The sequence below is a fragment of the Mirounga angustirostris genome, unplaced genomic scaffold (genome assembly GCF_029215605.1).
Source record: "Mirounga angustirostris isolate CCGP_5_RB_7025 unplaced genomic scaffold, mMirAng1.0.hap1 SCAF_15, whole genome shotgun sequence".
Lineage (NCBI taxonomy): Eukaryota > Metazoa > Chordata > Mammalia > Carnivora > Phocidae > Mirounga > Mirounga angustirostris.
Window position 1 is genome coordinate 57568010 of NW_026991723.1, and position 216187 is coordinate 57784196.

General features: G+C 42.2%; 5 protein-coding genes, 1 long non-coding RNA gene and 1 other non-coding gene across 13 annotated transcripts; 4 read left to right on the forward strand and 3 right to left on the reverse strand.

The window, feature by feature from the left end:
• The first annotated feature begins 13947 nt into the window (after positions 1–13947).
• LOC135362641 (uncharacterized) lies at positions 13948–122490 on the forward strand. The gene is made up of 7 exons (XR_010407567.1): positions 13948–14167; positions 68280–68383; positions 75060–75430; positions 76563–76742; positions 78093–78206; positions 80315–80394; positions 118965–122490. It is a non-coding gene; the product is annotated as an uncharacterized LOC135362641 (long non-coding RNA).
• SPATA31F1 (SPATA31 subfamily F member 1) lies at positions 30769–37809 on the reverse strand. Its single transcript, XM_045883686.2, has 4 exons — positions 37666–37809; positions 36986–37025; positions 36402–36462; positions 30769–34743 (listed from the first exon to the last, which is right to left on the reverse strand). Exons 1-4 carry the CDS (start codon positions 37807–37809, stop codon positions 30900–30902), a joined length of 4089 nt encoding a protein of 1362 aa, XP_045739642.2. The 3' UTR covers positions 30769–30899.
• SPATA31F3 (SPATA31 subfamily F member 3) lies at positions 71353–188530 on the reverse strand. 4 transcript variants are annotated; one of them, XR_010407566.1, is made up of 6 exons: positions 188453–188530; positions 178867–178962; positions 177027–177112; positions 129831–130030; positions 80979–81115; positions 75355–75487 (listed from the first exon to the last, which is right to left on the reverse strand). XR_010407566.1 is itself a non-coding variant. In XM_064579007.1 (5 exons), exons 3-5 carry the CDS (start codon positions 76760–76762, stop codon positions 71629–71631), a joined length of 930 nt encoding a protein of 309 aa, XP_064435077.1. In that variant the 5' UTR covers positions 76763–76815; positions 77376–77421; positions 80979–81114; the 3' UTR covers positions 71353–71628. The 4 variants fall into 4 exon arrangements, 2 of the variants coding, with proteins under 2 accessions (XP_064435077.1, XP_045726699.1); XM_064579007.1 differs by lacking the exons at positions 129831–130030; positions 177027–177112; positions 178867–178962; positions 188453–188530 and adding exons at positions 71353–72068; positions 76755–76815; positions 77376–77421 and having other exon boundaries at positions 75006–75487; positions 80979–81114; XM_045870743.3 differs by lacking the exons at positions 80979–81115; positions 129831–130030; positions 177027–177112; positions 178867–178962; positions 188453–188530 and adding exons at positions 71353–72068; positions 76755–76815; positions 77376–77421; positions 77916–78059 and having other exon boundaries at positions 75381–75487.
• Positions 114100–116557, forward strand: LOC123849743 (cell division cycle-associated protein 3-like). Its single transcript, XM_045882596.3, has one exon. The coding sequence runs from the start codon at positions 115139–115141 to the stop codon at positions 115859–115861; it is 723 nt and encodes a 240-aa protein (XP_045738552.1). The 5' UTR covers positions 114100–115138; the 3' UTR covers positions 115862–116557.
• Positions 166247–173969, forward strand: PHF24 (PHD finger protein 24). Of its 2 annotated transcripts, none has more exons than XM_045882601.2 (7): positions 166247–166624; positions 167276–167461; positions 171340–171418; positions 171744–171949; positions 172296–172456; positions 172758–172856; positions 173178–173969. In XM_045882601.2, exons 1-7 carry the CDS (start codon positions 166247–166249, stop codon positions 173272–173274), a joined length of 1206 nt encoding a protein of 401 aa, XP_045738557.1. In that variant the 3' UTR covers positions 173275–173969. The 2 variants fall into 2 exon arrangements, with proteins under 2 accessions (XP_045738557.1, XP_045738558.1); XM_045882602.3 differs by having other exon boundaries at positions 166462–166624; positions 167341–167461.
• Positions 179687–179789, reverse strand: LOC123850291 (U6 spliceosomal RNA). Its single transcript, XR_006792258.1, has one exon. It is a non-coding gene; the product is annotated as a U6 spliceosomal RNA (small nuclear RNA).
• DNAJB5 (DnaJ heat shock protein family (Hsp40) member B5) lies at positions 184558–193774 on the forward strand. 3 transcript variants are annotated; one of them, XM_064579004.1, is made up of 5 exons: positions 184558–184689; positions 185547–185691; positions 188033–188277; positions 191424–192025; positions 192157–193772. In XM_064579004.1, the coding sequence occupies exons 2-5, from the start codon at positions 185624–185626 to the stop codon at positions 192388–192390; spliced, it is 1149 nt and encodes a 382-aa protein (XP_064435074.1). In that variant the 5' UTR covers positions 184558–184689; positions 185547–185623; the 3' UTR covers positions 192391–193772. The 3 variants fall into 3 exon arrangements, with proteins under 3 accessions (XP_064435074.1, XP_064435076.1, XP_045738556.1); XM_064579006.1 differs by lacking the exons at positions 184558–184689; positions 185547–185691 and adding an exon at positions 185044–185489 and having other exon boundaries at positions 192157–193770; XM_045882600.3 differs by lacking the exon at positions 184558–184689 and having other exon boundaries at positions 185497–185691; positions 192157–193774.
• Positions 193775–216187: the final 22413 nt, after the last annotated feature.

Sequence of the window (216187 nt, forward strand, 5' to 3'; positions counted from 1 at the left end):
TTCTCCCTCTGACCCTCCCCCCTCTCATGTGCTCTCTCTCTCTCATTCTCTCTGTCTCAAATAAATAAATAAAATCTTTAAAAAAAAATAAAAAATAAAATAAAATAAAAAATTGAGGTATAATTGACATATAACATTATATTAGTTTCAAGTATACAACATGATTCAGTATTTGTATATATTGCAAAAATATCACCACAATTCTAGTTACTATCCATCACCTGAGAGGTTGCAAAAAATTTTTTTCTTGTGATGAGGATTTTTAAGATCTAATCTGAGCAACTTTCAAATATGCAACACAGTACTGTTAACTATAGTCACCATGCTGTACATTATATCACCATGACATATTATTTTGTAACTGGAAGTTTGTACCTTTTGACCCCTTCACCCATTTCACTCACCCCCTACCTCCTACCTGTGGTAACCACCAATCTGTTCTCTATGAACTTTGTTTTTGTTGTTGTTTTAAATTTCACATGTGAGTGAGATCATGCGGTATTTGTCTTTCTCTGAGTTATTTTACTTAGCATAATGCCCTTGAGGTCCATCCACGTTGTCACAAATGGCAAGATTTTATTCTTTTTAATGGCTGAATAGTATTCCATTGTGTATGTATATCACATTTTCTTTACATACTCATCTATCAATGGACATTTAGGTTGTTTCCATATCTTGGTTATTGTAAATAATGCTGCAACATGGGAATGCATGTATCTTTTCAAGTTAGTGTTTTCATTTTCTTCAGATAAATACCTAGAAGTAGAACTGCTAGATCATATGGTAGTTCTATTTTTAATTTTAAGATTTTATTTATTTATTTGACAGAGAGAAAGAGGGAGAGCACAAGCAGGGGGAGTGGCAGGCAGAGGGAGAAGCTTAACGACTGAGCCACCCAGGCGCCCCGGTTTTCTTAATTTTCTATTCAGTTAGTTTTCTTTTCAGATTTTTGTGTGTTGACACAGCATTTTTATACATGAGCATTTTTATTAATGCCCAAGAGCTAAGATTTCCCTGGATATCTTTGCAGAGTAGTATCAGGCAGCAAGACCGCAAGCCCTCACATAGCAGCGTGCAATATGATGCAGAAATGTAGTATTACTAGATGGCAGCCAGAGACACTAGAGGGCAGCACCGGCCCACCCAGGGCTCCTGGTTCTGAGGACTCAGTGACCAGAACTTTTAAAAAAGATCATTTGCTCGTGTCTCTCAATCCTGCCCTTATTTCAGAATCACTGGCAGGCTTGTTAAAAATGGCCGGTTACAGGGGAGCCTGGGTGGCTCAGTTGGTTGGGCGTCTGACTCTTGATTTTGGCTCAGGTCAGGGTCTCGGGGTCATGGGATTGAGCTCCATGTGTGAGGAGGCTCCATTTCCTTCTTCCTATGCTGCCCCCTACCCAATAAATAAATAAATAAGTAAAATCTTTTTAAAAAGTGGCTGGTTAGATAATTTTGGGGTCGAGTAAAATGAAAATGCTGGCCCTGTATTCAAAAAGTAGGAAAAAATGCCTTTAAAGGTACTAAAATATAGAACTTTTTCCTTTTTACTACAGTCCCCCTCCCCCACTCTCCTGACTTGTCCTGTTTTTTTTTTACTTGTCTAACGTTATTCTAAATAAACATTTAAAACTTTAAATAATAACCCTGAATTTTTACTGTTAATCGTTGTACAATGCCAGTTTTAAATGCAAATATCAGATCATTTAACCTTTATGTAGGATCACCAACATTACCCAATTCATATTTTGTAGCTAACTCATGCATATGTACTTCATTCTTACCAAAACATGGAAACACTGCACAAAATTAACTCTATTTTTTATTTTACTTCTTGATATGTGTACATCTAGCAACACTTTATGGAAATCAGTGGCTTTCATAACATGCTTACCTTGTACTCACTTTGGGTCTTGAACAATTTCCAACATCATGGGTCCACCAGAATTCTATGTTTACGGGGACACTGCAAATGCTCCATGTGAATGGGGCAGCAAGGAATGGCAGACATACATGAGCCTGTTTTTACTCATGAATACTGCATTATCTCATCAGACACCACTTATGAAATACAAAATAAAATTACACTCCACACAAAAGTTTATTCCATTTCAGAGGCTATGGGTAATTAGTAATCCTTTCAAGGACACCCTAGGGAGCCTATACAACCTCATCAAGAAATGAGTATGGATTCTGCCAAAACCACAGACCACAGCTCAGAGGTAAGGGTCTTCAGACTTCTTATAGTCTGAAAAGTTACAGCAAAGACCGCCTTATGCTATTCTCAGATGTACCCAGTTAGCCTGGCAATTAAGAGTAGTTTCTTTGGAATTACACACACCTGGATTTGAATCTCAGTTTTACCTGGGTGTTTTTTTCTTCTCCATTTTTAGATCTCTTATCTGTAAAATGGAGATGGTAATAATATAAACATCATCGAGTGCTTGTAGGATTATAGGGGATTTTGTAAAACAAGAGTTTAGCACAGTGCCTGGCACAATGATAACTACAATGGAAGAAAAAACCTGACAAACACCAATCTAAGATGCATCCTCACTGAAGGCCTCTTTAGCATCTCTGAATACCTGCTTACCTGGCTTCTCGTTATCTTCACTTGGTAGAGGATAGAGTGGCGAACATAATTAGAAAATAGAAATAAATTGAAAGCATAAAAAATTAGTAAGATGAAAATAAACTGTCATTATTGGAAGGTGATGTGATTGTGCCTGAAAAACAGAAGATAATCAACTCAAAAATTACTACTAGTACTACTACCACTAGTATTATTACTACTACAGAGAGAGAGAAATGGAAAGAAAGAGAATTCAGTAAGGTAGCTGAACACAAAAATTAATATGCTGAAATCAAAAGCCTTTGTATATACAAATATACAATCAGGAGATATATTGGAGAAGAAAATCTCCTTTCCAATAGCAACACAAAATAATAAATACCTAGGAATAAAACATGCAAAACTTTTTTGAGAAAAACATTAAAACATTTTCAAATGTATAAATGCAGTCTTGAACAAATAGAAAGACGTACCATATTCTTAGGGATAGGAACACTAAAAAAATCTTACTAAGTTAATTTATAAATTAATGTAATTTTTTAAAAAGATTTATTTATTGGGGCGCCTGGGTGTCTCAGTCGGTTAATTGTGGGATTCGTGATTTCAGCTCAGGTCATGATCTCATGGGTCCTGGAAGGAGCCCCCAGTGGGTTCCTGGCTCAGCCGAAAGTCTGCTTGAGATTGTCTCCCTCTGCCTCTCCCTGCCTGCTCTCTCTTTCTTTCTCTCTCTCTCAAATAAATAATTTGAGAGAGAGAGTGCACGTGTGAGTGGGGGGAGGGGCAGAGGGAGAGAAAATCCCAAGCAGACTCCCTCTGAACCCTACAAGGGGCTTGATCTCACCACGAGGAAATCATGATCTGAGCCAAAACCAAGAGTCCCATGCTTAACCAACTGAGCCACCCAGGCGCTCCTATAATTAATGTGAGCTCAATAAAAATACCAATAGGTTTAACTGAGGGCAATTAGGCTGATTTCTAAATTTATGGTGGGAAGTAAGCAAAAATAATAGAACTCTCAAAAGGAAGAACTATGATAGCACTGAGATTAGTGATATCAAATAATAAAAACTATATAGCCTTAATTATTAAAACACTATGGTACTTGTGCATGAATAAACTGACAGATAAATGGAACTAATGAAAATGTTCAGAAATAGAACAAATACATAGTAGTATATGATAGAGGTGTCATTTCAAATCAGTACAATAAACATGTATCTTTTATTTTTTAATTTTTTAAAGTTTGTTTGTTTGTTTAAGCAATCTCTACTCCCAATGTGGAGCTCAAATTCACGAACCTGAGACCAAGAGTTGCCTGCTTTTTCAATTGAGCCAGCCAGGCACACCCAAACATTTATCTTTTAAATAAATGGTTTTAGGACAATTGGATAGCTTTTTCAAGAAAGATAGGTGAATTCATATTTTGTAGTATACACTTAGATAAACTTCCAATCAACAGATTTAATTTAAAAAATCATACAAAAAGTTTATACATTAAAGTACTAGAAGAATATATGGAATAATTCTTTTAGAACCTTGGAGAGAGGAAAGCCTTCCTAGTTAACTATGAAACCGTAAAATAAATGATTAATTTATTCTGCATAGAATATCTTCTGCTGTATCTGCATATGGTAGAACGCACCATAAAAGAGCCAAAAGATAAATTACAACCTGAAATATATTGCAAATCTTTTTACAGACAAAGGCTAATCACCTTTTATATATAAAAAGTACCTAATAAGCCAGTAGAAGTATTTATAGAAGGACAGAAACAGTCCATAGAAAAAGAAATACTAATGACTCTTAAAAACATGAAAAGATAGGGTGCCTGGGTGGCTCGGTCAGTTGAGCGTCTGCCTTCGGCTCAGATATGATCCCAGGATCCTGGGATGGAGCCCTGCATCAGGCTGCCCGCTCAGCAGGGAGTCCGCTTCTCCCTCTCCATCGGCCTGTCTCCTATGCTTGTGCTCTCTCTCTGAAAAAATAAAAATCTTTAAAAAAAACATGAAAAGAAATTCAAACTTAATAAGATAAATGCAAGTTAAAATCACAATAGCAGATTGTGAAAATTCAAAAGTTCAACAGTACATTCTTTTGGCAAAGTAAAGAGAAATTGTCAATCTCATATTTTGCTGATGGGAGTGCAAAATGGTGCAATCCCTAAGAACAATTTCAGAAATATTTGTTATAAATTGCAAATACATTTTCCCTTGACCCAACAATTACAACTCTAGGAATTATGCTTATATTTAATTCTGTCTTGGCAACAGCTTTTCTGAGGACTCAGACTAACACATACCCTTTTTGTGGGAAAGGTGGAAAAATAAGAATATATATCCATATTTGCATGTATTTATATAAAATGCATTAGAAGGCTATAGAAGAAAAGAAGTTAAGGGAAGCAATAGAAATGGGGTGGTGGTAATGGGTTGGGTGGAGAAAAAGGAGAGAGCAAGAGTTTTGAATCCATGTGAATTCATCTATGCAAAAAATAAATTTAAAAGGCTCTTGGAGAATTTTTGTAAATTTTCTATTGTGAAATACAGACTCATGGGTAATTGCAGAGATAGTATAGAGGTCCTGTGTACTCTTACCCAATTTCTCCCAATGGCTACATTTTACATAATTATAGTAAAATATCAAAACTGGAATTTAACATTGACACAATATGTATATGATTCTAAGCCGCTCTATCACATGTATAGATTTGTGTAATCACCACTACTATCAGGTACAGAATTATCCCATCATGACAAGAAGAAGAAAGAATTTGATAGTACATACTAGAGGGAAAGCAGTCAGCTTGGCGTGTTAAGAACTTAGGCCTGAACCTGGGGCTCAGACTCAGAATGACTTGCTTTAAAGAAAGCATTTGTGTTACATCTCTCCAATGTTAAGTTTGGTGAGGCTGTAGTCAAACAGATCAATATGGCCTTGTTCTCATTCTCATTCTGAGATTGGCCGAGACATGCTAGGATTTGAAATGAAAATCTTTATTTCAACTTTATTGTGGATACTTTAATACTTCTTCCAGTATCAAGATGTTATTATGGAAATTAATCACCATTAAATAACCCCAGGTATTAAATACAAGAAAGCTAACTTCTTAGCTGATCCCCAGTTCTGAGCATTAAATTAGCCTTAATTTACTAGATTTCAGCTCAGATTTCAATACCTATATATTATAAGAGCCAGTTACAATGAATTAAGTTAAAACTCTCCAAGAAACTGACTGATATCTAGGATCAATCAACAATACATAAAGGCCTTGCTGATGGGAATGTAAACTGCAGCAACTGTCCTGGAGAGAAATTTGGCTATAGATATCAAAGGCTTAAAAATGTGCCATTTTTTTTGACTCAATAATTCCACTTCTAGAAATTTGTCTTGAGGAAACAATTAAGCATATGTAAAAAACTTTATTACCTAGTATGGTCATCAAAAGAAATCATTAAAGAATACACTATAATATATTCACTTAATGTGAAAGAAGGCAGCAAGGAGGAAAAGAACAAAAAGGTCATAAGATGTATAGAAAACAAAAACCAAAATGGCAGACATAAATCTGACCATATCAATAACATTAAATGCTAAGGAGGCTGATTCTGTGGCCTGTTTGATTTGGTTGCCACTAAAAAACCTCAAACCTTGCCTCAAAATAAACTTACTGTCTTGAGAATGAGTTAGCTTTTCTGTTTTATTTTGACCTTTATTAACTTCATCCAAAAACCCTTCTTCACAAATGGACTTCTTAAAAGGTCTTCAGACTTCCTGCCATCAGAATTCTAATAGGTCCCTGATTCAACATGAATAAATCTTGTCCTCTCACTGACTTGTCTCACTCTCAGACCTCTCACACTGTATCTCAAGGGGTATGCATATCCCATGCCCAAGCAGGGAGCCATCTAAAAATATGATCTATTTTCCAAGTATAAACTGGGTTACAAAGAGGACCCTGGGGAATTTGGAGTCTTTTAAAGACTCCCTGCCAAAAATACCCTAAGGAAAACTGGAGTAAAGAACAAATCCTTTAGAACATATCCCAGATGAATACCTTTCTGTTAAACCAAGAGGTATTGAGTCAAACTGTAACTTTTTAGTGGGGAAGCCATAATTTACTAAATTCCAAAAGAAAAAGATATGGAAGAAACACAAATGCATATCACTAAGTGAAAGAAACCAATTTGAAAATGCTACATACTATATGATTCTAACTATATGACATTCCAGAAAAGGTTAAAACTATGGAGACAGTAGAATGATCAGTGGTTGTCATGGGTTGGGGGGAGGGAGGAATCGATAGGCAGAGCACAGAGGATTTTTAGGGCAGTAAAAATATTCTGTGTGACACTATAATGGTATATACACATCATTATACATTTGCCCAAACCCATATAATGCACAACACCAAGACCCTTATGTAGACTATGGACTCTGACTGATGACGAACTGATGTAGGCTCATCAGTTGTAACACATGTACCACTATGATGGGGGATATTGATAATGGAGGAGGCTGTGTGTTTTGGGGGGACCAGAGGTATATGGGAAATCTCTGTACCTTCCACTCATTTTCTGTGAACGAAAATGGCTCTAAAAAATAAAGTCTATTAAAATTAAAAATTTTATTTTATTTTTTTAAAGATTTTATTTATTTAATTGACAGAGAGAGACAGCGAGAGAGGGAACACAAGCAGGGGGAGTGGGAGAGGGAGAAGCAGGCTTCCCACCAAGCAGGGAGCCCGATGCGGGGCTCGATCCTAGGACCCTGGAACCATGACCCAAGCCGAAGGCAGTCACTTAACCAACTGAGCCACCCAGGTGCCCCTAAAATTAAAAATTTTAAAAGCAGCAGGCCACCAGAATCCTGGACTCAGCATATTCTAAATCTGTTAAGAGGCCAGAGTTAGGTCAGAAAAAGACAATAGGAGATGAAGGGAAGTAGGTGGGTGATGGGTATTAAAGGCAGCACTTGTGATGAGCACTGGGTGTGGTATGTAAGTTATGAATCACTGGATTCTACTCCAGAAACCAATATTGCCCTGTATGTTAACTAACAAAATTTAAATTAAAAAAAAGAAAAGAAAAAAGAAAAAGGGTAAGGTATGGAGTATAAGGACAGAGGCTGAAAAGGACAGGAACTATTTCCTTTGAAATTCAGCAGCTTGGTAGCACGCAGCCTGAATAGTTCCATTATTCTACTGGGTGTATCAAGTCTAGTCAACAGTCTCATCAGACTAATCTTCTAAGAGCCTTCCTCACGAAAATGCTTTAGGATGGAAAAGATGACCAGAATGCCATTTTCAGTTGAAATAGGCATCGTTTACACTCTTCTTTGGTCAGTTAGGATTGGCTCCTTGTAGACCCTTTTAAGTACTAAAATAAAATATACATTTTAGTCCTGGAGAAGGACATCATACATAGTGCAAAGCAATAATATATGGCATTAGTATGCATTCTCTTGATAAAATTCTCCAATGCTTAAAAAATCCATCCTTCACATAGCTGCTGTGAGAAATCGCTTAGATTTTTTGAAAGATTTATTTATGTATTTATTTGAGAGACAGAGAAAGAGAGAGAGAGAACACAAGTAGGGGCAGAGGGAGAGAATCTTCAAGTAGACTCTCCGCTGATCACAGACCCATGAGATCATGACCTGAGCCTAAATCAAGAGTCCGATGCGTAACCAACTGAGCCACCCAGGTGTCCCTTAGATTTTTTAAAATACAGATGCTAAGATGTTTTCTCTTTCCTCTGAGGCTGCTAAACTGGAATGACATAATCCTGAAACTGCCTGCAGCTATGTTCCTACTGTCCCAGTTTGGCTCAGGAGGTGTGATGTTAAAGAGAAAAATTATTTGTGATACTTGTTAAAGAATAAGGCAGACTTTACTCAGGGTGACTATCGCAATAGATATAGGGACCACTACAATGGGTTTTGCAGTAGAGGAGAGATATTGGGCCCAACCCCAAATATAACAAGGAAAAGTGGAAATTTATAGCCAAGGAGTGGGGGGGTGGTTAGTGAATGGAAAATTGAAAGGAAACATCAAGGCTAAGGGAGGATTCTAGAAAAACAACCTAACAGATTCTTGCTGAAGGCAGGCCAGGGAGATCAGACCTCACCTGGGGGATGGTGGAAGATGAGGAACCCTATCAGATATTGAGGGTGATCAGATATCAAGGATGGGGGATTCTGGTTGAATTGACTCACTAGGATTCTTGCAAACTGGACCATGCAGGGATAACAAAGAAGCTCAAAAGTCAGGGCTTGGTTGAGAAAAGAGTTCAGAGGAACCTGACTAAACTTTGGTTAAAGAGAGACTCTGCCAGTGAAAGGGTCACAGAGAGGAAATCAGATCCAAGATTGGAAAGAAATGATAATTTTTGAGTATGTGAACTCAGCTCCACCCCTGGATTTCCCAATTTCCTGTTATATGAACCAATAAATTTATTTTGTCCTTCAAATTTATTTGAATTAGGTGTCTGTCATTTGCAAACGGAAGAGAGCTCATTAATTTGAAGAGAATTTATTTGATGAATAAGGTTGAGGTGATGGGTAGAAGATTAAAAGCAGTGAGTCAATGGCAAAATAAGAGAGTATACATTTCTAAGCTAACACATCATCATACACAATATACAAACTTCCTATATACCATTCTTACTGTGTGCTCAGGGCTGTAGGCTTAAAGGGAGTATTATATAAATAGCATAGCAATATTTGTGAAATTGGGATTCCAGAACTAAACAGTTTTGCAAGATTGGGCAATATAATAGCTGACACTTATTAGATATGTACTTTATTCTAGGCATGCTAAGTGTTTTATATGCATTATTTTAATTAATCCCCATTTCATGGACTCAGAGACATCAAGATATTAAGACCTATTCCAAGGACAAATAGCTACTAATTACAGTTTTAGGATCTGAACATAGATCTATTCCTGAATGCATGCACTTTTAAAAAAAGTTTTATTGAGATATAATTCACATATCATACCATACATACCAGATTCAACCACTTAAAGTATGCAATTCAATGCTTTTGGTATATTCACCATTACTATAGTTTTTGAACATTTTAATCACCTAAAAAAGAAACACCATACCTTTTAGCTATCACCCCCATGTCCTCCCCAACCCCCAACCCTAAGCAACCACTAATCTACTTTCTGTCTTTATAGATTTCCCTGTTCTGGACTTCCATATAAATAGAACCATAGAGTATGTTATCTTTTGTGATTGGCTTCTTTCACCTACTATTATGTTTTTGAAGTTCATCATAGCATGTATCAGTACTTAATTTTTTTTAAAGATTTTATTTATTTATTTGACAGAGAAAGACACAGTGAGAGAGGGAACACAAGCAGGGGGAGTGGAAGAGGAAGAAGCAGGCTTCCTGCTTGATCCCAGGACCCTGGGATCATGACCTGAGCCGAAGGCAGACGCTTAACAACTGAGCCACCCAGATGCCCCTCAGTACTTAATTTTTTAAAGATTTTATTTATTTATTTGAGAGAGAGAGCACAAGAAGGAAGGGGCAGAGGGACAAGCAGACTCCCTGCTGAGCGCAAAGCCTGTCTCAGGGCTCGATCTCATGATCCTGAAATCATGACCTGAGCCAAAGTCAGACGCTTAACCTACTGAGCCACCCAGGTGCCCCTCAGTACTTCATTTTTTATGGCTGAATACTATTCCTTTGGAGATATCACATTTTACTTATCCACTCATCCATTGATGAATATTTGTGTTGTTTCCCCCTTTTGGCTATTATAAATAATGCTGCTATAAATATTCATGTACAAGTTTCTGTGTGGACATGTTTCATTTCTCTTGAAAATATACCTAAGAGTGGAATTACTGGGTCATGTGGTAACTCTGTGTTTAATAATTTGAGGAACTGCCAGAGTGTATTCCAAAGTGGCTGCACCATTTTACATTATCATCATCAGTGTAAAAGGGTTTCATTTCTCCAATCCTTGCTAACATTTGTTATCTGACTTTTTGATTTGAGCCATTCTAGTGGGTATGTAGTGTTATCTCATGGTGGTTTTGATTTGCATTTCTTTGATGACTAATGATATTGAATGTCATTTCATGTACTTTCTGGCTATATGTATATCTTTGAAGAAATGTCTTTCAGATCCATTGCCCATTTAGAATATGACTGTCTTTTTGTTATTAAGTTGTAAGAGTTCTTTATATATTCTAGATGCAAATTCCTTATTAAATATATGATTTGTAAATATTTTTATCCCATTCCATGGGCTGTATTTTCACAATCTCGATAGTGTCCCTTGATGCACAAAAGTTTTTAATTTTGGTGAAATCCAGTTATCTGTTTTTTCTTTTGTTGCCTGTGCTTTTGGTGTCATATCCAAGAAATCATTGCTAAGCCTAATGTCATGAAGATTTTCCCCTTGTTTTCTTCTAAGAGTTTCATAGTTTTAGCTCTTATGTTTAGGTCTTTGATCCATTTTGAGTTAATTTTTTTATATGGTGTAAGATAACTTCATTGTTTTGCATGTGGATATCCAGTTGTCCCAGCACCATCTGTTGAAGAGACTATCCTTATCCCATTGAATAGTTTTGGCACTCTTGTTGGAAATCAGTTGGCCATAAATGTATGGGTTTATTTCTGGACTCCCAATTTTGTTTCATTGATACATACATCTATCCTTGTTGACAAAGTAACACACTGTTGCTTTATAGTACATTTTGAAATTAGGAAGTGTGAGTCCTACTTTATTCTTTTTCAGGATTATTTTAGCTATTCAAGATCCCTTGTAATTCCATATGAATTTTATTTTTATTTATTTATTTTTTAAAGATTTTATTTATTTATTTGACAGAGAGAGACACAGCGAGAGAGGGAACACAAGCAGAGGGAGTGGGAGAGGGAGAAGCAGGCTTCCCGCTGAGCACAGAGCCCGACGTGGGGCTCGATCCCAGTACCCTGGGATCATAACCTGAGCCAAAGGCAGATGCTTAACAACTGAGCCACCCAGGCGCCCCTCTATATGAATTTTAGAATCAGCTTATCAATTTCTAAGAAAAAAGTTGGCTGGGATTCTGGTAGATATTGTGTTGAATCTATAGATCAATCTAGAGAATACTGCCATCTTAATAATGTTGTCTTCTGATTCATGAACATGGGATTTAAAAAATCTTTACTTAGATCTTTAGTTTCTTTTCAATATTTTTTCATAGTTTCCAGAGTATAAGTTTTATACTTTTGTTAAATTTGTTCCTATTTTTTTTTAAGATTTTATTTATTTATTTGAGACAGAATGAGAGAGAGAGAGAGCACATGAGAGGGGAGAGGGTCAGAGGGAGAAGCAGACTCCCCGCCGAGCAGGGAGCCCGATGCGGGACTTGATCCAGGGACTCCAGGATCATGACCTGAGCCGAAGGCAGTCGCTTAACCGACTGAGCCACCCAGGCGCCCCTGTTCCTAAATATTTTATTCTTTTTGATACTATTAAGTTTTGAGAGAGCTTTAGAAGCCAGTATTCACTGGTGACAAGATGGATGATGTGGTGTCATAAGTAATAATATAACTAGCATTTAAAAAATAGTATTAGGAAATTAGAGAGGCAAGAAGACCTATATTATTTCAAGACACACAGGTTCTGAGAAGTTATGGCCTTGTGAGTACTAATACTATTATTACATTCTTCTCATGTGTGAGATGTAAAATTAGCCAGCATTAGTGCATATGAAATAAAGACAGAAAGAGATGGTACGTAGACAGTACCAAGAATCTTTATGTGCACTGATATGACAGCAACAAATATGTAAGTACCACTTTTATACCCATTATCCCAAACTTCATTAATAAAACATTATACCTCACATGGCATCATGAATTTTATAACACATCTATTAATAATATTATTTACATAATCAATGTCTTTGAAAAAAATATTTCTGTGGGATGATGCATATCCTCAAGGTGGTTCTGGAGGTGGTGCAGTAAGACAAATGATTAGAAGAATGGGCTCTGTAGTCAGAATACCTAGATTCCATGGATTATCTATGTGATCTTAGGCAGGTGGTTTAACCTCTCTGTGCCTCTCTGCATCTGTATAATCTAAGCAATGAAACACAATACTTTATGGTGATGTTGTGAAATTTAAATTACTTTATATACAGTGTTTATTATCTGGCATTTTGTTTAAAGGTGGATAGCTGTATATAGTACTGTACTTACTTTATATTCCCTATTTTTTTTTAAAGATTTTATTTATTTATTTGAGAGAGAGAATGACAGAGAGAGAGAGAGCACATGAGATGGGGGAGGGTCAGAGGGAGAAGCAGACTCCCTGCCGAGCAGGGAGCCCGATGCGGGACTCCAGGATCATGACCTGAGCTGAAGGCAGTCGCTTAACCAACTGAGCCACCCAGGTGCCCCTTATATTCCCTATTTTTAAGTTTCATGATGGTAAGGACAAAATAAGTTTGTCTTTGTATCCCCCACAGGATGAAGTGAATTTTATTTTTGAATTTATCTGTAAACATGAAGTATATTAAAAATGTAAATATTAAACATTTAAAAATAATTTGAATAAAAATCTTCAGCATATCATTTGTATTTCTTCAGTTACTGCTTTATAATTAGCTGTTAGGGACTTCACGACTTCTGACATTCTTTTTGTTACCCTCACTTTCTTCAATGCACCTAGTTATGGTGTAATGCACGTTAGAGCCCTCAGGGCTGCTGGCCCGCTTACATGCTGGCTATTCAGATAGTCTGAGGGATGAGGCTGCAGCAGCAAAGAGTGGGTCATATCAAGGTACAGCTTTGCTGCTGGAGATGGAGGGCCAATAACCGCAGAAAACAGCGCACAGGAACAGTTGGGCCAGCAGAGCACTTTGCGACGGCTCATTTGGACACTCCGCAGCGGGGTACTGCGAAGGTGAGGGCCCTAACGCGCGGGTCGTCCGCCCGGAGGCCTTGACGGGGCACCTGGGTTTGGCGAGAGAGGGAAGGGCTCGGGCCGAGGCCGCTTGGATGAGTCATTCTCACCTCCTCAGGCAGGTGCGGGTGGCAGGACGCTTCGCCTCGGCGGGCGGGAGCCGAGAGCCGCCGCGGAGCCCCCTCTCGGGACGCCTCCTCCGGGCGGGCACTGACCTTGTCGCTGGCGGCCCGACCGCCGAGAAGACCCGGCAGACCCCGCAGAGCCGGGCGCTGGTCCGGGGCGCCCACTGCCTCCCGGACCCACACGTCGTCGGAGCCGGCCGCCGCCCTCCTGCGGTCCCCCAGCGCCTCAGGGCCACGCGAGGTCGCCAGCCGAGCCCAGAGGGCCGCGCCGCGAGGCGCAGGAGGGCGGGGCGGGGCGCGCGCCCACCGGCCCGCGGAGGTCGCCTCGCGCGGGCGCACGCGCCGCAGCCGCGCGGGGCGGGGGGTGCGGAGGGTGGGTGTGCTTGGGGCGCGCGCGCCGCCGCCGCTGCCGCCTCAGCCTGCTGCACCGCCCGCGCCGCCTGCTCCCGGCGCTCGGCCCCAGCACGCCGGCTACCGAGCGGCCATGGGCGGCGCGGGGTTCGCGGTGTAGAGTCCGCCAGTCCCGGACCCGCGTCCCGCACCCTGACGGTCCCGGTAAGCGGGGGCGGGGGCGGCGGGGACCCGGCAGGCACCCTAAGGGACGGGTCTGCGGGCCTCGGACAACCCTTTGGGGACTCTGAGGTGTTGTGTGGGAGCCGCCCCTAAGGGAGTCCTTGAGTACGGGGATAAACCCCCAAGTGTCCCTGCCTCTGCCCCTTGGGAGAGTCCCGGAGGCGGTGCGGGGAGCCGCCCCCAAGGAGGACCCCTGTGTGAATGGAGACTCCCAGGGCTCTCTCTGCATTTGCTGCCATGGGGAGGCGCAGTGTGGAGGCACTGTCCCCGCAGAGAGACCGTCTGTATAAGTACCGGAGGGCAAGGGTGGTCTCTGGTGTTGTCTCAATGGAAGGCCGTTTGAGAACATAGCGGAGCCTCGGGAGCCTGCGCGGTGGAGATGGACCCCACAGAGGACCCCTGTATAAAGGAATACTTTAGACTGTGCCCTAGAACTGACTGGAAGGAACCTCTGACAGGAAGGAGAGGAGCCTGCCACGGGATCTAGGCCAGGAGTAACTCCCCATATGCCCACAGGACTTTGGCCTTGACCTTTCTAGGGCTCAGTGTGCCCTAAATTGCGTCCCTCCAAGGTGGTCGAGAGGCTGGGGCCCTGCGGGACTGCTGCCTTTGTCCATTCCAACCCCCACCCCATTAGAAATTTTATTCTCCGTGGTAGCCCAGGTTGTCTCCAAGCTGGATTTTTGTGGAGGCAGGAACTTCTATTAGAGCAAAGGGCGTTAAGGGAAGGGAGGACCAGTGAGGCCTCTGAAGCAAAGATAGGAGACTTGGGGCCCTGGGCTTGACTATCCACAAGCAAGCCGTTAAGATCAGGTGGAATAATTGATGCTGGCAGGTCCTGGAAGAGAAAGTCCTTTGAAGGAAGAAGAATGCATGGGATTATTGAGCTCCAGTGTGCTAGGCACTATACTATGTTTAAACATACAACTCTTAAAACAATCTTGTGAAATTATCCCTTCAGTGATAATTAAACTGAGACTCAGAGATTTTAAGCAATTTGAAAAAGGTCACAAAGCTTGGAATCATGAAATCTGTTTTTCGGGATTTTTTTGGGAAGAGATATCAAAGAGAGGCAGAAGAAAGAATGTATGTTTGCTTAAGTTTAAGAGGTAAAATTATATAAAACTCTTAGAAAAAAACCAGGGAAATATCTTTACAACCTTGGATTTGGCAATGGTTTCTTAAGTATAACATCAAAAGCACAGACAACAAGAGAAAAAATAGAAAAATTTGACCTCCTCAAAATTTAAACTTGTGCATCAAAAGATTCACTGAAGAGAGTGAAAGGACACCCATGGAATAGGAGAAAATATTTGCAAATCATATCTCTAGTAAGCAATTAATATCTACTATGTATAAAGAACTTCTACAAGTCAACGACAACAACAACTACACTCAGTTCAAAAATGGAAAGGATGTGAATAGATGTTTCTTCAAAGAAGGTACATAAATGGCTAACCAGCACTATTCTCAAAAAATAGAAAATAATGGGAGGATATGGAGAAATTGGAATGCTGGTACATTGCTGGTAGAAATGTAAAGTGATGCAGCTGCTGTGGAAATGTTTCATGGTTCCTCAAAAATCTAAAAAGAATTTACATATGACCCAGCATTTCTACTCTTCAGTATATATCCAAAAGAAATGTCATATGATACGGAAACTGGCCAAATTACAAATTTGGTAGCTCTCTCCTGTGATCAAAAAAATGACCCCTTTCTGTAGTATTGGTTACCTATCATCATCCCTGCTAACTGCAACTCACCAATCAGGTTCCATCTCTCAGGAAGCACAGTGGATATGATAAGTTCATGATTACACTGTTTCTAGAAACAAGTTCTGAAGAATTGGTCTTCTCAGACCCTTCTGGCCCACTTTGAACTATAGAGAGGATACTGACACTGTGATCTCAAACTCTTTGCTTCCTCCAACCATCTTTGCAGCATTTCTGTAAGAAAGATTTATTCAACACTTGTTCTGTATAAAGCAATGAGAACTATTCTGATTGTTCCTCCTTCCTGAACTCAAAGAAAATCTGGAGCTCCTATTTCTACCTGTGAAACTTACTGATTTGGGTTGTTTTCTCCACTTCCCTTTTCAGAGATTTCTTTTACTTTATTATTTCCTGGGGGACATCCCTCCCCATTGTCTACAAGATCACTGTTAGTTATGTCTTTGAGCCTTTCACAGATATCTGCTATTCCCATATCAAAAATCAAATGAAGGCACAAAAGGGTAATTTACATTTAATATGTAGGATGAGATGGTTCCAGCCTATTAGGAAGGCTGCAGACTCTCCACAGCTATGTGTCTTTATAGAATGAGCTGAGGGAGAGGAGTTACCTAGATGTCTTATCCTTCCCTGTTTCTTTCCAAGCTCATACTGTGGAACAGCCCCCTCTTCATCCTAACTCCACTTGCCCTTGTAAATAATCTCACTGAACTTTAAGCAGGTGCTCTGCAGAGAATGGGTGTGCCTTGTACCCACACAAACTGCATGCTGCCCACATATACCTTACTGTCAGACACTTTTACTTTCATGGCTACAGCAGTGTATTCGTTTTTGGTTTTTTTTTTAAGATTTTATTTATTTATTTGAGAGAAAGACACAACAAGAGAGGGAACACAAGCAGAGGGAGTGGGAGAGGGAGAAGCAGACTTCCTGCCGAGCAGGGAGCCCCATGTGGGGCTCGATCCCAGGACCCTGGGATCATGACCTGAGCTGAAGGCAGACACTTAACACCTGAGCCAACCAGGCGCCCCGTGTATTAGTTTTCTATTACTCTGCAACAAGTTACCACAAATGTAGTGGCTTAAAATAATACACAATTTATGATCTCACAGTCTCTGTGAGTCAGAATTCCAGCTTAGTCTTCTGTTTATGGTCTGACAAGACTATAAAGTATTGGCTGGGCTGTGTTCTCATCTGGAGGCTTGAATGGGGAAGAATCTTCCAAGCTCACTCAGGTTGTTGGCAGGATTCATTTCTTTGCAGTCATATGACCAACGACACTGGATTCTTGTTGACTCTTAGCTGGAGGCCATACTCAGCATCTAAAGGCCATTTACAGTTCCTAGAGGGTACATGGACTTTCCCAATGAGGCCACTTTATCAAACCAGAAAGGAGGGTCTTAGAATAAGTATGCTAGAAGACAGTTTTATATAATGTAATATAAGTACAAGAGTAACATCCTATTACTTTTTCCATCATTCTGTTAATTACAATTAAATCACAGGTCTGTCCACACTCAAGAGGATGGGATGACACAAAGCATGAACACCAGGGGTTGGGAAGATGGGAGAAGCCACCTTAGAGACTTTCTCCACAAAGAGTGCCAAGGAAAGGTTTAGGTTGTCATCTGCTCTCATTTCTTCCATTTTGTTTGACAAAATGGGCCTATTCTACTTTCTTGTCCCATTGGGATTTACCACTACTTGCCCCTGACCCCTGAAGGTTTTTTTTCAGGCCCTTCTCAAGTTACCACAGATTCTTCAATATTCATGTTGTCTCTATGATAATATCTTCTATCTCTCTTTTCTTCTTTGATAAGGACACAGAAAACCCCAATTCTACTTATCAGCTAAAAAGGTAATCATTAAGCATAATTTGTGGGGTATTTCTGAATTGATTTTCTTTCTTTTTTTTTTTTTTAAAGATTTTATTTATTTATTTGAGAGAGAGAGAATGAGAGACAGAGAGCATGAGAGGGAGGAGGGTCAGAGGGAGAAGCAGACTCCCTGCCGAACAGGGAGCCCGATGTGGGACTCCATGCCGGGACTCCAGGATCATGACCTGAGCCGAAGGCAGTCGCTTAACCGACTGAGCCACCCAGGTGCCCCTGAATTGATTTTCTTTTTAACCTGGGTATCTCTCCTAGGACTTCTTCCAGGACATAGAAAGCACTTTTTTTCTTTCCTCACCATTCATTTATTTTTAACCATTGCTAGTTATGGTTGAGAGAGACAACCTACTATGGGCTCTTCGCATCCCTGAATGTTTTTACTGGGTTTGCCAAGAATGTAGGACACTGACTGTTTTCCAGGCCGTTTCTCAGAATTGTATTTACAACAAGCAACCTTGAAAGATAAGGCAACATTTCTCCCTGGACAAAGATCAGGCTTGCTTTTTCTTCCTATAAAAGGAGTGAAACCCCAAACCTTAACATTCTTCTCCTGTAACACAGCCCACTGTATGAGTAGGCACCTGTCATACATCCTGTGCTACACACAAGGCATTTGATAGACATGGGGAACTGATACAAAAAAACAAAACAAAACAAAAGAAAACAAAAACATGCTAAAGCTCTTGCTGTGGCTGTTCTGTGAGTAATAAAATCCTTGATATCTCACCCAGGAGTCTTGTGTCTTCTGCCAGCATTCACGAAGCAGTAATAGGATATCTTGTTAACTTTAAAACAGAGTAGAATCTAGGGATGTCTGGGTGGCTCAGTTGGTTGGGTGTCTGGTTCTTGATTTTGGCTGGGGTCATGATCTCAGAGTCATGGGATCGAGCCCTGCATCAGGGTCCATGCCCAGCACAGAGTCTATTTGAGATTCTCTCCCTCTGGCCCTCCCCCAACTTGTGCTCTCTCCCCCACCTAAAATAGATAAATAAATCCTTTTAAAAAATAAAGTAAAATCCCAGCCCCTGCACAGTTCTTGACAATCACTACCACTTGTTTTTCTAGAGGTTAAAACTGATTTTGTTAATTTCTCAAGCACCTTGTGCATATTTTGGAGCTTGTAGCCCTGAACCAAGCCCATCTCTTGGTCCCCAGGCCAGGCTGGATGTAGACATTGGGGAAGGGGTCACAAGCTTGGATAGCTAACCTCTGAGTTGTGAGTGTCCACCCAAGAGTTGTAACTGTTGGGTGAAGATTTTGGCTTGGTGAACTCCTGACAGAGCCTAAGTAGTGTTTGACAATCTCTAGGATGTCTGGGGTGCAGAGGAGTCCTATACTAGAGGTTCTGGTGCCTGGTGTTGAGAAGAGAGGGGTAAGTGGATTAGGGAGGTACAATGGCTGACTTCAGCTTTATCTCTGCTGATGAGTTCATTGTGAATATATCCTTTCACTAGATTGAGATCCTGGAGTAGGGGGAGAGAGGTGTGCTAATTCACCCTTATTCTCCTCCAATGTCAGTAGGTCCACTATCTATTTAGGAGAGACACCTAGGCCAGGCTCTGAGGTAGAACTCCTAGGTATTATTGTTGCAAGAGTTTGGAAATCCCCACATCCCTTCAGCCCCCAGTCCGAGGCACATTTGCTCCTACCTGGTTGGGAGTTCCAGGGCAACAGATGCTCCCAGCTTGACATTAAGGAGCCAGGAAGGGGTATAGTGGGAATTTGAGCTCAGAGGCTGGGCTAGTTCCAGAACAGGGCTTGGAGTGGGCTGGGCCCCTGTAGGCTTTTCTGTCTAAAAAGGTCAAACGGCCTGGGCACCTTGGTGCTCCTGGGTTCCCAGCTGAACACTGAGCCCTCCAGGGACATCCTGCTCTGATGACTATGCAGGTGTTACTGAAGGAGCTACTGAGTTCCTGGAGTGCAGATGACCCATACTGTCATAAGTGTGTGATATTTGTGGGACTAGTGGAGGTGCAGACATTACTCAGTGTGTAGCTATCTAGGGTTAGGTAACTGCTTAGAATAGCATTGATGTAGTTGGTTACAGATTGGAGGTAGACAGTGGTAAGCATAAGGCAAGGTAAAGATTTTGGGAGGTAATACCCACCAGCATTATTTTGAAAGGTCTGCTTTATTCTTCCCTTAGGGTCTGTGTCCGCTGAGAGGCTGGGGGTCGGAACCTTGCAGTAAACTGGGGGACACTCCTGGGGATGGGGATGGGTGTATAGGTGAGGGATGGGGCTGCCGAAGAGGGCCGTGGACTCACTTGCTGATCTTGTCATTTCTTTGAAAGCCCACAACCAAGTTGTTGAGACCAGAGGTATGCATGTGAATCCAAGACTGTCCTTATTAAAGGACAAGCAATGGGACAGAAATTAGAAAGCAGAGTTTAGAGGAGGGAAAGACAGGCCTGGTTTAAGGTGGCCTAGGAGCTTTATGGAGGAGAGCAACTTTGAGGGATGAATTTGGACTGCATTTGTGTTTGTAGGTCTGCAAGATGGTCTGTATGTGTTTGCAAATGTGGAGACTGTCTTTGTGCCTGCAGGGTGTTCTTGAGTCTACGTAGGTGTGTTTCCTGGACATGTCTCTGGGTACTCTGAATTAGTTTTGGAGTGGCAACATTGAATTTGTGTCTTGGTGTTTATGCATCTGTGTGGCTGATGTCTGTGTCCATGTGCCTTTGACTATGTGTGGGATTCTGCTCTGGCCTCTCACCTTACCCTGCCCCTCTCCCCTGACGCTCCCCAGCTGCCAGCATCATTTACCGCAAGGAATGGCTTCCGTTCCCTTCCCACTGTCTGGATTCCCACGGGTCCAGCTGCCTGCATAGGGTCCTGCCCCTGTGGCCTCTGTAGCAGGCTCGACCTTGGGAGCGATACACTCTGGAAAGCCCCCAGTATGCTCCTTGCCTGGCCACGGACCCAGAGAAGTTACAGTGGAGAAGAGGGGCAAGGCGGGAAAGGGGGGGGCAGTTGGCAGAGCCCACCCCTCCTTCTGGAAACAGAGATCTCCCTCTGGCCCCTTCCCAGGCCTCCTTTCCCTCCTCATGCTCTCATCCAGACCAAGTATTCAGGGTCCTGGCCTCACTGTCTCTGGGGATAGGAATGAACAGTCCTCTGCAGGCCCAGCCAGAGCCATAGAGATCTGGTCCTCTGTGTCCCCCAGTACCTTACCTTCCTGCATTGTGTTCATTCCTCATCTCCCCACCTGAAGTCCAGGCGGTCTTCCCTTCTTTCCTCTTCCTGCATTGGACGCAGCAACTATTCTTGTTCTTCATTCTATGACAGCCCTGGCCTCTGCCATGGGCCCCTGACCCAGGTGGAAAATTAGGCTTTGGATGGCTGGGAAAGAGCAGAAGCCCAGCCCCCTCTCACGTGGTGCAGAATTCCTGTTCTCAATCTGTGTTCACTGCTCTCCCTGGCTGGGCTGTGGTAAGCAGGTACAAAAATGAAGCAGTCATGGTCTCTCTCCTCTAGCACTCAATGTTTGACAGAAGTGATTTTGTGGAGAAGACACTTTCCTCCACCACAGGTAGTCAGTTGCCTGAAATTCTCTCCATAGAATTCTTAGGTGTCCTCGGCAGAGATCAAGGGAAGGGCTCCAGAAGGTCAGAACCTTTTACCATGACATGTTATTTCAGAGGGCCAGAGGTGAACTCCAGAGTTCCCGAGCAAGCACTGATATATTCCTAGCATCTACCACCAATTCTGGAGTTGTAAATGCTTGAGTTTCTGTCCTCCATGAGGCCATTTATTCTGATTTTACCTCTCTTGAGCCTAGGGAAAGCTAGAAGGTGGGGGTTGTGCTAGGGTTATGGGATGGGATGAACAAGGCTTCATCCCTCAACAACATCCTATGTGAGTCACAGGCTCTGACCCTGTCTTCTCTCAGCTCCTGACTTTGCTGAAAACTGAGAATCCTGAAGGTGTTTGTTCCAGCTCATCTTTATGCCCTCAACCCTTTGTTGTAGGACTTTGGTCAGCACTATGAACTCACACTGCTCTGGGACAGGTAGGAACCTTAGGGGACCATGGAAAGGACCTGTTCCACCTAAGTCAGGATGTGTGCACATTAACCTTGGCTTCCCACATGATGCTGCTGTGACCTTTCTGGGTCATTCCCTTCATGCTGCCCCCCTTTCCCCCTTATCTCCTTGCTCTGTGGCTGTCTGCCCAACTCCCACCAGGCAGGGAGGATGTGCCTGTCGCAAGACCTCCTATGATCTCTGGGGATGCTTTAGGAAAACACCTGGAGGGTGTTGGCTCAACAGGCCTGGGCCTAGTATCTTCTCACCTTGGGGGCCACAACAGGGGCTGGGCCCTCATCTAATAGGCACGGAGTCACCATTCAGAGGAGGAACACATTCATGCTCCTTCCCATCCTGGCTTTTCTGCATCCTGCTAGCAGTGGACAAATTGTAGTAAGTGCTAGGGTCCTATCATGGAGGAGACTCCTGCCACCACCTCTTGATTTGATGGGATGTTGGGTTTCATAGGGAGACTACACCACTTCGTGCACTTCCTCTAGCTCTTGGCTCCTATGTGGTAGGTCAGAAGGTGGGAATGCAGATGTTTCACCTTCTGAGAAATGTGAGGTATCCAAAACAGAGGTCCATCCCATCCACTCAGGGCAACCTTTTTTTTCGCCTTCCAGTTCTCTCCTCCCACCCCTAAACATCCCTAATCTCTGAACACTAGGATGCTATATCTGCCCTCTTTGTCTCTAGCTTCATGCACTAGGCCCCACACATCTAGAACTTTTCTGAAATCTCTCCCACTGCTCCAATCATCTGATAGCATCTTTATACACATGATCAGCAATGGAAATACCTTTTTATGCTCACCTGGCCTCTCTGTTGGGACACCTACTCCATAGGCTCTAATAGTAATTTGCCATGGTAACTTCCAGAATCCATCTCTACCTCCAGCTTTTGGTTTTGGTTCTCCATACCCCTCTCTCCATCCCTGGCCATGGTCTATTTCTTGTTCGTCCCTTATCCTTTTGGGCCTTTGCCCACACTCTGTTACATGTGAGGGAACCTTTCTTTCTTTCTTTTTTTTTTTTCTTTTCTGTTTTCTTTTCTTTCTTTCTTTCTTTCTTTCTTTCTTTCTTTCTTTCTTTCTTTCTTTCTTTCTTTCTTTCTTTCTTTCTTTCTCTTTTCCTTCCTTCCTTCCTTCCTTCCTTCCTTCCTTCCTTCCTTCCTTCCTTTCTAGATTTTATTTGAGAGAGAAACCATGAGAGAGAGAGCACACAAGCAGAGGGGAGGGGCAGAGGGAGAGGGAGAAACAGGCTCCCTGCTGAGCAGGGAGGCTGAAGCTGGGCTTGATCTCAGGACCCTGGGATCATGACCTGAACTGAAGGCAGCCGCTTAATGGACTGAGCCACCAGGCACCCGCACGTGTGAGGGAACCTTTCTTGTAAGCTATGCTGTCTTTCCTCAATGCTACTTTCTACTTACTACCAGTGAAGTGGTGCTTTTAGCCAAGGCCATCTTTTCGACATGGGCATTTGGTCCTATCCCCTACTTCTACATCACCTCATTACTCCAGCAGTTCTTTCCTTGCTCTCCCTTATCATCAATTTATCCCTCCTGACTGTATCATTTCAGTCAACATCCAACATGTTATGTCTCTCACTTTTTTTCCCTTACTGTTTTCCATAATGGCTGCACCAATTTAAATTCCCACCAATATTACACAAATGTTTACTTTCTCTACATCCTCACCAACATTCATCTCTTGTCTTCTTGAGTATAGCCATTGTAACAGGTGTGAGATGGTATCTCATTGTGGTTTTGATTTGCATTTCCCTGATGATTAATGTTGAACATCTCATCATGTACCTGTTTGATATTCAAATGTCTTGTTTGAAAAAATAGTCTAATTAGTTCCTCTGCCCGTTTTTATTTTATTTTATTCTATTTAAGTTTTTATTTAAATTTCAGTTAACATACAGTGTAATATTAGTTTCAGGTATACACTACAGTGATTCAACACTTCCATACAACACCCAGTGCTCATCACAAGTGTACTCCTTAATCCCCATCACCTATTTAATCCATCACCTCCCACCTCCCCTCTGGTAACCATCAGTTTATTCTTTATAGTTAAGAGTCTGTTTCTTAGGGGAACCCTCCTACACTGTTGATGGGAATGCAAACTGGTGCAGCCACTCTGGAAAACAGTATGGAGGTTCCTCAAAAAGTTGAAAATAGAGCTACCCTACGACCCAGCAATTGCACTACTGGGTATTTACCCCAAAGATACAAATGTAGTGATCCGAAGGGGCATGTGCACCCCAATGTTTATAGCAGCAATGTCTACAATAGCCAAACTATGGAACGAACCTAGATGTCCATCGACAGATGAATGGATAAAGATGATGTGGTGTATATACACAATGGAATATTATGCAGCCATTAAAAAATGAAATCTTGCCATTTGCAACAACCTGGATGGAACTAGAGGGTATTATGCTAAGAGAAATAAGTCAATCAGAGAAAGACAATTATCATATGATCTCACTGATATGTGGAATTTGAGAAATAAGGCAGAGGATCATAGGGGGAGAGAGGAAAAAATAAAACAAGACAAAACCAGAGAGGGAGACAAACCATAAGAGATTCTTAATCTCAGGAAACAAACTGAGGGCTGCTGGAGTGGAGGGGGTGGGAGGGAGGGGGTGGCTGGGGGGATGGACATTGGGGAGGGTATGTGCTATGGGGAACACTGTGAATTGTGTAAGACTGTTGAATCATAGACCTGTACCCTTGAAACAAATAATACATTATATGTTAATAAAAAAAGTAAGGGGGCACCTGGGTGGCTCAGTCATTAAGCATCTGCCTTCGGCTCAGGTCATGATCCCAGGGTCCTGGGATAGAGCCCCGCATCAGGCTCCCTGCTCTGCAGGAAACCTGCTTCTCCCTCTCCCACTCCCCCTGCTTGTGTTCCCTCTCTCACTGTGTCTCTCTCTGTCAAATAAATAAAATCTTTTAAAAAAATTAAAAAAAATAAGAGTCTGTTTCTTGGTTTGCCTCTCTTTTTTTCCTTTTGCTTATTTGTTTTGTTTCTTAAATTCCACAAATGAGTGAAATCATATGGTATTTTGCTATTAAATCAGACTTTGTTGTTGTCATTGATGTCACGCACCCCCCCTTTTAAAAAGATTTATTTGAGAGAGAGAGAACACAAGTGGGGAAAGGAGCAGAGGGAGAGGAAGCAGACTCCCCACTGAGTGTGGAGCCCCACGCGGGGACTCACTCCCAAGACCCCGAAATCATGACCTGAGCCAAAGTCAGACGCTTAACCAACTGAGCCACCCAGGCACCCCTGATGTCACTCACCTTTTAAAAAAGTCTTCTCTGGGTCCGTTTTCCTCCTACTGCTATTTCCTCAGTTTTCTGCACTTCTATGAAACAAACTTCCTTGAAATAATTGACTACACTTGCTATCACCAGTTATTCTTCTTCCATTCTTTTTTTAAAGATTTTATTTATTTATTTGAGAGAGAGAGAATGAGAGAAAGAGAGCACATGGGGGAGAGGGTCAGAGGGAGAAGCAGACTCCCTGCTGAGCAGTGAGCCCAATACGGGACTACATCCTGGGACTCCAGGATCATGACCTGAGCCAAAGGAAGTCGCTTAACCAACTGAGCCACCCAGATGCCCCACCTTCCATTCTTTCTTGAATCCATTCCAGTCGTGCCTTCATGTCCATCATTCATCAGACTATTCTTAAGGCCATGAGTGATTTCTGTGTTGCTGAATCTAATGGTCAATTCTAAGTCCTCATTTTCTTTGGCCCAATCACAACTTTTGACACAGTTGCTCACTATCTCCTTGCAATATTTTTCTCCTCTTGGCTTATGGTATACCACATTCTTCTGCTTTTCCTTCCTCCCTGGGTACTGCTTCTTAGTTTCCTCTCTTACTGGATTCCCTTTTCCCTCCAATTTCCTACTGTTAGAATATCCCAGAGCCCAGTCCTTTGGGTTTTTCCTTCATTTCACTCATTCCCTTGGTGATCTTATCTAGTCTCATGGTTTTACATACATCAGTCAGTCAGTCAATCAATCAATCAATCAATCAATCAATCATCTCTCTCTGAGGACCACCAGGTTTCTGTGTTTATTTTTTTAATTTTTTAATTTTTATTAATATTTATTTTAGAGAGAGAGAGAGCACAAGCAGGGGGAACTGCAGAGGGTGAAGGAGAAGCAGGCTTCCCACTGAGCAGGGAGCCCGATGCAGGGCTTGATCCCTGGACCCTAGGATCATGACCTGAGCCAAAGGCAGCCGCTTAACCGACTAAGCCACCCAGGCGCCCCAGGTTTCTGTGTTTAGAATAGATTTTGGAGGTATGGTTTCAGGAGGAATCAGAGAGGTTAGTTATGATACTATTCCAACAACTGTAGAAGCAAAGGGAGTGCAAAGTGGTTATGTTCTGGATTCTTTTTTTTAATTTAAGATTTTATTTTTAAAAATATTTTATTTATTTGACACAGAGAGAGAGAGAGCGCGCGAGTGAGCAAGAGCTCAGCAGGCAGAGGGAGAGGGAGAAGCAGGCTTCCCGCCGAGCAGGGAGCCCGATGCAGGGCTCAATCCCAGGACCCTGGGATCATGACCTGAGCCGAAGGCAGACGCTTAACTGACTGAGCCACCCCGGCGCCCAAAGATTTTATTTATTTTAGAGAGTGTGTGTGAGAGTGGGGGTGGTAGTGGGGGCAGAGAGGGAGGGAGAGGGACAAGTAGATAAGCAGACTCTGTGCTGAGCACAGAGCCCATGTGGGGCTCCATTGCATGACCCTGAGATCATGACCTGAGCTGAAATTAAGAGTTGGACGCTCAAATGACTGAGCCACCCAGGGGCCCCATGCATTCATTTTGAAGGCAGAGATTTTCTCATGGATTGGATATGGACTGTTAGAGATAAAACATCAAAATTACACCAGTGGTTTCGGCCTGAACAATGGACAAGAGAAGGTGCCATTAACTGATGTGGGAAATACTGCAATTAGAATAGGTCTGGTATGTGTGACTGGGTGGTGGTAAGGGAGCAGGGAATCAGGATTTCACTTTTGAGATGAATATTGGACATCCATGTGTATATGTTTTTTTTTTTAAAGATTTATTTGAGAGAGTGAGAGAGCATGAGTGGGGGGTGGGAGAGGCAGAGGGAGAGGGAGAAGCAGACTCCCCACTGAGCAGGGAGCCCAACTCCAGGCTCCATCCCAGGATCCTGGGATCATGACCTGAGCTGAAGGCAGACACTTAACCAACTGAGCCACCCAGGTGCCCCTGTATGTGTTGATTAGACAATTTGGAGGCATGAGACTACCCCATAGAGTAATGATCTCCATGGAGGCAAGGCCTGTGTCTTGGTGATTGTTTTGTCTGGCATAGTTCCTGGCACATATTAAGTACACAAATATTTTTATTTTATTTTTTAAGATTTTATTTATTTATTTGACAGAGAGAGACACAGCGAGAGAGGGAACACAAGCAGGGGGAGTGGGAGGGGGAGAAGCAGGCTTCCCGCCGAGCAGGGAGCCCGATGTGGGGCTCGATCCCAGGACTCCGGGATCATGACCTGAGCCGAAGGCAGATGCTTAACCATCTGAGCCACCCAGGTGCCCCTAAGTACACAAATATTTTAATTGTCAAAATGCAAGATGCCTGTCAAGGTCATTTTTATTGTGACCCTTTTATGTGACCCTAGGGTCCTCCTCATCAGCTGAGTATTTCCTCCTGTGGCAGGATCCCATAGACCATAGCACTCATCACATTGATGTAATAATTTATCTGCTTCCTCAGGCCAGACTTTGGATTCAAGTCTATTAAGGTATTACCATGCACAGCCCCTATCCTAAGCCCTGGGGATATGAGATACTATTGTAATTTTTTAGGAAAGAAAGGACGTGAAACTGAACTATAAGCAGAGGCATTAAAAAGAGAGGGAAGAGGAAACCTGAGAGATATCAAAATTAGAACCCAGAGAGGGACACCTGGGTGGCTCAGCCAGTTAAGCGTCTGCCTTCGGCTTGGGTCATGATCCCAGGATTCTGGGATGAGTCCCGAGTTGGGCTCCTTGCTCGGTGGGGAGCCTGCTTCTCCCTCTGCCTGCTCTGCCTGCTGCTCCCCCTGCTTATACTCTCTCTCTGAAAAATAAATAAAATCTTTTTTTTTCTAATAAATTCTTACTTAGACTTGTGGTTTATTTCAGATCGAAATTGTATCATCTTCCTGTGAAATATGGAAATGTATGGCCAAAACAACCAGCTTTGCCTTTAGCAAATTCTGTGGCCTCATGAAAACATGAACAATACTGTTTAGACTGTTTTGTCTATAAATACTGACTATAAATAAAGTCTTAAAAAAATTAGAACCCAGTGACTGACTTGATGTATGGTCTAAAAAAAAAGTGGATGTATAGTGATACCATTCCGTGACATTAGAAAGCAGTTTGGTGGGATAGAGGATATTTGGAAACTTTGAGTTGATGTGCATTGTCTTTGGAGCAAGATGGAGCTTCTTCCTGTCTGTTGGCTATACAGTTGGAGCTCAGAGGAAAGACTAGAGCAACAAAGCGACTTTGGGAATCACCAGTATATTAACAGTAATTGAGGTTTGGGGTATGGATGTACAGTTGTCCCCCTTTCCAGATAAAGAAATTGGGGCTCAGAAATGTTAAGTAACTTGCCAAATGTTAGAGTTGGGATTTTAACTCTGATTTTTTTCACATTCCATTCTTGTGACTTTGGCCTTAAAATCTGCATCCTCTCCAAGGGTCACACATTTGGCTTGAAAATTGTAAAAACACATGCTCAAGGATTTTGTAATGTTTTCCTTGTGTTGTAGTTTTGTTGCCCTTTATTCATGCTTATCATCTTTCTCTGAAATCATTCTCTGGTCATTTCAGTCAGAAGTTTCCTTCTGAAGGTGATCCAAATCTTTTATTCATACTTAACCTTATATCGAGGGGAATAAGCACAACCTTCAGCTATGTTGTGCAGCTGTAGCCTCCTTAAGGGCCAGGATTTCAGTCTTCCTTCCAAGGACACCGTTCCTGCCCCAACCCAGTTAATGGGAGAAGGTAGGACAGGTCCAATCACACCTCCTTGGGAGGTCAAGGAATATGAGTCTGATGGCCACCGTTAAGAGATTCACTTTGTGGCCAGGGTTACATAGGCTGGTGGTGGTGCTGGGGGTGGGAGTGAGGTTGACTGAACAGGAAGTGGGAAAGAGCTCTAATACTGCCTTAGTATGGCAAGTTATTGGAGAGGCCTCATAAAATAAGTCTGTAGAAGGAACTTCATTTAGTCTATGTGTGAGGGAGTATGTAGACAAGATACGGTCAGATCTCAGCTTGCCTCTCAGTCTTCCTCTTGGGTTTCTCCATTACATTCCAGGGGTTTCAGAGAATTTCACATCATCTTTCCATTAATGATAAACAGATATTACTATGAAATAGCCAATTATTGGACATTCCAGAAAGATCAAAGGGGCCACAGTCCCTGTTCAGTGCTGAGCAGTTTATCTGCTTTAGAGCCTCATGGGTGGCATTAAATTCTGGATCCCTGTCCATTTTCCATGACTGTTTAGTGGAACAGAACACTATAAAAGGCTAAAAGTTTTTGGTTTTGTTTTATTTGTTTGTTTTGACAGTCAAAATGAGTGGTTCTGGTGCTTTCTGAAATGTAGGGGGACATAAGAAATGGGGAATGATGACAGGCACCGAGGGCTGGAGTAGGCAGACTAATTGGTGCTATCTTTGGCTGGGGAGAGGACAAGAGTCATCCTCTGAGGGGAAGATACCAGGCAGATCCTGGGAGAGGATACAGGTGAGTTCAATACCATATAATATGCATGAACATATAAAAATGAACATATATACACTTATATATGTGTATGTATATTCAGGAAGGCAAGACTGGTGGAAAGGAGGAAAGTAGAGAAGGATCGCAGTTTTAGGTGGTATAGTAATAAGACATAGCAGTGGGGCTGGGTAAAGCTGCTGGCAGTACTTGACAAGACTGGATGTGTTTAGAAAACCACTTGTGTTTGTGGGTTCTTTCCCAGCAGATTCAACACTTAGCCAACACTCTTAATAACACTAAGGGCAAATAGATTGAAACTCAGATTTACTCACCTATTTCCCCCAAAAGCACTTGAACCTTGGGTTGGCTTCCTGGCTCTAGGAGTCTTTTGACTCCTAGGCTCTTTTGAGTGCAAAGTAAATTGGCTTTGCTCCCTTATCATACCCTGGTCAGGAACAGTCGGCCTCTGTCCCAGGTACTCAGGCCTCCATCTACATGCTCCCCTTCCCTGATTCTCTCCCCGCCTGCCCTTGGGAGGGGAGGACAAGCCCCTCTTCACGGCCTACTGTGATCTTCATTCCAAGAGTCGCTCATTCCATGCAGCTGGCCGGCAGTGGAGGCAGGATATAGGCAAGAGAGTTACAGCAGCTTCCCAGATGAGTTCTCCAGAAAGATCTTGCCAATAACCAACAGGGAGCAGAGCAGGGGAGATTCTATCATTTGCTTTTGACATCCTGTCATATTAGCTACATGCTTTTGAATAAACACAAAGTACCTCCTCAAGGTGGGAGTGCTGTGGCACTCCTCTGAAAACCTCCCCTGCAGACTATGGGCCTTTACGGAAGTCATCAGTGAATTCTGTCTGTGGGATTCCTGGCCACTCCTTCTCGTCGCTACTATCCTCATGTCCACATTGCTCCTCTGGGCCTAAGGACACCAATGGGAAGCCATGATAGAATTCAAGCCTGACCCTTATTTACCTTACCTTCCTTCTCTGCTCAAGCCCCTTTATCCACAGCCCAGGGTGGGGTGGGAGGAGTTGTGTGGAATGCTGACCCAGCTTAAGTGTGGGTTAAAGCTCCTTCTCTAGATGGGAAGGACATTTTAGCCTCCCCTCATACCTTCCCTTAACACACCACAGTGGAGAGAAGGAGGAGACAGACAGTGCTTTGCTTAGAGACATAGAGTGTATTTTGGGTGGCACTCTGCCCCACCTGCACATTAATGAAAATGACAGCAGCAGTCCTCTTCAAGGGACACAGATGTTGGGGGAGCCTACCAAGTCTTTTGATTGTGTTGGGTCTTCTTGAGCAGACCAACGTTTCCCTCTGAGGTGAGAGGTGAGATCCAGGGTACGTTCCCTGGTTGGGTGGCACAAGCCACTCCAGGACAGTGCCGAGGGCAGTGGCGGGGGTGGCCCAGGACTGAGGCAGAATGGAGTTGGTGAGAGCGGGAGCGGTGCCGGAGCTTACTGTCTGGGGAATGGGGACCATCCAAGAAGGCCAGGCCCACCTGCTTCTCAGTGGGGGAAGATGGAGCCTTGGAGTCCCCTCTTATCCGCTCTGTCTTGGTTCGCCCCATGGGACTTTTAGCTGGAGCCAGGCCCTTTTCTACATTTTCTTTTCTGGTGTTGGCCACTTTCCCAGCTGTAGAGAACATGGATTCCTCGTGCACTTTGCCTTTTGCCTTGGAGTTAAAACAGTGCAGAAAGGATTTCATCTTACTTCTCAAGCCCGATTCAGGAAGGCTGGGCCTCTTGTGGGTATGGACTGGCATCACCTGGCCCTGCAAAACCTGACCTTTCAAAGTTTGGCCCTGCAAAGGCTTACTGTGAATGAGTTGGCCCAGGAAAAGCTGGCCCTGTGATGCCTGGGGCACCACAGGTTGGGCATTCTTAGGAATCCTTGCTGGTTTGAGGATGACATTAAGCTTGGTTTGACTGCTGTGCAGGTCATTCTTCTCAGATACCTTCGCCCCAGGGATTCCCGGAGGTGGCTCTGGAAGCTTAATCTGAGGGTGATGCCGGGTACTGTGTTCACAGGGAGCATCAAGATGAAAGCTACGGCTCCGTCGCCAGGGGCTATGAGGAGTCCTGTTCAGAAGCATCCCTTTTGGCCTCTGGGCTTCATCAGGGAGGCTTACGTCTCTTGTAGAGGAGTGTGCAAACCCTGCATCCCCTTCTCCGTGGTCCCCTGCCAATTTGGGTTTCCCTGGGTCCTCTCTCTTTTCTGCCAGCATGGGGACTTGGGCTGAGTCCTTGCTGTGGCCAGGGCTTTGGGGCTCAGGGCTCCAGGGCTCCTCCAGGCTGGGGCTGTTCACATTGGCCTCCAACTGAACACAAAGCACCTGGGCCTCTGTCATGTCCCCACTGGGTTGTGAGATCTTAGAGGCCCAGTGGGCAGAACCATGAGGTATTGCTCTTGAACTAGGTTGCTTCTGGTTCTGCTGCACTGCCTTTAACTCAAGGACCAGCTGTTCTTTAAGGTGGAGCCATTCTGGATCTGGGACACGAGGAGTGTCTGGTGGGATGGGGAGATCCTGGAGCAATGTTTTTCCTTGGTTGTTTAGACTCCCTAGAGACTCCTCTGTGGGTGTGTTGTCTGGGGCTGCTACAGTTTGTTCTCTGGACAACCTTGCCTTTATGGGAATTCCCAGTTGTATCTCTAGGATCTTCTTTCTTAGATGGAAATTTAGTTGGGCTAAAATGGGTTTCTTGAGTGTGTAGGGCCCAGAGGCCTCTGCCTGGCTTTCTAGAGGCACCGCCTTGATCATTTCTTCCACCTGCTCTTCCACCTGGAGCTCATCTTCAATGTCTGCACAAGTCTCGTTGGCATCTTGAAAGCATGGCCCAGGACTCAGACACCGCTCTTCCGATGAGATCATCTGAGTCAGAGGTTCACTTGGGAACTCACCAGGTCCAGGCACCATTCCTGCGATTACAGCTTCGGTAGAGATTGCCGGTGCCATGGCCCTAGAGAGAGCCACATAATAAAGAGCAGGCAGCCCTGACAAGAAGGCCAGGTACTTGTGCCGCAAAGTTGTCTCCAGTTTCTCAATGGCTCCCTCGGACAGGGCTTGGGACAGCTTAGGGTGTTCAGTGATAGCATCTGGTGAGGCTTGTTGCTGTTGATCAAGGGCCATTGGTATCCAGGGCACAGCTTTTTGTTTTAGGGCAGGGTCAGTTGCTACCTGTAGCTCCAAGGGCTTGCTTTCTGGGATGCAGGTGAAGGGAGCCACTTGCAGGCCCCCAGGAATTATGCACTGCCAAGAGCTATATACACGAGCAGGGACCTCGCCCTGGTGAATCTGCCCACATTTGGAGTTGATGTGGCCCTGCAATACTGCCTTGGCCTGGTCAAACAAGTGTGGCATGGGGACTGACACTGGGCCTGTGATGGGTGAGAATGGGTCACCGGCCCCAGTGGCCTCTAGGGCTGTAGGTTGGGGAGCATGGACGTTGGCTAGGGCTGTGCTGCTCCAGGACCGAGTTGACTGATCAGTGGGGGACAAGAGCAATTGGATGGACTCCTGGATCTTTGGGGGCAGGCCCCAGCGATGGTGAATCAACTGCCGCTGGAGGTGGAATTCTAGCAGCCTCCGGGCATGCTCCGGGAAGAAAACCAGTTCCCTAGTGAGGACTGTGATGGGTTTCACTGGCCAGGAAGTTTTCACTGTCTCAGGAGACTGGGCTTTGCCACAGGGTCTATACTGCATGGGGTTCTGGGTGTGCTGAGGTCTCTGGAAAACAGCTGACAAGCCCCACTGAAGCTGGAGCTGCCTCTGCAGCAGGTGCCACTCCAGGGCATCACACTCGGCCAGAGTCAGAAATGGGACACTGATTTGAGGTTGTTGGTAGTCAGATGGAATGACCCAGTTTGGGGAAGATGGGGAAGAGGGTGTGGCAGACTGGGATGGAGTTTTAGGTAGCAGAGGGAGAATGGAGAGTTCCTTGAAGAGAAAAGAATCCTTCAAGGGATGCTTGGACATGCTCCCATTCGTGCAGAAACTTTGAGAGCCCAGGAAGGTGTTAACCAGGGACTCACTGTGCAGAGAAGGGAGTCCACAGAATAGCTGGCTGTATTTCTGCTGCAGATGGCCCACTGAGTCATGATCCTGGTACCCAGGAAGTGCACAGAGGCCACTTGAGTCTTTAAGGGCTGGAGAGGTCAAGGCCAGAGCCATATCATTTGGGATTTGCTGGTGGTGGTGTCTTTGTTCTGGATCCATAATGGACCATTCAGAAACCCAGAAGGCCTGGGTAGGCTGGCTGGCCATACATGAACCCCAGGTCTGGTAGGAATAGGTCCCAGATTTTTCAATAGAGAACTGAGAAGTATTCTTCTGGATGAAAGAAACTGGTTGGTTATTTACAGGTTGGTAAAACAACGGCGGATTTGGCATAAGCTGCCTCAGGGACTCCTCCACACGTCTGGGTAGCCCCCACCTTTGGAAATGCATCCATTTTTTCACATGTACCTCAAGAAGCCTTAGGACTTCAGGACTGAGGAATGGCAGGTGGGCAGGGAGGACAGTAACCATATGCAAGGCCATAGGGTGTGTCAGGGTAGTGATTTCTCTGTTCGGGGTCTGCACAGAGACCTGGGAATTCAAGGACTGTTGTCCTTGGTTTCCACAGACAAGGGTTGGGCTGCTCTGCATCATCTCCTGCTGGTTCACTGGAACCCTAGGCTCCTCAAGTCTTGAATAACACAAAGTCTCTGGGCCCCTGGGCACCTCTGGCATTTGAAATCCCTGCCCCAGCTGGAGGTGTTCAGCCCAGCAATCATGGATCCTGACTGTACCAGCTGACTGGACAGCTGACTGTGTTAAGGATTTCTGACCCACTAATTGCAACACTGGGGGGGTTGCAGATCCAAGTGCAAGTGATTTGGAGTGTAGGGAATGTTGCTGCAGACTCTGGTTGAAAGACACAGTAGACATGGACAAAATCTCTAGGCAAGAGGAGTCCTGCAATGGCCCTGATGAAGGGGGAGAGATCAGGGTGTTCTCACCCACCAGCCACTGCTGAATCTCCAGAGCCACAGCATTGCAGATTTCGCAGCAGGTATCCGCACACAGGAGCCGCCTCACACTTCCCTCCTGAGGAAGCCAGTTCTGGCTGGGAAGGGAGGATGGCAACAGTTACTGATGGAATGACATCTGCTTCTTTCTTTTGTTTTGCTTTTTTTTTTTTTTTTAAAGATTTTATTTATTTATTTGAGAGAGAGAATGAGAGAGAGAGAGAGCACAAGAAGGGGGAGGGTCAGAGAGAGAAGCAGACTCTCTGCTAAGCAGGGAGCCCGATGTGGGACTCGATCCCGGGACTCCAGGATCATGACCTGAGCCGAAGGCAGTCGTTTAACCAACTGAGCCACCCAGGCGCCCTTGTTTTGCTTTTTTAAGTAGGCTCCACACCTAGCATGGAGCCCGGTGCGGGGCTTGAACTCACAACCCTGAGATCAAGACCTGAGCTGAGATAAAGAGTGGGATGCTTAACCAACTGAGCCACCCAGGCACCCCAACACCTGCCTCTTTGAATATGTGTGGCCTGGAGATTTCGTTCACCCTCCTCTAGTCCTGGAAGCCTTGGGGCCTGTACCCTCATGGTGTTTACCCATCTCCTTTGCCTCCTAGGAAAAGGCCATTGGCAAATTATGTTGGGCTGGGCTGGGCTGAGGGTCTGGAGCTTGTTGGGCAAGGTCTCAGACAACCCGTGGGAATGCAGGGCCATGAGAGACTAAGAGGTGGGGTGTACTGTCTGTTGATCTATGTTGAGAAGCTGAACCAGGAGAAGGAAACCAGGCAGAGGCAGGGAGCCAATGGTTAGCTGAATGGGCATCACCAGGAACATTCCCAGAAGAACCTGGAGTCAGTCTCATCTGGGATTAAGAAGGCCACAACCCAGGGGTGCCTGGGTGACTCAGTTGGTTGGGCGACTGCCTTCGGCTGGGGTCATGGTCCCAGGGTCCTGGGATCAAGCCCCACATTGGGCTCCCTGCTCGGCGGGAAGCCTGCTTCTCCCTCTCCCACTCCCTCTGCTTGTGTTCCCTCTCGATGTCTCTCTCTCTCTGTCAATTAAATAAATAAATAAAATCTTTATAACGAACTAACTAACTAACTAACTAACTAACTAACTAACTAACTAACTAACTAACTAAAGAAGGCCACAGCCTGGCATTCAGTATTCCTAAGCTGTGGAAAATGAGGTCTTTGTGGGAACTCTGCATTCTGGGGACTATGGAGTGTCCTAGCTCCTGTACATAGCATCTCTTAAAGGCCAATCCCATTCTTTAGAGATTTTAAGAAGAGGATAAGATGACACGATCCTTTCTGAGGGCTGTCCCAGGAATTGGCCTCTCTGAAGATAAAACCATGGAGGTAATATTAGCAGGTTCCATGGGTCTGCCCTTGAATAGTTGTAACTATAAAGGGAATATGACATGGTGATTTATTTATGCATGCATTTCTCTATTCTCTTGACTGGATAATTTGTCTGTGGCTGAGTACAAACTCATGTAGCATCGTCAATGAATTACATAGTAGCAAAATCCTGAATTTCAGGACCACTGTGAACCTAGCCCAGAGCAGAACTGGAAGACTCCTCCTTCCTGAGACACCTGATCCCCCTCTGCCCTGGCAGTCTCAATCAGTCTTCAGCATCCAGTGTCTGACTCCCTCCCAGACATTATCCCTCTTCTCCTCCCTGCCCCAGGCCAAGCAGAGAAATCATCACAGGCCAGGCTGGGGGTTTGGAGACTGCAAAGAGCAAGTGATCACCTTTTCATAACAGAGAGCAGCTCCCATGGCTTCTCAGCTTCTTCCTGGCAAAATCTCCTAGCTGAAAAACCAGGACAGTGTTACAAGGAATGAGAGGATGCAGGGACATCCTATAGCAAGCTGAAGGCCTTTGAGTAAGAAGAGGCTGAAAACCCCAACAGTCAATGCTCTAAGGCATGTCTGTGTACAACTTAACCCCTTGCAACATGCTGTCCCGGACCTAATTTCATTTGATCATCACAACCACACGCTGAGTGAGGCAGGATCATGAGATGCCCATTTCAGGGATCACAGACTGAGAGATGAAGCGACTTCCACAGGGTCGTAAAGCTAGTAAATGACACAGCTAAAGGCTTCTGTCCTGCTTCTTCATTCTTCATTCCCAGGGGCAGGGGTAAGGTAGAGAATTCTGGAACATTCCTAGGCCCTGATTTCCCACCCAAGAAAGTCTTCTGGGAGAATCTGTCAACTGGGGTAATTGGAGCTTTCAGTGGTTAGAGCACCAGGCTACTTGTTGGAGTAGGAGTAGGAGTCAGGGGAATCTTGTCCATAGTGAGGGGAGTCAGAACAGAGACAGACCTTACCTCCTGTTGCTGCATCTCTTATCCTGACTTTTCTGTGACGCTTAAAGACAAAATGTTAGAGTATGAAGCTGGGACACCATTTCTATTCATGTTTAAAACATGACAAAGCTAATACACATTTCCCAATCCCTTTCTATGTGTCTGTCTATATTTGATTTACTTTCCTAACTTTCCTTTCCATACCCATTTCTTTTCACCTCAACATTTCCCTTCTCTGCTTGTTTTTTATTTATTTCAAGGCTCTTCCATACTCGATACCTCTCATTTCTTTCCCAGGAGAAGTTATGCATGAGGTTTATGATGAAGCAAGAGAAAGAGTGGAACAGATTAAAGGGTGTGTAGGTGTAATAGCCAAAGGATTTCTGTTAACAAATGCCTATAGAAACCACCAACCAGAAAAATCCCGCTTACTGGGAGGTATTCTGAGATCCAGGATGTAGATTCCATTTCATCTAGGTCCCAACCCAAACCAGATTGAGAGGTTCTTTATTTTTCAACTAGAATACACTGTAGGGTGGCCTGGAAAGGAATTATTACTAGTCTTTGAGAAGTACCATATAAAAGTTACTGAATGCATGGTATAAAAATTGGGGAGTGGTGGTAAAAGAAGAGACTCTGAGATCTTAAAAGCTTCTTATCTGAGGCTTAATTAGTTCAATCATGGTCTCATGTTTCCCTACCTGGCAGCAGATCCTTTTGGGTTCCAACCTTAATCCACAGTAACTCCTTGTTACTTGCCAGATAATTAGAAGAATAATGAAGATGAAGCCATAGGTATATAAGGGATACTTGAAATCCCACAGAACAACAGTATGGCTCAACATGGTCTAAACCACATTAGCACGAGGAGAGCAACCATTCCTATATCTAGGCATTCAGGGTCCTGGTGCCTAATGACTCCCAATGCTATGCCTTGTCATCTCCACCTCATAGATGATGGAACCAGGCCACCAGACTGCATCACAAAGCCCTTCTGTTTCACAAGGCAGGCGTAGTGTCAAAGACTTTTATCTGTCTTAGGGAAGCTTATATGGTGATTTAGTCTGTAGAAGAAGGTGTCCAATTGTCTCTAAGGGTTACAGAGCCTGGGACTAAAGGTGTCTATTCATAGGCAGTGTCTATGCCTCCACTTTGTCTGTACTCTGCACACTTCACACCAGCCTAATGTCTTGGCTCTCTCCTTTACATCTGGTCACCCGTCCCCAGAAAACTGAATGTTTAGGGACATAGGGCGCCTTTTGAAGAAGAGTGGCTGGGACAGAGGAATCCCCATTAACTCCCTCACCTGTACTAGAAATATATCTGTGAAGCACACATGAGGTTAGGGAGAGCAGAGTCTGGTTATGGCTTGAGAATGGAGAGCTTTGATATTACAGGCATTGGGTGACGGGGAATCAAAAGTATATAAAGGGGACAATGGTTTATATAGGAGGAAAAGGGCAAGGTGACACCTTTAAATGACATTGTGGGAACCAGGAAGGAATGCCTCCTGGTGTGTGTGGTCTCAGGCTTACAGATAAGTGGGAAGAGATATAAACACTGCCTTCCATGGAGATAGAGTAAGGAGATTCATTTATTGACCTCTTTAAAAGTTGGTTTTCTAGAGCTGTTTTTACCATGTTATAGAATTCTGTCTGCTCATGGATATGACTACCTCCAGAGAGGGGTTAGTGGCCACTTCTGACTTAAGGTCATAAACTAGTTGGTGATCATGGTTAGATCTACTCAGCTACTCTGGATATAAGCTGTTTGCCTGAAGGAGGGTTTTTTGTTTTTTGTTTTTTTTTTTTTAACTTGGATTTTTGAAACCTTTAAGCAAGCCATTTGTTTTCTAATTTATTTCTGGGGCCCATCATTTCTATTCTCTGCCCATTTATTTATACATTTATGTTACCTGATTGACCTCTGTGGTTACTGTCATATTTCTCCAACACTGAACTTCTGAATTTCCCTGAGAGTCTTACCCTGGTGACAGCAGTCTCATAGCCAAAAAAATCCCTGTGCTCAAAATCTCTGAAGAGGCTATTTTGGTCACTTCTCCAGCATCCAGTCCTCCACCCAGCTGGCATGGTGAGCCCTCAGTCTGTGCTCATCCCTAAACTGGGCAGTGTCATGGGTACTAAGACGTTTGAGTTGTGTTGCCTTCCTGCTCCCAAGACACTTAACTATCTGGTTACCAAGATAAGACTAATTCACACAAAGCAGGAGCTAGTAATCTAGAACAAATAAAATTACATACTCATTTGCAAAGTCTAGGTTATAAATATCCCATTTCAGAGGAGAGAAACCATAGTGAGGGATCAGGGTGGTCAGAGAGGACTCCTGGGTAGAGTGACATAAGAGTTGGGTCTTAAAGTGCAGGCTGTGGGGAAGGAGCATATTCCAGGTGGGAGAGAAACTTACGAACAAATGCAGAACACAGAGCAATGGGCCATGGAGTGCATTTGGCAGTAAGAAATGCAGTCTATCTAGCAGAGGTGGAGATGGGTGGATTGGAGAGGACTTGTGACAGAAGATTGGAGTAGCAGGGATGAGGTCTCTCGAATTGATTTTAATTACTGAAACTGTGTTTTAAAAAGTAGGCATACATATACATAGTACAACATTCAATGGGCAGAATAAGGTATGTAGTAAGTATCTCTGCTCACCCTTGTCTCTCATTTCCCATTTTTCCTCTCTTGAGCCAGTTATTCCTATCAGATTTCTGTGTATCTTCCCAAACTAGTCCAGCATAGCCAAAAACAAATGAATTATGTTTTTCTTCACAAATGGAAGTATAGTATGACAGTTTTTCCTTTTATTTCATTTAATAATACACATATATCTTGTATATATCATTAAAGGCTGTAATGTCTTCCTTGATATGGCTATAACACAACTCATCTTTAAATCTTTATTAATGGATATTTAGTTATTTACAGTCTTTTGTTCTGAATAATAATGCTGACACAAACCTCATATATTTATAAATCTATGTACACATATGTGAGTATATCTGTAGGAAAAATTCCTGTGAGTGAATTGACACTTGAACAATATTAAGTTTTTTTGATCCATGGATATGGTGTATCTCTCCATTTATTTAATTTAATTTCTCTCAGAAATATTTTTTGTACAAGTCTTGTACATATTTTGTGAATTTACCCCTATTTCACATTTTATGATACTGCTTTTTAATTTTATTTTCTAATTTTTATTGTTAGTATGAAGAAATAGAATTTGTTTGAATATCTATCTTATATCCTGCAATCTTGTTAAATTCACATTTTAGTTGTAATAGCTTTTTTTAGTAAATTCTTTAGTATTTTCCAAAATGATGATAACATCTGATAATTTTCATCTTCTTTTCCAATTTGAATGCATTTTATTTTTCTTTTTTACCTTATTGCACTGATTAGAACATTCAGTATAATGTTGAATAGAAGTGGTGAGAGCAGACATCTTTGCTTTGTTACTGATCTTAGGGGGAAAGCATTCTTTTTTTCTTTCTGCTCCTCAGACTTGTTAATTTCTTTTTTTTCCCCCTTTTTATTTTTTATTACTTTATTTTTTTTATTATGTTATGTTAATCACCATACCTTACATCATTAGTTTTTGACGTAGTGTTCCATGATTCATTGTTTGCATATAACACCCAGTGCTCCATGCAGTACGTGCCCTCTTTAATACCCATTGCCAGGCTAACCCATTCCCCTATGCCCCTCCCCTCTAGAACCCTCAGTTTGTTTCTCAGAGTCCATAGTCTCTCATGGGTTCGTCTCCCTCTCTGATTTCCCCCCCTTAATTCTTCCCTTCCTGCTATCTTCTTCTTCTTTTTTTTTTTTTTTTAAATATAATGTATTATTTGTTTCAGAGGTACAGGTCTGTGATTCAACAGTCTTACACAATTCACAGTGCTCACCATAGTACATACCCTCCCCAGACTTGTTAATTTCAAGTGTCCTGTCTATACATCTGCTGATTCTTTCTTCTGCCTGCACAGATCTGCCATCGAATTCCTCTAGTGAACATTTCCATTTACTTATTGTATTTTGTCTGGTTCAGAATTGTCAGTTGTTTTTTGTTTTTGTTTTTGTTTTTAATAATTTCTATCCCTTGGGGCACCTAGGTGGCTCCGTCAGTTAAGTGTCCAACTCTTGATCTTAGCTCAGATCTCTATCTCATGGTTGTGAGTTCAAGCCTCGCATAGGGCTCCACAATGGGTGTGGAGCCGACTTAAAAAAAAAATTGTATCTCTGTTGATATTCTCATTTTGTTCATGTCTTTTTTTTTTTTTAAGTTTTATTTATTTAAGTAATCTCTACACCTCTGCACCCAAGATGGGGCTTGACTCACAATCCTGAGACCAAGAGTTGCACGATATTCTGACTGAGCCAGCCAGGTGTCCCTCATTTTGTTCATTTCTGATTCCCTTTAGTTCTTCATCTGTGTTTTCCTTTAGCATATATAAGATAGTTGTTTTAAAATCTTTGTTTAGGTGCTCATTCGGTTAAGCGTCTGCCTTCGGCTCAGGTCGTGATCCCAGGGTCCTGGGATTGAGCCTTTCATTGGGCTCCCTGCTCCGTGGGGAGCCCGCTTCTCCCTCTCCCTATGCCTGCCACTCCCCTGCTTGTGTGTGTGCGCGCTCTCTCTCTGTCAAATAAATAAATAAAATCTTTTAAAAATATATTTATCTAGTAAGTCTAATGCCTGTGCTCATTTAGGGACAGTTTCTGCCAGTTTATTTTCCTCCCTTACATGGGCCATACTCTCCTGTTTCTTTATATTCCTTGTAATTTTTTTTTTTTTTAAAGATTGGTCATTTGTGAAAACAGCCACCTCTCAGTCTTTACAGACTGACTCAATTTCTAATTAGCTGGATAGTCTCTGAGCCTAGGGATAAGCTAAATGTAAAAATTTAAGGTCTTCTCAGGTCTTTTCTGAAGTCTATCTTGGCTGGGCCTAATCATGGCCTTTTCAGTTCCCTTATATGCATAGCCACTTCTGAATGTCTGAGTCACCCCACCTTCTCATTTGGGCCTTTTATAGTCTATTTTATGTCTCCACTCATAATCTCTTGCCAAATGGGTTTGTAGTCCCCTTGCAGATTTCATGAGTAGCATCTACCTCTTCTCTGCATGAACTCCAAATTAGGGGAGATAGATCAGTCCTTTAGGCAGCCCCCAGATAGGTTCGAATGTTCAAATAAGGTCTGTTCTGCTCCCTTTGGTTTGAGGAAGGGAATTGGGAATTGGGCTGCCACTCCCTCTAGACAAAAACCTCACCACACTGGGGAAGGGGTGGAGCAAAGGCAAGTAAACACATAATAAAATTTCCTACTGTTTTGAATATGATTTTTTTATTGTACATTTGCTTGGTTGCTATAGACCTTTGACTACTTTCCAGAGTTCCTATAAGGTTATTATAGTTGTCAGTTTCTGGTTGTTTTTTAATGTTTCCATGGGAGAGCAAAGACTTGGAGCTTCCTAGTCCACCACTTTTTTCTACAAATATTGTTGAGCTTTGTTTTGTAATTCAGTTAAATTACTTGGAACAGTTTGAGCCTTCAGGTATTCCTTATAAACTTTATTAGGCAGATCCTACCAACGTTTAGTCCAGGATTAATTTTTACTTACTACTGAGGCAAGGCCTTATTTTATACTCTACCCAATGTCTCATTTATTTTGATGTTTGTTGGAATACTCTAACTACCTCTGTGTGATCTCTGGGTATTATGCCTTTATATCTTTTGTTTTTAAAAAATCCTATCTCAGGTACTTTTCCTACCTGCATGTACTGATTAGTCCCCTGCTGAACACTTGAGGGAGACCCTCTTCAGATCTCAAGAATTCTTTCTCTGTCCAGCCCCTTCTTTTCAGATACTATGCCTTGGCCATCTCTAACTCCTAGCTCCATCTTCTCAACTCATAGACTGTCAAGTTCTACCTGGGTTCCTCCTCACTACACCACAACCTGGGAACTTTGTCCAGGCCATAAGCTGACACCATTGTAGGGCTCACCTCATTGTTTTCCCATCTCTCAGTGATCTCTATCGTTTGTTGCTTAGTGTCTAATGTCTTAAGAGTTATTGTATATATATATTTTTTAAGATTTTATTTATTTATTTGAGAGAGAGAGAGAAAGAGCATGAGAGGGTAGAGGTCAGAGGGAGAAGCAGGCTCCCCGCTGAGCCAGGAGCCTGATGCGGGACTCGATCCCAGGACTCCGGGATCATGACCTGAGCCGAAGGCAGTCACTCAACCAACTGAGCCACCCAGGTGTCCCAGAGTTATTGTATATTTTGTCTAGTTCTGTAGTTGCTATAGATAGTAGGGTAAATGTGGGCCCTGTTACTCCATCTTGACTAAAAGTGAGTCTCAGCAGAGTTGTAAAGTTTTCTTTCTACAGTTCCTGCTTTATTTTAATTAGGGTTTATTCCTATGATTTTATTTTATTTTATTTTTGCTATTAGAAATAAATGCTGTTCAGTTCTATTTCCTAACTTCATAAACAGAATTTCAGTTTATTTCCTTTGACTTACATCATCTGAACACAATAATTTTCATATCTTCCATTCTAATTTTTGTCCTCTTTTTTCCTTGTCTAATTTTATTGGCTGGCATAGAGTTGACATGCTCCTACTTTAATGAGAATGTACATATTGATGATTTTTGCAATGAGACTTTTAAAAATTGTTAGAGATTTTTATATATATATATATATCCTTTCTTTTCAGATATTATGCATATATATATATCCATTATATATGTGTGTGTGTATATACATATATAAAATGGAATATTACTCAGCCATAAAAAAGAATGAAATCTCACCATTTGCAACAACATGGGTGGAGCTAGAGAGTACCCTAAGCAAAATAATTCAGTCAAAGAAAGGCAAATAGCATATGATTACACTCATATGTGGAATTTAAGAAACAAAACAAGCAAGCATAGAGAAACAGGCAAACCAAGAAAGAGACTCTTAAATATAGACATCAAACTGATGGTTACCAGAGGGGAGGTGGGTGGGGAAATGAGTTAAAAAGATGATGGGGATTAAGGAGTGCACTTGTGGGTGCCTGCGTGGCTCAGATGGTTGGGCATCTGCCTTCGGCTCAGGTCATGATCTCAGGGTCCTGGGATCGAGTCCCGCATCGGGCTCCCTGCTCCTTGGGAGCCTGCTTCTCCCTCTGCCTCTCTCTCTCTCTCTCTCTGTCTCTCATGAATAAATAAATAAAATCTTAAAAAAAAAAAAAGGAGTGCACTTGTGATGAGCACTGGGTGTTGTATCTAAGTGTTGAATCACTAAATTGTACACCTGAAACTAATATTACACTGTATATTAACTAAGTGGAATTTAAATAAAAACTTAAAAAAATAAAATTGTGTGTGTGTATATGTGTGTGTTGGGTGTGTGAGTGTATAATCATGTTAAGGATTCTATTTTATATACAATTTTTAAAGGTATTTATTCATTTATTTATTTGAGAAAGAGAGAGAGAAAGCACGAGTAGGGAGAGGGTCAGAGGGAGAGGGAGAAGCAGACTCCCCACTGAGCAGGGAGCCCCACATGGGGCTCGATCCCAGGACCCTGAGATCATGACCTGAGCCAAAGGCAGATGCTTAACCGACTGAGCCACCCAGGTGCCCCTCCATTTTATATACAGTTTTTATAAAGAATAGTTGTTGAATCCACTTCCGATAATGATGGAGTAACTGAACTGCAGTATGCCTCCAGTTGTAAAGAAGTACAAAATTAGACAAAATACACAAGTTTTTTGGACAGTAGGCACAGTGCACTTCGATCTTTTAGACGGAGAAATGCATGAGGAAAGCTGCATAATTGCCTGAGCTTTCTGCCTGGGGGTACCCTGTGGACTATAGTGCAGGAAGGTGAGACCCAAACAGAGCACAGTGGTATTGCTGTGCTCTGGAAATAGAGATAAGCATTTCTGGCTTTTGAACTTTTTGTAGCTGTGCAGAAAAGGATCACTGGAAATATGTACAGTGTGTCTTTTAAGTCTCTGGCTGAATGATAACACAGCATATGTATAGAACGAGATTCCGTAAGGACAGCTGCTAGAGAGCTGTGAGCTGAATTTAATTTCTAGAGGTTTTACAGTTCTGTTAGACATAGGAGTCCAGTGGACCAATATGGCGAGAACTCACTGAACATCACTGACACTCAACTGGCTCTCCAGAAAGGCCACACTGTAGAAATAGGACTACTCTAGACCTAGATAAGGGCCACTCTAGTCCCACCCTAACAAAGGTTAGAAAAACCCTTGAAAAAAGAGTTATTGATCTGCTTGTAAATTAACTGTGTGCCAGAACAAACCTCAGTATTCTCTAAATGTGAGGCTGAGCTACATAAGTTATAAGATTAGCTTTGACCATCTTCTTGTGGATAAAGTATAGAAGTGCTCAAAGAATCATGAAGACATCAAGAGGGCACAGTAACCAATTTAAAGGTGCTGCCACTGGCCAAGTGTTAGACAATTTGAGCATCAAAACAGTGATAATGGGGCACCTGGGTGGCTCAGTTGTTAAGCATCTGCCTTCAGCTCGGGTCATGATCCCAGGGTCCTGGGATCAAGACCCGCATCGGGCTCCCTGCTCCGCGGGAAGCCTGCTTCTCCCACTCCCACTCCCCCTGCTTGTGTTCCCTCCTTGCTGTCTCTCTCTGTCAAATAAATAAATAAAATCTTAAAAAAATAATGATAATAATGAATTATATTGAATGAATAAGAATCAATTAGTTCATACTGATATAAATAAATATGAGAGGAAGGAAAGTTCCTTACAGAAGAATGCCAACTTATAAATATAGAAGGAATGATAATGTTAAAAAGTCTATAATGATTGCTACAACTAGTGTGTGGAAGTTTGAGGAAGAACAGAATATTTTCATAGATTCAGAGTATCTTCCCACAAGTTAAGGCACCACCTTAACCAAATCAAACATCATCAGTATTGGGACAAATAAAATCATATGCCCCCTGATATAATGCACTGAGAAGAACACCGTATCACTTCTGCTGTAGAATGATCAAAAATACAAAACTTGAATCTAATCATGAAGAAACACTGGACAAATGGGGGGATAGTCTTTGAAATAACTGGCCTATACTCTTCTAACAATAAGAGACAAGACAACTAAATGTAATGCATGAGGAAAAAATTAGCTCTAAAGGACATTAGGGGAATAATGCCATCAGTTTTACTCTTTGGAAATTAATTGCTTTTTGGGGGAAAGACTTTAGGGGAGCAAGAATAGAACAGAGACCATTAAGGTATCATTGTCTAGCTCAAGACTCTTAGGATGCTACACCTAGTTCAAGCTAGACATGGTTGGAGTTTAGATGGGGTTTTTAGCAGTAGATTTGGTAAGAAGTTGTGAAATTTAGGATGTATTTTGGAAACATCTGGTGGATTGAATGTTGGGTGTGAGGGTAAAATAAGGAATTAAAGGGGCGTGTGGGTGACTCAGTTGGTTAAGTGTCTGATTCTTGGTATTGGCTCAGGTCATGATCTCATGGGTTGTAAGATTGAGGCCTGCATCCTTCAGGATCCTTGCTCAGTGGGGAGTCTTCTTGGGGATTCTCTCCCTCTGCCCCTTCCCCCACTTGCACACACTTGCTCTGTGTCTCTCCCTCAAATAAATAAATCTTTAAAAAAATAATTAAGGAAAATCCCTAGGTTATTATTGGCTTGAGGAATTGGATGGGTGGTGCTATTTAATAAGGTAAAGGCTTGGAGAATATGGATTTTGGGGGGGTAGGAGATGAATACTCATATCTGGCTCTGTTTGAGGTGCCTATTACACATTCAAGCAGAAATGTCATGTGAGGAGTTGGATTTACAGGTCTAGAAGTCAGGGTATAGGTCTCACCTAGAAATATAAACTTAAAAGTCAATAGCTAGACATAATTGAAGTTATGTTGTGTGGCCAGATAAAATCTTGGAGAGAGTATAACTAGAGAAGAAAAGAAAATTAAGCAGGCTAAACAGTTAGAGGTCTGGTAGAGGAGGAAGAGCCAGCAAAGGAAATCAGAAGGAATGGATAGTGGGTTGGAAGAAAAAAGAGAGTATGGTGTTCCAGGAGCTTCCAGAAGAAAGAATTTCAAGATAAGGGGTACAGTCAACTGTGTCAAGTGCTAATGAAAGGTCTAGTAAGAATAAAATAGAAAATGATCACTCAAAAGATATGAGTCATTTGTGACCTTGACAAGGTCCATTTCAGTAGAGCCATGGGAAAAAAGCCTGGTTAAAGGAGGTTCAGCAAACAATGGGAACTGAAAAAGTAGGGCAAATGAATACAGATAGACATTAAAAAAATTTTGCTGTGGGGCACCTGGGGGCTCAGTCGTTAAGCATCTGCCTTCGGCTCAGGTCATGATCCCAGGGTCCTGGGATCGAGGCCTGCATTGGGTTCCCTGCTCCACGGGGAAGCCTGCTTCTCCCTCTCCCACTCCCCCTGCTTGTGTTCCCTCTCTCCCTGTGTCTTTCTGTGTCAAATAAATAAATAAAATCTTAAAAAAAAATTTGCTGTGAAGGAAAGGCAAAAGAATTGTTTGATAACTAGAAAGAGTATAGGATCAAAGGGTGTGCGTGAGAGAGAGAAAGGAGGGGGGGGAAGGGAGGGAAGGAGGAAGAAAGTGGGAGAGAGGAGGGGGGAAGGGAGAAATTTGATAGTACTACCACATGTTAGTGTGTTGATGAGAATGATCTAGATAGGAAGAAATTGATGGAAAGTTGGCGGACTACTTGGTGCAGTTTAGCTTAGAGAAAAGGCGTATTATGTGAATACAGAAGGAGGAATATTGGTAGAATTTGTACTGAGAAAATGAGAACATTTCTTTCCCAATTATACTTATTTTCTATATGAAATTATAATTGTTCCTCACCTCAGTGTTAGGGGGAGAGGATAATATAAAGAAAGTGAGGGTGGGAAATGGTTGGCTTGGGAAGATTTGAGAATTATGGTAATAAATGTAGTAAGAATCCAGTCAGCATTGATTTTCTCCTGCAAGGCTCAATAGCTGTGTGAACTAAACAGATTATTTAGTTTGGCCAGAGTGTGACTTTTACCAGGCAAGAATTATGGGCAGAAAAGAGAAGCAAGGGGCTTTAGGTGTTTAAAAAAGACCATTTTTAGAGCTAGGCCATGGACTCTAGGCTGGCTAAGAAAAGCGATAAGGGTGTATGATAGTGAGAAAGTTTAGTCATTGAACTGGAATTCATAATAGCCAAAGGAAAGGAAACAATCAATTGAATGGACAATTAAGTATGCCATATCCATAAGATGAAATATTATTTAGCAAATAAAGTATTGATATATCCTACAACATGGGTTAACTGTGAAAACATTATGTTAAGTGAAGAAGCCAGTCACAAAAGACCACATATTGTATTATTACAATACATTTCGGGGTGCCTGGGTGGTTCAGTTGGTTAAGCATCTGCCTTCAGCTCAGATCATGATCCTGGGGTCCTGGGATTGAGCCGGGCTCCCTGCTCAGCAGGGAGTCTGCTTCTCCCTCTCCCTCTGCTCCTCCCTTGCTCGTGTTTGCTCTCTCTCGTTCACTCTCTCAAATAAATAATCTTTAAAAATAAAAAGGAATCAAGAAAACTACAAATGGTAATACATGTAAACATATATTTTCCTATTATTTATATCTCTTTAAAGATAAGTGACTGAACAGAAATAACAATAATATATTGTGCATTTAAAAATATATGTATAAGTAAAATATATGACAACAATACCATAAAGGCATAGAATGGAAAAATAGAAATATACTATTATAAAGTTCTCATACATGAAGTGGTATAGTATCACTTGAAGATAGCTGGTAATAAGTTTTGTTTTTTTTTTTTTAAAGATTTTATTTATTTATTTGACAGAGAGACAGAGAGAGAGGGAACACAAGCAGGGGGAGTGGCAGGCAGAGGGAGTGTGAGAGGGAGAGGCAGGCTCCCCGCTGAGCAGGGAGCCTGATGTGGGGCTCGATCTCAGGACCCTAGGATCATGACCCGAGCCAAAGGCAGCTGCTTAACCAACTGAGCCACCCAGGCGCCCCAATAAGTTTAATAGTTAAACTGTAAGCCCTAACATAACCACCAAAATAACAAAAATATTTATAGAAAATCAAATGAGATCAAATGGAATCACAGAAAACACTAAAATTCAAAAGAAGGCAGAAGAAAAGAGGAAAAATGGAACAAAGAACACAGAAAGTGAATAGTAGGATGATAAACTTAAAACCAACCATATCAATAATAACAATTACAACAAAAAAGCAGAGGTTGTGTGATTACAAAAGCAAAACTCAATTGTTGCTGTCTATAAGAAGCAAATTTCAAATATAAAGACAAATCTGCTAAAAAGATAGAAAAAGATAAACCATGCTAACTCTAATAAAAAGAAAGCTGCAGGGGCGCCTGGGTGGCTCAGTCATTAGGCGTCTGCCTTCGGCTCAGGTCATGATCCCAGGGTCCTGGAATCGAGCCCCACATCGGGCTCCCTGCTCTGCAGGAAGCCTGCTTCTCCCTCTCCCACTCCCCCTGCTTGTGTTCCCTCTCTCGCTGTGTCTCTCCCTGTCAAATAAATAAATAAGATCTTAAAAAAAAAGAAAGCTGCAGTGGCCATTTTAATATTAGACAAAGATTTTACAACAAAGAGTACACAGATAAAAGTCATTTCATAGTGCTAAATGGGTTAATCAAGAGAACATAACAATCCTAAACATTTATGCTCCTAATAACATAGCTTCAAAATAAGTAAAGTAAAAAAAGACTGAAGGAGAAATAAATCTATTATATTCAGAGATTTTAATAAATGACAGAATAAGTAAAAAAAGTCAGTAAAATATAAAAGGCTTGAAAACTGCTACCAATTAATATAAATGTCAGTTATAGGAACATTTCACCCAATAACAGCAGAATATAAATTTTCTTTAAGTGCACATGAAACATTTACCAAGATAGAAAATACTGTGTCATAATGCAAATCTCAATAAATTTAAAAGAATTCAAGTCATACACAGTATGTCCTCTGATCACAATGGAATTAAATTAGAAATTAAATTACAGAAATACATCTGGAAAAGCACCAAATATTTGAAAAAACAACACATTTCTATATAACTCATCAGTAAAAGGAAAAATCAAAAGGAAAAAGAAAAAGTATTTTGAACTGCATTTAAAAATATTTCTGAATGAAAATTAGAATAAAATTTGTGGGGTGCAGGGAGAAAGAAATATACAGTACTAACCAGTTATATGCATAAAGACTCAAATCAACAATTTCAGGTTCCGGGGTGCCTGAGTGGCTCAGTCGGTTAAGCATCTGCTTTCGGCTCAGGTCATGATCCCCAGGTCCTGGAATGAAGCCCCACATCGGGCTCCCTGCTCAGCAGGGATCCTGCTTCTCCCTCTCCCTCTGCCTGCCACTCTGCCTACTTGTGCTCTCTATCTCTCTGTCAAATAAATAAATAAAATCTAAAAAAAACAAAAAACAAAAAACAATTTCAGGTTCCACCTTAGAAACAAGAAAAAAAGAGCAAATAAAATTCAAAGTAAGCAAAAAGAAGGAAATAATAAATATGAGAAATCTATAAAATAGAAAATAGAAATACAATAGAGAAAATTGGTAATTCCAAAAGCTGCTGCTTTGAGACAATTAATAAAATTGATAAACTCTAGCCAGACTGATCAGGAAAAATAGAGGATTGAAATTACCAATATAAGGAATGAGGGAGGTGACAGTACCACCAATCTTACAGATAACAAAAGAAATAAGAGCCTATTATGAACAACTTTATGCCAATAAACTCAACAACTTATATGAAAATGACAAATTTCTGGAAAAATGCAAACTACCAAGGCTCACTTGAGAAGAAGTAAACAACCTAGTAGCCCTGTATCTATAAAGGAAATTGAATTTTTAGTCAAAGACCTTCCCACAAAGAAATCTCCGGCCCAGGTGCCTTCATTGGTTAATTCTACTAAACATTTATGAAAGAAATGATACCAATTCTCCACAAACTCTTTTAGAGTAAAATTGAAGAGGAGAGAATATTTACCAACTTGTTCCATGAGACCAGCACTACCTGGATGCCAAAACCAGACAAAGACATTACAAGAAATAAAAGTACAGACAAATATCCCTCGCAAGCATAGATAGAAAACTTTAAAACAAAATTTTAGCAAATTGAAACCAAAAATATATAAAAAGGATAATACATCATGACCAAGTGGGGTTATCCCAGGAATGCAGAGTTGGCTTAACATTTGAAAAATCAATTGGTGTAATTCATCATATTAACAAACTAAAAAATAAAAACAATATGATCATGTCAATAGATGTAGAAAAGACATATGACAAAATACAAGACACATTCCTGATTTTTAAAATTAACAAACTAAGAATTCTGCCAGCTGATAAAGGGCATCTATGAAAACCCCACAGCTAAGATCATAGTTAATGATGAAAGACTAGATGCCTATTTGCATATAATACAAGGATATCTATTCTTAGAACTTCTATTCAGCATTATTTTTTTAAAAAGATTTTATTTATCTGAGATAGAGCAAGAGCACGAGCAGGTGGAAGGATAGAGGGAGAGGGAGAAGCAGGATCTCCACTGAGTAGGGAGCCCAGCGTGGGGCTCAATCCCAGGACCCTGGGATCATGACCTGAGCTGAAGGCAGATGCTTAACGACTGAGCCACCCAGGTGCCCCTTCTACTCAGCATTGTACTAGAGGTTCTAGCCAGTGCTATGAGGCAAGGAAAAGAAATGAAAGGCATCCAGTTGGAAATAAAGAAGGAAAATTGCCTTTATTCACAGATCATGATCATTTATGTAGAAATCCTGTGGAATGTGCAAAAAAATAAATGCTAGTAGAACTGTATCAATGGGACGCTTGGGTGGCTCATTTTGTTAGGCGTCGGCCTTCGGCTCAGGTCATGATCCCAGGGTCCTGAGATCAAGTCCTGCATCAGGCTCCTTGCTCAGCACAGAGCCTACTTCTCCCTCTGCCTGCTACTCCCCCTGCTTGTGCTCTCTGTCTCTCTCTGACAAATAAATAAATAAAATCTTTAAAAAAAAAAAAAAAGAACTGTATCAAAATCCTAGAGGAGAACATAGGCAGTAACCTCTTTGACATCACCCACAGCAACTTCTTTCAAGACACGTCTCCAAAGGCAAAGGAAACAAATGCGAAAATGAACTTTTGGGACTTCATCAAAAAGCTTCTGCATAGCAAAGGAAACAGTCAACAAAACAAAGAGGCAACCCACAGAATGGGAGAAGATATTTGCAAATGACACTATAGATAAAGGGCTGGTATCCAAGATCTATAAAGAACTCAAACTCAACACGCAAAAAACAAATAATCAAGTCAAAAAATGGGCAGAAGACATGAACAGACACTTCTCCAAAGAAGACATATGAATGGCTAACAAACACATGAAAAAATGTTCAGCATCATTAGCCATCAGGGAAATTCAAATCAAAACCACATTGAGATACCACCTTACACCAGTTAGAATGGCAAAAATGAACAAGGCAGGAAACAACAAATGTTGGAGAGGATGTGGAGAAAGGGAAACCCTCTTACACTGTTGGTGGGAATCCAAGTTGGTACAGCCACTCTGGAAAACAGTATGGAGGTTCCTCAAAATGTTAAAAATAGAGCTACCCTATGATCCAGCAATGCACTACTGGATATTTACCCCAAAGACACAGATGTAGTGAAAAGAAGGGGCATATGCACCCCAATGTTCATAGCAGCAATGTCCACAATAGCCAAACTGTGGAAGGAGCCGAGATGCCCTTCAACAGACAAATGGATAAAGAAGATGTGGTCCATATACACAATGGAATATTACTCAGTCATCAGAAAGGATGAATACCCATCATTTGCATGGACATGGATGGAACTGGAGGGGATTATGCTAAGTGAAATAAGTCAAGCAGAGAAAGACAATTATATGGCTTCACTTATATGTGGAACATAAGGAATAGCATGGAAGACATTAGGAGAAGGAAGGGAAAAGTGAAGGAGGGGAAATCAGAGAGGAAGATGGAGAGACTATGGACTTCAGGAAACAAACTGAAAGTTTCAGAGGAGAGAGGGTGGGGGGTTAGGTTAGCCCAGTGATGGGTATTAAGGAGGGCATGTATTACAATGAGCACTGGGTATTATATGCAAACAATGAATCATGGAACACTACATCAAAAACTAATGAAGTACTGTATGGTGACTAATATAACATAATAATAAAAGAACTGTAAGTTAATTTAGCAAAGTTAGATATAAATAAAGCTGGTATATAAATTCAATTGTACTTCTGTATATTAGTGATGAACAACTGGACATTGAAATAAAAAAAAATACCATTGAAAACAGCATAAAAACATGAAATACGGATAAAATTCTAGCAAAAATGTGCAAGATGAATGCACTGCGTCTGCAATACACTGCTGAGAGAAATTAAAGGATACCTTAAAAAATGGAGAGCTATACCTACCTGTCCATCAATCAGAAGACTCAATATTATTATGAGGTCACCTCTCCACGCTTGAGAAATTGACATGCTCATTTAAAAATTCTTCTGGAAATACATAGGACCCACAATAGCCAAGACAATTTTGCAAAAGAGTAAAGTTTGAGGATTAATACTAAATTACTTCAAGACTTATTATAAAGCAACAGAAATTAGGATAATGTGGTATTAGTATAAATATAGACAAATAGATCAATGGAACAGAATAGAGAGTTTAGACATAGACCCACTCATGTATGGACAGCCAATTTTCAACAAAGGAGAAAGTCTTTTCAACAAATGGTGTTGGAATAATTGGTTATCAATATCCAAGAAAATGAATTTCAATTCCTACTTCATGCCATATACAAAAGCTTATTCAAAATGGATTGCAGATCAAATGTAAAGCTTAAAACTATAAAATTTATAGAAAACATAGAATAAAACCCATGAACATGAGTTAGGCAAAAATTTCTCAGATATAGTAATTCCAAAAGTATGATCCATACAAGGGGATAAATTGTATTTCATCAAAATTTTAAAACTTCTGCCTCTGAAAGACAATGTTAAGAGAATACAAGTCATATAGTGGGAGAAAATGTTTGCATGTCATCTATCTGGAAAAGGACTCATACCCAGAATATATAAAGAACTCTCAAGACTCAACAATAAGAAAGCAAGCAACCCATTTTTTTCCCCAAACAACACAATTTTAAAAAGAGGAAAGGATTCAAACACACACTTCACCAGAAAATTTGTGAGGCACAGGAATGTTGTATCCCAAGGCCTTTGCCGTACTGTAGTACATACATTGAAAGCCCTGGAACTTATCAGTTTCCCCACTTCCTGTCTGTACTACTATTGTTGCATAACAAATTACCATAAAACTTAGTCAGTTACACCAACATATATTTATTATCTCATGCTGTCTGTCTATGCGTCAGGAATCCAAACATAGCTTAGTTGTATCCTCTGCCTCATGGTCTCTCATAAGGTCAAAATCAAGGTGTCAGCCACGAGTCTGCAGTCTCATCCAAAGTTCCAACTGGGGATCTGCTTCTAAGCTCACTCAGTGGTTGTTGGCAGAATTCAGTTCATTAGGCTCTTTTGGACTTTAGTTCCTCACTAGTTGTTTGCCACAGGCCAACCTCAGTGGGGTGGGCCTCTCCAATATGACAGCTTCATAAAAGTGTGCACATTAAGAAGGCAATAAAGAGAGCTGCCTAGCAAGATGGAAGTAATAATCTTTTGTCACCTAATCATGGAAAGTGATACCCCTCAATGTTGCCATAATCTGTTGGCCAGAAGCCTGGTACTCAGGAGGGGATTATACAGTGCCATGAATATCAGGAGACAGGGCTCAACAGGAGCCATCTGAGAGACTGCCTACCACACTAGTCACAGGAAATCCAGTTCTCTAGGTCAGTTTATTTTTAATTTCTGAGATCCAAGGACATATTTCCTTATTACTTTAACCATACAATTTCCAATCAATTCTTTGAGCTAATGATAATTCTATGTGAAAGTAGGTTTCCTTGCCTATTTCTACCCAGCACCCAGTCTGGTTTCATACTACCTGAGCCACAATGCGGGAGAGTGGAGGGGTCTCTGTAGATCTATGTGCCTGCCTTTCTGTGTACTTTACTTCCTTCTGGAATGACTGTTCTTTATCCATCGCAGAAACTCTTACTTATCTTTCAAGATTTAGCTTATGCAACATCTCAAAAAGCCTTCCACTTATGCACCCTACACACATATACTGCATTCTACAGGCTGAGTGAGGTTCCATTTGTTCATTTTGCCAACATTTATTATGAGGCTGATGTGTGCTTGATACATACTAGGTTGCACTCTGCAAATGTTTGTAGTATCAAAAAATAAGTTAATGGTGATAAACAGGATGTAATGAGTACATGAAATAGGACAAAATCTGTGTTTCCTGGGTCCAGAGCAGAGAATAGGGAGTGCCTCTCCATCTTGCTAGAAAGTTCTTCCTGCTAAGTGCAGTCATACCAGCCAGTCACTGATATGGGATATTCCTTAACTATTGCTCTGCTTCTGTGGGAAGCCAGCACTGTAGCCTTTCATGAAGACCCCCAGAGGCTAAAGATCATGCCATAATTTTGTCCCCATGTATGTTAGAGCTTTATGGGCTTTCAGTAAATATTAAGCAACAGCAGGATCTCACAGATGCCTCATTCTCTTGAGCTGAGTCCAGGAAGACTCAGTTTCAGTCCTTGGAAACCCCAAAATAACTCAGTTAATTTAGGGTGGCCATATTTTCTGGGCTGACTGAAGCTAGTGCTGCTGTACTGGATAAACAAGGGTAAGTGGATGGGGTGCCTGGGTGGCTCAGTTGTTAAGCATCTGCCTTTGGCTCAGGTCATGATCCCAGGGTCCTGGGATTGAGGCCCGCATCGGGCTCCCTGCTCCGCGGGAAGCCTGCTTCTCCCTCTCCCACTCCCACTGCTTGTGTTCCCTCTCTCGCTGTGTCTCTCTCTGTCAAATAAACAAATAAAATCTTAAAAAAACAAAACAAAACAAAACAAGGGTAAGTGGAGGGACACTGAATCTACAGAGATGGAAACTAAAAAGAGCACGCCAAATCACTCTGGCTAAGAATAGGCTCCCAAAGCACTGTGGTGAGGTGCTCCATTCCTAAAGCAACAGCCAGTGACTGGAGAACAGGCAAATCACTTAAGACTTGGATTTCCTCAAAGAGCAGGAGTCTCATGGAGGGGTAAAGAGACTTTTTTTCATATAAATTCACAATTTCTTTCTTTCTTTATTTTTATTATATTCAGTTAGCCAGCACATAGCACATCATAAGTTTTTGCTGTGGTGTTCAACGATTCATTAGTTGCGTAGAGACTTGTTGTTGTTGTTGTTTTGGTTATGTTTAGAGTCTCATCAGTGTTAATAACAGCCAGATGTGCAGTGAGTTCAGGGTGTTGTTATGTGCATTCTACATTTTTTAACAGACCCTAGTTCTGTTGGTTTTCCACTTTCTATGTTAGGTATATGGCTTTCCCTGAGGCTCTCACACAGTCATTCAGGCACATGCTTCCAGAAGCCAATTATCAACCACTCTGAAAATTTTCACTGTTATGTGCAGATGCTGCTTGTGCTAAATTTCTCCAGCTCAAACCCAGGACAGAAGAGATGCATTTTGAAGCTTCCTATACATACCTTTGGGGCAGCTGCCCTCCTGTGGGCCAGGTCACAATGCCCTAGGACACAGCATATATGCAGCAAACTTTTGACTTTGGTGTTTTGATCTCTCTTTTATCATTGTGGTTATGGAAACTGGCTAAATTCCACAATTTTGTAGCTCTGCCCTGTGGTCAGAGAAATCACTTGTAGCTACTATGTAATTGCCTATTTTCACCCCTGCTAGCCCTGAATCATCGTTCAGGCTCTACCTCTGGAGAAGCAAAGTAGATGTGATGAGCTGGTACCTGTGTATTTTCTAGAATTGAATTTTTAAATTTTGTCTGATCAGTCTCTCCGGTCCATTTTGAGGAAAAGAAAAGGTACTGATACCATGATCTCAAACATGTTGCCCAGTCATTGGTGCAACATTCATTCAACAAAGATATATAAAACACATGCTTTCTGGAAGGTAGCAAGAATCATCTCGATCTGTTTACCTCTCTTCTGATCTCAATGAAAAGTTGGGGCTTTCTTTTCCACCTTTTGAGCCCTCTTTGGTTGCTTCCACCTGTCCTCCCTTTCAGAGGTTTCTTTTGCTTTGTTTTTGCCTAATGAAGCCTTCTCACTTTTCAGGAGATCATTGTTATTTACTTTCTCAGTTATTTAGCTTTATGGAGAGAGGTTCCTAAACTGCCTTCCAATTCCCTCTCTCCCTTCTCCTGATGCAGAGCAGCACCCCTCCTCCCACTTTGCCCTTATAAATGAGCAAATTCTCTGCAGAGAATATACATATTTTATACACATATAAACACACAACCCAGTTGCCATTTATATCTTAGTACCTTAGAAAAACATCTAGACAGACTTTTTGGCTGCAGCAGTACCAAGGAAAGATTCAGGTTGTCATCTGCTTTCATTTCCTCTAGTTCAAACAACCAGATGGTCCTATATCTTTATACCTTTTTGTCTCTCTGATTTTGCTCTTCTCCTTCAAAATTGAATTCACTATATAAACTTTAGAATCATATTTTTTTGGAGTATTTTTTAAAATTCAAACTCAATTTAATTAACATATAGTATATTACTAGTTTCAGAGGTAGAATTTAGTAATTCATCAGTTACATATAACACCTAGGGCTCATTCCCTCAAGTGCCCTCCTTAATGCTAGAATCAGTTTATTGATATCTATAAAATAACTTGCTGGAATTTTGATTGGAATTGCATTGAATCTATAGATCAACTGGGAAGAACTGATGTCTTGATAATGTTGAGTCTTCCTTTTCTTTAAAAATGGAATATCTATTTAGTTTTTAAAAATATTGTTCATTAGAATTTTGTAGTTTTCCTTATATACCTAGGAAAGCAATGGACTTTTGTATATTAACCTTAAATCCTATAACCTTGCTATAATTGTTTATTACAGTTTTGTCAATTTTTTGGATTTTCTACATACACATTCATGTTATCTGTAAACAAAGATAGTTTGATTTCTTCCTTCCCAGTCTGTATACTTTTCATTTCCTTTTTGTGTCTTATTACATTAGCTAGGCCTCTCCAGACATTTGTTTTTAACTGTCACTAACCACTACCACTTGTTTCTCTGGAAATTCAAGCTGATTTTTTAAATTTCTCAAGTATTCCATGTGCACGTTTTGGATATTTGGGAACACTCACTTTTAATCAAGGTGTCTTTTTTATCCATTTAAATTTTTTTTCAAATTTTACTTTTTAAATTTTAATTCCAGTGTAGTTAACACACAGTGTTATATTCATTTCAGGTGTACAGTATAGTGATTCAACAATTCCATATATTACTCAGTGCTTATCAAGATAAGTGTACTCTTACGAACCATGAGAGACTATGGACTCTGAGAAACAAACTGAGGGTGTTAGAGGGGCGGGGGTGGGGGAATGGGTTAACCTGGTGATGGGTATTAAGGACGGCATGTACTGCATGGAGCACTGGGTGTTATATGAAAACAATGAAGCGTGGATCACTACATCAAAAACTAATGATGTATTGTATGGAGACTAACATAACATAGTAAAATCAAATTTAAAAAAAGGTAAGTGTACTATTAATCCCCTCCACCTATTTCACCCATGCCCCCACCCACCTCCCCTCTGGTAACTGTTTGTTCTATATACTTAAGAGTCTGTTTTTTGGTTTGTCTCTTTTGCTTTTCCTTTGTTCATTTGTTTTGTTTCTTAAATTCCACATATGAGTAAAACCATGTAGTATTTGTCTATCTCTGACTACCAATATATATACCACATCTTTTTTATCCATTCATCAGTTGATGGACAGTTAGGTCCTTCCATAATTTGGCTCTTACAAATAATGCAGCTGTAAACATAGCAGTGCATGTATCCCTTTGAATTAGTGTTTTTGTATTCTTTTTTTTTTTTTAAGATTATTTATTTATTTGACAGAGTGAGAGAGCACAAACAGGGGGAACAGTAGAGGGAGAGGGAGAAGCAGGCTCCCCGCCAAGCAGGGAGCCCGATGCGGGGCTCGATCCCAGGACCCTGAGATCATGACCTGAGCCGAAGGCAGACGCTTAACCATCTGAGCCACCCAGGCGCCCCATGTTTTTGTATTCTTTGGGTAAATATCCAATAGTGTGATTTCATAAGGGTAGATCTATTTTTAATCTTTTTGAGGAATCTCCCTACTGTTTTCTGTAGTGACTGTACCGGTTTGCATTCCCACCAACAGTGCAAGAGGGTTGCCTTTTAAAACTCTCATTCCTTGCCAACACTTGTTTCTTGTGTTTTTTATTTTAGCCATTCTGACAGGTGTGAGGTAATATCTTATTGTGTTTTTGATTTGCCTTTCCTTGATGATGAATGATGTTGAGCATCTTTTCATGTGTCTGTTGGCCATCTGTGTGTTTTCTTTGGAGAAATGTGTGTTCATGTCTCCTGCCTGTTTTTAAATTGGATTATTATTTTTTTGGGGGGGGTGTTAAGTTGTATAAGCTCTTTATATATTTTGGATACTAGCCCTTTATTGAATATGTTATTTGCAAATATCTTCTCCTATTTGGTAGGGTATCTTTTAGTTTTGATTGTTTCCTTTGCTGTGAAGAAACTTTTTATTTTGATGTAGAACCAATAGTTTATTTTTGCTTTTGTTTTCCTTGCTTCAGGAGGCATATCTAGAAAAATGTTGTTATGGCAGATACCAAAGAAATTACTGCCTGTGCTCTCTTATAGGATTTTTATGGTTTCAGTTCTCACATTCAGGTCTTTAATCTATTTTGAATTTATTTTTGTGTATGATGTAAACAAGTGGTCCAGTTTCATTCTTTTGCATGTAGCTGTTCAATCTTCCCAACACCATCTGTAGAAGAGACCAAGGTGTCTTTTGTATATAAGTTTGATCCTCTCCTCCATTAACCATTAAAAATTTTGGCCTCATTCATTAAGCCTAGTTCTCTTGTGTCCTCACAGTTTACTCTCAAAATCGAAGCCATATCAATTCAAAATGATGAGATCTTGTTTGGATTTTGCTGTTTTCTTTTATTTTACATTTTCTGCCTTTAGAGAGGGGGAAATGTGGCTAGGAAAGGAGCCATCTCAGGTAAAAGGAATAGAAGTGCTCTTAGAGTCTGGTCAGGGTTGGAAAGCGTTGGGGTATTTGGGTGTTTTTCTGGGAGAAAGATGTGGAGGGGTGTTGTGTAGGGTTTTTTTTTTTTTTTTTCTTTTACTGGTAGATGTCCACTTTAGTTCATTGAAATTCCTTTAAAGACAGTCTCCCAAAGCCACTGTAATGACATGATTAACAACTGAGATAGCTTAGTAGTGATTCTTGTTATCCTTATAGAGAATAATGGTTGTAGCAGGACTACAGTGTATTAGGAGGTGCCTGTAGTTAGTTTGCTGACACAATATTAATGAGTCATTTCACTTAAAGTGTAACTCCCCTAATTGGCTGGCCTTTGTTCAATAACTCTTATTATGTTTGTCTGAAAAAGCCTGTAAGAACTAAATGATTACCACTGATTTTCCTCCAAGGAATAATTCTTGAAAAGTTAAAATTTCAAGTATGTTTATTCTAGGTCTTTGAACAAGTGTTTCTCAGTTTTTAAAATGTAAACATTTTATGACTGCTCCCTAAAACTTCTAATACAACTTCTGGGAGGGGTCTTCCCCAAACTATTTAGAGAGCTGGTACCTTCTGTGTCTTCCCAAGAAGAAAGAAGATACTGTAAACCTCCACTGTTTTGTAGTCTATGTTACAAAAAAAAGGGGGGGTAATGTGTTTTAATATTTGTCTTCCAAATATAAATATGTATATTCTAATTAATATGCTTTTTCAATCCACTCATTTCTCTCCCTCTTCTTGGAGTTTCTTATAGACACCTTCCACCTGCCCAGGATCCATCCAGTTCACCATTTAAGAATCATTGCTCTAGACTTTGTATTCCTGTTGAGATTGTTTCCACATTTTAAAAAATATTTCATTTATTAGAGAGACAGAGATAGTGAGAGAGAGCAGGAGCAGGGAGAAGAGGAGAAGCAGGCTCCCCGCTAAGCAGGGAGCCCGATGTGTGGTTCGATCCCAGGACCCTAGGATCACAACCTGAGCCGAAGGGAGATGCTTAACCGACTGAGCCACCCAGGCACCCCTATTTCCACATTTAATTAAAAACATGCCTATACAAAAAAACAATGGTCCAATAAATATTCTTTTGTATATATTCACAGGTCAAAAAGGATCAGCCTCTCATATAGAGTACGTTTTTTTTCCCCAAAGGTATATTAGTAGCTGTCCATCTGTTAGACCTTCCAACCACACAGACTCTTAAGACAAGCTTGAGAATTCTGTTCTTGCACCACAGAAGTCAAGGGGAAGGCTTACCTTATACTCCACAATGTTGTCCTTGTCTTTTAGAGGTAACCATCTTTAAATCAAGACAAAAAGGTAGTTCTGTAATCAAAAATGTAAAATTATCCTAAGGCTGTGTTTCTCAAATTGTAGGTCCAGACTCATTGGGAAGTCATGAAATCATCTGAGAGAGTCACTATCAGGACTGTTTTAATGAAATGGGATAAAAAGTATAGAAAATATCAGGGAACATCACGTGTAGTAAAAGTAGGACTGTATCGGGGCGCCTGGGTGGCTCAGTTGGTTGCGCGACTGCCTTCGGCTCAGGTCATGATCCTGGAGTCCCGGGATCGAGTCCCGCATCGGGCTCCCTGCTCAGTGGAGAGCCTGCTTCTGCCTCTCTCTCTGCCTGCCTCTCTGCCTACTTGTGCTTTCTCTCTGTGTGTCAAATAAATAAATAAAAATAAATAAATAAATAAATAAATAAATAAATAAATAAATAAAAAGTAGGACTGTTTCACAAAACTTTGGGTTCAGGTCTAGATCTACGAATACATGTTTATAACTTTGTATATACAGCTATATTTCTTGCTATGGATCACAGTAAAAAAAAATTTGATGGGGCACCTGGGTAGCTCACTTGATTTCAGCTCAGGTCATGATCTCAAGGTTGTGAGATTGAGCCCCATATTGGGCTCTGTGCTGGGTGTAGAGCCTGCTTAAGATTCTTGAGAGAGAGAGTGGGAGGGGCAGAGGGAGAGGGAGAGAGAATCCTAAGCAGACCCCATGCTGAGCACACGATGGGGGGGTTCTCAATCCCAGGACCCCGAGATCATGACCTGAGATGAAACCAGGAGTCAGACGCTTAACCAACTGCACCACCCAGGTACCCCAATATTCTGCCATTTTTATATCATTTATACTTTCACCTATTCCCTACCACCTCATTCTATCATCATCATCATCATCATTAATATATGGTTATTTTTGGTAATATTTACATACATTGAAGTGTACAATTTTTAACTGTATACTTTTGACAAAAGGATATTACAGTATAGAACATTTCCAACACCCCAGAAAGTTCCCTCGTATCCTTTTTCAGTCAATGCCTAACCTATAAGAAATAATAACTGTTTTGATTTTTTTCACCTTAGTTTTTCCTTCTCTAGTTAGTGTGTTCTTTTTTGTTATTGCTGAATAGTAATCCATTGTGTGAATGTAACACTAGGTTTTCATTTTTTACTATTGTAAATAAAGCTGCTATGAACATGCCTATACCAAAAAAAACAACATTCTCTCTCTCCCCCTCCTTCTGCCCCCTCCCCCACTTGTGCAGGCTCTCTCTCCAAAAAAAAAAAAAGTAAAAAAAAAATCTGAAAGACTTACCACGAAAGTTTTCTGAGAAAAAATGTGGCCTTGGAAATAATTGACCACGAGGAAGGTCCACAGTGAAGGATTGTGTGTCAGGTTTTTTAAAAAAAGATTTTATTTATTTATTTGAGAGAGAGAGCAAGTGGGGGGAGGGGCAGAGGGAGAGGGACAGAGAATCCCAAGCAGACGCCACGATGAGCAAGGAGCCCATCATGGGGCTCAATCCTAGGACCCTGTGATCGTGACCTGAGCCAAAACCAAGAGTTAGCGGCTCAACAGACTGAGCCACCCAGGCTCCCCTCAGTTGTGTGTTTTTTTTTTTTAAGATTAATTTGTTTTAGAGAAAGACAGAGAGAACACACATGAGAGAGCACAGGGGGGAGGGGCAGAGGGAGAGAGTCTCAAGCAGACTGCACACTGAGCAGGAGCCTGACTGGGAATTTGATCTCACGACCCTGAGATCATGACCTGAGCTGAAACCAATTACATGCTTAACGACTGCACCATCCAGGTACCCCACCCTTGCTTTTTTTTTCTTTTAAGATTTATTTATTTGAGAAAGAGTATGCGTGATAGCACAGGGGGGAGGGGCAGAGCAGATTTTTAAATTTTTTGTGTATCGTTGACACACAATGTTATGTTTCCAGTGTACAACACAGTGATTCAACAAGTTTATGCCATGTTCACCACAAGTGTAGCTACCATCTGTCCACATACATCACTATTACAGTATCATTGACTATATTCTTTATGCTGTATCTCCCACTCCCTTCACCCATTTTGCCCAACAACCCCACCTCCTCCCCTTGGGAAACCAACAATTTGTTCTCTGTATTTATAGGTCTGATTCTGCTTTTTTGTTTATTCATTTTTTTATTCCACATATTAGTGAAATCATATGGCATTTGTCTTAGTCTGCATTATTTCACTTAGCATATACCCTCTAGGTCCATTCATTATCTCAAATGGCATGATCTAATCCTTTTTATGGCTGCATAATATTCCGTTATATATATAAGGGATGTGTGTGTGTGTCTTCTGCACCTTCCTTGTTCATTCATCTATTGATAGACATTTAGGTTGCTTCCATATCTTGGCTATTGGAAATAGGCTGCAGTAAACAAAGGGGTACATATATCTTTTTGAATTAATGTTTTCATTTTCTTTGGGTAAATACACAATAATGAAATTATTGGATGTTATGGTATCTCTATTTTTAATTTTTGAGGAACTTCCTCATGGGGACCTGCTTTCCCACCTAACCATAGAGCACAGCTGGTGCTCGTGAGGCATGTGGACAGTGTCTGGAAAGTATAGACCCAGCTTCTTACTTCCATAAACTCCTAGGTGAATAGTCTTAAAAATGTTTACACATATACACACAGTCCTCCCCTGCCCCATAGCTGGATACACCCTGGCTGGATGCTCCAATTAAGTCCATGGACTTTTTAAAGAACTTGGAAAAAAAGGTATGAGTATGCTAGATGTTATGACAGAAAGGGAACTCTGTGATTTCTCTGTTCTAGTACTCACTGATAGATAGGGAAACTGAAACCTGAAGTGGTAAAACTTTGTCTTCTGGTTCACAGAGTGCTATATGTAAAACTAAAAGAAGCCACCTTGTTGCCAACTCTGGTATTTTTAAATTATATAAAAAAGTATGTAATTAATTTGCAATGTAAAAAAATTAGAAAATACAGATTAACAAAAGATGAAAAATAGAAACATACATATATTTTTTCTTTCAAGGATGTGATTATGAGAAAATCTATATGATCTTGGGTTTGATGATGACTTCTTAGATGCATCACCAAAAGCACAACCTATGAAAAAAAATTAAGTTGGACTTCATTAAAACTAAAAACTTCTTTCCAAAAGACACTACTAAGAGAATGAAAAAACAAGCCACACTTGGAGAAAATCTGTGCAAAACACATACCTGATAAAGGACTGGTATCCAAAATATACAAAAAATTATTAAAACTCAACAATAAGAAAATAACCCAATTTACAAATGGACAAAAGACCTGAACCCTTCATCAAAAAAGATACAGAAAGATATTCAACATGTCATTAGAGAATTAAAAATTAAAATCACTATGAGATACCACTACACACCTATTAGAATGGCCAAAATCCAGAACACTGACAATAGTGAATGCGGTAAGGATGTGGAGCAGTAAGAACTCTTATTCATTGCTGGTGAAAAGGCAAAATGCTGCTGTGGAAAACAATTTGGTGGCAGTTTCTCTAAAAGTTAAACACAGAATTACCATGTGATTTGACAATTCCACTTCTAGGTACATATCCAAAGAAATAGAAAGCAGGGACTCAAGCAGATACTCGCACACCAATGCTCCTAGCAGCATTTCTCACAGTAGCTAAAAGTGGAAACAATCCAAGTGTCCATCAATGGATAAATGGATAAAAAAAAATGTAATATATACATAAAGTGGAATATTTAGCAATAAAAATAAATTAAATACTGATACATCTACAATATAGATGAATGAACACATTATGTTATGTCAGATGCAAATAAGCCAGACACAAAAGGAGAGGTATTGGGGCGCCTGGGTGGCTCAGATGGTTGAGCGTCTGCCTTCGGCTCAGGTCATGATCCCAGGGTCCTGGGATCGAGTCCCGCATCGGGCTCTCTGCTCCTTGGGAGCCTGCTTCTCCCTCTGCCTCTCTCTCTCTGTCTCTCATGAATAAATAAATAAAATCTTTAAAAAAAAAAAAAAGGAGAGGTATTACATGATTCCTCTTATATGAAGTACCTAAAATAAGGAAATTTATAGAGACAGAAAATAGAAGTTACCAGGCGCTGGGGTAGAGTGGGGTTTGGGGGTTATTGTTTAGTGAGTATAGAATTTCTGTTTGGGTTGATGAAAAAGTTTTAGAAATAGTGATGATGGTTATACAACACTGTGAATGTACTTAATGCTACTGAATTATACACTTAAAAATGGTTAAAAGAGTAAATTTCATGTTATGTATATTTTATCACAATTTAAAAAAAAGGATGAGTGGCTGCCAAGGATTTGGGGGAAGGGAAAAAGGAATGATTAGGTGGAACACAGGGAATTCTTAGGGTACAGAAACTATTCTGTATGGTACCCTAATGGTGGATATATATCATTATACATTGGTCAAAACCCATAGCATGTATAACACAAAGAATGAATCCTAATGTAAACAATGAACCTTGGTTAATAATAATGAATCAATACTGGCTCATCTATTTTTTTTTTAAAGATTTTATTTATTTATTTGAGAGAGAGAGAATGAGAGACAGAGAGCATGAGAGGGAGGAAGGTCAGAGGGAGAAGCAGACTCCCTGCCGAGCAGGGAGCCCGATGCGGGACTCGATCCCGGGACTCCAGGATCATGACCTGAGCCAAAGGCAGTCGCTTAACCAACTGAGCCACCCAGGCGCCCCCTGGCTCATCTATTTTAATAAATATACCACACTAAATGCAAAATGTTAAAAGAGGGGAAACTGTATGTGGCCAAGGGTGGGAAGAGGTGTATGGGAATTCCCTGTACTTGCTGCTCAATATTTCTGCAAACCTAAAACTGCTCTAAAAAGAAAATCTATTAATATTTTTAAAATGAGACTGTGGGCGCCTGGGTGGCTCAGTCGGTTAAGCGACTGCCTTCGGCTCAGGTCATGATCCTGGAGTCCCGGGATCGAGTCCTGCATCGGGCTCCCTGCTCGGCGGGGAGTCTGCTTCTCCCTCTGACCCTCCTCCCTCTCATGTGCTCTCTCTCTCTCATTCTCTCTGTCTCAAATAAATAAATAAAATCTTTAAAAAAAAAATAAAAATAAAATGAGACTGTAATATGATTATTTTTGTAACTTGCTTTTTTCACTACTATGTTCATATTTTTTTTAATGTTTTTTTTTTAAAGATTTTATTTATTTATTTGAGAGAGAGAATGAGATAGAGCGAGAGCATGAGAGGGGGGAGGGTCAGAGGGAGAAGCAGACTCCCTGCTGAGCAGGGAGCCCGATGCGGGACTCGATCCCAGGACTCCAGGATCATGACCTGAGCCGAAGGCAGTCGCTTAACCAACTGAGCCACCCAGGCGCCCTACTATGTTCATATTTACTATCATCCTTCCAGGGATTCAGCCTGGACAGTGAAGGGCAAGTATAGGGTGGTGATGGGACATTAGGCCAAAACAGAGATAAGGCTGTGGAAAGGAGGATGAGATTCAGAGGATGTGGGAATTTAGGAGCAGGGGATATTTTACCCAAAGGACTACAGAGTAGAGAACTAGAATTTTGAGCAGATGAGCAAAGATAACTGAGCCCTTGAATCTAAGGATCTCCAACAGGTTAGGAATTTGAGTAGGGCAGGGAGTTTCAACTCATGTTCATGGAATCCTGGTCCCCTGCTGGCAAGAGGTTGGCATGACAGAATTGAGCAAGAGCAAGGAAATAAAAGTCTCACACACTTAACTCCTGTGCTCAGAATATTCTATGACCTCGCTGCCATAGCGGAATGAGCAGGAAAAAAGTCTAGCAGTTATGGTCAGCTGTTTGAAATTTCCGTGATAGAAATCTACTGGGGGCAGGTAGGAGCCTGTGGGGGACCATGGGAAGGGCCTGTTCCACCTAAGCCAGGATGTGTGTACATTAACCTTGGCTTTTCACCTGATGATGCTGTGACCCTTCTGAGTCACATTCCTTCTCTTGGGCATCCTCCTACATGGCTGTCTGCCCAACTCCCACCAGGCAGGGAGGATGTGCCTGTCACAAGACCTCCTATGATCTCGGGGATGCTTTAGGAAAACACGTGGAGGGTGTTGGCTCAGCAAGCTTGGGCCTTGGGCCTCCTCACCCTGAGGGTCACAACAGGGGCTGGGCCCCCATCCGTTAGGCAGAGAATCATCATTCAGAGGAGGGACACATTGATGCTTCTTCCCATCCTGCGTTTTTCTGCATCTTGCTAGCAGTGGACACACTGGGTCCTATCAGTGGAAGAGAGTCCTGCCACCACCTCTTGGTTTACTGGGATACTGAGTCATCCAGGATTTCCTTACCAATCAGTGGAGCAGGAGTGTCCCATAGTCCCCCATACCACATCATAGGGAGATTACAGCACTTCCTGCATTTCCTTTAGCTCTTGGCTCCTGTGTGGTAGGTCAGAAGGTGGGAATGCAGAGGTGGGGAATGCAGAGGTGGGGAATGCAGAGGTGGGGAATGCAGAGGTGCCACCTTCTGAGAGATACAAGGTGTCCAAAACAGAGATCCATACCTTCCAGGCAGGGCAGCCTGTCTTTCTGCCAGGTCTGGCATGTGTGATTCTGTGGTAGATCTAAGGGGACAGGGAATCAGGAGTTCACTTTTAAGATGAATATTGGACATCCATGTGTTTATTTTGATTAGGCAATTTGGGCATGTGAGACTGTCTACCCAGGAGATCATGATCTGCATAGAGGCAAGGCCTGTGTCTTGGTGACTGTTATGTCTGCCATAGTTCCTGGAAGACAGTAAGTACTCAAATATTTTAATTGTTGAATGTAAGATGCCTTTCAAGGTCATTTTTATTGTGACACCTTTATGTGACCCCAGGGTTCTCCTTATCAGCTGAGTACCTCCTCCTGGGACAGGATCCCATATACCATAGCACTCATCACACCGATTTAATAATTTTTCTGTCTCCCTAGCCTAGTCTCATGGTTCGTGGTTTTAAATACATCTATTTATCTATCTAGCTATCATCTATCTTCTTCTTCTTCATCATCATCATCACCTATGTATATCTATTTATCTAGTTGTCTATCTGTCTGCCTAAAGCCTAGGCCCTTCCATGAACTCCAGGGTCATATGCTCAAATTGTCTAATCAATATATACACTTGAATGTCCAGTATCTATCTCTGTGTGAAAGTGAACTCCTAATTGGATATAATTTTTAAAAATAAATTAAAAAAAAAAAGTGGACTCCTGATTACCACTCCCCCTTTCCAATCACACATATCATTCTACTCCAGTCCTAGCATTTCTCACATCAGTTAATGGTAACTCCCTATTGCCAGAACTTTGGGCCAAAAACATTGGTGTTATCCTTGATTTTTTATTTTTTCTAACTGTCCACATCCAATCTATCAGTAAATGGATATCAGTATCCTATTGTCTCTACTTCAAAATGATTCCAGCATCTAAACACTTCTGGTCTCCTCTGCTGCTAAGATTACTGGAATAATCTCATGACTAATCAATCTCCTTGCTTCTATCCAAGTCTATACCCTCAACACTGCTGTTAGCAACTCAGCCTAGGTGATCATTTTAAAACATAAGGCAGATTTAAGCAGATCCTCTAACAGCAACTTCCATTTACTCAAAAAGTCAAAGTCTTTGCAATGACCTTCCAGGCCTTACCCCATTTGGCCCCTTTACAGCTCTGATTTGTCCTCCATTACTTTCCCCCTTAATGATTACTCTGCTTTGGGCTCACTGTCCTTCTTCCTTGGAATAGCTCAGGCATGCTCCAGCCTCCAGACCATGTTTCTGACATGAAAGTTGCTCAGTTATCCATGTCTGACATGAAATTTCCTCAGTTACCTATGTGATTTACTCTCTAATCTCTCTCTAGTCCATGCTCACATTTTTTAAAATTTTATTTATTTGACACAGAGAGAGAGCACAAGCACGGGGAGCAGCAGGCAGAGGGAGAAGCAGGCTCCCCGCCAAGCAAGGAGCCTGATGAGGGACTCGATCCCAGGACCCTGGATCATAACCGGAGCTGAAGGCAGATGCTTAACTGACTGAGCCACCCAGGCATCCCACATGCCCACATTTTGGGGGAAAAAAAAAAAAGATTTTATGTATTTATTTGTCAGAGAGAGAGAGCACAAGCAGGGGGAGCTGCAGGCAAAGAGGGAAGCAAACTCCCCACCAAGCAAGGAGCCCGACACGGGGCTCAATCCCAGGACCCCAAGATCATGACCTGAGCCAAAGGCAGATGCTTAACTGACTGAGCCACCCAGGCACCCTCATGCCCACATTTTTAGTGAGACCTGCCCTGAACTCCCTATTTAAAACTGCACCCCACCTAAGTCTTCCCCAAACTTCTTACCTTTTATATATTTGGTCTTCTTCTACATACTGTATTTTTTACTTATGCTTTTTTTTTTTAAGATTTTATTTGTTTATTTGACAGAGACACAGCGAGAGAGGGAACACAAGCAGGGGGAGTGGGAGAGGGAGAAGCAGGCTTCCCGCGGAGCAGGGAGCCCGATGGCGGGCTTGATCCCAGGACCCTGGGATTGTGACCTGAGCCAAAGTCAGATGCTTAACGACTAAGCCACCCAGGCACCCCTACTTATGCTGCTTTTATCTCCCTCCCTAGTGTACCATCAACGTAAGCTCATTAAAGACAGATTGTTTTTTCCTCTTTTGTTCATTGCTGTATACTCAGTGCTTATACAAGTGTGTGGCATATAGTAGACGCTCAGTATTAGTTGAAGGAATGAAAAAAATGCATGAGTGAATGCCATCCATTCTCTAGTTTGGCAATCTCATTCTGATCCCTCAAACATTTTAATATGCTTTTGATTATCATAGGTACTTCTCCAGCAAGTTACTGTTCTCTTACATGGCATACCCATTTGCTTGACACCATACATTTGCTCAGTTTGTACTTTCAGCCTGGGGAAACCCAGAGATTCCCCACTTCCTTCCTGGACAACTTCTTATCCTTTGAAATTCAGTCTACATATCACCTCTTCTAGGAAAATTTCCATGAACCCCCTCCCCCTACCAAATTAGGTTAAGTGCCCTGTGTGTATTTCCCCTACATCCTCTAATTAGTCCTTATCACAGTGCTTTTAGTAACTTTCTATTTGACAGTCTACTCCATGCTTCCATAAGCTCAATGGAGGAAGGCCTGGTGTTGTTCACCATTGTGTTCCTAGTGTCTGGCATAGTACCTGGCACATAGTAGTTGAATATTTGAACTGTTGAATATAAGACTCAGGTCAAAGTCATTTTTATTGTGATCTTTTTGGGAACCTTCTCTTTAACTGATCTTTGTTCTAGGAGGCATTTATCCCATGCAACTGAAAGGCAATGGGGGTCAAACTGGCAACAGGCTACAGCAGACTCCCAGATGGGTTAGCCCTTCTAAAGATCTAATCAATAACAACAGGGTGCAGAGAGGGGAGATTCTATCATTTGCTTCTGACACATGTCACATTATCTGTGTTCTTTTGTGTTTATCAAGGATGAGCATTGTGACACTCCTGTAAAAAACTTCCCTTCAGACTGTGGGCATATATAGAAGTTATTGGTGAATTGTGCCTATGGACCCAAAATGCACTAGATTCCTGGCTGCGACTTCTTATACTATCATCATGCCCACATTGTTCCTCTAGGGCCCATAGATGCCACGGGAAGACATGATAGAATTCAAGCCTGGTGCACCCTCAGTGCACCTTGGACAAGGGTCTTCCTTCTTTGCTCAAGTCCCCCTATCCACAATTCAGGGTGGGACTGAAAGAATTGTGTGGAAAATGCTGATCTATTTGAAATATGAGTTTAAGCTCCTATATTACATGGGAAGTATTATCTACCTTCTCTACTCTCTACATCACATACAACCTTGAAAATAAGGAGGCACAAACAGGTGGTTCTTTGCTTAGAGGTATAGAGTATATTTGGAGAGGGTCCTGCCTCACCTGCACATTAACGGAAAGGATGACTTCCTTTTTCATGGGCATGCAGAGGATTGGGAACCTACGAACTCCTTTTTCCTGGACTGGGTATTCTTTTGTGTAGACCAGTGCCTTCTGCTGAGGTGAGAGCTGAGACATGGGATGGATTTTCTGGCTGAGTGGCACAAGTCAGCTGAGGACAGTGCTTGGAGCTGTCATGGGAAAGGCACAGGAACCAGGAGCGTCTGGGCAGAAGGGATTGTTGCTTGAGTTCACTGTCCAGAGACTGGGGGGCATCAAAGAAGGTCATGCCCTCCTCCTCCGTTTTCTTCTCCAACTTGGCTCCTGTCACAGGGTGTTTGGTGGGGGGTGGAGTCTTCTCAACCTTTTTTGTCATGGTTTTGGGCACTGTCTCATCCTTAGAGAGGAGAATGGATTCTTTATGCCCTTGACCTTTCATCTCGGGGTTAATCCAGTGTGGAAAGTGCTTCACCTTATTTCCTAAGCCAGCTTCTGCAGCTTCTGGAAGAATGGGATCTTGTTAATTTGGGCTGCTTTTAATAGACCCTGCAGCTCTTGACCCTAGAAAGTGTGGCCCTATAAATTTTGGCCCTGCAAAGTTGGGATCTCAAAAAATGTGGTCAGTTTCAATGCTGGACTTACAATTTGGCCCAGCAAATAATGGCCCAGTCAGTTGGTCATGTAAGGTCTGGCCCATTAAGCTCTGGCAACTCCAGTTTTGGCATTCTGAGGAATCCTTGTTTGGGTGAGATCATTCAGCTTGCTTTAACAACCTTACAGACCATTCTCATCTGGCCTTTTGACTCAAGGAGTCCCTAGGGGAAACTCTAGGAACTCAAAGTGAAGGAGAAACTGGTGAAGGTGATGATAGGGATCAGTCAGCTGAGGGGATGGAAATGGTGGCTCTGCAGATCCAGATAGATCCTTGCTAGTTCCAACTCACTCAAGGCAACCATCTTGACCTAACAAATTATACTTGAGAAAGATCCTGGAGATACATTTGGGAAGTCAGGGGTGCTAAGGGTTCTATTTATAAGAGTCCCCCCTGGCCTCTGAACCTCAACAGAGTAGATGTTCTCTCTGGCTAGGGAGAGCTTCAAAGCAGCACCCCCTTGTCTGTGATTCTCTGTTGCTTTAAGTCTTCCTGGGTCCTCTGTTTTCTCTGCTGGGGTAGGGAGTTGTCCTCACCTTTGCAGGGGATAAGGGTTCCAGGGCTCCTCCAGGTTGAGCTTGTTCACACTGGTTTCCAGATGAATACAAAGCACCTGGGCCCCTGTTGTGTCCCCAGTGGGTTGTGAGATCTTGGAGGCCCGGTGGGACTAACTTGCCTTTGGTTCTCCTGCACTGCCTTAGTTTAACTGCAAGCTGTTCTTTTAGGTGGAGCATTCTAGAGCACATGGGATGATACCTGGTGGGATGGATAGATCCTGGAGCAATGTTTTTCCTTGGTTGTTTAGACTCCAAAAGGAGTTCTAGGTACAGATATTCCTTGGGACATCCACAACTTGTTCCTGGACTCCTTTGTCTTTATAAGACTTCCCAAATGTATCTCCAGGAATTTCTTTTTTAGGTAAAAATTTAGTTTGGCCAAGATGGGTATCTTGAGTGAACAGGGGCCAGCAGGATGTCTGGCTCTCTAGAGGCACCATCTCCATTCACCTATACTTCAACCTGGAATGCTTATGCACTGTCTGCACAAGTCTCATTGGCATCTTGAAAGCTGGCCCAGGACTTACACATTGGTGTTTAGATGATATTAAGCCATAGGTTCTACTGTCCCCCAACAGGCCCAGACACGTCATGTGATTGGCTAGTGATTGGCTAGTGATTGCCAGGGCCATGGCTTTGGAGAAAGCCACATAATAAAAAGCTGGCAGCCCTGACAGGAAGGCCAAAACTTGTCTACAGTTTCTCAATGGCTCCTTGGGAAGATACCCAGGCAGGTGCTGATCAGGATGATCAGTAACAGCATCAGGTGAGGCTTGTTGCTGCTAGTCAAGGCCTATCAGTATTGAGGATGTAGCTTCCTGATCCATGTAGGGGCTAACAGCTGCCTCCACATCTAGGGACTTACTTTCTGGGCACAAGAGAACCAAGCTGTTGCCAGGGCACTTGGAATGCTGTAGACCCAATGATTTCTAGTCCCAACAGCTACAAATGTGAACAGGAACAATGCCCTAGCAATTTTTACCACACCTGTAGTCACTGTAGCTCTGCAACATTGCCTTAGCTGGACAAGCAACTGTGGACTGGCCCTGCTCCCACAGTGGATCAGAACAGGTCACTATCCCCACTGGCCTCTAGGTCTACAAGCTAGGGGACACTCACACTGGTCAGTGTGCTGCTCTGGGGCAGGGGCTGCTGGCGAGGAGGGGACAGAAGCAACTGTTTGGACTGCTGGATCTTCTGGGGCAGGCCCTTGCAATAGTGAATCAATTTGCTAAATCAACCACTTCTGAAAGTAGAACTCAAGCAGCTCTGGGCATGTTCCAGGGAAACACCACCTCCCTCTTAAAGACTGAAATGGGCTTCTCCTAGCAGGTAGGCCCCTAGGGACAGGCAGAAACATGTCTCAGGGCTTCGTTTTGTATGATTCTCTGCATCTGCAGAGATTACTGGGCAACAGCTGGCAAGCCCCACTGAAGATGTGGCTGCCTTTGCAGCTGGTGCCACTCTAAGGCTTCACCCTTGGACAGAGGAGGAAGTGGGATATTGATATGGGTTCGTTGTTAGTCAGAGGGAGAAGCCCCAAATTTGGGGATGTGGAAAGAAGATGGGGCTAACTTAGGTGGGGGAAATTTTAGACAGTACAGAGATCAAGAAGAAATTATTGAAGAAAAAGGGACTGGGGCTCCCGTTTTGTGGAGAGATCTTTGGGCAGACTGAGGACTCATTGTGCAGAAAAGAGGAATCAAAGAAAGGTAGCTATGTTTCTGCTGCAGATAGCACACTGAGGCATCAGTGGGTCCTCCAGGCAATGGATAGAGACCACTTAGAAACGAAACGTAGTAGAGGGTAGAGCCAGAGCCATGGAGTTTGGGATTTGCTTGCAGTGTCTTTGCTCTGGTTTCATAGTGGATCCTTCTATAACCCCAGAAAGTTTGGGCAGACTGGCTCAACTCTCATGAACCCAGGTCAGGAAGATAGACCATATTTTCAACAGAGGCCTTAGAGGTAGCATTATGATGAAAGAAATGGTTGGGTTTTTTCTCCCAGGCTTGGAAAATATTTGGGGCTATGTGTTATAAGCTGTCATAAGAACTCTTCTAAAGATGTTGGGAGCCCTCAGGTATAGAAATGCATGCATTTATATGCATGTACTTAAGGATACCTCAGGGCTTTGGGGAAATAGGAACATGCAAGGCAATGGGGTGTTTTAGGTTCATGAGTTCTGAATTCAGGGAAAGAAAGAGAATCAGATATTCAAGGGCAGCTTACCTTGTTTCTCCAGCACACATTCAGAGTGGCTCTTCCTCTTGTCCTGATTCACAGGAATCCTAGGCTCCTCACTTGAAGAAGAAAGAGCTCCTGCATCCCTGGACACATCTGGCACTTGAAATCCCTTCCTTCGCTGAAGGTGTTCAGCCTGCTGATCTTGGATGCTGACATTGGTTGACTGGGCAGCTGACTGTGTTAAGGATTTCGGATCCGTTAATTGTAACTTTGTGGGGGTTACAGATGGAAGTGAAAGATCTTTGGAGTGCAGGGAACCCTGACTCTGCTCCAAAGAGAGACTAGACATGGACAAAATCTCTAGGCAAGAGGAGTCCTGCGATGGCCCCGATGAAGGTGGAGAGATCAGGGTGTTCTCACCCACCAGCAACTGCTGAATCTCCAGAGCCACGGCATTGCAGATGGGGCAGGTAGGATCCGCACACAGGAGCCGCCTCACACTTCCCTCCTTAGGAAGCCAGCCCTGGCTGGGAAGGGAAGATGGCAACAGTTACTGATGGAGTGACACCTGCCTCTTTTTGTTTGTTTGTTTTGTTATGCTTTTTTAAGTAGGCTCCACACCTAGCATGGAGCCCAATGCGGGCCTTTTTTTTTTTTTTTTTTAATGTTATGTTAGTCTCCACACAGTACATCATTAGTTTTTGATGTACTTCCCAAAGCAGGGCTTGAACTCACAACCCTGAGATCAAGACTTGAGCTGAGATCAAGAGTGGGATGCTTAACCAACTGAGCCACCCAGGCACCCCAACACCTGCCTCTTTGAATATGTGTGGCCTGGAGATTTCGTTCACCCTCCCCTAGTCCTGGAAGCCTTGGGGCCTGTACCCTCATGGTGTTTACCCATCTCCTTTGCCTCCTAGGAAAAGGCCATTGGCAAATTATGTTGGGCTGGGCTGGGCTGAGGGTCTGGAGCTTGTTGGGCTAGATCTCAGACAACCCGTGGGAATGCAGGGCCATGAGAGACTAAGAGGTGGGGTGTACTGTCTGTTGATCTATGTTGAGAAGCTGAACCAGGAGAAGGAAACCAGGCAGAGGCAGGGAGCCAATGGTTAGCTGAATGGGCATCACCAGGAACATTCCCAAAAGAACCTGGAATCAGTCTCATCTGGGGTTAAGAAGGCCACGGCCAAAAAAAAAAAAGAAGGCCACAGCCTGGCATTCAGTATTCCTAAGCTGTGGAAAATGAGGTCTTTGTGGGAACTCTGCATTCTGGAGACTATGGAGTGTCCTAGCTCCTGTACATAGCATCTCTTAAAGGCCAATCCCATTCTTTAGAGATTTTAAGAAGAGGATAAGATGACACGATCCTTTCTGAGGGCTGTCCCAGGAATTGGCCTCCCTGAAGATAAAACCATGGAGGTAATATTAGCAGGCTCCACGGGTCTGCCCTTGAATAGTTGTAACTATAAAGGGAATATGACATGGTGATTTATTTATGCATGCATTTCTCTATTCTCTTGACTGGATAATTTGTCTGTGGCTGAGTACAAACTCATGTAGAGTCGTCAATGAATTACATAGTAGCAAAATCCTGAATTTCAGGACCACTGTGAACCTAAGCCCAGAGCAGAACTGGAAGACTCCTCCTTCCTGAGACACCTGATCCCCTTCTGCCCTGACAACCCTCTCAACCAGTCCTCAGCATCCACTGTGTCTGACGCCCTCCCAGGCCAAGCAGAGAAATCATCACAGGCCAGGCTGGGAGTTTGGAGACTGCAAAGAGTAAGTGATCACCTTTTCATAACAGAGAGCAGCTGCCATGGCTTCTCAGCTTCTTCTCGGGAATGTCTCCTAGCTGAAAAACCAGGACAGTGTTACAAGGAATGAGAGGATGCAGGGACATCCTATAGCAAGCTGAAGGTCTTTGAGTAAGAGGAGGCTGAAAACCCCAACAGTCAATGCTCTAAGGCACGTCTGTGTACAACTTAACCCGCTGCAACATGTTGTCCTAGACCTAATTTCATTTGATCATCACAACCACACCCTGAGTGAGGCAGGATCATGAGATGCCCATTTCAGGGATCACAGACTGAGAGATGAAGTGACTTCCACAAGGTCGTAAAACTAGTAAATGACACAGCTAAAGGCTTCTGTCCTGCTTCCTCATTCTTCATTCCCAGGGGCAGGGGTAAGGTAGAGAATTTTGGAACATTCCTAGGCCTTGAGAATTTTGGAACATTCCTAGGCCCTGATTTCCCACCCAAGAAAGTCTTCTGGGAGAATCTGTCAACTGGGGTAATTGGAGCCTTCAGTGGTTAGAGCACCTGACTACTTGTTCCAGGGGTCATAGAGGGACAGGAATCAGGGGAATCTTGCCCATAGTGAGGGGAGTCCAAGGAGAAACTAGGACTTTACCTCTTGATGTTCTATCTTTAGCCCTTTGTTTGACTCTCCGGTGACTCTTGAAAACAAAAAAGTTAGAGTATTAAGCTGGGCACCTTTTACTTTTTGTGTCTAAATGAGACAAAACCTGTAAATATTTCCCAAATTTTTTCTATATTCCAATTTTATATATATACTCTCCTACCATTCTTTCCCCTACTCTATCTTTTCCACCCATCATTTCCCTTCTCTTATTACTAATTCATTTTAAGGCTCTTCTATACTCCAAACCTCTACCCCCATTCCCTGAACAAGTTCTGTGGGGAGATCAAAGTGAGACAGGAGGAAAGAGGAACAGATTAAAGGATAAGAGGTCTAGTAGCCAAAGGATTTTAGCTATCCAAGGTCCTGAATGTCTCCCAGCCAGAAGAATCAACCCAAATTTGGAGCTCTTCTGGGATCCATGAAGAAACCCCCATAAAAAAGAAGGGGTCAGGGTAACAGGAGAAAGTAAGGGGATAAAATCTTGTTTGAGGCTTAATCAGTTCAGGCATGGTCATTGTGTCTCCCTACCTGGCAACAGCTCCTGTTAGGTCCCAACCTTAATTCTTGGTGGCTCTTCTTCACTTGCCAAATAATTAATGCAATAATAATGAAGGAGCCATAAATGTATAAGGAATATCCAAAATCACACAGAAGAAAGGTAGGGGTCAACATAATCTAAACGTCACTAGCCATCTCTCTTCCTAGGCTTTCAGGGACTTGGAACCTAATGCCTCCAAATTCTAGACGTTGTCATCTCTGCCTCACAGAAGATGGAACCAGGTCACTAGACTACATCACAAAGCTCTCCTATTTCAAAAGGTATGCAGAGCATCACAGGCCTTTATTTGTCTAGGAGAAGCTCATGTGATGCAGTGTTCAGATGAGGTGTCTGGTTGTCTGTATGAGTTGCAGAGCTTGGGCCCTAGAGGTGCCAAGGTCATGGGCAGCATATATTCTTTCATGCTCTATTCCCTATAACCTGATGGCTTAGCTCTCTCCTTAAGACAACAGTCTGGCACCTATCCTTAGATAAGTTAGTCTTTATGTACACTGCATGCCCTATAAGAGAGAGACTGGCTAGGTCAGAGGAACTCCATCACCTGTACTGGGAAGATAACTAAAAAAACACACAAGAGGCTAGGACATACATATCTTGTTAACTATTAGAAAGTGAGGATTTTGATGTCACAGGCAATTGGTGGTCAGTATTAAGAGGTTCAAGAAGAGGATCATGTCTGATCTGTCAAGGAAAGGATATAGCTGCTGCCTTTGAAAATAACTATCTGAGAGTTAAAGAAGGATTCCTCCCAGTCTATGGTCAAGCTTGAGATGGGGGGGGGAAAGACTGTAAATACTGCCTTCCATGAGGCACATAAGTGAGGTTCTCTTCTGGAGCTTGATTTTCCGAAACAGCCTCTATAGATCTTTCAGCATCCTGCCTATTCCTGGAGATGGGTCACTGGCAACACTTTTGATTAAGGACTACAAACTTGTGGTTCTTTGGTTGAATCCAACATGGCTGGAATGTTTGGCTAAATGTTTTATGAAGTCTGAATTTGAATACCTTTAGGCAGGGCAAGCTTTTTCTTGTTCAACCTCAGTTACCCACCACTCTTATATCCACTGATTCACACATTAATGTTAACGTCATGGCCCCTGTCGACATTGTGAGAAGCCTCCAACACCCTAGGACTTCTGAATTTCCTTAAGTTCTTGCCCTATTGATAAGAGTGGTCCCACACCCCCAAAATTCTTAGGCTCAACATCTCTGAAAGTGCTACTTGGTCCTTCCTCCAGCATCCAGTCTACCACCAGCCAGGTGTGGTGAGCACTCAATCTGAGGTCATCCCTAAACTGGGCAATATCAAAGGCACAAACACATGTGAGTTGTGTTACCTGCCTGTTGTCAAGACACTTAAGAACCTAGTTAAAAGATAAAACTAGGGCGCCTGGGTGGCTCAGATGGTTAAGCGTCTGCCTTCGGCTCAGGTCATGATCCTGGAGTCCCGGGATCGAGTCCCACATCGGGCTCCCTGCTCGGCGGGGAGTCTGCTTCTCCTTCTGACCCTCCTCCCTCTCCTGCTCTCTGTCTCTCATTCTCTCTCTCTCAAATAAATAAATAAATAAAAATCTTTAAAAAAAAAAAGATAAAACTAATTCACATGAATCAAGAATCAACCTTATTAGGGCTTGGGGAAGAGGGGATTAAGGAGTTATTATTCAGTGGGTACAGAGTTTCTCTTTGGGATGATGAAAAAGTTCTGAAAATGGATAGTAGAGATGACTGCACAACACTGTAAATGTTTTAATGACACTGAACTATACACCTAAAAATAGTTAAAACAGTAAATTTTATGTTAAGTATATACCACAATTTAAGAAACAAAAAGCAAAAAAACCCACCCTACCAATTATTAGTATGAGGGATCTTTTTTATTAGCTATAAGGAAGAATACTCTGACAATGATTTCATAAAAAAATGGATTAGTGAATGTTTTTTTAAGTGTCTTTTTTATATAGAACAAAACGCAAACAAAATACATCCTTACATTTAAAATAACTTAAGAGGAGTCTCACCCTGATGATGGATGAATTTGAGCCATTTTAACATCTTCCCTGAACTTACAAATACCATTCTACAAAAATGAGAAGACTTTTTCAACCAAAGAGTGCTGAATATCAAGTTAACAAACAGCTTGCATCACCTTTTTAGTAGCAGGTCGAGATACCTACAATGTAGCTTGAATCTTTAACTTTTATTATTCCTTCCCAACCTGCTCCTGCTTTCTGCAGCTGCTGCTGCCTTCTATGCTACTTCAACAGTTCTGTCTTCCATTAACCTGACCTAATGTGGCCCTGCATGGTGTTTGGTATCCTCCCCTGGGCTGTGAATATATGTGATTAATAAACTGCTGTCAATCTCATAGGTCCAGTATCCAGTGCTGCGAGTTCAACCACCTCCAGAACCCTAGGACACTCCGTCCCTCACCAGTGGGATGAAGAGAAGGTGAACAGAATATTGTATGTCCTACCCAACCAGCTCTGCTTCCCACAGCTGCTGCTGCCTTTTTACTGCAGAAACAGTTCTCAGTCTCCTCCTAACCCCCTGCCCATGACAAAACCATCAGATTGCGCAAACCTTGCACCTGCTCCAATCAATGCACTATTTACCTTACAGATAACCCACAGCCACTGCCATCCTACTAAGCCATTAAAACCATCTGCTGCGAACCCCTCTGCAGCAACTCACTCACCCTTGTTCCTGTCTCCAAACTCAGGAGTTAGAGCCAAAGACAATCTTATGTGTTTTTGCAGAGTAGGCCTTTAGTACAGGTTTGTTTACTGCCTTGGTACTCACTGATGAAGGGTGCTTGAGTGGTTAGGACAGTGGGATCAGTGTCTTCCCAAACAAAGGCGCATTCATGTAATGCACACATCGATGATGTGGGCATGGATCTTCACATTTGCCCTTCCTGCTTCACAGTTTATAGTGAAGAGCAAACAAGGGAAACGAAGCACCTGAAAAGCCTCTGTGGACTCTGGAGGGCTACACAACTATAAATTCCATTCATTTGTTTCGAGAAGACTTACCAAAGCCAGACTCTTCTTCCATGAGTGTGCCACAGTGCCACAATTACTGTAATAGTAGAAGTTCTTCAGGAAACGGTTCACAGTTGTTGACTCATATGTACCATATGGGTCATCTCAGAGCCCCATAAAGAAAAATCCTGAAAGACATGCCACTGATGTGAGTTGGTCCCTCCACACAAACCTTACAAAGGAGTTCTGCTGTGTCTCAGTATCAGAAAATATTACTGAACATCTAAGATGTGCCAAGGTGCTAGGGACAGAGAAGCACAATGTGCTAGTCAGCAGCAGCAGTTTTATAATGGGTGTTTTTATTAATGCCCAAGAGTTAAAATTTGCAGGGAGATGGACAGGAAACCCCATAGTAGTGTCAGGCAGCAAGACCAGGAGTGCTCATGCAGCAGGTTACAGTAAGCGTTAAATGTAGCAAGCAGCCAGCGACACTAGAGGGCAGCACCTGCCCACCCAATGCTCCTGGTCCAGCGCCCTCTTAGTGACTTTTTTTATTAAAGATTTTATTTATTTGTCAGAGAGCGAAAGCACGAGCACAAGCAGGGGCAGCAGGCAGAGGGAGAAGCAGGCTCCCCGCTGAGCAAGGAGCCTGAGGAGGGACTTGATCTGAGGACCCTGGGATCATGACCTGAACCAAAGGCAGACGCTTAGAAGGCAGACGATTAACCGACTGAGCCACCCAGGTGTCCCCTTAATGACTAACTTTAAAAGGTCATCTGTTCTAATGGCTCTCAATTCTGGCCTTACATCAGAATCACTGGGAAGCCTGTAAAAATACAGATTTCCTGGCCTCAGCCCAGACAAGGAGTCAGAATATCTAGGGGCAGAGTCCAACACTCTATATATTAAGTATCAAAAATAATCATCAAGCAATACAGCACCAAGGTCTGGGTGTATATTTAGGAGATACTGGCAACAGCCCCTCCCACCCTCCGGTTTTACTGAGATATAATTGACATATAACATTGTATTAAAGTGTACAACATAATGATTTATATATACATTGAGAAATGATTACCACTTAAGTTTAACATCCATCTCCTCACAGTTACGATTTTTCTCGTGATGAAAACTTTTAAATTAAATCTACTCTCTCAGCAGCTCTCAAATATACAATATAAAGTATTAAATATAGTCACCATGCTGTATATTAGATCCCCAGAACTTACTAATCTTCTAACTGGAAGTTGGTACCTTTTACCACATTCTCCCCTTTCCTCCACCCTTCACCCACTGCCACTGACAGCCACCAATCTGTTTTCTGTTTCTATGAGTTTAGGAGTTTTTTTTAGATTACATATATAAGTGAAATAATACAGTATTTGTCTTTCACTGTTTATTTTCACTCAACATAATGCCCTCAAGATTTATCTATGTGGTTGCAAAAGGCAAGATTTCCTTTTTATGCCTCAATAACATTCCATTGTGTATATATATGTACCATATCTTCTTATCCATTCATCTATTGATGGGCACTTGGGTTGTTTCCATGTCTTGGCTACTGTAAATAGTGCTGCAATGAACATGGGAGTGCAGATAATGATTTTGTTTCCTTCAGGTATATACCCATAAGTGGGACTGCTAGATTAAATGGTAGTTTTATATTTAATTTTTTGAGGAACCTCCATACTGTTTTCCATAGTGGCTACACCAATTTACATGTCCACCAGCAGGGCACAAGGGTGCCCTTTTCTCACCAGCATTTGTTATCTCTTGTCTTTTTTATGACAGCCATTCTAACACATTTGAGATGATGTTTCATTGCTTCTCCTTCTCCCTTTGCCTCTCCCCTGACTCATGCGTTTTCTCTCTCTCTCTCCTCTCTCAAAAATAAATAAAAATCTTTAAAAAATAAAAAAAATTAAAAAGAAGAAATAGGAAAGTACGTGGAAGCAAATGAGAATGAATACATGACAGTCCAAAACCTTTAGGATGCAGCAAAGGCAGTCCTAAGGGAAGTATATCGCAATACAGGCCAACCTCAAGAAGCAAGAGAAGTCTCAAATACACAACCTAAGTTTACACCTAAAGGAGCTAGAAATGGAACAGCAAATAAAGCCTAAATCCAGCAGAAGAAGGGAAATAATAAAGATCAGAGCAGAGATAAATGATACAGAAACAAACAAAAAAGTAGAACAGATCAATGAAGCTAAGAGCTGGTTCCTTAGCCAGACTTACCAAAAAGAAAAGAGAAACGACCCAAATAAATAAAATTATGAATGAAAGAGGAGAAATCACAGCCAACACCACAGAAATACAAATCATAAGAGATTATGAAAAATAACACACACACACCCACATACACACGGAATACTACTCAGCCATCAAAAAGATGAAATCTTGCCATTTGCAATGACGTGGATGGAACTAGAGTGTATTATGCTAAGCAAAATAAGTCTGTCAGAGAAAGACAAATACCATATGATTTCACTCATATGTGGAATTTAAGAAACAAAACATGAATGTAGGGGAAGGGAAGGAAAAATAAAATAAGATGAAATCAGAGAGGGAGACAAACCATAAGAGACTCTTAACTATAGGAAACAAACTGAGGGTTGCTGGGGGGAGGTAGGTAGGGGGATGAGATAACTGGGTGATGGGCATTAAGGAGGGCACTTGATATAATGAGCACTGGGTATTATATATAACTGATGAATCACTAAATTCTACCCCTGAAACTAATAATACACTATATGTTAATTAAATTGAATTTAAATTAATTTTTAAAATACATCTTTTTTCTCATTTAAAGAAATGCTACTAAATGTTCTGAAAATGACAGATTTCAGTTAAAAAGGAAAGAGCTCTCATGGGAAGGGTGGAGTGAAAGGGGTGACAGCAAAAGACTCATAAAATTTAAACCGATTCTATGTGATGATATTATGAAATATCCTCCTATAGTAGGTAAGTTTGGTTATCTCTAGCAATGACCTAACATAGAACTATATATGGAGGTTAAGAAATCAGGAACACAAGGAAGAAAGAGGAACCTTTCTAAGATTGTCCCATTCACACTCCTGGCTTGATGACAGGCTCATCACTCTGACTAGAATATAACTTTCAATGTATATAAACTTGTAAGAAGAGAATGCCCTGCCAGCAAATGGGAGTATGACAGGTCACTTGGGATTATATTTCCCAGTGTAAATTAGTATATTAGTATTATAATTTATGTCTCACATTCTTTTTTTAAGATTTTTTTAAAATTTAATTTAATTTTATTATGTTAGGTTAGTCACCATACATCATTAGTTTTTGATGTGGTGATCCCAGATTTTATTTTTAATTAATCTCTACACCCAATATGGGGCTCCAACTCACCACCCTGAGATCAAAAGTTGCATGCTCCAATGACTGACCCAGCCAGGTGCCCCACATTCTTTTCCATTTAATTACAGTTTGTCCATTCTGAAGAAACCAATTGGCTCACAGAACTTTGACAAGATGGAGTCTTTCTACTTGTAAAGCTGAGGAACGCTGACTCCTACTTCACCCTCCTTTCTGTTCCTCCTAGTTGGTAGTTTCCATCCTCCCAGCCAGCTGCAGAGGCAGGGAGAGCAATCCTAAACATCAGGCTACTGCAATGACCACAATCCCCAGCATCCTCAGAGGAGAGTGAGTGCCACTGTTTCTCAGTCTCAGCTGCCTTCCTCTTAGGTGCCTTAGTTTTCTCCCATTAGTATCAAGTATTATCTATTAAAAACTATTTAATGAGGGGCGCCTGGGTGGCTCAGTTGGTTAAGCGACTGCCTTCGGCTCAGGTCATGATCCTGGAGTCCCTGGATCGAGTCCCGCATTGGGCTCCCTGCTCGGCAGGGAGTCTGCTTCTCCCTCTGACCCTCCCCCCTCTCATGTGCTCTCTCTCTCAAATAAATAAATAAAATCTTTAAAAAAATAAAAATAAAAACTATTTAATGAATAAAGCATGAGGAGTAATAAATGTTATCTAGAAGTGAATCCTGATCACTTGAAAGTTGTATGTTTTCAGCTTGGTAGGAAATAATAGGTAGTTATATAAAAATACTCAAAAGATCTCATAGTGTGCCTCATACAGACAAACTACTGTAGAAGTGTCCTATAAAGAGGAGAGAGATTATTTTTGGCTGAAGTGATCTGGGAAAGCTTCATGTAGAAAACTGCATTTAATCTACTGCTTGAAGCAGAGAGAAAATTATAATGTGTGGAATTGGAAGAGAAAGTGATCCAAATGCAGGAGTCAGTACGTACATAGAGTTTGCTGGTGTTTCTGTGTAATGATATGTGGGGATAACAGAAGGATTCTTGAAATATTTATTTTACTCTGGGTACATTTTATTTTGTATAAATTTTATCTCAGTGCAGTGAGGTTTAGACTTCATTTTGTCTTTGTGTGGTAACTGAGGTTTTGGATATCTCCTTGCGGCTGTATTTTTCTGCATGATGTGGACATAAACTGTGGAGACAGGTCTCCTGAATCTGACCATATGTGTTTCTAGGTATAAACGTCTGTGTGGGTGCATTTCTCTGCAGATATTTTGGTCTTTGTGGGTGTGTGCACATGCAGTCCTGAGACGATAGGAAGAAAAGACAGAGGAAGGATTAGAAGGGTGGCAGGGCAGGGGGGAAGAAAGTGAGCTGTTGGCGGGAACCTGTCTGAAGCCCAAATATGAAACTGCTATACATTATTAGTAATTTAAGTAGTTGATAATTCATTGTCACATGGACCTCAGAAGTTCTTTTTTTTTTTTTTTTTAAGATTTTATTTATTTAACAGAGAGAGACATAGCGAGAGCAGGAACACAAGCAGGGGGAGTGGGAGAGCGAGAAGCAGGCTTCCCGCAGAGCGGGAAGCCCGATGTGGGACTCGATCCCAGGACCCTGGGATCATGACCTGAGCCGAAGGCAGACGCTTAACGACTGAGCCACCCAGGCGCCAGAAGTTCTTTTTCTAATAAAACATTTATTGGTAAAAGGCTATTTTTTATCCATCAAAATGCCATTTTTTACCCATCACATTTATCTCTTTTCATTGTCCTTCCTTTCATCCAATTTACCCCTCTTTTTGGAGGTTTTTCTTTTAATTTCTTCTTCTTTTTTTTTTGCTCTCAAAAATAAAGTTTTATTTCTTCCTTTCCTTTCTTAGCCTTCCAGTTCTATCCCTTTCTTCAATGAAATTTTCTCTTTCTGTTTTTTCCTTTCTCTTCAATGTATGGTGCTAATGCCATACCCCACCCATACCCAAGAATCGATTGTTTTTAAATTGGGAAAGGGGGTACCTCTTGTTGTAAAGATATTTTAGGCTCAGTCTTGGGCTTTTGTCTTCACTGTCACTGCCACAGTCAGTTCATTCATTGATTCAACAAATTTTAATTGGGTGCTTTTGTGTATGTTAAAGACCTTGTTCTGATTACTGGAGAAACAGAAAAAATACCTAGTATGCCAACCAGTTATATTAATTATCATCTTTATTGAAATTAACCACCTTTTCTTTTCTCCAGACATAGGAGAAAACTAAAAGACAGAAATGCAAAAGTGATTTAGCTAGTTTTTTTTACAGGCACCTACTATATATCATTTTAAGAAAACTGAGGTAGTAAATAATCATCCAATACATTTGCATATTTTTTCATATTTGTTAATATATTGCCACTCTAGGAAATGAGGACAAATCAAAATTATGTTTTGTGAGCAGTATTTCTACATTTGTTTCTTAGAAATAGTTCAGGCATTGAGATATTTTTATTACTTAACCTGATCCTTTGTTTAATGATTAAAGTTTTAAAGTTAGTTAAGAATCTGGAAATACAATTTTAGCTAATATATTATACCCTTATGACTTCTAGAATTATAAGAATTTCATAAAATTAAACTCCTTTGAAAAGATATCCATTATTACCACCATTTCATTTATTTTTTTTAAAGATTTTATTTATTTATTTATTTGACAGAGAGAGAGATAGCAAGAGCAGGAACACAAGCAGGGGGGGAGTGGGAGAGGGAGAAGCAGGCTTCCTGCCGAGCAGGGAGCCCGATGTGGGACTCGATCCCAGGACCCTGGGATCATGACCTGAGCCAAAGGCAGATGCTTAATGACTGAGCCACCCAGGCGCCCACTACCATTTCATTTAAACTAATATATACAGGGGCATCTGGGTGATTCAGTTGTTAAGTGTCTGTCTTCAGCTCAGGTTGTGATCCCGGGGTCGTGGGATCGAGCCCTGCATCGGGCTCCCTGCTGGGCGGGAAGCCTACTTCTCCCTCTCCCACTCCACCTGCTTGTGTTCCCTCTCTCGCTGTGTCTCTGTCAAATAAATAAAATCTTTAAAAAAAAATAAATTAATATATACATATCTAATATGTATATCATTGGTAGAGAAAATATATTTCAAGAAATACTGGCTGAAAATTGCCTAAATTTAATGAAAGTTATAAATTCACAATTCAAAAAACTCAGTGAAGCCTAAATAGGATAAAATAAAAGAAACCCATTCCTAGACCCATCATAATCAAGATTCTTAAAACCAAAGAAATCTAGGAAACAACCAGAGAAAAACAGTATGTTACAGTTCAAATGGTTGGATTTCTCATGAAAAACCATATAGGCCAGAAGACGGTGTAACAACATCTTTAAAGTGTTTAAAAAAAAAAAAAAAAACCACTATCAATCCACAATGTTATATCTAGCTAAAATGTCCTTTAAAATGAAGATGAACTAGAAACATTCTCACACGAAAGAAAACTAAGAGAATTTGCTGCCGGCAGACCTGCTCTAAAAGAAATGCTAAAAGAAGTTCTTTGGACGTGATCCCAGAAGGAAACTTTGAACTTCAGGTATTAAGGAAGAGTAATAGAAAGGGTAACTATCAGGGTAAATAGACTGTTTTTCTACTCCTATCAAAATATGTAAGAATGTTGAAAGCAATAATTATAACATTGTATTTATATGTAATACATAAGACACCTTTTTATAAAGGGAGAGGATAAGGACTTTTACAGTTATAAGACTTCTGTGTTTCACTTGAAGTGATAAAATATTAAATCTAAATAGACTGTGTGAGTGCTAGGTATGTATTTTATAATTATTGGAGCAACCACTAAAAAATAATGCAAAGCTATATAGCCAAAAAGCTGATAGATTAAATAGATAAATTAAAATAGGATACTAATAAATATGCAAAAATTCCAAAAGAGGCCAGGCATAGGAAAAAAAGGAGCAGAAAACAGAGAAGACAAACAGAAAAATAATATAGTAGTACACCTAAACCCAACCATTTTAATTACCATAGTAAATGTGAATGGTCTATACATACAAATTAAAATATAGAAACTCTTAGATTTTATTTTAAAAAGATCAAGCTGTATAACTATATGGTGCTTTCAAGAAACCTACTTTAGATATAATTATACATATATGGAATTATACACACACACACACAAGTTGGAAAACATATACTCTACAAACACTAATCAGAAAAAAGCCAGATTAGCTCTTTAATATCAGAAAAGTAGTCTTCAGAACAAGGAAAATTACCAGGAGTAAAGAAGAAAATTATATAGCTATGAATGGGTCAACTACCAAAGAAGATGGAACAATTTTTAATGTATATGTAACCTAAGGACAGAGATCCAGAATACATGAAGCAAAACCTGACAGAACTGAAAAGAAAGACAAATGCACATGTATAGCTGGAGACATCAAACACTTCTTTCTCTTTCATAGGTAGATAGAAAATTAGCAAGGATACAGAAAACCTAAACAAGGCATTAACCAAGCTCACCATATTGACATTTATTTTTTTAAAGTTTTATTTAAATTCCAGTTAGTTAACATACAGTGTAATATTAGTTTCAGGTGTACAATGATTCAACACTTCCATATGACACTCAGTACTCATCACAAGTGAACTCCCCTCAATCCCCATCACCTATTTAACCCACCCTCCCACCTACCTTCCCTCTGGTAACCATCAGTTCTCTAGTTAAGAGTCTGTTTCTTGGTTTGCTCCCCCCTTTTTTCCTCCTTTGCCCATTTGTTTTGTTTCTTAAATTCCACACGAATGAAATCACATGGTATTTGTCTTTCTCTGACAGACTTATTTTGCTTAGCAAAATACTCTCTAGCCCCATCCATGTCATTGCAAATGGCAAGATTTCATTATTTTTTCATTATTTTTTAATGGCTGAGTAATATCCCATTGTATGTATATGTATATATGCCACATCTTCTTTATTCATTCATGAATCGATGGACACTTGGGCTGTTTCCATAATTTGGCTATTGTAGATAATCCTGCTATAAACATCAGGGTACATGTATGCCTTTGAATTAGTATTTTTGTATTCCCTGGGTAAATAGTAGTGCAACTGCTGGATCATAGGGTAGTTCTATTTTTAACTTTTTGAGGAACCTCTATACTGTTTTCCAGAGTGGCTGCACAGTTAATTCCTACCAACAATGCAAGAGGGTTCCTCTTTCTCCATATTCTCACCAATATTTGCCATTTCTTTTGTTGTTGATTTTAACCATTGTGACAGGTGTGAAGTGATTTCTCATTGTGATTTTGATTTGTATTTCCCTAATGGTAAGTATCTTTTCATGTGTCTGTTGGTCCTCTGTATGGCTTCCTTGTAAAAATGTCTGTTCGTGTCTTCTGCCCATTTTTTAATTGGATTATTCATTTCTGGAGTGTTGAGTTTTATTCTTTATATATTCTGCATATTAACCCTTTATCAGATATATCATTTGCAAATATCCTCACCCATTCCATGGGTTCCCTTTTAGTTTTGTTGTTTCCTTCACTGTGCAGAAGCTTTTTATTTTGATGAAATCCCAATAGTTTATTTTTGCTTTTGTTTCCCTTGCCTCAGGAGACATATCTAGAAAGAAGTTGCTATGGCCTATGTCAAAGAGGTTACTGCCTGTGCTCTCTTCTAGGATTTTTATGGTTTCAAGTCTCACACTGGCATTTACAGAGCACTGCACTCAACAAGAGCAAAATGCCCATTCGTTGCAAGTGCACATGAAGTAATTCATCAAGACAGAACATATTATGGGCCATAAAACAAAACTTAAATTTTTAAAAACAGAAATTGTACAAAGTATATTATCTCACCATAACAGAATTAAACTAGAAGTGATAGTTTAAGGACTAGAAATATATCTGGAAAATCCCTAAATATTGGCTATTACAAAATGTTGATGAAAGAAATCAGAGAAGACCTAAATAAACAAAGAGACATATTAAGTTCAAAGACTGGAAAAGTTAATATTGTTAACATTTCAATTTTTCCCAGATTGATCAGTTACTTCCAGCAGGATTTTTTTGTAGATTTATATGGACAGGCAAAGAAAGTAGAATACAAAACAACTGAGGAAAAGAAGAATAAAGTGGAGGACTCACATTACCTGATTTCAAGACCTATTATAAAGCTACAGTAACCAGTACAGTGTGGTACCAGAGAAAAGAGAGAACAAAAATCAATGGAATAGACTAGAGCAGTTGGTAAACTGGAGCTTGTGGTCCAAATCTGACCCACTGCCTATTTTTGAAAATAAAGTTTTATGGAATACAGTCATGCCCATTTTACATATTGTACATATGGCTGCTTTCATGCTAAAATAGTCAAGTTGAGTAGTTGCTACAGAGACCATATGGCCTGAATATTTAGTAACTAGTAGCCTTAAATATTTACTATCTGGCCCTTTAAGGGGAAAAGTCAATTCCTGAAATAGAGAGTCCAGAAATAGACCCAACACATAAATGGTCAAATGATTTTTGATCAAAGTGAAAAGCCAAAACAACAGAAAAATGATAGTCTTTCAACAAATAGTGCCAGAATAATTGGGCATACATTTGTATCCCCCCACCATAAAAAAACCCAACTGAATCTTGACCTATACCTCACACATTCCAAATTAAAAAACTTGATCATAGAACTAAATGTAAAATATAAAACTATAAAACTCTTAGAAGAAAACATGAAAGACCTTTGACTTTGAGCTAGGCAAGGAGTTTTTGGATACACCATCCAAGCAAGAACCATAAAAGAACACACTGATAAACTGGACTTCATCAAAATTCTAAACTTCTGCTTTTGAAAGACACTGTCAAGAGAATGAAAAGACAAGCCACAGACTAGGAGATAATATTTGCAAATCAGATATGTGACAAAGGACTTGCATCCAGAATATGTAAAGAACTTTGAAACTCAACAGTATTAAAACAAAGGGCCCAATGAAAAATGTTTATAGCAGCAATATCCACAATAGGCAAAATATGGAATGAGCCCAGATGTCCATCTACAGATGAATGGATAAAGAAGATGTGGTATATATATATATATACACACACACATACAATGGAATATTATTCAGCCCTTTCAAAAAGAATGAAATCTTGCATTTGCAACAATGTGGACGGAACTAGAGGGTATTATGCTAAGCAAAATAAGTCAGTCAGAGAAAGACAAATACCATACAATTACTCATGTGGAATTTTAGAAACACAACAGATGAACATAGGGGAAGGGAAGGAAAAATAAAGTAAGATGAAAATTGAGAGGGAGGCAAATCATAAGAGACACTAAACTCTAGGAAACAAACAGGGTTGCTAGAGAGGAGGTGGGTGAGGGGAGGGGATAACAGGGTGATGGGCATTAAGGAGGGCACGTGATGTAATGAGCACCGGGTGTTATATGCAATATGCAACTGATGAATCACTAAATTCTACCTCTGAAAACTAAAAAAACAAAAAAACAGGCCAAAGACCTTAATAGACACCTCACCAAAGATATACAGATGGCAAATAAGCATATGAAAAGATGCTCCACATCATATGCCATCAGGGAAATACAAATTAAAACAATGAGATACCACTATACAACTATTAGAAACACCAAAATCTGGAACACTGACAACACCACATGCTGGTGAGGAGTGAGGCAACAGGAACCCTCATATATTGCTGGTGGGAATGTGAAATGATACAGCCACTTTGGAAGACAGATTTTTTACAAAATAGAACATACTCTTACTATATGATCCAGCAATCATGTTCTTTGGTATTCATTCAAAGGAGCTGAAAACTTATTCCACACAAAAATCTGGACCTTTACTCATAATTGTCAAAACTTGGAAGCAACCCAGATGTCCCTCAATAGGTAAATAAAGAAATAAACTGGTACATCCAGACAATGGAATATTATTCAGCACAAAAAAGAAATGAGCTATCAAGCCATGAAAAGACATGGAGGAAACTTTAATGTATATTACTAAGTGAAAGAAGCCAATCTGAAAAGGCTACATACTGTTTGATTCCAACTATTTGACATTCAGGAAAAGGTTGAACTATGGTGACAGTACAAGAATCAGTGGTTGCCAGAAGTTGGGAGTCTAGGGAAGGATGAATAGGCAGAGCACAGAGGACTTTTAGGGCAATGAAAATACTCTGTATGATACTATATGATGGATATATGTCATTATACATTTGTCCAAACCCACAGAATGCAACACTGGGAATGAACCCTAGTGTAACTGTGGACTTTGGGTGATTATGACGTGTCAATGTAGATTCATCAATTGTAACAAAGTTGCCATTCTGGGGGGGATGTTGATAATGGAAGAGGTTATGCATGTGTGGGGACAGGGATATATGGGAACTCTCTGTACCTCCCTCTGAATTTTGCTGTGAACCTAAACTGCTCTAAAAAGACAGTCTTTAATTTTTTTTAAGGGAAAAAAAAAATCAATGGGAACTCCTGACACCAAATTTAGTACCTTGAAATAATCTGTATTTTTTTAAATGGGCAAAAGACTTGTATAGACACTTCACCAAAGAAGATGTACAGACAATTATCATATGGTTTCACTCATATGTGGAATTTAGGAAACAAAACAGAGGATCATAGGGGAAGGGAGGGAAAAATAAAATAAGAAGAAATCATAGAGGGAGACAAACCGTAAGAGACTCTTAACTATAGGAAACAAACTGAGGGTTGCTAGCAGGGAGGTGGGTAGGGGGATGAGGTAATTTGGTGATGGGCATTAAGGACGGCACATGAATGTAATGAGCTCTGGGTGTTATATGCAACTGATGAATAACTGAACTCTACATCTGAGACTAATGATACACTATAAGTTAATTAATTGAATTTAAATAAGATAAACTTAGGGCGCCTGGGTGGCTCAGTCGTTAAGCGTCTGCCTTTGGCTCAGGTCATGGTCCCAGGGTCCTGGGATCGAGCCCCGCATCAGGTTCCCTGCTTCTCCCTCTCCCACTCCCCCTGCTTGTGTTCCTGCTCTCGCTGTGTTTCTGTCAAATAAATAAAATCTATTAAAAAAAACATAAAAAGATGTACAGATGACAAATAAGCACATAAAAAGATGCTCAATATTATTACTCGTTAAGGAAATGCAAATTAAAACCACAATGAGATACTAATATAAACTAAAAGAATGCCTAATAAACAAACTGAAACAACAATGAAAACTGACAATACCAAGTGAGGATGTGGAACAACTGGAATTCTCATACATTGCTGGTAGAGATGCAAAAATGGTACAGCTACTTTGTAAAATATTTTTCCGGTTTCTTACAAATTTAAAATATTTACCATACCACCTAGTAATCCCAGTCCTACTTATTACTAAAGTGAAGTGAAAGCCTCTGTTCACACAAAAACCTGTATGTGAATTTTTCTCATTTTTCTCTCATCCTCAGCCTTGATCCTACTTCCAGATGGCTCAACTGCTTTTGACTTCTCAGCCTGACTCTCAGCTTTGCTTACAAACTGTCTTTATAACTTTCCCTCTAATCATCCTGCTCCTTGCTACCTTCAGGAGGTTACACCTTCTTAGCATCAGCCCCTGGAAACTAACCCCTGGCACTGGCAGATGATCTACCCAGGACTATCAGTTCAATTATAAACATATCATGCAAGCCCACTGCTGTTTTCTCTATAAGCATTTTATGAGAGCTTAATAGTTCACTGGACTCTAGGTTCCCTTCTCTATATCACTTTTTGGGCTCTTAATATTTATCAGATCTTTACAGTTATGTAAGACTCCAGAAACGGAGTCCTGCATTGGGACTTAATGACCAACTAGGTTCCCTTATTAAAAATACCAGATAAAATAAATAGTGGAGTCTGAAATAAAATCTGAACTCAAATTTAGCTCCTTAATTGTATATTACTGCTTTTCTTGTTCTCATCTACTTGCTATCCTCAGGCACCATTAAAACTTTTCTTTGGGATTAGTCAAACTTCATCCACTCACTGAATTTTTAAGTCTGTACCTTGAGTACACCATACTTTCAGATAGCTTTTGAGCACTGTCTCCAAGAAGCTAGCAATGAATGGATTTGACAACTGTTTATTCTGCGTGTAAGTTGGCACCAGAGCAGCCTCTGTGGGTAACCTTGCTGCATAGGTGGCAAAAACCTTTTAACCTAAAATATGCCCTAAGGAAGGGTATTCATAAATGAATTTGGTTTTGCAGCCAGTGAGGTTATCTTTTTTTTTTTTTTTTTTAAGATTTATTTATTTGTCAGAGAGAGAGAGAGAGGGAACGAACAAGCAGGGGGAGCAGCAGGCAGAGGGAGAAGCAGACTCCCCGCTGAGCAAGGAGCCCGATGCGGGACTCAATCCCAGGACCCTGGGATCATGACCTGGGCCCAAGGCAGACGCTTAACCGACTGAGCCACACAGGCGTAACTGCTAGTGAAGTATCTTGCCCTTTGATTAGACTTTCTTGGCATTGAACAATTAGTTGTATGATTTTGTATATGCTTGAGTGAAAGTGCTTACAACATAGGTAGGTGGGTGAGTATGGAACCAACTTATCAGTGACAATCTTAGCTAGTAGTTCATGCTTCAGAGAGAAGGAAATGGGGAAATGGTTACAAGTTTGGAGCTTAGAGTATATCAGGGGTAAAAGACATTTTTAAACATACTAAATCTAACTGTTGAAATAATAAATTTGTGGTTTTTTTCCTACTTTGGAGTTATAGGGATCTGAGAGAATTCCAAAACATTATTAGTCTAAGTCCCTCTTTTGAGCAAGGTTCAGCCTCTATAAGAAACCAGATGATGTGGTAGATGCAGGGAAATACCTTGGTCCACACACAGTTCAAGCTCTTATGATCTGAAGGTTTCTGTCTTCTGGCCTTTAATCTCACATGTCTTCCTCAGTACCATGTAGCTCCAGCTCTTAAAATAAATTTATTTGATGATGACTTTCACTGTCATCACATACTTGTGCTCTGAATTTTTAAGTGTTAGCAGTGAATACAGGGATGAGACCAAATGAATCCTCTCATTTTTCAGTATCCCTATAAAATGAGTATAAATGCTCTCAATAAGTCATAGTCTTCTCCTAATAGCTAATCAAATTTTAAGATAGTAAAAGGATTAGGGCAAATTTTGTAGACATGTAGGATATACACAGAACTCACCTGGCACAGTTCCCAAATGCACAAATTTCAGTTACCACAGTTCAGTTAAATAACACCAGTTCTGAAACAACATAGTTCAGATTTCAGTTACCACAGTATATTAGCTGTGAGTAACTGCATGAAGTACAAACTTCATACTAACCTTTTAGTCCACAAATCCTGATGTAAATAACAGATAAGCATTGGTGGGTGGCCAATGCATCACTTCTTTCAAAGTGTGTCAGTGATTGATCACTGTGTGATTATTCAGTTTACACAGAGATAACAAAGAGAGTACAGCTGTGTTACCTCCTTATCTCTGGGTGATAAACCATACGCACTTTACTAAAATAGATACTTGACAGAGGGAATTAGTCAACAAAGATGAGAGTACAGCAAAGAAACAAAAAGTAATAATACTAGGGGTGAAATGTGAATCAAATGTAAAGTAGATGGAGTTATAAAAGAAACAGATGACCATGGATGACACAGCCACCATTCGAGAGACCCTAGATATGTAGCAAAGAGGAATGTAGTGAAGGTGAACTTAACATAAATGGGGAAAGGATGATCGTGTCCCAGAAAAAGTGATGCCAGCAAATACCTTACATTAAAGTAACTCTCAGAGATATTTCATAACACTGAAAGTGCAAAGGATAAAATGTTGGAAGCTGATCCAGACTTAGGAGTATGGTCGCAGGCATAGAAAAGATACTCAATCCATACCCTAAGTTACATTATAAGAAGGGAAGCATGATTCAAATCATTCTTGATAATTTTTTTTTTGGTAGAAGGTGTTTTATTAAATCCTAGCAAGACAGTTCAGAGGGTATTTGAAAGCATTATCACCATTGTTAACAATATGCAACCCTGTTAAAAGGTTAGGTTTTCAAAGAGAAATACATCCTTTCCATATACATGAACAATAATACAGTAAAAAGAAAAATTCTTTATTCCTATATAAATTATTCTGTATCTTTGAAAAATGTAAAAAAGCACTGAATAGTTTGAAAACTTGTAAGCTTGGGAGCCTGGTCGGTTCAGCATCTGATTCTTAATTTTGGCTCAGGTCATGGTCTCATGGTTGTGAGATCAAGCTCCACATCTGGCTCCACGCTCAGCAGGGAATCTGCTTGAGATTCTTTCCCTCTCCCTCTCCCTTTACCCCATCCCCTGTTGCGTGCTCACACTAGTACTCTCTCTCTCTCTCAAATAAATAAGTCTTGGGGTGCCTGGGTGGCTCAGTCATTAAGCATCTGCCTTCGGCTCAGGTCATGATCCCAGGGTCCTGGGATCGAGCTCTGCATCGGGCTCCCTGCTCAGCGGGGAGCCTGCTTCTCCCTCTCCCACTCCCCCTGCTTGTGTTCCCTCTCTCTCTGTGTTTCTGTCAAATAAATAAATAAAAATCTTTAAAAATAAATAAATAAATAAATCTTTAAAAAATAAGCTTTAAAAAAACTTATAAGCTTTTGAATATTAGAGTCCTGATGAACAAAAATCATGGGGGATTTTTGTTTACAAAGTTATTGAAGTGTTCACACCCATAAAATTCTTCAGTGTTGAAAAGAAAAAGACATAAAACATATCCTCTAAAATGTCTCCTGTAATTAGGAAAGACAAATCTGTAAGCCTTAAGGTATCAGTTCAGTGTTTAGAGACAGACAAAGAGAAAATCCTTAGCAGTAGTATCTTGTTAAGTTTCCTTACAAAAAATAAAAATAAAAAATAAAACACTTGAAAGCTCAGTATTTCATTATTAATGGCAATAAGAGGATTTTTAATATTTTGACAAAACAATTTTAAAGGTCACTAAACAATTGTAATTTTCTCCATTGATTATTTAAGATCACTTTACATGGTTTCAGCTTGCACAGTCCTTTTTATGGTCCCAGGCTACTATGCAAAATAAGAACTGCCTGTGCTGGAAATTGAATTACCTTAAGAATCATTTATATTGATTAGACTAGTAGTTTTCATATTGTGCTCTGCAAAATCCTGGGTTCTAGCAAAGTGTTCCAGGGCTTTCAAACACTTCACAAGTGTTGGTTTCAATTTCATTTTTAAAATGTAGTTTAACTATTTTTCTTAAACTATTTTTTGGAAGTTTTGGATATATAGAAAAATTTGAAGTGACAGTGCTATAAGTCCCCTCCCTTCCTCAGCCCCCTCACACATCTTCCCTTGTTACTTTTTATTATTATTATATTAGAATGGCACACTTGTTATAATTTATGAACCAATATTATTATTAATCAAGGTCCACATTTTAGTCAAATTTCCATAATTTCTTTCTCTCTTTTTTTTAAATTTTATTATGTTATGGTAGTCACCACACAAGACATCATTGGTTTTTGATGTGGTGATCCACGATCCATTGTTTTCGTATAACACCCAGCGCTCCATGCAGTACGTGCCCTCCTTAATACCCATCACCGGGCTAACCAATCCCCCCTCCCCCCTCCCCTCTAAAACCCTGTTTGTTTCTCAGAGTCCATAGTCTCTCATGGTTCATCTCTCCCTCCAATCCCACCCCCATTTTTCCCTTCCTTCTCCTAATGTCCTCCATGCTATTCCTTATGTTCCACAAATAAGTGAAACCATATGATAATTGACTTTCTCTGCTTGACTTATTTCACTTAGCATAATCTCCTCTGGTCCCATCCATGTTGATGTAAAGGTTGGGTATTCATCTTTTCTGATGGCTGAGTAATATTCCATTGTATATATGGACCACATCTTCTTTATCCATTCATCTGTTGAAGGGCATCTCAGCTCTTTCCACAGTTTGGCCATTGTGGACATTGCTGCTATGAACATTGGGGTGCATATGGCCCTTCTTTTCACTACATCTGTGTCTTTGGGGTAAATACCCAGAAGTGCAATTGCTGGGTCATAGGGTAGCACTATTTTTAAATTTTTGAGGCACCTCCACACTGTTTTCCAAAGTGGCTGTACCAACTTGCATTCCCACCAACAGTGTAAGAGGGTTCCCCTTTCTCCACAACCTCTCCAACATTTGCTGTTTCTTTCCCTGTCCATTTTTGCCATTCTAACTGGTTTAAGGTGGTATCTCAATATGGTTTTGATTTGGATTTCCCTGATGGCTAATGATGATGAACATTTTTTCATGTGTCTGTTAGCCATCTGTATATCTTCTTCAGAGAAATGTCTTTTCTTATCTTCTGCCCACTTTTTGACTTGATTATTTGTTTTTTGGGTGTTGAGTTTGAGAAGTTCTTTATAGATCTTGGATACCAGCCCTTTATTTGTAGTGTCATTTGCAAATATCTTCTCCCATTCTGTGGGTTGCCTCTTTGTTTTGTTGACTGTTTCCTTTGCTGTGCAGAAGCTTTTTATCTTGATGAAGTCCCAAAAGTTCATCTTTCCTTTTGTTTCACTAGCTTTTGGAGATGTATCTTGAAAGAAGTTGCTGTGGGCGATGTCAAAGAGGTTACTGCCTATGTTCTCCTCTAGGATTTGGATGGATTCCTGTCTCACACTGAGGTCTTTCATCCACTTTGAGTTTATCTTTCTGAATGGTGTTAGAGAATGGTCGAGTTTCATTCTTCTGCATGTGGCTGTCCAATTTTCCCAGCACCATTTATTGAAGAGACTGTCTTTTTTCCATTGCATGTTTTTTCCTGCTTTGTCAAAGATTATTTCACCATAGAGTTGAGAGTCCATACCTGGGTTCTCTGTTCTGTTCCATTGGTCTATATGTCTGTTTTCGTGCCAGTACCATGCTGTCTTGGTGATCACAGCTTTGTAATATAGCTTGAAATCGGGCAACGTGATGCCCCCAGCTTTGTTTTTCTTTTTCAACATTTTCTTGGCGATTTGGGGTCTTTTCTGATTCCATACAAATTTTAGGATTGTTTGTTCCAGCACTTTGAAAAATGTCATTGGAATTTTGATCGGGATGGCATTGAAGGTATAGATTGCTCTGGGTAGCATAGACATTTTAACAATGTTTATTCTTCCGATCCATGAGCATGGAATATTTTTCCATCGTTTTGTGTCTTCTTCAATTTCTTTCATGAGTGTTTTGTAGTTCCTAAAGTATAGATCCTTTACCTCTTTGGTTGGGTTTATTCTGAGGTATCTTATGGTTTTTGGTGCTATTGTAAATGGAATCATTTCTCTAATTTTTCTTTCTACAGTTGTGTTGTTAGTGTATAAGAAAGCAACTGATTTCTGTGCATTGATTTTGTATCCTGCCACATTACTGAATTGCTGGATGAGTTCTAGTAATTTGGGGGTGGAGTCTTTTGGGTTTTCCACATAAAGTATCATGTCGTCTGCGAAAAGAGAGAGTTTGACTTCTTCTTTGCCAATTTGAATACCTTTTATTTCTTTTTGTTGTCTGATTGCTGTTGCTAGGACTTCTAGTACTATGTTGAACAATAGTGGCGAGAGTGGGCATCCTTGATGTGTTCCTGATCTTAAGGGAAATGCTCTCAGCCTTTCCCCATTGAGGATGATATTCGCTGTGGGTTTTTCAAAGATGGATTTTATGAACTTGAGGAATGTTCCCTCTATCCCTATACTCTGGAGAGTTTTAATCAGGAAAGGATGTTGTATTTTGTTAAATGCTTTTTCTGCATCAATTGAGAGGACCATATGGTTCTTCTCCCTCCTCTTATTAATGTGTTCTATCACATTGATTGATTTGCGAATGTTGAACCACCCTTGCATCCCGGGGATAAATCCCACTTGGTCGTGGTGGATGATCCTTTTAATGTATCGTTGGATCCTATTAGCTAGGATTTTGCTGAGGATTTTGGAATCCATATTCATCAGGGATATCAGTCTGAAATTCTTTTTTTTTTTTTAAGATTTTATTTATTTATTCATGAGAGACAGAGAGAAACAGAGGGAGAAGCAGGTTCCCAAGGAGCGGGAAGCCTGATGTGGGACTCGATCCCAGGACCCTGGGATCATGACCTGAGCCGAAGGCAGACGCTTAACCATCTGAGCCACCCAGGTGCCCTGAAATTCTCCTTTTTGATGGGGTCTTTGCCTGGTTTGGGGATTAAGGTAATGCTGGCCTCATAGAATGAGTTTGGAAGTTTTCCTTCTGTTTCTACTTTTGAAACAGCTTCAGCAGAATAGGTATTATTTCTTCTTTGAATGTTTGGTAGAATTCCCCAGGGAATCCATCAGGCCCTGGACTCTTGTTTTTGGGGAGGTTTTTGATCACTGCTTCAATCTTGTTACTGGTTATTGGCCTATTCAGGTTGTCAATTTTTTCCTGTTTCAGTCTTGGCAGCTTATAGGTTTCCAGGAAGACCTCCATTTCATCCAGATTGCTCAGTTTATTGGCATATAGTTGTTGATAATAATTTCTAATAATTGTTTCTATTTCCTTGGTGTTAGTCGTGATCTCTCCCCTTTCATTCATAATTTTATTAATTTGGGTCGTTTCTCTTCTCCTTTGGATAAGTCTGGCCAGTGGTTTATCGATCTTATTAATTCTTTCAAAGAACCAACTTCTAGTTTCGTTGATCTGATCTACTGTGTTTCTGGTTTCTAATTCATTGATTTCTGCTCTAATTTTAATTATTTCTCTTCTAGTGCATGGCTTAGGCGTCGTTTGTTGCTTTTTCTCTAGTTCTTTAAGGTGTAGAGTTAGTTGGTGAATTCAGGATTTTTCTATTTTTTTGAGTGAGGCTTGGATGGCTATGTATTTCCTCCTTAGGACTGGCTTTGCAGTATCCCATAGGTTTTGGACCGATGTGTTTTCATTCTCATTGATTTCCATGAATTGTTTAAGGTCTTCTTTGATTTCCTGGTTGACCCAAACATTCTTGAGCAGAGTGGTCTTTAGCTTCCAAGTGTTTGAATTTCTGCCAAATTTTTTCTTGTGATTGAGTTCCAGTTTTAGAGCATTGTGGTCTGAGAATATGCAGGGAATAATCTCAATCTTTTGGTATTGGTTGAGACCTGATTTGTGACCCAGTATATGGTCTATTCTGGAGAAAGTTCCACGTGCGCTCGAGAAGAATGAGTATTCTGTTGTTTTAGGGTGGAATGTTCTGTAAATATCTATGAGGTCCATCTGGTCCAATGTATCATTCAAAGCTCTTGTTTCCTTGTTGATTTTCTGCTTAGATGATCTGTCCATTGCTGAGAGTGGAGTATTGAGGTCTCCTACAATTAATGTATTGTTATCAATATGACTCTTCATTTTGGTTAACAGTTGGCTTATGTAGATGGCTGCTCCCATGTTGGGGGCATAGATATTTACAATTGTTAGATCTTCTTATTGGATAGACCCTTTAAGAATGATATAGTGTCCTTCTGTGTCTCTTATTACAGACTTTAGTTTAAAATCTAATTTGTCTGATATAACAATTGCTACCCCAGCTTTCTTTTGAGGTCTGCTGGCATGGAAGATGGATCTCCATCCCTTCACTTTCGGTCTGGATGTATCTTTAGGTTCAAAATGAGTCTCTTGTAGACAGCATATGGATGGGTCCTGTCTTTTTATCCAATCTGCAACCCTGTGCTGTTTTATGGGAGCATTTAGGCATTCATGTTGAGAGTGATTATTGAAAGATATGAATTAATTGTCATCATGTTGCCTGTGACGACGTTGTTTTTATAGATTGTCCCTGTAAATTTCTGTTGTATATCACTCTTGGGGTCTTTCTCCTTTTATAGAACCCCCCTTAATATTTCTTGCAGGGCCGGCTTAGTGGTCACATATTCTTTCAGCTTCTGCCGGTCGTGGAAGCTCTGCATCTCTCCATCCATTCTAAATGAAAGCCTTGCCGGATAAAGTATTCTTGGCTGCATGTTCTTCTCATTTAGTACCCTGAATATGTCTTGCCAGGCCTTTCTGGCTTGCCAGGTCTCTGTGGATAGGTCTGACATTATTCTGATGTTCCTCCCTCTACGTAAGGAATCTCTTTCCCCTAACTGCCCTTTAGATGGTTTCCTTGGTTCTAAGATTTGCAAGTTTTACTATTACATGCCAGGGTGTTGGCCTGTTTTCCTTGATCTTGGGAGGGGTCCTCTCTGCCTCTAGGACTCGAATGTTTGTTTCATTCCCCAGATTAGGGAAGTTCTCAGCTACGATTTGCTCAAATACATCTTCTAGTCCTCTCTCTCTCTCCACTCCCTCCGGGATTCCAATTATTCTGACATTGGAACGCTTCATGGTGTCACTTATTTCTATGATTCTATTTTCATGGATTCTGAGTTGTTTTTCCCTGGCCTCCTCTTTTCCCTTGTTATCTATTATATTGTCTTCCAGGTCGCTTATTCTCTCTTCTGCCTCAGTTACCCTAGCTGTTAGATTATCTACATTGGATTGGATCTCATTGATAGCATTTTTAAGTTCTGCCAATTCACCTTTTATTTCTGCCCTTAGAGACTCTATGTTGCCATTAATTGATTTCTCCATTCTAGCCATTGTCTTCACAATTGCTAGCCTGAATTCCATCTCCGACATCTTGGTTATATCTGCATCCATTTGTAAATCTGCAGCATAAGTCATAATCTCTGAGTCTTTTCTATTTTGGGGGCTCCTCCTCCTAATCATTCTGTTGATGGGTGTTTGAGGGAATGTATAGAGTCCAAATTATTGACCACCAAGATGCACCTGTTTCTTGGGACCTTAGGGTTGCTGGCCTCTTGTTTTCCCTGTCTTCTGTGGGAGGGGCCTGCCGCGCTGTTACTCAGGCAACCCTGTTCGGGTGGAGTTGCCCTGAGCCCCTGTGGCAGGGGATGGGCTCAGCGGGAATCAGTTTTTGGGGCTTTCGTTCTCTGGTGGCTTTCCCTGGTGGCTTTCCACGTCTCTTCCACGAGTCAGAGCAGAGGAGACCATTTCCAGCCCTCTGCCGCAGAGCAGAGAGATCGCAGTCTGTTCTTCAGTGAGCTCTCCAGGCCACACTGTCTCCGTTTCTGTCCATGCTGCTATAAACTGCAGCATCCTGGGTTGTGCGCTCCTCCACTGCGCTCCCGGTCCTGCCTCCAGGTCAGGGCACGTCTCTACCCTTTGTGCTTCTAAAACCGCTAGCCGCTCCCAGTTCGTGCGCCCGTGACCCCGCCGCTCCAGGATTCCGCCCCAGGGGCTGCAGTTCGCGGGCGCGACCCCGCTGCTCCAAATTTCCATAATTTCTAACTAATGCTCCTTTCTTGTTTCTGGATGATATCCAGGATACCATATTACATTTAGTTGTCATGTCTCCTTTAGGCTCCTCTTGGCTGTGGCAGGTCCTCAGACTTCCCTTGTTTTTGATGGCCTTGACAGTTTTGAGGAGTACTGGTCAGGAACACTGTAAGATGCCTCTCTATTGGAATTTGTCTGTTGTTATTCTCATGAATAGACTGGGGTTATGGGGTTTGGAGAGGAAGATGACACAGGTAAAGTGCCATTTTTATCGCTATTAGCTATTTTTTTAATGAATATATAATAACTGCCTCTTGGTGGCGCCATGGCCCTTGCACTCCAGCCAGGCTCTGCGGCTGCTGGAGGAGCAAGATCATGAGGTGGCAGTGCCCCAGGAGAAGACATTAATTTTTTTTTTTTTAAGATTTTATTTATTTATTTGAGACAGAGAGAATGAGAGACAGAGAGCATGAGAGGGAGGAGGGTCAGAGGGAGAAGCAGACTCCCTGCCGAGCAGGGAGCCCGATGCGGGACTCGATCCCGGGACTCCAGGGTCATGACCTGAGCCGAAGGCAGTCGCTTAACCAACTGAGCCACCCAGGCGCCCCTGGGAGAAGACATTTAAAAGTACAGGTTCCAGGGGAGGAGTCCAAGATGGCAGAGGAATAGGAGACCTTAATTTCATCTGGTCCCAGGAATTCAGCTAGGTAGCAATCAAATAATTCTTTTTTTTTTTTTAAGATTTTATTTATTTATTTGACAGAGAGAGAGAGATCACAAGTAGGCAGATAGGCAGGCAGAGAGAGAGGGAGAAGCAGGCTCCCCGCTGAGCACAGAGCCTGATATGGGGCTCAATCCCAGGACCCTGGGATCATGACCTGAGCCGAAGGCAGATGCTTAACCATCTGAGCAACTCAGGCGTCCCAGCAATCAAATAATTCTGAACACCTGTGAACTCAACCGGAGAGCTAACAAAAGAATAGTGGCAACTCTACAAATAGAAAAGCGACCACTTTCTGCAAGAATGACAAGATGGAAAAACTCACCTCAAAAAAGAGAACAAGAGGCAGTACTGACTGCCAGGACCTAATCAGTATAGACATAAGTAAGTTGTTGGAACTAGAGTTCAGAATAATGATTATAAAGATACTAACTTGAAAAAAGCATAGAAGACACTAGAGATTCCCTTTCTGGAGAAATAAAAGAAGTAAAATCTAACCAAGTCAAAATCAAAAAGGTTATTAATGAGATGAAATAAAAAATGGATGCTCCAACTGCTAGGATAAATGGGGCAGAAGAGAATTAGTGATATAGAATATCAAATGATGGAGAACAAAGAAGCTGAGAAAAAGAGATAAACAACTACTGGATCACGAGGAGAGATTTTAAGAGATAAGTGATACCATAAAGTGAAACAATATTAGAATAATGGGGATCCCAGAAGAAGAGGAAAGAGAGAGGGGCAGAAGGTATACTGGAGCAAATTATAATAGAGAACTTCCCTAATATGGGGAAGGAAAGAGGCATCAAAATCCAGGAGGCACAGAGAATCCCCCTCAAAATCAATAAAAACAGGTCAACACCCTGACATAGAATAGTGAAATTTACAAATCTCAGAGACAAAGAAAATCCTGAAAGCAGCTCAAGACAAGAGCTCCGTAACCTACAAGGGTAGGAACATTAGACTGGCAGCAGACCTATCCACAGACACCTGGCAGGCCAGAAGGGACTGGCATGATACATTCAGGGTGCTAAATGAGAAAAGTATGCAGCCAAGAATATTTTATCCAGCTACAATGTCATTCAAAATAGGAGTGATAAAAACTTCCAGGACAAACAGAAACGAAAAGAATTTGATCAAACCAGCCCTACAGGGGCACCTGTGTGGCTCAGTCGTTAAGCATCTGCCTTTAGCTCAGGTCATGATCCTGGGGTCCTGGGATGGAGCCCCACATCAGGCTCCTGCTCCACGGGAAGTCTGCTTCTCCCTCTCCCACTCCCCCTGCTTGTGTTCTCTCTCTTGCTGTGTCTCTCTCTGTCAAATAAATAAATAGAATCTAAAAAAAAGAAAGAAAAACCCAGCTCTACAAGGAATATTAAAAGAGATCCTCTAAGCAAAGAGAGAGCCCAAAAGTAACAAAGACCAGAAAGGAACAGAGACAATATACAGTAACAGTCACTTTACAAGTAATTCAATGGCACTAAATTCGTATCTTTCAATAGTTACTCTGAATGTAAATGGGTTAAATGCCCCAATCAAAAAACATAGGGTATCAGATTGGATAAAAAAGCAAAACCCATTGATATGCTGTCTGCAAGAGACTCATTTTAGACCCAAAGACAGCTCCAGATTTAAAGTAAGGGGGTGGAAAACCATTTATCATGCTAATGGACATCAAAAGAAAGCTGAGGCGGCAATCCTTATAACAGACAAATTAGATTTTAAACCAAAGACTGTAATAAGAGATGAGGAAGGTCACTATATCATAATTAAAGGGTCTACCCAACAAGAAGATCTAACAATTGTAAATATTTATGTCCCTAACATGGGAGCAGTCAATTATATGAGCCAATTAATAACAAAATTAAAGAAACGCATCGATAATAATACAATAATGGTAGGGGACTTTAATACCCCCCTCACTGCAATGGACAGATCATCTAAGCAGAAGATCAACAAGGAAATAAAGGCTCTGAATGACACACTGGACCAGATGGACGTCACAGATATATTCAAAACATTCCATCCTAAAGCAACAGAATACACATTCTTCTCAAGTGCACGTGGAACATTCAAAATAGATCACATACTGGGTCACAAATCAGGTCTCAACAAGTACCAAAAGATTGGGATCATTCCCCGCATATTTTTGGACCACAATGCTTTGAAACTGGAACTCAGTCACAAGAGGAAATTTGGCAAGAACTCAAATAAATGGAGGCTGAAGACCATCCTACTAAAGAATGAATGGGTCAACCAGGAAATTAAAGAAGAATTTTTAAAAATTCATGGAAACAAATGAAAATGAAAACAAAACTGTTCAAAATCTTTGGGATGCAGCAAAGAGGTCCTAAGAGGGAAGTATATAGCAATACAAGCCTTTCTCAAGAAGCAAGAAAGGTCTCAAATACACAACCTAACCTTGCACCTAAAGGAGCTGGAGAAAGAACAGCAAATAAAGCCTAAACTGAGCAGGAGAAGAGAAATAATAAAGATCAGAGCAGAAGTCAAAAGAACAGTAGAACAGATCAATGACACTTGGAGTTACTTCTTTGAAAGAATTAATAAGATTGATAAACCGGGCGCCTGGGTGGCTCAGTTGGTTGAGCAACTGCCTTCGGCTCAGGTCATGATCCTGGAGTCCCGGGATCGAGTCCCGCGTCGGGCTCCCTGCTCAGCAGGGAGTCTGCTTCTCCCTCTGACCCTCCCCCCTCATGTGCTCTCTCTCTCTCTCTCTCTCTCAAATAAATAAATAAAATTAAAAAAAAAATAAGATTGATAAACCCCAGGCCACACTTATCAAAATGAAAAAGGAAAGGAGGGGCGCCTGGGTGGCTCAGATGGTTAAGCGTCTGCCTTCAGCTCAGGTCATGATCCCAGGGTCCAGGGATCGAGCCCTGCATCGGGCTCCCGGCTCAGCAGGGAGCCTGCTTCTCCCTCTCCCTCTGCCTCTCCCCCTGCTCATGCTCTCTCTCTCTGTATCTCTGTGTCTCAAATGAATTTAAAAAGAAAGGACCCAAATAAATAAAATCATGAATGAAAGAGGAGAGATCACAACCAACACTGAAGAAAAACAATTATAAGAACATATTATACAAACATATGAGAATATATATGCCAACAAATTAGGCAAACTGGAAGAAATGGATTCATTCCTAGAGACATATAAACTACCAAAACTGAAACAGGAAGAAATAGAAAACCTGAGGGGCACCTGAGTGGCTCAGTCGTTGGGCGTCTGCCTTCGGCTCAGGTCACGATCCCAGGGTCCTGGGATCGAGCCCTGCATCGGGCTCCCTGCTCTGCAGGAAGCCTGATTCTCCCTCTCCCACTCCTCCTGCTTGTGTTCCCTCTCTCACTGTGTCCTTTCTGTCAAATAAATACATAAAATCTTTTAAAAAATAAAAAGAAATAGAAAACCTGAACAGACCCCAAACCAGCAAGGAAATTGAAGCAGTCATCAAAAATCTCCCAACAAACAAGAGCCCAGGGCCAGAAGGCCTCCCAGAGGAATACTACCAAACATTTAAAGAAGAATTAATACCTATTCTTCTGAAGCTGTTTCATTTTTTTTTATTATGTTCAGTTAGCCACTATATATTATATCATTAGTTTTTGATGGCTGCAAGGGGGGTTCAACATCTGCAAATCAATGTGATACACCACATTAATAAAAGAAAGGACAAGAACCATAAGATCCTCTCAATAGATGAAGAAAAAGCATTTGACAAAGTATAGCATCCTTTCTTGATTAAAACTCTTCATAGTATAGGGATAGAGGGAACATACCTCAATATCATAAAAGCCATCTATGAAAAATCCACAGCAAATATCATTCTCAATGGGGAAAAATTGAGAGCTTTTCCCCAAAGATCAGGAACATGGCAGGGATGTCCACTATCACTACTGCTGTTCAACATAGTACTAGAAGTCCTAGCCTCAGCAATCAGACAACAAAAAGAAATAAAAGGCATCAGAATTGGCACTCTTTGCAGGTGACATGATACTCTATGTGGAAAACCCCAAAGATTCCACCCCAAAATTGCTAGAACTCATACAGGAATTCAGCAAAGTGGCAGGATATAAAATCAATGCAGAGAAATCAGTTGCATTTCTATACACTGAGACAGGAGAAAAAGAAATTAAGGAGCAGATCTCATTTACAATTGCAACCAAAACCATAAGATACCTAGGAATAAACCTAACCAAAGAGGCAAAGGATCTGTACTCAGAAAACTATACAACACTCATGAAAGAAATTGAGGAAGACACAAACAAATGGAAAAACGATTGTTTTGGATTGGAAGGACAAATATTGTTAAAATGTCTGTGCTACCAGAGCAATCTACACATTCAATTCAATCCTTACCAAAATACCATCAATTTTTTTCACAGAGCTGGAACAAATAATCCTAAAAGTTGTATGGAACCAGAAAAGACCCTGAAGAGCCAAAGGAATGTTGAAAAGGAAACTAAAGCTGGTGGCATCACAATTCCAGACTTCAAGTTCTATTACAAAGCTATAATCATCAAGACAGCATGGTACTGGCACAAAAACAGGCACATAGATCAATGGAACAGAATAGAGAACCCAGAAATGAACCCACAACTCTATGGTCAACTAATCTTTGACAAAGCAGGAAAGAACATCGAACTGAAAAAAGACAGTCTCTTCAACAAATGGCGTTGGGAAAATTGGACAGCCACATGCAGAAGAAACTGGACCATTTGCTTACACCATATACAAAAATAAACTCAAAATGGATGAAAGACCTAAATGTGAGACAGGAAACCATCAAAATCCTAGAGAAGAACACAGGCAGCAACCTCTGTGACCTCGACTGCAGCAACTTTTTGCTAGACACATCTCCAAAGGCAAGGGAAACAAGGCAAAAATGAACTATTGGGACCTCATCAAGATAAAAAGCTTTTGCACAGCAAAGGAAACAGTCGGCAAAACCAAAAGACAAGTGACATAATGGGAGAAGATATTTGCAAATGACATATCAGATAAAGGGCTAGTATCCAAAATCTATAAAGAACTTAACAAACTCAACACCCAAAGAACAAATAATCCAATCAAGGAATGGGCAGAAGACATGAACAGACATATCTCCAAAGAAAACATCCAAATGGCCAACAGATACATGAAAAAATGCTCCACATAACTTGGCATCAGAGAAATCCAAATCAAAACTTCAATGAGATACCACCTCACACCAGTCAGAATGGCTAAAATTAACAAGTCAGGAAATGACAAATGTTGGCAAGGATGCAGAGAAAAGGGGAACCCCCCCACAGTGTTGGTGGGAATGCAAGCTGGTGCAGCCACTCTGGAAAACAGTATGGAGATTTCTCAAAAAGTTGAAAATAGGGGCACCTGAGTGGCTCAGTCGGTTAAACATCTGCCTTCGGCTCAGGTCATGATCCCAGGGTCCTGGGATCGAGTCCGAGGTTGGACTTCCTGCTCAGCAGGGAGTCTGATTCTCCCTCTCCCTCTGCCTGCTGCTCCCCCTGCCTGTGCACTCTCTCTCACTACCGCTCTCTCTCTGTCAAATAAATAAATAAAATCTATTTTTTAAAAAGTTGAAAATAGAGCTACCCTATGACCCAGCAATTGCACTACTGGGTATTTACCCCAAAGATACAAATGTAGTGATCCAAAGGGGTACGTGCACCCCAGTGTTTATAGCAGCAATGTCCACAACAGCCAAACTATGGAAAGAGCCCAGATATCCATTGACAGATGAATGGATAAAATGTGGTATACACACACACACACACACACACACGCACACACAGTGGAATATTACTCAGCCATCAAACAAAATGAAATCTTGCCATTTGCAATGACAGGGATAGACCTAGAGGGTATTATGCTAAGCGAAATAAGTCAATCAGAGAAAGACAATTATCATATGATCTCATTGATATGTGGAATTTAAGAAACAAAACAGAGGATCATAAGGGAAGAGAGGAAAAAATAAAAGAAGACAAAACCAGAGAGGGAGGCAAACCATAAGAGACTCTTAATCATAGGAAACAAACTGAGGGTTGCTGGAGGGGAAGGGGTGGATGGATGGGGTAACTGGGTGATGGACATTAAGGAGGGCATGTGATGTAATGAGCACTGGGTATTATATAAGACTGATGAATCACAGACCTGTACCTCTGAAACCAATAATACATTATATGTTAATTAATTGAATTTAAATAAAAATGTTTAGATTACACCCCCCAAAAAAACCTATATTGCAACAAATTAGACAACCTAGAAGAACTGGATAAATTCCTAGAAACACAACCTATCAAAACTGAAACAGGAAGAAACAGGAAATTTCAACAGACCAGTTACCAGCAAGGAGATTGAATCAGTAATCAAAAAACTCCCAAGAAACAAAAGTCCAGGATCAGGTGGCTTCACAGGCAAATTCTATCACAAACATTTACAGAAGAGTTAATACCTATTAAGTCTACTGGAATTAAAAATTTTCTTAAATGTCAAAAAATAAAATAAAAATAGGAAAAAAATACCTATTAATTCTCAAATTATTCCAAAAAATAGAAGGAAACCTCCAAATTCATTCTATGAAGCCAGTATCACCCTGATACCAAAACCAGAGTACCACAAAAAAAGAGTACTACAAGCCAATATCTCTGATGAACATAAACGCAAAAATCCTCAACAAAATACTAGCAAACCAAATCCAACAATACATTAAATAAATCATTCACCATGGTCAAGTGGGATTTATTCCTGGGATGCAAGGCTGGTTCAATATTTGCAAATCAATCAACATGACACATCACACATCAATAAGAGAAAGAATAAAAACCATATGATCATTTCAACAGACACAGGAAAAGGATTTTGGACAAAGTACAACATCCATTCATGAGAAAATCCCTCAACAAAGTAGGTTTACAGGGAACATACCTCAACATAATAAAAGGCTATATATGAAAAACTCACAAGCATTATACTCAATGGGGAAAAACTGAGAGCTTTCCCCCTAAGGTCAGTAATAAAACAAGGATGCCCATTCTCACCACTTTTATTCAACATAGTCCTGGAAGTCCTAGCCACAGCAATTAGACAACAAAAAGATATAATAAAAGGCATTCAAATTGGCAAAGAAGAAGTAGAACTTTCACTATTTGCAGATGACATGATACTATATATAGAAAACCCTAAAGACTCCACCAAAAAAACTTCTAGAACTGATAAATGAATTCAGTAAAGTCACAGGATTCAAAATCAATGTGCAGAAATCTGTTGCATTTTTATACACTAATAATGAAGCAGCAGAAAGAGAAATTAAAGAATAATTCCATTTACAAACGCACCAAAAATAGTAAGATACCTACAAATAAACCTAACCAAAGAGGTTAAGGACCTGTACTCTGAAAACTTTAATAAAACACTAAAGAAAGAAATTGAAGACAATACAAAGAAATGGAAAGACATTCCATGCTCATGGATTGGAAGAACAAATATTATTAAAATGTTTATACCATCCATGATGAATCACTAAATTCTCCTGAAACCAATAATACACTATATATTAACTAACTAGAATTTAAATAAAAATTTTGAAAAAAAAAATAGCTATATTGCTCAAAGCAATCTATAGATTTAATGTAATCCCTATCAAAATACCAACAGCATTTTGCACAGAACTAGAACAAAAAAATCCTAAAATTTATATGAAACCACAAAAGACCAAAGCAATTTTGAAAAAAGAAAAGCAAAGCTGGAGGTATCACAATTCCAGACTTCAAGTTATATTACAAAGCTATAGTAATCAAAACAGTATGGCACTGGCACAAAAACAGACACATAGATCAATGGAATAGAAAACTCAAAAATAAATGCACAATTATATCGTCAATTAATCTTTGACAAAGCAGGAAAGAATACCATTCCAGCCACTCTGGAAAACAGTATGGAGATTTCTCAAAAAGTTGAAAATGGGGGCACCTGGGTGGCTCAGTCGGTTAAACATCTGCCTTCAGCTCAGGTCATAATCTCAGGGTCCTGGGATCGAGTCCCGCATCGGGCTCCCTGCTCAGCGGGGAGCCTGCTTCTCTCTCTCCCACTCCCCCTGCTGGTGTTCCCTCTCTCACTATGTCTCTCTCTGTCAAATAAATAAAATCTTTAAAAAATAAAATAAAATAAAATAAAATGGGCAGAAGACATGAATAGTTCTCCAAAGGAGACATCCAGGGTTAGTATCCAAAATATATAAAGAACTGATACAACTCAACACCCAAAAAACAAATAATCAAATTTTTAAAATGGGCAGAAGACATGAATAGTTCTCCAAAGGAGACATCCAGATGGCCAAGAGACTCATGAAAAGATGCTCAACATCACTTACCATCAGGGAAATGCAAACCAAAACCAGATTGAGAGATCACCTCCCACCTCTCAGCATAGCTAAAATAAAAAAACACAAAAAACAAGTGTTGGCGAGGAACTGGAGAAAAAGGAACCCTCTTGCACTGTGATGGGAATGCAAACTATGGAAGACAATATGGAGGTTCCTCAAAAAGTTAAAAATAATTGCACTACTGGGTATTTACCCCAAGGAAAACCCTAAAACCATTACTCCAAAGGATACTTGCACCCCCATATTTATAGCAGCCTTATCTACAATAGCCAAATCATGGAAGCAGCCTGAGTGTCCACCCATAGATGAATGGATAAAAAAGACGTGAGATATATATATATACATCTCCACAATGTAATATTGTTCAGCCATAAAAAAGAATGAAATCTTGCCATTTGCATGGATGGAGCTAGAAAGTATACTTTTAAGTGAAATAAGTCAGTCAGAGAAAGACATACCATATGATTTCACTCGTATGTGAATTTAAGAAACAAAACAGAAGAGCAAAGGGGAAAAAAGGGAGAAACAAAGAAAGAGACTTTTAACTATAGAGAACAAACTGATGGTTACCAGAGGGGAGGTGGGCTGAGGGATGGGTGAAATAGGTGATGGGGATTAAGGAGTGCACTTGTGATGATGCACCCTGGATGATGTATGAAATTGCTGAATCACTATACTTTACACCTGAAATAACAACAACACTGTATGTTAACTACAATGGAATTAAAATGAAATAAAAATAAATAAATAATAAAATTGTAAAAATAATAAAATTTTAAGATCATAATAAGATGGAAGCATAGGCTCTATAAATAAATACATACATACATACATAAATAAGAAGAAAAAAATTTTTAATGAACAAACAAAAAGCAAAATCAGACCTATAAAGACCTTTACAAAGAACAAACTGATGGTTGCCAAGGCGTAGGGGTTGGGGGGAATGGCAAAATATGTGACGGAGAGTGGGAGATACAGGCTTCCTGTTATGGAATGAGTAAATCACAGGAATAAAAGGCACAGGATAAGGAATACAGTCAATGATACTATAATGGCGTTAAATGGTGACAGATGGTAGCTATACTTACGAACATAGAATAAAGCATAGTATAACATATAAACTTGTTGAATAACTGTTGTACACCTGAAACTAATGTAATACTCTGTCAACTATACGAAAAAAAGAAATTTTTAAAAGATTTTTATTTATTTATTTGGCAAAGAGAGAGAAAGAGAGCACAAGCAGGGGGAGCGGCAGGCAGAGGGAAAGCGAGAAGTAGGCTCCCCGCTGAGCAGAGAGCCTGACATGGGGCTCAATCCCAGGACCATGGGATCATGACCTAAGCTGAAGGCAGACGCTTAAGCAACTGAGCCACCCAGGTGCCCCTAAAAAAAAATTTTTTTAATACATACACAATAGCACACACTCTCTAACAGGCCCTCTACTAATTTTTATTTTTTAACAAACTGCAAACTACCAAACTATGAAGTTTTTTGAAAAATTGGAACAAAGCTTCTCTTTTAATATCTCTGTTTTAAGAAAATCCTGAGATTGTAAGACAGTAAATAAATATAAATTGTTACCGTTTACAACTACTTAGCAATATGTATAAGAACTTTCGAGGTACCTGGGTGGCTCAGTCGGTTAAGCATCTGCCTTTGGCTCAGGTCCTGATCCAAGGGTCCTGGGATCAAGCCCCACATCAGGCTCTCTGCTCAGCAGGGAGCCTGCTTCTCCTTCTCCCCCTGCCTGCCACTCCCCCTGCTTGTGCGCACTCTCTTTCTGTGTCAAATTTAAGTAAAATCTTTAAAAAAAACAACAAACTTTCCTAATGCTGTTCAAAACGAAAGTCAGAAATACAAACAAGGGGCTGGAAAGTAAGATTAGATCAGTTTTTTTTTTAAAGCTACTTTTCTTTGATGTATGTGTTTGAGTTTTAAAATTTTGACCCAACCTCCCACCAGCACTACATTATCACACAAATAAATATAAAATCACACACAAAAAATGCTACTTGTGAAAAAGTAGGGTATTCTGACTGTGTATAGCACTGGAACATAGCCTAACCTTGGGGATGTGGCTGTCAGAGAAAGTTTTGCAGAGGAAGTGACATTTAGATTGAGACCAAAAGAGTGAGTTAATTTGAAGAAAAACATTCTACACAGAGGTAATAATGTATACAGAGGTGTTGAAGTGGGGCACCTGGGTGGTACAGTCGGTTAAGCATCTGACTCTTGGGTTTGGCTCAGGTCATATCAGGGTCGTGAGATCGAGAACCATGATGAGCTCTGTGCTCAGCATGGAGTCTGCTTAAGTCTCTCTCTCTCCCTCTGCCCCTCCCCGCTATTCTCTCTCTCTCAAATAAATAAATAAATCTTAAAAAAAAAACAAAAAACAAAAAAAACAAAGGGAGGCTCGAGCTGCTGTGCACCCAAAAGAGGAATCGGGGCCTGGCGTCCCCTCCTCGCCCCGGGCCGGGCCCTGCCCCACTTTATTCTTCCTGGTTGAGATGGGCTCAGCCAAGAGCGCCCCAGTCACTCCGGTGTGGCCTCTGCCACACAACAAGCTTCTGGCCCGAGTGGCGGACCCCCGTTCACCTAGTGCCGGCATCCTGCGCACTCCCATCCAGGTGGAGAGCTCTCCACAGCCAAACCTACCAGCAGGGGAGCAGCTGGAGGGTCCCAATCAGGCCCAAGACTCAGATCCCCGCTCTCCTACCCTTGGTATTGCGTGGACACCTATGAAGACCAGCAGCGGAGAACCCCCAAGCCCACCGGTGAAACAGCTGAGTGAAGTATTTGAGACCAAAGCCCCCAAATCGAATCTGCCCCCAGAGCCTGTTCTGCCCTTAGAGGCAACTTCATCTTCTGAATTGGACTTGCCTCTGGGCACCCAGTTTTCCCTTGAGGACCAGATGCCACCCTGGAGCCGGACTGAGCTCCCCTCCAAGCAGGTGTTCTCCAAGGAGGAAGCAGGACAACCCTCAGAAGCCCCCATAGCCAGCCAGGGCTCGGACAAGCCCTTGAGAGACCCTGAGACTTCCCGATCTTCAGGTTCTAAGCACAATATACAGAAAGCAAATGGCAAGGTACTACTAGGGAGATCTCCCCTCACAATCCTACAGGATGACAACTCCCCTGGAACCCTGACACCACGACAGGGTAAGCGGCCTTCTCCCCTGAGTGACAATGCTAAGGAGCTAAAGGAAGGGGCCATTCTGGGAACTGGATGACTTCTGAAAACTGGAGGCCGAGTGTGGGAGCAGGGCCAGGACCAGGACCAGGAAAATCAGCACTTTCCAAACTTGGTGGAGAACTAGGCCGAGTATGGCCCCAGCACTGGCTTCACCGGGGGCCTAGTGATGTTGCATCCCCTCAACCCCATCTTTCCCTGGGAGACTGGAAAGGCTTGTTGTCTTCAACCCCCCCTTAAACTCCCAGCTCGGGGACTGAACGCTTTCTTGGGCTCTCTGTGTCTTATGTGTTTCTTGTATATTAAAGAAAGTGGTTTTTAAAAAACAAAACAAACAAACAAAAAAACCCAAAGGTGTTGAAGTGGAAAGAGCTTGCACATGAGGAAGTGAAACAAGCAGTACAGCGTGGTGGTGAAGAGTCCAGGTTCCAAAGTAAAATGGCCTGGATTTGAATCCCAGCTATACCCTCCACTTGCTATGTGACCTTGGATAATTTACATAACCTCTCTGGACCTTGGTTTCCTCATTTATTCCTACCATGTAGGATGTTTGCGAGGAGAGTAATTGTTCAATAAATATTAGTTTATTATTATAATAACTGGTTAAACTAGAATGGTGCTACAGGTATTGGAGAGGTAGGCAGGGCCATAATATCATGGAGGCTTCTAGGCTCTATTATGTGCCTCTGAAACAAATAATACATTATATGTTTAAAAAAAAAAAGAAGACGACAGCAGGAAGGGAAAAATGAAGGGGGGAAAATTGGAGGGGGAGACAAACCATGAGAGACTACGGACTCTGAGAAACAAACTGAGGGTTCTAGAGGGGAGGGGGGTGGGGGGATGGGTTAGCCTGGTGATGGGTATTAAAGAGGGCACGTACTGAATGGAGCACTGGGTGTTATACACAAACAATGAATCATGGAATACTACGTCAAAAACTAATGGTGTAATGTATGGTGATTAACGTAACATAATAAATAAATAAATAAATAAGTAAATACATACATACATACATACATATATACATAAACAGGATGGAGGAGGTGCCTGGGTGACTCAGCCGGTTAAGCGTCTGCCTTCAGCTCAGGTCATGACCTCGGGGTCCTGGGATCGAGTCCCACGTCGGGCTCCGTGCTCAGCAGGGAGTCTGCTTGACCCTCATCCTCTGCCCCTCCTGCTCGTGCTCTCTCTCTCTTAAATAAATAAAATCTTTAAAATAAAAAAAAAATTATGGGCGCCTGGGTGGCTCAGTCGTTAAGCGTCTGCTTTCGGCTCAGGTCATGATCCCAGGGTCCTGGGATCGAGTCCCACATCCGGCTCCCTGCTCGGCAGGAAGCCTGCTTCTCGCTCTCCCACTCCCCCTGCTTGTGTTCCTGCTCTCGCTATCTCTCTCTCTCTGTCAAATAAATAAATAAAATCTTTAAAAATAAATAAATTAATTAAATTAAATTAAATTTTAAAAAAATTTAAAAAAAAAAAGAATTTAGGATTCATCCTAAATGCAATGGGAAGCCACTGGAGAATTTTAAGCAGAGGTATAATATCCTGAAACTTGTGTTTTAAAACATTAATCAACAAATATTATGCTTCTGCTTTTTGGCAAAAAAGACTCATGAGCTAAACGTTTCCTATCAGTTCAGCCTTCTTTTCATTCTCTCCTTTGCCCCTTGATCTTTTCATGTGTGATAGTTGCTTTCTGGTAAGTTTTAAGTCATTTCAAAGTTCAGCCCTCATAGGAGTGTTCTTCCCCTCCCTGTCCTCCTTCTCAACCACAATGTCCTGTTGTAAGGGAATGCTTATTAGTCTTCCCTGGTAACATGGAGGTACAGATGGTCTCCATTCTCTTTTTCTGCTGGCCTTCAGTTGAGCTGTTTCATCCCAGTTATCTCTAATCCATCCCTGTCAGTTTCTATCCTTCTAGAATCCATTTGGGATGAACAAGCACCACCACCAGAACTCTGGGGGCATCAACCTCCATTATTGCCATCATCTCAGTAACCCAGGAGTCCGTGGGTCTTGCTGTGTTCACAATATTCTGGGGCCATAGAGGAACTTTTGAATCTCTTATATTCTAGATACAGACCACTAGGAACCAGCAGCATTATTTGGGAAGGTCTACCTAGACACTTGCCTTCACAGATGCTCCCTGGCTGCCAACTCTCCCCTCTCTATCTCCATGTCAAACACAGAGCTTCTCTTAGGCTTGTGCCTGCCACCAAGCTCAAAGGATCTCAGGTCACCCTTCTCCCAGTGTCAATATTTCTACTGCATCTTCCCACCTCCGTATCCCTACTCTCAATAAAAGTGCTTCCTTTTACTTCATCTTCTTCTCTGGAGGGAATTTCCCCTTTACAATATGTCCCCTCTTTAGGTAGGGACCATATTGATGGAATGGCTGCAGAGGAATATGACTGGATTTGGGAAACATGATTGGGATTAGGATGCCCATGAAAAAAAGCCACATTACTTTATTGTCAAAATATCATCTCCAATTATATTGTTTGTCTCAACCACAAGATACAAGCTCCAAGAGGGATGGGTCTCCTTTGTCTGTTTTCTTAACTGCTATATCTCCAGTACCTGTTAATAAATATTTGTGGAAAGAATGAAGAAATAATATGAGCAAACCAATAGATGAGTGATTTTGTGCTGTTGGCACTGGGATCCACTGGAGGATTTTGAGCAGAGGATTGAAGCAGTCAGATTTGCAGGTTATCAAATATTTTGTTATGAACTGTATGGTTGTGTTCCCTCTCCAGATTCATATGTTGAAACCCTAACCCCAATGTGCTGGTATTAGGAAGTGGGGCCTTGGGGCGCCTGGGTGGCTCAGTTGTTAAGCATCTGTCTTCAGCTCAGGTCATGATCTCGGGGTCCTGGGATCGAGCCCCGCATTGGGCTCCCTGCTCTGTGGAAAGCCTGCTTCTCCCTCTCCCACGCCCCCTGCTTGTGTTCCCTCTCTCGCTATGTCTCTGTCAAATAATAAATAAAATATTAAAAAAAAAAAAAAGGAAGTGGGGCCTTTGGAAGGTAAGTAGGATTAGATAAGGTCATGGGTGTGGAGGCCTCACAAATGGGATTAGTTCCCTTAAGGAAATGACTTGCTGTCCGTCTCTGCTTTCTGCCATCTGTGGTTACAGCAAGAAGACAGCCAGGAAGCAGCCCTCACAAGACACTGAATCTACCAGCACCTTAATCTTGGACTTCCCAGCCCCAGAACTGTGAGAATTAATTTCTGTTGTTTATAAGCCACCTAGTCTATTGTTTTTTGATACAGAAGCCCAAGCATACTAAGATAGTCTTCAAGCTATCACAGTCATCATAAGCAGCAGTCTGTATTATCCACCCAAGTAACAGTTATTAACTCTCAAGTACCCATACTCCAGTGAGAGAATACACTACTATAAATATTCAAATCCATGAACAGCCTCCTGAGAAGAACTAAGAAGATGTCACAAACATTAAAACTGCCTCACCTTCTCTCTATATCTTCTTTTTACCTCCTCCTTCTCCTAACATTAGGGCCCTTTAGTCAGTGGAACTAGCTAGCCATTTGTAACCCTTTCAGAGAATTTCAGCTGAAATCTGGATACCCAGCCCACTCTGATGTGGTATTTGCCTTTCATGCTTAATTTGTCTATAACATTACAAATTTCATACTCCTACATTTCTACTGTTAAAATCATAATACTATTTTAGTACTTCTCTTTTGCAAGTGAAATTAGCATTAACATCTAAAATTGAAAAGTTGTTGGTTGTTGCCCTAATGTGTCTAAGGGCTTAATCCAAGCCTGAAGTCTAAATTCTCAGTGCCTAAGATGACCTATGTTTTGTGCAGGTTTCTCAGCATACTTAAGTGCTACTGTGGACTTATACCTGGGTCTCTTTGTATCAGAGGATGACCAGGTTGACTTTTCCTTTGGTAAAATGGAAAGAACCTGAGATCAGAGACATCATCTGGGAGTATTCTCCTGAAATGTTCTCTTGTTCTTTACCCTTACAGGATTTTCCAACAGAAGGGCAGAGCATGGATGCCTCTCCATTAAAGGAGGCACCAGGAATCCTGTGGGCCTCATGTCTAGAATAAAAAATCTTGGAAGGTTTTTTCTAGATATGCCTCCTAAGGCAAGGGAAATAAAAGCAAAAAATAAACTATTGGGACTACATCAAAGTAAAAAGCTTCTGCACAGCAAAGGAAACAATCAACAAAACAAAAAGACAACCTATTGAATGGGAGAAAATATTTGCAAATGATACATCTGAGAAAGAGTTAGTATCCAAAATATATTAAGAACTTCTACAGCTCAACACCCAAAAAACAAATAACCCAATTAAAAAAATGGGTAGAAGACATGAACAGACATTTCTCCAAAGACATACAGATGGCCAACGGACATGAAAAAATTGAACATTACTCATCATCAGGGAAATGCAAATCAAAACCACAATGAGCTATCACCTCACACCTGTCAAAATGGCTAAAATCAAAAACATGAAATAACAAGTTTTTTAAAGATTTATTTATTTATTTGAGAGAGGGAGGGAGTGGGGGGAAGGGCAGAGAGAGCGAGAGAGAGAGAGAGAGAGAGAATCTTAAGCAGGTTCCACACCCAGTGTGAAGCCCTACTCAGGGCTTGATCTGACGACCCTAAGATCACAACCTGAGCCAAAACCAACAGTCAGATGCTTAATTGACTGTGCCACCCAGGCACCCCAAGAAATAAGTTTTGTGAGGATGTGGAGAAAAAGGAACCCTCATGCACTGTTGGTAGGAATATAAACTGCTACAGCCACTATGGAAAACAGTATGGAGGTTCCTCAAAAAATTAAAAATAAAATCACTATATGATTCAATAATCCCACTATTGGGTATTTACCCAAAGAATACAAAAACACTAATTCAAAAAGATATATGCACCCTTATGTTTACTGAAGAATTATTTACAATAGCCAAATTATGGAAGCAACCCAAGTGTCCAACAATAAATAAATGGATAAAGAAGGTATGGTTTATATATATAATGGAATGTTACTCGGCCATAAAAAAGAATGAAATCTTGCCATTTGCAGCAACATGGATGGATCTAGAAGGTATAGTGCTAAGCGAAAGAAGTCCATCAGATAAAGACAAATACCGTATGATTTTACTCATATGTGGAATTTAAAAAACAAAACAAACAAAGAAAAAAGAGACAAAGAACCAGACTCTTAAATATACAAAACAAGCTGGTGATTACAGGGGGTGGGAGGAGATGGGTTAGGGAATGGGTGAAAGAGATGAAGGGGATTGAGCATACACATATCCTTTTTTATTTTTTAGATTTTATTTTTATGTATTCTCAACACAACACAACATGGGGCTCAAACTCACAACCCCGAGACCAACAGTCACATACTCTACTAACTGAGCCAGCCAGGTGCCCCAAGAGTACACATATCTTGATGAGCACTGAGTAATGTATAGGATTGTTGAATCACTATACTGTACACCTTAAATTAATATAACACTGTACAGTAATTATACTGGAACTAAATACATAAATAAAAATTAAAAAAAAAAAAGCCTTAGAGTTTTGCAGCTAGTGCTCACGTCCAGAGCAGAATCAAGGTAGTGTCTCAGGAAAGTGGCTAGAAGGAAGCAGAAGAGCCCTAAACATATTCCCATAAAGATCAGGGACATTTACTCCTGGTACTTATGAAGATTTCTAATAATTATGTGACTGTTGTTCTTATTTTATGTAATTTTGCCATTAGGGAGCTAACATTTTAAGCAGAACAAAGAAACTAATAAACTTTTCAGACAGGGCCAGCGACATGCAGAGGAACTTCCCAGATGATCTTTTTGACATCTTTTTCAATTTTATAACTCTATTCTAACCCTAAAAATCTAAAAATTGTTCATAAACTCCTTTCAGCTTCTGAAGAGTAAGGAATACATTAGGAAACTGCATCCCAATTTAGATGTATCTAGGCAAGAACCCAGCCTAAGAAGACATTGGTGGCAGCAGGAAAAGAAAGCAAGAGGCCAAATCCATGACCTATAGAACTCAAAATTAACTTGTTTCAAAATTATCTTGGAAGGGACTCTGGCTTGCATCTCAATCCATAGCCCCAATATCCTAAAAGAAAGAAAAGTGCAAGTCTATGTTGCAGGGGTAGTATTTCTCCAGAAATCACCTAAGTTTGAGAAGGCAACAGCGAGAATCTGAGGCTCCTCTCTAATTCCAGAACCTTCTCTCTGGTCTTCAGGCACCTGACATATCCCAGGGATTGAATCCTGCTTCTGTCTACTCATCTTTTCAGCATAGCCAATATACCTCTCTCTTTATCTCATCTCTTCAAAGCAGGCTCTGGGCTAAGTTCAGAATGCCTTTATGTGTTATTCCCTCCCACTGCTGCCATCCCACTACACTGTCTGCGGCCCCAAGCCATGACCGAATGTCAGGAAACAGCCCATTTTTTTCCATGCTGAAACAGCATGGGAAAATGCTTAGGAAATGTATGCTGAATAAACTATATACAAATATATACTAAGGCAATTTAAAAAGAATAATATTGTAGTGAAATTATGGATAATTCTTCTATTTTAAAAAATTTCAACAGTATTGGGGCACCTGGGTGGCTCAGTTGGTTAAGCAACTGCCTTCAGCTCAGGTCATGATCCCGGAGTCCTGTGATCAAGTCCCACATTGGGTTCCCTGCTCAGCAGGGAGTCTGCTTCTCCCTCTGACCCTCCCCCCTCTCATGCTCTCTCTCTCTCGTATTCTCTCTCTCTCTCAAATAAATAAATAAAAATCTTAAAAAAAAAAATTTCAACAGTATTATTTACATAATCATAAATAAAATAATACTTGCTTTTCAAAATGTTCTAAATTCATAAGTATATTTATTTTTAAAATAAAATATATAATTATACATTTAAATACTTTTATAAAAATGAATAGCTTATAAATACTTAACCTACTGCTATAATAAAAAAACTATTTTTATATAAAAATCAGAAATAAGTTTCCCACATATTTTCTAAATATACCCTCATCATGCTTCTATCCTCTCTATCAAGATAACTCCCACTGGAATGTAAACCCACCATCATGATAATGTGAGTCCTCTCCCTCCTACCAAAATATAAACTTTGTGAGATCAGGAAGCCCTTCTTGTTTACCACTGTATCCCTAGCTCCAGCAACACTGCATGGTAAATGGTAGTCACTCAGTAAATATTGCTGAGTAAGTGAATGTATATCTGCATGCATCTTTATCCAAAGACAGGAACACTAATGTAATCAAATGGAAGCAAAAAGAATGCATACATTATATGGGTCTTATTACAGTATTGATAAGGGGTAATGTTTATTAAGCATTTATTAATATACAAGGCACTAGGCTAAATACTTGATACGTAAAAATATGATATAGGTACTATTATTAATTTTATTTTTTAAAAACCTGGAGGAAAATGAATTTGAGAGGTTAGTATTATTACATACCTACATATATCTTTTTTGTAAAGATTTATTTATTTGAGAGAGAGAGAAAGAGTATGTGCACAGGAAGAGGGCGAGAGGGAGGGGGAGAAGCAGACTTCTGGCTGAGTGAGGAGCCCGACTCAGGACTTGATTTCATGACCCTGAGATCAGATCCTGGGGGGAGGCACAGAGGGAGAGGGAGAGAAAAAATCTGAAGCAGACTCTGCACTGAGTGTGGAGCCCAATGCAGGGCTCCATCTCATGACCCTGAGATCATGACCTGAGCCGAAAGCAAGAGTCCGACACTTAACCAACTGAGCCACCCAGGTGCCCCTACCTATATCTTTTTTAATTTACAAAACCCCTGATTCATCTTTATGAGTTGTTCTTCATAATAAAATTATAGAGTAAGACAATGTTCAAGTTCTGCCTTTGGATTCTCAAAATCACACAGTGAGTGAAAGAGCTGCAGTAAGGATTTTGATTCCTTAATCCTAATCTGTGGCCAAGGCAGCTCATATTTCTTCCCAGAAGATAAAAACAAACATTTGTAGTAATGTTGCCTATGTCACAAGGCTCTGGTGAGGGAGAGTTAATAAGTGATTACAAAATTCTGAGTAACTACAAACTGCTGTAGAAATGCAAAACATCTCTAACAACAGTAATTAATTTTAATCATCATCTCTTTTCTATGTGCAGCTGTCTCTCAAAATTCACTTTGAGGGTTTAATCACCACATCTCAACAAATAAAGTAACCGCCCTCTTTCTCAGACCCTACCAAGAAGCTACCCCCAGCTGCTGAAGTTCTTCTCCTCCCCACCCCTATACATTTCCTACTCCCAGGTGATTAGCACAGGCTGAATGCTGACATTAATCAGAAAAATAGTACAGACTGAGACTTGAGCCTTTCAAAATCCCTGAATTTCACTTTTTAAATTTCAAGTTTTTATTTAAATTGTAGTTAACATATATGGTAAAATTGGTTTCAGGTGTAGAATTTAGTGATTCATCACTTACATATACCATCCAGTGCTCATCACAAGCGCCCTCCTTCATACCCATCACCCATTCAGCCCATCCCCCACCCACCTCCCTCCATCAACCCTCCGTTTGTTCTCTATCGTTAAGAGTCTCTTATAGTTTGCTTCCCTCTCTCCCTTTTCTCCCCCCTTCCCCATGTTCATCTGTTTTGTTTCTTAAATTCCACATATGAGTGAAATCTTATGGTATTTGTCTTTCACTGACAGACTTATTTCGCTTAGCATAATACACTCTAGCTCCATCCATGTCATTGCAAATGGCAAGATTTCATTCTTTTTGATGGCTGAGTAATATTGTGTAAACTACATCTTTTTTTTTAAAGATTTTATTCATTTATTTGTCAGAGAGAGAGAGAGCACAAGCAGGGGGAGTGGCAGGCAGAGGGAGAAGCAGACTCCCCACTGAGCAGGGAGCCCGATGCGGGATTCAATCCCAGGACCCTGGGATCATGACCTGAGCTGAAGGCAGATGCTTAACCAACTGAGCCACCCAGGCATCACTACCACATCTTCTTTATCCATTTATCAGCTGATGCACATTTGGGCTCTTTCCATAGTTTGGCTATTGTTGATAATGCTGGTAGAAACACTGGGGTGCAATGTGTTACCCAAAGCAATCTATACATTTAATGCAATCCCTATCAAAATACCACCAGCATTTTTCACAGAGTTAGAACAAACAATCCTAAAACTTGTATGTGAAATAGCCAAAGCAATCTTGAAAAAAAAAAAAAAAAGCAAAGCTGGAGGCATCACAATTCTGAACTTCAAGCTATATTACTTTTTTTTTTTTTTTTGACAGAGAAAGAGACAGCGAGAGAGGCAACACAAGCAGGGGGAGTGAGAGAGGGAGAAGCAGGCCTCCCGCTGAGCAGGGAGCCCGATGCGGGGCTCGATCCCAGGACCCTGAGATCATGACCTGAGCCGAAGCAGTCGCTTAACCAACTGAGCCACCCAGGCGCCCCAAGCTATATACAAAGCTGTAGTCATCAAGACAGCATAGTACTAGAACAAAAACAGACACATAGATCAATGGAACAGAAGAGAGAACCCAGAAATGGACCCACAACTCTATGATCAACTAATCTTCGACAAAGCAGGAAAGAATATCCAATGGAAAAAAGATAGTCTCAACAAATGGGGTTGGGAAAACTGGACAGCCACACACAGAAGATGAAACTGGACCACTTTCTTATACCATATACAAAAATAAACTCAAAATGGATGAAAGACCTAAATGTGAGACAGGAAACCATCAAAATCCTAGAGGACAACACAGGCAGCAACCTCTTTGACCTCAGCTGCAACAACTTCTTACTAGACACGTTGCCAGAGGCAAGGGAAACAAAAGCAAAAATGAACTATTGGGACCTCATCAAGATGAAAAGCTCCTGCGAAATGAAGAAACAATCAACAAAACTAAAAGGCAGCCTACAGAATGGGAGAAAATATTTGCAAGTGACATATCAGATAAAGGGTTAGTATCCAAAATCTATAAATAACTTATCAAACTCAACACCCAATAAATAAGTAATCCAGTTAAGAAATGGGCAGAAGATGGGGCGCCTTGGTGACTCAGTCAGTTAAGCATCCAACTCTTGGTTTCAGCTCAGGTCATGATCTTGGGGTGGTGAGATGGAGCCCCATGTCGGGTTCTGCACTCAGTGGGGAGTCTGCTTGAGATTCTCTCTCTCCTTCTCCCCCTGCCCCTCCCACTGCTCACACTCTCTCTCTAAAATAAATGTCTTTATTTTTATTTTTTTATTTTTATTTTTTTAAAGATTTTATTTATTTGACAGAGAGAGATATAGCGAGAGAGGGAACACAAGCAGCGGGAGTGGGAGAGGGAGAAGCAGGCTTCCCGCGGAGCAGGGAGCCCGATGCGGGGCTCGATCCCAGGACCCGGGGACCATGACCCGAGCCGAAGTCAGATGCTTAACGACTGAGCCACCCAGTCACCCCTAAAATAAATGTCTTTTTAAAAAGTTTTAAATATTTGGGGCGCCTGGGTGGCTCAGTCATTAAGCATCTGACTTCGGCTCGGGTCATGGTCCCCGGGTCCTGGGATCGAGCCCCGCATCGGGCTCCCTGCTCCGCGGGAAGCCTGCTTCTCCCTCTCTCATCTCCCTGCTTGTGTTCCCTCTCTTACTGTGTCTCTGTCAAATAAATAAATAAAATCTTTAAAAAAAATTTTTTTTAATATTTAAAAATAAAAATCAGGCACACTAAGAGATCAACAAAAATAACTAATAATAAAATAGAATAATTGTAACAATATACTGTAATAAAAGGTTTATGAATGTGATCTCTCTCAAAATATTTTATTGTAATGTATTTTCCCTTCTTCTTGTAATGATGGGAAATGATAAAATGCCTACATGATGAGATGAAATGAGATAAATGACATAAGCGTTGTGACATACTGTTAAGCTACTATTGACATTCTGATGCTGCATCAGGAGGATCATCTGCTTCCAGACTGCGAGTAATGGAAACCACAGATAATGGGCTTCTTGAGTAGTAGTAACAGAGGACATATGGCCACAAAACAAAAAATATTTAGTATCTGGCCCAATATAGAAGTAGTTTGCCAACCCCTGATAGGGTGAGGCCTGAGTTCTAGAGCACTCCAATAAATAAGAAATATGAGGGGTGCCTGGGTGGCTCAGTCAGTTAAGCATCCACCTCTTGATTTCAGCTCAGGTCATGATCTCAGGGTCGTGAGATTGAGCCCCATGTCAGGCTCTGTGCTGGGCGTGGAACCTCCTTAAGATTCTCTTTCCCAGACATACAAATGGCCAATAGACACTTGGAAAAATACTCAACATCACTCAGCATCAGGGAAATACAAATCAAAACCACAATGAGATACCACTTCACACTGGTCAGAATGGCTAAAATTAACAACTCAGGAAACAACAGAAGTTGGCAAGGATGTGGAGAAAGGGGAACCCTCTTACACTGTTGGTGGGAATGCAAACTGGTCAGCAGTTTGGAAGACAGACATATTGTCTGGAAGACAGTATGGAAGTTCCTCAAAAAGTTAAAAATAGAGCTACCCTATGACCCAGCAATTGCACTATCAGGTATTTATCCAAAGGATACAAACACAGTGATTTGAAGTGATTATAGCAGCAATGTCCACAAGAGCCAAAATATGGAAAGAGCCCAGATGTCCACTGACGGATGAATGGATAAAGAAGATGTGGTGTACACACACACACAGGAATATTACTCAGCCATTAAAAAGAATGAAATCTTGCCATCTGCAACATCGATGGAACTAGAGGGTATTATGCTAAGTGAAATAAGTCAGTCAGAGGAAGACAAATATATGATTTCACTCATATATGGAATTTAAGAAACCAAACAAATGAACTTGGGGAAGGGAAGGAAAAATAAGACAAAAACAGAGAGGGAAACAAACTATAAGAGACTCTTAACTCTAGGAAAAAAACTGAGGGTTGCTGGAGGGGAGGTGGTGGGGGGGATGGGATAACTGGGTGATGGGCATTTAGGAGGACACTTGATGTAATGAGCACTGGGTGTTATATGCAACTAATGAATCACTAAATTACCTCTGAAACTAATAATACGCTATATGTTAATTAAATTGAATTTTTAAAAAAAGATTCTCTCTTTGCCTCTCCCTCTGCTCCTCCCACCCTCACTCCCCCTCTCTAAAAAAATTTGTATTTTGAGAAAGAGCAGTTCATGATATGGCAGAAAACCAGGGAAATGTGGGTCTCCAAAGATAGGTGAAGACAAAGGCCATTTTTAAGGTAAGAGGGAGTGATCAAGTATGTTAATATTGCCTGGAGGACAAGCAAAATGAACTGAGAAAATGAAAGTTGAACTTCATAACCTAAAGGCCACCAGGGATCTTCACAAGAACATTCTCTTTGGAACGGTAGGAAATGATGTGGGAGTTCAACAAAGAATGGGAAGAGAGGCAGTGGAGGCAGGTAAGAGTTTTGCTAGGAAGGAGAACAGAGAAACGGATCAGGAAAAGGTGAATGAATTCCATAGGCACAGCACCTGGGCCCCAAAATCCAGATAGCCCTTGGTTTTCATTTCAGTGTTAACCATTAAAATTTTGTGTTTTATTTAATAAAAAAGAGGAAACCTTATAAAATAATAGATGATTTTGTGTGGAGAGACATGTTCTAATAAGATAACAAGTATAAAGGCATATGGTTTCTCTTATAAAACAAAATTTAGCTCTTTCATAATTTAACTCTCCAAGGAGACTTTCCAGGCAGCAAAGGGCAAGCTCAGCAAAGCTGCTCCAACTGTGTTTTCTGAGATTCTCTTTCCCCAGGGAGACTCTTTAACTTCAAGAACTGTCACAGACCCCAGGAATACAAATATTCTTCCTTTCACATTCTGGTACAAGTGTAGTCAAAAACTCCTCCTACCTTTGCAAGGTAGAGACAGACTGGAATATTCAAAAGCCTTTCCAGGAGACTAAGGGAGAATGAAGCAAACAGAAAGGGCAGAGGCAGGAAAACAGGAATATGAAATTTAGGCACACAGGCTTTGAAGTCAGATAATCTTGGATTCAAATCATTGCTCTGCCACTAAGTGGCTGTATAACTTTGTGCAGGTTACTTAACTTCTCTGAAGCATAGTTTCTTCATCTATACAATGGGTAAATTTATACCTACCTGTGTTCATTCAGGGCCTCCAAGAAGTAAACACCAAGATCAGATCAGACTTGCAAGAAATTGGTGGGAATGCTTATGAAAGAAAATGGAGAGGGAGCTGGGGAAGGATGAGATCTGTCAGACAATGATACACATCTGACCCATAGGAAGGAGAAATGGAAAGAAGGTAGGATAGGAAGAGCCTTAGACTGCCATGAAGCTTTCAGAAATTTTCTCGGGCCAAAACCATCAGCCAGAGGAGTCCTCTGTCTCACAGGAATGGGCCTGCTGCAATATCCCCGCTGTGCACCTCACTGGCTAAAAAAGACCGCAGGAAACAGCCTCAGAGCAAATGCAGTGTTGTATTTAGAATATAGCAGTTGGGGACATCAGTCAATTATGCCCCCCACAGTAGGAGATCTGAGAGGCACATTCTCATAGTTGTACACATCTCCCTCTCTACAGGGGATTGTGGAGCAGTTCCACCTTGGTTCCCAGGGGCCTTTCTTCTTGAGGAAGGGCCAGGTTTAGTGGAATGAATTACAGCCCTCATCACTGCTGTTGATTTCAGGCCTGCAACTGATACTCATACTCTGTCTTCTCCATTCTAAATTCTCCTCACTGTCATCTGTCACCTTGGCTGGTCTTGGTGGCCTACCTGGCGGTGTGACCTGAGCCTTCATTCCTGAAGGGTCTGGTAATCATACAGTTAGTAATCACACCCTTCTCAGGATGGAGTTGCTGCATGTGTCCATTCAATGGGACAAGGGAATACCAGGAGACACCCAACTGCATCACATAGATTCCACACATATTCCCTCCCTGTCCCTATTGTAAAAAAGCAGCCTTACCTTTTCCTGCTGATCAGGGTCATCTACCTTTGCCAATATTGGTGACACCTCTTCTCTCAGGCTGGTCCCTGGATACAAGGAATCCAAAATTGTCCTCATGGCAGCCATAGCTTATAGTTCAGTGGGAGTTTTGCAGCATCCCCTAGCAAGAATTACACCTTCTTAGGGAATCAGGACCTCCAACTTTGCAAAGCTCAGAGCTGCAGGAACAGAAAATACAAAGTCCCCTATTGGGTCATTGTGAGTAACTGGTAAATGGAGTTACTCCTGCTTGCACCCCTTGGTTCCCAGACCTGTGTATTCTTCCCATTGGGGACCTAGCACCAAAATTTTCTCTATATATTTCCTATCCTTTTAGAGGGTTATCACAAAGCTGGAACTTTAGCTGTGCCTTTAAAAGACTGTTCCAACATTTTCTAAGGCCAGCTGCCCCTGGATGGTGCAATATATGACCAGTGGGCCCATGCCCACTTCACATATCCTGTACTGTGAGGGGGGTTCCATGTTTGGATACTAAGCTGTGTGAAAATCCTGCTTGTAGATTAGGCATTCCATAGGCCCCTAAATAGTGATGGTGGTCAAGGCACTACAGGTAGGAAATGAAAACTCATACCCAAAACAAGTCACCTATCCCATCTATCCCTATTCACCTATCCCTAACCACTGGCCCTTCCATTATAGATAAGGCCCAATGTAGTTGACTTGCCACCAAGTAGCTGGTTGGCTTCCTCAAAGAATAGTGCCCCATCAAGGGCTCAGCATTGATCTCTAATGTTGACAAGTTGAACATTCAGAGGCAGCAATAGTCAGGATTGTAAAGGTCTGCACTGTGATTCTCCCACTATAGCTTAACAAAATCTCCATACTGCATCTTTTCCCATCATCGACACTTCCAACACCAGAGGGTTCTCCAGATTCTATTGGCAGAGCCCTTTTCTTTTCCAGGTCTCACTCAGAGCTGGCAATCTTCCATGTTATCTGGTATATGAACCAAAGCAATGATCCTAGGTGTAGAATATATTGCTTCCAGAACTCAAAGAGGACTACTGGCACTGTGCTTCCATCTTTGTGGTAGGGAATAAAAGATGCTGCAATTTTTTACTTTGGAGAGCTATCCCAACATACTCCTGACCATTAGATTCCTAAAACTTTCATTGAAATGGCAGGTTCCTTAATCTTTGTCGGATTTATCTCCCACCATCTGGAGCACATCAGCATGCCATCGATGAAATGGATCAGTGTGATGGTTCTGTGGAATACCTAGGCAGTCCAGATTTCATCAAACTATATTATGACAGTGGGCAGGAAATTTGACATAGCCCTGAGCCCAAAGTATAAATGAATACTGTTGGTCATCTCACATGAATACAAACTGTTCCTGATCCTCTTTCCTGATTGAAATTGAAAAGAATTGCTTTTGTCAATCAATGGCCATATATCATATATCTGAAGATTTATCGATCTGCTCTAGCAATTAGGCCATATCTGGCACAGTAGATATGATGAAGGCTACTGCTTGTTTAAGCCAGCAATAGTCTTCAGTCATTCTCCAGGGATGTGATATTGTTTCTTTTTTTTTTTTTTTTTTTTTTTTTTTTTTTTTTAAAGATTTTATTTATTTATTTGAGACAGAGAGAATGAGAGAGAGAGAGCACATGAGAGGGGGGAGGGTCAGAGGGAGAAGCAGGCTCCCCGCCGAGCAGGGAGCCCGATGCGGGACTCGATCCCGGGACTCCAGGATCATGACCTGAGCCGAAGGCAGTCGCTTAACCAACTGAGCCACCCAGGCGCCCGTGATATTGTTTCTGATTTACTATCTTGGCTGGGAAAGGAAGGAAGGTGAAGGAACAGTTTCAAAGGTTTCTACTTGGCTTTCCTCATTCTATCTTTTACCCTACAGACTAAGAACCTAATGTGAGGCTTATTCTAACATTCAAGTATATCAATGCAATCAGGAACAGACAAAATGACCACTGGGTGCCTCCACTAACCTAGCAGGCCCATTCTGAGCAGACTTTACTGAGGACTTAATTTATTACTCAGTCCCTGTAGGCCCTCCCTTTTATTAGAACTATAATGATGCTTTGGGTCTCCAGGTATCAGTGACAACTCAGACCGTGTGTCTAATAGTTCCCAAAATGTCTCATCAGTTTATCCTCCCCAGTATACAATCACCCAAGTAAACTGTCAGAGGTACCTTTCAAAAAAGAACTAGGGGAATAGTATGTACTTGCCATGGTATTGCTACTTCTTTTTCTGCCAGAGACATCATGCTCTATTACCATCTCTACAATTCTGTGCAGCTCAAGTCCCTTGGCTGTACCCTCAGATCTTGAAGGTCATTATAATTATTGCAGCCTCCATTACATTGAAAGTCATCATCCCTACAGATATTAATGAGCCCCACTTTGTAACCACCTCTTCTACAATCAGGCCTGACCTGCAGAGAAGAGCCACAACTAATGATGCTGATGCTATTCCCACTAGTGCTTTCCTGATGGCCTCATGAATGGTGTGTCTTCTGAGCCCTCCCATAGAACAAAATCAACCGGTATGTTTTGTGGCCTCACATAACACAGCCATTCCTGCTTGCCCACTTTCCTTAGCCTCTTTATTCCTTCTACTATCTGCCAGGATAGCTCAAGCATTTCCACTTCATTCAACATTGGCCATTCCTCTCTTAAAGACTCTAAGAACCACCTCATCCTCTAGGGTTCTTGCCAATGTGTTAAATCCTGTGACCTCAAAAAATGGTCTATAAGTCTATGAATTCCTATCCAGTTTTACAGTCTAACCCCCTTATAAAGTACCCTCAAAATACAATCCCAGGTATACCACCATGCTTCTGCTAGCTAATTCTTGCAGTTCCTTCAGTGTATAACATCTTTCCTCTCTTACCAGGTCCAGCATTTCCCTGGCCAGGTTGTGCTAGTATTTAACCCAAAGTTATTGACCTACCGGCCAGGAGAGGAGGTAGGGCTGCTGAGAGGGCACCTGCTGCCTTATGGGAGAAGGGATTATACAACTTATATTATAATACAACGTCTATCAATGCAAAAGTGCTAGCTCTTACCATAGAAGAGTAGGCCACCTCTGCAAATTCTTAAGATTTGAGGGGAGTCTTTAGAAGCATTCATTCAGATGTCCCTATCCCATAAATCAGGGTCCCAGGTTTTCCCAGCCAGGACTCTTACCTTAGCATAACAGACCTGCCTTGACTGATAATTTAAATGTCTCTGGAGTTTGGGGCACGTGGGTGGCTCAGTTGGTTAAGCATTTGACTCTTGGTTTTGGCTCAGGTCATGATCTTAGGGTCATGGGATCAAGCCCCATGTTGGGCTCCACACTCAGCAGGGAGTCTGCTTGAGATTCTCTCCCTCCATCTGCCCCTCCCCCTTCCCTCCACTCACATGCACACTCAAGCACTCTCTCTCTAAAATAAATAAATAAATCTTTTAAAAAATGTTTCTGGAGCTCTGCCATTCTAATCAGATCATGTTTGCTGCTCAGCTATGTCCTCTCTTCCACTGCAGTGTATAAGGGTTCTCATACTTAGACTTTAACTATTTAATAGCCTTCTGATTCTCATCCCTCTGCAAAGTGAGTGTCCATTCAGCTTAGCAGTAGCCAACCAACTCCACTGTCTTTGTATGCATTGTTCTCCCCATATCTTTCAAATGACTGAATCAAAGTCAAAAAATTAGCAAAGTCAATCCTCTCAACCAGGAATTTTTCCCAGTAGCAACTGGCCCACCACTGTGTACCAGGGACTATTCATACTTCACATATCACTCAAGAGGGAATAATTTTTACCCACTGAGAAACAGGTGAACCATATCCAGAATCCCATCTTACCACCTGTTTTCTTGGGCCATGTGTATTGGTTGAATCATCTAAGGAGAGAATTCAAGATAAAATTAGATACACAAGAGATCTGTGGTGGGAGCAAGATGAACTCCTGTGAGGGAAAATGGGGAGGGAACCAGAGAAGAGTGAGGGACCTATCAGAACATGATACAGGTCTGTCCCCTTGTATAAAAGAGGCAGAAAAAAGAAAGGTTGGGTAAGAAGAGTCTTAGATGGCCATTCAGTCGAAAGAAAATTTTGGTAAGGCCAATGGGAGATCGTTAAGCCAAAGGAAGCTGCCAAAGGAGTCCTCCATCTTGCAGGACTGGCCTGCCTTAGTTAAGGCTGATGTGCTCAGTCATTGGCTAAGAACAGTTGGTGGGAAGTGTGGCCTTAGTGCAAATGCAGTGGTAGGTTCAGCATGCAGCAGCATGTGAGTGGAAGGAGCTACGCAGAGAGGAAAACCAGACCTAAGAGATGACATTTTTTAAGAACCTACAGTCAGCTCCACCCCTGACATCCCAATTACATAAACCTTTGTTTGAATTTGTTTTCCTTTGTTCAAATTTGTTTGAATTGGGCTTCTGTCTTTGTAAGTGAAAGAGAACTCAGATACCTAAGGAGAGAATTAATTTGATAAATAAGTTTGAGGTAATCAAAGGAAGATTAAAAGGAGTCAATGTCAGAATAAGAAAGCCTATATTTCCAAACTAACAGATAAGCACATATGGTACATAAAAGTATATACCATCTCTATTATGTCCACGTGTCTATAGGTTTAAGAGAATACTGTTTATGAAATTTGGATTCCAGCACTGAACAATTTTATAATTTTGGGCAATATAATAACTGATATTTATTAAGTGCATACTTGATGCCAAGCATGACCCTAAGAGCTTTATATGCATTACTTTATTTAACCACTATTTCACAGATGAAGAGAAGACTATGACTCAGAAATATTAAGAAACCACCTCTGGGGTGCCTGGTTGGCTCAGCTGGAGGAGGGTGTGACTCTTGATCTTAGTGTCATGAGTTTGAGCCCCACATTGAGTGTGGAGATTACTTAAAAATAAATAAACTTAAAAAAAAAAAAAAAGGAACCACCCTCAAGGGCACATATCTACTAAATGCAGTTTTAGGATCTGAATACAGATCTCTCTGACTCCAGAACCCATGCCCTTTACCAGCATATTATATGGCCTCTCTTGAAGTCAATTTGTGTCTATTACCCGAGGCTAAAATGCTTTAAAATTCACAGATGTCATTTCACTAACATTCATAATCCCTCTACTCGCTGAAGTTCTTAAAAACTATGGAATAATTATGAATATCTGTTTTTCAGATAATAAAATTTCTGGCTTGGGGTGCCGGGGTGGCTCAGTTGGTTAAGCAGCTGCCTTCCGCCCGGGTCATGATCCCAGGGTCCTGGGATCAAGTCCCACATCAGGCTCCTTGCTCAGCAAGGAGCCTGCTTCTCCCTCTCTCTCCCTCTGCTTGTGCTCTGTCAAATAAATAAAATCTTAAAAAATAAATAAATAATAAATAAAATTTCTGGCTATATTTAATAACTTAGAGCTAGAATATGGAGCTCCTACTCCACCTGAAGTCTAACATTGACAATTTCACACAGACAGTGCAAACTGATTTGATATAAATGGTAAATCTTGTATAGAGGCACCAAGAACACAAAAGTTTGTAGTTACTTTCTGAGGGATTTATCCTCTTTTCATCAGAATCCCCAGAAGACTGGAAAATATACAGTCTCTTTCCCTGCCCTTTGCAATCATTTTGTCCAAGGTATTTAAAGGAAATTTATATCAAATAAAGGAGAAACCAGAAACACAAGAAGGTCCTCAATAGTTGGAGCATAGTAAAGAAAAGACTCTTCATTTTCTTCTCCATCTCCAGGATACTTAGTATAAGTCCTCACTGTCATTTATAATCTCAGTGAAAGACATTTTCTGTATGAGAATCCATTAGGCATGTGAAAACCTTGGCTGAGTGTAATTCCCTCTAATGTGGACATCTATCATTTTGCTAGATATTGGAAGGACACATATCAGAATTCCATTACTTCCAGTCTGGCTCCTGCCACCAGTCCCTCCACTAAAATTGCTCTTTCCCAGTCCCCAGCAACACCCACATTGCCTAATACAATGACTATTTTTTAATGCTTATTGTTCTGGAACTCAGCAACAGTTATTGAGTTGGTCACCTCTTGCTCTGTTCTCCTGCCTTCCTCAGGCTCCTTGCTCCGTCTTCTGATCACATTCCCTCCCAGTTTTTCTTTTTGTCCTGACCTTCCTTCAGTCTCTTTCAAAGGCTTTTCTTCTTTTTCTGGCCCCTTAAAAGAATTTGGTTTTGGTCTCCTTCTATGTTCTCTCTATTCACTCTCCGTGGATGATCTCAACTATATCCATGGCTTCAAGAGCTACCCTGATGACTCCCAAATCTGTATCTCCAGGCTTGACCTCTCTTGTGAACTCCCAACCCATATATCCTTCATCTGCATCTGGATGTCCCACAGGCATCTCAAACCTAACACAGCATAAATGAACTCATCTTCTCACCAGTACCTGGACCTTCACCTTCTGTCTATATCTCCATTAATGTCACCATGGTCCCACAGTCACCTTGCCCTGTCTTCAAGAAGTTATTCCAGAGTCCTTCCTCTCCTCTTCAATCTCACCTATATATCTTCACTCGTCTAACTTCTACTCATTCTTCTTGTTTCAGCTTGGACATCATTTTCCCCAGGAACTTTTTGCCAACTCCACAAGTCTATATAAGTTACTCCTTCTATGTGTTCCTAGAACACCTTAAACTTTCCCTCTCATAGTACTTATCACAACATAGTATTGTAATTACCAGGTTACTTGTCTATTAGTTTTGCAGACAACAAGAGTGGACCTTGTCTAAATTTCATGTTGTTATAGCCTCAATGTCTAACACAATCCCTGGCACATGGTAGGTACTCATTAAATATTTGTTGAAGGAGTGAACAAATGAATCACTAAGACTTGAGATGGATTCAACAGTTCAATAATGTTTACAGTTTAATATGTACTGTGCCTATCATGTGCCATTTTATTTCCAAAATTGTTTAATGAATATGTTCCCATATCTTATCTATAATGCCATTGTCTTAGCTAAGATTCCAGTAACTTCTTGACCAGGCTACTTAAGCAGTTTCTTAACTCAAACCTCAATCCTTTCTGCTCTATTCTCCACACAGCTTTGAGAATGATCTAAAATCAAATTAGATCGTACCACTCCCGAGTTGAACGACTTCAGTGGGTTCACTATAGCCCTAGGATAGTCCAAAACCTAAGCAGGGTATAACAGAAACCTCCATGCTTTGGCTCCTGCCTACCTATTCTCCAGCCATATCACTCAACACTCCCCCACAGGCACCTACTAAATTAGACTACTAGTCCCTCCACATATACACAATCTCCAACTGTATACCCTGACTTACTCCTATTCTTTCATAAAATGTTTATTGACCACTTGATATGTGCCAGGCAATGTTCTAGGTACTGGAGACTATGTGATGAATAGAAAGACAAAAATCTCTGCCCTCTTGGTGAATTTTTCTCTATTCAAATGCTACCTTGAATTGGATGCCTTTCTTCAGTGCTTCTACAGAACTATCAGAATATCTTTATGATACTTTATCACAACATGCCATAATTGTTGATGTACTTGAATGCTAGGGTAAATCTAGGTTTTATGAGCCCTAAAGCTTAGCAATTTGGTTTCGTGCACCTGAGGGGGCATCTTTAAGAAAAATATTACTGGGAGCCTGGGTGGCTCAGTCGTTAAGCATCTGCCTTCGGCTCAGGTCATGATCCCAAGGTCCTGGGATCGAGTCCTACATCGGGCTCCCTGCTCGGCAAGAAGCCTGCTTCTCCCTCTCCCATTCCCCCTGCTTGTGTTCCTGCTCTCGCTCTCTCTGTCAAATAAATAAATAAAATCTTAAAAAAAAAAAAAGAAAAGAAAAATATTACTAATATAATATTGCTAAGCCCTTTCCAGGCAGGGCCTTGGAAGGGGCCTATGCAAATCATTTCATGGTAAATCCACTCCTATTTACCCATCTTTTCCAACAGACTATGAACTTTTTGTTTCTATACCTCCACTCCGTGCCATCTCAGAGAGTGCTTTCTCACTGCTTGCCCACAAAGGCTACTACAGAATAAGAATCTTGCCTAGGAGCTCTAGCTACCTGTCTTCTCTTATGGAGCGTGCTCTTGAGCTAGTGAATCACTAATTCTAACACTTCATTTCAATTCTGCATGCTTTACTGAAAGTAGAAATCCTCTTAGAAGACTACTTACTGGCTCTCCACGGGCTTCCAGACACTTCAATTAGTGTAGTCTATTTCCATAACGCACAGGACCTCTTAAAGCAGATTAATAACTTGTATAAGAGTGTTCCCGACAATCACCAGAGGATTTCAAAACTGTTTACAATAGGGGCTGTCACATGTACAAAGCGCAGACCCAGAGCCCAGATTTAGAAAAATTCTTTCTTTCTCACTCAGTCTACATTTAAGACTTTAAGGCTACCTAAATCTGCAGTTTTCTTTGTCCAAAATCACTTTGGCTTTTTCCTCTGGATATATATACTCTATTGATCCAAACACTTCCTGAGCTGCCCAAAATCAGAGAATCAAGAGATTTCAGAGTAAGAAGGAACTGAGAGTTTAAAAAATCATATATTAGTATATCTATTATGTGTGAGCCATTGTGAGGAAAACAAAGAAGAGTAACATATCCCAGTTCTCAAGGAGCATATAAAAAAGTCTTTCCATGGCCAGATTTTTCTTACCTATGGTGTTATTTTTCCCTCCATTCTCCAGCTCTGAACATTTTATTTTTCTAGGATTTTACTGAACTTTAAATCAGTCCCATTAATAAGTCACATGCTACTGGCACAAATTACAAATAACTGCAGAAAAAGATCATACTTATTAACTACTCTCCTAAATGTGGTAGACATACTCAAACAGAGAAAATTGCCTTTTTTAATACCTTAGAACCAGGCAGCGTATCCTAGAAATTAGCTAAATTTCATTTAGAAACCAAGCAACTGAGCTCTAAGGAATGACTAAGGGCTTCCACGAGCTTCCATGGCCTCATAGATCTACATCACTGATAAGTCTCACACTGAAAATAATTCAGTTTTGAGGAAAATAAAGAATTTAAGGATATTAAAAGTTAATATCCACCAAACATTTATGTTTGTGCCTTTGAGGATCCACTAAATCTCAGACACTGAAAATAAAACATGGTCCCTGCCCTTAAGAAACTCATAGGCTAGTAATACAGACAGAAATCCTGCAGATAATAATACAAAATGGCCGAATGATGATAGAGATAAGCACAGGGTACTATGTGAATCGAGAGGATGGGTACTAACCTAGCTGGTATGGAGGAAATAATATTTGACCTGACCTTTTTTTTTTAAAGATTTTATTTATTTATTCGACAGAGAGAGAGAAAGAGAGAGAGAGCAGGAACACAAGCAGGGGGAGTGGGAGAGGGAGATGCAGGCTTCCTGCCGAGCAGGGAGCCCAATGTGGGACTCGATCCCAGGACCCTGGGATCATGACCTGAGCCGAAGGCAGACGCTTAACAACTGAGCCACCCAGGCGCCCATGATTTTTTTTTTTTTTAAGATTTATTTATTTATTTATTTGAGAGAGTGAATGAGAGACAGAGAGCATGAGAGGGAGGAGGTTCAGAGGGAGAAGCAGACTCCCCGCTGAGCAGGGAGCCCAACTTGGGACTCGATCCCAGGATTCCAAGATCATGACCTGAGCTGAAGGCAGTCGCTTAACCAACTGAGCCACCCAGGCGCCCCTGACCTGACTTTTTAAAAGATAAGTTTTAGACAGCAAAACTGAGAGGCAAAGTAAGGCAAGGTGCATAGATCAGTCATGTTACCAATGAATCAACAGAAAACAACTTTGGATGATTTAATTAGAAAGAGTTTATTAAAAAAGGTGCTGTGTAGCTCAGAGAACCCGTAGAAAGACTGATGATGCAAGATTAAAAATAGGACACAAAAAGATGACACTCAGAGTAAACACAGTCAAAATCATACCAGAGAATGCATCCAATGAAAGTGCTGTTGCTGCCATCATTGAACTCTGGATTTTTTAGCTTAAATTGCCAATGTTGCTGTACTGGACATTGGATGCTGGCACTGAACAGTGGATGCTGATACTAGATACTGGATGTCCAGTGTAAGACACTGGTTGACCCTCTGCAATCTTCAAAGCTCATAAAATTTGTAATTCCTAAACCATACCAAGGAGATTCCAATACTGACAGTTAAAAAGAGGCATGGGGCAATTGGATGACTCTTAAAGGACATGACTCTTGATCTCAGGGTTGTAGGTTCAAGCTCCACACTGAATGTAGAGATTACTAAAAAATAAAATATAGCAGCATTCTAAGGAGAGGAGAAAGCAAGAGAAAATACACAGCTAAATTTTTTTTTAAAGCCTATATTAGAAAAGAATGATCACATATCAGTAACTTTAGGCTTTAAACTTAAGAAGACTGGAAAAGATGCATAAACTAAATGCTAAGTTATCAGTGGGATGCCTGGGTGGCTCAGTCGGTTAAGCAGCTGCCTTCGGTTCAGGTCATGATCCCAGGGTCCTGGGATTGAGTTCCTCATCAGGCTCCTTGCTCAACAGGGAGCCTGTTTCTCCTTCTGCCTGCCCTGCCTGCCACTCCCCTGCTTGTACTCTCTCCTCTCTGACAAATAAATAAATAAAATCTTTAAAAAATAAAATAAATAAATGCTAAGCTAGCAGGAAAAAAGGAAATAAAGAACACAATAATAATCGATGAAACAGAAAACAAAAACAATGAAGGAAATCAATAAAACCAAAAGTCGGTCTTTGTTTTTTTGTTTTTTAAAGATATTATTTATTTATTTGTCAGAGAGAAAGAGAGAAAAGAGCGCAAGCAGGAGGAACGGCAGGCAGAGCAGGCAGAGGAGAAGCAGGTAGAGGGAGAAGCAGGCTCCCCACTGAGCAAGAAGCCTGATGTAGGACTTGATCCCAGGACCCTGGGATCATGATGTGAGCCAAAGGCAGATGCTTAATGACTGAGCCACCCAGGCATCCCAAAAGTTGGTTCTTCGAAAAGAATAAATTTGACAAACCTTTAGTTACACTAATCAAGAAAAAAAGAAAGAAGATACAAATTACTAAAATAGAAATGAAAAAGGAAACTTCACTACAAATCTCAGAGAAATTAAAAGGGTTATAAAAGGAATGATATAAACAACTTTATGCCAATAATTTGGACAACTTATATAAAAAAGATAAAGTCCTAAAAAGACACAAATTACCAAAACTAATTCAAGAAGAAATGGAAAATCCAACTAGACCCATAACAAATAAAGAAGGTGGATCAATAATTTAAAATCTCTCCACAAATAAAATCCCAGGCCCAGATAATTTCAATGGTGAATTCTATCAAAATTTCAAGAATGTGTAATACCAATCTTTCACAAACTCTTCGGAAAATAGCAGAGGAAGAATCATTTCTCAACTTACTCTTTTAGGTCATAATATTACCAAATATAAATGCTGGACAAAGACATCAAAAGAAAAAAAAATCATAAACGAAATTCCTTCATAAATACAGACACAAAAATCCTCAACAAAATAATAGGAAATTGAATCTAGCAAAATATAAAATAGATTAAACAATATGATCAACTGGAATTTATCCCAGGAATACAAGTCTGATTTAACATATAAAAACCAACTAATGTAATATATCATGGTAATATTAAAAAGGACAAAAACTATATGATCACCTTAATAGGTACAGAAAAAAACATTCAACAAGCTCCAACAGCAATTCGTGGAAAAAAATTTCTTTTTTTTTTTTTTAAGATTTTATTTATTTATTTGAGAGAGAGAGAGAATGAGAGACAGAGAGCATGAGAGGGAAGAGGGCAGAAGGGGAAGCAGACCCCCCGCTGAGCAGGGAGCCCGATGTGGGACTCGATCCCGGGACTCCAGGATCATGACCTGAGCCGAAGGCAGTCGCTTAACCAACTGAGCCACCCAGGTGCCCCCAAAATTTCTTTTTTTTAATTAGAGTTTGTTGTACACATAAAAATAGTTCGCAATTGGGAGCTCTCAAACTAACAGCTCTCAAAGGTATACTGTTATAAGACACCTTAAATAATGAGAATGCAGAGGTTGTTTATTATTTTCAATGATTTATTGTATCATTAGAGTTTTCCTAATGATTGAGGATTGGTTAAAAGTGACCACCTCATGCCAATTTGGGGGAACAGCTTGAATTTTACCTATGATTTTCAGAGGCATATACAAGAAGTAGCCCAAGGTAATTTTCACTTATTTTGCAGAATAAGCTAAGGTTGGACACAGTAATTTTCCTAATAGCATAATCAAAATGATCTATTGTCATCATTCTAAAATCTGTGTTATTAATCTTCATCATTTGAGTCAAACCAAACTGTGTAATTACAGAGTGAGTCTAGAACATGCCCTAAATTTGGTCCAGTACCTTTAAGGTTTTCTATGCATAGGGACAGATGGCTAGCAATGAAGTCGAGTGGTTATGGGCCATCGTTTGGCTTCCAAGCTTCCTCCCAGTACCAGATTAATTGGTCATAAGTGTTAGTTGAATGGCCAAGGGATGGATACCATTCCTTTTTGTAAAGCCATTTTCCTGTCATCCAAGCATGTATAGGAGCTGGTTCTAATATTAACTGAGAATCTTTCTAAGCATTTAAGTGGCTACATAACCAACAATCATTTTGATTAATAAAGGAGGGTATGCACTGAGTGGTAGGCCTTGAGTAGAGAAAATCTCTAACAGAAAAAGGAACATGAGGTATGAATGTTTTGTGTTAGTTCGTAAAACAGTAATATCACAATAATTGTTATAAAAAATGAGTTGTGGGAAAAAGACAGGGGATCTAGTAGAATCTTGTTCAGTGATCTTGGGTGTAACCTATCCGCTTTGCCTTATTGTCTGCTTCAAGGGAAGTTTCTTTTTTCCCCTGGAAAATCCTTAATTTTAAGTTTGCCATAGGTTTACAAGTCCAATAGTTGAGGAGCAGGGAGGGTTCTCTTTAACTGAGAGACATGACCCAAGTAATTTAACTGCTGTGTGAAAAAACAGAACCTGATAGAGCCGTTTTCATCAAGGTTCAAGTACTGTTGTGAAAAAATTTCAATAAACTAGGAAGACAAGAGAATTTCCTCAACCTAGTAAATAACATTTATGAAAAAGCCATAGCTAACATCATACTTATGGTGATTATGAAATACTGGGTGATTTCCCCCTAAAATCAAGGCAAGGCAATGATGTCTGCGCTCACCATTGCTATGTAACATTGTACTGAAGATTCTAGCCAGTACAACTAGGCAAGAAAAAGAAGTAAGAGGCATCCGTGTTGGAAAGGAAGAAGTAAAACTATCATTATTCACAGATAACATGATCTTGTGAGTAAAAAAATTCCTAAGGAATCAAAAAATAAACAAAAAATTAGTAAAACTAATGAATGAGTTAATTAAGCTCACAAGATTCAAGATCAATACACAAAAAAGAAATTGCATTTCTAAATACCACCAATGAGTCATTCAAAAATCAAATTAAGAAAACAACTCTTAGGAATGTAACAAAAGAAATGTAAGAACTATACATAGAAAACTATGAACCATTACCAAGAGAAAGAGCTAAAGAAATTGAGAGACATTTCATGTTCATAGATTAGAAGATGAAATATTATTAATCAGCAATTCTCTCCAAATCTATCTATAGATTCAACACAATCCCTATTAAAATACAAGTTGTCTTTGTTGCAGAAATTGACAAGTTGATACTAAGTTTTATGTGAAAATTCGAAGGACCCAAAATAGAAAAAACAATTTTGAAGAACAAACTTTTATTCTCTGATTTCGAAACTAATGGGAAGCTACAGTAATCAAGACAGCAGGATACTAGTGTAAGGATAGCCATATAGATCAATAAAAGAGAATTGATAGCCCAGAAATAAATGGCCAAATAGCCAAAAACTTCATGAATTAATCCAAATGTCCATCTGCTGGTGAATGGATAAACAAAAAACATGGCATCCATAAAATGGACTTACTAGGAGGCAATAAAAAGGAAAGAAGTGATACATGCTACAACATAGATGAACCTCAGAAACATGCTACATTTAAATATCCAGGTGCAAGGGGCCATATATTGTATAATTCCATTTATATGAAATGTCCAGAAAAAGTAAATCTACACAGACAGAAAGTAGATTCATGGATGACTGGGGTTAGGAATGAGGAGTAACTGTATATGGGCAAGAGGGATCTTTCTGTGATGGTAAAATTATTCTAAAACTGAACTGTGGTGATGGTTACAAAACTCTATACATGTATTAAAAATCACGGAATTGGGGGCACCTGGGTGGCTCAGTTGTTAGGCATCTGCCTTCGGCTCAGGTCATGATCCCAGGGTCTTGGAATCAAGCCCCGCATCTGGCTCCCTGCTCAGTGGGAAGCCTGCTTCTCCCTCTCCCACTCCCCCTGCTTGTGTTCCCTCTCTCGCTGTCTCTCTCTCTGTCAAAAAATAAATAAAATCTTTAAAAAAATAATCACTGAATTGTACACTTAAGTGGATTCAGGTATGTAAATTAATTCTCAATAAAGGAGTTCAAAACAATTGCTGGATGACTGAATAAGGAACATGGAGAGGAAGAGACCTAAATCTATATATCAATAACTATGTTAAATATAAATAGTATAAACACACCAATTAAACAGTAGACATTGTCAGACTAAATAAAAATAATACCCAACTATATGCTATCTATAGAAAATCCACTTTAAATAACAAGATATCGATAGAGTTAAAAGATGGAAAAATAAATACCATTAGAAACTAATTAAAAGAAATCTGGAGTGCCTATATTAATATTAGACTTCAGAACAAGGATCATTACCAGGAAAAAGAGCCACATTATGTAATGATAAAAGGGTTAATTCACAAAGGTAGCATCACAATCCTAAAGGTGTACGTACCTAATAGAAGATGTTCAAAACACATGGAGCAAAAACTAGTATTACTAGAAGTCAAATTCGTAAGTATATCTGAAAGCTTAAACACTGCTCTCTCAGTAATCAGTAGAACAAGTAAATAAAAAATCAGTAAGGATATAGAAGACCTGAAGAACACTATCAACCAACTTGACCCAAATGACATTTATAGAGTACTGCAGCTAACAAAATTCTTTTAAAGAGCACTTGAGGGGTGCCTGGGTGGCTCAGTCGTTGGGCTTCTGACTCGATTTCAGCTCAGGTCATGATCTCAGGGTTGTGAGATTGAGCCCCAAGTCAAGCTCAGTGCTGCGCGTGGAACCTGCTTAGGATTCTCTCTCTCCCTTTTCCTCTGCCCCACCCCAACCCCCACCCTGATTCGTGCACATATGCACACACACTCTCTCAGGAAAAAAAAAAAAAAAAAGAGCACTTGAAAGATTCACCATGATAGACTATATTTCATATTTCTAGGCCATAAAATCAACTATAATGAATTTAAAGGAATTGAAATCATACAGAGTCTGTTCTTGGACCTTAATGAAATAAAATGGAAATCAATAACAGAAAAGTATCTGGGAAAATCCTAAAATAGATGGAAATTAAACAAGATACTACAAATCACTCATGCACCAGAGCATAAATCTCAAGGGAAATGAGAAAATATTTTTGAACTGAGTGAAAATACAACATATCAAAACTTGGAGATATTTACATTAATAAAGAAGAATGTTCTGAAATTAAATAGTGGTGACCATTACACAACAATGTGAATATACTAAAACCACTGAACTGCATTTTTAAAGGTGGGTTTTATGGTATGTGAGTTAGATCTCAATTTAAAATCATAAAAGAAAGAAGAAATGTCTCAAAACAAAAATCTAAGTTTCCACCTTAAACTAAAACCAGAAGAGCAAACTAAACCCAAAGAAAACAAAAGGAAGAAAATAATAAAGGTAAGAGCAGGTTTTTTTTAAAGATTTTATTTATTTATTTGAGGGAGAGAGATAAAGAGAACACACAAGCAGGGAGAGGGGCAGAGGGAGAAGCAAACTCCCTGCTGAGCAGGAAACCCAACACGGGACTTGATCCCAGGACCCTGGGATCATGACCTCAGCTGAAGGCAGATGCTTAACCGACTGAGCCACCCAGGTTGCCCCAGGAGTATTTTATAATAAAATTAGAAAATGAAAAACAATAGAGAAAAATCAAAGAAAACAAAAGCTGATTCTTTGAAATAATCAATAAAATTGACAAACCTCTACCCAGAATGCCCAAGAGTGGGGACAAAGACACATATTACTAATATTGGAAATAAAATAGGGTGCCTGGGTGGCTCAGTCTGTGAAAAGAAACAGTTTTATTTTTTTTAATATTTTATTTATTTTATTTTTTCACATGATTGTCTACATGAAAAATCTCAAGGAATCTATCCAAAAAAAAAAAAATCTCCTAGAACTAACATATGAGTTTATCAAGGTCACAGGATACAAACATAATAAAAACCAACTGTATGTCCCTCTACTAGCAATGAATAATCAGAAGTTGAAATTATGAAAACTGCACAAAAAACATGAAATACTTAAGCATAACAAAATATGTGCAGGATCTAAAACACCAATAAAAGAAATCAGAGGAAACCTAAATAAAGAGATATACCATGCTCGTGGGTTTGTAAGAGTTAATGTTGTTAAGATGACAATTTTCCCCAAACTAATCTAAAGATTTAACAAAATTCCAATTAAAATTCCAAAAGGATTTTTTGTACAAATCAACAAGCTGACTCTAAAATGTATATGGAAAGGCAAAGGAACTAGAATATCCAAAACCATTTTGAAAAAGAGTAAAGTTGGGGCACCTAGTTGGCATAGTCAGTTAAGCTGCTGCCTTCAGCTCAAGTCATGATCCCAGGGTCCTGGGATTGAGCCCTGTATCGGGCTCCTTGCTCAGTGGGGAGCCTGCTCCACCAGCTTGTGCTCTCTCTCTCTGTCTGTGTCAAATAAATAAATAAAATCTTAAAAAAAAAAAAGAACAAAGGGTGCCTGGGTGGCTCAGTTGGTTAAGCAACTGCCTTCGGCTCAGGTCATGATCCTGGAGTCCCGGGATCGAGTCCCGCATCGGGCTCCCTGCTTGGCAGGGAGTCTGCTTCTCCCTCTGGCCCTCCTCCCTCTCATGCTCTCTGTCTCTCATTCTCTCTCTCTCTCAAATAAATAAATAAAATCTTTAAAAAAAAAAAAAAAAGAATAAAGTTGAAGGACTCACACCACCCAGTTTTAAGATTTACTATAAAGTTATACTAATAAAGATGGCAATGTGGTAAGGACAAAAGGATGAAGACATAGATCAATAAAGCAGAATAGAGAGTCCAGAAATAGACCCACGCAAAAATGGCCTATTGAGTTTTGACATAGGTGCAAAGGTAATTCAAAGAATTACGAGCTCTCTGCTCAGCGGGCAGCCTGCTTCTCCCTCTCCCTCCACTGCTCCACCTGCTTGTGTTCTCTCTCTCTCTCTCTCAAATAAATAAATAAAATCTTTAAAGAAAATCCAGTGAAATCAATGAGATACCAAAATATAATGGCTAAAAACAAAACAAAAACCTGACACTACCAAGTACTGGAGAGGATGTGGAACAACTGGAGCACACGTACATTGCTGATGGGAATGCAAAAAGATACACCCATTTTGGAAAACACTTTGTAGGTTCCTTATAAAGTCAAACATACAATTAACATACCACCAAGCAATCATATACCTGGGTACTTGCAAAAGTGAAATGAAAACTCATCACACAGGGGCGCCTGGGTGGCTCAGTCGTTAAGCGTCTGCCTTCGGCTCAGGTCATGATCCCAGGGTCCTGGGATCGAGTCCCACATCGGGCTCCCTGCTCGGCAGGAAGCCTGCTTCTCCCTCTCCCACTCCCCCTGCTTGTGTTCCTGCTCTCGCTATCTCTCTGCCAAATAAATAAATAAAATCTTTTAAAAAAAAAGAAAAGAAAAGAAAACTCATCACACAAAAATCTGTATATAAATATTTCTAGTTACTTCATTCATAATCACCAAAAACCAGAAACAGCCCTAATATCCCTCAATTGACTGGCTGAAGCCTAAGTAAAAGAAATGGAAAGAAGAAAACAACCAAGATGCAGGAAGAGCAAGGACTGACCAACACAGGCCTGGGGTCACAGCAGCAACAGTGGGCGGGTCTTCTCTTCAGAACACCTAACTCAAGTCTAGCAATTCCCAAGCTCTTGCTGCTTGGTTCTTTTGTTCTGATTTTTGGTTTTGTTTTTGTTTTGTTTAATTGTGGGGGAATTCATATAACACAAATTTAACCATTTTAAGAGAACAATCCAGTGGTATACAGTACATTCACAATATATAGAATGAGAAATATTTACAAATCAAATATATGATAACAATCTAGTATCCAAAATAGAGTTCTTACAACTCAACAACAACAATAACAAAAAGCAAACAAAAACTGGGCAAATAACTTGAATAGGCATTTCTCTGAAGATGACATAGAATGGCCAACAAGCACATGAAAAACATGTTCAACACCATTAGCCACTAGGGAGATCAAAACCACCCTGAGGTACCACTTATATCCACTACAATGTCTAAAACAAGAAAAGAAAAAGAACAGGTGTTGGTGAGGGTATAGAAAAATGGGAATTCTCATACAATTTGGTGGGAATGTAAAATGGTTCAGCCACTGTGGAAAACAGTTTGCCAGTTCCTCAAAAAGTTAAACATAGAATTACCATGTACTGCTTTGTTCTGAGTTTCAAATTTGGGAGAGACTATGACAGCACCAATTTACATTGGGTGTCTACCTCTGGATCAAATGGCAGCAGCCAGGGGTTGAGTTGCCTAAGTCTGAGAAGGCCACTAAGATCTTATCCTTATGCTCTAGAGCCACTCACAGCAAAGGGCAATTGTGTGCTAGGTAGTTGCCCCAAGAGATGTGTACTGTAAGCAAAGAGGGTGCACTGATTACCTTCCACTGGAGGTCACCATCAAAATATGAAAAGTACAAAAGAGGATTCAGTGGCATTCTGATTACTTTTTCCCCTCACAGTCTTCTCAATATCCCAACAGATTTTTATCTAAGGCCTAAGAGAAAATACACTCATTCTCATGTTTATATTTTAAAATTTTGTTAGAACTGGGGTGCCTGGGTGGTGCAGTAAGTTAAGCATCCGACTCCTGGTTTCAACTCAGGTAGTGATCTCAGGGTTGTGAGATTGAGGCCCCCCAATCAGGCTCCGCCATCCTCAAGGAGTCTACTTGAGATTCTCTCTCCCTCTCCCTGCCTCTCCCACTTGTGCTCTCTCTCTCTCGGATAAATAAATAAATCTTAAAAAAAAAAAAAGTAACATTTTGTTTGAACTACTGACAAGATATATGCACTTGCATTCAGTCCTTTATCTAAAAGATAACACTTCTAAATGCTTAGGTTGGTCTTTAACATGCAACTACCTGCTCAAAAACTTGTATGGGCTCCCTATTACCTACCATATTAAAACATCTAACTATTTAGAGGTCTTTATCAAATAGCCTCTCTCTGCCTTTACAAACTCCTTATTTATTAAACATTTGTTGAGGGGTACCTAGGTGGCTCAGTCGGTTAAGCATCTGACTTTGACTCAGGTCATGATCTCAGGATCCTGGTATCGAGCCCTGTGTCAACTTCTGCACTCAGCGGGGAGTGTGCTTGTCCCTCTGCTCCTCTCCCTCCTCGTACTCACTCTCTCTCAAATAAATAAATAAAATCTTTTAAAAAGTGTGTTGAATATAAAATGATCTCTACTTTCCAGACACTAACATGAATATACTGACCAATATTTGTCAATCTTAATGACAAGAACTTATGGGCATAATGGCATCAAATTTCTGAACTCAGACCATCCCAGAATATTTGTGGCATATGTTTGTCATAATTAAAAGACAAGGGGAAAAAAAACAGTTGAAAACACAATTTCTATCTTGCAAGAGCAGTTCTGTGTGGTACAGGCTACTCTCCAGCAACCCTTGACCCGGTCTTGTCACAGTCCTGGCTGCCCCCAGACATACATTGTTCCCTCCCACTTTGCTTTTTCTTTTTTTTAAATATATATTTATTATTGAAGTACTGTTAACGTATAATATTAGTTTCAGGTGTACCACATAGTGATTTGACAATTCTATACATTACTCAGTGCTTGCCACAATAAGTGTAGTCACCATCTGTCACCATACAATGTTACTACAATGTTAGTGACTATATTCCCCATGCTATACTTTTAATCTCCACCATTTATTTATTACTGGAAGTGTGTACCTCTTAATCCCTTCACCTATTTTACTCATCCCACCTCCCCTCTGGCAACCACCAATTTGTTCTCTGTATTTACAAGTCTGTTTTTGTTTGTCTGTTTATTGTTTCGTCTCTCATTTTGTTTTTGAGATTCCACGTATGAGTGAAATCATAAGGTATCTGTCTTTCTCTGACTTATTTGACTTAAGAATACCCTCTAGGTATATCCATGTTGTCACAAATGACAAGATTTCATTCTTTTTTATGGCTGAATAATATTCGTGTGTGTGTGTGTGTGTGTGTGTGTACACACGCTACATCTTCTTTATCCATTCATCTACCAATGGGCACTTGGATTGCTTCCATTTCTTGGCTATTGTAAATAATGTTGCAATAAATATAGGGGTGCATATATACCTTTTTAAATTAGTGTTTTTGTTTTCTTTGGGTAAATACCCAGCAATGGAATTACTGGATCATATGGTATTTCTATTTTTAGTTTTTTGAGGCGCCTCCATACTGTTTTCCACAGTGGTTGCACCAATACACATTCCCACCAACAGTTTATGAGGGTTCCCCTTTCTCTACATCCTTGCCAACATTTGTTATTTCTTGTATTTTGGACACTAGTCAGTTTGACTGGTATTAGGTGATCTCTCAAAGCATGAAACTGGACCACTTTCTTACACTATACACAAAAATAAACTCAAAATGTATTAAAGATCTAAATGTGAGACTTGAAACCATCAAAGTCCTAAAAGAAAACATAGGCAGTAATCTCTTGGACATTAGTCTTAGCAACATATTTATGGGTATGTCTTCTCAGGCAAGAGAAACAAAAGCAAAAATAAACTATTGGGACTGCACCAAAATAAAAGCTTTTGCATGGCAAAGGAAGCCATCAACAACATAAAAAGGCAACCTACTAAATGGGAGAAGATACTTGCAAATGATATATCTGAAAGGCTTAATATCCAAAACATATAAAGAGCTTCTAATACACCCCAAAAATAATAATAATTATCTGATTTACAATGGGCAGAGGACCTGAATAGACATTTTTCCAAAGAAGACATACAGAAGGCCAACAGACACATGAAAAGATGTTTAACATCACTAATCATCAGGGAAATGCAAACCACCTTACTTCTTTTGCTATTCCTTTAACCTTGAAATCCTATCTTGTGCATCATCATTCTATTCTGTGCCCCTCACTAGGAGAGATAAGGTAAACCATCTTCAAAAAGTGTGCACTTACTAACCTCTCCATACCCGAAACAATCCTTACAGTAATAAGCTGTCTTTTCTGAACATAAGAACTTTGCATGTAATTTTTAAGAAATAAGGGAATTTGAAAAATTCTCATACTGTTTATAGCACTTAAATATCAATGAGGGCGCCTGGGTGGCTCAGTTGGTTAAGCGACTGCCTTCGGCTCAGGTCATGATCCTGGAGTCCCGGGATCGAGTCCCGCATCGGGCTCCCTGCTCGGCAGGGAGTCTGCTTCTCCCTCTGACCCTCCTCCCTCTCATGCTCTCTGTCTCTCATTCTCTCTCTCGCAAATAAATAAAATCTTTAAAAAAAATTTTTTTAAATATCAACGATAAGTTAAATGACAATTATGTGTTTTCCTTAACCCAAGCTCCTCCCTTCATGAAGTAATCTGTCTCTCTCCTCCTTGGAATTACCATTGCATTTCATTCCTCTATTGAGCAAAACTCATTTTCTGTTTTACATTATGGTTCTCTGTCAGTGCTTGCTTCCTCTGTGAGATTACAACTCCTTGAGGGAAAGTACTGTGTCTTAATCTTATTTGCACCCCTTCTAGTTCTCAGCACAATGCCTGACATACTATAGGTGGACAATACACATTTTTATTTTTGAATGAAGGAAGGAATTAAACACCAGATATTTCTACGGTGATATTATTATAGCCTTTTCTTCCATATATCCTGTCAAACAGGATGGAAATAAAACACTTACTGAAAACAGTTCAGAGAATTCTATCTGTGAAACTGCTGATATGATGTAATTCTTAAGAAGGGTAGGGGCTTCCAGGCTAATAGAAAGCTGTCTGCTCTTTTGTGTTACTTTCACAAGCGGGGGGAGGGAGGGAGAGATAGTGGTTCCTGAGAAATAAGTACTAATTTTAAAATTCCATAGATTCGTGCTAGTATCCTTTTCTTTCTCAATGGCAGTACAGTAAAATAGGAACTTGGGGTCTGAAGTCAGAATTTAAGGATTTCAATCTCACCTCCACCACATATTAGCTACATGACCTGCGCTTAATTTTCATCACCAGCAAAATACAGTCCCTCAAAGGAATGGTATAAAAATTCATGACTTAATATATTTAAAGTTTTTAGAATAGTACCTGGTACTTTGTTTAGAAGTAATAGCATACAACACCCAGCGCTCATCACTTCAACTGATGAATCACTAAATTATACCTCAGAAATGAACACAGTATATGTTAATTAAATTGAATTTTTTAAAAAAGTTATAGCAACATGTAGTACTATATTGATCTTATATTCCCTATTGGCAAGTTCCATGATGTTAAGGATAAAATGAGTTTCCTTTTTTTTTTATCCCCTACTACCCGCTTAATACAGGGTGTAACAAATACTAGATGCTCAAAAAATGATGATGTGAACTGTATTTGAGATATGTATTTGAATGCACAAGAAAATGAAGGTATGTTAAAAATGTAAACGAAATTACAAACGGTTCTTTCATTTGCGTATCTTCAGTTATTTCTTTATAATTAGTTGTTAGGTACTTTATGACTTGATCTTTTTCTTGCCCTCTTCAGAGGATGCAGTTTGGTGTAATGCATGTGCTGGCCCGCTTACATGCTGGCTATTCAGATAGTCTGAGGGATGAGGCTGCAGCAGCAAAGAGTGGGTCATATCAAGGTACAGCTTTGCTGCTGGAGATGGAGGGCCAATAACCGCAGAAAACAGCGCACAGGAACAGTTGGGCCAGCAGAGCACTTTGCGACGGCTCATTTGGACACTCCGCAGCGGGGTACTGCGAAGGTGAGGGCCCTAACGCGCGGGTCGTCCGCCCGGAGGCCTTGACGGGGCACCTGGGTTTGGCGAGAGAGGGAAGGGCTCGGGCCGAGGCCGCTTGGATGAGTCATTCTCACCTCCTCAGGCAGGTGCGGGTGGCAGGACGCTTCGCCTCGGCGGGCGGGAGCCGAGAGCCGCCGCGGAGCCCCCTCTCGGGACGCCTCCTCCGGGCGGGCACTGACCTTGTCGCTGGCGGCCCGACCGCCGAGAAGACCCGGCAGACCCCGCAGAGCCGGGCGCTGGTCCGGGGCGCCCACTGCCTCCCGGACCCACACGTCGTCGGAGCCGGCCGCCGCCCTCCTGCGGTCCCCCAGCGCCTCAGGGCCACGCGAGGTCGCCAGCCGAGCCCAGAGGGCCGCGCCGCGAGGCGCAGGAGGGCGGGGCGGGGCGCGCGCCCACCGGCCCGCGGAGGTCGCCTCGCGCGGGCGCACGCGCCGCAGCCGCGCGGGGCGGGGGGTGCGGAGGGTGGGTGTGCTTGGGGCGCGCGCGCCGCCGCCGCTGCCGCCTCAGCCTGCTGCACCGCCCGCGCCGCCTGCTCCCGGCGCTCGGCCCCAGCACGCCGGCTACCGAGCGGCCATGGGCGGCGCGGGGTTCGCGGTGTAGAGTCCGCCAGTCCCGGACCCGCGTCCCGCACCCTGACGGTCCCGGTAAGCGGGGGCGGGGGCGGCGGGGACCCGGCAGGCACCCTAAGGGACGGGTCTGCGGGCCTCGGACAACCCTTTGGGGACTCTGAGGTGTTGTGTGGGAGCCGCCCCTAAGGGAGTCCTTGAGTACGGGGATAAACCCCCAAGTGTCCCTGCCTCTGCCCCTTGGGAGAGTCCCGGAGGCGGTGCGGGGAGCCGCCCCCAAGGAGGACCCCTGTGTGAATGGAGACTCCCAGGGCTCTCTCTGCATTTGCTGCCATGGGGAGGCGCAGTGTGGAGGCACTGTCCCCGCAGAGAGACCGTCTGTATAAGTACCGGAGGGCAAGGGTGGTCTCTGGTGTTGTCTCAATGGAAGGCCGTTTGAGAACATAGCGGAGCCTCGGGAGCCTGCGCGGTGGAGATGGACCCCACAGAGGACCCCTGTATAAAGGAATACTTTAGACTGTGCCCTAGAACTGACTGGAAGGAACCTCTGACAGAAAGGAGAGGAGCCTGCCACGGGATCTAGGCCAGGAGTAACTCCCCATATGCCCACAGGACTTTGGCCTTGACCTTTCTAGGGCTCAGTGTGCCCTAAATTGCGTCCCTCCAAGGTGGTCGAGAGGCTGGGGCCCTGCGGGACTGCTGCCTTTGTCCATTCCAACCCCCACCCCATTAGAAATTTTATTCTCCGTGGTAGCCCAGGTTGTCTCCAAGCTGGATTTCTGTGGAGGCAGGAACTTCTATTAGAGCAAAGGGCGTTAAGGGAAGGGAGGACCAGTGAGGCCTCTGAAGCAAAGATAGGAGACTTGGGGCCCTGGGCTTGACTATCCACAAGCAAGCCGTTAAGATCAGGTGGAATAATTGATGCTGGCAGGTCCTGGAAGAGAAAGTCCTCTGAAGGAAGGAAAAAAGGATATGTAGGATTACTGAGCACCCATATGCCAAGTACCATGCCAGGGATATTTAACATCTCATATAATCCTTAACAACAGCATTATGAAATTATCCCTTTTAAACATTAGGCACTTTAGACTCAGAGAAGTTTAGCAGTTTGTCCAAGTTCACAAAGCTTGGAATCATGAAATCTGTTTTTTGAAGTTTATTTGGGAAAAAAATTATCAAGGAGAGCCAGAAGCAAGAATGTATATTTGTTAAGTTGCATTAAGATACTAAACATAGGGCTTTGTATACGATCAGTAAATGTGACGATTAAATAAGTGAATGAGGACAGTTTAATTGGGGATGAGACTGCTGCAGGAACTGATATCCACTGAATCCCCAGATTTCAGGGTGTGGCTTCCTTCACTGGCAACCCCACTGTAATGATGCCTCTGGGTGTCTCTGGACTTAATTGGGTCTGGAAGAGGCCTTTGGGTGTGGTCTTTGATAGGACTTGCTCTGGGAAACAAGAGGAACACTTCAGAGGATGGTCTTTTAAGACCACCCTCCCAGCTTGCAGAATCCTTGAGGGAGCAGAGGGAGAGACAGGGTCACTTTTAGGAAGCGTGATTCACAGTGTCTTTGTGGCCATCTGAATACTGCACCATAGACACTGGTCCACAGATAACACACAGGAGTTTTTCCAAAAAGTGCTTCTGTATGATGAGGAGGAGGGCTGAACAGGTGCAGAACCAAAGAAGGCTTATTGGAAGTCCATTGTCTGGGGAGGGCAAAGGGTTCTTCACCTGATACAGTGATGCACCCTTATCTCACCCCCTTGGCTGTGGTAGTGCTTTCATTCCACCTGAATGCCAAGGTGCAAATTTGGGACCAAGGAGAGATTCTGGTTTCTTGTCCAAAAATGGAGTGGTGAGGGAAGTCAGCAATGTAATTCACCAGAGAACCACTCTGAGTTTTCCTGTTCCCCTTTTATCCTTCCACATAGCCAAACCTAGTGACATCCTCCTATAATAGAAGTGGTTTCCCTGGGCTCCTGGGGTTACTTAGGAAAGATCAAGCTTGTGAGAAAACAAAACAACCTAATTTACCAATTGTTAGCTTTTCTATTTAACTCAATGGCTGCCTGAAGCATGGGTGTGGCATGTCATACACAGCTCCCTCAGTGGAGTAAATTCTGACAAAGGTTTATATTGGTTAATCACCTCCCCATTACAAAGTTGTTTATAATCCCCTTTCAGTTCAAACCCCTTTCATCAACTTAACACACCAAAATAAATAGGGATATGGATACATATATATATATATACATATATATATATAGTTTTTTATATATTATAGTTTTATAGTTTTTTAAGAAAATCAGAAAGAGTAAGCCTGCAAATATGATCTTTGCTCCAATTCAGAATATGTCCTTGGGGTCTTTTTCTACATGGGTCTTTTCATTGAGGGTTCTTGGTATCACACCCTCTCATGTCCCTGGAGGAATTGCTAGATGGGTTCAGGTGCTCCCCACATACTGGACCTTGAGTATCATCTCCTTGATGTCCAGGTTTGGGTAAACATAAAGATTACAAAAATCTTAAGAATACTGTCTAACTCTCCCCTAATCACAACACAAGTCAAATCATTCCAGAATGGATGTGAAGGATGTCACATAGTTGCCTTAATCTACTCAAAAAAATGCTCTCTCCAAAGGAAAATAAAAGGGGAAAGAATTTCACTTGCAGGTACACGGATATATCTGGGTTTTACTTAAGGATTTTTTAGCCTTTAATCTTCCACATCTTCTCTGATCACATTCTTACAGTTTTCTTCCTCCTACATTTGCAGTATTTTTGACAGTGCTTCCTTTTCCTCAAACATGAATAGTAGGGCTTTCTCCAGCCCATTTCCCACACTCCCTTTTTTTCAGTACACCTGTTCCTAAGTGGATCATATTTATGCAAATAGTTTCCTTTCTCTTTAGTTACAGAATCTATTATCTTCTAGTCCCACCTGCTTTTCTCCAGCAGTACTCTTGATTTCTGCTATCTTCATTTCTCAAATTGATTTATTCATTTCTGATGGGAATATCATCATCCACTCCACCCCTCAATCTTAATGACCAAGTTCTGACAGGAATTGCTTACCAGCTTTGGACCAAGAAACCATCAATTTGTAGCTGGAGACATTATTTTTTCCATTATAACATCCCTCTCCAAATTTCCTCCCCTCCTAGCAATCCCCTCAGAGACTCATAGATACTTACTAAGTGCTACCTACTTGCCAGGCATTATGCTAGATAAATACGACAGTTGTTTGCCCTTGAGGAGTTCACATAGAATCAGTCTGGGTTTCTCTAATCATTTACTATAGAGAAAAGTAAGGGGAAATTACAGTTTTACAGAGTATCTATAGGAGTCAATGTAGAGTAAGTATGCCTTTTCCCAGTCATCATTGAAATACAGCTGCTGTTCTGTGCCCCCTCTGGCAGCTCCACTGTTAATCCCCCTGCCATTGCCCTGCCAAAATTACTTTTGTCCATTTGCTTTGAATGAACTGGCCACATTCTTAGCTTCTTATGATAATAATGACAGTACCTTATATTTGGATAACATGTTGTAGTTAAAGCCCTTTTACATACATGTTTCTATTAGTGAGGAATATTTCACCTTACTGGGGTCTTCTCACTAAAACAACAGTGTATGGGCTGCCTGGATCACTCTCTCTCCTATTTTTTTTTCTTTTTGGAGTCTCTTAATCAAGTTTATGGGTCTCCCAGAGGGAAAGCCCCAGTGATTCACTACAGTCACCACCTACCAGCTCTTAGGCTATGGAGAGGAGTTTCTTGTTGGGTCCGAAGGCCAAGTAGTGTGCTCACTGGTCAGCCCTGGTACTTAATCAGGGCTATCCTATTACCTGGCCTCGGAAAATTCAATTCTCTGGTTTTTTGTTTTTTTTTTTTTAACCTCCTGAAATCCAAATACATATTCCCTTCTAAACAACTATTTTAAGCATACTGTCTCAAACCAGTTTTTTGGGCTGATTCATAACATGAAGGCAGTTTTCCTTGTCTATTTCTATCCAGCAACCGGCTGGCTTCATACCATCTGAGCTATGATGGAGTCCCCATATAGCAGTACATGCCTTGGCATGTGCTTTTACCTCTTCCTGGAATGCTTTTTTTTTTTTCCTTAGCCACTCGGGTAACTCCCACTCATACTTCAAAATTTAGCTCAAGCAACACCTTTTTTTAAAAATCCTACACTCATGCCCCCTACACATGCATATACACTGCATTCTCACAGGCTGAGTGAGATTCCATTTGTTCATTCTACCAAGTTATTAAGTGCCTGATTTGTGCCTGACACATAGTAGGCTGCACTCAGCAAATATTCATAGAATCAATAAACAAATAAAGATAATTAAGGTGTAATAAGTTTATTAAATGGGGTTGAATCTCTGCTTCAGGGGCCCACAGCAGAGAACAAGGAGTGCCTCTCCATCTTGCTGAAAAGCTCTTCTTGCTAAGTGCAGTCACACCACCCAATCACTGATAGTGTGCTATTTCTTAACTGTTGCTCTGCTTCAGTGGGAAGCCAGCACTGTAGCTTTTCATGAAGACTCATCCCAAGCCCCCAGAGGCTAAAGATCATGCTATAATTTTGTTCTCATGTATATTAGAGTTTTGTTGGCTTTCAGTAAATATTAAAAACAGGATCTCTGTCATGTCTTATTCTCTTGAGCAGATTTCAGGAAGACAGTTTTATTCAGTGTTTAGCCCTTCTGCAGCTTGGAAACCCCAAAAGAGCCCTGTGCAGTTGGGGGTGACTGTCTCCCTGGGCTAACTGAAGCTAATGCTGCTGTGCTGGATAAATAGGGTGAATGGAGGAAGACACAGAGGTACTAGGTAGACCCTTTCAGGGTCTGCAGACATGAAAACTAAAAGCTGTAAGCTACTGCTAGGCCACAGAATGGCTGACTATGAACAGGGCTCCCAGAACAATGTCGTGAGACACTGCATTCCTAAAGCAAAACTCTTTTTGATGGCTTTTGTTTAAATCTTGAGATTGATGTTGATGTCCACAGTGAGCTTAGAGTCTGTGCTATGCATTTTGCATTTCTTAGACCCTGGTTCTGCTGGTTTTCCATACCCTTGTGGGTAGTTACCTTCTATGTTAAGTACATACCTTTCCCTGAGGCTCTCTTTTTGGCACATGCTTCCTGGAACCAGTTGTCAGCTACCTTGAAATTTTTCACCCTCAAGTGCAGATGCTGCTCATGCTGAATTTCTCCAGCCCAAACCCAGGAGGGAGGAGATACATTTTCAAGCTTCCTACACCTGCCCTTAGAGCAGTATCCTTCCTGTGAGCCGGGCCACAGTGCCACAGGACGCAGCATAAATGCAGGGGACCATTGACCGCGGTAATATTATCTCTTACTGTGCTTGTACAAACTAGCTAAATTCCAAAATTTTGCAGCTCTCCCCTGTGGTCAAAGAAATCACCTGTAACTACTATATGGTTACCTGTTCTCATCCCTGCTAGCCCTGAACTACCATTCAGGGTCTACCTCTGGGGAAGTGGAGTGGATGTGATGAGATGAGCTGGTGACTCTGTAGTTTTTAGACCTGAGCTCTGAAGATTTAGTTTGATTAGTCTCTCTGGCTTGGCTTTGAGAGGAACTTTGAGGAAAAGAAAGGGTACTGACACCATGATCTCAAACTTTTTATGTTGTCCAGTCATCTCTGCAACATTCATTCAACAAAGATTTATAGAACCCATGCTCTGTGGAAGACAGTGGGAACCATCTAAATTTTTCTCCTTCTTAATATCACTGAAAACCTGAGATTCCTTTTTCTACCTGCTCAACCCACTCTGGTTTTTTTCCCTTGTCCCTCCACTCATAGGTTTTCTTTGCCTTGTTCCCACCTAGGAAAGCCTTCATAACCTCCAAGCAATCACTTTTAGATATTTGGGAGTTTTGGGTTTTTTTTTTTAAGATTTTATTTATTCATTTGACAGAAAGAGAGGCAGCAAGAGAGGGAACACAAGCAGGGAGAATGGGAGAGGGAGAAGCAGGCTTCCCGCTGAGCAGGGATCCCGATGCGGGGCTCGATCCCAGGACCCCAGGATCATGACCTGAGCCAAAGGCAGACACTTAACGACTGAGCCACCTAGGCGCCCCTTAGATGTTTTTGAGCCTTTTTCAAACAGCTGCCAGTCCTATAAGAAGAATCAGATGAAAGAAATAAAAGGCAGGATGCCTGGGTGGTTCAGTCGATTAAGCGTCTGCCTTCAGCTCAGGTCATGGAGTCCTGGAATCAAGTCCCACATGGGGCTCCCTGCTCAAGCAGGAGCCTGCTTCTCCCTCTGCCTGCCGCTCCCCCCTGCTTGTACGCTCACGCTCTCGCTCTCTCTCTCTCTGACAAATAAATGGGTAAAATCTTTAAAAATAAATAAAAGGCATCCAGATTGGTAAAGAAGAAGTAAAACTTTCACTGTTTGCAGATGACATGTTACTATATATAGAAAACCCTAAAATTCCACCAAAAATCTATTAGAACTGATAAATGAATTCAGTAAATTTCAGAATGCAAAATTAATAAATTTCTTTAAAAGAATCAGATAAAAGCAAGTATAGTAAATGTACTTTACATTTAGCATGCCAAATGAGGAGACTCCTGCCTATTATCAGGGCTGCTCCCCAGGCTTCTCAGTTACAAATCTTTTTTTTTTTAAGTACTCTGTACACCCAAAATGGGACTTGAACTCACAACCCTGAGATCAAAAGTCATATGCTCCAACAGAGCCAGCCAGGTGCCCCAGGTACAAATCTTTATATAGCTTTGGAAGAGGTTCCCTAGCTGTCTTCTTCCTTATTTTTCCACCAGCTCCTACTATGGAGCAACCCTTCCTCCTCTTACTCCCACCACTCTGCCCTTATAAATATTCTCACTGTGTTCTAAGCATGTGCTCTGCAAAGAATGGGTGTGTCTTGCACACACACATTCCAAGCTGCCCACATATGTCTTACTGCCTGACAAATACATTTAGACAGACTTCTCTCACCCAGAGAAAGATTGTTTTGTCATCTATTTTCATTTTCTCCAGATCATGTAGCTACACAGCCCTATTCTACCTCCTTGTCCCTCTGTAATTCACCACCACCTGCTCCTGCCCTCCTGAGGTTTTTTCCAAGCCTTCCTTAGATACCACAAATTCTCTGGCAGTCACATCATTCTTGAGACAATGTCTTTTTATCTTTCTTTCATCCTTTTTAGGGAGTCAGAAAACCCAGTTCCACCCACCAGCCAAAGAAGTAATCATTAACTATCATTTGTGGGATCTTTACAACTCGATTTCCTTTCAACTCACTCTTCTTCCTAGGACTTCTTCCAGCACAGGAAAAGCCAGGTTTTTCTCACCAGGCATTTGTTTTTACCTGTCACTAATCACTACCACTTGTTTCTCTAGAAATTAGAGCCCATTTTGTTCATTTCTCAAACACCCAGGTGCACATCATGGGTATTTCAGCACACTTGCTTTTAATCAAGGTGTCTTGTATACAGGTGTGATCCTCTCCATTAAGCACTAAGGGTTTCAACCTCATTCTTTGAAGCCCACTGCTGTTGTGTCCTCACAGTTTACTCTCAAAATCAAAGCTATGTCAATTCACAATGACTTGGGGTCTTGTTTGGATTTTGATGGTTTCTTTTCGATGGTTCTGCTCTACATTTTCTGCCCTTATTAGCATAAAATGGCCTAGAAACCTGAACCATCTCAGGTAAAAGCAGTAGCAGTACTCCAGGATCCTGTGGTCAGGAATGGAAAGTGGTTTTTAATTTGTTTTTATGATTGTTTGTTTTGCTGGTGGGTATCATCTTCAGTCTTCATTAAAATTCCTTTAAAGATCAACTCCCCAAACCACTGCAGTAACATCATTAACGATTCAGATAGCTTAATAGTGATTCTTGTTATCCTTACAGCGACTAATGGGTTGTAGCTGGACTACAATGTATTGGGAGATGCCTGTGGTTAATTTACTGATACAGTATTAATGACTCAGTTCACCTACAGAGTAACCTTCCTCTTTGGCCTTTGTTGAGAACTTTCATTATATTATCTGAAAAAGACAGTAAGAACCAAATGTATACCATTGATTTTCCTTCAATGAATCATTCTTGAAAAAGTGAATTTCGTAAGGTTATTCTAGGTCTCCAAATAAGCATTTCACAACTTTTTTTTCAACCCATACTTTCTTGCTGATAAACTTGAATGTCTTATAACTACTCCCTAAAATTTATAATACAACTTCTGGGAGGGGGCTTCCCCCAACTATTTAGAGAGCTAGTACTTTTGTATCTCCCCAGCAACCAAGAGGACACTGTCAAGCTCTGCTCTTTTGTAGTCTATGTTACCAGAAAAAAAAAAGTGATAACTTTTAATATTTGCTTTACAGATATAAATATATATTATAATTGATATGCTTTTTCAATCCACTATTTGTCCTCTCCTCCTGGAATTCAGATATGTATTCCCCCACCTGCTCCAGGATCCAGCCAATGAGAATCATTCATTGCTCTGATCTTTGTGTTCCTACTGGATTAAATCAGTTTTTTTCGGGGCGCCTGGGTGGCTCAGTCGTTAAGCGTCTGCCTTCGGCTCAGGTCATGATTCCAGGTCCTGGGATTGAGCCCCGCATCGGGCTCCCTGCTCTGCGGGAAGCCTGCTTCTCCCTCTCCCACTCCCCCTGCTTGTGTTCCCTCTTCACTGTCTCTCTCTCTCTGTCAAATAAATAAAATCTTTAAAAAAAAAAAAAAGGGGCGCCTGGGTGGCTCAGATGGTTAAGCGTCTGCCTTCGGCTCAGGTCATGATCCCAGGGTCCTGGGATCGAGTCCCACATCGGGCTCCCGGCTCAGTGGGGAGCCTGCTTCTCCCTCTGACCCTCTCCCCTCTCATGCTGTTTCTCTCTCGCTTGCTCTCTAAAAAATAAATAAAATCTTAAAAAAAAAATCAGTTTTTTCTCTATTTTTGGTATGAATATTTCACAGGTTATTTAATAATTCTCCTATTGACATTATTTCCACCTTATCATTGTAAACAAATGAATAAATATTCTTTTACATTTGTGCACAGGTCAAAGAGGATCAGTCTCTCATATAGAGTAGGGTCTTCAGTCAAAGGTATATTAGTAGCTGTCCATCTCTGCTAGAATCATAGCCCCCCTTTTTTTTCATTTTAATTCCAGTATAGTTAACATAGTGTTATATTAGTTCAGGTGTATAATATAGTGATTCAACAATTCCATACATCACACAGTGCTCATCACAACAAGTTCACTCCTTAATCCCCATCACCTATGTCACCCATGCCCCCACCCACCTCTCCTCTGGTAACCATCAGTTTTAGAACCACAGACTCTTAGGACAAGCTTGAGAATTCTGTTCTTGCACCACAGCAGTCAAGGGGAAAGCTTACCTTATACTCCACAATGTTGTCCTTACCTTTAGCAGTAACCATTCTTAAATCAAAACACAAAAAATGTAGTTCTCTAATAAAAAATGTAAAAGTATCCTAAGGCTATATTTTTCAAATTCAGGTCCAGACCCATTGGGAAGTCATGAAATCATTTGAGAGAGTCACTATCAGGATTGTTTTATTTTTTTTTTATTTATTTTTTTTAAAGATTTATTTATTTATTTATTTGAGACAGAGAGAATGAGAGAGAGAGAGAGAGAGAGCACATGAGAGGGGGGAGGGTCAGAGGCAGAAGCAGGCTCCCTGCCGAGCAGGGAGCCCGATGCGGGACTCGATCCAGGGACTCCAGGATCATGACCTGAGCCGAAGGCAGTCGCTCAACCAACTGAGCCACCCAGGCGCCCAGGATTGTTTTAATTAAATAGAGTAGAAAATATCAGGGAGCATAACATGTAGTAAAAGAGGACTGGTTCACAAAACTTTGGGTTCAGTTCTAGATCTCTGGACACATGTTTATAACTATGTATATACAAGGTCACATCATAAATAATATTTCTTACTATGAGTTACAGTCAAAAATTTTGAAAAACATACCATGAAAGTTTTCTGAGGAAAACCCTGTAGCCTTGGAAATAATTGATCATGAAGGAGGTCTGTTGTGAAGGGCTGTGTGTCAGTTTTACATTCTCCCTCTCGGTGTGGTATGCCTGTTCCTTTTGCTCTAAGTGGGAGACTTGCTTTCCCACCTAACCATAGAGCACAGCTGGTGCTCTTGAGGCGTGTGGGCAGTGTCTGGAGACTATAGACTCAGCCTCTTCAAGAATCCTCTGGATCGTTTGGGTAGCCTGGGTGGTTCATTCAGTTAAGTGTCTACCTTTGGCTCAGGTCTTGATCCCGGGATCCTGGGATGGAGCCATGCACTGGGCTTCCTGCTCAGCGGGGAGTCTGCTTCTTCCTCTCCCTTTGCCTCTCCCCACCCTCCCGCTTGTGCTCGCTCTTTCTCTCTCTCAAATAAATAAATAAAATCTTTTTAAAAAGAGAAAAGGAAAGAATCGTCTGGACCCATAGTCTCAGCAAAATCTCTAACATACACACACTCTCCTCTCTACCCCTAGGCCCAACCCCACCAGGCTAGGTCACATGAACTTTTTTTTCCTTTTTTTAAAATTTAAATTCAATTTAGTTAACATACAATGTATTAGTTTCAGGGGTAGAATTTAGTGATTCATCAGTTGCATATAACACCCAGTGCTCATTATATCAAGTGCCCTCCTTAATGCTCATCACCCAATTACCCCATCCCCCCCACCTCCCCTCAAGAAACCGTCAGTTTTTTTCCTATATTTAAGAGTCTCTTATGGTTTGCCTCCCTCTCTGTTTTCATCTTATTTTTCCTTCCCTTCCCCTGTGTTCATCTGTTTTGTTTCTTAAATTCCACATGTGAGGGGCGCCTGGGCGGCTCAGTCATTAAGCGTCTGCCTTCGGCTCGGGTCAGGATCCCGGGGTCCTGCGATTGAGCCCCACATCGGGCTCCCTGCTCAGCAGGAAGCCTGCTTCTCCCTCTCCCACTCCCCCTGCTTGTGTTCCTTCTCTCTCTTTGTCTCTCTCTGTCAAATAAAGAAATAAAATCTTTAAATAAAAAAAAATTCCACATATGAGTGAAATCATATGGTACTTGTCTTTCTCTGACTAACTTATTTCGCTTAGCATAGTACCCTATAGTTCTATCCACGTCATTGCAAATGGCAAGATTTCGTTCTTTTTGATGGCTGAGTAATATGCCATTGTATATATATTCTACATCTTATTTATCTTCTGTATCCATTCATCTGTTGATGGACATCTGGGCTCTTTCCATATTTTGGCTATTGTGGCCATAGCTACTATAAACATTAGGATGCAGGAGTCGGCTGCTTAACCGACTGAGCCAACCAGGAGCCCCCAAAAAAGGATTTTTTAATCACAATTTATTAATTGTCCACTGAGGGGCGCCTTGGTGGCTCAGTTGGTTAAGTCAGGCTCTTGATTTCAGCTCCTGTCTTTTATTTCCTATGATGAGTAGTTAGTACCTTATACATAGTACTGTTCAATAAGCCTTGATTATAATGGATTGAGAGCAAGGCTAAAATGGACTCTCCATTTCACTTTACTTAGAACACGCATTCCCCAGCTGAATTCCACTAAGACCAGCTTTGCAATATGCGATGTCATGCCCTCACTCTCCAGTGTTGTACCCTGGTACTGCAGAGGAAGAGCAGGGATAACGTTACTTCTCAACCTGTAAAGGTTTTATTGAACAGCTCAGAAAATCAAAAGAGAAAATGTGGGAGTAACATTAGTGAAGGCTTAAAAGTCTGAGAAGCACTTTAGAACTTAAAAATGGGAGGTTGTCTGTGAAAGACAAACAGACCCACAAAGAAGCATAGCCAATTAGAGGGGGCAAAGGAGTGTTTGTGACCTTGACCATGTGGCTAGGTTGGGTAGTTTCTTATCTAATTCAGGAATCCCCTAAAAATAGGAGTGCATTCACTCTGACTGAAAAAGTGAGAATTTGATGCAGATTATCCCTGGATGCACTGTGCACAGCACTTACTGGAGGAGATTTTCTTCAATCAGAAGTCTGAAATGTATTGCTGTAGTCTTGCTTTAAGCTTTGGGTCATCTCATGTGGCAGAGGAGAGACTTAGGCTCTGAAGTCTCCAACTATCTCCAGAGGCCTGGGACCCCTGGACCTAATTAGCTTTGGGATAGCAAGAAATAAAAGAGATACCATTTCACATTTGTAGAATACTTTCCAGTCTACTAAGCACTTAATAAGCACATTTTCTAATGTTATCCTCATGACAGCCCTGTGAAGTGCACTGAGCAGATAGCCCTCATTTTACAAATAGGAAAACCCAAATCACAAAGCCAGTCAGAAACAGAACCAGAGTCTTCTGACTCTTTAACAAGAGCTTCTCCATCCCACCATGCCACTGAGTTCCAGAAGAGGGAAAAACTATCTAACAATACTTGCCACTTAGATGAATGGTTGAAACTGATTGGCTTGACATGGTCAGCCATTGGCTGAATCTGGGCCCCTCTGCTTTTTGTTCACAGAGCCATGGGGGTGTTGATGTCCAAACGGCAGACAGTGGAGCAGGTGCAAAAGGTGAGCCTGGCTGTGTCTGCCTTCAAGGATGGGCTACGGGACAGGCCTTCCATCCGACGCACTGGTGAGCTTCCAGCGTCCCGCCGTGGCACTGTAGAGGGCTCTGTCCAGGAGGTACAGGAGGAGAAAGGAGCAGAGGCAAGTACCCCAGTGCTCCTGGAAGAGAGCAGTGTCAGTCGTGCGGCTTGGGAGAGGCTCCGAGATGGGCGTGGAGTGGAGCCGGAGGAGTTTGACAGGACTAATCGTTTCACACCCCCTGCCTTCATCCGCCCCACCCGGAAGCTGGATGATGACAAACCTCCTGATATCTGCTTGGAGCCCAGGGAACTTGTGAGTACCCAGTTAGGGCACAGTCCTCAAGTCTTAGACCTTCTGAGGATCAGGGAGGCCTGGGTACAGTTAAAGTGATACTCAAAAACAAAAAACTCCAGAAAGGTGCAGTTGAGTCCAGAACAATCTTTGAATTTCTTCTACAAGAATAAAAATGTTACATCCTGGATTGGTCTTAGTGAAAGACTAGAGACAGTGGGTGATAAGGAATGACACCATGGCAGGTCTTTTGCCATCCGTCTCACTAAGGGATAGTAGTAGTCCCTGTAGGAGGCATTTGGAAATTTGTGGGCATTCAAGAAGGTCATCATCACTGGAGTTGCTACTGGTTTTTGGTGCCAAGAAAACCAGGGGTGCTAAGTGCCCTGCAATGTCTGGGACAGTCTTTCAGAACAGATTATTTTTTTCCAAAAATGTTAGTAGCATCCCTGTTCAGAAAAATGGTCACAGAGACCTGAGCTGATGGAAGAGCTTTCTGGTTCTTGTCTTCCAGAGAGAAAGCTCTATCACCTTAACACAAGCTTCAGTTGGAATTGTTCCTCTGGGCTGCTCCAGGGATATTCAGCCCCATGTGGGTAACTCTGTGTTTCGTGGCCATAGGATCTTGCTGCCTACACTGGGAATGAATACACTATTTATTCTTTTTGCCAGGTTGTCAACGATGAGATGTGTGATGTCTGTGAAGTCTGGACAGCTGAGAGCCTCTTCCCATGCAGGATCTGCACCAGGGTTTTCCATGATGGCTGCCTGCGCCGCATGGGCTACATCCAAGGAGATAGTGCAGCAGAGGTGACTGAGACAGCCCACACAGAAACTGGCTGGAGCTGCCACTACTGTGTAAGCCTGGACTGCAGGAACTATGGGCTGCAGCACCACAGGGAACTTGGCACTTTTCTGGAGACCCAGTCTAAGAACACTGGTTTCTAGGCAGTGACCTAAAAGAGTTTTCCAATAGTAGATACTGGAATCCTCAAACTTGGTCAGGCTTTCTCTACCTCAGTACTATGACATTTTGGACACAGTAATTTTTTTTGTGAGGGATGTGTGCAATGTAGTATGTTCAGCAACATCCCTGGCCTCTACCCCATTAGATGTCAGTAGCACCCACCCTCAGTTGTGACAACCAAAAATGTCTCCAGATATTACCCAGTGTGTCCTAGGGGAACAAAACTCATCCCAACTGAGAAACACTGAGCTAGAGGAATCAATGGTTAGGATGAGGCCTAATTACTCAATTGTAATTCTGCTTGGAATAGTGCTTTCTCTAATAGTCTTTAGTTGTCATTCATCGTACTCATCTGAAAAACCATCCTAACCAGCTTGCTTCCAATAGGTAAAGGTTCTAACATGGTAACACTTCTTAGTCCTAAGATCATCACTTGGCCTACCACCTAACTCTTAGGATGAAGAACTTCATCTCTAATGTGATCATTATGTAAATTAAATATCAAAGGTCTGTTGATTCAGAACTTTGCAAATTATATATAAATGCCTTCCAACTTTCTTTTGAGATTTTATTTATTTATTTGACACAGAGAGAGCACAAGCAGGGGGAGCAGCAGAGGGAGAGGAAGAAGCAGACTCCCCAGGGAGCTGGATGCAGGGCTCTGTCCCAGGACCCTGGGATCATGACTGAGCCAAAGGCAGACACTTAACCCACTGAGCCACCCAGGCACCCTGCCTTCCAACTTTTAAAAAGACAAAAGCCAGATTCGTATCCATTTCTCAGCACATCTGAATAGAATTTAAGTCTTGCTTTATTCGGGGCGCCTGGGTGGCTCAGTCGTTAAGCGTCTGCCTTCCCCTCAGGTCATGATCCCAGAGTCCTGGGATCGAGCCCCGCATCGGGCTCCCTGCTCAGCGGGAAGCCTCCTTCTCCCTCTCCCACTCCCCCTGCGTGTGTTCCTTCTCTCGCTGTGTCTCTCTCTGTCAAATAAATAAATAAAATCTTAAAAAAAAAAAGTCTTGCTTTATTGGTCTGTTATCCTGCAGATATCTTCTAAGAAACATCTCTGCAGACTCCCCCCTCTTCTTCCTACTGCCTAGAAGAAAGCAAAGATGTGCAACTTTCTAACAAATATCACTTTATCTATGGCTTGTCTATAAAATCAAGTATAGAACAGTTATTCCCAGCCACTTACACACCTTTTCCCCAGCTGAAGTATGTCACAGTAGACCCTGCTCTGCACACCATCTTCTCTAGTCACTACCCCTCCAAACACCAGCCTTTTCATTCACGGCAACTCTGCCCTGCAGTGTGCTGCTGTGGGACCCAGTTGAAGGTGTCTCCTTCCTAACCCTTCCTGGTTTTCTGTCACAGTCCTACCATCATTACTACCACTTGCCGGACTTTTTACAAAGGTTTCTTCCAAGCTCCTCCCCTTTCTTCCCTTCCCAGCCAGGCTTCTTGAAAAGACTCCATCATCTCCTAGTGGCCCCTCAACCACCTGTAATTCAGCTTCTGCATCTGTCATTCTGCTGGATTGGTTCTTTCTAAAGCACCAATGACCTGACTGTCAGGTCTAGTGACCTTTTCTCAAGCATCTTCTTACTTGACGCCTATGAGGTATTTAGCACTCCCTTATTGCCTCCTCTTTTGGGGGGGTGATTTAAGTAGTTACGAGAATTATCATGTAAAATAAGGAAACCAGAGAAAATAGAAAATCAGTTAAGTCCCATCATAGTTGTATCACCACTGTTAACATTACCTTCTACGTTGTACAACTCTCTTTTCTTGGCTTCCATTACTTCCTACTGATTCTCCTCCTACCTTCTTCTCTGACCATTCTGAGTGCCCTTAGTTAATTTCTTCTCACAGTCCTAAATGCTGATCTTCCTTGGGGTTCTGTTGTTAACACTCTTCTTTTCTCATTGCACACACTCTCTCCCTGGGTTATTTCATGTACTTCAGTGGCTATAGCTACCATCTAAACACAAATGATTCCCAAACCTGTGTGTCCAGACCTAAATTTCTTGTCTCTTGGATTTCCATCCATCTTGATGCCTCACGGGTGCTTCACATCAGCATGCTCCAAAATGAAACTCTTTTTCCAGAAACCTGTTCTCTCTAAATTTCTTACCTCTGAACAGTAATACCACCCTTCCAGTTACCAATACCAACTCATTCCTCTCCATCCCTCACATCCAGTAAGTCAACAGGTCCTACTGATCTACCTATTAATACCTCTCAAATTTCCTCTCTTTTCCATTCTCATGTCTTAGGTTAGTCATTCATCTTTTCTTACCCGCACTATAGCAACAGCTAACTAACTGTTCTCCATGTCTCTAGACTTTGCCCCTCTGATTCATTCTCCACACAGCAAAGATCTGACCACGGCACTACATATGCCCTTAAAAACCATTCAGTCAGCCACCTGGGTGGCTCAATCGGTTAAGCGTCCGACTCTTGATCTCAGCTCAGGTCATGATCTCAGGGGTCATGAGTTCAAGCCCCACATTGGGCTCCATGCTGGGTGTGGACCCTACTTAAACATTTGGTGACTCCCCTTTGCCCTCAGAATAAAAGCCCATTTGAAGGGCTCACTAATGGGCATTTGAGGCACTTCACAGTCAGGCTTCTGCCTACCTCTCCCTTATCTTTTGTCATTCCTCTCTACTCTCCCTCCCCACACATACACACACACCCTACACTCCAGCCCCGCTGAACATTTCATAGTGTTACACCCCACTGTGCCCAGCATATACCAAGTGCTCAATAAGTGTTATTGAAAGAATTGAGTTCTTTATGAAATCTACAAATGAATACTCATGAAATGTCTGCTCCTCTTCTTTGCTGGTATTTTAAGAGAGGAAAATAACCTACTAGAAAGAATCTTTGACAGCTTAAAGACTATAAGACTGTAAGTTAGTATTAATGAAATAACATATCACTGCTGTTTTGGAATTAAAATTTCTATGGCACCACAAAAAACTCATTTGGTTTTAGGAACTTCGTCATGATGGCATCTCTTTCAAAACCATTCTGGATTATTTAAAATAATACAGCCTACTAGGAGCAGAGTTAGAATTAAACTTATTTTTTAACTGAAATACTCTTTGAGCACAGTCTAACATAGAAGCCAAATACATAAAATGAATAAAGATGAAGCTGCTGTGGTTGATGGAGCTGGGGATTCACAACCATGCCCACTTATTAGTCCCCGTTTCCCTTGCAGCAGCTTCCCAAGGCACTTCCAAGGATTCCTTAGGGTATCTCAGAATAATTTTTTTTAAAGATTTTATTTATTTATTTGACAGAGAGAGAGATAGTGAGAGCAGGAACACAAGCAGGGGAAGTGGGAGAGGGAGAAGCAGGCTTCCTGCCGAGCAGGGAGCCCGATGTGGGGCTTGATCCCAGGACCCTGGGGTCATGACCCAAGCTGCAGGCAGCCGCTTAATGACTGAGCCACCCAGGCACCCCTCAGAGAATAATTTTAAAACTACTGTTCAGTAAAACGGTCTCAGGTCTAGAATCAGGATACCTGGCTTCTGGAGAAGATTCTGCTCCAGAGTTGGGCAACTCTGAGCAAATCCTTTCCTCTTTCTGGGGCTTCAATCTCTGATTATGATTAGAGGCTGGGATTAGATGATCCCAGAATGGCCTTCAAGTTGAAATACAATTTCCATCCTTCTTGATCTTGGCCTTTCTTTCTTACTGGTCTGTATGGCCACTGACTCAGATCTTTCTTTCTTTTTTTTTTTTTTTTTTTTTTCAGGATAATCTCAACTTGCTGCTAACTGAGGAGGAAATGTACAGCCTCACAGAGACCTTTCAGCAGTGTAAAGTCATTCCTGGTAAGGCTGGACAGTGCTGCCAGATGGAGAGCGGCTGGCACATTTTTCCTCTGTACTTTCTAGGATAAACCATAAAAGGAGTATGCTGGAATTTGGAGAGTAGGGGTAAATAGGTCCCTGTTCCCAAGCTGTTGGCCAGCAGGGGCACCCACACACCCGCCCATCTTCCCCACCCACCACATCCTGAGTTATCCTGGCTATGAGAGACAAAGACTCCACGAAAGCTATGGATGTAGGGGTTCTGGAGGGTACTCTAGAAGTAAATGGAGGTGCCCCAGAGGCTGAGGAAAGGGTGGGCTTGGCTAGTATGGGGTGCCTCCCACAGATTGCTCCCTGACACTGGAGGACTACCTGCGCTACCGCCACCAAGCAGCAAAGCGGGGGGACAGTGACAGGGCTCTAAGCGAGGAGCAAGAGGAGCAGGCAGCCCGCCAGTTTGCAGCCCTGGACCCTGAACATCGAGGACACATAGAGTGGCCTGACTTCTTGTCCCATGAGTCCCTCCTACTTCTGCAGCAATTGCGTCCCCAGGTGAGGGCCAGCTGGGGTGAATGTCTATGGGATACTGGGTGGCAGAGACCTAGGAAGCATGCTGGGCAGGTTGGAGGAGCACTAGGTACTGTCTTAGCAAGGACCATAGAAGGAAAGGGCTCACATTCCACCCAGTGACAGGTGATCCAGTGCCTAAGCTGGGGAAACTGCTCAAGGAAGATTGATTTACACTGGACCAAACTGCAAATGTCAATGCTACCAGAAAGGCTCTGGGCAGCTTCAAAGGGAGGCTGCAGAGATGGTAATGGAGGTAGGATTCTCTATGGCTTGACATTTTACAAAATATTTTCACCTCCAAGATCTTAACTTGTCTCTTCTTCCTCAGAACTCTCTGTTAAGGCTTCTGACAGTGAAAGAGCGGGAGCGAGCCCGGGCCACCTTCCTAGCCCGGGGCAGCGGGAGCACTATCAGTGAGGCAGAGTGCCGTGGAGCCCAGCACTCTTGGTTCTGCAAACACCTTGCAGAGGCTCCTTCCTGCAGTGTCAGGTCTGTTCCTTACCAATCCCTGCCCCCACTCACATGTTCTCCTCCTTTTTCCATGCCAAATGGCCCTTGGTATGAAAGGTACCTCTCGGTTTCTTCTGTCCACAGACAGGAGAGGATCTTCCTGTGCATTAGACAAAGGACACTGCCTCTTATTGTTCAAGGCATAGGGCATCCTCTACTCCAAACTGTCGCCCATGTCAGAAAAGTGTGGACATGCATATCCGAGCCCTGGGTTCCCCAGAGTTTGGGAGGGGTCAGACCTTTCATTTTCCCACTCCTAACCACATATCCTTGTGTCCAGCAGCATCAGCCATGTGGGTCCCATAGCAGACAGCAGCCCAGCCAGCAGCAGCAGCAAGAGTCAAGACAAGGCTCTGCTGCCCACAGAGCAGGAGTCCAGGTGAGTAGGATCCCCTCACTGGGCTATCTTCACTCCTGACTCTTCAACACACACAAGTGGGCATTGCCCACTGCTACCCCCAAACAGCAAGTGCATATCCCAGAAACCAGGCTCCAAAAATGTCCATTTGACCCAAGATCCATAGGGTCAGCCGGCTGGACTGTCAGCATGGAAGCACAGCCAGCCATACCTATGTCAGCCAAAAGCCAGGGCTTCCCTGAGCTTTGCCCGGCTTAAGCCGTACTGCCACTGGGATCAGGTCTCATGAGCAACCAGGCTCTACAGCCAATCTCACAAACCTGTTCTTTGCTCCCACTCCAGATTTGTGGACTGGCCTACCTTTCTGCGGGAGAATGTTGTCTACATCTTGGCTGCTCGCCCCAACAGTGCAGCAATTCATCTGAAACCCCCAGGATAGCATGGAGCAGAGAAGCTCAGTTCAGAGACAGTGGTCTCCCTCCTCTCCTTTTTCTCTTTCCCTCTTTCCCCCACCATCCTCTGGTACTGAGACTTGTGGGGATGGAGTATTGCCAGCATCTCAATTTGCCACTAAGCTTTATGGAACTGAAATCACTGCGTCCCTCACAACAGAGGCAGTATATGCATTGCTGCAGGGAAAAGCCCTGGGAACTGTGGCAGTAGCCACTCTTGGACCCACCCCCCAGCCCTCACATCCTAGACTAGACCTGCCACTGCACACATATGTGTGCACACACACACATACACACATGCCTAGCTGTCCATGCCTACAGAGACCTGGTTCTTCTTGGTTGAAAAAGGACCAAAGTTCCTTTGTGAAGCTCCTGGTGTAGATGAGAGGGGTCTCTATTCACCCCTTCTATTGGCCAGTTCTGATTTCCAATAGACAAGTCTCTGGCCAAGTGATTCTTAATAATAGGGCATCAGACTCACACGCTGTCCTAGAGATGCTGATAGGCTCCCTCTTCCTCCGTTGAAAATCCCTTCTGTGGTGAGCCACTGTTCTGGTAGGTATGTGCTCTGTCCCTCAGCTATGTTGGGGTGGGAAAGTTACTGAAAACCACCACTGCACTTCAGCCACTGTTTATTTCAATTCTAATTTCTAGTGACAGAGAAGGCAACTAGTCTATGGAGTGAGTCTTAATTAGAAGAAGGGAAGGCAGCCCCTCCCAGGAACCCAGGATTCTAGGAACCTCTCATCCAGGTCTTCCAAGTCCAAAAGTCTTTAGCAGAACAGTCAAAAACCAAGATGAGCCATCCTGGCCCCTGTTTTACGGATGGGAACACATGGGCCAGAGCCCAAAGGGCCTGAATGGAATAAGTATGATGGCAGGAATCACAGCCCTCTGTATTAGATGCTTTACCCAAGTCAACTACCACAGAGACCTGAAGCCTGATCTCCAGTGAGGACAAGGTTTGGATGGAAAATGAGAGGAGAAGGCTCATGATTTTCCATCTTTCCACCTCAGCCCAAATGTAGACCTAGAAGAGCTTGCCATTGTATGGAGAACAAGAACCAGCCTCCCACAGCCCAAGAAAGAGCAGCAAGGACTCCTTTCAACCACCCTGACAAGCTGGAGCCAAGAAGAGGATCTGCATCTCAGCTCTCTTTCTTTCTCTCTCTCTCTATCTTTTTTTTTTTTTTTTTTTTTTTTTGCATCTCACCTCTTCAGCAGAGAAAGCCCCAGCAAAGCCTCACTGAAGGTTCATCCTTCTCCCCCTCACTGAGATATGGCCTGAGTTGCTGCTTCTCCCTGCTGCTCACTACATGTCTTTCCCCACCAAGCCTGGCTTCTAAGTCCCAGCTGTCCTCCCTAAGTTCTCATTAAGTTCTCAAGTCACTGCGTGTTGTGGGTCAGCCCTGGCCCTGGAATCTAGGTTCTGTTTCCAATCTGAATACTAGAGAGTGGGGTTGGTTCAGTCATGTTAAAGCTAATATAGTTCCATTGCTCAAGGCACTTGTACTGAATTGGGTGCTAACAGAAGAAGTAGCATACGGCTCAGTGTTGAGATGCTCAGAGGAAAGTGGGGAGCTGCAACCAGGGTTGTGGTAACAACACCTTCTGTAGAAACTGCCTGACCTAGAACAGGTTGTGAAGCTTCGGGGGTTGGATTATTCAGGTCTAAAATGAAGCAGACAGAAGATGAATCTGGCTGGGTTCATGTGTATGGCCCTGAACATTTCAAAACAAAAACAGCTTTTTGTAAATACTGCTTAGCCATATTCCCAAGACTGATCATAAGAGGGGCTGTTATTCAGTTTAGCCAGAATGAAAACAAAAGTGAAAGCACATGACTCTTGGGTCCAAGGACTGCCTCTGAAGCAGCCAGACCTGGGGTTTTACACTGAAAAATATGAAAGCACATTCAGCACAGGGGCTCTTGCTTCTTCTCCTGGTAAATCACCTTGTATGCAATGGCCTTGGGCTGCTGGATCTCACAGATAGGGCATTTTGAGTAGAGACAAGCTCTGGGCTTTGTCTGAACAGCTTTTTCCTCCTGCCTCATCATCAGTAATAGGGACTGGAAATCTTATCTTGTTCCCTGATCCTTCATAGACAAGGTGATGCCTACCTCTCTGGAGCTGCAGCTTCTAGCTTTCTGTGGATGAGTGGTAAAACACCATGGGCCAGATGCATCTCAGGGCCTGGCAAAGCAGTATTTCTTTCATGGTAGGATCAGGCCCATTTGGGACTATTCCTCTTCCTAATCCAAGACAGCAAATGTCCTTGGTAGGGGCATGCTACAGAGGGCCCAGGGGACCCAGCATAGAGTTCCCAGTCCACAAGAATCCTAAGACGCAGAAAAGCCTGGAGGAGCAACTAGCCTCTTCTCCATTAGCCATCTAGTTTTTTACCAATGAAAAGATTCCCTTGCTCCCCCAGACCAGAGTTGTAGAAGCCCCACCCCAACACCCCTGTCTGGGATCTCCCTCTGCAGTGCTCTAATCCATGGAGCCCCTCTGCAATACATATGAAGATGTTCAAACTTTTATAAACCAAGTGAAGCCCATTCCCTTTTCCTTTTCATCAAGTCTTTCCATCACTGTGACTGTCTGAAATTCTGCCAAGTACAAAAATCAGTGTCTGACTCTAAGGGTTTGAGAAAATGTTCTAGTCATTTCTTCTTGGCTACCCAGAATTGAAATCAATCTTATTACAAACACCACCCACTCCACCCACCATAAACAGAGATTAGGGTTGCTCCTTTGAAGACTCCTTGCCCTAAGCCTATTTTTCACCCAACACCCCTCTTCCCTATGCTCAGATTTAAAGACAGGGGCATCTGGATGTCATCCAGACACAGCGGAGCTGCAGGGACAGAAAGTAAGCTGAGGCAGTTAGCTGTGGCTACATAACCTCTCCAGGTCTGCTCTGTGGCCTCCTCTCCTGTGACCAGCCTTCCTCAACAGAGGTAGGCTCTGCTTTTGAGCAGTGGCCCCTTTGGATCCCAGAGATGGAGCAGTTCCCTTGCTCCCAGGTACTGACCCACTCTCAAGTGCTTTTCTTCCTTTGAGAACAGCCAAAGCCATGAGGACATTACCTCTTCCCACCTTCAGCCCAAGTGACTGGGGCTAAAGGGCAGACATGCCTTTTTAGCCCTGGTGCTCCCTATGGGATGTCACCCTGGCCTTATTTGAGTGGCCAGATCTGGGAGTTTCCCTATTCCTATCACTAACATTGGAGGTACAGAATCAAACTGCCTGGGAAGAGGGCAACTCTCTGGGGTGTGAGCCCAGGATTGTGCCTAGGCCTCTTCGTCTGAAGCACAACCTCAACCATTGCAGGTCTCATGGCTTCAGTAAGAGTGGTGCAAGGAAGCCCTAAGAAGGAAGCTCAGCAGAAGCTGTATGGCAGGGCCTCAGGCTAGCCATGATCACCCCAGAGCCAAGAATAACCTCCAGGCAGGATTGGTAGGAGGCTCTAGTGATCCTATAAGCATGACCCCTTCAAACTAGCAGAGTAAAGGCAGGTATATACTTGGCACTAAAAGAACAACTGGATGTCAGAACAATATCCTGGCAGCACCAGTACCATAACCCCTTTTCACTCCTCAATTTATAGTGGAATAAAATTGCTACTTTCCCAGTGCCACTTAGTTTGAATTTGCCCAGATCTCTCTCCAGGCCCCTGGCTGCAGCTCCGACAACAGAGAACTGGATGAAGAATGGAAAATATTAATGCATCATACCTGTTCCCTATAGCTCAGTCCTGGAATGTGGTAGGACTGGGCATTTCCCCTGCTGTTGCTTTCCTGCTGCCACTGCTTTTGGCAACCTTAAAAGGAAAGAAAATAAACAGGTAACAGAATTTCCACTAGACCCAACTAGCATTAAGGAAAACCTTCCCTCTGAGCCACATGACCTGATGACCCAGATTGTGGACAGTGTGTCACATCTGGTCTGGGCTAGTGACTAAGAAGTCCAATCACATTCCAATTTGTATAGCATGGGTTGGCCTGACCATAGATGAGAATGTCACGGTATAAGCAGCAAGGCCTTTTCATATCCATGTGAAATAAGAGCCTTCAAACTTATGCTCCTTTAAGAGATGGCTGGTGATCTGTCTCCCAGTCAAACATAGGCTTGTGAGGGGAGTTCTGAGAACACTCAAGTAAGTGGAAGATCCAATGCCCTCTGGTCCCTCATGCCCTTCCTATGTTCTTTTCTGCGGAAGGTAACTTGACAGTAAGCTGAGGGGAACATCCCCAAGCTCTGTCTTCCCACCAGTACAGCTGCATGCTCCTCTCCATGGCTCAGCCTTCACTCTTGAAGGAGCTGATGCTCCCAGAGGCTGGGCACAGTGGAAATCATAATAAAGAGATTGCGATGCTATTTTGGCTTCCTTCTTCCTGTTATTTGGGGCACCTGCTGAGTTTCTGTGTGGTTTCCTATAATTAGCCAATTCCTGAATCTAAGATGCTGCTTGGCCTCCAGGAAGAATGCAATACACTGGTTCTTTCTAGAGCTTTCCTGGTACTGACCTTCCCAAGAATCAAATGATGGGTGGGAGGAGGCAGGGGTTCCACCATGGACACAGAGGGGGAAATGAAAGCACTGAAGAGAGAAGCCAGAATTTTCTAAGAAACTGAGGAAAAGGTAAGGCCTCCAAGCTCTCTGCAATGTATTCCACCACCACCACAACCAAGGGCCAGTTTTAGACACATTTCTCCTCCCAATCCCTGCTGGGTGACAAAGTAGGAAAGCTAGCTGGCTATGTTTTCTCCTGGTCTTCTGGGTCTTTCTTGGTAGAGAATTTTCTCCCCGTTTTTGCAATGTTTTAATGTGATATGATAGAGTTGGGTAAACTAAGGTCAAGAGAAGCTTTTCAGAGGACTGTGAAATCCCCCTTTCATCACCTTTACCTGATAAGAACAGAGCCAGTACCTATAGGTAGGAAAGTATCTCTAGTGTGGATCAGTGGTGTATAGACTTACCTCTAAACCATAGGGCCCCCAAATACAAATCATTGCTAATATTTTTGAGCAGTTACTATGCACTGGGCAGTTCTAAGTGCTTTACATAAGATCATCTTCAAAAAACAACCCTGAGGTTTGTTTATAGATGAGAAAAGTGAGGAATAGGGGCGCCTGGGTGGCTGAGTCGTTAAGCATCTGCCTTCGGCTCGGGTCGTGATCCCAGGGTCCTGGGATTGAGCCCCACGGGCTCCCTGCTCGGCGGGAGGCCTGCTTCTCCCTCTCCTACTCCCCCTACTTGTGTTCCCTCTCTCGCTGTGTTTCCCTCTGTCAAATAAATAAATAAAATCTAAAAAAAAAAAAAAGAAAAGAAAAGTGAGGAATAGAGGCTGAGAGTTTCTCAAGGTTACGCAGTCACATAGGAAGCAGGGGAACCGGGTAGTCTGGCTTCAGTGCCCATGTTCTTAACTACTTTATTGTGCTGCCTGTCAGGGTACACCTCAAGGAAACAGCTGCTCTGTAGTCTAGCATATCCCGTTTCCATCCTGGGAACAGAAACATAAGCAGCCAGTCCTGTAGCCATGTCACAGGATTTCTTACAACCTGCACAACTCACCTCATTCACTCACATGGCTCCCATACCTCTCCTCCCCAGAATTGTCAAATGGAGGTCCATCAGGCTCAGGACAGCTTGAGATCTTAAGCATCCCTTCTGTCTCCAATTTCAATGAAGACCAGCATTAGGAGAGAAAAAGAGACATAAAAGCTGGGCCTCTGTGGACTCTAGTGAAAAGCAAGGTTTCCCCACCCTCAGTCTGGCAATCCTGATGAACTTTCGATCCTCTGAGGATTGTTCCTCCTCCTGCCACTTGTTCCCAGGGCTGGCTAGAGCCTCGGTTCCACACAAACTTCCACTCACCCTGCCCTGCTCTGGCTCAAGGGTACTCCTCTTATCTCTAGAGGAAGTCATTGCTCAAAGGGGAAAGAGTAGCTGCTAAATTTGCTAAACCTGGAACAGAGTTCTCTCTCCCACCCCACCCAAAGGGTTGCTTGGAGTTTGACCTTGCTGAACTTGTTTCCTCATCTGTAAAATTCTGGGAAAACAATTCCTGTCCTATCTCCTGAGCTGATAGTCAAGTGAGGACAGAATTAGTTTGGTAAGAGGAAAGAGTTTCATACACTATAAGGCATTAAGTGAGCAGCAAGGATTTCTGGCCCTATCTACAAGCTGTGCATGTATCATCTTCCACCCACCCACAGTCACAGGCATAGCTGGGGGTACCGCTAATGGCCTCTGTCCACAGTGCTGAAGTCACAGCTGAGACAGCGGGGTATCTTCAGTCCCTCTTTTTTTTTTTTTTTCTTTTTTGGTAATATACTAATTTATTCATATATACATTCACTTTACATTATTACATTTGACATTCATCAAAACCAAAAATACAGTATGCTTCATGAATTTGCATGTCATCCTTGTGCAGGGGCCATGCTAATTTTCTCTGTATGGTTCCAATTTTAGCGTATGTGCTGCTGAAGCAAGCATTTCAGTCCCTCCTGTCCCACCTTTAAGTAAATATAAACGCAGAGATTTCCAAGCCCAAGGATTGTTCTGAAATGCAGAAGGTATTGCAAAAAAAATGTTTGTTTCATTTATTTCAAGTATCTTTGTTTTTAAAATAAATATAATACTCCTTTCAAAATCGTAACATTTGGGCAATTGTACATTTGTAACATTGTACAAATGGGCAAGATGTGATCCAGCAGCTCAGGAAGAGGGGGTTATGGTCTTCACTTGATATGGGGGAACAGTATGAGGTAGCTACCAAAAAACTGATGTAAGGTGAGGCTATGTAGGAAGAAGTTCAGAGTCAGATGAGAGAGGCAGGCTGGCTCATTTATACACTGCACCAGCACTCCTAGAAAAAGCTAATCAGTGCCAGGCACCATGAATTGAAACCCAGCCAGTGTAGCATGGTCTTAGGCGCTGGAATGGAACAAGGCAGAGGAGGAACCCATGAAGGCCTGAGAGGTGTCTCATCCTGGAGAGGAGCAGACTTGAGGGATGTAGATGGCTAATGTCTGACAGATGGGACTGATGAGGTCAATGTGACCTCAAAGACAGAGCTAAGACCAAAGGTGGAAGAGAGGCAGATTTTTGCTCAATAGGACCAAAGGTAACTGGATACCGGGGAAGGTAGTGAAGCTGTATAAGTATAGGACAGAAATGTTGAGTTGGGGGTAGGATGCCTCACCAGGTACACAGTCCTCTTGAGATTTGTGATGCCTGTAAATGGCTAAGCACCTTCTGGTGTATGCCCAGCCCTGAGCCCAGCTGAGCTAGAGGCAGAGTCAAGATTGTACAGACCCATGTGACCACAAAACAATAGAATAACTGGGTTGGGAAACTTAATTTCTTTAGTTCAACCTCATAGACTGACTGTTGTGCCTCCAGCTCTGGGTCCTGACCTGACAGAAAAGAGCCAAGGTCTCAATACACCTGACTTCCCCTTCCAGATGCGCTCCGGAAAGCCTGCCTCTAGAACCTGATGTTGCATGCCCTCTGCTGGTCATTTCTAGCACCATCCTCTCACTCCCAAGACAAGAAATAACCCCTTTGAACAACTACTACTGGTCAGTGTAGGTTTAAACCAGGAGTACCAGGGAGCTAGATCGTTGGGCAATGTCCAATCAGTGAACAGGATCAGAACTGAATCTGCAGTTGAATTCAAGTAATATTAGGGCTCATCCATGTCTAGAAAGGACTTAGGCTAAGGCTGAGTTTGGGGAACTGTCTGGTCTAGGACCAAGGCCAAGGTCAGTGTCTCAGGTGAGGTCAAAGTTGGCATTCAGTGTGGAACTGAATTCTGGGTCCAAGTGTCAGCATGAAATATGTATCCAGGTGAGATGCTAAGAGTCTGACCCCAGGAAGGAGTCAGTCTGCCTCCAGGGGTCAATGTAGCATTCCTATCCGAGGTGAAATCATCAGGTAATAAGCACCAGCCACAGGAGAACTCAAGCAGAGACACTGCTAGGGGAGAAGTATAAGGGTTGGAGGACAGAATGAAGTAGTCACTAATTTCTAAGAGCCTCCCAACTTTAAAGATGGTAAAGGGCAGGCTAGAGCCACAGTCCCTCAGAAGGTGGATCCCTATATTCCCATTCCAACTTCCTGTGAAAGGGCCCCACCAACAAGAGTATTGCCACATACAAGTCATAGGTACAGTTTGGGGACAGGAGAGGTCCAAGGACCTGTCCTGTCACTGCAGAAAGCTGGCAGCTGTGGGGGTAGTCTTCCTCCCCCCCCCTTCTCTGTTTCTACTGGCAACGGGGCTTAGCAGCCTCCCACACCTAGATCTTAGCAACCATGGGAGCCCCTGGCAACTGCTGCCATGGTGACAAGACAGGGAACTAAGAATGGGCTGGGGTGGAGCACTTCCTCTGGAGCCTTCAGGATATGTGCAAGATAGGGGGCTCCCCCTCCCATACACAGTCTGAGAGGGAACATGTGCTCCTGTGTAAACACCTCCTCACTGGCACCCACCCCCGCCCCTGCCCCCGGGTTCCGGTTCCCTCAGGGTGAGAAAATGAGGGACACCTAGGGTTATGACGTCTCCATAGGAAGGGAGGGGAATGCGGGTGCTGAGAACTGATATGATCACGGATTCATGCATGCACTGGCAGTCAACATGTCAATATCCATGACGCTGTTCATCATGTAGACACAGACCTACATAGTCATTTAATCACACATGTATAACAACACAAAATCACATACACAACAAATAATACAGAATCAGGCATATTACCACACAAAAATATTACACAGATATACACAGATACACTCTCACTTACAAATCACACTACAGATACAACAGTACAAATAACTCCCAATCAGACTTGAACATCAAATAGATGCACTCACACATCCAGGTATCTGTGAACATACAGAGTAATGGTTAACTTTGCTGAGTAATAACTACATACCAAGCTCAGAACTACATGCATAGCATGTGTTACCTTAATTAACCCTCAGAACAACGCTAGGAGGTACTGCTCTTTTCTATACCCATGAGACAAAGAAAGAAATGAGGGACAGATGTGGCAAGTGACCTCACAAGGTCAACAGAGCCTACATTCTTACACCTATACCACACTGTGCACCCTGGTTCCTAACGCACACCTGATACCCAGGGCAATAGGACACAGTGGAAATAGAGAACCCAGCAGACAGTGGAATCCATGCCACCCGCACCTGAAGGCATGGCCCTGCACCCCCGAAGTTCTAAGCCCACAATATAGCATTAGCAGGGACCAGGTAAGGGCCAATGACTAAACTCTCTGCCCCCGTGTTGGCACAGGCAAGGCTGGAGGAAGCAAAATAGATAGAACGGGAATAGGAAGTAGAGCCACCCACAGCCTGGGCCCCCATGAGTCTGGAGGTGGCAGAGTGAGATCCCCCAGATCAAAGTAGCCAGCACCTGTCCTGAGCCTCCTCATCCTACCTTGCTCATCTCCATGTCACGCTACTATTCCATTCCTTCATCATCCCATCTCCCCTCCCTTCTAGTCTTTGTTCCCCACTTCTCCTTCCATTCTCACCCCCACTCCTGACCTCCCACCCCTCTCCTCTCCTCTCCCCTCCTCTTCCCATCCCCCTCACCCCATCTTCCCTCCTTCCTCTCATTTCCCTCATCCCACCTTTTCTCCATCCTCTTCTTAACCCACTTCCTTTCCTTACTTCACAGCTCACACCCCTTTACACCTGGGATCACCATGGTGAGTACTAGAAAGAAGACAGAGAATGGAGAATATGCAGACCTGACCTCAGGACCCCCTAGATTTCTCTCCTGCTCTGCTCTGCGGCCCAGGTACTGATGTTCTCCAAGCCTCAGTTTCCAGCTCTATTCAGATTGCATGAACTCATGGGTGTCCAAACTGTTTCTGGGAAATGGCAAAGAAAGAGAGGTGAGAGCTTCTGTCCTGGCCCTTCCTTTGTCCTCAAACCCCCCAAGAATTCCTTTCCCCTCCTCACCCCCGGATAACCCCCTCCCCACCCCCGCTGCCTGTAGCACAGATGGGCCTGGGAGACAGTGACGTGGGCGCCAGGCACCGTGTCTGTTCAAGCGTCGGCTTCCGCTGGCTACCGCCTCCGCAGCCCTGCCTGCTCTGAACAGCGGGGACACTAGGGCTGAGATTTAATGGGGGAGAGAGGGGGTTGGGGCTGAGATGTGTTAAGGAAATCATGTGGAGCTGAGATGAAGGGTTAAAAGGGGGAGTTAGGATAGGAGAGATCATACAAGTAGATAACGGATTAAGGATAGGATAAAACAGAAGATTATGGGGGGGGGGGGGGAGGCAGGAGATCATACCCAGCCAGGAAGAGGGGAAAGAAAGAGTGGGCTAACATTTGGGAACTCAAGGGGGAAGTAGGATGAAAGATTACAGAGAGAACGTTAATGAGAATTGTGGGGGTTGCTGAGGAGGGGCTGCTCACAAGGGAGCTGGGATGAGGGGATTATACAGAGGATGAAAAGGGGACTCACAAAGGGAATTAATGAGGAGGCGCTAAACCTGGGGGGAACTACCAGGTTACAAAGGAGAAAGCAGAAGGGTGCTTAAATTCTGCATGTCTATCGGGGTCTGTTTTGTTAGGTCACCTCAGGTCAATTCCGGGTCAAGATAAGGTAAAGCTGAATCAGGTCTAAGCTGAATCAGGTCTGGTCGAGGTCAGTCCACAGTTCCGATGGAAGACAGGTAAGAAGGGGTGACCTTTTGACCCTGGTCGAGGGACTACACCTCGCAAAGCGCACTATTCTCTCCCCTACCCTCCTAAATGAAGAAAGGAAAGAATGCCCAGAGTCACCGCCATCTGGGAGGCAGTTTTCCTTTAAGGCTGCCTTTGACGTTACACAGGTTCCAGAAGGTTCTCCCGGGATTCGAGCGGTGGCCAGTACGTCCCACCTTCTCAAACCCGAGATTGGACTAATATAGTTGCCCCCAGTCTCGAGTCTGAGCCCCACAGACCAACCAATAAAATCAAAGGGCGCGTAGAGTTGCCGCCCTCTGTCCCTTTCACCAATGACACGACGAGCTAGCGAAGAGGTGTGGTTGACTGATCCCAGAGTGCACCAATCAGACCGACACCAATCACTGCCCGGAATGTGTGCGCGTGTGGCCGGGTGACAGGGGCGGAGAATGGGCGGCTATCACCGAGGCACTCGTTGAAGACTGTCCAATTACAGCGGAGGGTGAGCTGAGTGACGGGCAGGCCGCGCAATGGGCGGCGCAGAGGCGGAGCCGTGGGGGCGGGTTCCCCGGCCCGCTGTCTGCGGCCGGCGGGCAGGCGACTCCTGTCCCAAGTGGAGGCGGCGGAGCCGGAGCCAGGGGAGGGGGCAGCGGCTGTCTGACGGACCGCGGTGGCGCCCGCAGCTCCTCACTGGTGAGGGCACAGAGCCAGGACTCAGGGGTCCCGGGAGCGGGGGCGTCGCGGAGCCAGGGGTCCTGGTGTAGGGGGTGAGTGAGATGGGGGGGGGCGTTGGGACACTGAAGGCCCATCGTTTCTTCTGCCGTGGTGGTGCGGGGACTGGGTCTGCAAGGTGCTCGATGTCTGCGACCCTCTAACAGGGGGCAGCCAGTGTCTGAGCTGGGCGCGGGGGGGGGGGGTCGGGCCGGGTCGGATTGGGTTCCGCGGGCGGAGGCGGAGGCGTTTCTGAGCCAGCCCAGCCTGTCAGCGTCGGTGACATCACCGACCACCCTCCCCCGCCCGAGCCCCCTCCCCTCCCTTCCCCTCCTCGCCGCGCCTTTTGTCCCGGGCGAGCTCGGCTCTGCCCCGCCCCTCTCCGCCCATCTGCGAGGGAGGAGACTCCGGGTCAGTGACTTCATTGAGTAGGTTCTTGGGGATTGGGGTCGGATCCTCCCCGGAGACAGAGACCAGAGGAACTCACTGCCTCTCAGGCCCTCACAATCACACCTGCCACAGGTCCACAGGCTGCCACTCGCAAGCACACGCTTGCCACTGCCAGCCTTACTGTCACACTGCCATACAGCCATTCATACAGACATTGCTGCACCTGAGAGCAGGTGGCCGCTGGACCCTATTCCTTCACTCTCCACACCTGGGGATCAGGTCTAGCTCCTGCTGCACCGGACAGGCCTTGCTGGGCAAGTGCCTCTGAGAACCCGAGGAGGTGACTTCCTGAGCTGCAGCTCTCCAAGCAGGCTCCAGCGGAGCGATCAGAGGTGAGGGGTTTGGGCTGGGCATGTTTAAGCGCACAGTGCTCTCCTGCCCATCCCCAGCAGCACCCCCACTACAGGCCCGAGGAGCTTTCCGGAGCTTCCCACACTTCTGGGGAGAAGACTTCTTAGCCAGCTTGATGTTTAAAATTCAGCTGGAGCCCTTAAAACTTCGAGCGTGGACGCTGAATGGGTTTGTAAAGTTCCGGTAAGTCCCTCTGGAGAAGGGCACTCATATCCCTACCACGTCAAATTCTCCACATCACAGACCCCTTCATTGCCTACCATATCATCCTCATCTCATCCCCCTTACATGTAAGAACTCTCCTTCTACCTCACGCTTACATTTGAATGAACTGCACCCCTTGTCATTCATCTCCTATACCAAACCCTTCAGGCATCCATCCATTTTCCAGACATCTTCTCTAGTATTTCAACTCTCTACATCTCTCCCTTTCAACCCATTGGTAACCCATTTTCCACCTCAGTCGTTTCCATTTGTCATCCCTTGTCTCCTTCCACCAGTACTTCATTTTCTGTATCAACCATCCCCCCTTCCTATACAGGCCTTCTTGTTATTTCTCATTTTTCATTCCTGCCTCTACATGAACATCCTCTTCATTCTTCTCCATCCAAGGCAGTGCCATGCCATGGGGCTCCTTTGTCATTCCAACACGTGGCTTGTGGGTATGGGGAGGGAGGGAGAGAGGGAGGAAAGGAGGAGGAAAAAGGCAATTCCTGAAAGAGCTTGCCCTGTGTCTGTGGAGACAAGAGAATTGTAGGTCTAGAACGGTTATCAGGTGAGTGCCAGGAAGGAAGCTGGCCTGATGAGGAGGTAATACAGGGACAGCAAGAGGAGGGTGGGAACATTGGCAAGCTGTTCCACTTGCGCTCTGCCTAGAAACTGCTATGGTTCTCTAGGGGCACCCTCTTGGTGTACTAGGGTTCCTTCCCAGTCCTGGGGTGGCGGGGAGAAGGTGTGCGCTGAGGCAGAGATGGCAGACCACCCCCAGTTCCCTCTCAGACGGCTTTTACCGTTGCTTCCGAAAATGGCTGCCCACCCCCAGATGCTCTTCTCTCACTCTTCCAACCCCAGCTTCCCCCACCAGGCGTGACATGCTGTTAGGGGGAGAAGGGGGAGTACCCGCCTTTATGGAGCCTTCTCTTCGTCAGAGTGAGGTGACTCCCAGAACCATGAGTCAACTCAGCCACCTGCAACAGGCCCTGTGGGGGCAGGAGCTAGGGCCATTGTCCCTGCCTTCCTGGGGCCTTAAGGCCTCCCCTTACCCATTACAGCCCTCACTCCTGCCAGGAAACCCTGTATACCTCACTGAAGCAGTCAGAGGCAGAAAAGCAGGCTTCAGCTGTGGCTGCCAGCCCAGGACATTGCTAGAAAGACTCTGGTTTTCTGGGCTTTGGTAGGGGTTGGCCAAGCCTCTGAAGGGCTAGAGAATGGCTTCTGGCCATCTCCCCAAAGAGCCCACCTACAGGAAAGTCCCCTTCCCTTCCTACCCACCATGTAGGCAGTGGTGAAGGGAGATTAGGCGGAAGAATGAGAGCCCTATGTCTCTCCCTCACAAAACAAATACCCCTGCATCCAGCTTAGAAGGAACTATCAGAGGAGTGTGGGCCTGGCCCTGGGCCAGATCCTGAACCACTGGGCAGGTGAGAAGGAGGGACTGGTAGGGAAGGTATTAAGGAAATGGTGATTAGTGCCTAATTATTCTGACAACTAAGGTTAAGAAAGGGCCTATGCCAAGGATGCTTGTGTTCACTAACACTAGTGCTTAGGTGGCACAGACATTGTCTTCATACACATGTTGTGTGTAGACACAGGGAACTATTGCCCTGGTGGGAGGAAGGACAGTGTCATCCCCCTGCTAATAAGGGAGTTAGAAACAGCAGTTTCCAAAGGCTGTGAGTCATCCTCTGATCTGAATCACACGTGAGGCTTAGCATCGTCTGGACAAGGACAAGGAGGCCTGGGGTCTTCACTAGCAGAGAGGACTCGAGGCCCCTACACCCTGACTCAGCCTGGCTGGCCAGGACAGCTGGCTAAAGACCCGGGCCTGTCCCTAGTCCTGGGCCACTGCCCCAGCTGCCCTTAGCCCGGGCACCATGCCTGAGGCATGGCGTAAAAGACCACGACGCTCAGGTGACCTCACCCAGTACACTGATCTTTGCCAGCTTCTGTGTGTGGGCCTGTCAGTCCATGGTGCCACCTCACGCAGCAGGGCCTCTCAGGGGTCCTCAGTCTGACCCAAGGACCTGGGCCTTAGCCTAGCCCCTAGCAGGCCACAGCCCCCAGCTTCCTGCCGGGAAAATCCAGGAGCTGATGAAAGAATCACAGAATCCTAGAATGTCAGAGCTGGAAGAGATCATCTAGTCCAAACCTTTCATTTCACTGATGGGGAGACAGAGGCCTACAGAACAGGCATGACCTGCTGAAAGTCACACAGTGAGTCACTTAGGGATCGCAAGATCATCAGGAGCAGGGCTGGGTCAGGAGGGAAAAGGGACTTCAAGGACTGGCCCCGGGTTTCTTTCAGAAACAAGGAGACAAGTGCCGGTCCAGTGGCTGTGATGGGAAAGGATTATTACAAGATTCTTGGGATCCCATCGGGAGCCAACGAGGATGAGATCAAGAAAGCCTATCGGAAGATGGCCTTGAAGTACCATCCAGACAAGAACAAAGAACCCAATGCTGAGGAGAAGTTTAAGGAGATTGCAGAGGCCTATGATGTGCTGAGTGACCCTAAGAAACGGGGCCTGTATGACCAGTATGGGGAGGAAGGTAAGAGGGCAGTGCTCCAGCCTGATACTGGACCCCTGTCCTTGTCTGGGGTGCTGGGTAACCCAGTTCTCATAGCAGGCAACTGGAAGCTGAGGAGGGGGTGAGGGAGGCAAGTGTTCTCAGCACTGACACCCAGAGGAGAGAAGGGACCACCCACTACCCAACCTTGGCTTACCATAGTTTTCCCTGCTTCTCTCTTCCTCTCTCTCTCCTCAAATTCAGGCCTTAGAGACATCTGAAGTCAGGAGCAGAGGCCTTCCCCCTCCCTCTTTTCCCTCCCAGCCTTATTAGTCCAGCCTGAAGTCCCTGCTGCTCCATTGGCTGATAGGGAAGGTTGAGGAAAAGGAGTGTGTGTGGCTTGGCGGTCTGAGGACAGAGCATTTACATTCATCAGCATAAAAGTCTAGCCCTTAAGCAGCCTGGGAATTAACCACTGGAGCTCTGATATGGAGAGATGATCCTGCCCACCTCAAGCCAGCAGAATGGAGGGGGAGCTCTGCCTCCCTGAGGAAGTGGCAGGGATCCAAGGATGGCAGGGGAACTGCTGCTGGCCTCTTGCCCCCCTTCCTGAAGTAGCTGGTGGCTGCGCACGGGGTGGCAGGAAAGGCCCAAATAAAGCCTCTGAGAGGGCGGCCCCTCCCAGTACATCCCACAGGCATGATGTAGCTGCTAATTCTGGGCCTGCCCCTCAGGGCCGCCCGCCACCCGCCACCCGCCAGCCACAGGCACCTGTCAGGCTATATTAAGAGATGTTGCCACAGCTGAGGACTCTCCTTCCTAAGAGGAACTGTCCTTCCTGCCCAACAGCATCTACCTTTCTTCCACATTCTCCTCCTCACTCTCCCCACTCCAGCCTCAAAACTAGATGGGCTAATGATATGTACTGTACCTGCTACAGAGTAGATAGTAGATAAGTGCTCAAAAGAATGTTCTTTTCCTCTCCTCCTTGCTTTGTGTCTCTGTGCACCCCAGTCCTCCCAACCCCCTCTTCTCATTCTCCGTGCCACCAGTTCCTTCAGTTTTTCCCTGCTCACCTACTAGACTTGCCAGCTCCCAGATTCACAGACATCTGCTGGAATCCCCAGTGTTCTCTCAGCTAAGACATTTTTCTCCCTGGGATGGAGGGGTGGGAAGAGGGAAGCAGTGCACACACCATGCCACCGTGTGACCTGTCTAGGAATTGCACTCTTTTCTCCATTTGGCCTCACCTTTGTTAGCTGGAGAGCTACCCAGAAACTTCACTCCTCCTGCATGACCAAGCCTAAGTGAAGGACAAAGCTCAGCCTCTAGGCCCAGACACTGGGTTCTACTGTCGATCTACATCCCAGGAGGTCTCCAAAGAATGCAGCACAGCCTTAAGGAGAAACCTGGGGCCTGGGGAAGGAGAAGCAGCCTTGAAAATGTGGGTTATATTTCTGTCTGCCCTGCCCCCTCCCCAACAGCCAGCCAGCAGAAGTGTGCACAGACTCTCTGCACAAGTCTGGCTGGGGACAAGTTGTTCCCAGCTTGAAAAAGGGGGTGGCAGTGGTACAACAGAGATCCCTACAGAGAAGTTTCCCCTCCTGTTGTTACCAGTCCAACCTCCCTCTCTCACTGAGCTCTGCCAAGCTTCTTGAACTCACCTAATAATTAGACCCTCAATAAAAGGAAAGAACAGACCCCGAGTCTCAGGGGAGGAATGAAGAGGCAGCTGCCACAAGTCTCTGAACTGCCTGCCACTTGGCCTCTCTAATGCAACCCACATCTGTCCTTGTGGTCCCAGGAAATAAGAGGCTAATTTAATTTAGGCTTAGACTTCCACAACGAATTGAAATTCAAGATAAAAAGCCTCAAAGCAAAGAGTCCCTTCCCCTAGCCTGCACCCCACCCGAGTCTACGCATTCTAGATCATTTCTCAGTGTTAACCCCCTCCCTCACTCCTCACCCCATCACCACCACTACCATCCCCACATGAAGGCTGCCTCCAGTCTGAGTTCCTTAGACAGGACCTGACTGGTGAGAGAGCAGCTAGGGCCATGACCCGCAATGTGCCAGCATATTCATGCATTTTGGTTGCTCTGACATCAGGTATGGGGTGTGCGGCTTGGTGTTGTACAAGTCCAAGAAGCTCTATTCCTATTTGTATTCTATGTCTGTCCAGTGCATCAACGGCACCCCTGGAGTTGTACAATACCATGAGCTCTGAGTGTGGAAACAAAGCATTTGAAAACTTTCTAGAGAAAAAGCTCCTTGGGGCACCTGGGTGGCTCAGTCGGTTAAGTATCTGACTTCAGCTCTAGTCATGATCTCAGGGGTCCTGGGATCAAGCCCCCTCGTCCAGCCCCCTCATCCAGCCCCTGTGTGTCCAGCCCCTGTGCCCAGTTCCCCCACCCTACCATAGGGCTCTCTGGTCAGCAGGGAATCTGCTTGTCCCTCTCCCTCTGCCCCTCGCCCCCTCCCCCATCATGGGTGTGCACTCTCGCTCATATAAATAAATAAAATCTTTGGAAAAAAAGAAAAATAAACAAAAATAAAAATTAAATTAAATAAAAAGAAAGAAACAGCTCCTCATCTCCAAGCCAATGAGCTTTCCTGCTTTTTTGGGCCCTCCTGATTTCCCATTTGGATAGGAGTCAGGAAAAAGGGGAACTACACTAGAAGCACAATGAGAGTGGGCTTCCTCCTGGACTGTATCCCCACCTTATTTGGGACAGGTCACTTACTAGCTTCCTGTAGAGTTAAATCCTATCCAGTTGCCTCTTGCTCTGTGTGTCTTGGGAGATAAAGATTTAGGAGTCAGGTAGGACTGTAATGTGATCCCAGGCCAGCCACTCAAGGCTTTGTGAGACATCTTTGGGTCATGGGGACATGGAAGAGACTACAGGACTGGAAGTCCTATCCTCCAAGTCTTCTAGCCTTGGCTTTTCTACCTCTTGGGTAACTCAGCCTCTTTGAGCCTCATGATGCACTTTATTATTAAACTTATAATTAAGAATAGAAATTAATCTTGTCAGAGACTTTTCTTACTCTATTTTGCCAGCCCTCTCTATGGGAGTTAAAGGTGGCTTCTTTCTCTAGGCCCATGAACTAGGAGCTAGAGGTCAGGGGGTGGAGATTGGGATGGGGCCAGGACCAGCCACACTATCCCTAACTTCTCCTCCCTCCAGGCCTGAAGACCGGCGGTGGTTCATCGGGTGGCTCCAGTGGCTCCTTTCACTACACCTTTCACGGGGATCCCCATGCCACCTTTGCCTCCTTCTTTGGGGGCTCCAACCCCTTCGATATCTTCTTTGCCAGCAGCCGGTCCACTAGACCCTTCAGTGGCTTTGACCCAGATGACATGGATGTGGATGAAGATGAGGATCCATTTGGCGCCTTTGGCCGCTTTGGCTTCAATGGGCTGAGTAGGGGTCCAAGGCGAGCCCCAGAACCATTGTACCCTCGGCGCAAGGTGCAAGACCCACCTGTGGTGCATGAGCTGCGGGTGTCCCTCGAGGAGATCTACCATGGCTCCACCAAGCGCATGAAGATTACAAGGCGGCGCCTCAATCCTGATGGGCGAACTGTGCGCACCGAGGACAAGATCCTGCACATTGTCATCAAGCGTGGCTGGAAGGAAGGCACCAAGATCACCTTTCCCAAAGAGGGTGATGCCACACCTGACAACATCCCTGCTGATATCGTCTTTGTGCTCAAAGACAAGCCCCATGCACACTTCCGTCGAGATGGCACCAACGTGCTCTACAGTGCCCTGATTAGCCTCAAGGAGGTAGGGCCTGGGTCAGGTTGTGTGTGTGTTGGGAAGGGGAGGAAAAATGGGCACATTCTTCCCTCACTTCAATCTTTTCCTCCCTTCCCACTCTACCCCACCTTTTCCTCACTCTGCCTCATTTTCCCCAGGCGCTGTGTGGCTGCACTGTGAACATTCCCACTATCGATGGCCGGGTGATCCCATTACCGTGCAATGATGTCATCAAGCCAGGCACCGTGAAGAGACTCCGTGGGGAGGGCCTTCCCTTCCCCAAAGTGCCCACCCAGCGAGGAGACCTCATTGTCGAGTTCAAAGTTCGCTTCCCAGACAGATTACCACCACAGACACGACAGATCCTTAAGCAACACCTACCCTGTTCCTAGGCTCTGCCCCAGCCAGCCCAGAGTCTACCACAGCAATACCCCCTACACTCACCCCACTCAATGTGCACCCAGCTTGATGTCCACTGGACACTGGCAACTTTTTCTAAAATGAAAAAAAAAAAAAAAGCCACTGGATTTTCAGGAAAATGTTCCTGTCCCTGACCCCTTTCAGAGCTGGGCTGCCTTGGGGAAGTGGGTGGGAGGTGGGGAGAGCTAGCCCAGGCCAGGGGTCAATTTTCATGTCACTAGCTTTGAATCCAGTTCCCACGACAGTGGCTGGAGAGTGACCTGAGTGCTACTTGAAGATACAGAGATTCCCTGTCTATGCCTGTAAATAGCATGTCCTCTTTCCCCTCTCAGCTTTGCTAATACCTCTCCTCTCCCTTCTCTTCAGCTTCCTCCTACTGGGGGACAAAGAAGATAGAAAGGACACTGCTTCCCCACCCCTGCCTCACCCCTAGGTCCACAGTGTCTAAGGTTAATGCACACATATTCATGCACACAAAGCACTCACCTAGAGCTATTTGTGCCTCTGCGGAGTTGAGATAGGAAGGGAAGGTCCGTAACCCATGAACCGGGCCACTGAGCACGAGACACTTTTCATTTGGGGCAGGAAGGTGAACAGGGCCCTTGGCAGCCTTCCTGAGAGCTCCCCTACCCAGATCCCACAGAGCTGAAAGTTCTGTCCTCCCTGCTGCTCTCAGGAGTGTGCAAGGGTGGAGGGAGGGGAAGAGGGCCTGCTAGTATTAAGGCTAAGAGGTAGGGGGCAGGATCCATCTCCCAGCCTTCAGCAGGAAGGGAAAGGGCTTTGGGGTCAGGTGGCAGCTATTCCCCACCAAGAGATTCAGGGTCACAGGTTTCTCCCCACACCTCTGAACTCAGGGCCTAGCCACCCCCAAACTTCCAAATCCCATTTGTGATATGTGAAGCTACTTAATTTCTTACCCTTCATGGAGGCTGCGTGGGAGAATTTCCAGCCCTTTGATGCCTGTGTGACCCCACCCCACTCCCACAGTTGTATCAAGGTCAAATAGTGAAGAAGCTAGGGGAAGACGGCTTTAGCCAGGTCCTGGGGTGGGGTCTTTAGGTTTTCTCACTTTGACAAGCCCCTGAATGTTTTTATAGTAGTTTTTTTGTATTTTTTTGTAATGACAGTATTATGAAAAAAAAATAAAGTATTTTAAAAATAAGGCATCTGAGCAGGAGCAATGAACCTGGGATGGGGGCAGGTGTGAAGTACCACTCAACTTCCTTCCAGGGCCCTGGTCACCTCTGAGAAATCCAGGCAGTCCCTCAATATAAGGTGACATGGACTCCCTCCTTCCTCTAAGCCTAGGCTCCTGGGATTTCTAAAACATATACCCAAACACAGCAGAGACAGAAGATACTACTCAACTATTAGAAGAAACAAATCTATTCAGAAAGAATAAATATACTTGGTTATGAGAAATAGAGACTATCCTCTTTGAAGGATGTGCTAGCATGAGAACTAATAGATTTTCTCTACATGGACTGGAATTTTCCTTTGAGAAAAATGTTCCTCCTAGGAGGGGATGAAGGAGGACTTTCTGGCTAACTAGAAGAGATACATGCCCAAAGTCAGATCCTGGGGCAGTGGAAGAGCGGCTAGAGGTACCTGGCTGGCATCTTTGGCCCATGCTGGTAGGGCCTGGCTGGGGATGCAGGCTCCCTGGAAGGCATGAACACTGTTGCTAATCCTTAAATCTTACAATTTTCTGGGGATTTCTGTCCTTGTCTCTGAACTACTTATCCCTGCTGAGACAACTTTGATCCTCAGGGCCTGTATGTGGCCTGCACGATGCACTTGTCACTTTCCTTGGATCTGGGTATGGGGGAGCCATGTAGTCGCAGGAATGCCCATCTGCAGGCTATGCCTGGGCCTGGACTTCCTCCTGATACTGACTTTCTTCCATGCCTGAGCCCCAGATTCTTCTTCAAGATCAAGCCCACAAGAACCATGCTCTCCTAAGCTTCAGTGTCCATGGTCCCATCACCTGGGCCTACGCTCTATATAGAGGCTAACACCAGCTAAGCTTTAACAGGGAACTTCTGCCCTTGTCTTTTCTCCTGGGACAATACCAGTGAAAATGCTTCTCATCTTTTTACCTAAGGTACTTTTGGGAGGAGACTGTTCCTTCCACTGCAGAAACCAAGGGGTCTTGCTCACAAAGGTGTCTGCAAATTTCCTGCCCTGGGCAGGTAGATCCCCAATCCTGCATCTGCTACTCCATGCTTTCTTGTTTTGGGTCTCCTAGGTTGTCCCTATTCACCTGGGACTAAATTATTGTCCTGGCTCTTTCCTGAAGCCTGAAGCTTTGGTCTGCTGAGCCAGACTACTTCCTCTGGCTGCAGTGGGTACATATAAGACCTGGGAAACTGTTGTATCTCTCCTGAGCATTGTCTGGGGATGAGCCTATGAGTCCTTAGAAGCCAAGCTATCTGAGCCAGGGGCGCTCCCATGAGAAAGACCTGAAGCTGGCTCTGCAGCTCTACCTGCAATTTGAGCCTTTCCCATCTTAGAGGTTGCATGGGGGATTTGTGGTCATTTAACACCTGTGTAACCCTCTACACACACACACACCCCTACATAAAAGTCAAGATAGTAAAAGAGCTAAGGGGAAGACTATTTCAGCAAGGTCCTGGGCAGTGGGGTCTTAACTCACTTTGAGAAGCCCCTGAATCCTTTTATAGTAGTGTCTGCATGTGTGTGTGTGTATAATTTTTTAATGACAGTACTATGACCTCATTTGCCCATTTGTAATGACAGTAACATGTTTAAGGCTTAGCCATCCTGAATCTTGGGCAACCATCACTCTTGGTGGTAGGGGCCATTCCTTGGTCACTGGAGCTCCTTGACCACTCAGATAGCCATTTAGCTTCTGGGCATCTCCCAGCTCACTGACTCTCAGAACATCTTCCAATTGTGACTTAGCAGATGGAGTCTTCTTGGACTTCACTATCTCCCTAGACTATTTGACCCTTGAAGGAATCCCTAAATTAATCTCCAATATCCTTTTCCTAAAGTGGAAACTCCAAGAAGATGCTCGCCTCTGTGGCCATACCCTCCAAACACTCCTCCTCTGTTCTCTGCCTCTGGGGTACTGCTCCTCCATGGCTGGAGTATGGGTACGCAACTCCACTCTTATCCCTTGGGTCATGTCCTGCCATCACTTGGAAGTGACTCTGGACTGCCTCTCTTGTCCCCCATGCACTTGCATTCTTCCATGATTTGTCCAGGATGATGGGCAAAAGTTTGTCTGCTCTTCTTCTTGGACTGAGGGTCCTATGTGAACCACAACCAGCATCTCAGGGTCCTCTGGCTTCCTTGCTCACAGCTGAGGGAGGAGGGAAAGAACTATCCAGGGTAGGGACTGAATTTTTTGTGATCAGCCTGTCCTCTAATCTACATAATGGTTTCTTTCAAAGAGCTAAGCAAACTTGGCTTAGCCATTCCTAAAACATGAGTGGCTGAGAGAGAAAAGTGGACCAGGGAAGAAACCACGATTGGGTCTCTATTAACGTAACAGTTTTATGGATTCAAGGACCTGGTGAGGTAAGTTCTATCTCTGCCACACCCAAAACTATATAACCTGGGCTTCCTAGTGCTCAGCTAATGCCTACTTAGATCAAGGAACGGAAGATACCTTCCAAGAGGTATTCAGGCAGTGTTCCTGATTCATTGAGGGTACCAAATTTCCAGTTTCCAAGCAGCTATAAGACTTCCCAGGAGGGGGCAAATGTATAATTGGCAGCAAGCCATGAACAATACACACCTATAGGGATCCCACTGTGATAGACTTGCCCCAGCTTCCTGTCCAAGTAAACCAATGGATTTTCCAGTTGCTTCCAATTTAGGTTCTCTTTTGAACACATCGATAAGTCATTTTCTGACCAATTCTCTGAGTGACTCAACAAGTCACTTTTTATCTCCTCTACAGAATCAGCCCCCGAAGCCTTCACTAGGAAGCTTTCTGAATTCCTTGATAGGTAACAATTCTGTGATAGGTCTTTTCTCAGACTATGCCTCAGACTCTTCCCTTGGTCATTCCCTAACTGGAACTTTGCAGGCCCCTCACACAGAAACTTCCTGGGTGTCACAATCCAATCTCCCTTAGATCCTTGCTGCTTTGGCTTATAAACACAGAAGGCTGTGAAAGTCTATGATTATTCTTTAGCTGAGATTTGTCTGTTGGTTGCCATGAGGCTGCATCAATACCAGAGACTCTTGGATTATGCAAGCTAAGACCCACCAGTGTCACATGGACTCTTTCAAAGATGGTACACTCAAGTTGGTTCCAAATATTATTGCTTATAGGAAATTCTCTAGGAAGAATGGAAACTGGCACATAGGACTGAGAGGCCAGGCTATACTGAAAAAGATTAAAACTCACAAATTTTCAAACCACTTCTGTAACAGGTATTAAATTTCATTTGAGGTAAGAGATTGTACCACATGCTGGGTTCTAGGAAAGGATGATACCCCAGAGATCCTAATCTGGGCTGGAAAAGAAGGTTGTAGGAGTGGGAGCAAGGGTTGAAGTTTGGCCTAAGGTAGGGGCTGGTAATGAAGCAGGGCTCAGGGCTGGGGGAGCATTGGGGAACCTTTAGCCTGAATTTAAGCTGAGGGGTGGAGGAGCGGGCATTAGAAATTATACTGCAGGTGTGCCTGGGTAGCTCAGTCAGTTGAGCATCTGGTTCTTGGTTTTGGCTCAAGTCATAATCTCAGGGTCATGGGATCAGGCCCCACATTGGGCAACACACTCAGCATGTAGCCTGGTTATCCCTCTCCCTCTGCTCCTCTCCCGCTCTCTTTCTCTCTCTCAAATAAATAGATAAAATCTTAAAAAAAGAAAGAAAGAGGGATGCCTGGGTGGCTCTGTCAGTTAAGCATCTGCCTTTGGCTCGGGTCATGATCCCAGGGTCCTGGGATCAAGTCCCACATCAGGCTCCCTGCTCAGTGGGGAGCCTGCTTCTCCCTCTACCTGCTGCTCCCCCTGTTTGTGCTCTCTCTCTCTCTGACAAATAAATAAATAAAATCTTTAAAAAAAAGAAGAAAGGAAGAAAGAAAAGAAAGAAAGAAAGAAAGAAAGAAAGAAAGAAAGAAAGAAAGAAAGAAAAAGAAAGAAGAAAGAAAGAAAGAAAGAAATTATACTGCATAAAACAAAGGAAACTCTAGTGAGGAACAACCACCAGAAACCAGGACAGTAGCCACAAGGGACTCACTGTGCAGAAAGAGGAGCCCTAAGAGAGCTGCCTCCATCTACGTTGCAATGGTCTCCCCAGATTTGAAAATGTGGGAGCTGCTGAAGACTGCAGTTGCTCTTGTTTATCTTCAGTGTTCCACAATGTTTGGGAGCCTATGGTGTCCTGCATGTCAGCAAGTGACTCAAAAATAAGAGTATAAACACATATCCCCTCAGCAAAAACTAGGAGACTCATTGGTTCCAATGATTTAATGAAACCTCTATCCAATCATTAACTGACCACTAAGCTAACAAAGCAGAGACTTGAGTGGCCACACACAACAAAGAATATAGACTTGACAGAATTAGTTTAGAAGAGTCACTATGCAAACAACAGCAACAAGAAACTCTGGAGAGAATCTGATTCCTAGACTTGCCACATTGCATTATTTAAAAGGTCCCAATTTTCAACAAAAACTACAAAACATGCAAAGAAACAAAAAAAGTTTGGCCCTTACACATACACGGGGGAAAAACAGCAATCAATAAATAATGACCCTAAGGAAGTCCAGACATTGAACTTACTAGACAAAGACTTCAAGTCACCTGTTTAAAATAAGTTCAAAGTAAAGAAAACTATATCTAAAAAAACTAGTAGAAAGTATGAAAACAATGACTTGCCAAATAGATATTATCAATAAAGAGATAGAAATTACTTTAAAAAATATAACCAAATAGAAATTCTGGAGTTGATGGGGCGCCTGGGTGGCTCAGTCGTTAAGCGTCTGCCTTCGGCTCAGGTCATGATTCCAGGTCCTGGGATCGAGCCCCGCATAGGGCTCCTCGCTCTGTGGGAGGCCTGCTTCTCCCTCTCCCACTCCCCCTGCTTGTGTTCCCTCTCTCGCTGTGTCTCTCTCTCTGTCAAATAAATAAATAAAATCTTTAAAAAAAAAAGAAAGAAAGAAATTCTGGAGTTGAAAAGCACAATAACTGAAATGAAAATTTCAAAGAAGTTCAAGAGCAGATCTGAGAAGGTAGAAGAAAAATCAATGAATTTAAAGATAAATTAATTGAGATTATGCAATGTGAGGAGCAGAAAAAAATAATGAAGAAAAATGAACAGAGCCTAGGGGACTTGTGGGACACCATCAAGAATAACAATATACAAATAATAGGAATTCCAGAAAGAAGGGAGAGAGAAAAAGGGGCAGAAATGATATCTGGAGAAACAATGGCCCAAAACTACCCATGCTGACTGAAAGACTAGTCTATACATCCAAGAAGCTCAACAAATTCCAAACAGGACAAACATACAGAGATCCACACTTACACACATCATCATCAAACTGTCAAAAGACAAAACAAAAAGGGAATCTTGAGAGAGGCAAGAGAAAAGTGAGTCATCATGTACAAGGGATCCTCAATAAGATTTAACAGCTGATTTCTCATCAGAAGCCATGAAGGCCAAAAGGAATTGAATGACATACTCAAGTTTTGAAAGAAAAATTCCATACTCACCAAAACTATCCAACAAAAATGAAGGAGAAGACAAGACCAGATAAACAAAAACTGAGAATCCATTGCTAGCAAATCTTCCCTACAAAAAACAGTAATGGGAGTCCTTCAGGCTAAAATAAAATAAACTAGACAGTAACTCAAATCCACACAAAGAAATAAAGAGCACTGGTAAAAGTAATTGCAAAGGAAAATATAAAAGATAGTATAAATACATATTTATAACTTTTCTTCTTCTGATTTAAAAGATGCATGCATAAAGCAATACTAATAAATCTGTGTTGATGAATGTATAATTCACCACAATGTATAAAGATGTAATTTGTATGCCTGTAAGAGCAAAAAGGAGGGAAAAGAAAATGAAACTAAATAGGAGCAAAGTTTATAGGAGCAAACTATATAGGAGCAAAGTAGATTGTCATAAATTAAGACTTACTAAGATAAAGATAAGATAAAATAAGATGAAGATAAGATTTATTAGGATAAATTAAATAATATAAATTATGATAATTATAATGCCCAGGGCAACCACTAAGAAAACAATTCAAGGGGCACCTGGGTGGCTCAGTTGGTTAAGTGTCTGCCTTCAGCTCAGGTCATGATCCCAGGGTCCTAGGACCGGGTCCAACATCGGGCTCCCTGCTCAGCAGGGAGTCTGCCTCTCCCCCTGCTTGTGCTCTCTGTCAAATAAATAAAGAAAATCTTTTAAAAAATTCATAAAAAAAAAAGCAATTCAAAAATATAGTACAAGAAACAACAAGGTCATTAAAATGGCATACCAGAAAATATCAATTTAACAAGAAAGGAGGCAATAATGGAGCAACTGAGAAACAAAAAAAGACATAAGATATATAAAATACTGACAGCAAAATTGTAGACATAAAACCTAGTATCAGTAATTACATTAAATATGAGTGAATTAAACTCTCCAATTAAAAGGCAAACACTGGAAAAATAGATTTAAAAATACATGACCCGGGGCGCCTGGGTGGCTCAGTTGTTAAGCATCTGCCTTCAGCTCAGGTCATGATCCCAGGGTCCTGGGATCCAGCCCTGTATCGGGCTCCCAGCTTGGCGGGAAGACTGCTTCTCCCTCTCCCATGCCCCTTGCTTGTGTTCCCTCTCACACTGTCTCTCTCTCTGTGAAATAAATAAATAAAATCTTTTTAAAAAAAATGACCCAACTATATGCTGTCTACAAGAGACACACTTTTGCATTTAAAGACACAAGCTAAAAGAAAGCTACAAAACAGCTATACTAATATCAGACAAAATAGACTTTAAAAGAAAAACTGTTGGGATGCCTGGATGGCTCAGTCAGGTGACTGTCGGACTCCTGATTTCGGCTCAGGTCATGATCTCAGGGTCATGATATTGAGCCCCAGGTCAGACTCTGTGCTCAGTGAGGAGTCTGCTTCTCTCCCTCTATCTCTCCCTCTCCCTCTCCCCCCCTCCACGCATGTGTGCACTCTCAAATAAATAAATCTTTTTTTAAATAATAAGTAAATAAAAGAAAAGTTGCTGGGGTGCCTAGGTGGCTCAGTCATTAAGTGTCTGCCTTCGGCTTGGGTCATGATCCCAGGGTCCTGGGATTGAGCCCCGCATCGGGCTCAGCGGGGAGCCTGCTTCTCCCTCTCCCACTCTCCCGGCTTGTGTTCCCTCTCTTGCTGTCTCTCTCTCTGTCAAATAAATAAAATAAATCTTCAAAAAAAAAGAAAAAGAAAAACTGTTATAAGAAACAAAAAGGGGCATTTCATAATGATAAAAAATAAATCCATTAAGAAGATACAACAATTATAAACACTTATGCTTCTAACAAAGAGCCTCAAATACATAAAGCAAAAAATGACATAACTGAAGGGAGAAATAGACAATTCATAAAAAATAATTGGAAATTTCAATACTCCACTTTCAGTAATATATAAAAACAAATATGCCAAAGATTAACAAGGAAATAGAAGATTTGAAAAACAGTACAAGTCAACTAGAACTAACAGACATCTACAGAGCATTTAATCCAATAATAACAAGATACACATTCTTTTCAAGCACACATGAAACATTCTCTAAGTTAGACCATAGGTTAAGCCTTAAAACAAGTATCAATAAGCTTAAGATAGATGAAATCATACCAAGTATGTTCTTTGATCACAATAGAATAAAATAAATCAATATGAGAAGGAAGTTTGGGAAAATTATAAATATGTAAAAATTAAACAACACACACCTAAATAACCAATGTATCAAAGAAAAAAAATCACAAGGGAAATTAGAAAATACTGAGAGGCTAATGAAAAAAAGATACCAAAACTTATGGGATGTAATGAAAGCAGTGTTCAGAGGGAAATTTATAGCTGTAAATACCCACATTAAAAAAAAATCTCAAATCAACAACCTGACTTTATATCTAAGAAGCTAGATAAAGAAGAGGAAAGTAAACCCAAAGCAAGCAGAAGGAAGAGAATAATAAATAATAGATCAGAAATAAATAAAACAGTTTAGAAAACAATATAAAAATCAATAAAACTAAAAATTGGTTGTTTGAAAAGATGAAAAAATATGAACCTTTAGTAAGATTGAGTAAGAAAAAAGAAGACTCAAATTACTAAAATCAGAAGTGAAAGTGGGGATAGTAGTACCAATCTTATGGCAATAAAAAGTATTAGAATACTATGAACAACTGTACATGAACAAATTAGATAAACTACAAGAAAGGGACAAATTTCTTGAAACACACTGTGATAGTTAATTTCACATATCAGCATGACTAAGCCATGGGGTGCCCAGATATTTGATCAAATACTATTCTGGGAGTTTTGGTTTTTTATTATTTTTTAAATTAAAATTTTTTTATTCCGGGAGTTTTTTGAGAATTTTCTTAAAATGTTTTATTTATCTATTTTAGAGAGAGAGCATGAGTGGGGAGGGGGAGAGGGGGAGGGAGAAAGAATCTGAAGCAGACTCCACACTGAGTGCAGAGCCCCACACAGGGCTCAATTCCACCACATAAGATCATGACCTGAGCTGAAATTAAGAGTCAGATGCTCAACCAATTGAACCATGCAGGCACCCCATTAAGTATGTTTTTTTGGATGAGATTAATATTTAATCAGTAGACTGAGTAAAGTAGATTTCCTTACCTAATGTAGGTGGGTGGGCCTCATCCAATCAGTTGGAAGGCCTGAATAGAATGAAAAGGCTGACCCTGCCCCAAGTGAGAGAGGTCTTCCTGCCTAAAAACCCTTGAGCTGGAATACCAGCTTTTCTCCTGCCTTCAGACTTTAAGTGAAACATCAGCTACTCCTGGGTCTCAAATCTGCCAGCCTTGGGACTGAAACTACATCATTGACATTCCTGGTTCTCAGGTCTTTGGACTTAAACTGGAACTAAAAAATCAGCTCTCCTGGGTCTCTAGCTTGCCAACTCACTCTGCAGATCTTGGGATTTGCCAGCCTCCATAATTGTGTGAGCCAATTCCTTATAATAAATAATATGTGTGTGTGTGTATACTATATATACATATATGTATGTATATATGTTTATGTATATGAATATGTATTCTACTGGTTCTGTTTTTCTGGTGAACCCTGACTAATACACACACATTACCTAAACTGTCTCAGAAAACAAAACAAAACAAACAAAACCACAGAAATCTCAACAGACCTATAACAAGAGATTGAATCAGTAATCAAAAACCTTCCAACAAAGAAGACCTAGAGATGGCCAACAGACACACGAAAAGATGCTCAACATCACTAATCATCAGGGAAATGCAAATTAAAACCACAATGAAATATCACTTTACAACTGTCAGAATGGCTGAAAATCAAAAACACAAGAAAAAACAATTGTTGGCAAGGATGTGGAGAAAAAGAAACCCTTGTGCAGCTGTGGAAGACAATTGTGGAAATTGTGGAAAACAATTTGGAGGTTCCTCAAAAAATGAAAACTAGAAATACCATATGATCCAATAATTCCACTACTGGTATTTACCCAAAGAAAATGAAAACACTAATTCAAAAAGATATACATACCCCTATGTTTACTGAAGCATTATTTACAATAGCCAAGATATGGAAGTGACCCAAGTGTCCATCCATAGATGAATGGATAAAGAAGATGTGGTATGTATATATATATATATAATAGAAAATTACTCAGCCAAATAACATTTGCAACAACATAGATGGACCTAGAGGATATAATGCTAAGTGAAATAAGTCAATCAGAGAAAGACAGATACCATATGACTCGATTTATATGTGGAATTTTTAAAATTAATTTATTATTTGAGAGAGAGAGAGCAAATGCTGGGGGTGAGGGGCAGAAGGAGAGGGAGAGAGAAACTCAAGCAGACTCTGCACTGAGCGCAGAGCCCAATGTGGGGCTCAATCCCACAACCCCGAGATCATGACCTGAGCTGAAACCAAGAGTTAGAAACTTAACTGACTGTGCCACCCAAGCACCCCTTATATGTGGAATTTAAGAAACAAAACAAATGAACAAACAATGAAAAAAGGAGATTAAAAAAACAGACTCTTAAATATAGAAAATGAACTGGTGGTTGCCAGAGGGGAGGTGGGTGGGGAGGATGGGTGAAATAGGTGATGGGGATTAAGGATACAATTATCTTAATGAACACTGAGAAACGTACAGAATTGTTGGATCATTATATTGTATACCTGAAACTAATATAACACTGTATGTTAATTATACTTCATAAATAAATAAATAACATTAACAAACAAAAACCTTCCAACAAAGAAAAGTTCTGGACCTGAAGGTTACTAAAGCCAGATAAAGAAAAGTTAGATTAGAAATAATAAAATTAGGGGCACCTGGGTGGCTCAGTCATTAAGCATCTGCCTTTGGCTCAGTTCATGATCCCAGGATCCTGGGATCAAGCCCCGTGTTGGGCTCTCTGCTCAGCAGAGAGCCTGCTTCTCCCTCTCCCACTCCCCCTGCTTGTGTTTCCTCTCTCGCTGTCTCTCTCTAGCTAATAAATAAAATATTTTTTTAAAAAAAAGAAAAAATAAAAATAAAATTAGAAATTCTAAATATAAGCTTATTCTAATAAGTTTCAATAATAAAATTAGATTAAGAAAAGAAAATTAAAGCTCAACATCCCTTATGAATATAGATGCAAAAATCCTCAACAAAATATTAGCAAATTGAACTCAACAGCACATTAAATTATTCCTCAAAACTAAGTGGGATTTGTTCCTGGAATGTAAGGGTAGTTCAACCTAAGAGAAACAACCAATGTAATACATGATCCTAGTAGAATAAATGGGGGAAACACATGATCATCTTGATACAGAAAAAGCATTTGATAAAATCCAACATTTTCATGATAAAAACAAAGAAAACAAGGAATAGAGGGAAAATTCCTCAACATAATAATGGGTATTTATGAAAAACCTACAGCTAGTATCATACTCCACAGTGAAAGACTGAAAATATTCCCCCGAAGATAGGGAACAAGACAAGGATGCCCACTTTAACCACTGCTATTCAACATTATACTGGAAATTCCAGCCAGATTTATTAGATAAGAAAAAGAAATAGAAGCATCCAAATTGGAAAGAAAAAAGTGAAACTATCTCTATTCACAGATCACATGATCCTATATATAGAAAATCCCAAAGAAACCACAAGAGAACTAGTCGAGCTAATAAATGAATTCAACAAAGTTACAGTGTACAAGATCAACACACAAAAATCAGTTGTTTCTCTCTGCACCACAAATGAACAATCCAAAAAGGAAATTAAGAAAGCACTTCCATTTATAATAGTATATAAAAGTACCAAATACTTAGGGAATATATCTAACCAAGGAGCTGAAGACATTGCTGAAAGAAATTAAAGAAGAGCTAAATAAATGGAAAGATATCCCATGTTCATGGACAGGAAGACTTAACATTGTTAAGATGTCAACATTACCCAAAGTGATCTACATATTCAACACAATCCCTATCAAAAGTCCAACAGCCCTTTTTGCAGAAATGTAAAAGCCATCCTCAAAATAATATGGAATTGCAAGGAACCCTGAATAGCCAAAACAATCTTGTAAAAGAAGAATAAAGTTGGATGACTCAGAGGCAACAAAAGAAAAAAAATAGATAAATTGGACTTCATAAAAATTAAGAACTTCTATGCCCTATTAAAAGGTACTATCGGGGCGCCTGGGTGGCTCAGTTGGTTAAGCGACTGCCTTCGGCTCAGGTCATGATCCTGGAGTCCCGGGATCGAGTCCCACATCGGGCTCCCTGCTCGGCAGGGAGTCTGCCTCTCCCTCTGACCCTCCTCCCTCTCATGCTCTCTGTCTCTCATTCTCTGTCTCAAATAAATAAATAAAATCTTTAAAAAAAATAAATTAAATAAATAAATAAATAAATAAATAAATAAATAAATAAATAAATAAATAAAAGGTACTATCAAGGGGCACCTGGGTGGCTCAGTCGTTAGCCGTCTGCCTTCGGCTCAGGTCATGGTCCCAGGGTCCTGGGATTGAGCCCACATCAGGCTCCCTGCTCAGCCAGGAGCCTGCTTCTCCCTCTCCCATTTGCTTGTGTTCTCTCTCTCACTGTGTCTCTCTCTGTCAAATAAATAAATAAAATCTTTAATAAAAAAAAAAGGTACTATCAAGAAAAGTGAAAAGAGGGGCACCTGGGTGGCTCAGTTAGTTAAGCCTCTGCCTTTGGCTCAGGTCATGATCCCAGGGTCCTGGGATTGAACCCCGTGTCAGGCTCTGCTCAGCTGGGAGCCTGCTTCTCCCTCTCCCTCTGCCTGCTGCTCTGCCTGCTTGTGTACACTATCTCTCTCTCTCTGTGTGTCAGATAAATAAATAAATAAAATCTTTTAAAAAAATGAAAAGATGACCTATAAAATGGGAGAAAATATTTGCAAACTATGTAGCTGATAAAGAGATTAACATCCAGAACATATAAACAACTCAGTAACAACAACAAAAAAAAACCCAAATTTTAAAAAATGAGAAAAGGACTTGAATAGACATTTCTTCATAGATGATACACAAATAGTCAATAAGCACATGAAAAGATGTTCAACTTCATTTGTCATGAGGGAAATAGGAAATGCAAATCAAAACTACAATGTGATTTAAGTTTTTGGGTTTCCAGTTAAACATGGTGGACCAAACATACTTGTTTATCTTCTCTCTCACCCAAAATTCCATTAAAAGCAAAGGAAAAAGAAAATAAACTATCAAAGATGACACAAATGAGGGGGGATACATATGAGGTATCAACAAGCTTCCAGCAGACAGAAATCAAATGGAGGACTGGTAGCTGACTTAGCAGAGGAGAAGTACTTACCAACTTAAGCACTTACAGAAGAGGGCAGGGAAAGTGAGCCAATTCACCCCACCAACTTCAAAAGACCCAGCAAGTGAGGGTGGGGCATGGGGCAAGGAATTGCAAATGATTATTTGATGATTTTTGACCATGTGGTAAGCAGACTTGACAGACTATGGGTATAGATAAATACAGATAATGAGAAAATTGAGTACTGGAAAAAGAAAAAAATTGTATAAAACAGGAAACATAATTAGAGTATAATGTTTGACACAACAGTAAGCAATATTTATATAGTCTATTTAATATAAATATGAACATCGATTTAACCAAAAAATTATAATGTAAGAATATGGAGGAAGGAAAATGGGGATGGTTGTGAAAGCCTAATCTTCATCTTCCATAGTTAGAAATCAATATGATGTCTAAAATTAATAAATCAAGAAACAGTGGTAAAAGTATATTATTTAAATATAAGGAAGTCAACAATACAAAAAATAGCCAAAAGAACTCAAAATGGTTGCCTCTGGTAAATAAGACTTGGGGTAGAAGAAAGTGGGAGAAAAGAGCCTGCTTTCTGTTAAAAGACAAACTACTGGGATGCCTGGGTGTCTCAGTCAGGTAAGTGTCCAACTCTTGATTTTGGCTCAGGTCATGATCTCAGAGTCATAAGACAGCCCTGTGTCAGGCTCTGCACTAGGCTTGTAGCCAGCTTAAGAAGAATCTTAATCTCTCCCTCTCCCTCTCCCTCTGCCTCTGCCTCTACCCACTACCCACTACCCACTACCCTCTCCCTCTGCCCACCACTCACTCTCAAAACAAACAAACAAAAAAGAAAAAATTTAAACTACTGACTTTTTAATTTTAAGATTTTATTTATTTATTTGACAGAGAGGGAACACAAGCAGGGGGAGTGGGAGAGGGAGAAGCAGACTTCCCGCCAAGCAGGGAGCCCCATACAGGGCTGGATCCCAGGACCCTGGGATCATGACCTGAGCTGAAGGCAGACACTTAATGACTGAGCCACCCAGACACCCCTAAACTACTGACTTTTAAAATAATGGGCATATATTACTCTGATTAAAAAAAAACACTAATTTTAAAAAGAACCAAGAAAAAAGCAAACAAGTGTTTGACAGATTTCACTGTAAAAATCTCCAAGTAATACCATTTACATCCATGTGGATGGAACTGGAGGGTATTATGCTGAGTGAAATAAGTCAATCAGAGAAAGACAATTATCATATGGTTTCACTCATATGTGGAATATAAGAAACAGTGCAGAGGATCACAGGGGAAGGGAGGGAAAACTGAAGTAATCAGAAAGGTAGACAAACCATGAGAAACTCTTTACAGGAAACAAACTGAGGGTTGCTGGAGGGGAGGTGGGTGGGGGGGATGGGGTAATTGGGTGATAGGCATTAAGGATGGCGCATGATGTGATGAGCACCCGGTGTTACAAGCATCCAATGTTATATGCAATTGATGAATTACTGAACTCTACATCTGAAACTAATGATGTACTATATGTTGGATAATTGAATTTAAATTTTAAAAAATCTCCAAGTAAGCCTGAAATAATCCAATTTTAAAAATGAAGTCTAGGGGCACCTGGGTGGCTCAGTCATTAAGCATCTGCTCAGGTCGTGATCCCAGAGTCCTGGGATCGAGGCAATTGGGCTCCCTGCTCAGCGGGAAGCCTACTTCTACCTCTCCCACTCTCCCTGCTTGTGTTCCCTCTCTCACTGTGTCTCTCTCTGTCAAATAAATAAATAAAATCTTTTTAAAAAATGAAGTCTATAAGATTTCCATTTCTGACATTTAGCTAGGCTAGAAATTATGAAATGTCCTCCCACTGCAAAACACCCAAATGCTGGATAAATTAGAGCAAATACACTTTTAAATGCATTGCTGAGCTCATAAGAAGGTAAGGGAAGCTTTCAATAAACAGAAAAAGAGAGAAAAAGAAAAAGACAAATAAGAGAGAGGAGGGGGCACCTGGTTGGCTCAGACATGGAGCATGTGACTCTTAATCTCAGGGTTGTAAATTCGAGCCCCCTATTGGGTATAGAGATTACTTAAAAATGAAATCTTAAAAAAAAGAGAGAAAGAGAGAGGAAGGAAAGGAAGAAGGAGGGGAGGAAGGGAGGGAAAGAAAGAAGGAAGGAAGAAAAAATTCTAGAGCCAAAATTAGATAGAAAGCCAACACTGACACCAGGCCTGCCTTAAAAATATGCTCAAACAGGTGCACCTGGGTGGCTCAGTCCTTAAGCATCTGCCTTCGGCTCAGGTCATGACCCCAGGGTCCTGGGATCGAGCCCCGCATTGGGCTCCCTGCTCCTCGGGAAGCCTGCTTCTCCCTCTCCCGCTCCCCCTGCTTGTGTTCCCTCTCTCGCTGTGTCTCTCTCTGTCAAATAAATAAATCTTTAAAAAATATATATATATGCTCAAACCAGAAACCTAAAGCTTTGCTGGTTATCAGCCCCACTGAGGAATAGTGTTTAGATTTAACAAAGTAAGAGAGCTGAATCTAAGAACAGCACATAAAGCCAAGCACCCAAAAGGACTATATCTTGAAGATGTAAACAGAAAAATCTACATGCAACAAGAACCAATAAGAAAATCAATCTGTCTCTGGTGACACTAAGAATGGGGAGGAGAGACTAATTTGAGAAATAGACAAAATTAGCAAAAGTGAGTGGAAAGACTAACAACGTTAATAATTTATTAATTTATAATCATAGTCCTAGTCTCATGCAATCCTGGGATTTGAATTTATACCATACTCACAGACTGAGAAATCCCAATACAAGAAACAGAAATAGTGCCAGGTTGGTAATATCCCCTAACACTCAGGAGAAACCAAAACAAATTATCCCAATCCACGCTCTTCAAGATTCACAAAGCTAAAATTTAGCCAAATATGAGCTCCTAATAATATGCATATCAAACATACAAGGAATCAGACCTCCATAAGCCAAAGTCCAGAGAAAGCACAAACAGAAAAATAAGACATGTTCAGACTGCAGATATTGAAATTATATGAAAAAGTACATAAAGTAAATAGATTTAAAGGGTTTTAAGGATGTTTTAACTGAAAGGACAGAGATAATCTCTATGTAGAGCACAAAGAAGGGACATTTAGCCCAACCTGGACCTTCCAGATAGGTTACCTAAGGAGATGATGCCTGAATTAGGACAGAAGGACATTTAAGAATTAGCCGGGTAGAAAAAAGTGGTGAGGGCATTCTAGACAGAGAAATCAGAATCGTGATGAACAAAGATATGAAAGCAATGAAGAGCACAGGGGGCTCAGGGGAAACTACAAACATTCCTCTATTATTAGAACAACAAATCCAAGCAGGTAATGCCAAGGTACGCTAAAGAAGTACAGAGAGATCTCCAAGTGGAGGATTCTGTGTACCATGTAGGAAATATGGCCTCTCTGAAGGATTTTAAAGACAGTCATGGTCATTTTTGTTTTAGGTAGATTGCTTTGGGAGTAGTGAGGGGAGAGGACTTAAGATGGACAAAGCTGGAGGAATGGAGATCAGCTAGGAGGCAACTGCACAGTCTGTGGGAGAAATGATGACAGCCTGAACTAACAGGGTGACTGTGACAACAGGGAAGAGAGACAAATTTAAGAAACAGCAGATAAAATTAGCAAAAGTTGGAAGAAATAAAGGGGCAGCAGTGTAGAATGGCTCCTGTTTCTTGCTTGGGTGATTAGGTGATACTAATTGCTTTGGGGAACACAACAGGAAGAGCAGATTGGGACAGAAGGAGAAAATGGTCTAAGTTATGAAGATGATAGACCTAGGATACCTGTGGGAAACTGAGCTTGGGGATGTTTAGCAAGCAACTGGAATTTATTAGACTGAAGCCCATAGAAGTCAGTGCTGAAATAACTAACCACATGAGTGGTTACTGACTACCTAAGAGAACCTACTTTAGAGAATAACATAGTCATTAAAAATGATGGTTAGGAAGCGTTTACAGTGTGTAGACTAAAATATTAATGCTTTCCTACCTTATAAAAACGTACATTTATTTAATTAATATAAAAATATGAATAGCAAAGTCTGAAAAGAAGTATGTCAAAATGCTATGGAAATTATTTTGAGATTGGAAGTTTATGGGATTCTCCCTTCTAGTTTTTCAAATCTTCTAAATTCAGTATACAATACTATCATAACGAGGAAAACCGTAAAAAAAAAACCACAATATTTCTTCCTACCTCTAGTGGGACATAGCTAAAGTTCCTATCAAACTCAAGACCTGACACATAGTTACCCCCTCAACAAGTGCAGATGCCTCAGATTTTCCTATCTTCTTCTCCTCCTTCTTAATTTTATTAAGTAACCTCTGCACCCAACATGGGGCTCCAACTCCCAACCCCAAGATCAAGAGTCGCATGCTCTAACGAGGAGCCAGCCAGGCGCCCCAGATCTTGCTATGTTCTAAAAGCCTTGGCTTGGCGTGTCGGCTGCTGGAGGCCTCTCCAGGGTGGGCCTCCACAGATACGATGCCGATGCCATGCCGATGCCGGGTCTGCCTCTGCTGCTCAGGAGTCCGCCTCACCTCAGCCCCTTGACGCTCTGCCCTTATGGGCCTGTGCGGGGCTCCCTCCCACCACTCCCACTGACGCCCCCCGCGGCCTCACAGCTCCCTTCATCTCCTCTGAAACAATTTCCCCGGGGCCAGGCCCGGCATCCTCCCTCCTGTGGCTGAGTGGGTGTGAAGGAAGGCGAGTTTGAGAACCTGACCCCTCCTGGAGGAGTGGCTCCGTGAGGTCTCACTGTCCTCTGATCAGCCCAGACATGTTCAGGACACCGGGCCTATCAGGGACACTGGACAAGACCGTGTGCATGCGGCCAGGCTAGTGGGGCTGGGCTGCTGACGGGGCCCTTACCTCGACATCCTTATGGAGGAGGCGCGGAGAAGGCGAGGAAAGAGGAAGGACTGGGACGAGAGGAGAAAGGGAAGAAGGAAAGGGGAAGGGAGAGGGAGGCGGAGGGAAAAGAAAAAGAGCGACTAGCGAGTTGGGCAGCGAAGGAGAAGCCGCTGCCGCGGTGACGCGTCGACGCTCACACCGCGGCGGGTCCTGGGCGCAGCCCCCCTCGCCAGAAGCCTCACCGCTGGAGGTGGGGTAGTCCCGCGGCGGGGAGGGCCCTGGGGCGTCGGAAAAGTCCCGCCTGAATCTCGGCTGTGAGCTTAACTGCCCAGCTCATGTCTCACGGAAGCCAAGGAGGCTGACCAGACTGGAGGCCTCAAGAGGTGGCCACTAAGAAGCCTGAGGAAAGAGTTCGGAAGCCCGGAGGAAGCCGTAGGCGGGGCCTCTCCAAGAAACCCCGCCCATCGGCCATTCTAGACACTGAATTCTAACCAAATACCACTAGGCAGATGCTGGGGTTAAAGCAGTTGGCTGGGTAAAAAAGGTCTCTGCCCTCAGATAATTAAGGCACAAGTTACAATCTGGTGTGGAAAATGGCGGTGAGGGAGTGGCGGGAAAATAAGTGCACCCATACTAGCCTGGGAAGGTGAAGGAAGGCCTCCCAAAGGGACACCTTTCACATAGCAAGGAAGGAAGGAGACTGAACTCAAGAGTTTTTAATGATGAAAAATTTCCATATGACGGTTTCTGGTTCCTTTGAAAAGTGGAGATCTGGCTCATCTGCTAGGAGCAGGGGCAAGAGAAGTTGAAGAAAGTGAAGAAGGTTTGAATTGATTTTAAGTAGGATGGGGAAAAAAAATTTTTTTAAGATTTTTTTAAAAAAGATTTTATTTATTCATTTGAGAGAGACAGAGAGAGCACAAGCAGGGGGAGAGACAGAGGGAGAGGGAGAAGCAGACTCCCCGCTGAGCAAGGAGCCCAGTGGGGGATTCGATCCCAGGACCTGGAGATCATGACCTGAGCCGAAAGCAGATGCTTAACCAACTGAGTCATCCAGGCATCCCTAGGATGGGAAAGTTTTTAAGGAATAAATGAGCAGGGAGTTTTGCCTGTTTTGAATGCTGATGTATCCCAAGTACTTAGTGCCTAGTACATAGTAGGCACTTAATGGAATGCATGAATAAATGCTTTTCAAGTGATAGTGGAGCTGACCCTTAGTTGTAGACCATGGTCTACAGTGACACCAACATGTATGATTTTATCCAGTAGGGCTGAGCCACTTCCTAAAGGGCAGGTCTTGGCAAAGGCAGAATTGGGATTTTGCCAGGTAAAAGTGATGAAAAGAAGAATTGAGAAGTGTTTGGGATGTGATTAAGTGATGGGCATTGAAGTCTATCATAGAGAGGGAGGAAATGAAGGCAAGAGGTTGTTGATGGACAAGGAGAAAGTGGAATGGATGTTCTGACAAGGCTGAAGAATTGGCATCTTTAGAACAAATCTAGAGGTTTAAGTCAGAGGGCGGGATGCCAAACTATTTCAGAGGGCCAAACAGTCCCTAATGATGAGGCTTCAGATATGGACATAGCTGGACTGGAGCTGAGGTAAAGGACTCTAAGATGAAAAAGTCTAGGAATTGAGAGTCATTAAATGGGGTATCCATATAGATGTTTAGGTCTCTCATCGATTCCCCCTTCTTTAAGATGCTGCCCTGAGCTCCATCCAGTCCCTTCCCCAATCTTCAGAGGATCTGCATTCACACTTCAACTTAAGCCTTAAATCCTAAAAGGGTAATGGCATGGCTGAGCCAGAAAACAGAATAGAGATGTTAGAGAGGGCTGTAGTGGACATCTGTTTTATTTTGTTTTGATACCAACATGCATACACTTTTCTGAAACAGTATGTCTGTTTCCTTTGGAGGGACTACCACACATCCCTGCTTCTGTCCATGTGCAGGTAGAGTGTGACTCTGACTTGTTAGAAGAAGCATTCTCTTTCCCTGTGAGCAGTTCAGTGAGTAGTTCAGGGATAGATTCATGACCAACTGGAACCCATAGGCACAATGTTGTCAGAACAACACCACATTTTCAGCTTCATTTGAACCTGACACAAAACCTGAGAATATAGTTAGCTCAGAAGAGAGCCAAGAAATAGAAAATGAGGGTGCCTGGGTGGCTCAGTTGTTATGCGTCTGCGTTTGGCTCAGGTCGTGATCCCAGGGTCCTGGGATCAAGCCCCGCCTCGGGTTCCCTGCTCAGCGGGGAGTCTGCTTCTCCCTCTGCCCCTCCCCCTGCTCATGCTCTCTCTCTTGCTTGTGCTCTCTCTCTCTCAAATAAATAAATAAAATCTTAAAAAAAAAAAAAAGAAATAGAAACTGAATCCTGATGACATTGAAATGAGTTCCTGAATCAACCCTACTACCTGAAGCCAGCCAGCCCTAATCTTGGACTCTTCAGTTAGAGTCAATATATTCCCATTTTGCTTATACCTGTTGGATTTTATTTCCTGTCACTTATATCTAAATGATTCCTCACAATGCAAGGGGGTTCTCAAACTCTGGCTCTGCTTTCTGGGATAGCCAGAAATATATATATAATAATATATAGTATTATATACTAACATAATATTATATAGTAATATAATATTATATAGTTAATATATATTAATATATATTAATTTCTCTGTGCCTCAGTTTCCATTTATGCAAAAAAAGATAACAATACCTACTTCAAAGAGTTGTAAAGATTAAAAAAAAGAGTTGTAGGGGCGCCTGGGTGGCTCAGACGGTTAAGCGCCTGCCTTCGGCTCAGGTCATGATTTCCAGATCCTGGAGTAGCCCGCTGAGCAGAGAGCTTGCTTTCCCCCTCCCTCTGCCTCTCCCCCTGCTTGTACTCTCTCTCTCTCAAATGAATAAATAAAATCTGTAAAAAAAAGAGTTGTAGAGATTAATAGAGTGCTATTAAAGAGTAATAAATGTTAGAGTATAAATTTGTTCCACAACACTGAGAAACAAGAAACATCACATTACTTAATTTTTCTAAGTTAAATTAAATCTGGCTCAAAAATCTCATTTTTTAGTGTTGGAAGACATCCAATATTAAATCATTATATGGTGGGGGCTTTTTTCCTCTTTAGCATGATATACATTGACCAACAAAACAACCCTCCCCCTCCCCCAAAAAAACCACTTAGAAAATAACCTCTGCTCTTGAGTCTATCATGGTTGCCACTGGATGCGCATTGTATAAACACATATGGTCCATTCAAAGGCAGGTGGCTCCACAGCATCTCTGCCAGGTATGCACACAGCATTTTTGCTGCAGTTCCCAAGACTATGTGCTGGATGTTTAGTGACCTAACCATTAAATCGGCTCTCCTCATTAGAAGTCCTGTTGCCAAAAAAAAAAAAGTCCTGCTGCCTACCAGTGGACTTCTTTCTGTACAGACCCTGTCACTCAGGGAACCCATATACTATATCTCTTCTCTCAAATTCCTGAACACACCTCTATCCTTGGGCAATTCTTTCAATCATCCTCCATCTTCTCCTTCTCAAGAACACGTAGCTAAATTAAATTCCCCTCCCACACAAGAGCCTGGATAAGGTTGTAGACCAGGTGTCTTGAAACTTTGGTTTGGGACTAGAAAACATAAAACTACCAATTCCATGAGACAAGAAACCTAGAATTCCTGGAAGAGAGGAGAGCAAAGTTACCTTTTTATCCTACTGGATGTTTCCTTCGGCAAGAAGTAGGAGACTACAATTAATAGCTTGGTAAATTGTCCTGCCATAAATGTAACTATGTAAGTATTCAACATCGTTTTCTCTCTTTCCCATTAGGACTCAACTTACCTTCTTCATCCAGAGGTAGCAAACTCAAATACCAGGCAGGTAATACAAATGAGTAAAAATGGACACATATAAGAAAACAAAATCACAGGCACAATGATAAACTGCAACTAGCCTTAGCCTTGGCATTAATGATGAGAACATGGGGAGAACCACGGTGAATTGAAGAGCACATGTACACTACAAGGGGAGCCACTGCTACTTAGCTCTAAATGGTCTTTACTTTGTGGAAATGAGAGTCTAGTGTTGCCAGACTTTAAACTTGAAATACCGATTATTTTGTACAATCTACTAGTTTTACAGTGTTGGCTACTCCAGTTTTAATGCTGGCCACATTGAGCCAAATGTTACATATCGGTACATCATTTTTAAGCCCTTTTATGGTTTCAGCTGCTACATATATGCTGCTAGCTGTCAAATTTTACATCTTCACCATAGACTGCTCTTCCAAGCTTCAGATCCATCTATCTAATTGCCTCCTGCCCAGTTTTTCCTTGTCACAGAAACCTCACATTCAAATGTCTAAATGGAACCCATTACCCTCCCCCCAACCCTAAATTGGTTCCCAAGTCTGTGTTCTCTATCTCAGTAAAATGGCACTAATAGGGGTGCGTGGGTGGCTCAGTCGGTTAAGTGTCTGCCTTCGGCTCAGGTCTTGATCCCAGGGTCCTGGGGGATCGAGCCCCACATCGGGCTCCCTGCTCATCGGGGAGCCTGCTTCTCCCTCTCCCTCTGCTGCTCCCCCTGCTTGTGCTCTCTCTGACAAATAAATAAATAAAATCTTAAAAAAAAATGGCACTAATACACACCCAGTTTCCTGAGTTAGGAACCCTAGAGTCATTCTCAACTCCCACTTTGATCTACCCCGTGCCATTGGTAATGAAGTCTAATCAATTATATCTTTGGAATTCTACTTGAATTCATTATTCTCCATTCTTACCATCACTGCCTTGGTTTAGGCCTCATCTAAACTAAAGCAAGAGTTCCCTAACTAATCTCTCACCTCCATCTCTTTGCCCTC

What these genes read in the sequence shown, in the direction of transcription:
- SPATA31F1 (XM_045883686.2), bottom strand. Translation starts at nt 37,809, where the DNA reads ATGTTGAGCCATACTGTTGTTCTGTGGGATTTCAAGTATCCCTTATAT. An exon ending in AAGAGATGCAGCAACAGGAG is followed by an intron (nt 36,463 to 36,985) that starts GTAAGGTCTGTC and finishes CTGGTTTTTCAG; the next exon opens with CTAGGAGATTTTGCCAGGAA. An exon ending in CTGCTCTCTGTTATGAAAAG is followed by an intron (nt 34,744 to 36,401) that starts GTGATCACTTGC and finishes CTCCCTTCCCAG; the next exon opens with CCAGAACTGGCTTCCTCAGG.
- SPATA31F3 (XM_064579007.1), bottom strand. An exon ending in ATGTGTGCTGGAGAAACAAG is followed by an intron (nt 72,069 to 75,005) that starts GTAAGCTGCCCT and finishes CCATTCTTCCAG; the next exon opens with AAGCTGCAGAAGCTGGCTTA.
- LOC123849743 (XM_045882596.3), top strand. Translation starts at nt 115,139, where the DNA reads ATGGGCTCAGCCAAGAGCGCCCCAGTCACTCCGGTGTGGCCTCTGCCA.
- PHF24 (XM_045882601.2), top strand. Translation starts at nt 166,247, where the DNA reads ATGGGGGTGTTGATGTCCAAACGGCAGACAGTGGAGCAGGTGCAAAAG. An exon ending in GCTGGAGCTGCCACTACTGT is followed by an intron (nt 167,462 to 171,339) that starts GTAAGCCTGGAC and finishes TTTTTTTTTCAG; the next exon opens with GATAATCTCAACTTGCTGCT. An exon ending in CCCACAGAGCAGGAGTCCAG is followed by an intron (nt 172,857 to 173,177) that starts GTGAGTAGGATC and finishes CTCCCACTCCAG; the next exon opens with ATTTGTGGACTGGCCTACCT.
- DNAJB5 (XM_045882600.3), top strand. Translation starts at nt 185,510, where the DNA reads ATGTTTAAGCGCACAGTGCTCTCCTGCCCATCCCCAGCAGCACCCCCA. An exon ending in TGACCAGTATGGGGAGGAAG is followed by an intron (nt 188,278 to 191,423) that starts GTAAGAGGGCAG and finishes TCCTCCCTCCAG; the next exon opens with GCCTGAAGACCGGCGGTGGT. An exon ending in CCCTGATTAGCCTCAAGGAG is followed by an intron (nt 192,026 to 192,156) that starts GTAGGGCCTGGG and finishes CATTTTCCCCAG; the next exon opens with GCGCTGTGTGGCTGCACTGT.